The sequence below is a fragment of the Monodelphis domestica genome, chromosome 5, assembly GCF_027887165.1.
Source record: "Monodelphis domestica isolate mMonDom1 chromosome 5, mMonDom1.pri, whole genome shotgun sequence".
In the NCBI taxonomy this organism is placed as follows: Eukaryota; Metazoa; Chordata; class Mammalia; order Didelphimorphia; family Didelphidae; genus Monodelphis; species Monodelphis domestica.
The window spans coordinates 284187472-284475829 of NC_077231.1; the positions used below are offsets into that span (position 1 = coordinate 284187472).

A 288358-nucleotide genomic window follows, 5' to 3' on the forward strand; every position below is an offset into this window, starting at 1 on the left:
CAAGCCCAATAAGTGATGGAGAGAGGAGGTCACCCCAGGTCTTCTGACTTTAAGTCCAATGTTTTTCACAGTATAAAGCACTGACAAATGGGAAGCATGGTTATATTTACTATTCCTGCTTTGTTTTTTTGTTTTATTCAGAATGATACAACTTTATACAGAGAGAGAGGAAAAAATAGGTCCTTCACAAGAAAGCCCAAGATGGACAATTCCACTTTGCCAGATGACTATGATGTTTACATAGAAGACGACTTTACTCATGACCTGACAGAAGAATGTCATAAATATGATGATAAAGTCTTTGCAGCACAATTTCTGCCAACATTTTATTCCTTGATGTTTATACTTGGGCTGGTAGGCAATGCCTTCCTTGTGCTAATCCTGGTTAAATATAAAGGACTCAAAGTGGTGGTGAACATCTATTTCCTAAATATAGCCATTTCTAATTTCCTTTTCTTAGTCACCTTCCCTTTCTCAATTCACACTGCAATACACAGCTGGGACCTTGGAGGTGCAATGTGTAAAATAATTTCTGGGTTTTACTCAGTAGGCTACTATGGGTACACATGTTTCCTGCTACTCTTGATAATACATCGGTACCTGGCAATTGTCCACACGGGAAGATTTCACTTAGCTACCAAGAAGACCACCTATGGCATCATTATAAGCTCATGGGGAACAGCCATGCTGGTCACTCTACCAGAACTTGTGCTTTCCCAAGTTCAGATGGAAGACAAAGATTACATCTGCTACTTTGTTCAGACCTATCAATATCCTCCAGGAGATGAGAAGTTCTGGAAGTATTTTCTGACTTTAAAGATGAACATTTTAGGAATTCTCATCCCACTATTTGTTTTTGTCTTTTGCTTTGGGGGAATTAAGAAAACATCTAGATATAAGGGGAGAAAGCATGAACTTCTTAGACTTATCTTTGTCATAACACTTGTTTTTATTGGGTTGTGGACACCTTATAATCTAGTGCTTTTCCTTAAGACTTTTCAAGAGCACATGAACCTGAGTGATTGTAACAGCAATTATCACCTGGACAAAGCAATCCAAGTCACCAAAATCATTGCAAACATTCATTGCTTTATTAGTCCCATAGTCTATGGGTTTCTAGATGAGACATTTCGGAAACAACTCTGTTACTTTTTCCAGCCCAGAAATAAAACTGAAAATCATTCCAGTGAGGGATCAGAACAATCACCTACAACAAATGGATCATCATGCCAATCCACTCATTTTTAAACTGTATTCGATGTAGGTTGAAAAAATTTTCCCTTGATTTCATTTATTTACTTGGCTTTGGGTAATTAATTTTATGTAGCTCTCTATCATGTATTTATTCATATATGTATAAGACATGAATGTATGCTTACAAACTAAATGTATGTATTATGTACAATACTTGTCATATCTAACCAATTAAATTATAAGTTCCTTAAAGATGGGGGTGGACTCTGACCCTATTTATTATTCTGAAAATCCTCTCAAGGGGCTCCACTCCAAGCGCTGGAACCTTTCTGTATTCCTGATACTACATGGAAACCAGTGGAGCAAATAGGTTGCCCATTGTCTTGCTCTTACCTCATGAGCACCTTTTTCAGTTATACTCTTCTTTTATTCTTCTCTGATGTAGTTATCAGTTGGTGGTGTATTGCTGCCAATCCATGCCTTCTCTCAGCTACTCGGTTGCCTTATGGGTGACTCAAAATTTTAATTCTTCAAGGATTGAGTATAGTATAGTGGAAAGAGTGGCGGACTTAGAGTGAGGAAGACCTGGATTCAAATCCATACTTTAACAATTACTGGCTGTATAATCCCCAGAAAACCAATTATTTCTTTTCAGTTTCCTCAAATGTAAAATGAAGCTAATAGTTCTATACTTCACAGAGTTATTAAGAGGTTTAGTTGGGATAATGGATTAACTTCTTTTATGAACCTTAAATTGATATGGAAATGTCAGTTATTTTGCTGTATTGCATTGCCAGAAGAATATTCTTGTAAAATGGATAACTTTTGTTTGGGGTCATTAAAAAATATTGTGTCATTTCTATAATACTATCTACTTCTTCTTTTTAATTCTGGCCAGTTGACTATCCATATGCAATTTCTGTCATTTCAATTCTTTTCAGCTAGCATCTATTAAGTGGCTGTCATGTGCCAAACACTGTGCTAAGCACTACACAAAGAAAGACAAAAAGAAAACATTTCATGCTTTCAAAGAACTTACATTCTACTTTGGAGAGGCAAAGGGAACAGCATAGGACATGAGTATATTGAAGATCAAATATAAGATATGTACAAAATAATTTCTAGGATACTAAATGAACCCTTAGGACAATAGATTGTCATTGCTGGAGAAATAAAAATGATAATATGGATTTTATTATGTAAGGGCCAGAGCATAAGGGGTAAAATTATGGTTGGACATAATTTATCAGAGTATGATCACCAGGAATTTAACCAATTCCAAATGAATTTTTAGCAATTTATAAAATATAGAAAGGGTGAAAGTAAGAAAATCAGAGAGAGGATAGGGTAAGATATCTAACCTAACACACTAAATATTTTGCTCTGGCCCCTGGCTCAAACCAGGCAGGGCTAATTACTCCTCAACCAGAGGGGACTCAGCTTTGAGCCCAGGGCCTGGGGATGAATAAAGCAGGAGCTTCAGGCACAAAGCCTCTCTCAAGAGGTGTGACAAGGAAATCACTTTAAAAGACTGATATATATTAATTTAAGGTCACCAAGGAATTCAGCTATGTAATTCCTAAATGAAAACTCAAGTCAGCAGTCAACCTTTTATGGAGTTTAATTACAAACAGGAGGAAGAAAGGTATTAGAGAAAGAGAGAGAAAAAGAGAGAGAGAGAGAGAGAGAGAGAGAGAGAAAGAGAGAGGGGGGGGGGAGAAGGGAATAGGGCTTAAATACCCCTTCTGTTTAGGCTGGGCCAAAAGGCCCAAGCCCTTAGATAGCTGAGGCAAAGAAAAGAGATCAGTCCCTATCACTCACGTGACCAAAATGGAGAAACAGTCTCAGGGGCTTCCACCTCCAGCTTCCTTCAGAGCAAGCTTCTCAGAGCACAACCTCTCAGAGCAAAACCTCTCCCACCACCCCTCAGTCCTCAGACCCTGCTATCTTTAAGGAAACCATTCAAGTTCCCTCCCCTCAGTTCTCACATCTACCAATCACTGTCCATGTCTTCCCTGTGTCAATGGTGGCTCTAGCTTAACCCAGGACCACCCAGAGGTCTATGGCTTTGCACATGTCTTTTGAAGGTAATATTCTCAAATAATTAAATCTTGATCTATGCTGCAGCCCTTCCTAAATCCTGTTAGGACTGAGTAGGGTGGAGATTGTATCAATTCTAAAATCAATCATGACTCAAAGAACTTCCTGTTCTATGCTTAAGCATAAGTCAAAGCCCTTTCCATTGTTTAGCAAAAGGTTTCTGTCCTAAAGTAATCTTAAGAAGGGAGGAGGAGGAACCTCCCATGCCAATGGGGTTCACATTCCAATAGAGTTCCCACTATCAGTAGGAAATTTTTCAAGTATGAAATTTCCCAATGGTGAAATTTCCAACATTTATAAGTCTAAGAAATTTTAAGGTTTACAGAGGGGAGGCCTCTCCTGAGGCTAGTCCCTTCAGAAAATCCAGGAAAGGAGTCAGCCTTTTTCACTCACTCACATGGTAGTTCAAAGGGAGAGATTTAAGAACAGTCTCACCAGGATCAGGGTCTCGGGTCCTGTAAGCAGATTCTTCACCAGCCTCCAACTCAAACTCAGAACTCCAAAGAACAAAGAACAGTAAGTTGTAATTCCTTTTAAAGACACTTCTTTGCATCACTTCCTGTACCTTCCTCTACTTTTTACATGGACAAATTATAGTCTATAGTTTTGCTTAGGACTGCCCAGAGGGCAGTCAGTGGTTTCTGATTCATCACCCACTATCGCACATGTGGGTCACATACCTCCCCTACTCGAGTGTAAGTGGGGTGTATACACTTCTAGTGATTAAATCTAAAAATGGGCCGGGGAGAGTTAATCCCAACTTCACAATTAATGATCCCTAAACAAATGGTGGAAAGGGAAGGAAGAGTAGAGAGTGACAGAAGGAGTATATGCTTTGAGCCAGTGAGTTTTCTCTGGTCCTGCCTGATGGTCAAGGAAGGCATTGGAGTAGGTCCTCTAAGCTGTTTGGTTTTAGAGGAGAATAATATGTTTGAGATACATTCCAATATTCATCCATGTCAGTTCCTCCCCAAATGATGTGTTGATTGGTTAAAATGTTCATAGAGATGGAAAAGGGGCATGTGAATTGGTAGTTATTAGCATTCTCTTGGCCTCATTTATTTAACAATAAGGCATGTGGGCCAAGCCAATGGTGAAGAAGGTACATAGACTCACCTGATCTCTGTCAAATAACCCTCCAAAAAACTGATATAAGACCTCAGAATGAATTTTGGAGCAACATAACCCACAAAAAGACAGGGCAAAATAGTTTTTTGGCACAAAACAACTTGGAGGGCTGGCATGAAAAAGCTATTACACTAGGGTGGAAGTGGAGAGCAAAGAAGCATGTCAAGACAGGCTCTACCATAGCAACAAGGTGTTGAGAGTGACTGAATCAGCAGCAAAGGCTTTTGGAGACCTTAGCCACAGATGATGGGGAGAAGGGTGATCTGACAACTGCTCAAAAGAAGATTATAAGGGTCCCTTTGCTCGCTTTAGGGGAAAGACTCTTGTTGCATCTCCCATACCCAAATCCATGTTATAGTCTTAGATCATGATCTCAGGATGAGAAGGATCACTAACATGCACCAGCACTTGTAGCCACAGGGGAGCAAGGGGCCCTGGTCACATTTCCAAGGTGGAAAAAAGTACTTATGGCTACTCACAGACCAGGAGAATATTAAGCACACCTTTCCTTATATCCTACCACCTTGGAAGAACTAAAAGCATATAGATCCCCAGAGCTAGCCCTGAAGACAACTGCACAAAGAACCTGAAGCTTGGAACAGTGCTCCCGTCACAACAGTTACAGAGCCCATCTTTAATCATTTTTTTAAGTTAAGAAAAAAGAAAAGGGATGTAAAATGAGAAAAAAAGACATTAGTTATTTTGGGGACAGATAAAATAAAAATACAAACTCAGAAGAAGACAACATGGTCAATACAGCTGAATCCAAAGTCTCCAAGAAAAATATGCATTTTCTCAAGCTCAAAAAGAATTACTGAAGGAGCTCAAAAAGGATTTTGAAAATCAAATAAGAGAGGTAGAAGAAAAACTGGGGGGGAAATGAGAGATACAGGCAAAAAATTTTTAAAAGTCAACTGCTTGGTAAAGGAGTCACAAAAATAATGAAGAAATTAATATCTTAGAAAACAGAATAGGCCAATTAGTAAAAGAGTTACAAATATCCACTGAAGAGAAGAATTCTTTTAAAAAGCAGGGCTGGCCAAATGGGAAAAGATGTATATTAATTTGCACTAAAAAAGAAATCCTTAAAAGGCAGAATTGGCCATCTGGAAAAAGAGGTACAAAAATTCACTGACTTTGAGAGCTGAGCCAGCAGTCTCTCAGAGGGGAGGGTCCTTCTGTCTAAGTGTGATGATTTGGTTGAATAATGGATGAGAGGCACTGCATGCTCAATCCCACGTCCATAGGCATCACACAGTGCTCTGCCATGGCACAGGGGTTGGTTTATTTTATAGGTTCAGTGAGTATATACTTTCTTGGCACACAATCATTTATCAAAATGCATGTTTTCATAGAACCTCACAACAGACACAAAGCCTAAGGAGATAGTCAAGAAACATTGTTGCTATGACAGAAATAGATGAATGACATAAACAGGGTGATCTGGAGGTTAGTTCTCCCTGACCTATAGGATGACCAGTTAGGAGAATCATTGTTACTTTTGGTCAGCTTTCATAATCAATCACAATTACTTAAGAGATGGATAACAAAACATTTTGTAGCTAGGTACAGGGTTAGAGGGTATTTTAATGATAGACCAGATTTGGGGTTTTCCTCGATTTACAAATTCTATTTTTCTTGTGTTATTTTAAAGCACCTGTCAATGTTGCCTGGTTTCCTTCCACAAATAGATTCAGTGGAATGTGTCCTGTAGACCTGGGTTTGAAGATGATTGGTGTTCTTGGCTTGCCTAGCTTGTAATGGGAGTGAATGTAACTCTGTGGAGAGGGAAAGGAGGGGGATAATGGGTAATGATCTTTAGGTTTTAATTCTATGAATGTAATCTTTTAGGGTAATAATCTGGGAGGATTATGGTGGGATATATGTGTGCTAACCCTATAAGTATTTGCTTTCATATTATTTCTCCTGTATTGGGGAGAGAACAATAATCATAACAATTCCATTAGAGAAAGAAGTCACACAGAGGAGAGTTCCATGGGTGCCTTATTATTCCAAAAAGTTGCTTTGCAACTCTGGAACTCACATGTGACCATGTTAGACAGTGTGGGCTTGATGGCTTCCCACACCCTGAGGAAAAGAATTTTTTTAAAAAGCAGAATTGGCTAAATGGAAAAGGAAGTACAAAAACTCACTTAAGAAAATCATTTCTTAAAAATTATAATTGGGCAACTGGAAGGGGAAAAATAGAAGAAAATGTGAAATATTTCACTGGAAAAACAACTGACCTGGAAAATAAATCCAGGAGAGCTAATCTAAGAATTATTGAATTACCTGAAAGCCATGACCAAAAGAATAGCTTAGATATCATCTTTCAAGAAATTATCCTGATATTCTAGAACAAGAAGGTAAACTAGAAATGGAAAGAATTCCCACTGATCACCTCCTGAAAAAGATCCCAAAAGGATAACTCCCAGGAATACTATAACCAAACTCAACAATATTGCAAGTAACCAAAAAGGAACAATTCAAATATTGTGGATGATAGTCAGGATAACACAAGATTTAGCAATCTCTACATTAAAGGATCATAGGGCCTGGAATATGAGGGTCCAGAGGGCAAAAGAGCTAGACCTTCAACCTTTTCAACAAGAATCACTTACCCAGCAAAACTGAGCATGATCCTTAAGAGGGGAAATGGATATTTAATGACATTGAGAACTTTCAAATATTCCTGATGAAAAGACCAGAGATGAACAGAAAATTTCACTCTCGAATATAAGATTCAAAAGAAGAATAAAAAGGAAAAAGGAAGGAGAAATCAAAAGACATTCAATAAAGTGAAGCTGTGAACATACCTACATGGGAAGATGATTTTTGTAACTCCTAAAAACTTTATAACAGGGCAGTTAGAAGTAGTAAACATAGACAGAGGGCAAGGGTATGAGTTGAATAGAATGAGATCATATCTTTTAAAAATTAAATTAAATTAAGAAATGAGAAAGAGGAATGCATTGGGAGAAGGGAGAAGGGAAAAATCGGATGGGGTAAATTATTGCACATAAAAGAGACATGAAAGAGCTTTTACAATGGAAGGGAAGATGGGGAAAGTAGGGAGGGAAGCATGTGAACCTTACTCATAAGAATTGGCTTAATGAGAGAAGAATATACACAATCAATTGGGTATAGAAATCTATCTTATCATATGGGAACAAAGGAGGGGAAGGGGATAAGAGAAGAGGATGGTGCTGATAGAAAGAGGGCAATTGGGGGAGGTGGAGATCAAAAACTAAATGGGGATGGGGAATCAGATGGAGAGCAATACACATAATCATAATGATGCAAAAGTTGTTTTTTTTAATAAATCTCTCTACTAAAGGCCTCATTCCTCAAATGAATAAAGAAATGAGTCAAATGTATGAGAATACAAGTCATTCCCCAACTGATAAATGGTGAAAGGATATGAACAGGGAGTTCTCAAAGTAATTCAAGTTTTTATAGTCATGCAAAAAAAGTGCTCTAAATCACTTTTAATTAGAGAAATGCAAATTAAAACAAATCTATGGTATCACCTCATCCCTATGAAATTGGCTGTTAAGACATAAAAGGAAAATGAAAAAACACAAGGATATGGGAAAATTGAGGCACTAATGCACTGTTGGGGGAGTCGTGAACTGATTCAACCATTCTGGAGAATTTGGACTTTTGCCTAAAGGACTACAAACCAGTGCATACTCTTCGACCCAACAATATCATTACTTGGTTTTTATCCCAAAGAGATAAAAAAGCAAAAAGGGGGACCTATATATACAAAAATATCTAAAGCAGCTCTTTTTGTGGGGATAATACCATGAAGTGGAAAGTGAGGGAATATCCATCAATTGGGAAATGACTGAGTAAATTATGAAATATGATTATAATGGAATGCTATTGGATTGTAAGAAATGGTAAGCAGGAAGAGCTCAGAAAAACCTGAAAAGATTTCCGTGAACTAAAGTAGAGTGTAATAAGGAAAACCAGGAAAACATTGTACACAGTGACAGGAATACTTTACAATGAACCACTGGGAATAACTTTGCTATTCTCAACAATACAATGATGCAAAACAATTCCAAAAGCCTCAGATAAAAAATGCCATCTGCTTCCAGAGAAAGAACTGATGGAGTCAAAATCCAAAGCAAAGCAAACTTTTACTGACTTTTCCTTCTACAAAAGGATTAGTATGGGAAAACGTTTTAGATGGTTGCACAAGTAAAATCTGTATGAGCCTAGCATCTTAGTGAGAGGTGGGGTATAAGAGAAAATTTGAGATTCAAAATTCATTTCTAAATATTGGAAATTCTTTTTATATGTAATTAGGAAAAATTAAAATAAAAAAATTTTAAAGGGAAAAAACAATAAGGCATGTTTTGTTTTGTTTTGTTTTGTTTTTTTATCTAAGCCTATATTATATTCCACTTTTTCTAGTACTTTAAGAGTGGATCTTTCTCTGCACTCAAATTAGACCACCTCCAGGATAGGCTTTCTCTGCATCGAGTCATTTATGTTTGCCTTCACCCAGCTCCTTTTCTCATCTTTGTTTTTGAGTTGCTATTTCTATGGTAGCCCACCTGGGACTGAAGTGTTACAGTCCAAATACAGAAGCTCTACTAACATTTATGATGAAAAGACATTGTATGAAAATCTTTGCAGATTTTTTCCATTTTTATTTACTTTTTCCTCTAATTTTTACCTTAAAAGACTCTCAGGATGACTTTGATGGGTTTTGTTTTTCATCGATCTTGATGTGAGTTTGTTTTTCCCTTGTCTTTCCTTCCACTGCTTCTTGCACCTTTATGAGGTGATACTGTTCATAATTTAAGATCTTACAAAAGCCTTTAACCAATATTGTCTTGGCTGTCATCTCTCTCTCTGCTTGACAGTGGTCGGCTTGATGTGGTTCCTATGATCTTTTTTCTAATTTCTTTTTTGTGGCAATTGATTTGCAAAGGTTCAACTTTCTTAAAAAATAGCATCAATTTCTGTCAATGTCTATTCTTGTATACATTACTCTTTTTTTTTTAACATCAGCAGCTTGTTTAAAAAACCTTAAAGTTGACTGAATTAGTAATCACAACTTCCTCTCTTTTATTTTGTCTTCCATTTTGATATGGATTTTTATCTCTGGTCTAACAAATTTGTGATCTGACTATATACAGACTGCCAATTCAAAAACATTTGCCATATCCGTGACAAGTTATTTCCTATCTAGTAAAATTTAATTAATTTCATTTTTATAATATTTCTAATACCTTACCCCTGTGTGCTCCCATTGGCTGCTGGGCAGAGGGCAAGAAATGTGAAAAATGTCATCAGGTGCAGTGGAAAGGGATAGCGGAGCAGCACGGCAGAGTCCGTCTGCCTTTCTAGTTACAAAATGAAGGTCGGGAGCTGAATGCCCACAGAGTGCTCTGCATGCCATCTTCAGCACCCATTCTGTAGGTTTGCCATCACTGCCCTAGACAATGCTTAAAAAAAAAGCTTTAAAGGAAAAAATGGTTTGTAGTCTGCAGGCCTTTAAATCTTATCAGGTGAATTTAATCTTAAGAGGTTCTTTTACTTTACCACTGTATTTTTTTCTGCAAATGATTCAATAGAACTTAATTGATTAAGTACATTAGAAGTATGGAAATGGATACACTATTTATTTTGATTGGCTTATACACATATTGATAAGCTAGATAATCAAGGAAGAAGTGTAGACTTATTGAATTAATAAGGACACAGCCTAGCTTGAAAAATTAGCAACCTCAAGAATGCCCAGACTTAACCTCAGCAGGGTCAGTAATCATGGAAACCAGCTCCAGCAGTCCTGAGACACCCCACTGGACTTTGGTCCCATCAGCATGTCCTCACAGTCTCTGAGATAACCAAGTGTCCTTGAGCTTCACACACACACACACACACACACAAAAATCCCAGATTCACCATTTCTGTTAGTTGAATCATTTTGGAACTATTTACTGTTCTTTAACTTTGATGGGTGCCTACAAGCATTAACTCTATGTTCTTTATATTCCAGAGCCTAGGAATTGTATTACCTAAAGCTGGCTTATGATGCTAAAGAATATGATATTGTACCCAAAAATATGTACCAATGTGTCTCTGTTTCCCTTTGCACGCAGCAATTCTTCAACCCCCTGTTCCTGGAACTCATCACCCATATCACCCTATATCTCTCCCTAGATCAGTCCCTTCCCACCTTCCTTTGCTTAAAAAAAAAAAAAATCTGTTCCTTGTGATTTTTAAACTGAACTTTTTGGCAATAGGCTAATTTGTTCCATATGCAGTGTATGTGTTTTCTTACTAAAGACTACTCTTAATTTTATACACTGGTATCTTTCCCTTCTGAGAGAAAGGAAAAGGGGGACTCGGTACTTCACTTTACAGAAACAAAGTTACCTAAAAGAAATTGAAATAGATTGTGAAACTAAAAATGCAAAATTAGTACTGTATCAAAAAGTTTTTTGAGGAGAGACTCAAAGGAGTGTTAAACTGGGATATCACTGGGAAATCAAGATGAGATGGATTAAGAAATTAGTAAAGGTAAATTAAGGGTATAATATGAATATAAAGAAAAAGATGCAACTAGGTGGCTTAATGAATAAAGAGATAGGCCTAGGGACCAGAGGTCCTGGGTTCAAAATTGAACTCAGACACTTTCTGGATAAATCACTTAACCTTTTTCTGCCTTGATTCTAAGACAGAAGGTAAGGATTTTTAAAAAATAAAAAATGGGGACTTTAATCAAAGTTGACAGGAAATAAAAAGAGAAAGTTTAAGCAAGTAGAAATAAAAGGAGAATGGATGGTAAAGTTAAAGAAACCTGGAGTCCGTTTGCATGACAATGTTAATGAAGGATAGCATAAAATAAGGGTTCTGAGGTTTGGACAGAGGTTTGAGGAGGGTTTTGATTTCATAGATAAGTGAGCGGAACAACCAACCACTCAAAAGAACTTGGCTGTCAATGGCAACGGCTCTTTTTATTTCATTCTCCTAGGTACTCACAAGCCAGTGTTACAAGTATTTGAGCTACCAAGCAAGTACAAACAAGGGAATAAGCAAATTGCTTTTTACCCTAGTCCCTGATGCAAAGATGGCCCCTCCTCTCATTCACCATTGGCTGCTTACTGGATAGTTACAAGCTTATCCCAAAAGGTGGCTAATCAGAACACACAATTTACAAAACCAATTATCCTAATTATTCAAGTGGATTTTAACCAATGAAGACAAGCACTATTTCAATCCCATCTATCTGCATATCCTATAGCCTTTTAACCAATCAAAACAAGAAATATTTCAATCCTGTCTATCTGAACTGGGGCTTAGAATGGAAACACAAAGCTTAATTTGTTTTGATCAAAAGGCTCCCTGACTCTTAGTGATTCATTGAGAGGAATCCACCATCTTACTGAACTTCATCTCTCACATTAGGAAGACATGAGAAACTTTAACAACATTTGGAGAAATGCTATTAGCAATTCAAGACTGACAATATTCTATTGAGCTACATTTACCAAATGAAAACTATAGAAACAAATTTATACCATAGAATTATTTGAGGATAGCATACTCCACTTCTGTTCTCCAAGATCAATAGATGTTCCAATCTTTATTGAGGGATATACAGACATAATGTCATGTTTATAGTTTTATTTTAGGATAGCCCCAAAGAGGGAGATGAGAATGTGAGGTTGCCACCACAAATCTTTGGAAAATGTTTTCTGAGGTGCTGGCAGCTAAGAGAACTTTGAAAAATGGAAGTGCTGAATGACACCATTTGTAATTGTAAATCCAAATTTGATTCAGTTGAGTTTCTCCTAAAATGAAATCATAATGTGGTCTGACTTAAAGTGAGATGTGCTCTCCTATTAGGATAATTCTCATGTTTGACCCTCTCTAAAGATAGGTCACACCTTACTGCCAAAAAAAAAAAAAAGCACTTGATATTTGGCATTAATACAATATGCTTAGAAATTGCATGAATAAGAATTAGAAGTGTAAATGTTTCAAAAATACCCAAATTGGTTTATTAATGCAATAAGTATAGAATGTCAAATTGCTATAGATAATGTAATGTTCTGTGCAAAATGATTTCAAAATGCATTCAACTGGAAATAAGTTTTGTATTGTTTTTAAAATCAATAATATTGTTTGTTATTGTTAAACTTCTAATTTTTTGTACTATGATACTCAGAGAGTGATATAATTGTATTCCTAGAAAATGAATTTCTCTTTTAATCTGGATATTATTAGATTATGAATTAAGTTCTTTAAAAATGTGATCACAATGTCAAAAAACAGTTACTTTTTTAATGTATCTGTAGGTTAGGACAAAATGTGATATGATAAAGATGTAAATATTTTGTTTTTTAATCATTTTAAGCTTCAAATTTTATGTAAAATCTTTAAATTTTAATGGAGTAGTAAAGTTCACTTTGAGAAATTAGACTGTTTTCTCTAAGAACTAAGGGTGTGTGTGTGTGTGTGTGTGTGTGTGTGTGTGTGTGTGTTAAGAGAGGCTCCCATGTTTCTATTAAGGAAAATAACAAAAGGACAAGTACATAATGATGATTCTGGATTATATTATTTTTTATTTTTATTTTGAATGTAATTAGGGATAAGACTGTAAAAGTAGAACAAAATATTGAATATCCATTAAGTTCAAATGAATATACCCAGATGAGTTTTTTAATTTTTTTTTCTTTTTTTGCCTGGGATTTTCAGACTTATAAAATGTTTTAGTAATAAGTTCCCAGAATTGGATTAAGGATATTACATGTAAAATTGCATTAGAAATTGTAAATAAAAATTTTAAATCATGGAATTTGTTTCCCTTCCAAAGTCTCTACCTAATAATATCGAGAGACAAAGAGGTTCCATTTACAAGTCAGGCCTTCATATGGACCCTTTTTAAGATTCTTCCTTCAAATTAGGAGAAAGAATGCTAGTCACCTCCAGAGAAAAAACTGCTGGAGTCAGACTCAGATCAAAGCATACTATAACCACATTCTTTTTTTACAGTTTTATTTTGGGGTTCTGAATTTATATGAGTATTCTCTTAAAACTATGACAAATACGGAAACATGTTTTGCATGGTAATACACGTATAATCCAGATCATATTGCTTACCATCTCTGAAAAGGGGGAGGGAAGGGAGAGAGGGAGATAGACAATTTGGATCTCAGAATTTCATTCAATGCATGTTGAAAATCGTTATTACGTGTCATTGGGACAATAAAATATCTTTGAATAAAAATAAGTAAGTAAATAAAGTGATTATTTATCTAAAAAAAAGGTTCTTCCTTCAGCCTGTGGATAGCATTATCCATATTAGATACAAGATTCAGGCAAAGATAGAAATAGAAAGTGGCAGGTAAATAATGAATAACTAATTTGATGTTCTCATAGCTCTATTGTTTAAAAGAATTGCTCTGTAAGGTTCAATTTTGTTTTTAGTTGGGTGAGATTATGATTCTAAGTTTTTTAAACATTTAGGATATTGAAGGAGGTGTGGAATTATCACTTTTAAAAAAAACTTCTACAACCTAAAAGAATGTTCAAGATTGCAGTGTGTAACCAGTTCTGTGTCCCTCTGGGGTACTTTTGTTGAGAGAAACACACTCAGGCTTGTAGCAGGGTCTCACCCTGAGAATGAGAGGCTCAAACTCGGTTCAATCCAGAAGTCAGAAAAGAATTTTATTTGAAGAGTTAGTTTAAGGGGGTGAAAAAGCATAAGAGCTGATGGAAGAACCTGGGAACTGAGTGGATAGCCTTGGAGATGGAGGTTTGCATATTTATTATCTGTCTGGGGGCTTGTCACCCCCTATTCCAGGGAATGGAACCACCTCTCATGACAGACTGAAAACCCTGCAAAAAAAAAAATTCTGGCTCTGGTGGGTTTTGGCTTTGTTACAGGTGAATTTATGGACAGCAAAAAGAGAATAAGGCCAGTGTGAGGCCTTCACTGCTTGCCTCTTTGTTATTCTTTTGTTCAGGATTCTTTTTCTGCCTTCTGAGACTGTTCAGCTGAGGGAGATCTAGACTCAGTGGGCAGGCACCCCCTCTGCCCCTAAGAGAAAAAGAAGTTGGAGATGAGGGAGATCAAAATTGAAAGTTGCCCTGAGAAATTCAGCCAGGAAGAATGCCAAGGCCCCACAGACAGATTAGCTCCAGGCTTGTGCCGGGGGCCATCCAAGGTCCTGATAAAACTTCAGCACCGAGACCCCAGACACAAAAAGCAACTTTCTAACAGGAGCTTGTGCCGGGGCAGTCCAAGGTCCTTGATAAAACTTCAGCACTGAGACCCCAGGTGCAAAAACTTTCCAATAAAGGTTATTCATTAAAAAAAAGTATTTAAACCCCAGCCTGTCAGAAGCAACTTGGAACTCTGGCGACAGGTTCCCACTGATGCGCATCAAGTTTTTTTGCAATAAAGGGCCTGCTCCGGGTCTGATTGCATTGCCCAAAACTCTTCCAAGGTGTGTGGGGGGGAGGGGGGGGTGAATTCCCGGACCCTAACACAGCATCCTAAAGCTAGGGGTGGTAGTGTTTTTTTGGAACCTGATTTCTGAGTGGAGGTAAATTCTTTGGGAGGCCAGGGCCTTGCACCTGCACTCTGACAGGAGCTATTTCTCCCCTAACAGGTGGCTCTGGTAAGCCCCCAGCCATGGGACAACGGTTCGGAGCGCCCAGCCCCCCTACCAAAAATCTGGCTCTTGCCCAGGTAAAGGCTGTCTGGCCTTGTGTCCCTTGCCTCAGTGCTGCTGTCATCCATTTTGGGAGGCATCTGGGCCTCCATCCTGTGAGGGAGGGTGAGGGTCCCATGAGACTCCAGGCCCTAAGGGAAGCCAGCCCGGCCTCTGGCGCTGAAACGTTGGGGTCACCATGCCAGGGCTGCCTCCAGAAGACACCCCCCACCCCCGAGAGGGAGGAGAGGTCAGCCCTTGCTTACTGGGCCCTCATATTTTTGTCAATGATGCCTTCTCTACTGGGAGGAGGGAAGGGAATTAACTGGGGATTTTAATACAAGAAATACTTTTTTAAAAAAGGAATGATGTATGGGAACTTTAAAAGAAGCAGAAAAATTTAACTGTTCCATAGAATCTGCACCCATTTCGGGTCAAACACAAAGGTCCAAAAATAAAATATAAATGTTCCACAGCGAAAGGATCTTTAATATCTTTTCCAATGGCTAGCTAGCAGGCGGTGGCGTCACTTCTGCCCCATGGGTGGGGAAACTCGGGGCTGAGTAATTTGTCCCTTGAGGTGCACTTCGCCCATCCCCCTCCCAGGCCCTCGTGTAGAGGGTTACCTCAGGTCGAACACCCAGCCTGTTTGGAGCCTCATTCTGGACGCATGCGCGGCCGCAATGTCTTGTGGTTACATTCCCCCGCCTGTTTGGAGCCTCGTTCTGGACTCACACCACCGTGGTCGTTGCCTCAAAGGCGTCAGGGTGGTGAGTGAAGCTGGGGCGAGGGCAGAGTTAGAGGTGGTGGGCTGCCCCAAGGCCGGCGGGTGGGCACTGCAGAGGGGTATCAGCTACTCTAGGCCTAGGCAGGGAGAGAGGGGGAGCCAGATGTGTCTACTGAGAAGCCTGCTTCACCTTGAGGAGGCGTGTGTGGATAGGGGCAGGCTGGACATCCTGCTTTGGCTGGGAGGTGGTGGTTGGCTCCTGCTGGTCACGTGGTTTCCCCCAGAGAATCTAGCCCGAGGGCACCGCCAAGAACTGGGCTCATCTGGGCCTCAGAATCCAATAAGACAATAATTGCACCCCAATTATCCATAAACAGGCTCTATCCTGCTTGCGTTGTCTCCTCTTTCCAGGGGCCATTGCTAGAGGGCCTGAGGTATCATCGGTAGCCTCGAGGACCAGGCTGGGCCGCTGGGGGTGGGTACCAGAGGGCGCCTGGCGCTCCAGCCACCTGCCGTGGTGAGCCAGTAAAGGGCTTTCTGCATCTGGATGTTAGCTGTTATTATCTTTATTATCATTATCTTTGAAGTAGAGGTTCAGAGAAGGTGCCAACTTGTACCTTCCTTAACAAGGGAAATCACTGCTAGACTTCTTGTCCTAATTTTTAAATCATTAAAATAACTTTTTTCCATAGCTGTGTGACCCTGGGCAAGTCACCTAACTCCCATTGCCTAGCCCTTACTGGTCTTCTGTCTTAGAATCATACATAGTATTGATTTTAAGACGCAAAGTAAGATTTTTTTTTCTTTAGGTAAAAATGGCTCTACAGTACAGAACTCCATATGTAAGGTTTGTGATGGCCCGGGGAAACACTGGGCTTTTCTTTGCAGCTTTTGAGGTAAGTGCAGTTGGCCATTCATATTGCCCTTAGTTATAAAATGACTTCCCTTTTGGTTTGGGTAACTGATTTATCAAGATATTCACAATCTAATAATATTAGATTTGTAACTAAAATATATCCCCACATAAAACATGTTAGAATTGCTTATTATGGAGTTTCATGTATATTTTCATTTCTATTAAAGGTATTTGATGTACAGCCTTTGGAAGAGCGAGCCACTCCCTTTTGTCTACTAAAACGTTGTTCTTTTTTGAAGTTTACTGTGGTGCACTGGAATAGCATCTTGTACTTTTAGGAAAATGATTCTTGAACAGAATTTCTGATTCATTGTTAAAAAACAGATTCATTAAGTACAGTATACATTTTTAATTCCTTTTCTTTAATCTATTTAGCTTATAGAAGTGTGAATAATTAAAAAACATACTTTCATTTAACTTTTTGCTACAGTCTATTAAAGAATACATGTCAGAAGAAAATCTTCAAGTTCTTACAAAAGAAGAGGCATTGAATATAAAAGAGAATGACACATCTTTTTATGTCTTTGATCCATTTAGTGGCAGTGCCTTTGATCATCTCCGAAAGGTTTGTCTCCATTTAGTGTTTCTCTCAAAAAAATTTTATCTTAGTTCCAATGTCTGTTATTTCTTGACTTGACTGATCAGGTTTAGAGAAAATGCAAATTATAAATAGAGGTAGGCCACAAGATGATGAATTTTCCAGTCTCAACAACTCTCAAAGACCAGCTTCTAAGTTATAGCATCATATATGTTGATGAAGAGAATACTCAAAATGATGGAAACATATATTTTTGAAGACCAAGTATGAATATTGGTAAATACTACAGCTTAAAGTTAAGTATACTTCTTGAAGTTAAGAAGGTATGCCATGGGGAAAGTCATTTTTTCTCTACTTAAATGATATTAACTTTGTCTTTTCTGTAGGTTGGCTGTAGAATTATTAGCCCACAAGTAATCATATTTTGCATACAACATCGACAGTGTATCCCAGTAATAGAGTATCCTGTTTACAACATGATTATGGCAGATGTAATTATTTCTTGTACAAGTTTTCACAAAGAAACAAAGGTCAGATGATTTAATAGAATTCTAACATCAACATATACTTTTTATATCATTTTTTGTTGTTTAAGCTATACCTCAAAGTGTTTTGAATTTTATTTTACATGCTTTGAAATAGGAAGGCTACAACTAAATAATATGATAGACAAAAAGTTGATCTCCAAATTTAGTTGTACCCCACATAACTTGTCCTGAAAATGGCAATCATAATAATACTGTTCATACAGTATAACCAATCTCTATGTGTTTATATCATGAAACCTACTGGTAACACAATTGATCCAATCACAGGACTATAATTTCACACTCCATGTTTTTTGCCTCTGAAACACAGGTGCCCACAACTGCCTCAGCCACTGAACCAAAGTGACTACCAGTCCTGCTCTAAAACCAGTTTCTCCTTTTATAATATTGTGCTGATGGCATTAAGTGCTCTCTGTAAAGTTGAATCCACCTAAACCATATTTTCACAAAATCATTTAATTACTTTAGGTAGCTATGCCTATAAATCAAAGTGTAGAGGAAGCCAACCTGCAGCTATGAGATATTCTTGCATGGGTTTGAGCACCTGAAAGGGAAACCAGAAACTGGGGGAATATGGGTGGAAGGGTTAAAGATTAAGGTAGGAAGGACATAAAGAGAGAAAATAGACACAGAGACACATAAATCATCATCTTCACATTTAGCTTGTCAGCTTCTCCTCCGATGGTGAGGGAAAGAGTGTCCTACTGACCCCAACTGAGGAAGCTGATCTGTTTATTAAGCATAATTGCACAAGGTGAAGGTGGTAGGATGTCCATCACCCATTCAGTACATTGAAAATTTTAACAGTTTAATGACAAAGCCAAAAGGACAGATGACAATACAATAGGTCACCAGGTATACAGGCCAGGACTCTTCTTTCCAGAAAGCTGGCATCAGTCTTATCTATCTATAAGTCTAGTCCATGAGTACTTTGCCCATTAGAGTCAGTTTTTTAATACATCTTTAATCTTTCATGATTCATTATAACTGAAACCCTTTGGATTTTAAATCAAAACAATAACTTAGTGACTATCTTTTTAGTGCCTTTGAATTGAGTCACTGACCATTGGAAGAGTTGCATTTGTTTTTACAAATCACCTGTCTTAAAGATGCATTGTAACATAATTTTGGTGTTTAGGTGCATGTTACTTTGTTGTAGGCTTGGTATATTAGATACTATAGAAAAATGATGATATTGATGGTTTGTTAATATATTTCCTACCTCTTTTGGCATTCCAGGAAGAAATTCATAAATATGTACAAATGATGGGTGGACAATTTTGCAGAGACTTGAATGTGACGGTAACTCACCTTATTGCTGGAAAAGTTGGCAGCAAAAAATATTTAGTAGCTGCAAGCCTAGGGATACCTATTATGCTTACTTCTTGGATAAAAGAGCTGTGGAGGAAGTCACAAGAGAAGTAAGTCACTTATTGGTCTTAAGAAAAGATACATGAAGTCATTTAAGTCTAATTTGCAGGGTCCCCTGAAAATTTTGTGAATATTTTCTCCCCATATTCATTCAGTGACCTAAACAGGTTCAACACCATTCTCTTTTCCAAACCCAGAAGAGTGAGAGTTTCTTAATCCCATGGGAGGAAGTATGATGTAAAAAGAGTATTGGGTTTGGAATCAGAGCTGTTATTGTTATGTGTCTAAAAATCAGACTGGTCAGTTCATCTTTTGAAGCCTCCATTTCCTCATCTATGAAATGAAGAAATTGTATTAGATGATCTCTGAGGTTTCTACCACCTCTCCATTTAGTTTCCTATGCTTCAGTCTATCCCCAGAATTACCTACCTAGATATTAAGTTCGAGGAAGGGTGGACTTTGTGGAGCATAATTTCTCCCTTCAGAGTTAGCCAAAGCATTCCAGATGGCACTGTAGGTAGAATAATGAGCTTGACATCAATAAAACCTATCTTCCAGAGTTAAAATCTGACTTCAGACACTTGCTAGCTATTAACCTTGAGCAAGTCAACTAACCCAGTTTACCTCAGTTTTCTTATATGCAAAATGAGCTGGAGAAGGAAATGGCAAACCACTCCAGTATCTTTGCCAAAATAATAATAACATGAGGTCATGATGAGTCAGATACAACTGAAAATGACAACCACAATAACAAGGGCATTCCTAGCAAAATAGCTGTTTGCAAAAAAACTGTCAGGTGGGACACTCCTTTGAATCTCTAGTACCTGACAAATAGAAGGAATGCTTACTGATTGATTGCTGACTCATTTCTCCATATTTTAACATGATAATTTAGACTTTCTTAGTGATTTCTCTCATATTTTATTATAACATGGAATTCAAGGCATTCTGCCTGACGTACTGCCACCATTATCTATCACTTAACAGTTTTTCCTCAGGGAGAAGGACCAGTCTAAGACATGCCCCATATCCATAGTAGTACCTTTGTTCCCAGCAGTTGGCATGTGTAACAAGGGAATCACTTTAATAGACTGATATATATTAATTTAAGATCGCCAAGGAATCAGCTATGTAATTCCTAAATGAAAAACTCAAGTCAGCCGTCAGCCTTTTTTGGAGTTTAATTACAATAGGAGTAAGAAAGGAATTAGAGATAGAGAGAGAGAAAAAGGGAGAGAAGGGAATAGGGCTTAAATACCCCTTCTGTTTAGGCTGGGCCAAAGGGCCCAAGCCCTTAGATAGCTGGGGCAAAGAAAGGAGATCAGTCCCTATTACTCACGTGTCCAAAATGGAGAAACAGTCTCAGAGGCCCCCACCTTCAGCTTCCTTCAGAGCAAGCCTTCTCAAAGCCACAGGAACCACCCCGACCAAGACTCCTCTCTCCTTTCTTCAGTCTCCAGACCCTCCTATCTTTAAGCAAACCCTCCAAGTTCCTCCCCTCCTTTCTCCCATCTACCAATCACTGTTCATCAATTTCCCTGTGCCAATGGAGGCTCTCGCTTAACCCAGGACCGCCCAGAGGTTTCTGGCTTTTGCACATGTCTGTTGAAGGTCATATTTTCAAATGATTAAATCTTTACTCCTTTGCTACAGCCCTTTCTAAATCCTGTTAACTTGAGTAGGGTAGAGATTGGAATGATTAAATTTTGATCTAGGCTGCAGCCCTTACTCAATCCTATTAGGACTGAATAGGGTGGAGATTTATTCCAAGTATCTCCATTGTATCAATTCTAAAATCAATCAAGACTCAAAGAAATTCCTGTTCTATGCTTAAGCATAGGTCAAAGTCCTTTCCATTGTTCAGCAAAGGGTTTCTGTCCTAAAGTAATCTTAAGAAGGGAAGAGAAGGAACCTCCCATGCCAATGGGGTTCCCATTCCAATAGACTATCAGTAAGAAATTTTCCAAGTATGAAATATCCCAATGGTGAAATTTCCAACATTTATAAGTCTAAGGAATTTTGAGGTTTACACATGCCAACGATCTAAATGATTTGTACTACAGCCCTTGATGCCTTGTCAAAAGCTTTGTTAATTGTTTACATAATGTGGAATTCTACAAAAAGATGAAACTTTTATAGTAAATGCTTGAAAGTAACTGCAGGTTTTTTTTAAGTTGAAGCCAAAGAACATTTGTAACTTTGAATGGAAACACTTGGTATGAGATTTGTAATTTTGGGACAATATTTTTAGAAATAGGTAGTAGAGTATAATGGTGATTTTTTTCCCCTTTTTCCTAAAAAAATTTTGGATTCAAATTTTTCTGTTTCTAAATCTATTCTAATGATTTTGTACATGTTTCATTTTTAACTTGAGTTGTTATTATTGTAAACTTAAAACATGAGAAAAGAAAATGATGGGAAAAGCACATAGTGATTCTAGTATAAGTAAAATATTTACTCATCCAACTTTTGAGTAGATCTTTTTGTTTAATTTTTGCAGTACAATAAATGTTTTCCTTCTGCTGTTTTTTTCCAGCTGCATGACAAAGTTTTCATCTATAAATATTGAATATTTCAAGTGCCCTTTATTTTTTGGCTGTACAATCTGTGTGAGTGGTTTATGTACCCTGGAAAGAAGAGCGGTACAGCAACTCACAACTAATCATGGAGGTCAATATATGGGACATCTGAAAATGAATGTATGTACACACCTCATTGTTCAAGAACCAAGAGGTAAAAATGTTTCCAAAAAAGTATTACTATTGATATTTATTATGTTTTGGTTTTATTTCCTTCAATAAAATAGTTTGGGGGATGAAAAGAACCAAGATTACAGCATACAGATAACTTACCCCCCCCCCAAAAAAGACCTTGAAAATGCACTAGGCCAAATCCTGATGGGAAAATGGAAGGAAAAACTCCAGCAAATCATTTTTGCAACTGAAGTCATCATGGGGATACAGGTAGAGTGGTCTGTGGGCATTAGGACATTAGGAGTCCAGCTTAAAAGTGTGCCATGTAGAACCCCATTATTTTTAGGGACTGACCAAGGAGAAGAGGAGGACCCAGAACTATAACAAGGCACTGTTACTTCCTATAGGGCTTGATAGCTCTGTTCTGCAATACCCCAGTTTCAGGTCACAGATACAGGGTAAACTGATGAAAGTCTCTGTATCCAGGGATGCAGTCCAGGCTAAGGAGTGGTCTTAAACCCTGGCATATGGCTTCGACCCCAGAATCAAATCAGCATCTTAGTTCCAGCTTCAAATCCAGTGTAAATCCTGCTGAGGAATAACATCAGGAATACCAAACCAAAGAAAATCCTACAGTAACTGTCACCCTGATCAAGTTAAACTTTCCCTTTGGCTGATAGAGCCTAAGCTTAGGAACAGTTTGCTTAGAGCCAGACGTAGGTCTGGAATTTGTAGAGCTCAGACCAGGAGACAGTGATCAAATTTTGTTCTAGATTATGCCACTTTATAAATACTGAAAGCTTGAAGATACCTAGGCTGAGCTATTCCTGAAATCCTGGAATAACACAATAACAAGATGAATCTAGCATTTATGTAACATATAATATAATATATAATATAATGTCAGACATTCTGCTAAGTGCTATACAAATAGTATCCCATTTGATCCTCACAACAACCTTTGGAAGTAGGTGCTATTATCACTTATCATTTTACAGATAAGGAATTTAAAACAAAGAGAATTTGGGGTGGGGTTTGTTTATTTTGTACTCAAAGACACATAGCTAGTAAGTATCTGGGGACAGATTTGAACTCAAATCTTTCTGACTGCAGGCCCAATGCTTTATGCACCAAACCACCTACCTGACAAGCAAGCAGCAGCCAGATCAGCTTAGACCTTCCTAATATAAGTGCCCAGAGCCTGGCCCTAACATCAAGTCCAAAGTCAAAAAATAGACTTGAAGAAAGAGCAAACAAAAAAAGAATCCCCCCACCAAAAGCTACAGTGGTATCATGGTTACTCATTAATCCTAAAAGAAGAGAATGATTCCAGAACATGTACAAGCAAATACTCAAGGAAAAATTCAACTTGGGTACAAGTTAACTCAAATTTCTAGAAGAGTGGAAGTGAGAATTTTTTTAAATTAAATTAAATTTTTAATGAAAACACTAGTGGGAAAAAATGGAAAAGAAATAAAAACTATGGAAGAAATTATTGGAAAGGAATCAGTATGGGGCAACTGGGTAGCGCAGTGGATTGAGAGTCAGGCCTAGAGACAGGAGGTCCTAGGTTCAAATCAGGCCTCAGACACTTCCCAGCTGTGTGACCCTGGGCAAGTCACTTGACCCCCATTGCCCAGCCCTTACCACTCTTCTGCCTTGGAGCCAATACACAGTATTGACTCCAAGATGGAAGGTAAGGGTTAAAAAAAAAAGGAAAGGAATCAGCACTTTATCTCAAAAGGTATAAAACCTTGCCCAACCAACAAACAGTCTGAAAATTAAACTGAGCTTAAAAAAAGCCATTAGCTCCATGAGGCAAGGAGACAAATTTAAACAAAGCCAAGCCTGAAAAAACAGAATATATGAGATATCAGAAAAACAAATAAGGGGGCATCAGGGTGACTCAGTGGATTGAGAGCCAGGCCTAGAGATGGGAGGTCCTAGGTTCAAATATGGACTCAGATATTTCCCAGCTATGTGACCCTGGGCAAGTAACTTAACCCCCAATGCCTAGCCCTTACCACTCTTCTGCCTTGGAACTAATATACAATATTGATTCCAAGACAGAAGGTAAAGGTTAAAAAAAAAAAGAAAAAAAATAACTTGGAAAATAGATCACTACCTAAAAGTTTAAGAATTACCAGACTACTTGAAAAGCAGTGATTAAAAGAGGGTGATGGGTGGGGCTGAGTGTTATTTTCAATAAATATTAAAAGAAAACTACTACCATTTAGAACCATTTAGGTCTCAAAGTAGAAATAGGAATAATCCCCATGCCATCTCTTGAAAGAAACTTCAAAATTAAAACTTCCAAAAACTTTGGAACTAAAATCCAGTGCTTCCAGATCAAAGAAAAATAACTGGAAACACTGAGAAGGAAAAAAATTCAAGTAGCAAGGAACCACGGTTGGGATCCTATGAGCATTAACACCATTACTATAAAGGAGTGGAAAGCTTAGAATATGATATTCTAGAAGGCAATGGGTCTAGATCCATAGCTAAGAATTATTTACCCTGATGGGGAAATTTCTCCACTGTGCTAAGAACTTTTACAAATGTTATTTTATTTGATCCACACTTATGAGACAGGTGCTATTTTTATCCTTGGGTTATAATTGAAAACACTGAGGCAAATAATTAAGTTTAAAACATCTGGAGCACTTATATTTGAGAACAGTGAAGCAACTTCTGTGACTACAGTAACTCCAGTGTAGCATGTGCCATCCCTCATGAAAGAAGAACTATCAATGAATAAGATCAGATCTGGGTTGTCTAAAGGAGTGTCCAGGAGATTATTCTGAGGTTTTTCAACCATGGAAACTAAAGATTCACAATTGTGTAATGGTTCTCTTGCAACTGGCAAATTTAGAAGCAGGATGGTAGGGTTAAGTGTTGTGCAGTGTTTTAAGAAGATCTGAAGTGAACTGTGGGAAGTATTGATTGAACTGAAGGGGGTTGAATGCATTTAATGAATATAAGTTTCTTATGCCAAAGAGGATTGCCCTCTAATTGGCTTTTTGTCAATGTGCCTACCTACCATTTGTTTTCCTTTCTCTTTCATTTTTCTTTTCTTTATTATTATTATTTTAGTTTTCTATTAGTGTAATAATTATAGGCACCTTTAACTAGAAGATTTTTAGATGTTTAAGTATAAGTTAGATAAATTTAATTGATCCATTAGGGAGATCACAGGGGGGATTGTAAAAAGGAATTCTTTATTCCTTTTTTAATTTAATGGGGAACCTGGACGTCCTCTTACCATAGAGATGTGTAGGGATTAACCAGCCCACAGTGAAAGGAAGTAGAAACCAAAGAGATAGGAAGTGAGGTAGGAAGGGGATATTTAAAAAGGGGCCAGCATCAGTTTTGGGGAGTCAGTTGCTGACAGTTAGGTGCTGGCAGTTGAGGGGAAGTTGACTGCTGGGCATGTGCTGGGTTGGTGGTTGGTGTGCTTACTGAGAGGGCTTTAGCCTTTAGAGGGCTTTTTGGTTTGGGGGTTTGTGGCTTTTGGTTGGGGCTATTAGGGTTTTTCTTTCCTTTCTTGAACTTTTTGGAAGGTGATTGGTCTTCATTGACACACCTAATTGGGGTTGGATTAAATACTGATTGGGTTGATTTTGATTGGGTGGATTGGGTTGGAACTTTATGGGATAGTTGTTGTTAGTAGTAGTTATAGGCAGTTATTGGTAGATAAAGGCAATTTTATATAGTAGCTATAGGCAGTTAATAGGCAATTAAAGGATAACTAGTATAGACATTAGGAAAATTCTCTACCGCTTTCCTATATTTCTCTCCTTTATTATATTCATTTTACTATCTCTGTTTTAATAAAAATAAATTGTTAATTGTTAAAAGTTGCTAAAAGTTTTCTTTTCTCTGGCTTAAAGGGATAATATTAATATACAACTTTACTATATTCTCATTGAAACTTAAGTTATTAAAAGCTGCTCTCTTATTTTTTCAAATCCCTAATTTAACCCTTATAAGGGTCACATAGCTACTAAGTTCCTAAGACCAGATTGGAACTTGGGTATTCATGAATGTCCTATAGCATTAGCCAACATAAGAGTTCCTTACTCTTAGGCCATTCTATCTACTGCATCACCAGCAAAACTTTCCTACCTCCCCTAAAAAAGGACCTCTAATTAAAGTATGTGCCCACGTGTTCTTAAAAAACCAAAGCTGTATGGTAGCTTCAAGTTCAAATACAAGAATTAAGAAAAACATTTTTTTTAAAACCCTTACCTTCCATCTTGGAGTCAATATTGTGTATTGGTTCCAAGGCAGAAGAGTGGTAAGGACTAGGCAATGGGGGTTAAGTGACTTGCCCAGGGTCACACAGCTAGGAAGTGTCTGAGGTCAGATTTGAACCTAGGACCTCCCATTTCTAGGCCTGGCTCTCAATCTACTGAGATACTCAGCTGCCCCCAAGAAAAACATTTTTAAAATTATAAAGAGGATGGCTTCAGAAAAAAACTGAAAAGATTTGTAAAAACTGATGAAGACTTAAGTGAACAGAATTAAGAGGATGGTTCATATAAAGACAACACTATTGTAAATACAAAAAGCTTTAAAAGACTTAGAAATGAATCATCATAATTGGCATACAAGATTCCAGAAAACTAATAATGAAACATGGAATGGGCAGCTAAGTGGTCCAGTGGATAGAGAACTAAGCCTGGTGACATTTCCTAGCTATGTGATCCTGGGCTAGTCACTTAATCCCATTTGCCTAGCCCTTACCATTCTTATACTTAGAACTGATTCTAAGACAGAAGATAAGAGTTTAAAAACAAAAAACAGCTGACCTCTTGATAGAGAGGTTAAAGACTCAATGCACAATGAGTCAAATAAGTATTTTTTTTTCTTTTAGACATGGCCAAGGAAGACTTTTTTTTTTAACTTGGCTGTGCATATTTGTATCATTTATTTTTGGTAATATGTGGAGAGGGAAGAGAGAAAGGGGAGATTTAAGCTGATTGAAAAAATGAAAATAAAGGACCTGAGGAAGGGCCCTGTGCCTTCCATTTACCATAGAAGCAGCTCAAAATATGTATAATTTTCTGTGCATGTGTCATACTACATTTTGAGTTAAAAGCCATTATAATTTTTAATCTTTTACTAAATCTTACATGTATCTGGGGTTGGTTTTTTTTGTTGTTTTTTTTTGTTGTTGTTTTTTGGTGTTTTCTATACAAGTACTAAAGGGGAAAGGACAGAAGAATTAGGAAATAAGATATTTAAAGAGAGAGAGCTGAAGTAATTATTGGGTTGCTGAATCTACACAGGCAACCCAATGAGGCGTCCTGACTAAAATGAATAATTTTCTGGCATTTGAAATTATTTATTTGACTGAATTGAATAATTAATCCTTATTCTACTTTTAGAGTCAATCCAGTCACTGAATTAACTTGTATGATTGGGTAAGGCTACTTGTTTTGCATATATGGGTACTTCCCAAGAATGATGAGCCAGGGAACAGATAAAGTGGAGGATATACTGTTGATAGCAAAGAATCTGAAAAACTATATTGAGATACCTTGGGTTCTCCAGTGTTTTGTGAAAAGAGTAACTGCTGCTCACATTCATGGCTGAGTTTACCAAGCTTTTTCCTCATCACAGTGATCCTACCAGGTAGACAGTGTGAGTATTCTTTCTCTCTTTTAAAGATGAAGAAGCTGAAATTGAGAAGTTAAGTGACTTGTTAGCACTAAGGGTGAGGGTCACAGATCCTGAATCCATATCTAGTCTATGTTCTTTTCTGTTCCTGGGCTGTTTCTCACTAAGATAAAGGCTTGTATGTGGAATTCTAGGAAATGGCTTTCTAAGGTCTTCAGTGTCTGGACTTTACTTGACAGAGGGACTTTCTACTGTTCTTCCTTTTTATTGTCTCTGCTTGTGTTTGCTAAGCTGCCTTGATGGAAGAGGTTTGCTCTTTCGGGACCATGAATATAAAGCTCAGTCTGAAATGAGCACATTATAAAGATTTTAATTAGATGATTATTTAATTTGCTAATGCTATAGGACATTCAAAAACTCCTAATTTTCAGGAGGATCAGACATGGAATTCTAATTTGTTTACCACCTTCTTCCACTTGATCACTTTTTCTTTGCAGCCATGGTATCAAGTGCACTGTATTAAAATGCGTGTAGAAAAGAAAGCTATGTATAGAATTGATTCTTATTTGTAATTAGCTTGATTCAGAAATAGTTTTGCTTTTTGAAATACTAGGTTTTATTATTTTTGCACTGACATACCCATACTTTTTCTCATGTGTAAAAATGCACACATTTACATATATAATATATAATTTATGTACATTATGTTCACATTGAAATATGTCTGGGGGGCAGTTGGGTGACTCAGTGGATTGAGAACCAGGTCTAAAGACAGGAGGTCCTAGGTTCAAATCTGGCCTTAGACACTTCCTAGCTATGTGACCCTGGGCAAGTCACTTGACCCCCATTGCCTAGCCCTTACCATTCTTCTGCCTTGGAACCAATACAGAGTATTGATTCCAAGGTGGAAGGTAAGGGTTTAAAAAAAAAAAAGAAATGTCTGTATATTTATTGATAAAGATAATGACATTGATTATGAATTGATAATTATTTACAAAATTATGAAATTGAGGCAGGCATATACCTGGTTCTTTGGGTACTCACCAGGAAAGACCATAATTGGCAGGAAGAAATTGGATTTCAATCACTTTTATTAGGCACAGAGGGAACAGATAAGTAGTGAAATGGATACAAATATCATGGAAACAGGATGGAATGGTGAAAAATGCCAGGCAGTATAGGGAAGAGAATGGGGAGGGGAAGTGATGGGAAGGTATCACTAATGTAAATATTGCTTAGTGTTGGGCACACTTGGCAGCATGGATGTGATAGAGAAGAATGTTCGGGGCAGGAATTTAAGGTCTCTTTTTTTGCAGGATTTGTGGTTTGAGGTTAGTATTAAGGGTAAATTTTAGGTTTGAGACTGAATATATTATTTAGTAGTCGCCAGGGATTTAAATTCTAAATCCCAATGAAATACTCAAGTCAGAATGGAATTTTATGGTGGTTGAAGGCTAGTGCCTTCAGAAGAGTCAAAGGAAAGGGGAGTCAGCCTTAATATTCACCACGTGGTCACCTAAGGGAAGCACTTTCAGGACCCACGCTCCACCAAGTCAAGAACCACCTCAAAAAACCACCAAAGTCCCTCTCACAGGAAGTGACTTGAAATATAAAGGCAGTTCTTTACATCACTTCCTGCATCTCACATGTACCAATGGTGGCTTAAACTTGGCTTAGGACAGCCCAGGGGGTCAATCAGTTGTTTCTGATTTGTCACTTGCTAGCACATGTGGGTCAGACTATCTTCCCCCACACTTAATCCTTAAGTGGGGGTATATACATTCCTGGCTGCTAAAATTCTAAAGACTAAGCAGGGTGGAGTAAATCTAAAATTCACAGTTAGTTCATTAACATAACCTGCCCTAGTAATCGCTACTTATAAACTTACTCATTGACTAGAAGAATAAATTTTAAACCAGCACTAAAATGATCTGGAGTAGAATATTTTACAGAATTGTGATTTAATATAGATATATTTCACTTGAGTTTGAGAATTTAAATAATGTTGTAAAAGAATTCATAAGATTATCATTTTTTTCTTTCTGTACATGGAAGGTGAAAAATATGAATTTGCTAAAAAATGGAATATACATTGTGTGACAGCTGAGTGGTTTTATCACAGTATTGAAAAAGGCTTCTGTCAAGATGAAGCTATGTACAGAACAGAGCCTTTTTCAGAAACAAATAGTGAGCCATATACTTCAACTACTCTGGGTCAGAACAATGAAGCTAGTGGTAAGTCTCTCATCATAATTCAGTTGTTATTTTTTTAGCCTTGACTAGTTTACTATAATAAGGGGATTTGTTTTATTAAAAGTCAGTAAATATCTTTTACTAGAATATTGAATTATCTTTTTTTCACCTATGGTTGTACAACAAAAAATTGTCTTGTCAAAACTATTAAGGGTTTTAGTTCATTTTATAATTTATGTCAGCTCAGTTTATTAACAGATTCAATTCTATTTATATTTTGTCTTTTAGCAAAAATACTGAATCTTATCTTTGAAATATAAAAATTATTTTTAACTGAAAAATAAAAGTTCATCGAGAGAAAACAATCATTAAGAACTGATTTATTTATCACTGTTTTTGAATTTTTGTCATTACATTTTGATATGTAGGTTGTACTCTTTCAGACTTTTGTCACATTGCTAACATCCATTCAGGTTACATTAATGAATTTCCAAATAATTCAGTTATGAATGACAAACTGGAATCTCTTCTTGAGAATCTACAAAATTTGGATATCAATGCATTGCAAGCTCCTATGGATTTACTAAATGGCTGTCGGGTATGTCTATAAATTATTACTCTATAGTGATTTTCAGTACTCTTTAGTCTTGTAATTATCATGTTCCATAGTGTTAAAGGGAGGTGGGTTTTGGGAGATGGGATAGGATAAATTGTATTGGGCTAGTATCAGGTTGTTAACAGTGCTGAAAGGTCAACAGAAATTGAAACCAGGGCAGAGCCTGATCTGCAGTCAACAGAGACCACTCAATAACAAGAAAAATATTTTAATTAAACAGGGACAGTTTAAAAGGGGAATAAGATAAGGATCTAAATGTCTCTTCACAGAGTTGGTCTACGCTACACCTCACCTCAATTATCTAAAATTCCCAGTCCCTGCTCTAGCTAATCCTGCTCTAACCACCCCCCACTCCCCACACACACACACCCTCTCTACCTCTTAGTAAGTATTGAAGGGTAATAGTCTGTGGAAAGATTAGCAGGGCCAAGGGAAAGCTCCCAAGTCCAGATGGACTTAGATCTCACACAGCTGCACTTGACAGGATATTGAGTCAGGCTAACTAATTCAAGGATCTTCTCAGGAATCACAGATCTTAATAGCAACAGACAGGTAAAAGTAATCCACCAGGTAGCTTGGCAGCAAAGCCTTCTAGATGCTTACAGATAGCAAACCCCCCCAGAGAGACTCCCTGCTACTGAGTTTTTTCACTTAACCCTCTTTTCCCAAGATTCCAGAATCCTTTCCTGCTGGTCTCATGCCACTCTTACTTGCAAACCTTCCTCTCATGCTTATAACCCTCTCTTACCTATTAACATTCGGCAGGCCCTCCTTATCCTCAAACTATATTCTACCCTTCAGCAAAATCGTTCTGTTTACTTTTCCTGCAGTTACACTTTTTAGATCTTCTTGATTCCATATATTTTCTCATTCTCCTCCCACTACTGGGAAAGTTCTATTTCTCCAACTCCTCTGCCTAATAGTCAAGGCCATTATAGATTCTTTCCTACTTCTCTAGCCTATGTTGATTACCCTTCTCTGAAACTTTATCACTCATTGGATTCTTATATCATTGTTTAATCCTTATTTCCCATAAGAGGTCTTAACGAAAAGAGAATGGGTTATCTTATGTCTCCTCTGATGCCCAGCATTGCTATTTTATATAACTTTGTACATAAGAAGAGAACCATAAATATAAATAGATTCATATTTTCAGTGTCCTTCAGTAAAATGAAGAGGGTATGTGTAACTTTCTATCAATCTAAATGATTTACTATGGAACACAAAGGTGATAGAAATTTTTGTTAAAGAAATTATCCAAGCATACCATTGTCCCTAATGAAACACTCAACAAGGGTTTGTAAAATACCTATTATGTGCCAGAAACTATAATTATATTATTTACCAATATATTAAGTTATACAGAACAAAAAGAACAAGATAACATTAATTCAGTAAGCATTTATTAAGCACCTGCTGCATACAAAGCATTTAGTTAGGTCCTGGGGAAGCAAATTAAAAACAAAACCATATCTGACCTCAGGGAGCTTACATTGTGGAGGTAAATAACATGTATACATATTTATATTTTAAAACAATACAAAATAATTTTGGGTGAGGCAAAAAGGCCACTAACAGTGTGGCAGATGAGAAAAACCTCATGAAAGATTATGAGCTGAAGTCTGAGAGAAAGTAAGGATTCTAAGAGGCAGTGGTGAGGAAGGGTAGGATATACACAAAAGAGAAGGAGAGGAAATGTGATATTTGGTATCAGGTGGAATAGACATGTAAGAGAGTAGGGAGTGGAGGTAGTAATTATAATCCCCTTGAAAAAATAGTTTGGGACTATGTTATAATCATCTTTAAATGCCAAATGGGAATTTATATTCTGTTCTAGAAGTATAGGGAAACCACTGATGCTTCTTGAGGAATGGAGTGAAAAAGACCTGGGCTGTAGGAATATCAGTCTGGCAGCTATGTGGGTATTGGTTTGGAGAGGACAAGGAAGGCTTAAAGGAATGGAGACCAGTTAAACAGTGGTAGTAGTCAAGGAAATTAGTGGTAGAAAATGTTGGCCTAAGATTGTGGCTACTTCAGTAAAGGCAGAACAACAAATTCATGAAATGTTGTAATGATAGAATTGACAAGATGGTCAGCTGATAGATATGGAGGTTAGGGAGAGTAAAGAGTCAAGGATGACTCCAAGGGTTCAAACCTGGGTAAGTAGATGGGTGGTGGGGCCCTCACTAGGAAAAGGGAAGTTGGTAAAAAGGACGGAATTCAGGGACAGAGAATGAATTATATTGTGAATATGTTGAAAAACATTTTAATGGTGTGGGACAGAAAAGTAGTATGAGAAAGAGACGAAATCACTATGAACTAGCATTCTTGGGAAGGGGTTCAGCTTGAATTGAATCTCAGAAGATGGACAGGATAAGCTTAGGAGAGAGAAGTGGGGTGGGCATTACAGGCAGAGGAAGAAGGCATGGCCATGGCATGGGCTAGGGAGCATTTAAGTTAGCAAGAACATCAAGTTCCCAGAGACAACATATACCTTTGGCTTAAGGAAAAGTTTAGCATCGTGGAAAAGTGTATCAGAATACCTGAGTTTGAGTAATGGATCTGACACATTTGTCATTCTCTACATGTTACTTAAACTCCTCTTCCCTTAATTATAAAATGGTGGGGATATTAGTCCTTGTGCAAACCTTCCCTACAGAGTTACTATGAGGAAAATGCTTTGTATTCCTTAAAGTTCTATGTAAATGTGAGCCATTACCATGTTATATACTGTGAGTCAAACTGGAAGTATCTTACCTTGTGATTGCACTGGTTTTGCCAATCCAAAAACAAGGATATGGTCTTAATGTCAGACTGTATGAGTTTATATTATAATTTAGTGTAAAGTAAGTATTTTTCTATCCTTTCTTTGCAGATATACCTTTGTGGGTTTAAGGACAAAAAGTTAGATGAAGATAAGTTGAGAAGACTTATCAGTTGTGGTGGTGGAGTTTGCCTTAATCAATTCAATGAAGATGTAACACATATTATTGTGAAAGATTATGATGCTGAATTAAAGCCATTTTGGACTATATCAACACACAGGTTCTGACCATTTTTACTTTAAAGTAGTTTCCACAGTGATAATGATTTTTCTAGTTTTATAAATTATAAAAGTGCCTGAGGCAGAACCTTAATGTGAGAAACTCTATGAAAGGCATATAAGCAAAGACTGGTCCTCATACCTCAAACTAATATGTCATGACTGCACTTCTGTTTTCATAGGCCTCATATACTGGAAGCAAAATGGTTGCTGGAATGTTTTAGCAAAGGTTATCTACTTTCTGAGGAGCAATACATACAGTTGAATTACCAACCAGTCGAGATACCCTTATCAGAGCAAGCAGGAATGAAAATGAATAACAGTTTTTCCAAGGTAGAATATAGAGATGCTGAGAAGCTTCAGCAAGCTAATGAAGATCTCCTCTTCCAAAATGACAATGATGACATGATTATAGGTAAGAACTATTTAAGCCAGATTTATTTTTTTGAGAATTGAATTTTTCTTAAAACTGCCTCCAAAATTATGTTTTGATAATATCAAGTTTTATTTTCATTTAGCTTATCTGTCCTTAAAACAGTCCTGTGAGATAGAAGCAAATGTTTTTACCTTTCCTCTTGCAAATTTTGGAACTTAAGCACCAAAAGATTTTTTTTAAGTTTACCCATTTAATAGTTAAGTTGCAACTAAAATCCAAGTCTTATTTCTAGTTCCATCAATACTGTAATATAAATTTTACTTTCATCTCAGTGTATCTGGTGTAAGATTAAAATTGTAGGTAGAAAGCAGCTGAGTATCTCAGTGGATTGAGAGCCAGGCCTAGAAACGGGAGGTCCTAGGTTCAAATTTGACCTCAGACACTTCCTAGCTGTGTGATCCTGGGCAAGTCACTTGACCCCCATTGCTTAGTCCTTACCACTCTTCTGCCTTGGAACCAATACTTAGTATTGATTCTAAGACAGAAGATAAGGGTTTTAAAAAAACTTTTTTAAACTGTACGTAGTATGGGTTGATGTTTTGTTCTAAACTGAAAGACACATTTACATTGGTTTCTTTTTTTTTTACAACTTTTAAAGAATTATGAACTTTGATCACTGCCATGAGCAGCCATTATGCACAGGTTTCTAATTCTGTCAGTTACTTTTTGAAAGTCCTGTCAATGAATAGCCCTATGGGGGCAGGTGGATAGCTCAGTGGATTGAGAGCCAAGCCTAGAGACAGGAAGTCCTAGGTTCAAATCTAGCCTCGGCTATGTGACCCTAAGCAAGTCTCTTAACCCTCATTGCCTAGCTCTTACCATTCTTCTGCCTTAGAACCAATACACAGTATTGATTCCAAGATGGAAGGTAAAGGTTTTTAAATAAATAAATAAATGAACATCCCCAACCAATCAACAAGTATTTTTAAAAATACAATTTTCTCTCCCCATTTAAACAAGGTTTAACCTTGTTGCAAATATATACATATTATACACACCTACATACATATATAGACAAGCAAAACAACTGTATTCAACAAGAATTTTTAAAGTATCTGCTGTGTCAAGGGTCAGGTCAGGCACTGGGGATAAAAAGACAAAAACTAAACAGAACCCATTCCCCGAGAAGCTTAGATTCTAAGTAAGAAAAAAGCACCATACACATATATAGGTATATACAAAACATAAAAAAAAAACTGTGGAGAAACAGTTATGATCTTATGTGGAAGTTGACTCTTGGCCTAAGTCTTTTAGAAAACTAGATATCTGGTACATAACCATTAAGGTAAAGATGGATTGTCATGTGTGAGAAACACAAGAATGCTACTTTGATTTGACCATATAATATATGATGGGAAGGAATAGATTATTAGATTGAAGGAGGGAGAATACCAACTTGGAAAGGACATTAAATGCCAAACAAGTGTTTTATTTCTGATCCTAGAGATGCTAGAGAGCCACTGAAATTAATCTGCTGTGGCCTTTGGCAACCACATAGAGCATGAATTTGAGTAGAGGGAGACTTTAGGAAAAAAATCCTTTCCCTGGGCCTTACTTTCCCATATCTTTGTCTCCTTCTGTTAGAATATAAACTCCTTGAGAGCATGGCCTTTCCCACTTCTGTATTTGCATCCCCTTCCTTTAGCACAGTGCAAGAGCAAGTATGCATGTCATAAGTAGCTGTACAATAATTCAGTTAGTAACTGAATAGAGAGGAGGGGATAGATGCCAAGAGATGTGGAAGTGGTAATGACAAGACTTGTCCTGATTGGATCATATGGAATTGAGAGAGAATGAAGTTGAGGATGACTTTAGGTTTGCAAACAAGAATAATTGGAAGGGTAATGATATCCTCAATAGAAATAGAGATGTTGGGAAAAACAAGTGGGTTTGGGCAAAGTGATGATTTCTGTATTAGACACAGTGATTTGGAGATCCCTCAAGAACATTCATTCTCAAATGTCCATTGGGAAGTTTTTTCATGTAGGACTAAGAATCAAACTCTGTAAGAATTAAATTTTAATGATTTGACTAAAATATATGCCAATTCAAAGAATTGTTGCTCAAAGTAAAAATGACTTTAATAGCTTTTACTTACAAGAGGTGGAAAGAGTGAAAGCAGAGAAATACAAAAGGAAAGAGAAGACATTAGCCTATCTAATTAAATATTGCTCCAGTACTCAACTCAGTCAGGGCTTGTTGACCTTCAACTGGAATTAAACTCTCTCCAGAAGACAGAAAGGAAAAGCCAGCTATCCACTCACCCAAGTCCCCTCCAAGAGGCAGGTCAAGACAATGACTTGAGCTGAAGGTGACCATTGAAGGTTACCATTTATAAAGAATTCCTATTCTGTTTGAAATCCATTTGATCTTCTTTGTTGCCACATTGGGGAATAATACTAGTTTTTGATTTTTTTTTCTTCCTACTTGTTCAGCATTTTCTCTTCAAGATCATTTTTTAAGATTTTTAAGATAATTTTCAACTAACTGTGGATTGTGGACTATTGGAATCTTTTGGCCATCTCACTACTTAAGTGAATATTATTAACTTTGACAGTTTATGTGGAAGTGAGAGAAAAGAATAATTATAGAATTCAGGGTCCCTTCTATACCTTGCGTACATGGAAATTATGTTTTGTTTATAATTTCAGCAACAAATTATTTCTTCTCAGAAACTTAGCATTATTGGAATATGAATTTACTTTCATTGAGAAATATTTTTCCTTTTCAGATGATGATGAGATGTCTGAAGCAGAGATCTTTAACAATCCTACTCATGTTACTGTACAAGTGAAGAATCAATCTTCCTTTAACCCCAGCTTACTACTTGAGACTCTGACAATTAATGAAAGCTTATTTAGCCAGAAGAATTTCCTCGTTGTAGGTTTTAGTGAAGAAGATGAATCTCTCCTTACCAGTGCTATTAAAGAAAATGATGGAAAAATTTTGCCCTTCCATAGCAGAAGTATTGTTGATTATATTGTAGTTCCTTTACTTGAGTGTGAAGTGGAGTCAACTATAGGAGAAGTTGTTACAGATACATGGCTGGTAAGAGGAAACTGGTGCATTCTTAAGTAATATTGTTACAGGTAGTTAAGGATGAGAATTGTGATTGAAGGATGACTACAAATACATTGGTGGTGGGTTATTATTGAACAAAAGTTCTGCTTTAGATAGTTTGCACTGAGAACTATTGAGATATTAAAACTCAGAAACAAAAGCAAATGTTTAATTGGGAAGTAAATGGTTGCAATCTAAGTGTCCATATGACTCCCAGCATAACAATAAGGAGGAGATGACATACTTATATCTAAATACCATCCTATATTTTCCTGCTTAGATGCTACTTCCATAGGCTTTTCCCTAAAATTTGCTGCTTTTCAAGCTTCCCATTAACTGGTAAGAAGAAAAGTAAAGCATCAGCTTAATCGACTCAGTGGAAAAAAATTAATTTTAAAGCAATGCTCAGTATCCTAAATTTTGGTCAATCTGAAGGATTTTAATACTCCCATATAATGAATTAACTTCAATCCTTTTTATTCCTAAGATTGGGGGGATTTTTTTGTTAGAGCTGTGATATCAGTGATATAGGAAACTTATAGTGAAGAAACTCCTCCTACTATTGCAGTTCAACACCTGTTCCACAACTTGGGATCTGAAAGTTACCTGAGACACAGAAATTACTTGTCCAGGGTCAGCCAAGTAGTATCGAACAGAAGGCAAGACTGGAACCAAGGTCTTTCTGATTCTAAGATCAGCTTTCTAGCCACTATTACACAAGACTTAATTCAACATAGATTCCTTATTCTGTTTCTTTTATAGGAAAAAATGAGAAGAAAGAGAGTGAAAGTATATTGAGCATAATCTTAAATATCAAAAGAAAAATTTTAAGGCACAACTAATGCTTCTCATTTAAACAAAAACTTTTGTAACTGAACTAGCATTAATTCTGATACCTTCTTTCTTTTTTTTTCTTCTGTAAGATTACTTGTATTGAACAACAAAAACTTTTTGACCCAAAGTCAAATCCACTCTTTACACCAATACCAGTATTGGAAGGAAGTGATACTCCTTTAGAAAACTGCATTCTTTCATTCAGCCAATTTATTGGAGCAGAGAAAGATTCCTTGGTATACTTAGCAAACTTGCTTGGAGCAAGGTGTGTATTCTCATTAGTATTTAGATTTGGTGTGCTTTTTTGTTCATTTCATTGAAAAAATATGCAAAATGGAATTTGACTTTGTAGTTTGTATTATTTATTTCTGCGTAATAATTAGATTCTACCAGTTAAGCAAGCCACAAATGCTGTTAAAGTACTTCTGGTGGCATGAAACAGTAAGAGGAAAAAGAAGCATTTCCATCCCTGATCCTGATACTAGAGATTATGGAACCTTCAGGTCCACAGTCATTGAAACTCATTGTTCATATAGCTTGTAAAATAAACCAAGTCTTTTTTCCACTCCAGGAATATAAGACATGACCAATGCTTGATCTACCTGGATCTGGCATCTCAAAATAGATATATCAAAAAGTGAATTTAGCATTTCTACCCCCAAACCTATATCATCTGTAAAACTTCCCCCTTTCTGGTGATGATACTTGTTTTTACTAAAGACCAAGGCAATTTGGAATTACGCCCAAAGGGCTTTAAAAGATTGCATTGGATAGCATTCTTTCTCATAAGTTCCTTGGGATTGTCTTGTAGTAACAAAGTCCATTACATTGGATTCTTCCACAGTGTTTCACTTTCTGTGTATAATGTTCTCTTAGTTCTGCTCATCTCACTCTACATCAGTTCCTGGAGGTTCTTCCAGTTCATATAGAATTCCTCCAGTTTATCATTCCTTACAACACAATAGCATTTCATCACCATCATATACCACAATTTGTTCAGACATTCCCCAATTGAGGGACACCCTCTCATTTTCAATTTTTTGCTGCCACAAAGAGTGCAGCTATGAATATTTTTGTATAAATATTTTTCATTGTTATCTCTTTAAGGTACAAACGTAGTAGTGGTATTGCTGGATTAGAGGGTATGCATTCTTTTAAAGCCCTTTGGGCACAATTCCAAATTGCCTTCCAGACCATGAGCAGTGTATTAGTGTCCCAATTTTGCCACATCCATTCCAACATTTATGATTTTCCTTTACTGTCATATTGGCCAGTCTGCTAGGTATAAGGTGGTACCTCGGTGTTGTTTTGATTTGCATTTCTCTAATCAGGAGGGATTTAGAACACTTTTTTATGTACTTATTGAGAGTTTTGATGTCTTCATCTGAAAACTGCCTATTGTTCACATAAACTCTTAAAAATTTCAGAGTTCAAGAATTCTTTGTGCACAAGGACAATGCAAAAAATGACATGTTTGCCAGTACCCATCTTATAGTGAAACAACCAGATGGTTCTAAATATAAGGCTGCACAGAAGTGGGGATTACCTGCAGTGACTATGGCTTGGATATTGGAGACTGCCAAGTTGGGGAAGAGAGCAGATGAATACAAGTTTATGGTTGGAAATCTACCCAAACAAGGTTGCCATGTTGATTTTATTTTGTTATGAACATTTCTATAACTTACTGAATCATGGGACCATAGATATAGAGCTGAAAGAGACCTTAGTGTTCAACCCTGTCATTTTACAAATGAGTTAATGGATTCAATTCAACAAAGATTTATTAATGAAAACGTCCCTGATCCCCTAGGACATTATATTCTGTTGGGAAAAAATATATAATGGCATAAAAGATATCAAATTATACTGAGTATCTTCCCAAAGAAAGAACTTTTATTTTTGGCTTTTGCAATTTAGGCACTTGTATTTTAAAGACTGATAAATTACTGTTGCAAATTATCTTTGAAAATGGTAAAATGAATACATAGTGCCAGCACAGATAGGTAACATTTAATTTTCATCATCTCTATGTGTTGTATGAATATACCCCAGAGATGAACAATAACTGCCAGGCTGTTTTCATAATTTCAGAATAATTTTTAAACTCTTAAATTAGAAGAAAAGACAGGAAGTAAAATTGGAAGTCTAAGTTGTATTTTAGTGTTGGTAGCTTTTTTGTTGACTTAACTTAAAATGAGACAAGAATTCTCAATAGCAGCTTTCAAAAAGTATGCTGTTTCAAGACAGTCTTCATAAGAAACAAAAGAATCTAATCTGAATGCACCAAAATCAAAATTATCATTCAAATATAAGTTTCCTGAGGCAATGATCTGTTTCTGCTTAATAAAATTTTATTTAGTTGATTGATTCCTCAGAGTCTATGAGGCAGAGGTAATACTCCTTGTAATCCAGCTCTGACGATATTCTCGGAGACGAAGGTCCCTTGTTGACCAGAACTTTCATGGTTTTCTAAAGGCTGCTCTGAGTCTGATATGACAAACTAAAAGAACATGAACATCATACCACAGTCCATGGCAAGCCAACTTTGATTCCTGTTAAGAGCCTGCACTCTTCAGCAGACTCATAGCAGTATGTCTGGTGTGACTGTTGTCTTTTTTGTCAGCAATAAACACGTAACAGTTACTCCATAAATACTCATTAAAATGAATATATTGTTTCATTTAAGTAGAGACTTAGTAGGATAAATTTTCATTCCATAAATAAGTGAAAATCACCAGTTGTTTGAGGTCTAAGCCTATTCTGATTAACATTAAGTAATAGGGAGAAGGAAGGACCTGTGTTTAGATTCCTTTCTAAAGCTTCCTCAGAGGGGAGAGAAGCTTTAAGGTATGAAGATAGAGACAGGATAGAAGTTTTAAATACCACGAGGGGAATGACGGAGTCAAATTAGAGATATGAGGTGGCAGTAATGAATCTTTATTAATTTCCCATAAGTCACAGCCAAGCTTTGATCAAAGGACCACTTCGAAGGCTTTTACCAGTCCAGAGATCCACATTTAATACCACACAGGTCGGAGAGATGAAAGAGAGATAGTGACTTCTTTTCAGGCCAGCCATCAGCTAACCTGAAAGAGAGAGAGAGCAAGAGGTGGAGCTTGCTGGGCTAAATATACCCTTTGATATGCAAATATACACAGTACATAGGGATGATCCTCATTGGTTAATGACAAGGTATAGGTGTGGTTTCTCTTAACCAGGTGAGCACAAAGAAACCTGTGTTCCCGCCTAACCTGGGGGAAGCTGGGGCTAAGGGTCAGAGGCTTTCTCAGCCATGTGCAATACTGAGCATGCTCAAGACTGAGCATGCTCTCTTCTAAGGCAATCTGTACATACCAACTGTTCCCCTTGCCCATAGCTAGGGGTGGACTGCTACACTTTCTCTGCAACTAATTGTCTTTGAAAAAATCAGTCTACCTCTCTGTGCCTCATTTTTCTGGATCATAAAATGAAGCAGTTAGGCAAGATGACCTTAAAGGCATCTTTAATTTCTAAATAACATGAATCCATATAAGTTTAGTACTTTTACAGGTGATTTCACAGGTATGATCACCCTAATTTTTTCAAGTGAAGAAATGCAAGCTTAAAATCTTACAAATGCTACTGGTTGTTTTATTCAACACCTTTGGAAGAGTGCTATTCTCAGAGCCTTAAAAAAATTGTCACTTAACTCATCCTGTTTGTTTGTTTTTTTCCCCAGAGTGATGCTACTTCATAAGAAAGAGAATCCTTCACAAGATAGCCCAAGATAGGCAATTATACTTTACCAACATATTACAATGTTTTAATTAAAGATTATTCTTCTGATGACATAATAAAATAGTTCCATAAAATGAACAATAAAGCCTGCACAGCAAAATTTATACCATCTCTTTGTTGCTCAGTGTTTATACATGACTTTATAGACAATATTTTCATTTTACTGATCTTGGTCAAATATAAAGGACTCTGGTGTGGTAAATATCTATTTCCTAAACTTGTTAACTTCTGTTTTGCTTTTCTAATTTCTTCTGGATTCACTTTGTGGTGCAATGTAGTGATCTTGGAGATCCAATTTGTATAATGGCTTTAGAGTTCTATTCAATAGGCTACTCTATTCAGTCCACTTTTTAATAGCATAGTTGCCATAATTGTCAGCAGATGAATATTTCTCTCAGCCACCAGTATGATATGTGTGCTATTATTATAAGTCCATGTAGAAGAGTCATGCTAGCCTTTTTTTTCTACATGTGTGCTTTCCCAAACTTAGTTGGAAGACAGATTCTATCTACAGATTTATTAGGTTATTTACTCATTAGGTGATGAAAATTTATTATCAGAAGCATTTTTTGACCATGAATATTAACCTCTTGAGACTTCTCGCCCCACTGTTTACTGTCATCTTTTGCTTTGGGAGAATTAGGAAACAAGATATAAGAAGGCAAAAATAGGAGCTTTCTAAGCTTATCTTTATTATATTTGTTTTTATACATTAACAACCTTATGGAGCTTTTTTTCCTTCCCACTCTTCAAGGGTACTTGTCTCTGAGTGACTATGAAAGCAACTGTCATCTGGACAAAGCAGTTCAAGGACCAAAATTATTGCCACCACTCACTTCTCTACTATTCCTGGGGTCTATGGGTTTCTGGATGAAACATTTGGGAAACATTTCTTATTACCTTTTCAATCCTTATAGTAATACTGAAATTCATTTCAATTAGGAACCAAAATAATTGCCTACACAAGGCCAGCTATACCATTCTGCTGGATACCAAACTGTATCCAAATGTGGATTGAATAAAATTTCATTTTATTTCATCTATTACATTGTTTTAGATAATTATTTTGGGTAAATATTCTATTTAGCTACCAAAGTGGTTTTCCTTAAGCAAAGGTCCATCCATGTCATTCCAGGGGCTCCCTTATTACTACCCCAGTACAAAATATAAAATCCTCTGCATTCAAAGCCTTTTGTAACCTAGCCTCCTCCTACCATTATGGTCTTATACCTTAGTCCTTTCCAAATACTTTTTGATACAGTGACACTGGCTTCCTTGCTATTCCTGAAGAGTCTGTCTTTTGGCTCTAGACATTTTCTCAGACTGTTCCCCCATACCTGGAATAATGTTTTCATTTCCATATCCTAGCTTTAAATTCCAAATAAAATCACATCTTTAGGAAACCTTCACTATGCCTCTTAATTCTAGTGCCCCTTCTGTGTATAGCTTGTTTATACATATTTGTTGATTACCTTATTGGATTCTGAGCCTATTGAGGACAAAGACATTCTTTTGCCTCTTTCTGTATCTCCCATGCTTGATTATCCCAATGCTTGGCACATAGTAGGCACTTAGTAAATAAATGTTTGCTGTCTCTGACTTAGAACATTGGCATGGTCAGAGCTTTACTATAGAAAGATAACTTCTGTGTCCAATAAGTGTCTAATATGCATTTGGAGATTTAAGAAGAGAGGTCAATTAGGAGGCTCAAGCCAGTTAAATAGGTCTGAGAATAATCTACATAGAGATGATCATTGAAACATAGGAGCTAATGAGATCATTGATCAAAATAGTTGAGAGGGAAAAGAGGGCCCAGGAGAGTGATGGGGGAAATCCACATTTAGAAGGAAGGAGTTGGATGAAAATTCTTCAAAGAAGATTGCAGTGTAGGTAGAGACAATTAGAAGAGTAGAGTATCTAAAAATTAAGAGCTAGGGGACTATCAGGTTGCAGAGAGGCTGAAAAGGATAGGGACTTAGAAAAGGCTGTCAGATTTATTAGCAAGGCAAGAGATGGATGAAGAATCCATCAGAATCCAAGCTGCTAGGAGGCAAGAGAAAGGATTATAGGTTACAAACATATATGGATCAAGTGAATATTGAGAACAGTGAAGACATGGACATGTTTGTATGCATTGGGGAAACAGCCAATAGAAAGGAGAAATTAAAGATTTGGGAGAGAGTAGGTATGTCGGTTTTTATTAAGCACTTAATATTTGCCAGATACTGTGGGAAACGCTGGGCTACAAAACAAAAATGAAGCAGGCACCTATCCTCAAAGTTCCTAGATTCTGTTGAGAATAAATATAAACACAAATATAAAACATATAGCAAAGAGAATTTCCAGAAGAATAAGGCAATCATCATGTGGAAGGAGATTGGGCTAGGGATTAAGTAGGAGGGAGCACTAGAACCTTGAATGAAATTATGAGTTTTTTAAGGCTGATAAATTCATAAGAGACAAATTGTCCAAAAAAGCACAAAGATGGGAAATAGAATGTCATGTCCTGAAAATGAATAGAGAGTAGGTCAGTTTGAGTAGAATATAGAGCACATGGAGAGTAATGAACAATAAACCTGAAAGGATAGGCTGTCACATTATAAAAGGCTGTAAATGTGAAGAATGGATTAGAGAGCAAAGAAACTAAACAAGGTAACCAATTAGGAAGCTGTTGCATTAGTAAAAGTGAGAAGTGAGAAGGTTCTCAACCAGGGTGGTAGCCGGGTGAGTGGAGAGAAGGGGATTGATGAGGGGTGCTGTGGACATAAAACTGACAAATTTGTCAATCAACTGGATGTTGAGGGAAAAGGAGTGACTCAAGAATGCACTACATGGTGAATCTAATGATTAGGAAGTTAGTGACCTCCACAGAAAAAGGGAAGTTGAGAGAGTTTGAAGCAGGATAGTTAGATTTGAGAATCCTCAGCAGAGATCATAATTAAATCCATGGGAGCTGATGATATTACCAAGTGAAGTAATGCAAAAGGAAAAGAGAAGACCCAGAACAGAATAGGGTGAGAAGGTGTGATCTAGAAGAGGATCCAGTAAAGGAGATAAGAGGAATAGTCAGATAGGTAGGAAAAATGGGAGAGGGGTATCCTGAAAACCTAGAAGAGAGTGTCAAGTACAAGAGGGTAATCAGAGTGACAAAGGCTTCAAAGATCAAGGATTGAGAAAAGGTCATTGGATTTGGAAACTAAGGGATCATTAGTAATTTTGGAGAGAGCAATTTCAGTGCAATGATACAATCAAAAACCAGATTGTAAAGGGTTATTAAGAGAGTGGGAGAAGAGAAAGTAGAGGCATCTATGTAGATGTCCAAAGAAATAGTACAGTACCAGGGAAAGAAGGATCAAGTAAGGGGTTTTTTCCTAGGTGGGGGAGACAAGAGCTTATTTGTAGGAAATAGCAAATGAACCAGTAGAGAGGAAGACATTGAAAATAACTGATAGAGAAAATGATAGAGGAGGCAGTCTCTTGGAGGAGATGGGATTAAATGAGATTATTTGAACAAGGAGGGTTAGCATTGGTAAAGAGTAAAACCACTGTTGGGTAAAACAAAGGTGAAGGAGAGGATAGTGACAGTAGGCATATAAGTGATAGGAAATGAAGAAGAGGGAGCTCTTAGCAAATTACCTCAATTTTCTTCTGTAAAATATGAGGCTGGAGACAAGATATCAGAGAAGGAACAAGGATTCTCTTGATCTCTACCAAATTATCCTCCAATATAGACTCTAAATGATCACCCTAGTGCAATTATTATCAATAATATGGAAATGGGTCTTGATCATTGACACATGTAAAACCTAGTGGAATTGTGAGTCGGCTATGGGAGGGGTAGGGGAGGAGGTAGGGGAGGGAAAGAACATGAAGCTTATTACCATATAAAAATACTCTAAATTAATTAAATAAATTTTTTTTAAATTACCCTCCAAGAAACTTTGATATAATGCCTCAAAATAAATTCTGGAGTGTCAGAACTGACAAAAAGATAAGGTAAAACCTTTTTCAGCCCAAGACAACTTGAAGGTTGGCATAAAAAGTCTGTTACACCAGGATGAAAATAGAATACTGTGAATCTTTAAAATTTTCAGACTTTACCTTAGAAAATTTGGTTAGGACCATTCCCCATTTTAAAAAATTGAAGGGATTTTGGTCAGGAAGGTGGAAACTCTAGCATTACTCCACCCATACTTAGGCATACTTTAGGGGAAGATAAAGTTGTAAACTCCTTACTGAACAATGAAAAGTACTTAACCCATGCTTAAAGTAAAGCTAAAACCCTTAATCTGGGACTATTTTTAGATCTAATACAAAAAGGTGCTAAGTACCTCTGAAGGTCAAATTAATCACTAAAAGGTCAAGCAAGCTTAGCAAGAGGTGTGAGGTTTTAGTCTACTCAAGTGTGAATTACTCAAAAGTTTTAGTCTACTCAGGTGTGAATTAAGAATGGTCAGTCCTGTGAAAATGTCTACTGTGATTGGTAGATATGAAAATTTAGGGGAGGTGACATAGGAGAAAATTCTCTTTAAAAGGAGGTCAGAAGGCCTCTGAAGAAAAGAATTCAGCTATGGAGCTGAATTGGAGGCTGGTCTCTGTCTCGGTGGCTAAAACAGCTATGTGACCCTTGGGGAGTCATTTCATCCCAATTGCCTGATGTAAACCTTAAAATTTCTTAGACTTATGAATGTTGGAAATTTCCCCATTTCCAACATTAGGTAGGGAGGGTCCTTCTCCTCCCTACCTAAGACTACTTTAGGACAGAAACCTTTTGCTAAACAATGGAAAGGGCTTTGACCTATGCTTAAGCATAGAACAGGAAGTTCTTTGAGTCATGATTGATTTTAGAATTGATACAATAGAGATACTTGGAATGACAGAACCAGGTCTTGGAAAATACAATTTCCACCCTACTTAGAGTAACAGGATTTCGGAAGGGCTGCAGCAAAGGATCAAGATTTAATTATTTGAGAATATGACCTTCAACAGATATGTGCAAAGCCACAGACCTCTGGGCGGTCCTGGGTTAAACTAGAACCACCATTGGCACAGGGGAGACATCGACAGTGATTGGTAGATATGAGAACTGAGGGGAGGGAACTTAGATGGTTTCCTTAAAGATAGCGGGGTCTGAGGAGAGAAGGAGGAGGTTTTTGCTCTGAGCAAGGTGGCTCTGAAGGGGTTTGAGAGGTTTTGCTCTGAGAGGTTGTGCTCTGAGAAGCTTGCTCTGAAGGAAGATGGAGGTGGAAGCCCCTGAGACTGTTTCTCCATTTTGGTCATGTGAGTGATAGGGACTGATCTCTTTTCTTTGCCTCAGCTATCTAAGGGCTTGGGCCTTTTGGCCCAGCCAAAACAGAGGGAGTATTTAAGCCCTATTCCCTTCTCTCCCCTTTCTCTCTCTCTCTCTCTCTCTCTCTCTCTCTCTCTCTCTCTCTCTCTCTCTCTCTCTCTCTCTCTCTCTCTCTCATATCTTTCTTCCTCCTGTTTGTAATTAAAAACTCCATAAAAGGTTGACTGCTGATTTGAGTTTTCATTTAGGAATTACATAGCTGAATTCCTTGGCGACCTTAAATTAATATATATCAGTCTTTTAAAGTAATTTCCTTGTCACACTGACCCTTGACATTCTTCTATCTTAGAATTAATACTAAGACAGAAGGTAAAGGGTTAAAAATAATAATTTTTTTTTCATGCTTAAAAAGGCCTGATTTTATTTGGACATCCTGAAGATACTGAGTCTGGTATAACTAAGTCTCAGAGAGCCTGTCACTTGCCCACAGTGACACAGTTCACATCTGCTCAATTGAAAAAAAGCATTCTATCCAATATAGTAGGGTGCCTCAGTTGATGTGAGGATATAAAAGACCCCAAGAGCCAACAGAACTGTTCATGAAGAAAATTCATCTGGAATCAGTGTAAAAATGAAGAAAAGGGTTATTTGGGTACTTCCGGGCAAGCAAGGCTGCAGATTAGGTGCTGCTCTCTTCCCCTCCTCAGACCCAATGATATAGACGACCTCTAAAGAACCCCCCAAAAAAATCCTCATAAGAACGGAGGGACTCTACAGTAGGGCACAGCATTGAAGGTACGTGGGATTCAGGCATTTCCACACTATAAGGGACCGAAAAAGCTCCCACCCAAACTTGAGCTGATCTACCTTCTGCCACCACACCTACAGAGCCAGAGTTAAAGTCAACACGCCCCAGAATCAACGAGTGAGGGAGGAGCACCCTTGGAGTGAGCAAGGTCTAGATCTTGGAAGCTAAGACCAACAAGTACTTACCCCTGAGAGCAGTAACACCCCAAATCCCAGTAGGTGGGCAGGGGAGCACAGATCTTGGGCACTCAGAACCAGCACGCCATAATCAATGAGTATGTGAAGGGCACCCCTGGAGTGATCAAGGGGCACATATAGGTCTTGGGAGCTGACTAAGACCGCCAAGTATTTACCCCTGAGAGCAGTAACACGTGAAAAGCTAGCAGCCAGGGGAGCACAGACCTTGGGCACCCCTGGGAAGGTAGCTCAGCTGCGGAGAATCAAGAGCTTGCCCCAGGCAAAAGCCTTTCTCCTTAGATCCATACACAGAGAGCCAGCTCTCCTCACTTGGATTTCTGACTGGAAAGGGAAGGGAAAAAAATGGCAAACATTGCCCAGGAACACCTACCCAAAACCAAGAAAAGCAAGAAGAAGGGGTTGACTTTGGATAATTTTTACAGAGGAAAAATACAGACTACACAGGAAATAGCAGAAGAGGAAACCCAAATAAATGCTCCAAAACCTTCCAAAAGAAATGGAAATTGTCCACAAGTTCTTGGAGAATTTAAATTGGAGGTTCTCAAAAAGATGGAAGCCTTCTGGCATGAAAAATGGGAAATAATACAAAAAGAATACAACAATTTGAGGGACAAGAAGTCCCAATTGGAGAAATAGCTGGAAGCCTCAAAAAGCAGGATAGGCCAAACTGAAAAGGAAAATCAGTCTTTAAAGACCAAAATTAGGCAACTGGAAGAAAATGATCTTGCAAAACAGCAAGAATTAATAAAGCAAAATCAAAAGACTGACAAATTAGTAGAAAACATAAAATATCTCACTGACAAGTTGACAGATCAGGAAAACAGAGGAAGGAGAGACAATCTGAGAATCATTGGTCTACCTGAAAAGCCAGAAATAAACAGAAATCTTGACACCATACTACAAGAAATCATCCAAGAAAACTGCCCTAATGTTCTAGAACAAGGGGGGAAAATAGACATTGAAAGAGTTCATAGAACACCCTCTACACTAAATCCCCAAAAGACAACTCCCAGGAATGTAATTGCCAAATTCCAAAGCTTTCAAGCTAAGGAGAAAATCCTACAAGAAGCCAAAAAGAGACAATTCAAATACCAAGGAGCACCAATCAGGATCACACTAGACCTGGCAGCTTCCACACTGAAGGACCGCAAGGCCTGGAACACAATAATCAGAGTCAAGAGAACCAAGAATCACTTATCCATATAAAACTGACCATATACTTCCAGGGGAAAGTATGGGCAATAAACAAAATAGAAGATTTCCAAGTATTTGTAAAGAAAAGACCAGAAGTCAGGGGAAATTTTGATATCCAAACACACAGAGCAAGAGAAACATGAAAAGGTAAATATGAAAGAAACGGAAAAGGAGAAAAAAAGTTTTTTTTTCCTTTGTTCAAACTCTATTATATAAGAGCTACAATTAGATCAAATTATATATATTAACATATGGGGGAAATGTTATTTGTAAAGCTCAAAAATTGTATTCATAATTATAGAAATTAGAAGAATCACTCATAGGGAAAGACTGGAGCATTAAGGGCTAGAAGATAATATGTATAAAAAAGAAAAAGGGTGTGGGGGGATCAATGATGATACCAAGAGATACTTGAAGAAATAGAAATAAAATAAATAGAATAATCTTTTTCACACAAAGATACACATAGGAAGGGGAAGGGAAGAATACTCTTATAAGAAGGAGAGGAAGAGAGTGCTAATAGACAATACTTAAGCCTTACTTTCAGTGAAATCAACTCTGAGAGGGAAGAACATCTAGATACATTGGGATCCTGAATTCTATCGTATCCAACAGGGTAAGGGAGAAGGGGGAACTAAGGGTGGTAGGGGAGAGGGAGTACAAAAAGGGAGGGTAGGAGAGGGGGGAGGGAATTTAACAGTCCCTAAAAAAAACAATAAGAAGGGAACAAAAAGGGAGGGACCAGAAAGGGAAGCATATCAAGGGAGGGGATTAAGGGGATTGATTAAAAGTAAACCACTGTTTTAAAAGGTTATAGCAAAAGAAGAAAGGACAGAACTAGGAGAGGATATAAAAATGCTGGGGAATTCAAAAGTGACAATCATAACTTTGAACATAAATGGGATGAACTCACCCATAAAATATAGCCAAATAGGAGAGTGGATTAGAATCCAAAATCCTATCATATGTTTTCTGCAAGAAACACACCTGAGACAAGTAGATATTCACAAGCTCAGAATTAAAGGTTGGAGTAAGACCTATTGGGCCTCAACTGATAGAAAGAAGGCAGGAGTTGCAATTATAACATCTGACAAAGCCAAAGTAAAAATATATATGATTAAAAGGGATAGGGAATGTAAATACATCCTGACAAAAGGGAGTATAGACAATGAGGAAATATCACTAATCAACATGTATGCACCAAATGGTATAGCACTCAAATTTCTAATGGAGAAACTAGGAGAATCAAAGGAGGAAATAGATAGTAAAACTATACTAGTGGGAGACCTGAACCTACCACTATCAAATTTAGATAAATCAAATAAAAAAATAAATAAGAAAGAGATTTAAAAATGTGAAGGAAATCTTAGAAAAATTAGAGTTTATATATATATATGGAGAAAAATAAATAGGGACAAAAAGGAATACACCTTCTTTTCAGCAGCACATGGTACATTCACAAAGATTGACCATATACTAGGTCATAAAAACATGGCATACAAATGCAAAAAAAGCAGAAATAATAAATGCCACCTTTTCAGATCATAAGGCAATAAAAATAACAATCAGTAAGGGTACATGGAGAGCCAAATCAGAAATTAATTGGAAATTAAATAATGATTCTCCAAAATCGGTTACTTAGAGAACAAATCATAGAAACAATTAATAACTTCATTGAAGAAAATGACAATGATGAGACATCCTTTCAAACCTTATGGGATGCAGCCAAAGCAGTATTCAGGGGAAAATTTATATCCTTGAGTTCATATATTAACAAATTAGGGAGGGCAGAGGTTAATGATTTGGACATGCAAATCAAAAAACTTGAAAGCAAACAAATTAAAAAAAAAACAGAAGAAAACCAAATTAGAAATTCTAAAAATTAAGGGAGAAATCAATAAAAATCAAAAGTGACAGAACCATTGAACTAATAAATAAGACTAGAAGCTGGTATTTTGAAAAAATAAACAAAATAGACAAAGTACTGGTCAATCTAAAAAAAGGAAAGAAGAAAACCAAATTAACAGTATCATAGATGAAAGGGGAGACTTCAACTCTACTGAAGAGGAAATTAAGGCAATCATTAAAAACTATTTTGCCCAACTATATGGCAATGAATATGCCAATCTAGGTGATATGGATGAATATTTACAAAAATATAAATTGCCTAGATTAACAGAAGAAAAAATGGAATTCTTAAGTAATCCCATATCAGAAAAAGAAATTGAATAGGCCATCAAAGAACTCCCCCCCAAAAAAATCCCAAGTGCCTGATGGATTCACAAGTGAATCGTATTAAACATTCAAAGAACAGCTAATCCCAATACTATGCAAACTATTCAACATAATAAGCAAAGAGGGGGTTCTACCAAATTCCTTGTATGACACAAATATGGTACTGATTCCAAATCCAGACAGTGCAAAAACGGAGAAAGAAAACTACAGACCAATCTCCTTAATGAACATAGATGCAAAAATCTTAAATAGGATACTAGCAAAAAGACTCCAGGAAGTGATCCAGAGGATTATTCACTATGATCAGGTGGGATTTATACCAGGAATGCAAGGATGGTTCAATATTAGGAAAACCATCCACATAATTGACCATATCAACAAGCAAACCAACAAAAACCACATGATTATCTCAATAGATGTAGAAAAAAGCCTTTGACAAAATACAACACCCACTCCTATTGAAAACACTAGAAAGTATAGGAATAGAAGGGTCTTTCCTAAAAATAATAAACAATATCTATTTAAAACCATCAGCCAACATCATCTGCAATAGGGATAAACTAGAAGCCTTCCCATTAAGATCAGGAGTGAAACAAAGATGCCCATTATTACCTTTATTATTTAATATTGTACTAGAAACACTAGCAGTAGTAATTAGAGAAGAAAAAGAAATTGAAGGTAATAAAATTGGCAATGAGGAGACCAAGCTATCACTAATCAACTAAAAAGCTAGTCGAAATAATCAACAACTTTAGCAAAGTTGAAGAATACAAAATAAACTCACATAAGTATTCAGCATTTCTATATATATCCAACACATCACAGCAGCAGAAATTAGAAAGAGAAATTCTGTTCAAAATCACCCTAGAGAATATAAAATACTTAGGAATCTATCTCCTGATACAAACACAGGAACTATATGAACACAACTACAAATCACTTTCCACACAATTAAAACTAGATCTGAGCAATTGGAAAAACATTAACTGCTCATGGGTAGGACAAGCTAATATAATAAAAATGGCCATCCCTAGCCAAACTTATCAATTTATTTAGTGCCATACCCATTGAACTACCAAAAAATTTCTTTGCTGAATTAGAAAAAACCATAACAAATTTCATTTGGAAGAACAAAAGATCAAGGATATCCAGGGAAATAATGAAAAAAATACAAAGGAAGGTGGCCTTGCAGTCCCAGATCTCAAACTACACAATAAAGCAGTGGTCATCAGAACAATTTGGTACTGGCTAAGAGACAGAAAGGAGGATCAATGGAATAGACTTGGGGTAAAGGACCTCAGCAAAACAGTCTATGAAAAACCCAAAGAACCCAGCTTTGGGGACAAAAATCCACTATTCAACAAAAACTTTTGGGAAAATTGGAAAACTGTGTGGAAGAGATTAGGTGTGGATCAACACCTCACACCCTACACCAAGATAAACTCAGAATGGGTGAATGACTTGAACATAAAGAAGGAAACTATAAGTAAATTAGGTGTACACAGAATAATATACTTGTCAGACATTTGGGAAGGGACAGATTTTAAAACCAAGCAAAACTTAGAAAGAGTCACAAAATGTAAAACAAATAATTTTGACTACATCAAATTAAAAAGGTTTTGTACAAACAAAACTAATGTAACCAAAATCAGAAGGGAAATAACAAACTGGGAAACAATCTTCATAACAAAAACTTCAGACAAAGGTTTAATTACTCAAATTTACAAAGAGCTAAATCAATTGTACAAAAAATCAAGCCATTCTCCAATTGATAAATGGGCAAGGGACATGAATTGGCAATTCTCAGTCAAAGAAATCAAAACCATTAATAAGTACATGAAAAAGTGTTCTACATCTTTTATAATCAGAGAGATGAAAATCAAAACAACTCTGAGGTATCACCTCACACCTAGCAGATTGGCTAACATGACAGCAAAGGAAAGTAATGAATGTTGGAGGGGATGTGGCAAAGTCGAGACATTAATGCATTGCTGGTGAAGTTGTGAATTGATCCAACCATTCTGGAGGGCCATTTGGAACTATGCCCAAAGGGCGCTAAAAGACTGTCTTCCCTTTGATCCAGTCATAGCACTGCCGGATGTATACCCCAAAGACATAATAAGGAAAAAGACTTGTACAAGAATATTCATAGCTGCGCTCTTTGTGGTGGCAAAAAATTGGAAAATGAGGGGATGCCCTTCAATTGGGGAATGGCTAAACACATTGTTGTATCTGTTGGTTATGAAATACTATTGTGCTCAAAGGAATAATAAAGTGGAGGAATTCCATGGGGACTGGAACAACCTCCAGGAACTGATGCAGAGTGAGAGGAGCAGACCCAGGAGAACATTGTACACAGAGACTGATACACTGTGGTACAATCAAATGTAATGGACTCCTCCATTAGTGGCAATGCAATGACCCTGAACAACTTGGAGGAACCTACGAGAAAAACCACTATCCACATCCAGAGGAAAAGCTGTGGGAGTGAAAACACCAAAGAAAAACAACTGCTCAATGACATGGGTTAAGGGGATATGATTGGCTAGACTAAATGAACATCCTAATGCAAACACCAACAACATGGAAATAGGTTCTGATCAAGGACACATGCAATACCCAGTGGAATTGCGTGTCAGCAATGGGAGGGGTGGAGGGAGGGGAAGGAGGAATAGAAAATGATTTTTGTAACCAAGGAATAATGCTTGAAATTGACCAAATAAGCAAAAAAAAAAAAGGTTGTTTGGCAAGAATTAAGAATTATAGTGGTCCCATTGAAAGGAAGTTGGTATTTAAAGAGTGAATAGTGTTGAAATTAATTTATTACCAAAGCCACTGAAGTATTCATACCATGTGACCTCTTTCTATTATTATTAAACATATTCCTCAAAAAAGGAAAGTACAAAGGGAAAGAACTCACACCTACATAGTGGCAAAATGAATAGAGCACTGGGCAAGGTGAGTTCTAATCCAATCTCAGACACATACTAGTTTGTCACATACTAGTTTGTCACTTAACCACCATTTGCCTTAGTTAACTCAAGTGTAAAATGGAGATAATAAAAGCCCCTACATCATGTGATTGTTGCAAGAATCAAATAATAGAGGTGTAAGGAATTTAGCCCAGTGCCTAGCATCTCTTAAATGCTATATAAATGTCTATGAAATGATGACAATGATGATAGCAGCAGTCAGAAAAGAATAGTATTGTAGCGCTTTTTGTTGAAGCTAAGAACTGGACACAAAATGTATGTCTGTCAGTTGGGTAATAACTGAATTAGCTGCAATATATGGATGTCATAGCCTATTATTGCACTGTAAGAAAACAAATGTCAAAAATATCGAATCAGAGAAACTAGGAAAGGCTTGTTTTGGCTAATACAGAGTAAAGTGAGAAGAACTATATGAGTAATTTACATGATGACCATAATAATGTAATGGAAAACAATTTTGAATAACCATAGAATGCTGATCAAAGGGGTGTCTGCTCACTTCAGAGTAGGAATTTACAGTCATTCATAACCAATGGGTTGATTTGTTTTGTTTGACTATGCTCATTTGTTACAAGAGAAGAGTTTCTTTCGAGTATATATGTTAGTGGGCAGTGAAAGAAATGAAATAAGAGAAAGGGAAGGAAAAGGAAGGAAATTAGAAGAAAGCATCAATCAAACATTTTTTTAAACCCTTACCTTCCGTCTTGGAGTCAATACTGTATATTGGCTCCAAGGCAGAAGAATGGTAAGGGCTAGGCAATAGGGGTCAAGTGACTTGCCCAGGGTCACACAACTGGGAAGTATCTGAGGTCAGATTTGAACCTAGGACCTCCCGTCTCTAGGCCTGGCTCTCAATCTACTGAGCTACCCAGCTGCCCCCTTCAATCAAACATTTAAACAACAAAAACCAAAAGGCAGTTAGGAGGGGCACACAATGAATCAAACAATCAGTAAGAAATCATTTTGTGTTAGGTGCTGGTAAAATAAAGACAAAAGCAAAACAGCCTCTGCCCTCAAGGAGTTTATATTCTATCAGGTATAAAAACACATACATAAAGAACTATATAGAGATTATATTCATAAGGAACTGTAAAAATAGACTCAAATCCAGGTCTTCAATCCCCAGAAGTCTGTGCTCCATTTCCCAAAAATTCTTTGTAATCACACTGAATTCTCACCTGGGATGAGAGCAAAATATTATTTAAAGATTCTCCGCCGTACATGGGAGCTCTTTTTTTCTCTTTTTACTTCTGCTTCAGAGCACACGCGGCTCTCCACCTAGCAGGCAAGATGTGAGTGCTCGTGAATAGGCTCTCTCTGGCCTAGACATATGCTTTTCTTACTTGTATATTCTTAAATTCTTAATCTTCAATAAACTTCATAAAAATATAATACTCCTTGCAGAGAGAAACTAATTTCTACCTGCCTCAGCTTCCCAAAAATTTTAATCTTTACAGTTTTGGCAACCACTTCGTGAAAATGAAATATCTCAATCTTCTGATTCTTTTCTGATTCTTTTCTCTACTAAGCTTTAATAGCTAGTGCCTAGAAAAAAATTTAAGCCATGTTTCTCTGGTCAAGGTTTTTTTTACCCTCGCAAAGCTGCTGCTTGTTCCAGCCATTAGCTCCCAGCCCTGCCTGCCTGTTTGCTGTTTGCCTTTCACCTGGTTCCCAGCTGCTTTGTTCTGCCTGCCTGTTTTTCCTGCTGCTGCTCCTGACCTCTCTCTGTCCTCACCTGGTCTTGGCCTTGCCCACCCCAGCGGCCCACTCCGGCTCTGGCTCCTGCTCCTGGCCTCTCACCTGGTGCCTGGTCTCCCGGCCCTGCCTGCCTGCCTGTGTTCCTGCCTGCAGTCATCCGCTGGCCACTGCCTGCCTGTTTCTACACTCCAGACCCACAAGCGCGACCCCAGCCAGCTAATCACCCAGATCCTTGGAGCAGAACACTCAGGATTCATTTCTACCAGCTGGTAACAAATGGGGGTGTTGGCTCCACGTGGGTGGATCGGAGTGTAGGAGGAGAGAGAGAAAAGAGAGAGAAGAAGAAACAGACTTTTCCAAACAGGAACTTAAAAGCAATGGGCTATTTAAAAGGATACCTTTTGACTGTTCTGGTAATTTCAAAGATTTCACCTGCATGCCAGAAGAAAGATTCAGCCCAAAAATTCAACTTTAACTTTGAAGTTGCAAATGGGTGGCTCAGCGAACTGAGAGCCAGGCCTAAAGACATGTGGTCCTGGGTTAAAATCTGGCCTCAGATACTCCCCAGCTGTGGGACCCTGGATGGGTCCTGTAACCCCCATTGCTTAGTCCTTACGACTCTGCCTTCTGACAATAGACATTTAAATGGATAATTAATAATTTAAAAAAAACGACCTTCAAAGAGACTGGAGGTTATATATTCTAAGGCATTTCAGACTCCAATGGTTATAAAAAATCTCTGTATTTCTATTGCATTTTCCTGATTGCTTTGTTTAAGGTTTAACTTTGTGATTTTAAGTTCATATATTACTGGATTCAATATTTTTCTGTTATACTGTTCACTTAATGTACTGGGTTAACTATTGTTAAATTCTGTTTTTTCCCCCTATATATATATTCCCCTATATATATAACCATATATTGAACAAATATCATTGTAATTAAGAGCATTATGAAAAAACAGCTTTTTTTCTATTTTTGCCTTTGTAAATTGTCACATAGAGGATAGATGGACTTCAGAACTAGTTACAATTGCTATAACAAACTTTGGAAACTTTAATGTGCTAAATATCTCAAATGATTTTAAGGGTTTTTTAAACATGATTTTTGTAATTTTTTTTAACAATCTCTGGTTAGTTTTGCCTGCCCCTAACATGAGGTGTAAGGACAATTCTAGTTGAAGTGAAATACATTTTATAACCCCCAACCTTCATGCGTTTCTAAATATGTGAATGGAAGTTGGGGCAGTTACTCTCAGGGCATTTGTACTGTAAAAAATAGACTCAAATACAGGACTACAATCCCCACGAGCCTTTGCTCCACTTCCCCAGAATGCCTTGTAATCTCACCTGGGCCGAGATCGAGAAGGTATTTAAGCTGATTCAAAGGCTTTTGAGAGGGCTCTCTCTTGGCTCTTTTTGGACTTCCGTTTTGGAGCAGGTGCGTCTCTTGCATGATGTGAGGTTATTTTGTCTAGGCCTCTGGCCTAGGCACATGTTTCTTACTTGTATATTCTTTAATCTTTAACCTTTAATAAACCTCTAAAAAATATAATACTTCTTGCAGAGAGAAACTAATTTCTACCTGCCTCAGATGCCTCAGTCTCCCCGTCTCCCCTAAATTTCAACTGTTACAGTTTTTGGCGACCACTAGATTGGATGAGAACTTCTCAAAAATTTTTTTAGCCTAGAGAATTTTTTTAAAAGCCATGATTCTCCAAGATACTCTTTAGAAAACCATCTTGATCGGCTCCTGTTTCTGCTCCTGGCCTCTCACCTGGTGCCAGAGCTGTGCTCCGGCTCCCAGCCCAACCCACCCCGGCGGTCTGTCTCTCACCCATCTGGCCTCCAACCCAGACGGCTCATCACCCCAGCCCCAGACCCACTAGCGTGACCCCAGCTGGCTCATCACCCAGATCCTTGGAGCAGATTGCTGAGGACTCATTGTGGCTAGCCGGTAACAGTATTGGCCACATGGGCTGGGGAGAGAGACAAGAGGGAAAGGAGAACGGGTAATTTTCCCTTAGGCTAAGCCTCCACATGGATGGGGGTATTGACCACAGGGGGATCAGAGCAGGGGAGAGAGAAAAGGGAGAGGAGAAGAAACAGATTTTTCAAACAGAAACTTAAAAAGCAAGGGGTGTTTAAAAGGATTTTTGACTGTTCTGGTAATTTCATTGATTTCACCTGCATGCCAGAAGAAACATTCAGCCCAAAGATTCAACTTTGAATTTGCAAATGGGTGGCTCAGGGAACTGAGAGCATGGTCCTGAGTTAAAATCTGGCCTCAGATACTCCCCAGCTGTGGGGCTCCAAGCAGATGGAGCAGATCCATAGCCTTTACTACTCTACCTTCGGACAATAGACATTTAAATGGATAATTAAAAACAAGCAAACAAAAAAAACCCACCCAAGGAACTTTAAAGACTAAAGGCTATATACTAAGGCATTTCAGACTCCAATGGTTTATAAAAATCTCTGTATTCTATTGCATTTTTTGTTATGGTTTAACTTTGTGATTTTAAGTTCATATATTACTGGATTCAATATTATTCTGCTTGAACTGAAAGTTGATTGAATTTATTTTGAATGTACTGAGTTTTTAAAATTCTGTTGTTTTTCCCCTGTAACTGTATTGAACAAATATTATTGTGAATAAGCCCATATATGAAAAAACAGCTTTTTTCTATTTTGCTGAGGATAGACGGACTTCAGAACTGGTTATAATTGTATTAACAACCTTTGGAATTTAATGTGCTAAATACCTCAAATGATTTGATTTTAAGGGTTTTTTAAATATGATTTTTGGAATTTTTTTTAACAATCTGGTTATTTTTGCCTGCCCCTACCACGAGGTAAGGCCCATTCTAGTAACTGAAGTGAAATACATTTTATAAACCCCCAACCTTCCCACATGTGAATGGAAGTTGGGCAGTTAATTTCAGGGCATTTGTACCCTTAAAAAGCCTCCAAAAGGAGCACCTCTTTATTTCTACTCTTCAGCTCACTACTTTACTTGCACCAGAATGATATATAGATTTCTTGATTATGTTCTTAACCCTAGATGAGTTTTACTTTGTTTAAAAAAATATATGTTTATTACCAAGGTTGAAAGATTGCTATGTTTGTAAAAATTGTGACAAATATCTATCAATTCATAGGTTTTAAAAATGTAATACAGCAACTTATGTGAAATATGAAAGTGTGCTTGTTTGCTATTGTAATTAATTGGGCTATTGGGAATTTTGGGGATATTGATATCTACATATTTGTACTACTGTTCTTTAAAAATGAAAAATGTTAACTTGTTCAATTCATTTGCCTTCTACTCACAGTGGATCATGGCCAGACATGAATAGGAAATGGATCTCATTTTTGGTGAGAAAGCCTTGTATTCTATATTTTCTTAGCTGACACAGTGTGTCAATGATTATAAGGTATATTCTTGAAATTTTTAAAGACTTTTATTATATTTTTCTTGCATGTGCAATATACTATTTCAGTTTTTTTAATTTTTTTCTCTCCTTTTTATATTTGAAGTACATGTCACCAGCATTACGATTTTCTTTAACTTTTTTATTTTTCAGTACTATAAGTTTAAAATACATTTGCTAATGCATGCCCCAAAGCTAGAGACTATAAAAATGATGCCACTAATTATTTTTAAAAATTATGGGACTTTGCTTAATGATTCTGTCTGATTCCAGGACAAAATATACACAAAGAGCCATTGCACAGGGCCAAAGAAGCACAAAGCTAAACTGCATAGTGCCAATCAAGCACAAGGTCAAAGAGACCAACCAATCCTGGTGGGATTGATGTAACTTTGAGCCTAGACAAAGAGGACTTGAACATGTTTGGGGTTCGAGGTTGCAGCTGTTTTAACATGTGTTAAAAGGCAGGTCTTTCTTGTTCCACATTCTACCAAGTATCTCAACTTTGGCTCCTATAATCTGGTCCCTTTTCTGCCTTTCATAGTGTGGTACCTTTCTGTAGTCCTGGCTACTGACTGGGTAAACACATCATTGCTTAGATCATTTTAATTGGGCCCTGATTCAAGGACCTGTTATAGATTTATTTTTCTTTTACTTAAAATTTTTACACATATAAGACTTTGATAGTTTATATTTTCATCCAGAAATTTTTCTTTTTTATTTGGATTTTTCTGATATCTTTTTAATTTCTCTTGCCAATTGATTCATATACCTCATACCTCAGCCATGCATCCCTAAGTGATCCTGTATTTTTCAATCACCCTCTTAATGGGGGAATATAAAAAAATTATTATTTAAATTACAAAGTTTAAATTCCTTTTAGAAGAATTTTAGGTAAAGAAAGATGATACCTCTCTGAATCCAGAAACTGAACTGTTGGAGAAGACACCATGAAGAAGCCTCCAGACCACAAGCTGCACAAAAATGAACTTTGGGTGTAATTGATTGAACATTTATTTGTATGTATACTTTCATGCCAGAAAGGGGACTGCCCCCTAACTGGCTTTTTGTCAATGCGTCCAGCAGTTATTGGTTTTGTTCTTTTTTTTTCTTATCCTCAAATTATTGTAATCTTTAAATTGATTATGTTTTTATGATCCTTTGGGGAAGTCCTTCTTCCCAGAGGATCAAATAGGGATATGTAAAAATGGACTCAAATCCAGGACTTCAATCCCCAGAAGTCCATGCTCCACTTCCCCAGAATGCTTTGTAATCTCATTGAATTCTCACCTGGGACGAGAGCAGAATATTGTTTAAAGTTTCTCCGCCGTAGGTAGGGGCTCTTTTGTTCCCTCTTTTTACTTCCACTTCGGAACACATGCAGCTCTCCACCTAGCAGGCAAGATGTGAGTAGTTGTGAATAGGCTCTCTCTCTGGCCTAGACACGTGCGTTTCTTACTTGTATATTCTTAAGTTCTTAATCTTCAATAAACCTCATAAAAAATATAATACTCCTTGCAGAGAGAAACTAATTTCTACCTGCCTCAGCTTCCCAAAAATTTTAATCTTTACAGAACACAAGATGAATTTCAGTAGTCATTAGTAGTTAGGATGATCAACAAAAATTTCATGTAGAAAACATACAGGAAAAATCTTGCCAAATAGTTTTAATTTAATAAATATTTTAATATATGTAACAGGATTTCACAGCTTCACATGCAATTCTTTTTTTTATTATTAATCTCCTGAAATGTTTGTTAATTAATTAGTAACTTCATAACAATAAAAAAATGTTTTAAAATTTTTTTCAAAGTGCTTTTGCAGTGGAGGGGAAGATAGGGTAAGTGGAGAGGGAAGTGTTTGAACCTTATTCTCATCAGAATTTGCTCGAAGAGGGAAGAACATACACAATTAGTTGGTATAGAAGTCTATCTGATCCTATAGGAAAATAGGAGGCAAAGATAAGACAAGTGGCAGAGGTGTGAATTTCAAAACTATTCCACCCTATTCAGACCATTCTTTAGAAGATCGGATTTAGCTATTTCCTGATCAATAACAATAGAGATACTTGGAATAACAAAATCAGGTCTTGGAAACTACATTCTCCACCCTACTCAGTGTAACAAGATTAGGAAGGGCTGCTGCAAACTCAAGATTTAATTATTTGAGAACATGGCCTTCAACAGACATGTACAAAAAAAGGACAGACCTCTGGGCGGTCCTAGGTCAAGCTAGAGCCACCATTGGCATATGTGAGATGCAGGAAGAGAACAGCCTCTGGAGCTCTCGGGACTTCCTGTGAGGAGGGCTAGAGTCAGTTCGAGTCTGGTGCTTGAGGTTGGAGGAGCCCCACAGACTGCTTTCCTTCAGATTGGTCACGTGAGTGATAAGGACTGATCCCTTTCCCTGCCTTGGCTATCCAAGGCCTTAATGCCCACTTTGTCTCAGCCTGAGCCAGAGTGGTTCTGAGTTAAACTTCTTTCCTTCTCTCCCTTTTTTCTTCTCTCTCTCTCTGTCTCTCTCTCTCTCTGTCTCTCTCTCTCTCTCTGTCTCTCTCTCTCTCTGTCTCTCTCTCTCTCTCTCTCAATCTCTCTCTCTCTCTCTCTCTCTCCCTCTCCCTCTCCCTCTAATACTTTCTTCCTCCTGTTGTAATTAAACACCATAAAAATTTGGCTGCTGACTTGAGTGTTTCATTTAGGAATTGCATAATTGAGTTCCTTGGCAACTTTAAATTAATATATATCAGTCTTTTAAAGTGATTTCAATATCACGGGGGGGGGGGGGTGGCAATAGAAGGGAGGGCAAATTGCAGGAGGTGGTGCAAAACATTTTGATGACAGATAGGATGAAAGGAGAGAGAGAGAGTAGAATAAGAAGAGGAAATAGGATGGAAAGTAATATAGTAAGTATAATGGTGAAAAAGTTTTACAAGTTTGTCTAAGAAACGGACTTGTTTTTAAAAAACATAAAAAGAAATGAGCAAGTGTATAAGAATATAAATCATTCCTCAATTAATAAATGGTCAAGGGATATGAACAGGTAGTTTTCAGGTTGAAGTAATCAGCAACCTATGATTATGTGAAAAAAATGCTGTAAATCACTATTAATTAGAGAAATACAAATTTAAATCATTCTGAGGTACCATCTCACACCTCTCAAATTGATTATTATGAAAGAAAAAGAAAATGACAAAAGTTGGCGGGGATGTGGGAAAACTGACACAATAATACACTGTTGGGGGTATTGTGAATTGATTCAATCAATCTTCAGAACAATTTGGAACTATGGCCAAAGGACTTTAAAATGTACATATCTTTTGGCCCAGCAATACCATTACTATGTCTATATTCCAAAGCGCATCTTGTAAAAGGGGGAAAGAACCTTTATGTACAAAAATATCTGTAGCAGCTCTTTTTGTGGTGGCAAGGAATTTGAAAATAAAATGATGCCCATCAATTGGGGAATGACTCAGGAAGTTAATGGCATATGATTGTAATGGAATAGTATTGTGCTATCTAAGAAATAATGAGCAGGAGGATCACAGAAAAACCTACAAAGAGTTACACAAATTGGGGTAAAGTGAAGTAAGAACCAGGAGAACATTATATACAATCACAGCAATATTGTATGAAGAATAACTGTCAATGACTTAGCTATTCTCAGCAATACAATGATCCAAGACATCCAAAGGACTCACAATGAAAAATGTCATCTACCTCTCTATAAAGAACTGATAAAGTCTGAATCCACACCAAAGCTTACAATATTTCATTTTCTTTTTTAATTTGCTATGTTTGAATTTTCTTCTACAAAATTACTAATATGGAAATATATTTTACATGATTTAACTTGAAAAATTTATATCACATTGCTTCTCATCTCAGTGAGTCATTCTCAGAGAGAAGAGAGAGAGTTTGGGACCATTAAAAATGTTTAAAAATTGGTACTATAAGTAATAGGGAGAAAAATAAAATGAAAATGAAAAAGAATGGGTCATACACATGAGGGCAGCAAATTTACTAGAAGAGCTTTGCTCTGTAATATATTATCAATTTTAAATTAAAATTAAAATTTAATTTAATTTAATTTAAATTTAAAAATTTAAGAAGTTTGTCCAACATCAAATAAATCAGAAGTGGTAGAAATGAGATGAGCATAGTGTCTTGCATATTACGTTGTTCACAAATATTTATTTGAAAATGTAGGTCTTTCACCTCCAAATACACACACACACACAAATGTGTTTTTTTATGTCAGAGTTCTCAATGATAGAGTAGAGGGAGGGGGAAGTAATAAGAGGTTTGGGGAAGGATGAAAAGTTTTGGAAGAGCTTCTATGGAGACTGCAACAGTGAGTTGATAAGGGAGGTATTTAGTAGAATTGCCTCTCATCAGTAAAATCCCAGTTGAGATTGTGATATAAATTTGTAACAGACCCAGGGAGAACAGTTGTGTGAATTTTTTCCATTTTCATTGAGTAGTGCATGTGTAGAAGCAAAGGTGATAAATGGTGAGAATAATCAAAGGCTGTGGCCTTGCTAGGTGTAGTCAACAATGTATAAAGTGGGCTAGGGATTAAAGAGAGGATTGTAAAGTTGAATTGGTTACCCAAGGGGTAAAGACAGGGAAAAGAGGAGAGAGTAATTAGGTTTTCCAGTTAAATTGTATTTCCTGTGAAACCTTTCATATTTTCTTCTATTTTTCTAGTCTTTTGACTTTGTTTTGTTATTTCTTGATGTATCATGGATAATTCTAATTTTCAAGCAGTTATTTTCTTTAGCAAAGTTTTGTACCTCTTTTGCCAAGCTGGTGATTCTTTTTTTGTATATACTTTTCTTCTCTGACTTTTGATTCTTTCTCCATTTTCCCTCTATTGCTATCATTTTGCTTTAAAATAAAATTTTAGCTACTTCTTTAATTCTTGCCTTACTTTTTCTGGGAATTCTTGCTGGACTTGTAGCCAACCTGCATTTTGAGGCTTTCCTTGTGATTATTTTGGAGTCATTCTCTCCTGTGTTTTTATCTTAAGTCTCCTAGTCACCATGATAGCTCTGTATGTTTGGATTTTTTGCTTGTTTGTTTGTTTGCTCATTCTTATAGCTGATTTCTTGGCTCTAGACTTTCTGTTAGCACTGGGCTCTGCCCTCTTGTGGAGACAATATCTATCTGAATTTCTGTCTTATATTCTGTTGATTTTCCAACTGCAGCTGGAAGCCTATTAGTTTTTAATGACCCCATCGTGGTGTGATCCAGGGCTTTAATCTGTTCTGTGCCCTCCTTATTGAAGCTCTACAAAGTCTTGACACAGTGAGTTTCTGGGTGAGATTTGTAATAGGTTTTGCTTGACTCCATCACTATTGGCCTGTTGGGAAGCTATTCAGATTCAGAACAACTAGGGCTCATGTTCACTCCACCTTGCCATCCATGACCCTGAACTAGACAATGGGTGACGAGAGCTGTCATATGGCAAACATTCCTGCACTTGGTATTTGTTAAGGAATGCCTAGGATCTCTTTTTTGCTCCATTGCTTCCTGCCTTCGTGTTCTGTTGTGGCCTCCTTTCAGTCCCTGAGTGCTAAAATGCTCCTCTGTACCTACTCGTGAAAGATCTGTCGACAGTGTCCAGAAATCTCCCTGCCTCTGAAAGCAACCCTGGCCTAGAAAAATTACCAAGCATCACGATTTCTTTGCTTTCCTGATCAGAATTTAGTCTGGTGCATTATTCACTATCTTTGTCAAGGAAGATTGGTGGGTAAACCAAACTCTAAAGCTTCCTCTCAACTCTACTGTCTTGGCTCTGCTCCATTTTCTGAATTGCTATTGATAATAATAGCTACTATTTACAAAGTGCTTTACATATGTTACATATAGTTACTAGAGGACTTACCATTATCTTCCATACCTTACAGATGAGGAAACTGAGATACAAAGAGGTTAAATAATTTGCTTTGGGTCACACAGCTAGTAACTCAGGCAAGATTCTAACTTAAGTCTTCTCCATGTCAAACCTTGTGCTCTATCCACTGTACTATCTAGCTGTTAAGAATAACCACTGGGGGCAGCTGGTTGGCTCAGTGGATTGAAAGCCAGGCCCAGAGATGGGATGTCCTAGGTTCAAATCTGACCTTAGATACTTCCTAGCTGTGTGACCCTGGAAAAGTCACTTAAACCCCATTGCCTAGCCCTTACCTCTCTTCTGCCTTAGAACCAATACACTGTATGAATTCTAAGATGGAAGGTAAGGTTTTTATGAAAAAAAAAATTTCAAGTACAACTCGCCCTCCCTCCACTAGATTATAAATTCGCTCTGTTACAAGTTTTTGATTTACTTTCTATTTGGCTTCAGCATGACCATTTTGTTTATAAGAAAAAGGGAAATCAAGTACCTGGCTGGAGCTTTTCTTATAATATGGTTATTTAGCAGAGACTTCAAATAATTTAACTCAAGGTAATTAGCTAGGTAGGGATGAAAGGTTTTCTGGCTTGGTTTTGCTTATTATAAATTTCAGACTAACTATAGGTACTCATAGAATTTATTGATCTATTTACAACTTGATTCAAGTTTTTTTCCTTTTATTATCTTTTTGATACATAATCCTCCTTCCTCTCTAGTAGCCTACTATAGGATTTGATGTCAAATACTCCAGGTATTATATTTTATAAAGTTTATTAATAATCACTAGAAGTAAATGAATAAAAGGGTAATTATCTAACAAAATAAAACCATATGACTAAGTTTTTCTACCTGCTCAAAAACCTTGAGTTCCCAGCTGCCACCACAGGAAGAGAAGAGAGCAAGCGGAGGGACTACACAAAATGTATATCCTATCCACATCAGCATGTAATGTGAGAAGTGAGAAGTAGAGTGGGGTGCTGGGAATCTTAGTTTTTAGGGTAACCAATTCTAATTAAACACTACAATGGTTCTTAGAAGCATATCTTTGAAATGTAAATCTTTCCCTTCCCTTTTTGGCATTTGTACATTTTTTTAACCCTTACTTTCTGTCTTAGTAACAAATCTATGACAGAGGGGCAAGGGTTAGGCAAACAGAATTAAATGACTTGTCTCGGATCGCACATATAGGAAGTATCTGGGGCCAAATTTGAACCCAAATCCTCTCAACTCCAGGCCTGGTTCTCTATCCACTGTGCCACCTCATTGCCCCTGAAAAATGCTAATTGTATCTCTCTCCCCTCTCCCTTTGGATATAACTAGAAACTATATAAGCCTTGGGAAAATTTTTCTGGTGCTCAGTAGTAATTTAGACTCAAGAGTCTCTTCAGATTGATAGTTTTGACTGGAAACAATGCAAATCAACAAATCTTAGATATTATCATATCACTTCCTTGACCTCTCTATATTGTAACAGTTAAATTAGTTTCTCTACTAAAAGTATTATATTTTTAGAGGTTTATTAAAGATTATTAGAAATCAAGGAAATAAGAAAATACAAAATAAGAAAAGCACGTGTCTAGGGCTGAATAGCCCATTCATAGCCACTTACTCTACATCTTGAGAACCGCGTGTGCTTAGAAGCAGAAGCAGAGAGAGAGTAGGCAGTACAGTCAGTTTAAATACAAATTTTGTTCTCGGCCCAGATGGGGATTCTTGTGAGATTATAGGAAATTCTGGGAACTACCAAGGACTTCTGGGGATTGAAGTCTGGGGTTCAAATCTCCATTTTTACAATATGCTGCTTCCAAGTAGGTGTGCAACATTTAAATTCTAGGGTTGGTGGTGGTGTCAGCCCATGGGGGCTCAGACCCAGGGCCTCCAAGTGTTTGTGTCCCTCAGTCTGGGACTTGTGTCCAGTCTTGTGACCAGTCAATTCTTCACCCTGAGCATGGGGCCTGGGGCCCTTGGACTGAACCCAGTAGGAGTGGGTTCATCCATGTATAATCTAGAAATATTGTAGTACTGATTTTATTACTTAGCCTAGATAGAAAGCAACAATACAAACTCAGTGTCAGGGAGACCAGAGAGATGACTAAGGAGGAGAACTGGATGAACGGTGAAATACACTATGTGGTCTGGTAGTCTAGAACTAAACTAACTAGATCTAGATCATTTAATAGTTCATTTACTTACCAGTTAAAATAGTTCTGTAGTCACACTCATTCTTGTACTTTAAAGCACCTCATTTGTTTTGTGTTTTATCTCTGGTTTATGCATCTAATCTAGACCTCTAGATAGACTTAATGGCTTCATAAGGTCACAGAATGTTTGAGTTTTAAGAGTCCTCAGTGGACATTTATTTCTTATTTTTATTTAAATTTTTTTATTTGGTCAATTTCAAACATTATTCCTTGGTTACAAAAATCATATTCTTTTCCTCCCTCCCCTCCCCCCGCCCTTCCTGTAACCAACACACAATTCTGCTAGGTATTACATGTGACCTTGATCAGAACCTATTTCCATATTGTTGGTGTTTGCATTAGGATGTTCATTTAGAGTCTACATCCCCAGCCATATTTCTGTCAACCCATGTATTCAAGCAGTTGTTTTTCTTCTGTGTTTCTACTCCCACAGTTTTTCCTCTGAATGTGGATAATGTTCTTTCTAATACATCCCTCCGGATTGCTCAGGATCACTGCATTGCCATTAATGGAGAAGTCTGTTACATTTGATTGTACCACAGTGTATCAGTCTCTGTGTACAATGCTTTTTCTGGTTCTGCTCCTTTCGCTCTGCATCACTTCCTGGAGGTTGTTCCAATTCCCATGAAATTCCTCTAGTTCATTGTTTCTTTGAGCACAATAGTATTCCATCACTTACAGATACCACAATTTGTTCAGCTATTCCCCAATTGGAAAGCATCCCCTCATTTTCCATTTTTTTGCCACCACCAAGAGAGCATCTATGAATATTTTTATACATGTCTTTTTCCTTATTATTTCTTTGGGGTACAAACCCAGCAATGCTATGGCTGGATCAAAGGGCAGACAGTCTTTTATCACCCTTTGGGCATAGTTCCAAATTGCCCTCCAGAATGGTTGGATCAATTCACAACTCCACCAGCAATGCATTAATGTCCCGACTTTGCCACATCCCTTCCAGCATTCATTACTTTCCTTTGCTGTCATGATAGCCAATCTGCTAGGTGTGAGGTGATACCTCAGAGTTGTTTTGATTTGCATCTCTCTGATTATCAGAGATTTAGAACACTTTTTCATGTGCTTATTAATGGTTTTGATTTCTTTGACTGAAAATTGTCAATTCATGTCCCTTGCCCATTTATCAATTGGAGAATGGCTTGATTTTTTGTACAATTGATTTAGTTCTTTGTAAATTTGAGTAATTAGACCTTTGTCAGAGGTTTCTGTTATGAAGACTATTTTCCAATTTGTTACATATCTTCTAATTTTGGTTACATTCACTTTGTTTGTACAAAAACTTTTTAATTTGATGTAATCAAAATTATTTATTTTACATTTTGTGATTTTTTTTCCTAAGTCTTGCTTGGTTTTAAAATCTTTCCTTTCCCAAAGATCTGACATGTATACTATTCTGTATTCTAATTTACTTATAGTTTCCTTCTTTATGTTCAAGTCATTCACCCATTCTAAGTTTATCTTCGTGTAGGCTGTGAGATGTTGATCCAAACCTAATCTCTCCCATACTGTCTTCCAATTTTCCCAGCAGTTTTTATCAAATAGTGGGTTTTGGTCCCAAAAGCTGGGCTATGGGCTTATCATAGACTGTCTTGCTGAGGTTACCCCAAGTCTATTCCACTGATATTCCTTTCTGTCTCTTAGCCAGTACCATATTGTTTTGTTTTATAGTATAGTTTGAGATCTAGTACTGCAAGGCCACCTTCCTTCACATTATTTTTCATGAATTCCCTGGATATCTGTGATCTTTTGTCCTTCCAAATGAACTTCGTTATATTTTTATCTAATTTAGTAAAAAACTTTTTTGGTAGTTTAATGGGTATGGCACTAAATAAGTAAATAATTTTGGTTAGGATGGTCATTTTTATTATGTTAGCTCATCCTACCCATGAGCAGTTAATGTTTTTCCAATTGTTTAGATCTAGTTTTAATTGTGTGGAAAGTGTTTTGTAATTGTGTTCATATAGTTCCTATGTTGTCTTGGCAGATAGATTCTTAAGTATTTTATATTGTTTCGGGTGATTTTAAATGGAATTTCTCTGATTCTTGCTGCTGAGATGTGTTGGAGATACATAGAAATGCTGATGACTTATGCGGGTTTATTTTCTATATTGCAACTTTGCTAAAGTTGTTGATTATTTCAACTAGCTTTTTACTTGATTCTCTAGGATTCTTTAAGTAGACCATCATATCATCTGCAAAGAGTGATATCTTGGGCTCCTCATTGCCACTTTTAATACCTTCAACTACTTTTTCTTCTATAACTGCTACTGCTAGTGTTTCTAGTACCATGTTAAATAATAGAGGTGATAATGGGCATCCTTGTTTCACTCCTGATCTTATTGGGAAGGCTTCTAATTTATCCCCATTGCAAATGATGTTTGCTGATAGTTCTAGATAAATACTGTTTATTATTTTTAGGAAAGACCCTTCTATTCCTACACTTTCTAGTGTTTTCAATAGGAATGATTGTATTTTTGTCGAAACTTTTTCTACGTCTATTGAGATAATCATGTGATTTTTGTTGGTTTGTTTGTTAATATGGTCAATTATGTGGATGGTTTTCCTAATATTGAACCATCCTTGCATTCCTGGCATAAATCTTACTTGATCATAGTGAATAATCCTTCTGATCACTTGCTGGAGTCTTTTTGCTAGTATCCTATTTAAGATTTTGCATCTATATTCATTAAGGAGATTGGTCTATAGTTTTCTTTCTCTGTTTTTGACCTGCCTGGCTTTGGAATCAGTGCCATATTTGTGTCCTAAAAGGAATTAGGGAGAGGAATTACCTGTTCTTTGAATGTTTGATAGAATTCACTTATGAATCCATCAGGCACTGGGGATTTTGTTCTTAGGGAGTTCTTTGATGGCTTGTTCAATTTCTTTTTCTGATATTTAATTATTTAAGAATTCTATTTCTTCTTCTGTTAATCTAGGCAATTTATATTTTGGGAGATGTTCTTCCATATCACCTAGATTAGCATATTATTGCCATATAATTGGGCAAAATAGTTTTTAATGATTGCCTTAATTTCTTCTTCAGTGGAGGTGAGGTCTCCCCTTTCATCTATGATACTGTTAATTTGGTTTTTTTCTTTCCTTTTTTATTAGATTGACCAGTACTTTGTCTATTTTGTTTATTTTTTTTTCAAAATACCAGCTTCTAGTCTTATTTATTAGTTCAATGGTTCTGTCACTTTCAATTTTATTAATTTCTCCCTTAATTTTTAGGATCTCTAATTTAGTTTTCTTAATTTGTTCACTTTCAAGTTTTTTGATTTGCAAGTCCAATTCATTGACCTCTGCCCTTCCTAATTTGTTAATATATGAACTCAAGGATATAAAATTTCCCCTGAGTACTGCTTTGCCTGCATCCCATAGATTTTGAAAGTGTGTCTCAACATTGTCATTTTCTTCAATGATTCATTCTTTCTATGATTTGTTCTTTAACTAAGTGATTTTGGAGAATCATATTATTCAATTTCCAATTAATTTTTGATTTGGCTTTCCATGTGTCCTTACTGATTATTATTTTTATTGTGTTATGATCTGAAAAGGCGGCATTTATTATTTCTGCTTTTCTGCGTTTGCCATGTTTTTATGACCTAGTACATGGTCAATATTTGTGAATGTACCATGTGCTGCTGAAAAGAAGGTGTATTTCCTTTTTGTCCCTATTTATTTTTCTTCATATATATATATATATATATATATATATAAACTCTAATTTTTCTAAGATTACCTCTTATTTGTTTTTTTATTTGATTTATCTAAATTTGATAGTGGTAGGTACAGGTCTTCCACTAGTATAGTTTTACTATCTATTTCCTCCTTCAATTCTCCTAGTTTCCCCTTTAGAAATTTGGATTCTATACGATTTGGTGCATACATGTTGATTACTGATATTTCCTCGTTGTCTATGCTCCTTTTTATCAGGTTGTATTTACCTTCCCTATCCCTTTTAATCATATCTATTTTTATGTTGGCTTTCTCAGACATCATGATTTCAACTCCTGCCTTCTTTCTATCAGTTGAGACCCAATAGGCCCTGCTCCAACCTTTAATTCTAACCTTGTGAGTGTCTACCTGCCTCAGGTGTGTTTCTTGTAGACAACATATGATAGGATTTTGGATTCTAATCCACCCTCCTATTTATATTCATTTTATGGGTGAGTTCATCCCATTTACGTTCGAAGTTATGATTTTCACTTGTGTATTCCCCAGAATTTTGATATCCTCAACTAGTTCTGTCCTTTCTTCTTTTGCTATAACATTTTAAACCCGTGGTTTGCTTTTAATCAATCCCCCTAATCCCCTCCCTTAATAGGCTTCCCTTTCTGGTCCCTCCCTTTTTGTTCCTTTCTTATTTTTTAGGGTCTAAGTTCCCTCCCCCTCTCTTTCCCTCCATTTTTGTACTCCCTCCTCTCCTGTCCCCCCTTAGTTTTCCCTTCTCACTTTCTCCATAAGATAAGATAGAATTCAAGACCCCAATGGATCTAGATGCTCTTCCCTCTCAGAATTGATTTCACTGAGAGTAAGGTTTAAGTATTACCTATTAACACTCTCTTCCTCTCCTTCTTATAAGAGTATTCTTCCCCTCCCCTTCCCATGTGTATCTTTGTGTGATAAAGATTATCCTATTTATTTTATTTCTTCAAATTGTCTTAAAAAATAAGAGAAAAAAATAAAATAAGATAGAGAAGAGATGGGATGTACCCTGAGGGGAGGTATGGAGAGAGAAATCTGGGGTTCCAAATGTTTTTTAAAAAAAATAAAAGAGAGGGAATGTACCCCCAAAAGGAGGCTTGGACCTTTTGGTACGGAGAAAGAAAAATAGAGGAGCAAGGAAGACAGCAGATGTAATGGGTTGGCTCAAAGAGAGGAGAGGGGGCTTGAAGATTTTCCCCCTTCTGCCTTCCCTCCTTAGCTAAAGCTGCTCTCCCCAATACATTCTTGTCCCTCTTATCCCCCCTCCACTACTTGAGATCAAATAGTCTCCCCTTGATCCATTCACTCACACTCAGCTTGGGGAACAAATAACTTTTAATGTTAACTCAATCAGGTAATACAAAAGAAATAACGGGCATGGAAGAATGGGAAAAGGAAAGGGGGTAAAGGGGGTCCCTGTCTATCTAATCCCTTTTCCTCCATCCTTGAGTTTGGGGGGGGGGGAACTCCAGCCTTGGCAGCCTGAGCCCCCTGAGAGAAAGTCAGGTTGACTCACCCCTGGGCAACAGGAGTTGAGGTAAAGTCTGCTCAGCTTTCTCTTCAGAGAGTCCCTTCAATTGGGAAGTGTTGGGGGTAAGGATTCCCAGTCACCAGCAGGAAAAATGGGTAACCCTCAGGAGAAAGTCTTTATCCCTCTTCTCTCTTCAATGTCTCAAGATGGAGAGACCCTCACTGCTCTCCTCACCAGAGTCTTCTCTCCTCCGGAAATTCACTCCTGGGGCCCCTCCCTCATCGAGGTGATCAATTTCATATACTCTTCAATCTGGCACTTTTTCTCTAGTGCCAGCCTCTATCACAAATCCTCCATTTCCTATTGTTCATGTGGTGCCCCCTTGGCCCACACCAGTTACTTATCTCCCACGTCTATTCTAATCTAACTATGCTACTTATTGTTCCCATCTAACCTCTCCCCTCCCAAAATAATAAATCTTATCCTAATCTGTCTATTTGCTCATCTAAATTCCTATCTTATGCTAAGATTGAGTTGTGGGAAGAGGGTTAGGATTATGTGCCAACAAAATTTTTTACAATATAACAATTTCTTAATACAAAAGTCATTTTATAGCAATCAATAAAAAATTTAAATCTTAAGTAAAATTGAATTATCCTATGCCTTATATAATTCTAATTCCAATGTAACTATTCATAACATTTATAGATATATATGTATATATTAACTTGTATCTAAATGAAATCTGATTTATTCTGTTCTTATGTTACATCTCTAGTTACAATATTCTCTTTTCCACCCTAAACTACTCAGTCCCTGTCTATTAACAGTTAGTATTTTAACTCTCCTTTCTATCTATATTACTGGATTATATCTTTATTATGCTGTATATATACATATCTGCTATTTTTACACATTAACATATTTCACATGTTATTTACATACATATATACATATATATTTTCTGGTACTAGAGATCTATTTACAAATATACAATCTATGGGTTGTCCTTATTTACGGCACAGGCCCTAATGTCAATATGAAATTTGTTCATGTTCTATATATGTCATGGTGGGTGCATATTGTTACAAGGGAATCACTTTAAAAGACTGATATATATTAATTTAAGGTCGCCAAGGAATCAGCTATGTAATTCCTAAATGAAAAACTCAAGTCAGCCGTCAGCCTTTTTTGGAGTTTAATTACAATAGGAGCAAGAAAGGAATTAGAGATATATATAGAGAGAGAAAGGGGAGAGAAGGGAATAGGGCTTAAATACCCCTTCTGTTTAGGCTGGGCCAAAAGGCCCAAGCCCTTAGATAGCTGGGGCAAAGAAAGGAGATCAGTCCCTTTCACTCACGTGTCCAAAATGGAGAAACAGTCTCAGAGGCCCCCACCTTCAGCTTCCTCCAGAGCAAGCTTCCTCAGAGCCCAGGAACCACACCGACCAAAAACTCAATCCTCCTCCTCGAGTCTCCAGACCCTCCTATCTTTAAGGACACCATCCAAGTTGCCTCCCCTCAGTCCTCACATCTACCAATCACTCTTCATCAATTTCCCTGTCAATGGAGGCTCTCGCTTAACCCAGGACCGCCCAGAGGTTTCTGGCTTTTGCACATGTCTGTTGAAGGTCATATTTTTCAAATGATTAAATCTATACTCCTTTGCTACAGCCCTTTCTAAATCCTGTTAGGACTGAATAGGGTGGAGTATCTCCATTGTATCAATTCTAAAATCAATCAAGACTCAAAGAAATTCCTGTTCTATGCTCAAGCATAGGTCAAAGTCCTTTCCATTGTTCAGCAAAGGGTTTCTGTCCTAAAGTAATCTTAAGAAGGGAAGAGAAGGAACCTCCCATGCCAATGGGATTCCCATTCCAATAGACTATCAGTAAGAAATTTTCCAAGTATGAAATATCCCAATGGTGAAATTTCCAACATTTATAAGTCTAAGGAAATTTGAGGTTTACAATCCCCCCTGATGATCATTGGGAGACTAGTCTCCCCATTGATCATTTAACATAATCATTTTGTAGTTCTAAATTCACTTCTAACTAAAGATATACACAATATTCAATTTTCTAGGAGAAATTAGAATAGTGAGAGAGGAAATAGAAAAGAAAAGAAAGCAAAACCAATGTTTGCTAGGCGCATTGACAGAAAGCCAAATTAGGGGCAGTCCCTTTTGGCATAAATGTTACAATAAATGTTCAATCAAAAGTTCAGTCTAATCAATCACATCCAAAGTTCATTCTTGATCTTCTTGATGAAGTGTAGGTTTTTGGCATCTTTCTGCAACAGTTCATTTTCTGGATATAAAAGTTTCAAGCTTCTTTCTTGAAGATCTTTTCTCGAACAAAATCAAAATCTTTGAAAATTTTTTATAACAGTAAAATCTTAAACAAAAGTCTTGGATTTTTATAAAAATAAAATCTCAAACAAAAAAAATTCAAAAATTCTTAGATTTTAAATTAAAATACAATCCCCCCTGAAGTAAGTATTTAAAAAAAATATCAAGTTTAGCTCAGAATGCAATGTTCAGTTATGGGGGTGTATGTGTCAATTATCAAAAGAATAGAAAAATAATCAAAAACATAAGAAAATTTCAAAATAGACCTTGTATAGGTCCAGATTAAAGTAATTTCTATCCCACAAGTATGTAGGACAGAATGCAGTAATATTTCACTTAGCCATTTGTAGCCAAGACTACAGGAAGTTGCCATAATATAAGAAGGAAAGAATTAGAATTTTATTTTGATGGGGAAATGTCATTCCCTTGTCTGATTTTTTTCTCAGGGATATAGGGAGCCAGCATGATAGTCAAGCTTTTTACTTGTTTGAGTACTTCGAAAAGAGTGTAGATACAAGGAAGTCCTACGACTTAAACATAAGTTAAGCGTCGCAACCTTGAGTCTCACTTTAATATTTCATGTGTGCTCTATTGGCACTATTCAGGTTTAGTCTGTGCTCCTTGTTTTTATCCCTTTTCCTGGAATCAGACACAAACATTAATCACAGTCCTATAATATTTTATCAATAAATGGCAGGTTCCCATAGTTTAAAGCTTTTAGGCATATATTGATATTATAGCAAGAGTATATATATTAACTTGTATTACTGCAGGGAAAAATAATATTAGTATTAATTATGTGTACCTTCAGTACAAAAAATGAGAAAAAAATCAAATATTCTGATAAAAAAATAAAAGAAAAGAAATAAGAAAAAATAAGAAAAAAATCAGTAATTCAATATATTCTTGAGAAAAAAAAGCATCCATTTGTCTATGGATTATTATCTCCAATTCTTATGATAAGATAGAGTCACAATTTATATGATAGGATAGAGTCAATCAGTCTCAGCAGAAGATGCTTTCTTCACATGTGAGCAGTGAATCCAAGAGTCTCTTTCTCCAATCTTTATAGATGTTGGAGTAGTTAATAATATTTGGAATGGTCCTTCCCATGAAGGTTCAGTTGCTCCAGTTCGCTTGAAATTCTTGATATAAACTTTATCTCCTGGGTTCAGGTCATGCAGAGAAAAGTCTAATGGTCCAGCTTGTACTGCAGCTCCGGATTCATGAAGTTCACGTAGTTTGTGCTGTAACTCCTGTATATAGGAAGCAATAGTAATATCTCCCCCTAATAGCGATGTATAAGCCGGGGAGAAAGGCTTAGCCTGTATAGGCGGATGTCCAAAAAGCATCTCAAATGGTGAAATATGTAAGTCTCCTCTAGGCCTGCTTCTAAGATAAAATAGGGCCAGAGGGAGAATTTCAGGCCATTTTAAATGGGTCTCAGTGCATAATTTGCCAATCATAGTCTTAAGTTCTTTATTCATCCTCTCCACTTGGCCTGAGCTCTGGGGGTGATATGGAACATGGAATTTTGGAGTTATCCCCAAGCAAGAATATATTTGATTTAAGACAGAATCGGTAAAATGACTCCCTCTATCGGAGTCAATACGTGCTGGTAGGCCAAAACGAGGAATAATTTCTTTTAAAAGTATCTTTGCAACAAAATCTGCTGTGGCTCGGGTCGTAGGAAATGCTTCTGGCCATCTGGTTAGTTGATCTACAATTACTAGACAAAATTTATAACGTTCAGCCTTTGGCATTGTTATGAAATCTATCTGTAGATGTTCAAAAGGTGTGTAAGCCAGAGGACGTCCCCCAAAGGCTTTTCCACGATATGCATGTTGGTTATATGCCTGGCAAATAGGGCAGGCTGAACATACTTTAGAGGCTACAGTAGTTATACCAGGGGCTATCCATACTCTCTTGACAGAGTCCACGATGCCCTGGGTGCCAAAATGACCATTTTTATGAATAGATTGGCAAATTTGGTTATAGAAGCTTCTAGGGAGCAGGGGTTTTCCTTCAGGTGACACCCATACTCCATTAATTTGTTTTGCTTTAAATTTTTGTTTCCATTTTTCCACTTCCTTTTCATTATAGGAGAGTGATAAATTTAAATTATCAGTGGTTGTTAATGTTAAAATTAATCCAGGTCCTTCTATGGCTGCTAGTTTTGCAGCGGCATCTGCTCGGTCATTTCCTCTAGAGACAGGGTCAGAGCCACCTGTGTGGGCAGAGCAATGAACTACAGCTAGGGCTTTAGGCAGTTTGAGAGCAGAAAGAACTTCATTAATAATTTCTGCATTAGCTATGGATTTTCCAGCTGAGGTTAAAAATCCTCTTTGGAGCCATAGCATCCCGACTGAGTGACAAATGCCGAAAGCATATCTAGAATCCGTATAAATTGTTGCCTTTTTATCCTTGGCAATTATACAAGCTTGTTTTAGAGCTATGAGTTCTGCTCCTTGAGCGCTAATGTTAGAAGGTAGTGAAGCTGACCATTCAATGGCAAATTCTGAGACTACGGCAGCTCCAGTGTAACGTATGCCATCCCTCATAAAAGAGGAACCATCGGTAAATAAAATCAGATCTGCATTTTCTAAGGGAGTGTCCAAGAGATTATCTCGAGGCTTTTCTGCCATGGACACTAATGTTTCACAGTTATGTAGTGGTTCTCCTGAAGTGGGTAAATCTGGAAGCAAGGTGGCAGGGTTAAGAGTTGAACAGCGTTTCAAGGTAATATTTTCACTATTTAATAAGGTTATTTCATACCTTGTAATTCTCTGATCCGAGAATGCCTGTGTTCTATGTTTTACCAATAATGCTTCAATCTCATGTGGGCACATTATTGTTAATGGACATCCCAATACTAAATCAACAGTTTTTGTTACTAGTAAGGCTGTAGCAGCTACTCCTCTAAGGCATGGTGGTGCTCCTGCTGCTACTGGGTCTAGTTGGGCAGAATAATAAGCAATTGGGTGCTGAGAAGGTCCCAAAGTCTGAGTTAACACACCAGAGGCTACTCCTCTTCGCTCATGCACATATAAGGTAAATGGCTTGTTGTAATCTGGGATGCCTAGAGCAGGGGCAGACATGATAGCCTTTTTCAGATCTGTTAGAGCTGACAAGTGTTCAGGCTCTAATTTGAGGGGTTCAGGAACCGAATCCTTTGTTAATGCTATAAGGGGTTTAGTGATTTCCCCATAGCATGGAATCCATTGTCTACAAAACCCTGTTGCTCCTAAAATTGCTCTCAGCTGTTTCTTAGTGGTAGGAGCACTCAATTTTTGAATGTTCTCAATTCGTTTTGGAGAAATATAACGAGCACCCGCAGTCAAGATGAATCCCAAATATTCTACTTTTTGGAGACACCATTGAACTTTATCCTTAGAGATTTTATGTCCTCTTTTGTGCAATTCCAAAAGAAGGTGTTTGCTATCTTCTTGACATGTTTCTGCATCTGTTGAAGCCAAGAGTAGATCATCTACATATTTGATTAATTTGCTATTTTTAAATGTTATATTGTCTGTGTCTTGGCTCAAAATTTGCTCAAATAAGCTCGGACTTTCGACATAACCCTGTGGCAGCCGACACCAGGTATATTGTGAGCCCTTCCAGGTGAAAGCAAAAATATGCCTGGAGTTTTCATGTATTGGTATGGAAAAGAAAGCTGAACACAAGTCTACTACTGTAAAGTATGTAGCTGTGCTAGGAATAGATGAAATAATAGTATGTATGTTAGAAACTACGGAGTGTCTCTTTATAACATGATTATTCACTGCCCTTAGATCCTGTACGAATCTATAGATGTGCTTGCCATCGGGTCCTTTTTTTGGTTTTTTAATTGGCAGGATGGGCGTGTTGTATTCAGATTTGCAAGGGATTATTATTCCCTGTTCTATTAATGAGTTAATAACTGGTGTAATACCCTCAATTGCCTCCTTTGAGAGGGGATACTGAGGGATAGAAGGAGGTGGGCTAGATTTAGTTTTTATCTGCACAGGAACAGCAGATTTAAGTAAGCCTACATCAGAAGAAGATGTGGCCCAAAGAGACTCCGGTATATCTTTAGGTATTTCAAAAATGGAAGGTTCTTTTGCCTCCTGGTTTTCAGAGAGAAGTACAGGGAGTAAATTTAAAGATTCCTCTGGTACTTCTAATGATAATGAGCCATCTGGGGAGCAGGTTATTGTGGCTCTGAGTTTGCATAGAAGGTCCCTCCCCAGCAAATTTAAAGGGGAGTCAGGCATCAAAAGGAAGGAGTGTTGTACCTCTAGGGGTCCTACAGACACCATTCTAGGAGGAAGTCTTTTAACTCTTTGGGTTATTCCTGATACTCCCATTACATTCTCTGAGCCAATAGAATAACATTGTAAATCAGGTGTTCTCTTTAATACAGACCAGGAAGCTCCGGTGTCTAATAGACAATCATAATAGGTGTTACCCACTTTTAAGGTAACATGGGGTTCATTAGTATGGGGAGGGCAGTGGATAGGGACAACGGGTAGTAGGACATCAGGGTCTGGGAAATCAAAGGTTGTATCCTCTGATTCCTGTGCCCCAGCCCCCCCCGGGCACCATCATTGTGTTTGGGATATTCCTTGGGCACCCCCCTGAAGGGCACCTCTCTGAGGGTCATTAGTACCTCGAGTAATTTTTGGACAAGCGCCATTTCTCATATATTGTTGAGTATTATCATTAAAATTTTCTTCAATTTGAGCATTGTCATTAAATTCCCAATTCCTATTTCTATAATTCTGGTTTCTAAAGCTCTTATTTCTATATTCATTATAGTTATTTCCATAGTCATTATTATAATTTCTAGAATTTTGGTTTCTATAACCATTATCATAATTTCTATAGTTATTATTTCTAAAACCATTATTAAACTGTGTATTCCTTCCAAACATCTTAAGAAAGGTTCTACATTCCATCATTTTGTGGCCCTTCTTCTCACAGAAGTGGCAAGTAATGGATTGATAATTGGATTTCTGGAGAGGGGCAATTGTCGTTGGTTCATTATCATGCCCACTTTCTAATTTAGTTATCCTATCTATTACACATCTCATTTTTTTCTTCATTTCCTCCATGTCATCATTATTCTCTTTCTCCTTTTCTTCGTTTCCCTTAAAAACATATATAGCTGTTTTTCGCAATTCTTCAAGGTCCATATCTGACCATCTTGGGCATTGTGTTTTAAAATAATTTTTAATTACTTTGCAAGAATTATTTACAAACATTCTTCTAACTTGTCTTAAACTATTCTCTTTATTTAAGTCCCAATCTAAGTATCTGTCCCCAAACTCGATAATTCTGTCCATAAATCTGGAGGGTGTTTCGTTTTCCTTTTGCTTAATTTTTTCCAGTTCCATCCACTTATCTGTACTGTCCGCACATTCCTTCATGGCCGTGAGGATGGCCTCTCTACAACGGTATAGTTGTAGATAGTCCTCAGGATTATTATAGTCCCATTCGGGATCCTGAGATGGCCAATGTGCTGCATTACGCCCCCGGGTTTTGTTGACATGAGCAATTATTTTATTTTTTTCATGTTCACTTAAAAAAGCCTGTAGTAAGCTCTCAACGTCCTTGTAAGACGGATTATATTGAAAAAATATGTCTCCCATCTTTTTTGTTACTAGAAAAGGATCTTGTTCATATGTGGGGATATTTCGTGTAAATTCATTTATTTCTTGGGGAGTAAACGGTATCCTATGTCTTAAAGTCACCACATCCCCATTTCGTCCTATTTCAGGTACTTCTCTTAGAGGAAACAGGCCTCTAGTTGAATTTTGCACCTGTGGGTCAGTTTGACAAGGACAGGTTTCTCTAGGAGGACAAGATCTCCCTTGCATTGGAATTTGGTTTTCTGTAGGAGAAGGAACATGAGAAGCTGGGATTGCAGGGGAAGGGTTTTGGGGATTAAATTCAGACAAGATTTGCACTGCACGAGAGAAGCAGTCTGTTAACTGGGCTATAGGGAAGGTGTTTTCCATCTCTATTTCAGGGAAGGAAATTTCCTCATTCAAAGGTTCAGAAACAGGTCTGTTTCTGGTAGAGTGGGTGTTTGCCCATTGATCCTGTAAGAAACATTTTAGATCTTCTAATTGGGCTTGCATTTTTTCCTCAATTTTTCCTATTTTATCTTCCATATCTCCCATTTTATCCTCAATATTTCCTATTTTATTCTCAATATTTCCTATTTTATCCTCAAGTTTTTCTATTTTATTCTCAATATTTCCTATTTTATCCTCAATTTTTTCTATTGTATCCTCAATTTTTTCTATTGTATCCTCAATTTTTTCTATTTTATCCTCAATATTTTCTATTTTATCCTCAATATTTTCTATTTTATCCTCATTTTTTTCTATTTTATCCTCAACATTTTCTATTTTATCCTCAATATTTTCTATTTTATCCTCATTTTGTTTTATTTTATCCTCATTTTGTTTTATTTTATCCTCATTTTGTTTTATTTTATCCTCATTTTGTTTTATTTTATCCTCATTTTGTTTTATTTTATCCTCAATATTTTTTATTTTTTCATCTCTAAATATAGTATTGAGGAGTACAAAAATGACAGTACCTATTAATATAAAAATTTGGAGGTATCCTTCATTCCTCAATGCCCCTACTTCTTCAGCTGCCATATAATTGTCAAAGAATGTAGTACTCATTTTTATATGTATATTTTGTAATTTCACAAAACACGTGGGGAGCAGGGCAAAGCAACAAACTTTCCACAGGGTTTTTTTTTTTAATCCAGGAAGTTGTTCCTTAAGGGAAAGGATATTTAGAAACAGCTCTTCCAGCCAGGACTTTAGAGTCCTGTTGCTGAGATTTAAAAACAGCTGTTTTCTGTCTATCAGAGTCACACAGCTGGGAAGTATCTGAGGTCCGATTTGAACCCAGGACCTTCTGCCTCTAGGGCTGGCTCTCAATCCGCTGAGCTACCCAGCTGTCCCTTAAGATTAAAGGGAAGAAAAAGAAAAAACTGCTGATTCCAATTTAACTTAAGGAGAAAAGAGAAAAAGTTTTTTATACTCACGTGTTCTAGCAGCTGTGTCTTTAAGCCAAGTTTTTTTTTTTTTAAAAAAAAAAGGACTAAGTGGTGAAACAGTATAGTAAAAAGGCAAGGAAAAAGTTTTATTGAGAGGATTCTTTAGACTCCCGTGTGGTCAGCCACAATGTTACAAGGGAATCACTTTAAAAGACTGATATATATTAATTTAAGGTCGCCAAGGAATCAGCTATGTAATTCCTAAATGAAAAACTCAAGTCAGCCGTCAGCCTTTTTTGGAGTTTAATTACAATAGGAGCAAGAAAGGAATTAGAGATATATATAGAGAGAGAAAGGGGAGAGAAGGGAATAGGGCTTAAATACCCCTTCTGTTTAGGCTGGGCCAAAAGGCCCAAGCCCTTAGATAGCTGGGGCAAAGAAAGGAGATCAGTCCCTTTCACTCACGTGTCCAAAATGGAGAAACAGTCTCAGAGGCCCCCACCTTCAGCTTCCTCCAGAGCAAGCTTCCTCAGAGCCCAGGAACCACACCGACCAAAAACTCAATCCTCCTCCTCGAGTCTCCAGACCCTCCTATCTTTAAGGACACCATCCAAGTTGCCTCCCCTCAGTCCTCACATCTACCAATCACTCTTCATCAATTTCCCTGTCAATGGAGGCTCTCGCTTAACCCAGGACCGCCCAGAGGTTTCTGGCTTTTGCACATGTCTGTTGAAGGTCATATTTTTCAAATGATTAAATCTATACTCCTTTGCTACAGCCCTTTCTAAATCCTGTTAGGACTGAATAGGGTGGAGTATCTCCATTGTATCAATTCTAAAATCAATCAAGACTCAAAGAAATTCCTGTTCTATGCTCAAGCATAGGTCAAAGTCCTTTCCATTGTTCAGCAAAGGGTTTCTGTCCTAAAGTAATCTTAAGAAGGGAAGAGAAGGAACCTCCCATGCCAATGGGATTCCCATTCCAATAGACTATCAGTAAGAAATTTTCCAAGTATGAAATATCCCAATGGTGAAATTTCCAACATTTATAAGTCTAAGGAAATTTGAGGTTTACAATATTTATTCCAATATATATGTGGATGTACTTCCCTATATGTGAAGTTAATATGATCAGTGATTAATCTTACGTGACCCATTTTCCTGAAGTTCGTTCCTCATAATGTCTTTGATTCAAAGTTCTTTCCAGTTGTCCATATATCTTCCATCCTTTGGTATTGCTTGAAGTTTCTCACAGGTCCGGGGTGCCTTCTCCTTTACAGGACACATACTTGCCTGTCGTCTCACCTTGAAAGATGGCCTTGGATATCTGGAACTACAGGATCATGCGTGTGTATAAGATTAACATGTGCATGCATGTAAGAGTGAATATTTTGTTGCATATGGGTGAAACTTTATACAGGATGTATGTGCTATCCTCATGTGTGCAGGTAATATTTTTTTTATGTAATGAAAGTAGGTAACTTTCATAATGTGTGATTGTAAGGTGATTATTCTATTCCTATGTGGTTGATTGTAGAAGTTAATGATATTTTAGTCTAGGCTTGAGATTGAAATTTTTATATAGGTTTAACAATTCTAAGGGATTCTAAATCCACCCAAATAAACTCACAGGTTCCACAAGGAACCACTTCTCCTGTGTTTCACAGGCTAAACTAATCCTCCCTGATCTAACTAACCCAAATTTATACTATCTGTCTTGGGCATTATTCTATTTAGGTTTCACTGTCATAACTTTTGTTTGGGCAAGATGCTCCAATAGCACCTTGGATATTTTTCATCTTCATTTACTGGGGTTCATGGATTTGTCTCAGTGGTTTTTTTTTCAGCCAGGGATTGTCACTATGGGCTTAGGGGTTTTCCTGATTTGAATAAGGTTTCTTTGTTGATCATGTGTCAGATCTTATGCCTAGTACCAGTCTGGGTTCTTATAAGGTTTTGTGTTGTTTGCTACCCTATAGAACTCAAACCAGTCCTGGTACCAAGTTCTCTATCATATTACTTCCAATTCAGTGTCACTGTCCCCTAAGTCATATTTCTTACAAAATTCTTCAAAACTACTGACTCCTCTAATATACAATATTTCTTGTACTGATAGTGAGTTACCTATGTTTTCAATTGCTGAATCAGAAAAACTTGTTTGGTCTGAATTTAGGTGTTCACTATGCCAATTTGTGTCCCATTCATCTAAATCTTTATGAACTTTATCATAAAGCTTAATGTACTCATGAGGTTCCTGTTCTTCATCACTGCTTTGTTCAACTATTATTGTACCATTTGGTATTGTATCATCTGGGTCTGAGTCTGACTCTTGGTCACTGATTTCTGTACTCTCTAGGTCTTTCATTAGCTTTTGTTCAGCGACCTGTTGTAATTCTGTCAGGTGTTGTTAACCCAGGTTTTGTGTCTTGTCTGACCCTATTTCAGTAATTTCTGTATTTCCCAATTCTTTTTCTATCTGTTGACCAGTAATATGCTCTAATTATGAGTTCTGTGGTGACAAATTTGATTCTTATATATTTACTGCTTGCTGCAGATCTGCTATTATGTTATTAGAGTGCACAGGTTCTACCATATCTTTTGGATCAGGTTCATGTACTCTCTCTTGTGAATCTTTTGACATAGAAACCATTCCCTCTATGGTGGTATCTTCTGGGAATGACTTCAATACATATCCATTTGCCCCTATATCAGTGAAAGATTTGTGCTTTTGTTCTCCCACTTCTGTCCCAAGATATGGTTCTGGAGTTTCTTATAAATTAGCTATTATGATGTTTATATGCACAGATTTCCTATTATCATTTTTTACTTTCTTGCCCCAGAGTTTGTAATACACTTGTGTAACTAGTAGATGTTTCTTTCAGGTTTTGTAGATGTTATAGTGCCATCTACCATCCCCTCTTCAGTTATTCCAACCCCATTCAATCCACTATTATTAACTAGATCTATATCACTTTGGACCACTGCTGTCTGTGAGCTAACAGCTTGCTCAGAGGAAAGATTTGTGTTTGTGTTAATTTCAGTTTGAGAACTGCTTGGATGATGTTTCTCTATCAAAGACTCTTCTGTTCCCACTCCCTTAAATTGTTTTGCAGTCTCTGATTCAGGGAATAGACAGTCATTGGAAGTTTGATATTGATCTGTGCTAAACCCATCCCCAGGACTGGTATCTTTGAGTGTTATAGGATTTCATGGGTAAAAGTCTTTAGCTTTTGGAATTAAGTTAGTTCTCTCCCTCATTTTCCTTTCTTTCCCCTCTTAGATGTATAATTTTTTCAGCTCCAAAGTCTCTTGCAACAATGTCTCATTTAGCTATCATGTCAGAATGGTCTGCATATTTAAGTTGCTGTTTGAAAGATTTGCTAGCCCCATTTGATTTTCCACTGCCTAGACCCATTCTGCAAGCTAAAAAATTTTACAAAAAGGATTTAATCTATTCCATGCTTTTCTCCATGCAGTTTTGTGTACCCATGTATTGTGAACCATAAATGTCATGTTTCATGTCTGCTATTATCTGGGCAATTTAACCCTCCATCTCAATAATAGCTTTTTGATTTGTACGTAAGTTGCTTCCCTTGGCATCTTGCCCAACTCTGTTTTTCCACCACCAAAATTTTTAAGCTTTCATTTTCCTTTTTACCATCTCCCTTTTTTCCCTTTATGCTTATTCCCTCATATTTCCAACCTGGGGTACCTCCCAAATTAATATCTTTTTCACTAGATAATACTAGAGCCTGGAATCATGCAGTATAATGCTTATTTCTCGCTACAACTTCTGAATAATGGGGTTTTGCTCCAGAAGCTGTTGCTCCTTCCATGGATTTTAGGTCTGGGGTCTCCTGTTTTCTAAGTCTGCAGTGCGAGCAACACTGCTTGCCATTAGAGTCCTGTCTCCCATAGTTTTTGTTATTATATACTTTTCCCTGATAATATGCATTTTGACCTTTCCCATCTCTCTTATTTTGGCCCTGTTCATAGCGATGTTTCATCATGCAGTTTCTTACTATGTGTCCTTGACAAGAACACAAAAAACAAGTCCTGGTATATCTTTGTACCCTCTGTTGACTTTGGGGTGTCTGTCTATACTGTGTGGTTTGTCTGTTAAATGTCTTAATTGTAGCCATGTTTTTAACCTCCTCTAATTCTTTCTGTCTTAATATTTCAGAGGTCTCTTGGAGCTTTTTCTTTAGATCATTCTTTTCTTTCTTGATTGTCGTTATCATGAAGATAGGTGGCACTGTCTCTAAGTTCATTAAGTGAGATGGTGTCAAATTTAGGGCAATAATTCCTGAAGAAATCCCTCAAATGCTTATCACAGCCCTTGAGAAATTGTCTCCTTAGGTGTACTTCTGCTTCTTTTGAATCAGGGCTAAAACCTAACAGTCCCTCAGTTTTTTCAATAAGATCGATAAATGTACTTGGGTGTTCATTTTTTTCTTGGGATAATCTGTCAAATTTTCCCTATACATTGAGTCTTTCTAACAACTGCTTCATTCCCTGCAGTAGATCCTCATGGCATTTTCTTAGATAAGCAATTGATCTTGGATTAGAAAAATCCAGATCCTCAAAAACTTCTGGCCAGCTCATGAGTGAAAAATCTTTTCTAGTTTACTGAATAAAATTCTTATGTTCTTGGGGTGTAAAAAGTTCAAATAAAAGAATTTCTACATCCTCAAAATATGGTTCATAGAAACAAAATGCTCTTTTTAGTTCTGTAATTGCGAGATGAGGCTCTAATAAAAATTTAGGCATATGTTTATGTAAAGACTCTAAGTCATGGGTGGTAAATGACTTTTGAACCTTTGCATGTAAAATGCCAGAGTTATCAGAGACCTTAGCTATATCACACAAAGGCATAATCTTATGAGCCTTTGATGCATTTGCAAGATTATTAGCAGATGCATTAGTTGGTGCCTGTATAATATTGGCAAGGTCATTTCCCCCTACTGCACCTAATGGTGTCCCAGTATTAGTATTAGTAACTACATCATCCTTAGTAGTCTATCTCATCATGTCCCCAGTCTCCTCGTCGGTTCCTTTACCCATGTTTTGTTTTCTCTGCATATAATCCTGGCCCATTTCAGTTATAATAGGGATATGACCAAGCAAGACCCATAATCCATCATCTATGACTAGAGAATGTACAGTTTTCTTTGGGAAGATCAGGTTGGCACCAGCTTTGATATTCTTTAAGATGTTAGTTACTACCATGAACACAAAATAGACCTGGGGTATGGTTTGCCAGAGGTAATTTACATCTAGATAATTCATTGGCAACTGTATCTATCCCATAGTCATATTGGTTAATGTCCCCAGAACATTGTCTATCATCCTTGCTATTGTATTATAAATGATACAGTAGCCCCAATAAATGGCAATTATTCCTAGCACAGTCGACCAAAGTATTATTTGTAACATGTTCCCCATTAGATCTTTTCTAGGTTCAAACTGTCAGGAGTTAACAGTTAGAAAATGGTTGTTGTCCCCACAAGCTTTGCTTCTAGCTAGATAGTACAGTTTCCCTTTTACAATAGACTCCCTCTCAGTTTTGTAACTGACGAGAGTGGCAGTTGGTAACTGACTTGTTCTCCACCCCCCTCCCCCTAGAGTCAGTGACAAAGGCGGCTAGTCTCAGGAATTGTAATTGACAACAGACAGTTGGTGGCAGTTGGTGACAGTTAGTCACTAAAGATTTTTTTAATAAATGGGGTACTTTTAAATCTGGGGTGCCATCTGTCTTAAAAAAAATAAAAGAGAGAAGAGATGGGATGTACCCTGAGGGGAGGTATGGAGAGAGAAATCTGGGGTTCCAAATGTTTTTTAAAAAAATAAAAGAGAGGGAAAGTACCCCCAAAGGGAGGCTTGGACCTTTTGGTATGGAGAAAGGAAAAAGAGAGGAGAACCTCCCCCTTCCACAAAGTGGGGTTCAGGGAAGACAGCAGATGTAATGGGTTGGCTCAGAGAGAGGAGAGGGGGTTTGAAGATTTTCCCCCTTCTGCCTTCCCTCCTTAGCTAAAGCTACTCTTCCCAATACAGGGGGATCTCTGTGCTGCCCTTCAGGAGGAATGCTGCTTTTACACAGACCATACTGGTATAGTTACGGAATCAGTGGCCAAACTTAAAAGAAGCCTAGACTCCAGTGAGAGGGCCTGGGCAACAGGCCAGTTATGGTACCAACAGTTATTTCAGTCTTCCCCATGGCTCACCATACTCATTTCCACCCTCCTGGGACCCTTGGTGATTCTTATCTTCCTTTTGACCTTTGGGCCTTGTATCCTTAATGGCTTGGTTCAGTTCATTAAGGATCATATCAGCACTGTCCAGCTCTTGGTGCTTAGGCAACAGTACCAACCCTGAGCTATGTACCAACAACATAGCCATGAGAAAGATTCCTCATTATAAACAACCAAAAGTGGGGAATGTTATGTAACAAAAAGTCAACTGACCCTCACTCTGTAAGGGACAACAGAATGTCCTGCAAAAGAATGTTCTGGGCAAGGTCCCAGGAATTACAGGACCCCTGAAGTATTCCAGTAGTCACGTAGTCACCTACCTTTCATGTCTGTCCAAGGGCCCACCTGATATGCCCGCCTTTCATATCTGCCTGGCATCACCCACCTGTTATGCTAACTTAGCCAACATCATTAACAGAATGTTCTAAAAATATTGTTGTTCCCCCTTTTCATGTAACTCAACTATGACCACTATAACCTATATAAACCCCATTCAGACTGTGCTTCAGGGGAACTCACCTAGCTGGGTTTCCCCTGGTGAGCTAGTAATAAAGACTTCCCCTTGCCTGACTTGCATTGTCTCCATGTGTACCTTGGGGTGGTCTTCCACTTGGACCCTAACAGTCCCTTCAATTGGGAAGTGTTGGGGGGAAGGATTTCCAGTCACTAGCAGGAAAAATGAGTAACCCTCAGGAGAAAGTCTTTATCCACCTTCTCTCTTTGACATCTCAAGAAGGAGAGACCCTCACTGTTTTCCTCACCAGAGTCTTCTCTCCTCCAGAAATTCACTCCTGGGGCCCCTCCCCTGTCAAGGTGATCAATTTCATATACTCTTCAGTCTGGCACTTTTTCTCTAGTGCCAGCCTCTCTCACAAGTATCTCTTGGTGCCATCTTCAATCCCCCCCTCCCGTTTTTTTTTTTTTGCATATCATCTTATAGCACTTATTACCCCAATCCCTTCATGTGAATGATTCTTCTAATTACTATAATAGTGAATATAATTTTTGAGTTACAAATAACATTTTCCCCGTATATTAATATAATTTGATTTTATTGTAGCCCTTAAAGAATATTCTGTTTCAGAGATTCAGACATTCGGAGTTGTGGACATATGATTGAATTCAGGTGAGGAACTCAGCCTGGAGGAGCTCCCTCAGATAGCTTCCTTGAGACAGTCTCGTGGTGACTTGGGTAAGACTGACTTCTTTTCCCTTGGGCTCAGGGAGGCCACTTTGGCCAAAGCCTTTAACTTCTTCCTGGCTCAGCCTGAGCCAGAGCAGTTTAAATTAACTCTTTCTTCGCCCTCTCTCTTCTACTTAATTCCTTCTCTCTATATTAATTAAAATCACCATAATTCCCAGCTGACTTGAGTGTTTTTGTTTGGGATTTTCCCTGGTGACTACTTAATTTAGAATTTTTAATGCTAAAATTATCATTACACTTAAAAGCTCTGGAATTTGGCAATTACATTCCTGGGAGTTGTCTTTTGAGGATTTTGTGTGGAGGGTGTTCTATGAACTCTTTCAATGTCTATTTTGGCCCCTCGTTCAAGAACATTAGGACAGTTTTCTCGGATAATTTCTTGTAGTATAATGTCAAGATTTCGGTTTATTTCTGGTTTTTCAGGTAGACCAATGATTCTCAAATTGTCTCTCCTTGATCTGTTTTCCTGATCTCTCATCTTCTCAGTGAAATATTTTATGCTTTCTTCTATTTTGTCAGTCTTTTGACTTTGCCTTATTAATTCTTGCTGTCTTGCAAGATCATTGTCTTCCAATTGCATAATTCTGGATTTTAAAGACTGGTTTTCCTTTTCAGTTTGGTCTATCCTGCTTTTCATGGCTTCCAGCTGTTTCTCCAATTGGGAGTTCTTGTCCTTTAAACTGTTATTTTCTCTTTGAACTATTTCCCACTTTTCTTGCCAGAAGGCTTCCATCTTTTTGATAAAACTCCAATTTAAATTTTTCAAGAGCTTGTGGACAATTTCCATTTTGGGGGGAGGTTTTGGTACATTTATTTGAATTTCCTCTGTAGCCTGGGTTTTTCCTCTGTAAAAATTTTCCAGGGTCAACCCCTTCTCATTTTTCTTGGTTGAGGGAGGTTGTTATCACTGTGGAGGTTTTTCCTTCCCTTTTTAGTTAGAAATCTGAGTGAGATGGGCAGGCTCTCTGTGTATGGAGTTAAGGAGCAAGGATTTTGCCTGAGGCAAGTTTGCGAATCTCCACAGCTTCTGCTGTTTGCTGCCTTTCTCTGTGCGATCTTCCCGCGAGTGCCCAAGATCTTTGCTCTTCATCCTGCTGGGGTTTCAGGTCTAGCTGCTCTCAGGGGTAGGTCTTTGGTGGTTAAAACCACCAAAGCTGCCAAGGACCTAGAGGTGCCCCTCACTCACTCTAGAGGTGCCCCTTGCTCATTCACTGATTCTGTTGTGCACTGGCTCTGACTCTGACTCCATAGGTGGGGTGGGGGGAGGGTAGATCAGCTCACATTTTGGTGGGAGCTTTTTCACCCCGTTATAGAGTGGAAATGCCCAAATCCCACATACCTTCAATGCTGCGCCCTATGGTAGAGTCCCTTCGTTCATCTGAATTTGGGTTTTTTGGTCTTTTGAGGTAGTCTGTATTGGTAGGTGCTGAGAAGAGGAAGAGTCCTGCATCTAGACTGCCACCATGTTTACCTGGAAGTCTTCAGATGACTTTAGATAAATAATTATTATCTAAGAATTTCCACTAAAATTTTTGTGACAGTGTATATTTCCTTTAAGACTTTCAGTGAGGGGGAACTGATCTTCCTACCCATTGGCAACCTCATTCCACATTATGATAGCTCTTATTGCTAAAAAGTTATTTCTAACATCACACCTTTGGATCTTCCATAAGACAACTGCTACTTATTAGGCCCTCTTCGCCTTCGCCTCAACACTGATTTACTTTCTTTTGCCAAGGGGAATCCCTGACAGTCTAGATTCATGATGGGAAACCTTTCTCGTGTGCTAAAAAGGGCACACAGAGCCTCTCTATGGGCAAACTTGCTACCTGCCATAGTTAGTTACTAGAAAGACAGAGAGACTTGGGTGGAGCTTCTCCTCTCTCCTTCTCCACATGTGCCTGAAGACATTTTTCACTTCATCTACCCCTCTGCCCAACAACCTAATGGGAGCACTTTCTCCCTCCCCTGTCTGGGGTAAGGAGGAGCCCCTCCCACCCTGAACATGGTCTGGAGGAGTGGCATGACATGAGGTCTCTAAAAGATTCGCCATTGCTGGTGTCAATTGACATGGTTTTTTTCTTTCCCATGCTTTTGAGATTTTCACTTTGATCTTCTAGCTAGGAAAGACTCCTTATTGACAAAACTTCATTCTCTTTCTGGATAGTCAATTATAAGTCCTCTCAACTGCCCTGAGCATTTGAAATAAACATAGTACAGTAAGGCACTGGAATAACCAGTGTCATATTTTTTTGAATTTTTAAATTTTGAATTTAAAACTAAATAATGTTAGAATTTCCATATACATTCTTCATATAAGAAATATGAATTTCTATTGTATGTATCTCTTTCATTTTAAGACCAACAAATTCAATATGTAATTTACAAAGCTATCCAACATTTACTTCAGGTTTTCCTTCTTATGGTTGCTTGGTTTTTGGTAGCTCTTTCCCCATATCTCTGCTTCTCATCTACCCACTCCATTAAAAAAATAAAACAGAAAGGGCAACTAGGTGGTTCAGTTGATTGAGAGCCAGATCTAGAGACAGGAGGTCCTAAGTTCAAATCTGACCTTAGATACTTCCTAGCTGTATGCCCCTGGGCAAGTTACTTAAATCCTATTGCCTATCCCTTACTGTTCTTTTGCCTTAGAACCAATATACAGTATTGATTCTAAGACAGAAGGTAAGGGGTTAATAAGAAACAAACAACCTTGTAGCAAATATTCATAGGCAGGTTTATATCAATTGATAGAATCATATGATTTTTAAAAATTATTATGTTCATAGTTTTCCTAATATTGAGCCAGTACTGCATTTCTGGTATAAATTCAGCTTGATCATAGTGCAGAATCTTTGTAATATGTTGCTATGTTCTATTTGTTATTATTTTATTGAATTTTTTTGTCAATAATCATTAGGGATATTGGTCTATAGTAGGGATCAGTAAACTATGGCCCATAGGCCAAATCTGGGCGGATACTTGTTTTTATATAGTCCTTGAAGTAATTTTTCTTCTTTTGTTATCTTTTGACAAATAATCATCCTTCTTCTCCAGTAGCCTACTATAATTCTTAAAGCTTATCTTTTGACCTGTAAATTGTTTGTATATCTTTAAGTTCAATACAGCCTTCCTCTTAAAAGCAAGAACAATTTTTAGCACAGAGTGTACAAAACCAGGTAGTGGGCTATATGTAGCTTGAGGTCCTGCCTTAATTTCCTGACCCCTGGATAGTTTTCTTTTGATTCTCATAGAATCTCAAAGTATCAAGTCATAGAAAAAAATAGATAACATCTCATTTCCTTTTTTTTCCAGTTTATATAATATTGGAATTTTTTTTCTTTAAATGTATAATAAAATTCAGAGCCCTTTAAGGGGCTTGCTCACTAATGTTTCCACCTGCCACCCATCTCTCACCTGTGGCTCCAAGAAGCTCTGGCATATGCTAGAGCTACAGCACAGGAAAACCTCTTAGTAGAAAAGGTCTAACTCAGGTTGAGGATAACCAGCAGGTCTCCTTGTCAGTGAGTTAGGGGGATGTGTAACCCAAGCATGTGAAAATGTCCCCCCAGTAGAATGGGTGGATGAGAGCAATTTGTTCCAACAGCCATGAAGGCAGCTGAAGCAGGTGATGTGGAGTGCTTAGAGCTTGGTCAGATTTCAAATAGGTCAAGGTCATCTCTGTAGCCTGGCAAAATGGAAAATAAGACAGCTAGGTGGCTCAGCGAATAGAATATTAGTCCTGCTGTCAGGAAGACATCTTCCCACTGTAGCCTCAGCCACTTACTAGCTGTGTTACTCTGGGCAAGTCATTTAACCCTCTTTGTCTCCGTTTCTGCACACCTAAAGTGAGCTGGAGAAGGAAATGGCAAATCATTCCAGTATCTCTGCCTAGAAAGTTACAAATGCGGTCACAAAAAGTCAGAAAGGGGAGATGCTGCCTGGAGCAAAGGATCAGTCACACAGCTAGGGTTCAAAAGGTGCTGCTGGTAGATTCGCCAAGGTCAAGGTCCCGCTGTCCCAGCCTCCCTTGTCTTTTTCCCCTCGGTCGGTCGTACAGCCTCTAGAGAGGGAAAAGCGATGGGTAAAGAGATCACTGCTCTGCCATTTTCAGGGCAGGTTTGAGCAAAACCGTTCGCCTGTCTTGGACTCAATCTCCACATCTTTAAAATGAGAGGCCTCCTGGGGCCCTTTGGGGTCTCAAGGGCCGCAGTTCCCAGCTTCTACCTCGCTAGACTCCTAGTAAGGAAGAGCCTCGATTAAGTTTTGGAAAAAGTAAGCCCAGCAACCACGGCGCCCGAGGCAGAGGAGCGGAATAAAGTGCTCTAATAGCCCAATACCTTTCCCCTTTCCGGAAACCGTAAATCGCCCCACTTCCGCCTGGTGGGAAACGGTAATAGATCGGAAACAGATCCAGCAGGAACCCGGAGAACACCTCCCCCCTCCCGCGCCGCCCTGGTAGCGTAACTTCCGCCAGGTGGCGGAAAAGGAAGCTCTCGGGTTGGCGCGAAACTCGGCTCTGAAGCCCGGCGCTCCCACTCTTCCCCTCTCCTGGTCCCCTCCCCCCTGAAACCCCCCCCACCCCGCCCCTATCGCGAGCGCGAGGCCTCCTTAGGCTGCGCTGGTCGTCTCACTCCCGAGCCTCGCTTTGGATTCCGGCGCAGCCGCCGCCACCGCCGCCTCAGGACGTCGGAGCCTCGGGGTGGTGAGTGAGGGCGGTAGGCAGCGCTGGGGGCGACCGTTGTTGTGTGGCTGCCCCGACCCTGGGGGCAGGCGGGGTTGGGTCGGGGCTCGAGGGGCCCGACCTGCGATGGGGCGGGGCGGATGCTGCCGTTGGTCCGGCCTCTCCGGGAGCGGCCCCAGCTCCACCGCCAGGCTCCCTTCCCTGCCGGCCCGGAGACCTCCGGAGCTGGGTTCGAGTGGTTCTCAGCCCCTCAGTCCCGAGGCTCCCTCAGGCCCCTGCAGGTCCCGCGCCGCCTCCTCTGGGACCCGGGAGGCTCCGGGGCGGCCCCGTGCCTGGAGCCGCGACCCAGAAGCCGCCGCCGCCGTACTTGGACGTCCAGAGCCTGGTCGGGACTGGGATTCTGCCCGAGTCCCTCAGCCCCGAGCCGTGACATGCCCCGGGAGGTGGCGAAGGGGCATACTGGCAGCGTCTTCTCCTCCTGGACAGCTCCCTGGGCTGGGGCCTATGGCCGATCTGCTGCGTCGCTCATCGCATTGTACTTTTTTTTTTTTAGGTAAAAAAAATGTCTGAAAATGACAGAGAACCATATTACGTGAAGTTTGTGAAGGCCCAGGCAAACTCCAAGTTTTTTTTTACTGCTCTTGGGGTGAGTGCGGCTGGGTCAGTGGCTTTCCCCAGTGCAGGGCATGATTTTAGTCGATGTTTACACGGAAGAGAAAGGGCATGGGACCAGCTTGGGAAATTCCCAGCCCCACCACTGTGTGCCCCAGTGCCCTTAACAAATAACACTATGTTTCACTTTGTTGGACCGTCCACCAGAATCCCATTCTCGTATGCATCTGATTTAGTCTAATAGTCTAATAATAATAGTCTGCTCTTTGAATTTTATTCTGTCCCACCCGGTTCTCTTTGGATTACTGTTAAAAACCAGTTTCATTAAATACAGTGTAACTTTGGTTCCTTTTCCTTTTTGGTGTCTAAAATTGTAGCCTAAGGAAGTGTGAATAATTAAAATACATTCTTATTTTACTTTTTTTTGCAGTCTATGAAAGAATTCCAGTCAGAAGAATATCTTCAAACTATTACAGAAGAAGAGGCATTAAATATTAAAAAAAATGACAGGTCTCTCTATATCTGTGACCCATTTAGTGGCATTGTTTTTGATCATCTCAAAAAGGTTTGTTGCCTTTTAATATTTTCCTGAGAACTTTCTGTTCCTAGTCTCAATATCTATTATTTCTTAGCTGATTAGATTGAGATAGAATGCAAAGTGTAAATAAAGGAAGGCCACGTGTAGATATATTTCCCAGCCACAGTAACTCCCACAGACCATCTATTAAGTTAAAGGAGGTTATGATGGGTAATTAGTGGATGGAGTACTAACACTAGTGAAAATACTGTTTTTCAAAGAATAGTTATGAATATTGGTAAATGTTATTGTTTGAAATAATGGAAAACATGTGAAGAGATCATCTTTTTACATTTAAGTAATGTACATTTTGTGTTTTTTCTTCTGTAGCTTGGCTGTAGAATTGTTGGTCCACAAGTAGTCATATTTTGTATGCAGCAGCAACGATGTGTCCCAAAAGCAGAGTATCCAGTTTATAATATGATTATGGCAGATGTAACTATTTCTTGCACAAGCCTTGACAAAGAAACAAGGGTAAGATATTTTAGTGAAATAATATCACTGTGTATTTTTTTAAATTAATATTTTTGTTGGTTAAGCTGTACTATGAAATGCTTTAAATTTTCACATGCCAAAGAGTAGAGGGCTTTGACCTAGCAATATTAGAGACAAAAAGGTAATCTAAAAATTAAGTTATACCGGGCACAAGTTGTCCTAACCAGTGATGTTTCATTATAATGTTAATGCAATATGACCAAAACCCTACATATTAATAACATGAAACCTGTTTGTAACCTCACAGTCCAGCCATAGGACTACAATTTTATAGTATATAATTTCTGCTACTTCGTCATATACCAGGACTTGCCTCATTCAGGGTACCACATGACTATTCATTCCAAAGCTGTGTTTCTCCTTTTTTTATAGTGTTCTGGGCCTCTAAATGCTCCTTATAAAAGTGGTTAGAGTTAGGGTTTTAAATGGAAACAATAATTATTCTTTAGTATCATTGAACAGAACCACTTACCCCATTGGAAGAATTACATTTTTCTTTGTACATTCATCTTAAAGATGCATTTTAACATAGCCATAATGATTGAGTGAATATTTTCTAATATTTTTTCCTGCCTGAGCATATATAAAATTTTTTAAGATTTGTTTTCCAAAATTTTGAGTTCCAAATTATCTTGCTCTCCTTCCCTAAGGTGGAAAGCAATTTAATATAGATTATACATGTGGGGTCATGCAAAACATTTCCATATTGATTATGTTATGGAAGAAGACCTTAAAAAACAATGATCCAAGAAGAAAAAGTGAAGAATAGTATGCCACAGTCTGTATGGAGACTCCTTCAGAGATCTACTTCTCTGGAGGAGGATAGCATTTTTCATTATAAGTCCTTTAGAATGATCTTGGATCATTGTATTGCTGAGAATAACTTGTCATTCAGTTATTTGTCACACGATATTGCTATTACTGAGTACAGTGTTCTATTGGTTCTGTGCACTTTTGCATCACTTCATGTAAATCTAGGTTTTCCTGAAATCTTCTTCATTATTTCTTAAAGCATGATAATATTCCACCATAATCATGTATTGCAACTTGTTCAGCTGTTCTGCAATGGGTGGATATCCCCTCAATTTCAGTTCTTTGCCACCACTAAAAGAGCTGCTATAAATACTCTGTACAAATACGTCTTTTTCCTTTTTCTTAAAATCTCTTTGGGATACAGACCTAATAATGGCATTAAAAGTATGCATAGTTTTATATAACCCTTTGGGCATAGTTCCAACTTGCTTTCCAGATTGGTTGAATCAGTTCAAAATTCCACAAATAGTGCATTATTGCCCCAATTTTCCCACATCCCTATCAGCATTTATTATTTTCCTTTTCTAACATTAAACCAACCTAATTGGTATGAAGTAGTACCTCCAAGTGTTTTGATTTGCGTTTCTCTAATCAATAATGATTTAGAGCATTTTTTCATATGACTATAGATAGCTTTGATTTTTTTTTGTCATAAAACTGTATCCTTTGACCATTTGTGATTGGATAAATATTAATTTGTTGTGGACATAATATAATAAATGCTACAGAAAATTAATGACAGTAATTATTGAGTAATATATTTCCTATCTTCTTTTGGCACTCTAGAAAGAAGTTCATAAATATGTACAAATGATGGGTGGACGAGTTTGCAGAGATTTGAGCATATCAGTAACTCACCTTATTGCAGGAGAAGTTGGCAGCAAAAAATATTTAGTGGCTGCAAACTTAGGGAAACCTATTATGCTTCCTTCTTGGGTAAAAGAGTTATGGAAGAAATCACAAGAAAAGTAAGTTGTTTATTAGACTTAGAAAATTATGTGTAAGCCATGTAAGCCAATCTCTAGGGTCCCCTGAAGAAAATTTCGTGAATTCATTTTCCTTATATTCTTCATTCCATGACCTAACACCATTCTCTTTTTCAAACACAGAAGGATGAAAGTTTCTTAGGCACAGTGTCAATGGGAGGCAGTATGATGTGGAAAGAGTATTGGATTTGGGATCAGAGCACCTCTGTTACTGTTATGTGTCTGAGTATCAGGCTAGTCAGTTCCTCAGAGCTTTCATTTCCTCATCTACAGAATGAAGAAATTGTATTAGATTACCTCTGAGGTCCCTGCCACCTCTCCATTTAGTTTCCTATGCTTCAGAGCCTATCCCCAGAATTGCCCACTTGGATGTCAAATTCAAAGAGAGGGTAGGCCATGTAGAACATAAATTACCATTCAGAGTTAACCATAGCATTCCTAAGAGAATAACTTTGCAAAACAGTCATCAAGTAGGAAATGCTTGAGTATAATTTCAAGTTTTAAATTGAAACCTTCTGACTTAAAACTTTGGATAGAAAAACTTGGAGGAAGATTTGGAATTTTGAGACCATATTTTTATAGCCGGGATATAGAATGTAATGGTCTTTTTTTTTTTTAAGTTTTCCTAAGAAAAGTTGTATTTAGATTTTTCAGAATGTCTTTCTCAACACATTCTTATGGGTTGTTATTTATGTTGCAGTAAACCTAAAACAGGGCAACAAGGTGATGCAGTAGATAGAGTGCCAGGTCTGGAGGCAGCAAGACCTGAGTTTAAATCTGACTTCATATATTTACTAGCTCTGTGATCCTGGGCAAGTGATTTAGCCCTGTTTGCTTAGTTTTCTCATCTGTAAAATGAAGGAGAAGGAAATGGCAAACCACTCTTAATATCTTTGCCAAGAAAACTCCAAATAGGGTCACAAAGAGTTGAATACAACTGAAAAAGAACTGAAAAACCTCAAAACCTAAAATATGAGGAAAGAAAATGATGGATAAAATATAGGCTCTTTCTAGTATATGTAAAATTTTTAATAACCCAGATTTTGAATATTTTTATGATACAATAAATACTTTTCTTCCACTATTTTGATTTCCCCTAGATGTTTGACACAATTTACAGATATAAATATGGAAGACTTCAAATGCCCTATATTTTTTGGCTGTACTATCTGTGTGACCGGTTTATGTAGCGTGGATAGAAGGGCAGTTCAGCGACTCACTGTTGAGCATGGAGGTCAATATATGGGACAATTGAAAATGAATGAATGCACACACCTGATTGTTCAAGAACCAAAAGGTAAAAATGTTTCCAGAACAGTAAACCCCCAAGAAATTGTTCTTCTTGATATCTACTGAGGGCAACTTGGTGGTGAAGCGGATAGAGTGCAAGTCTGGAGTCGGTTCAGTTTCAGCCTCAGACACTTATGTGACCCTTGACAAGCCACTAAATCTTTTTACCTAGCCCTTGCCCTTTTGTCTTAGAGTTGTTACTAAGACAGAAAGTAAGGGTTTAAAAAATATATACTAAACAACTGTTATCTATTAATGGTGATTGTATCGTTGGTGGTGGTTTCTTTGTTTAAGATACCAAATGGAGATAATACATGTATAACCCAGACTGAATTGCTTGTCAACTCTGGGAGGGTGGAGGGAATTCCGAAGAGAGGGAGACAACATAAATTATATAACTTTGAAAACCTTATGTGGGAATTTATTATTAAAATAAAGAAAAAAATAGATAAAATGCCCAAGGAGAAAATGATTTGCCTGGAAATTTCCTTTGTAATACATTATTATGCTTCCATTGAAATTAAGAACAATTGGGTAGTGTTTTCAGACCTTTTCTGAACTTTATGGTTTTCTGTGTTTCTAGATAAAGTTGGGGGTTTTTTTGAACTAAATTGGCTAATTTTTTGTTGTTTTAAGACATTGATTATTTGACTAAATTGGGTAATTAATCCTTATTCTATTTTTATAGTCAATTCAGTCACTGAATTAACTTGTATGATTGGGTGGGCTACTTGTTTTGCATGCATGGGTACTTCCCAAGAATGATGTGCCAGGGAAAAGGAAATGAAGGATATGCTATTGATAGCAAAGAATCTAAAAAAAATATAGTGAGATAACGTGGGCTCTCTGGTGTTTTGTGAAGAGTAATAGCTGCTTACATTCATGGCCAAGTTTACCAAGCTTTTTCTTTGTCACAGTGATCCTACCAGGTAGACAGTGCCTGTATTCTTATCTCTGTTTTAAAGATGAAGAAGCAGAAGTTCAGAAAAGTTAAGTGACTTGTTAGCACTGAGGGTGAGGGTCACAGATCCTGAATCCACACCTAGTCTATGTTCATTTCTGTTCCTGGGCTGTTTCTCACTAAGATAAAGGCTTGTATGTGGAATTCTAGGAAATGGCTTTCTAAGGTCTTCAGTGTCTGGACTTTACTTGACAGAGGGACTTTCTACTGTGCTTCCTTTTTATTATCTCTGTGTTTGCTAAGCTGCCTTGATGGAAGAGGTTTACTCTTTCGGGACCATGAATATAAAGCTCAGTCTGAAATGAGTACATTATAAAGATTTTAATTAGATGATTAGTTTGTTAATGCTATAGGACATTCAAGAATATCTGACGTGGAATTCTAATTTGGTCTCTTCTTCCACTTGATTTTGGGTTTTCTTTTTTGCAGCCATGGTATCAAGTGCACTGTGTTATATGTAGAATTGTTCCTAATTTGTATCAGCTTGATATTAGAATAGTTTTACTTTTTTAAATGCTGGATTTTGTTACTTTTGTACATTTGTCATACATATTCTTTTTCTCATGTATATAAATGTATGTATATGTATGTACATGATATTGTTATAAATGAAACCAAAACATGCCTAAAAGCTACTTATCAGTAGAAGTTATTGTCTCTGTCCGCATCTTCTAATATTGTGGTTTTAATTCAGACTTTTGTCCTATGTTTGAGAACTTAAAAGAATTTTGTGAAGGGAATTCTTAGCAAATGATTATTTTTTTTTTCTTGTTACACATGATAGGTCCAAAATATGAATGTGCCAAGAGATGGAATGTACACTGTGTGACAATCCAGTGGTTTTTTCACAGTATTGAGAAAAACTTTTGTCAAGACGAAGCCAAGTATAAGACAGAACCTAGATCAGAAGCAAAGAGTGTGCCAGGTACTTCAACTCCTACTGGTCAGAACAATGAAGCTAGTGGTAAGTCCCTAAACATAACTTAGTGAAGTAATTTTTTTGGTATCGATTAGTTTAATGGATTTGTTTTTTATTATTATTGAGATGTTTCTTACTAGAAAATTGGATATATTGTTTTACCTTCTTTCATTTATAATTAAACAGTAGAAAAATGGCTTATCAGAATTATTCAGGACTTTAGTCCTTTTTATAATGTTTGGCAGCTATGTTTGTTATACCATTATTGATCCATGGAAAAGCTGAGGAAATCACCTTGAGTAGCTGACCAAAAAGAACAAAGTGAATTCTTTAATAACTCTTATGTTTTCTTATAGTTTTCATTATCTTTTTTGTTGATGCTATATTTGTAATAGTTATATTTGGTAGAGTTCTATGTCTCTTAAAAGTTGGAATTTTTAAGATTTCTAGTCCTTAAACCTATCGCTTGAAGATTTACCTTTGGGGGAGAGGGAGAGAATTCCATTATAGAGCATGAGAGAATTATAAATAATGTCTTTTAAATGAAATTAGCTTTCTGTATTATAACACATTTAGTTTTTTTTTTTCTGTTCATATTTTGTCTTCTAGCTAAAATGCTGAATCTTATTGAAAGTAAAAACCCTTTTCGATTGCAAAATCAAGTTCAGTGGGGGAAAACATAATCAGTGAGGACCTGATTTATTTATCTTCATTTATGAATGCTTGTCTTCATTACATTTTGATATGTAGGTCGTACTCTTTCAGATGTCAGTCACATATCTAACATCAATTCAAGTTGCATTAATGAGTCTACACATAACTCAATTATGAACAACAAATTGGGATCTCTACTTGAAAATCTACAAAATCTGGATATCAGCGCATTTCAAGCACCTGAGGATTTACTAGATGGCTGTAGGGTATGTCTTTTGGGGGGGGTTAGGGGGAATGGCATCAAAATTTATTATCTTCATGTTCTGTTTGAACATTATTTATACAAAAAATATGGATAAATTATTTATAGTAGATAATCTCTAGGCTCCCAAGCATCTCTAAGTTAGCCTCTCTAGGTTCCCAAGTTGGTATGTCTCTGTGACAATAGGCAAGTCATTTAACCTGCCCTATTCCTCACTTTCTTCTTCAGTGCTTAGAGATTATCTTTTTATGTTTTTTTTTTAATTTTATTTAATTGATTAATTTAGAACATTTTCCCAGGTTTACAAAAATCATGTTCTTTCCCTTCCCTCTCCCAAACCCCTCCCATGTCCAATGCACAATTCAACTGGGTTTTACATGTGTCTTTGGTCAAGACCTATTTCCATATTATTGATTTTTGCACTAGGGGGATCATTTAGGGTTTATAACCCCAATCATATCTCCATTGACACTTGTAATCAAGCAATTGTTTTTCTTCTGTGTTTCTACTCCCACAGACTTTCCTCTGAATGTGGATAGTATTCTTTCAGAAGTCCTTTAGAAATGTCCTAGATCATTGCATTGCTGTTAGTAGAGAAGTCCATTAAGTTTGATTGTACCACAGTGTATCAGTCTCTGTGTACAAAGTTCTCCTTTTACTGGTTCTTCTCCTTTTACTCTGCATCAATTCCTGGAGATCATTCCAATTCACATGGAATTCCTCCAGTTCATTATTTTCTTTGAGAACAACAGTATTCCATCACTTACAGATACCACAATTTGTTCAGCCATTCCCCAATTGATGGGCATCCCCTTATTTTCCCATTTTTTGCCACCACAAAGAGCGCAGCTATGAATATTTTTATACATGTCGTTTTCCTTATTATTTCTTTGGGGTACAAACCCAGCAGTGCTATAGCTGGATCAACAGGTAGGCAGTCTTTTAGCACCCTTTGGGTATAGTTCCAAATTGCCTTCCAGAATGGTTGGATCAATTCACAACTCCATCAGCAATGCATTAATGTCCCAACTTTGCCACATCCCTTCCAGCATTCATTACTTTCCTTTGCTGTCATGATAGCCAATCTGCTAGGTGTAAGTGAGGTGGTACCTCAGAGTTGTTTTGATTTGCATTTCTCTGATTATAAGAGATTTAGAACATTTTTTTCATGTGTTTATTGATAGTTTTGATTTCTTTACCCAAAAAATTGCCTATTCATGTCCCTTGCCCATTTATCAATTGGGAAATGGCTTGATTTTTTGTATAACTGATTTAGCTTTTTATAAATTTGAGTAGACCTTTGTCAGAGTTTTTTGTTATGAAGATTTTTTTCCTAGTTTGTTGCTTTACTTCTAATTTTAGGGTATGTCTTTAAATTAATTAACTTTCATGATATTTAATGCAATTTAATATTTATTAGTCTTGTACTTATGGCCTTTGAATCAGCCAGGCAACATGTATTTATTATTATGTGCTATGATGTGCACCGAGTGCTACGTAGAGCTATAAAGGAAGAAAAAAAACAAACAAAACCTCTGAACCCAAGGAACTCACAGAATGATGGGGAAGACAACAGTTGAACAACTACATACAAGATATAAACGACGTAAATGAGCAGTAGTCTCAAAGGGAAAGTATTATTAATAGGAGGTCAGATTTGGGACAGAAAAGGTTTCTTGCAGTCTTTGGGATGTGAAATAAATGTTGAAGCTTAGGAAGTAGAGGCAAGAAGGGAGAGTATTCCAGCCATATACTCAGTGAATAAACAGAATCAGGAGATGGCAGTGTCTTATTAGAGAAGTAGTCAACAATCCAGTGATGTGTAATACCATAGTACCTAGTGGAGAGTAGAAAGTAAGAAAACTGAATAAGTGGGAACAGGATAGGTTCTAAATGGCTTTAAAAGTCAAACAGAATTTGATATTAATCCTGGAGTTACATAGGAGTCATTGGAGCATATGTAGTAGGACCATGGCATGGTCAGATCTGTGCTTTAGGAAGATTATTTTGTCAGCTAAGCGAAAGGTAGATGGGAATGGGCAGAGATATGAGGCAGGAAGACAAATGAGCAAGGTTGTTACGAAAGTCTTAAGTCTGAAGAGATGAGTGCCTATAGAAGAAGATTGAGTACCAGCCCGTGAGTGGAGAGAAGAGGAAGGATGTAAGAGATGAAACAATAGGACTTCTTTACATGTTAATTATGTAGGGTGAATTAAAGTGAGAAGCCCAAGTGACAGAGACTTGGATAACACTTGTGGTTAATGGGCATGACCTAGGGCAGTGATGGTAAACCTTTTAGGGATCACATGCTGTGCCTCATCCCTCCACCTCCTATCCCACACAGGGGAGGGGTAAAGCTCCCCATTTGGCAGCTGGGCAAAGAAGTGGGTGGAGTGAGGAATATCCTCAGTACAGTTGAAAGGGGGAGGGGGGTGGCCCAAGCGCTCTCCTCCCCTCCAGCTCTGCTGCCTCTGAGCCGCTCACCTTACCCACTGTGTGCTCCCATTGGGCTACTGGGCAGAGGAGTGAGTGATGTGAAAAAATGTCATCAGGCATGGTGGAGAGGGTGAGGGAAACAGCTCTATCCAAGTCCCTCTGCCTTTCTAATAATAAGCTCTGTTGGGGGTTGTCGGATCAGCAGGTGCCTACAGGGAGCACTCTGAGTGCCATCACTGACCTAGATGAAGAGCTAATGAAGAAATAAAAAAGTAATCAGACAGAAAAACTAAGAGAGAACAATTATAAGCCAGCTTACTGGAGGAGGAAAAGTGAGGGAAGGCATTTGAATGGAGTAAGGCATGGATGTGAGAAGTAGGAGCCCTCTTTAGTGAATGACCTTAATGTTTTCATTGAAGGCCTCCTTTTTTTTTTAATTCCCTTAATATTCTTGACTTTTTTCTGTAGTCATTCTTAGAACTAACTTTTGGGTAGTTTGATTGATAAAGCATTGAATAGGTAAATTAATTTAGGTTGGATTGTCATTTTTATGGGCATGACCCATTGGCTTGGCCTATTTGAACAATTAATATTTTCCCAATTGTTTTGGTCTGACTTTGTGTGAAAAGTGTTTTGTATATGCTGATACTTCTTAATTTTTAAATCTATCCATTCTTTCCTAACTTGTCTACTGAACTCCACTGTCACATCTCCATTGGATCTTCAGACATCTCAAAAGGGAAGTCCAGTAGGCATTAATAAGAGAAATGAGGTTGGAATCAGGAGAGTCACAGACTTACAGATAGACTCAAAGGCCTCTTGCTAATCAATGACAAAGTTTGATTTCAGGTAGATATTTATAAAGGGTTGGATCAGGCAGAGGGATTAGATTACTCACAGTGGAAGTCAATGGTTAACAGGATGGAAACGATGGATTTAAATTACCTAGGTGGCTTTGAACAGTTTTCTGCAGGTGATAATTCAGCATGTCAATGTGTGACCCAGCTTTTTACAAAATACTGTATATTCTTCTCACAGAATTCCTGCATCAGTAATTTCTTGGAAGAATATGCAGTTTTTACAAAGTGGGGGGGCGGGTAGGAACCTCAGGTAAAGTCATGGGGCTGATTCTTGCTTTGATTTTACCAGAGTCCACTCTCATTAGGGGGGGGGGGTGCATTCAACACATCTAAAATTGAACTTACCATCTTTTCCTCCTGATTTTGCTATTTCTCTCTCTGCCCTACTACCTTCTACTTTCCCTTTTTTTTTTGTAAAGGGCAGCATTCCCCAGGTTCTCAAACTTCTAGCCTATAAGTCATTCTGGATTTCTCACTCTGAAGATTTCTCACCCCACACCCATTCAATTTGCTGCCATGGACTGCTGATTTCACCTTTGTGTCATCTTCTAAAAACATCTCCCCTTCTCTCTTCTTGGCTCTACCAGTCCCTGAGGACAGACCCTTATTACCTCAACTCTAAAATATTGTAATAGGTACTAGTAGATCTGTCTGCTTCAAGTCTTTTTCCATTCTAAATCATCTTCCATTCAGCTCCTAAAGCTTTCCCTAAAGCATGTGTCCAACAATGTTACCTCTCTATTCTACAAATTCCAGTGGTTCCTTATTATTCCAGTATCAGATACAAAATCTTTTGTTTGGTGTGGTGTTGAAAACTCTTCATAGCCTTGACACTTGACTCCAGGCATTTTCTCTATTTGTTCTCCATGCCTGAGGTGTTTTCTCTCACCTCCAAATCATGATCTACAGAAAGCCTTGCCCAGCTTCTTGTAATTCTAGTGCTTTCCCTCTCTTAGAGTTGTTTGTCCATGTTTGTTTGCTTATTGTCTCCCCCATTAGATTGTGACCTCCTCAAAGGTAGAGACTTCTTTTGCCTCTTTTTTGTATCCCCAGTGCTTAGCAGAGTGCCCAGCATGTAGGATGTGTTTAATAAATATTTATTGACTGACTTAATTTATCAAACATAGACCTTTTAAGTTCAGTATATATGCCCTTCTAATTGTTGCCCTTTCCCTAACTTCCTTATTATTGTTATGGGTACCACCTTTTGCACCATAGATATTATTCTTGACTCTTTTCAGTCATTCTCCTATATCTAAGCGATCATTTTCTTTGTAACATCACATTTGTACTCCCCCTTTCTGTAGACACTGCTATTAACTAGAGTAGGTCTACATTACCTCATCACTGGACTTGTGTGAATAGAATTTGCTTCCTAGGACTCTTACTCAACATCCTATGTACATATATACGCAGTGTTCGCACTCAGCATGAACACGCAAATGGGATGCTGGATAAGAGAGTCCTGGGGAACAAATTCTATTCACACAGACTATTACAACAGTTTATCTGCCTTAACAACCTCTCTCCCTACTCTTGTCCATCTTCCACTCAGCTATCAGATTGGTCTTGGTGGAACATAGGTCTAACTGTGTCTACCCCTCCCCCCCCCTTCTCTCTCTCTCTCTCTCTCTCTCTCTCTCTCTCTCTCTCTCTCTCTCTCTCTCTCTCTCTCACACACACACACACACACACACACACACACACACATCATTAAATTCCAGTGGCTCTTTTGCCTGTAGGATTAAATATAAACATTTTCTGCTTATAAACCCATTCATAATATGAACCCTTCCTACCTTTCCAGTCTTCTCCCTTCTACTTACTCTGTGATCCAATGACACTCACCTCTTGGCTGTTCCTTGTACAGTTCACTCCCATCTTCTTAGTGTTTTCATTGGCCATTCTCCATGCCTTGAATGGTCTTCCTTCATGTCTTTCACCTAAATTTCTGAGGCTTCCTTCAGTTCTCACCTAAAGTCCCGCCTTCTAAAAGAAGCCTTCCCTAGCCTGCCTAATCTTGACATCTTCCCTCTGAGACTATCTTTGACATATCTTCCATTTATTTTGATTGTACATAGATGTTACATGGTGACTCCCATTAGAATGGAAGCTTCTTGAGAGCAGGGACTGCTCTCAAGTGTTTTTGGCATCGTGTCTGACTCATAGTTGGGAGTTAATAAATGCTACTTGATTTAATTTCACTGATAGTGGATTTAAAATACCAAATAGGAGTTTAAGTTTTGTCCACAAGTATTAGGGAACCATTGATCCTTCCTGAGTGGAGCAAAAAAGACCTGGGCTATAGGAATATCGGTTTGGTAGCTGGTTTGGAGAAGGCAAGGCCTAGAGCAATGGAGACCAGTTAGACCATGGTAGTAGTCAAGGAAGTTAGTGATAAAAAGAGCTGGCCCAAGATTGTGGCTATTTCAGTAAAGGTAGAACAACATAATACATGAAATGCTGTGATAATAGAATTGACAAGATGGTCAGCTGATGGATATAGAGGTGAGGGAGAGTAAAGACTCCAAGGGTTCAAACCTGGGTAAGTAGAAGGGTGGAAAAGGGAAGTTGACAAAAAGGATGGAATTCAGGGACAGAATGAATTCCATTTTGAATATGTTGAACAAGGTTTTAATAGTGTGGGACAGAAAAGTGGTATGAGAAAGAGACAAAATCACTATGAACTAGCATTCTTGGGAAGGGGCTCAGCTTGAATTGAATCTCAGAAGATGGATAGGATAAGCTTAGTGAGGAGAGAAGTGGGGTAGGCATTACAGGCAGAGGAAGAAGGCATGTCCATGGCATGGACTAGGGAGCATTTCATTTTTGCTACAAAAGATAGAATTTAAAAGACCTAGTGCAACTTTAAATTAGCAAGAACATAAAATTCTCAGAGAGAACCAGAGAGTTCAACATATACCTTTGGCCTTGGGAAAAGTTTAGCATAGTGGAAAAGTGTATCAGAAGACCTGAGTTTGAGTAATGGAGCTGACATTCTATACATGTTACTTAACCTCCCGTTTCCTCAATTATAAAATGGGGATATTAGTCCTTGTGCAAATCTTCCCCACAGAGTTACTATGAGGAAAATGCTTTGTATTCCTTAAAGTTCTATGTAAATGTGAGCCATTATTAGTGATGGAAAACTAGGAATGAAGTACTAGGGCTCTCACCCCACAGACCAAGTGCCCTGTTCCGCGCTCCCTCTTTACCCCATGCAAGGGAGGGAGAAAGTGCTCCCATTGGGTTTCTGGGTGGAAGGCTGGGTGAAGTGAAGAATGTCCCCAACAAGTGTAAAGAGGGAGAGGGGAGTGGCCCTCCACTCCCATCCAGCTCTGCCGCCTATGAGCCTCCCACCTTACCTGCTGTGCACTCCCATTGCGCTGCTGGGTGGAGGGGCAGGGATGTGAAAAAATGTCATCAGGTGTGGTGGAAAGGAGGAGAGGAGCAGCTCTGCCTGAATCCCTCTGCCTTTCTTGTAACAAACTGGCGTGGGGGGCTGCATGCCCACAGAGAGTGTTCTTTGTGCTATCTGGCACCTGTGCCATAAGTTCATCATTGTGCATCAGACTGGAAGTATCTTACCTTGTGATTGCACTGTTTTGCCAATCCAAAAGCAATGATGTGGTCATGATATGAGATGTATATTTGGGACTATGTGGAAGTTAACTTCTAAGTGTACTGTATACTTTAAATTAAGAATTTCCTTATTCTCTCTTTGCAGATATACCTTTGTGGGTTTAGTGGCAGAAAGTTAGATAAACTGAGAAGACTTATTAATTGTGGTGGTGGAGTTCGATTTAATCAGCTTAATGAAGATGTGACTCATGTTATTGTGGGAGATTACGATGATGAATTAAAGCAGTTTTGGACTAAATCAACACACAGGTTCTGACCATTTTTACTTTAATGTTCTTTCCATGGAGATAATGATTTTATTATAATAAAAATATCTATTAGATATATCATTACTATTTAGAAATTCTATGTAGAAGGCCATTGAGCAAAGAATGGCTTTCATACCTCAAGTACTATATCATGACTATATTTACTCTTTTCATAGGCCTCATGTAGTGGGAGCAAAATGGCTACTGGAGTGTTTTAGTAAAGGTTATTTGCTCTCTGAGGAGCCATATATCCACTTGAATTATCAGCCAGTGGAGATAACTGTTTCAGATCAGCCAGCAATGAAATCAACACTTTCCAAAAGGAATAACAGTTTTTCCAAGAAAGAATCTGTGGACACTGAGAAACATCAGCAAACTGATGAAGACTTACTCTCTCAATATATGAACATGTTAGTAGGTAAGAATTGCATATGTCAGATTGATTTTATGAAAATGACTTTTTCTTAAATTTGTTTCCAAAATTGTTATGTTATTTTTGATAAGAGATGCTTGAAGTTGCAACTAAAATCCAAGTTTTATTCCCACCTCCATCTGTACTCTATCCAGTATACTTTACTTGCACCTCATTATATTTAGTGTAAGATTAAAACTGTAGGTGGTATAGGTTGTTGGATTTCTAACCTGAAAGGTTCATTTACATTGTTTGTTTTTTAAGATTTAAGAACTTCAATAACTACAATGAGCAGCCACTACGCTTAGGGTCTAATCCCAACTACAGTCAAATTGCTTCTTGAAAATCCTGTCAATAGGGGGCAGCTGGATCACTCAGTGGAGTGAGAGCCAAACCTAAAGATGGGAGGTCCTAGGTTCGAATTTGGCCTCAGACACTTCCTAGCTGTGTGACCCTGGGCAAGTCACTTAACTCCCATTGCCTAGCCCTTACCACTTTTCAGCCTTGGAACCAATACACAATATTGATTCCAAGCCTGAAGATAAGGGTTAAAAAAAAATTTTTGTCAATAGACAACCCTGAGGGTGAACTTAACACCCCTCTGAATCTTCAACCAATCAGCAAATATTTTTTTAAATTAATTTTTCTCTACCTCCTACCTCTCCCCAAATAAACAACGTTAACTTGTAACATATCTATAGTTAAGCAAAACAAACCCCTATATTCAACAGGAATTTTTAAAGCATGTGCTGTGTGTCAAATGCTATATTAGTCACTGGGGATAAAAAGACAAAAATTAAGCAGAACCCAACCAGCCAGCAGCTTAGATTTTTTGAGAGGAGGACACCATGCACATTCAGTAGGACAAGTTTTATGTAAACTCAACATGTGAATTCAGGTATATGTGATTGACAATTGAAAAAAGATAAAGGCAAAAAATACATTAAAAACATTTTTTTAATTACATACTAAATTCATACCATTTTCCCAAGCAGTGTAAAGTCTCACAGTAGTTTGCCAAGTCAAACTCATTCTTGCTCTGAGAAGCATTAGTGTGAGGTATTACATTGTTTTATGATAAATATTAGATTCTGCATCAGTCTTTGACTGGAGTTCTTGCTTATAGGAAGTCATGTTGGTGTGAGAACAGTGCTTCTTTTCATTTCATTAGTGCTATTTAGTTATTGATAATGGCGCTGAAATACAAGAGTAGTGATGCTGGTATCTCTGATAAGCCTTAAAAAAAGTCATAAAGTATCTATGTATGTTTGTATAAGAAACAATTATTAAATAATGGGGTTCACTATTATGTTTGATTTTCAGCTTACATGAAAAGTCTTGTAATGCATTGGTCACGTAGAACAAGATCCTATATTTAGATATATACCGAGTAGATAAAAGTAACTGTGTGGGGAAACAGTTATGGTCACATGCAGAAAAGTCTTTAGAGGCTCTCAAGCTGATTCTTTTAGGAAATAGAGATTGCATGCCATGTGTGAGAAACAAGGAGGCTCCTTTGGCTTCATCATAGAATACGTGGGGGAAAGAATGGGTCATAACTCTAGAGAAGGGAGAATGATACCAGTTTGGAAAGGGTTTAAATGCCAAACAGGAATTTTTTATCCTGTCTTAGAAGGTGCCACTTTAATTAAGTAGGACAGAGACTGATCTGTAGTGTAGAAAAAGGACTTTGGCAACCATAGAGAGCATGAATTTGAGTAGGGAGAGACGGGGGGGGGGGGGGGGGGGGCGGGTGGTAGGACTCCTTTCCCTTCCTTATGTTTTGGTCTCTTTCTGCTAGAATAGAAACTCCTTGAGAGCAGGATCTGTCCCACTGTTATATTTGCATTCCCATCATTTAGCACAATACTTCAACTCAGCAGTTCCACACTTATTCAAGTGGTGGTTGTAAGTAGACAGAAGGGGGTGGATGCAAGAGATGTGGTGGAAATGGAAATGCAACACTTGTTCTGATTGGATAATATGGAGTTGAGAGAGGATGAAGTTGAGAATGACTTCAGGGTTACAACCCTAGATGATTTCCTCATCAGGAAAGTTGGGGAGCAAGGGGTGGATTTAGGAAAAATGATGATTTTTGTATTGAATGTGTTGAATTGGAGGTCACTCAAGGACTTCCATTTTGAAATGTTTATTTGGCAAATTTGTTCATGTGGGACTGAAGATCAAGCTAGAATCTGGGCCTGGATATATAGTTTCAAGATATATAGTTTCATGGAGATGAAAGTGATCATTATTTACCACATCTCATTAAATGGGAGGTTGGGAAGGCATATTTTGGCTTTGTAATTGATAAATATTCAAGTGCCTTCCCTGGCACTGAAGTGTGCTAAATCCTATTAGGAATATCAAAGAAGTATGATGGGTTGTCTTTGAGGAGGTTGCAGGATGACTAGAATCTCTTCAGATGTTTTTCTTCCTACAGTTTTTGTAACTTGTTGCTTTCATAGGCATTATGATTTAATTAGAAATTTGGTTCTCTCTTTTTTTTTTTCATTTTTTGATAAGTGCAAGTTGGAAAACATATCTCTTACTTGATAAGATCTATAGTCTATGGACATTTACCCATATTCGTCCAATTCGCCATTTTCCAGCTCCACCTTATTCAGAATCCTTGACACTGTAATTTTGGTCAGTTGTTATGTTTAGAGGTTCCAGCCCCATTGTGAAACAAGTAGGAATTTCAGCAGTATTGTAGTTTCTTTTCTTTGTGGTCTAGATCTGATTTCATTGATGAAGAGATCTCCTACTGAGGAAACTCAATTGTTCTGAGTTTAAGTCTCTCATTCAGCAGGATCACAGATCAATAAGATTTAGAAGTGAAATTTGAACCCAGCTCATCTTGACTCCAGGGCTGATTGTCTTGAAATTTATAGGAAACTAGGAATTGTTCTTCTCTTAAATTTATGTAATTATGACTGGTAAGTTCTTTAACACACATACATGAAGATGTACATGTACTTTGATATTTTTGTTGTAGTCTCATAATGTAGGCACTCCATATAACAATGCAGAGTATATCCTATCTATACCTTCTTATCCTGTGAGTGTTACCCATGTCCTTCCATAAATCCTCTCTGCAGATACCCCTTCCTCTTTCTTCTCAGAAGCTGGAGTTTGTGTATATGGAATATGGCTTTTAATTCAGACTTTTTGGTCTGTTGACTAACTTTTGAGACTTTATTTCATCCTTTTTCTATTTTTTATAAAGATTGCCCTCTAAGAAGGATTTAAGGGAAGATTATGTTGGAAATGTAAATGCTATAGAAACAAAAAATATTAATAACTTTTAGAAATTATATGGGTACCAGCATATAACTTTAGCTTTCTATCAGTTTTGTCCCTCCTTTTCTGATTAAAAATCTCTCAAATGATTTTTTTCTTATGCCTCATCCTCTATATTAGGCTTCCTTGATAACAATAGTCTACGTTTATCCATTACCTTTTTCGAGTTCCTTGTTAGTTTGAATCTAAAGAGTTTTGATCCTGTCACATGATTTACATCTATATAAAGGCACCACTAGGAGAATGTTAGTATAAAAAGCTTGGGAAACAAATTGGAATTATTGAAAGTACTAGACCGTTTACAATATGTTAATTAGTCTGATTTCAACTCTGGGACCAACTTATTAGCTATCTACAATCTCTGTTACATATATGCATACATGCATGCATACATATATATATATATGCATTGATATATACACAATATGCAGTATAAACATAAGAGGCTGACATCTAATTGTGTGCCATAATCTGGACACAATAGGCATTCTTCACCTATTTTTTTTCTGTGTGGAATGTTCATTTTCTTTTGAGTATTCTTGATCTTTTTGACAAGGTCCTCAGAAGCAAGTGTGCTTTAATAAAAAGAGTATCCAGAATTTTGAGTCAGAGACCCTGAGTTCAAGTCCCAGCCTTGCCTCTTTTTGTTCTTTAAGTAAGTGATTTAATGCCTGGAGCTCCTTTTTCTCCTCTTATAAAAATGAGGCATCCAGTTCTAGGAGTTGTGATGCCATTTGGTCTTCTCAGATTCTATTGAGGGAAGGCAAATGGGAGCATGACTCAATAATCTGTGATTCCCCCCTCCTCCAATTAATATCTTTCCTTCTTTTGGATATCTTGAAAATCAGTCCCTCATTTCTTTCAAAATCATATCACCTCCATCACAGATTTCTTGATGTGTGCTCAAACTGATATAGTTCTTGTCTTCAAATGAGAGAGAGATTACAAGAACATCTAATACACTGTTCTTTTACTTTTTGGAGCTCACTTTTTTTTTAACCCTTACCTTCCATCTTAGAATCAATACTGTGCATTGGTTCCAAGGCAGAAGAGTGGTAAGAGCTAGGCAATGAGGGTTAAGTGACTTTCTCAGGGCCACACAGCAAGGAAGTATCTGAGGCCAGATTTGAACCTAGGAACCCCCATCTCTAGGCCTAGCTCTTAGTCCACTGTGTTACCCACAGCTTGGAGCTCACTCTTAATTGAATATTACTGGCCTTCAGAGTATATGTTAAAATACCTGAAAAGACCAATTATGTGACTCCTGGTCCTTGCTTCAGCAACAAAATGCAATTGGAATCTGAATTTTATCCCATTGAGAATTTTTTCCTTTCTCTTTCCAGATGAAGGTGAGAAGTCAGGAACTGGGATCTTTATTGATTCCAGTGATATTACTGTACAAGCGGAGAACCAGTCTTCCCTCAGCCACAATTCACTGCCTGAGATTTCTACAAATATTGAAGGTTTGTTTAGCCGGAAGAAGTTCCTTGTTGTGGGTTTTAGTGAAGAAGATGAATCTTGCATTGCCGACGCTATTAAAGAAAATGCTGGAAAAATTCTGCCCCTCCAAAGCAGAACTATTTCTGACTATGCTGTGGTTCCTTTACTGGGGTGTGAAGTGGAGTCAACTGTAGGAGAAGTTGTTACAAATACATGGCTGGTAAGAGGAAACTAGCAGTTGAAACATCAGCAAGTAATGTTGTTAGAAATGGACAATGATGAAAATTTGTGATTGAAGGATAACTACGCACACATTGTTGACTGTCATTGCATATAAAGTTCTACTGTTGTAAATTGATAGATTTTATATCAAGCATGTTGAGTTGTTAGAATTCAGAAATAACAAATGATGAAATTTGGGGAGTAATTCTAAGTGACCATTCTCTTAGGTACAGCGAGATGTAGCTGTAAAGCATTTTTCATTTGACCTAAATGAGGACAAAACAGATGGGTATTAATATTCTCATCGATTGAATTAGCTATCATAAATCTCCATATTCTATGGGGTCAGAGCTATGATTTCATTGCTTTAGTGAACTGCTGATGTGGCAATTCCCTTTCTTAACATTGGCACCTTCTGTACCACTTAGGAATCATCTAAGACTGAGGTATCAGAGGCTTCAAACTTGAACCCAAATCTTTCTGACTCCAAGGCCAGCTCTTAATTGGCTTATACACTTGTTTACTTTTTATTTCCACGTTCTCCCCTTATTCTCAGTAAAAGTATATTTGTACATATATGTATGTGTATATTAAAAATAAGCAAAATCAAGTTTTGCACTAAAATGTTTCCCATCTAGAAAAGAGTTTTTGTAATTGAATTGGAATTAATTCCTCATAACTTTTTCCTGTTTTTGCTTTCTCTCTTGGAAGATTACTTGTATTGAGCAACAAAAGCTTTTTGACCCGGAGTCAAATCCACTCTTCACACCAATACCAGTATTGGAAGCAAGTAATTCTCCTTTAGAAAACTGTGTTCTTTCATTCAGCCAATTTATTGGAGCGGAGAAAGATTCCTTGGTATACTTAGCAAGCCTGCTTGGAGCAAGGTATGCTTTCTCATTAGCATCTAACCTTGGTATGCTCTAAAACATGCAAACTGGAATTTGTCTTTGTCCCTGTGTACAATATATATGTATAAAGTAATGACTCAAAGGAAATGTCATTTGAACAAGCCACGTATGCCGTGGTGTGAATTATTGAAATCAACCTGTGCTTCTACTCCACTAGAGGACCACCTCTCCTGTGCTTTGTATCATCTCTACTTGAATACATATCTTCTTGGCACCTTAAACTCAATATGTTCAAAACTGAATAGAAATGAGAGTGAGCCACCCTCAAACCTGCCCTACCTCTAAAATTCTTCTGTTTCTCTTGGTTGGCTCATGATTTTCTCACACACCAATATCTGAAACTCCAAAGGCATCTTCTCCTTCAGTTCCCTGTATCCAGTCATTCACTAAATTTGTCAAGTCTTCTTCTCCAAGAGCTTTTGCATCTGTCCCCTTTATATCCAAGTTCCCAAAGAAATGTTTTCATTTGCCTTGCTCCTCCACACACTTCTTCACCTTTGGATCCCTGTTTGGGGCTGGAGCTCCTCTGATGGGTGTGAATGAGAGCACACTCATCATCTAACCCACTCTAGCTACCCCAAGTCTCTGTTAGTTCTAGTTCTAACTGCCCTCCTCTGTTAGTTCTAGTAATTTTAGAATTGACAACTGAAAGCCCTATTCATTACTTGCCTATTGATTGATTGCCCTGATTACTTACTTCCCTGGACCTTTATAAGAACTCCCAGCTGGCATCCCTACCTCCAGCCACTTCCCTCTTCAGTCTGTCTTTCACTCAGCTGCCAGAATAATCTCTTTGAAGCATAAGTCTCGTCATGTGATCCATTCACTGGCTCAGAAACTTTCAGTAGCCCCCTCTTCCCTCTGTAGTATAAAATGGAACATCTTTAGCCTGGCATTTAAGGTGCTCCCCATTCAAGCTCCAAACTTCCTTTTGTACCTTAGATCTTAACACTTTTGGATGTGCCAATTTGCCTTAGTGCATTCCAACCCAAGTGATCCTTTGGGCCTTGAATGCAGTCTTTTCTTACCTCTCTCTTTTAAGATTCCTCTCTTCATTATTCAGCTCACCTCTGGCTAATAGCTTGCACTGACCTGTCATCCTATGATGCTTTGTCTGGATCTCTCCTTTGCCTCTCTCCTCTATCCCTCCTGTATTTGATACTTACCTATGGCCTTTCCCTGTCTGCCCCTCTTCTCCCTTTCCCCAATAAAATGTCCACATCTTCATGGGAAGATTTATGGATAGTAATGCACAGGTGAAGGAAGGAGAACCTGGAAAACAGTGTCCCCACAGTGACTAATGAGTGCTTTGCAGCTGAATGACTTCAGCTCAACTTCAGGGAAGAGAGGAAAATGTACCTCCTTTCCTTCTTTGAGGAATTGGGGATAGTACAGTAGAATGTGGCATGGACTATAGTGACATCAAAGTTGTTTTTAGCTGGATGGGGGAGAAAGGAAGAATATATTCAAATATGAAAGTGATGAGGAAAGCAAAAAATGAATTCATTTTTTTAAAGAAAAACTTCTTAAAAGTAGATTATATTGGCATTTTATAAAGTGAGGCACAGAGATGATTTCTCCATGCTTATCCAGCTGGTAAATGGTACCAAAGGGACTTATACTCAACCTCTTGATTTCTTTCTTTCTGTAGACCACATTGCTTCTCAGTAGTATCACATGTCTAACTAGCTAATTTGAAATCTACTTTCCCAGCCCAAAATGGGAATTTAAGGAGAAAACAGGAACTCTATAGGTTAAAAATGTTCACATTTTCTCAGGCAGATAATCTGAACATTCCTAGTTGGTGTTCAGTGCCTCATTTCAACAGGCACAAAATTTTGTGGGTGTGCTCATGTTTTATGTTCTATCAGCTTCCAAGTTTTCTCAACATTTGTGTGTCTTCCCCAATATTTAATAAAATGGCATTCTGTTGTTTTTGGCTTGGGTATTCCATTCCATTACTGGAGGGATTGGATGGAACAAGTTTGGTGCATTCTTAGTACCCCCTTAGAAGGGAAAGTTTTTGAATATCTCCCTCCCTCATTTTTCTCACTTGTAAAATAGTGATAAGTTTTAACCTAATCTCATAACTTTGTTGTGAGGCTCAAATGAGATTTGTATGTGGAAGTTCTTGGGAAAGTTGAAACAGTTTTATGACTAGAGAATGTTACTATTACCTGCCCTCTGTTCTGCTTGCCTTCTACATACCTTTGGCTAGAAGAGTGAAGGTACGTAGGTAGATAACTGCATAGATTTTTTTTTAATTATGGGTAGGAATATTTGAATTTTATATTTTTTTATCAATGATCATTTTTACTCCAGTCTGGTATTTTTTTTTTGGTGGCTTTTTTAACGTTGGAAGAACTTAACTATATCTTGTTTAACAGCATTTCTTCTTTTTTGCTTGCAGTTCAGATCAGTTGTTGTATTCACCAACTCAGCTTATTAAATGTCTTCATTTAAACTCTTAAAAATTTCAGAGTTCAAGAATTCTTTGTGCGCAAGGACAATGCAAAGAATGACATGTTTGCCAGTACCCATCTTATAGTGAAACAACCAGATGGTTCTAAATATCAGGCTGCACAGAAATGGGGATTACCTGCAGTGACTATGGCTTGGATATTAGAGACTGCCAAATTGGGAAGGAGAGCAGATGAATGCAAGTTTATGGTTGGAAATCTACCCAAACAAGGTTACCATTTTTATTATATCTTGTTATGAATATTTCTGTTACTAATTGAGTCATGGGACCATAGATGCACTATTTCAAACCTTCTTAATTTACAAATGAAACTCATTCAAAATATCAGTTTTTTTAAACCCTTACCTTCCATCTTAGAATCAATACCGTGTATTGGTTCCAAGGAAGAAGAATAGTAAGGGCTATGCATTGGGGGTTAAATGACTTTACCAGGGTTGTACAGCTAGGAAGTGTCTGAGGCCATATTTGAACCTAGGACCTCCCATCTCTAGGCCTGACTCTCAATCCACTGAGTCACCTAGATGCCCCCCATATGAATTTATTAAATGATCCCAAGGTACTAGAACTACACAGACATAGACAGAAATACAAAGACAAAAAAATGAAAACAATTCCTATCCCCATAAATTTTAAATTTCAATGTTGGAGCAAAACAAAGACATAAGAAATACTGATATATTTGGGACTTTGTCCTAGGAAAAAGCTTGAAATTTTGCTTTTGCAGTTTGGGCACTTATATTTTAAAATCTAATTAAAGCTCAGTAAGTTATTATTGTAAATTGTCTTTGGGATTGGCAATATAGCACAGATAGCAAGCATTCCATTTTCATCATTTGTACCAATAGAAGATATAAAGATATATCACAACTTATGGGTGTTTCTCAGTCTCTTTTTTAAAAAAATTTAGATGGCTGAATAAGCATGTTAAAATTGGAAGGTCTAGGTTCTAATTAATATTGCTACTGTGCAGTTAAAATAGAGTTGGAACCCTTTCTAATAGGAATTTTTTACCTCTTTTAGCATTTAGGCTCTTTAGGCATGGGACATCTTTTGAGAGTCATTGGGGCATAATAATAAAAAGTTGAATAAAGGAAAGCAACTTATATTCTGGTCTTTAGTTTTCTCACCAAAAGGTGTATAAATTACATTTATATTTGTAAACCTTAACATTTCTTAGACTTATAAATGTTGGAAATTTCACCATATAAATGTTGGAAATTTCACCATTGGGAACCTTTCATACTTGAAAAATTTCCAACATTTATAAGTCTAAGAAATTTTAAGGTTTACATATTCACTTTAAGCTATATTTTAAAAATACAAATTGCTAGAGAATGTTTTTGGAACAGCCATCAACTTTTTTCCCTAGAGATAGCCTGAGCTAACACAATTCCTAAAATAACTATTTTCAGTGGTGTAGCTATGAGCCTATTCCAATATATATTCCTTTATGCAGCCTGCAGATTACTCTATTATTGTATGGCCATAGGAAAATAAGTACCTCCTTTCCATGGAAAGGTGTTAATCACTGTGTCACTGACCTTGGCTTGGTATAAGGGGCAGTTATATCCAGAAATTACGTATGTAAAAGCAAAAAAAATCAAGGGGAAAAAAAGAAACTAGATGCATCATTTTGTTGTTTGGCCCATACTTAATGTTGAAATTGATGTTTGATAGGATTTTGAGTTGGGGGGTTGGTGGGGAACATTATTGTTTCCATATTTGCATTATTTCTTTTAATCTTGCAGAAGAAAGTTTTGAAACCCAGTTGACAGTCAATAAGACTTATTCAGATACTTCAGAGAATTCTAGTATGGTCCTGGAACCTGAAAGAAGACCCCCTGTTACACCTTTAGATGTAAACAGATTCCAGAGTAAAACTTTTCATACTGTAATCTCACAACATTCCAAAAAGTGCTCAATCCCTCCTATTGAAGCACAGCCACTTCAGAAAGAGCCTTCACTACATCTTGACACACCATCTAAATTTCTATCCAAAGACAAACTCTTTAAACCTTCTTTTGATGTAAAGGTAAGAACTCATTTGGTTAATATTGTAAATCTTTTAATTTGAATACTTACCACCAAATGCTCAGATAGATCTGATCATGTGGTGCCATAGATTTTCCACAAGATAATATATTAGCAAGAAAATTTGTATTATTGACACTATCTAAACAAAGCAAGGGAAGAAAAAAAATATTGTTAATTTGACTTATAGTACATTATAGATTTCAGTCCTTATATTATAGCTTTAAAGGTAGTAGATTTTCAAAATCATAGGAAGAAGGAGTGATATTGTAATAGACTACTGGAAAGATCAGTTTGGAGACTTGGATTCTAGCCTCAGCTTTTCTATATTATCTTTGAAGCAAATTATTTCACTTATCTACATTAGTTTCCTGATCTGTAAGATGAAGAGATTGGACCAGATGATCACTGAGGTCCATTCCATCCCTGATCATGAATTCTGATTCAACTTCTAAAAGATGTGTGTTTTTAGGCTAAAGCTTTCTGTCCATATAGATATTTTATCAAAGGAGATAATGTATATACAAAGTGTTTTGCAAAATTTAAAGTACCACTTAAAGGCGAGCTGTCAATATTATTCATAGCCATTTTATATGTGGCTATTTCTAGGCACAGAACACAGTAGTAGTGGGCTGTCTTGAAGATAGGACCTTATTGAAGACCTTCAAGGGCACTATATTGAAGTGTACATAATTTTCACTCTTATACTTCTCCAATGCAGAATTATTTCTTTTGTTAGTGACCTCTTTTTACTATTAAAGTATTTCATACTCCTCACAACAGATCTTTGCAGCTCTTACCTCTGTAATCCATGTGCTTTTTTGTCTTTTTCCCCATCCTTTATATAAAATAGGCTTTTGAAAAAATATCTTCTCTTCAGTAAACCAACTTGTCTGATTATGAAATATAATCTTTCAGTCTTATCTCTTTGTTCACTACTCTTAAATTAAGAGTAACCTGGAAGTCTGGGGGTTCAGGTGACTGTCCATCCCCTAGATGGTTGGCATCATGCTCTATTTTTAAAATTTGTCTATTTTGAATTAAATTTTTATATTTTATACTCCTTAAATTTTATGAGTGAAGAAATTTATGACAAGAAAAGGACAGGGCAATCATGAAATAATGAGAGATTATAGATGGGAAGCCTGTGATCTACTGCTAAGATGGGCAGACCCAAGAAAAGCTTTCTTTTTTATTTAATCAAAGATCTCTAGTGTATCAAATAGGTCTTCTACATGGACAAGAGTTGCATAGAACTTTAAAAAGCTTGGAAAGATTGTGATCTATATGGTGTAGAAACCAACACCCTTGAATTCATAAATGCAAAACATCAAACTGATAGGGGGCCCAGAGAAAGGCAATAAGATCATATTTACAAAGATAGAAAGATGTAGGGATGTAACAGCCTAGAAAAGTGAAAACTTAGGAGAACCATAGAGCTGTCCTCAAATACCTATCATATTACAGGGCATATGCATTTTCTATTGCTATAGTTAACCACAATTTATATTTATAAAGTCCTCCTCACAAAGCCCTATCCTATCTGTCAGGTTTTATTATCTCCATTACAAATGAAGAAACTAAGGATCTGAAAGGAGATTAAATATTTGACCTTATATGATAACACGGCTAGCAAGATTTAAACCAAGGTATCTCAACTCTTAAGTCCAATGCCCTATTTACTAAGCAGCACTGCCTCTCTATAAGGTGGTACTATGAAAAATGGGTGGAAACTGTTATAGGGAAATAGATAATGACTCAAAATAAAGGAAAACTTTCTGTGTCCAACAATTGAATGAGGTGCCTTGTGAAGGGGGAAATTCCCCATTACTAGAAATGCTCAAACAATAGCTGGAGGACATTAAATTAGGGATCTCACAGAAGGGATTCCTTCATTAGGTAGTAAATTGGACTATATAACAAAACTATGCTTCCATACTACTTATGGTATAGGTAGGTCATCATTTCAGTTTTTAATTAAAATCCTGAATTTTCCATAGTATTTTTTATGGCTTATCTTTTCATTTTCTTTTAAGTTTTGGGTCTATAGTCAGAGGGGAATTTTTTTTTTCCTCAAGTCACTGGCCAGTGGCAGGATGCTGGGGGTAAGGGGGGAGAGGAAATGGGAATGGGTTGAGAGACATAAGTAAAAAAGTAATTTTGATTTAGTGAGCTTTTTTGTCTTTTTAAAAGAGAAATGTTGAATGTTTAAAACTATGCTGTGGCCCCCTAAGTACCATGTGTCTTTCTATTTTCCTTCTTCTGAGGTTATCTTCTGAGGTCATGGTATTTCATGATTTGTAGCCATGTAGAATTGCAGCTAGGTGGTGCAGTTGAGTCGGGAAGACTCGTCTTCCTAAGTTCAAATCTGGCCTCAGATACTTCCTAGCTCTGTGGCTCTTGGCAAGCCATTTAACCCTGTTTGCCTCAATTTCCTCATCTGTCAAATGAGCTGAAGAAGGAAATGGCAAAACCACACTCAGTGTCTTTGTCAAGAAAACCTCAAATGGGGGTCAGGAAGAGTTAAACATGATTGAAAAACAACTCAACAGCAAAGCCATATAGCACCCTTGGGAGAACACTTCCAACAAATGAATACTTTCTGCTTCACGTGGTACCCTGTTTCATTTTTTGGACAGCAAAAAAAATTTTTTATTAAGCCTGTGTTTGTCATACAAGAGCCACAATACATAAATCATATATCTGGATAAACAAACCAGAATTTAGTGGAATTATTTAACCTTAATCTAGATGTTGCATTAATGTTGTAATGCAATTTTTCCCCCCAACTGTTTGACTTTGTGGTAATCTAAACTCCCTAGATCTTTTTTCCATAAACTTTTCCCTATGGTGTTATGCCAGATTTTCTTACCCATCTTATGCTGTTGATTGTATAGGCATTTATATTTATCATTTTAAAAGTTCATCTCAAAGTTTTCAGTTTGTTGTAAATTCTCTTTTTCACAAATCTGACAAGTATCTGTGTTCCCCTAATTTGCTTATGGTGTTACCCTTTATTTCTAGATCAAGTATCCATTTTGACTTTATCTTGGTGTATGTTGGTCCATGCCTAGACTCTGCCATACTACTTTTCAGTTTTCCCAGCATTTTTTTGTCAAATTGTAAATTCTTTCTCCAAAAGCTTGGCTCTTTAGATTCATCAAACACTAAGTTGCTATTGACATTGACTATCATATTTGCTAATCCATTCCATTGATCCACCACTCTATAGCTTAACAGTACCAGATTGTTTTGATGATTACTGCTTTAGAGTATAGTTTTGAGATCTGATTCAGCCAAACTTTCTTCCTTATTTTAAAAAATTAATTCCCTTGCTATTCTTGGCCTTTTTGTTTGTTTGTGTTGTTCTGTTTTCTTAACCCTTACCTTCCATCTTTGAATCAATATTATGTATTGGTTCAAAGACAGAAGAATGGTAAGGGCTAGGCAATGGGAGTTAAGTGACTTGCTTAGGGTTACATATGAAGTGTCTGAGGCCAGATTTGACTTCCCATCTCTAGGTCTGGCTCTCAAACCACACTAGCTGCCCCCCACTCTTTTGTTCTTTCAGATAAATTTTGTCATTTTTCTGATTCTATGAAATAATTTTTGTGTAGTTTGATTGGTATGGCAACAAATAGGTAAATAAATTTAAGTAGTATTGTCATTTTCACTATATTGGCTTGGCCTATTAGTGTTTTTTCAGTTGTTTAGGTCTGATTTTATTTTTATGAAGAGCATTTTGCAATTGCATTCATATATAGTTGCTGGATTTGTTTTGGTAGGTATGTCCCCAAGTATTTTATATTGTTTAGAGTTATTTTGAATGGAATTTCCTTTTATGTCTCTTGCTTTTGGATTTTGTTGGAGGTAAATAGAATGCTAATGATTTATGTGGGTTATTTTATATCCTACAACTTTGCTGAAGTTTTTATTTCTATTAGTTTTTCTCTAGGGTTCCCTAATATACCATCATATCTGCAGAGTGATAACTCTCTTTCTTCATTGCCTATTCTAATTCCTTCAATTTCTTTTCTGCTCTTATTGTTATAGTGAGTATTTCTAGTACAATATTTAATAATGGTGATGATGGACATCCTTACTTTATTTACTCCCAATCTTATTGGATCTAATTTTTCTTAATGCTTTTTTGCCTCGGTTGTTCATCAATGCCCCCTTCACAGCATTTGTTTCACCCATTTGGGTAAGAAAATTATTCTCTTGACAAGGAAAACAGGGATAAAATAGGAGTGGTTCTGCTTGTTTTCTGCTATTTGTTTAAAACTGTGCCCACTTTATCCATTTTTTGAACATTTTGTTTAAAAAAAAATAGTCTAGCATTTTTCACAAGTGTCAGTTCATTTTAGCCCAGTTTAGTTATCCTTAGAGTTAGGTAGCAGAGAAAGAGTGCTGGACTTGGGTTTAAGGGACCTAGGTTTGAATCCCAACTCTATTTCTTACTAATTCTTAAAACTATAGGCAAGAGACTCAGTTTCCACATCTATAAAATGATGATAACACATATACTATGCTACCAATTCTTTTTTAAACCCATAAAGTATAGTCTTTAAACATTAGTTATGATCATTCTTGTATTCATCTATCATTGTGTACTCTTCCTTCCATTTTTTCATATGTATCTTTTCTATATATTTAAAAAGCAAATTATTTGGTGTATTGGTGCACTAGACAGGTGAGAATACTAAAACATTAACTAGCAATGAGGTCGCAGTCATTTGGCTTCTCTGAGTCTGTTTCATCAAAAATGGGGATGATATTACTGTACTACAAAGATGAGATGAAGGTGTATTGTGAATTGCTCAGTTGTAGAGAGAGTTTCTTTTGGCTAATAGAAGTTATAGCCATTCATTCAATAAGGAAGTGATTTTTTTTTCTATTTCAGTTGCTTCATTCTGGGGCCTGTAGAATAAATATAACAGAGGCTAGTGAAACATTTGCAATCATGATTTTTAAATAGTCTGCTATAAAGTACTTTGAACAATATTCCTATAAAAATCTGAATTTTTCCAAAACTCTTTGTACTATGTGGAATATGTATTTATGTTTGGCTAAGAAAAAAATTAGAGTTGTAAAATCACCAGGTAAAGATATAGCTAAATTAATCTGTTTCCTTTATCACTAGGATGCGCTGGCAGCCTTGGAAACTCCATTAGGTCCCAGTCAACGAAGCCGAAGAATGAGTACTCCACTTTCTGAAGTCATTGGGAGGAACTTGAAACATGCTCTGGCAAATAGCACTCGCCACACAGTTGCTCTTACTGCCAGTCCTGTGCTGAAAGATGCCCAGTCAGAAAAGGTAAAATTGAATTATTTAGCACATTATATTATAATGTGATTTGAAACATTTATGGTTAATCTAGTTATTGTTTTTTTCCTGCATACAGGAGGAAGATCCCAAACCACTTCACAATGTAGTTATATGTGTTAGTAAAAAACTCAGTAAGAAACAGAGTGAACTAAATACTATTGCAGCATCCCTCGGAGCAGAGTACAGGTTGGTGTCAGTTCTTTTTTTTAATTAATAAAATTTATTCACAAGCATTTCAGCCCCTCCCCCCACTCCCTGCATTACAGAAGGCATCATCTGGAAGATAGATGTGTTCATACAAATTATGTCTTTCATATTTCTACCTTTCATTCTCTGGAGTTAACATTCACAATTTATTCTTCAAGAATTAAATCTGTACTTGTTTGATGTTCTCAAATTAGCCTGTGCATGATTTCTTATGATGTAGTAATATTTCATCACAATCAGATTCCACAATTTGTTTAGCCATTCCACAATTGTTTCTTTAATAATGCATCCCAGGCCCTCTTGTCTTCTCTAGCAGATTGCATTCTCAGCCATCTCCTTTCATTCTCAGATCCTTAACTTATCAACTTCTTCCCTTCTTAATGCCTTCAAATATGCCCGTCTCTTCTATGCTTAGAAAACCTTCACTAGAACCTGTTACTCCCTGAAGCTGTCATCCCCACTTCTTCAAAATCTAGCTTCTGACTTCATCAATCACAAAGTAACTAACAATCTCTTAATTGCCAGATCTGATGGCCTTTTCTAAGTTCTAATCCTTCTTGCTGTGTCTGTTGCATTTTATACTGTTGATCACTGTCTTTCTCTGGAAACTCTCCTCCCTAGGGTTGGTTGGTTGGTTGGTTGGTTTGTTTTTTTCATAACATTGCTCTCTTGGAGTTCACATCATATTTGTCTAACCTTTATTTTTCACTCTTCTCAGTTGATTCATCATACAAATCTTGTTCCCTGAGTGTAGATGTTCCCCTTTTTCTGTTCTAGACTCATTTCTCTGTTCTCTTTCTCAGTAACCCATCATCAACCCCCATAGATTTAATGGTGATCTCTAAATATATAACTCTTGGTCTTTCCCCTGAGCCTCAGTCTGGCATTACCTTTTGGTCATATCATGCTGGATGTCCCAGGGACATTTTCAAGTCAAGATATCCTAAATTGAATTGGTTGTCTTTCCTCATTTAAATCTCTCCTCCTCTTTCCCAAATTTTCCTATCCCTATGAAAGGTACCACTATTTGTCCATTTTCCATTTAAAATGAATATTATCCTGGACTCATCTCCATTCAGTTGCCATTTCTTGTTTCTATTTCCCAAACATTTCATTGGAAGTTTAGTATTTTGGCAGTGACATTCCTAGGAATTTAAGAATTTTCAGGATTTCTTTCAGTTTTCATATTGCCCTCTTTTTTTAATGCTTTTAAGCAATTTTTCTCTAAAGATGACAAATTGCCATAAGTTTTAGGTATTCTTATGATGCTTAAATTCTCCTTGATTTGTTTTCCAAGACAGTTGTTTTTGATATGACAGACCTTATGTTTCCCTCCATTTCCTCATTCTTTTGACTTTAGATTAAGAATTCTTATTGTCTCCTGAAGTCATTGATTTCCATTTGGAACATTCTAATTTTTAGGGAATTTCTCACTATGATAAGTTTTGTACTCTTCAGTTAAACTTTTGGTCTTTATCAATTTTTTCCTCTAGCGCTCTTATTTCTTTTGTATTCTTTATTAAATTCTTTCATTATTTCTTTCAAAAATTTTAATTGTTCTTGTGCATAAGCTGTTTTTTTCTTTAAGGTTTTGATAATAGATATTTCTGAGTTACTCTTAAATTCCAGATTTGCATTTTGGTCATCTCTATGATGAGTCAAAAACTATGAGAAAGTGAGAAGAAAAAAATAAAAGTTTTATTAAGGATTCTATAATAACAATTACCCTGAATGTGCATTCACAAGCAGCCTGCAAGTGACCACAAAATTCCCCTTAAATTGATCCAATTTTTATACCTTTAATCAAACAACTCTGACTTTGTCTCTTTACCAAATGATGTTCCTCAGCTGACATTATATAGATGCAAGTCCTTTTTATTACCTTGAAAACATTGTTTTTCACAATGTTCAAATTTCACCTGTACTATATGTATAGTTTATCTTGAAGTTTATCAACAACTCATTTTCCTCCTTTTTCTGTTTTGCAACCTTGTAGGTCAGCACAAATTGTTTTCCCTTGTTATAATCATATACAAAAATTTAACCTCTCATCTGGTGTTATGAAAATCCTTTTTTTTGGTCTACTCATTTTTATGCTTGTGTCTTAAGGATTGAATTCTAGGTCTCCTTTGCTCCGGGGATCAAATGAAATTGAAGACTTTTTTGCCTTTGTGGTTTTTAGGCCCCTTTTAGGCCTTTTCTTTCCCCAGAGTGACTCCAAAACTGTCATTAGTCTTATTCGCACTGGAATCTGTTGGTTTCAATTTAGGAATTTCTTCTTGCTGAAACAAGTAAGGAAAAGTTTTGCTTTCACTTTATGTTGAGTCTGAAGCTTTTCACTTTCATTCCTAAGGGGATATAGATCTTATTTCCTGATTATCTAAGGGATGAATTGTTTAGTAATAGTTTTGTTTAAGTCTGGGATAGCTGAGCTATACTATTCCCTTCTACCATCTTGGTTTCCTGAAGTAACTTTTGTCATACTTGATATATTTTTCTTTAGCCTTACAAATATCTAAAAAGAAATTTTGAGAAAAGAGCCTTTAATGGAAGTTGGTTATGAGTTTCCAAAATAGACAATTTACTTTTGCTTACCTACAAGAATCAGAATTGTTTTTATATCTATTCCTGCTCCTTCTTGAAACATTCTGCATTATTTAATGTTTGAAAAGTAAAGATTCAAAGAGACTTTGAGAAATGATCTTCTCTAAAATCCTTGCCTTGAGGCAATGCAATGTTTAAACCAGTTAATCAAATCAGCAAGTGTTTATTAAGTATCTGAGATGTATAGGCACTAGATTGGCACTTGGCATTAAATATAAAGAATGAAGCAATCTTTATTTGAAAGGGCTTTAGATTTTAGTGGGGGATATAAATTAATATTAAAATATAAATAGCATAAATATTAAGTTAATAATTAGTATATATATGCAAAATATTTAAATACAAGGTATTAGAGGTTAAATACAAGGAAAGGACTTCATAAAGATGATGAGCAAGCTATTTCTAAAAAAGGTAGAGAGGGATTCTAGAAAGTAGAGGTAAGGAAGGAGTGCATTTCAGGCATGTGTGAAAGTAATACCTTTTAAAACAGAGATTCCACAGCCGCCTTATTAAAAATACTATGGGGTAAGGAATTTAGGTAATTTTTTTGGAGAATTTCAATACACAAACTATTTTCTTTTACTTTGCTTATTCATATTACCAACTTAGATTTGCTTTTTCCTCCTAATGATAGAATCCATCCCAATATGCTAATAACTTACAATGAAAGTTACAAGGTGAGTCCTGTAACTTTTAAGGGGGAAAAAAAGCTTCTTAATGGATGGCCCCTTATTAAGTAAACCTGAAGCTAAAGGAAATTTAGGTAATGATTATTATTAATCATCCATTTTTTTTTAATTTCCATTTTGGATAATTTTAAAAGTTAATTTTCTCTTTTTGAATTACATTTCACTTTTTCTTTGATATAATTAAACTTTTAAATAGTAGATTTGCTGCATTTTTCCAACATTTTTCCTCAGGCCAAAAGTTAAAAGAGAGTGGCAGTTAATTTTAATTATTTAAGAGACTTTTTCTTATAAATAAAGTTCTGATGTTTTCTTTTTTTTGTAATCTAAAGTATTCCCATATTCCAAGTAGCAATGGTATTAAACTGATTCATATAACTTCTTTTAGTTATATTTTATTTGCTTGCATTATAGATGGAGTTTTGATGAAACAGTGACTCATTTCATCTATCAAGGGCGACCAAATGACACTAATCGAGAGTATAAGTCTATTAAAGAAAGAGGGATACACATTGTTTCAGAGCACTGGCTTTTAGAAGTAGGTAACATTTTTCTTCCTTAATGTTAAATAAAAATATAATCAAAATTTGTTCTAAAATTCTATAATCCAAATTTTTCCCAGGAAGGGGAAGATGGGTGGCTCAGTGAATTGAGAGCCAGACCTAGAGATAGGAGGTCCTGGGTTCAAATTCGGCTTCAGATACTTCCTAGCTGGGCAAGTCCCTTAACCCCCATTGTCTAGTCCTTACCACCCTTCTGCCATGCAACCAATACATAGTATTGATTCTAAGACAAAAGGTATGGTTTAAAAAAAAAGAAGAAGAAGAAAGAAAAAGGACCATCCACTGGCATTTAAATATAAATGTGTAGCTTTTATGATTGTTATGAGTAATTATCAAACATTAGGAAATTCTGGTTCCCTGAAAAACTGATCTTTTCCCCTAAACCTTGCACCACTATCCAGTATGCAGTGGCTTTCGTCAAACTTTGATATTGCCTTCCATATCCAGTCATGTGTACCCTTCCAGCATCTCTCACATCATTATTCTCCTTTTCTTATTCTCGTTGTCCCCACCCATTTTACCACCAACCTAACCTGTTGTAATCAACTCTTAACAAGTTGTCCTAGCTCCTTAATCTTTCCTTTTTTTCCACTGATAAATTTGTCTTTCTTTTGTGGTCATATTACTTTTTTGCACAGAAGTCAGTGGTTTCCCATTTTCTTCCAAGCAATGGAAAGAAGTTGTGAAGAGGCAAATTTAGGCTTGATAGAAGAAAAAAATATCTTTAACAATTTAGGCTGCCTCAGGAAATAATGAATCCTCTCTGCCCATCAGTCAGTTAACCATTTATTAAGCATGTACTGTGTGCCAGACACTTAGCTAAAGAATGAAAGAAAGGCAAAAAACAATTCTTGTTTTCAAGGAATTCCTAGTCTAATGGAAGTTCTAAAAGCTATTTCAGATGCTAGAAAGACCTTTTCAAATCTCCCTCTTTGGTATGATCCTCCTTTTGCAATATCATAGTATTTGTTTAGTATCTTCCTTGTAGGCTATTAACTCTATGAAAGCAGGGCCCATGTTTTCTCTAAGCTTTGAAATTCATCTGGCTCTACAGCACAATGTTTGGCACACACAAGATGCCTAATAAGTACTAATGTTATTAATAATTGTATTGAAGCACTGAATTGAATCACAAGCTTAAACCTAATTTCTTAAATCATTAGTTCTTTGGTGGCAATGTTCTCACATTTTAAAAGCTACACAGATGAAAAAGCTTAAGTTTATTCCCTAATAGTTTGTTAAGTGAGAATTGGTTCAATATATTGGTTTGATTTAGAGAAGCACTCCTGTGTCAGTGGAATTAGATTTAATATGTCAGTGAGTACTTTTCCCTTTAAAAAGAGAGAACAGTTAGATTTGCTTTTCTCATGGAAAAATTTTCATGTAAGCTTTCAAGACCATAGGCTTGTAGATAGTTTTTGTCCTAATCTTAGATATGAAGTCTTTAAATGATCTTTATTTTCTGTGGCATTGTGGATGTGTTTTAATTTTTCAGTACTTTTAAGAGTGTGTTTGTTGCAGAGTGCTCGAGTACAGAGACGACTTCCTGAATCTCTTTATCCACATACTTACAATCCAAAAATGAGCCTGGATATAAGTGCAGTGCAAGACAGCAGAGTTTGTCCCAATCAGTCTCCCTCAACTGGTAAAATGGCAAAAGATGATGATGAGGTATTTAATACATACTACCCATTTGATATCTAAGATATTAAATTATAAATTCATATAATGCAGAATACAAAAAAAACCCCACATAATAATGGTCTCTTTTGAGAAATTGTATCTTTTTCCCCCCCAATAGCCTCTTCTTCATTTATCTTTGGAAGGAAATGATGAAGATATAACCATTGATCAGAAGCATGTAGCAAATACAAATGGAGAAATACCGAATATTCCTAAAGGAGGTAAAATTCTCTTATTGCCCAACTACAGTCATAACTATAACTTGAAAGTTAAGCAGGTTACAAAAATGTCTTTATAAATTTAGTTTTTATGTAAAGAATTACTAGGATGGCCACCAAATAATGGACTTTTTTTTTTGTCACATTAGCCTTTAAAAGATTCTCCACAGTCTATGTTGTTGAAGAGAATACTCAGCAAAAAGCAGGTCCCTTAAGTATTGGAGAAGCTTAAAGGATTGTGTAAATGTTTAACTCAAAATACCTTGAATATCTAATGACCATTTTCTCTCCTTTTGCCAAATCTACAAACCTTTGGCCTAATATATACCAAGTATGTAGTCTGGGTAATGGAAGCAACACTGTACTTGGAGTCAGGAGACTGGGGTTCAATACTACTTTAAGGCACTCACTTTATTTCCATAGTCAAAGTCATTTAACTTCTCAATGCCCATTTCTTCATCTGTAAAATGGAGCTTGCACTACCACCTACCTTACAGAGATTTTTTTAAGGAAAGGGCTTTAAGACAAAACTTAAAGTGTTTTTTTGTTGCTGTTGTTGTTAGAGTTATTTAAAAAGGAAACATTTTTATGTACCCATTCCTCATGGCACTGTACCAGGCCTACGGATTGAGTTGGACTGATATGGGCCTAACTGTAAGAGTAATGGCGAAATTGGCAAAGGGGAAGACAGATAAGAGGAAGAGAGAATGAAAGCGTGTTAAATGAAAAAAAATTTGTTTATTAAAAATGTTTAGAGACATACAAAAATTAAGTAAAACTTTATCCATTTGGTAGGAAAAGAAAAATGGAAAAAAGGCCTAATTCAGTCAGAGGCCCTGGTTCAGATCCTGGATAGACCCCTTGTAGGCTTGTCACATCACCTCTTGAACCTTCAGTTTTCCCAGCTATAAAATGAAGGGGTTGGAGGAGAGGATTTCAAGTCCCTTATCTCTAAGTCTATAATGGTCCTTCTTGTTGATAAAATACCTTTAATAGGCTACCATCTATTACTGGGTTACCCTTAGTCTTCACTTTGGACTAGTTTATCATTTATGTGTCCATTCTCATCACATCATCATTCCACAACTTTTAATGGAGCAGCTGGATTCTAGAGGAAGCATTATGTTTGCCCTCGTGGAACTGGAGAGATAAAGCTAGATGTCCTTATTTAACAGAGAGGTGTGCAATGGGATGAGATTTCAGAGGAAGGAGAGTAATTATTGTGTTATGATAATTATGCATATGTTGTGAGTGGTTATTGTATGTTATGACAATTACACATTTTACATACCTTCTGAAGACATGAGGCCCTAAAAGGTAAGATTTTTCTGTTCCTTTTATATTGGGGCACCTCACACCATATAGTAACGAAATAGGCATTTGGAAACTCCTCTGGGCCATGTTCCTCTTGTATCTGTAAAGAAATATCTGGAAGGATGTTCTTCCTGATTCCATCCAAGCTTCATTGTGTGGTCCTATGAGGTTGATAGGAAGAAATTCTTAATAATGAATTTGTACTTTAGTCAGAGCCTGAATGTACAAGTATTTCAACCCCCATTTGAAAAAAGGAAAGCAGGAAATGAAACAGGAGCCTTAGATGCTGCTTTTGTTTCCAGCTCTGACACAGACATTGGAGATGAGAAAGAGCTTTCAGAAGCAGCTGCAGGAGATAATGTCAGCAACATCAACAGTCAAACTCCAAGGGCAAAGGAATTCCCTTTCCAGAAATGGTTGTGATAGCTCTTCTTCAACTCCTGACAATACCTGGTCTGCACGCAGTGGCCGCAGCAGAGTCCTAGAAGCATTAAGGTATTTAGCCAACGAAAGAAGGCCTGTGGTAGAGGAGGGCAAGGGGAAGAAGGACCGGTCGGCCACAAAGTAGGAGGACACTTGGGTGCTCTCGTTTTCTATTCTCTTTATGTGCTAATACTTTTAAAGGGCAGCATAGTGTAGTGGATAGAACACTGGACTTGAAGTTCCAAGAGTAGTGCCTCTGACACAAGCTATGTGACCCTGGGCAGGTCATTTCTCTCACCTCCATTTCATCTATGAAAACCTATTTCACTGAGCTGTTGTGATAACATGAGATAATATATGTAAAGAGTTGGCAAGCATTATAGAACTTAAGACATTAAAGCACAAAGAAGTTCAAACACTATAGAAATTTCACTATTCTTCTTCAACGTTATATTATTTAGACATTAAAAAAATTTTTTTCTCTATTCTGCATTCCCAAATCTTGGCATTCTTTGGCATACTGACTACTTTTGTAGTATTTAAACCTTCATTTAATGACGACTATAATAAATAGAACTAGTCCTTACCCCTGTTTAAAAATCACCTTATGCTATTCAAAAATTATTCGCTTGGAGCAAGTCACAATAAATAGTTTCTCAATATTCCCATGCCTGTGAGGTGACTGAGGTTTCAAGACTAGTAGATTTCTTGATCCAGGACCCTGTAGATATATTTAGAAAAAATGATGCTTACTGGGAGACAATTAAAATGAAAATAAACAACATTATATATTAATAGGAATAGAATCATCTTCTAATACCATAGCATATATTTTGTTATGAGGAACCTATCTTGGATCCTCAGAAGTCTCCATTGTTGGTAAAATCAACAAGTCTATGTATTGAGCCCTTATCCCTTCATTGCCATATCTCCACCTGAATGTCACACAAACATCATTGTAAACTTCCAAACAGAAATCATTGGGTTTCTCCCTGCACCAATCCTTCTACCTTCTCTATTTGTGTCAAAGACATCTTTATATTTCCAGTTACTCTCATTCATAGCCTAGGAGCTGTGCTCAGCTCTTAACTTCTCTCACCCATATCCCATCAGTTATCAGGCCTTGTCTATTCAGTAATATCACTCACATCCATTCCCTTCTTTCTATTCCTTCCTCAATCACCATCATTAAGACATGCAAACTCCTCTCTTAGGGATCTAGAGCTCTTTACAATCTACCTTGAGCCCATCTTTGTAGGCTGATGATATATTACTCTCCGTAATCTATTCTGTGTACCATCAAACCTGGCCTAGTTGACAGTTTACCCTATCTATGAGATCCTACTCCCATCTCTTGTCTTTGTACCTGTTTTCCCCCATGACTAAAATGTTCTCTCTCCCCCTTACCTCCCCCCCCCCAACTTGGAATTACTGGCTCTTTTTAAGGTTTCACTCAAGTACCACTTCCTCTGCGGATCTTTTCCAGTTCCCCAGCTGTTAGCATTATACACTCTTCTATTTTATTCCTTTCCCTACCCCCTAAAAATAATTTTACTTTGGTATACTTGTCCATGTATATGTTTTTTGATCTACTAGAATGTAGACTCCTTGAGGAAAAAAAAAGTGCCCGAAACATAGGTGCTTAATAAATGTTTGTATTAAATTTCTGTTTTTCATCTAATTTATATTAATAATATGAACACTTGCCATTATTGGTAGAGTAACTACTACTAGAGTTTATTAACAAAATGACCTAAGAGGCAAGACTTCCAAGACAGACATGATCAGTTCTCAATCAGTGACAGATTTTTTTGCTTGTTATTTTATTTATCACAAGAAGGTTCAGTCTCCCCAGGGAGAGGGGCCCTTCCCATCTCCCCCAAAAGAAAAAAAAAACCTGCCAGTCACATAAGACTAAACACACCTTAGAAATGTTTTTTTTTTTTTTATTGCCTATATAATAGGGCAAAGAAATTGCTCTTCCTAAGAAATTGGAACAAATTTTGTTTAATTCTGTTATTTGAATGGAACAAGTTCAGGAAATAAAATTCCAACAGGAACTAATCTTCATGGAAGTTAACAAAATGGGTTTTGCCATGGCAGAGTTTGAACATCATCTTCTACATGTGTTCTTTAGGCAATCTCGTCAAGCCATTGCTGATGTCAACATAGAGCCTTCCCAAAGTGAACAGATCATTTGGGATGATCCTACAGCCCGGGAAGAGAGAGCAAGGCTGGCCAGCAACTTTCAGTGGCCCATCTGTCCCACCCAGTATCCAGACCTTCAAACCAGCATAAAGGATTTGGAAGATTCCCCCTTCCAGGAATCTTTGCATGATTCTACAGTTGCTGAAAATGGTAGTGAAATATTTCCTCGTTTCATAAGGGTGTTTTTTGCTTACTAAAATATCAGATTATGGTAGCAATGTGTAATTTAAAAGGAAATGAATAGCATTTTATGTTTATTCTACAGCTTTAAATCTAGAGAGGACTAATTCATAAATGTGAGCTATTTCACAATAATGTTCATTTTCTTGATTTGAACTTTGTCTTTCCTTTCAACTTAATATGTGTCTTTGTCTATATCTATAAAGGTCTCAAATTATTATGTGGTTATTTGTCTTTTGAATTTGCTCTAAAATGTCATATTTAGAGATAGCCATTTTTCAGTATTGCTTAAGTTAGCTGCTTAAATAAGGAATTAAACTTTTGACAAATAATGTGTAAGAAATTCACATTCATAAATTTCTGGAATCGTCAGCAGATAGCCCTATCTAAAGCTCAGCAATCTGGGGGCAGCTGAGTGGCTCAGTGGACTGAGAGCCAGGCCCAGAGATGGGAGGTCCTGGGTTCAAATCTGGCCTCAGACACTTCCCAGCTGTGTGACCCTGGGCAAGTCACTTGACCCCCATTGCCTAGCCCTTACCACTCTTCTGCCTTGGAGACAGTACACAGTATTGACTCCAAGACGGAATGTAAGGGTTTAAGAAAAAAAAAAATTTTTTTAAAAGCTCAGCAATCTAAAACTAGAGAATGGATATGGTAACTTCAGAGTTATTGCCACCTGAAGTTACCATATCCAAATGCAGATTTGGTTTGGAATAATGGCTAAAAGCCCCATGGAGGTTGAATTTTAAAAAATATCACAAGTCAATTATCTTCTCACCCAAAATCAGAGTCTGATAGATATTGGTAGTCCTTCATGATTCTCTTCCACCCTACACTGATAAAAATGTACTGATCCCTCTCCTAACACCCTCTTATAGGCTTCATGTCATTTATACTTTAAAAAATTTTTTTAAACATTTTTTCCTATGGTTACATGATTCATGTTGTTTCCCTCTTCTCTTTCCTTCTCCTTCCCGGAGTTGACAAGCAGCTGACTTATTGTAGGGGTCACAATGGACCATGTACACATGAGAGAAATGAAATTGTCACATTGGAGGTTATGGCCAAAGCAAAAGCATTTTTCTTGTGACAATATTAGAAAACCTCATAAATTAACAAGTCCTGACCCTCTGCCTGTAAGAAAGAATTGGGGGGCAATCCAAATTCCTAAAAGTCCATCCTTTGCAGTACTAACTGAATAAACAATTGACCTGCCTCTTCTAAAGGTATTTACATTAGCATTAAGCTTTCCTGTTAGCATATCAAACATCCTTGATAGCAATTAGGACCTCACAAGTTAGAAACTTCCAGAGATGGTCAATATCAGTTATCTTCCCTCTCTCCATCCTCCTTATCCCTAGTTATATAGCTATGAGTTTGTGAGTTTTACCTGTAATAAAGATTTAGGCAAATTGGTTTTTAATCTGGACTTTGTCCCCTTGCTTGTCACTGACCCACATCCATCATGTATCAGTGTGTAATTATTTTCCTAATAAATACCTCAGGCTAGACCATCAACTCCAGAATTTTGTTCAATCCCTTCCTTTGGCTCCCTGCTTCATTCTTCCATGTTGAGTTTCCCTCCCAGTCAAAGAACCCTGCTTTGACTTGACTGTGCAGGCCATAACACTTATACACACACACACACACATATATATATATATATATATATATATATATATATATATATAATCACTCAAAACCTATTTCCCATTCATGCTTTTTTATCATCTTGCTTTCAGCTTGTTTCTTTCATTGAAGAGTTTTCCTTTTTATTTTCTAACTATACTTTTTTTTACATCAAATGCATTATCTTTGATACTAATGTTCTCACTGCAAATTCCTTTCCCTCTTTTCAGACCAAAATTGTTATATGATGACAAAAGGCTGAATTTAGAGAAAAGGAAAAAACTTTGTCTCTTTAAAGGTGACAAATTTAATCCCAGAGACAGGGTGGCAATATATTCTGCATGTACTTTTGGCTCCCTATAGTGTCAAACTGAAACTATTTCTTAGAATTTATTTCTAGTCATGCTCAGATATCATCTTACTGCTGTGTTTTATTGCCTCTCAGCTGTCTGTGATCCTGGAGACACATGTGTGACCAAGACCCCAAAGGAACCAGTTTGTGAAGATCTAGAAGCCACCATAAAAGACAGCCATCTCATTCCTACGCCACAAGCCCCCAGCATTGCTTTCCCCCTCGCCAACCCACCTGTGGCTCCACACCCCAAAGAAAAGGTAAGACTATGTTAAAATATGTTCTCAGTGTGATAATGTGGTTTGTTTCAAATATTAAATACATCATTGGTCAATTTTAAAGAAATGTGCTAAATATACATGTGCTTAAAAGGCAAACATTTTCTAAATCTGACATTCTGTTTCATTCCAGACAGTCCAGGCAGAGGAGACACATGAAGAATTAGAAAAACAATACCGATTTCAGCTCTCATCCCTTAACCCTCAAGAGCGAATTGATTATTGTCACCTGATTGAGGAATTAGGTACCAGTATTTCCACTAAGTTTTCATGGTAGCTTTGTTAGGTAGCTAAATGTTGTAAACTTTTTTTTAAAGAAAAATTGAGAGAGAGGTGGTAATCAGCTATAGGTCTTAAGATGAGTCAGCATCAGAGTTAGAACCAGAACCACCTATTTAGTCCATTCAATCATGGTTTCAAAGAACTGATCCTTTGAGATTTCCTGTGGAGGTTTGGGCCCTTGTGCTTGGTGAATGTTCCTTGCTTTACATATTATATATATAATAACCTTATATAAAACTGATGTTGAAATAGACATGTACTAGAAGTGAAGTCACCTTTTAATTGATTTAATGTCACAGGAATAACCACTGAGAAACTGAAGCTCCCTGGCATACCTGAAATAACTGCTCCAAAATCCCTTTAGTAAAGCTCTCTAGATGTTTTGACTTGAACAAGCTTAATCATCAGGTCTCCAAGGCCACATTAGTTTAGAAACTTTAGAACGGAGAATGGGTGGTGGGAGGAGAGAACGTTTTTAGAGAAATGGCCACAGAAATAACAGGTGATAGTCTGATTTTTGAGGTAAGAGTTGAATGCTTCTAAGCACACAGAGAGGCCAATTACAAATGAGATTAAGTGTCTATAATGACAACCTGCACTGGGTCAATCAGCAAATGTTTATTGAGTGCTCACTATGTGTCAGCCACCGTGCTAAAGGCTCTAGGGTACAGTGACAAAGATAAAATGGTGCCTACCTTCAAGAGGTTTACAATCAAATACATTCACACAAATAAGTGTACTTAAATAAAAATGGGAGGACCCTAGTGGCCAGTGGGGAAATGAGGAAAGAGTCGTATAAAAGGTAAGGCTTGGGGCAGCTTAGCTAGTGCAGTGGATGGAGAGCCAGGCCTAGAACCAGGAGGTCCTGGGTTTAAATCTGACCTTAGACACTCCATAGCTGTGTGACCCTGGGCAAGTTACTTAACCCCCACTGCTTAGTCTTTACCATGCTCCTGCTTTGGATCTGATTTTTTTTTTTAATTGTTACTTCAGCAGAATTTGAAGGCAACAAAAGATTCCAAGAGGTAAAGGTGAGGTGAGACTAGTTCAGATGTAAGAAATGGCCAATGTAGAAGTGTCAGGTTGAGATATGGAGTGTCATCTTAGGAATGGCAGGATTTTCTGGTGCAGAAAGAGAAATCAAGTCAAATACAAAAGGCACTGGAACAGTTATAAGGGAACTTAAAAGTCAGGAGAGTTCCTTTTTGGGGGAAAGATTAGAGCCTTTTGGGAAGAAATAGCTTGGTTAGATGTACACTCTAGGAAATGAGTAGAAGCAAGAGAGACCAATGAGGATACCATTGTAATAATATAGGCCAGTGGTGATAAGGGCCTGAACCAGTGTGGGAGCTCTCTTGGTACAGGGTAAGGCAGGGAGAGGACAGTTAACAAAAATAAAAATGATAAATGATGTGAGGGTAGAAAGAAGATTCCACAAATTATTGGATAGGTGAGGTAATGGATAAGAAGGAGTTGAAATAACACCCCAAGATTGTTGACAGACTAGCTTCTGGTGGATTGGAAGGATAGTACTGTCCTGGACAGAAATATGTAAATTCATAAGTGGAGTAGCTTGGATAGGAAAGATAATGAGTTATTTTGGCACACTGAAATTGAGATGTCTATTATTCAGATGTCTCTTTTGAAATAATCAAGAGGCAGTTAGAGCATATGTGACCTGGGCTATAAAGATTTGGGGGGTCATTTGCATAGTAATGGTGTAATTAAGCACAAGGAATAATGTATAGAGAGAGCAAAGAGAAAAAGACCCTGGACAAAACATTAAGGGGTACACTCACAGTTAGGGGACATCAGATGAATAAAGAAGCAGCAAAGGAAAGTGCAGTGCACTCAGGTAGGTAGGACAACCCAGAGAGGAGAGAATATCCAGGAGAGGGATCCATGTCAGGTGCTACTGGGATTTCCCAGACTCTGATTGGTGGACCTATGCCATGCATGCCTGAGGGGGCTTCTCCCTTCCCCCTCTCCACTGCATGCACCTGAGGACATTTCTCACATGACCCGCTCCTCTGCCCAGCAGTCCAATTCCCTCCCCTCTCTGGGGTAAGGGGGTAGCTCATATGTGTCATGAGAGTTGTTGTTTGGGGCTCTAAAAGGTACCAACATGTATGATTTGAGAAACGGCTACAAGATTAGCCAATTCCTATCAGTAACTTCGAAGAGAACAGTCTCAGTGGAGTGATGGGATTGGGAGTCAGATGCAAAGGGTAGAGAAAGAACTAGAGGCAACTGGCATACATAGCTTTTTTCTAGAAGTTTGGCTGGGAAAAGGAGAGACACAGGATGACTGCTTGAACAGATAAGGAAGACTCAGGCGTGTTTGTGGCAGCAGGAAAGAGATGAGGAGAGAGGAGAGAGAGGAAAGATGAAAATGGAAAGGGGGGCATTAACACATAAAGGTGTTGGCCATAACAAAAGGCTTCTTTTCATTAAAGGAAGAATGAATGAGGGGTGATACCAAGGGAGTTTCAGCTGGGAGAGAGAATGGTACAGTAGGCTTAAAGAAAGGAATGGCTTAAACAACTTCTGTGGAAAGTAACATGAAGAATCAGTTGGGAGGCAGGAATAAAGGACTGTCTTAAAGATATGAGAGTCCAGTTCAGTTGCAAGTCCAAAAAGGTAAATTGTGCTCCATATCTCATGTAGAAATAAGTAAAGGAGTGAGTCTTGTGTGCCTGTGTGTTACATTTTAGGAAGATTCTCACCAAAAGAGGTTAAAACCAAAAGGCTTTGGGTATTTAAAGGGTTTTATATACATTTGAAAAATTCCCTCAATGCCTCCTTCTTCAGTATGTCCTACCTATCTTTTCTTGGCTTTTATTGAATTGGATTAAAGGCTTTGCCAGCAGAATATAAGTTCAAATAGGTTCTAATGTGTTGAAATGGCTCTAACAGAAGATTGTATGATTTTGAAGGAGCTACCTTGTAAAAAGATGAAGAGATTGATCACCAGTATATTAGCCAATTGGCAATGAATTCTTTGACCATGACGACCCCCTCCCTCCCTCAAAAAAATCCCAAAACCCCCTACAAAATGAACCTCAGTGCTGTGCAGACCTTTTCTGTAGCAATGGTGGCAGAATGACATAAAAGGTTGCACGGGACACTTAAAAAAATCACCATTTTGAACCTGTCTATAAGCATTAACTTAACTTTTGTTACTCCAAATGTGAGATTCTTATGCAAAAGACATACTACACAAGGAACTGAACCATATATTGACATTCTTTTTATAAATGAAACCAAAGGCAAAGAGCTGCAGTAAATGTCATGGTGGTTCACAGATTTCTCCTCAAATAAAGGAACTGGCAGAATTGATTTTATTGTGCATCCAAAAGCAATAAGAAACATTTCATGAGACATTTAATCTAAGTTTTAGTATTCATGAGAAGTATTTGCCCCTCCCCCTCAAAAAAGCCACCTTGAAAATATAATTGCATCAGCATCAATTATAGAAGAGAAGGAGATAAATCATCCTCCAAAGAGCTTGTTAAGGTACTCTAGTTAAATCAACTCATACTTTTATGCTCATTCTCTTCATTCAGCTGGGCAGAGGAGAGAATGGAGAGGGGAGGAGGGAGTGAGTTTGAAAATATGGTTCAGGTATTAGGAATAAGTAAAAGCATGTAGATGTTAAAGAAGCCTCATGCCTGCACACAGTGAATGGAATCAGCAAGTGCTCAATCTGGTGAGTGCCGAATAACATTACAAAAAATGAACTGGGTTGCATTTTCATGAACAGGATAATCCTACCTCTTTATAGAGTACTTACTACCATGGACAAGTCACTTAACCCTGCTGAGCCTTTAAAATGAAAGGTGCTGAACTAACTGTCCTCCTAAGTGATCTTCCAGCACTTTATTTATTTACTTATTTTGTTATTTATTTATGATCTTTTGATTCATTATTGGTGTGGGAGTCATTCCTGAAAATCAGCTCTCTGTATCCAGGAAAATGACTAGTTTCAGATCATAGTTTGACACCCAGAGGAACCCCTTGAAGGTTGTTGTCTCAGATGTGCTACCAGAATTGGAAATGACCTTGAAGGGGGAAAAAATATGGGAGCTACATCAAAAATACAGAAGAGGGCCACCATGTTTGAGGCCAGACAGTTTCATAGGCACTAAAGAGTCATTTCTCAAGGTATGTAAAATTGGGCAATGGTAACAAATTGGGGCAAGGGTGGGCAAAATCTTAGACCTTGTTGTTATTGAAAGAAAGGTAATCGAAAGGAGTATTAATACAAATACATAACCTACTTGCCTCTATTACAGAAAGGTTATGAAAATTTTATGAGAGCAGCTTCCTTGATGACAGTATTAGAACAAGCAACATTTTTACCATCACAAAATTGATGGAAAGAGAGAATAAAAGATTCTTCTGTGCTGTTTATTGATTGTAAAAGAGGATTTCATTTGATAGTATAAAATGTCACCTACAAGGCTCTCCTTCAATAAGGGATTGCCCATGAATTTGCCAGAATTATACAAGATTCCTTGGAAGATTTAACAGAAGTAAATTCATTTATCTTCAGATTTCAGGATATAAAACAGGGAGATATGTGATTACTAAAGATGTTCATCACTGTCAAGGAAGTGGTCCAGATTAAGGAGGGTCTCTCTGTAGGTGAAGAATTTGTTCAGATCCTCACATTTGTAAGTTATGAGCTAATTATATCAAACTTTAGATCAATCAAAAAAGAGTTAAGGCCAAGTAAATCTCAGGAGAAAGCCAAGATAGACAACCTGTTGATCTGGGCTATCAATAAGAAAGCTGGTCTTAGACAAGCACAATGAGTGAACAAGCAAGGTAGGCTGGATTATCTTATAGGAAACTACAAAATTATTTTCATGATCTCAGACTTCTCTGAAATAGGCCCATTTCTAAAAAGTGTGTGTGATGCTGTATTGCAGAGTCCTGCACACTGCAGTCTCTGAAGAACTGAAATTAAGGATCACCCAAAAGGCAACTGAAAAGCTTCCTCGAGACTGCCAACACATGACAACGAATTATTCAGAAATGGTTTAAAGAATGTCATGGGGGGGGGGGGGGGGGGGGGAGCTATTTTGTAGCAATTGTGAGGAACAGCCAGGACACCACTCACGTGCTCCATTGGCATCCACCTAATGTTAAAAGAATTCAAGGAATGCTTCCAGCATGTTGAGTTGACCCTTTATACTAGATTTATGATAGGATGTAAATAGCAGTTACAGGATGGGCTGACATGAAAGGTTTATAGTGTTTCTTTGGTGGAAATCACATCTGTTGGATTATTCCTCAGTGATGCTAAATAAACAAGTTGTGACTAATATGCCTGAAATTTACTTAAATCTTTTTGCAAGGTTCTTGTGCCAGTGTATAGAAAGTATATACTAGGTTACTTATGCACTGTATTAGCAGGCAGTAGGAAGGGTAATGTATAATAGACAAAAACGAATATTTTCCTGCTCTAAAAACCATACTGTATAAGAGGGTAAATGTTGTCATATCACAGGGGATAAATCCAAACGCTTCCTAAACCTAAAATATTTATTTCCCATAGAGGATGTTTCAGAATTGCTGCCCTTGTTTCCCTTTTTTTTATATTTTGTCTTTCAACATAGGTGTTATTTTACCATTTTCATTGTTATGTTTAGTACTTTGTGTCATTTGGGTGATCTCTTTAGTCAACAAAGAATTTTCTGACTAGGAAAAACTGCCTTTAAGATACAATTTTGGACCTGTTAGGTGGCTTAGTGGATTGAGAGTCAGGCCCAGAAACAGGAGGGTCCTGGGTTCAAATTTGACCTCAGACACTTGTTAGCTGTGTGACCCTGGGCAAGTCACTTAACTCCTATTGCCTAGCCTTTAGTACTCTTTTGCCTTGGAGCCAATACATAGTATTGATTCTAAGACAAAAGGTAAGAGTTTAAAAAAAATTAAATTTTAAAAGCATAATTAATTTCTTTCTCCTTTAGGTGGCCTTGTGCTAGAGAAACAGTGCTTTGATCCAAGCTGTACACACATTGTTGTGGGACATCCTCTTCGGAATGAGAAATATTTGGCTTCAATGGCAGCTGGAAAGTGGGTACTTCATCGCTCCTACCTTGAAGCTTGCAGAGCAGCTGGGCACTTCGTCCAGGTATGTACTCATAATTTTTCTTAGTCATTATTGCTTTTCAGGTAAATTTTAACATTTTTCAGAATGATTAAAGGAAGAGTGAACTGAAAAGTTCACTGACATTTCATCTAACTAAAGTCACTGAATCACTGAATTCCATGGTACCAGAAGTTTTTAAAGTATTAAGCAAAATAATAATAGTCCAAATAATCAGATTCAAACTTTTAAAATTTTAATTGTATTTGAATATATATTTTACTCTTCAGATTTTTTGTAGCATTCAGCAAAGCTATAACCACATTTGTATGCCAGCCTTGAGCTCTCATGTTACTATTATTCTTTGATATTAATTATGGTATGTATTTAGTATAATAAAATTATTTCTTTCATTAGAAGGATTAAAAATCTCTGATGGCAAGGAATTCTTATTTATATTAAAATGCTTTTTTTAATTATAAACAGTAGAGAAATTCCTTGTCTGTTCACTAAATTCATATCCAGCATGGAGCTACAAAAAGTTCGGTACTCTCATTTTAAAGTAGGGGAATTAGAGTTCCTAAGAGCTATTTGTCACAGTAGTTATTATTATTTGATGATTCTGAATCAGACATTTCCTCCAGTCATAATTAAAAGCCTAAAAGAGTCTTTACTATGGCTAAAATTTTCTAGGAAGAAGAATATGAATGGGGAAGTAATTCCATACTTGATGCTTTGACTGGAATCACTGTACAACAGAGGAAACTAGCACTTGCTGCAATGAGGTGGAGGAAAAGGATTCAGAAAAAACAAGAGGAGGGCATTGTTGAGGTGTGTGTGTACTTAATATGAATAAAATGTTTGTATGTATGTATATACCTGCTGCATCTTGGGAGCTCGGGAATTGCTCCCTCTGCCAAAAAATAACTTCAGATAAGAAAGGAATCATTGTTGGCAGCTGACTTACAATACAAATTAACATTATTTTACATTGTATTTATATATACTATATATGTATATAGTGTGTGTATATATATGTATATATAAAATGTAGATGTTACTTAAACCAGTTGATTGTAGGCATCTTGAGGGTAGGAATTTTCATATTTTCTCTTTGTATTCCTGGCACCCAATTCTTGTCATATTTTTTACTTGTACATGGTATTTTAAAAGTATATTTAAATAAAGTTGGTCTTAGAATGTTTAATAAAATGCTATAATCAATGTAGAAAGACATGTTAGTGATCATTGTATAGATTTTTAGCAATTCCTGTTTATATCTCTTTAGTATATGGCTAGGCTTTTTTTTGAATGCCACTTAACTTATTCTCAGCTAACAAACAGACTTTTTAAAAACCTCTTAAATGTATTTATTTTTGTGTTTTCTTCAAATTGAATTGTTTCTCTTCAGGACATGATTGGTTCCATCTAGCTCTTAACCAGTAAAGTTCAGAAAGTTCTAAAAATAGACGAGAGGGTTTTTTTTTTCTTTTTCTTTTTAAACCCTTACCTTCTGTCTTGGAGTCAATATTATTGGCTCCAAGGCAGAAGAGTAGTAAGGGCTGGGCAATGGGGGTCAAGTGACTTGCCCAGGGTCACACAGCTGGGAAGTGTCTGAGGCCAGATTTGAACCTCCCATCTCTAGGCCTGGCTCTCAATCCGCTGAGCTACCCAGCTGCCCCCGAGAGGGTTTTTTAAGGGTCTTCAAGCCCTTAAAAATAGTTCTACTTTAGACCTTATTCTAGTAAGATGAAAGATACTAGGAAATGCTAAAAATGGATCAAGCTGCTTATTTTTCTTTTATTAGGTGCTTGTGATTAGAGACAAGTTATCAATGTCAGTTTCTAGCACTGGGTTTGGGATTAGAGAGAAGAATCTCCTTTCTAATTGATATAAACACATGCCTTTCTTTTGTTTTAGGGGGCTTTTAGTGGGTGGAAAGTGATTTTAAATGTCGATCAGTCCAGAGAAGCAGGATTTCGGCGTCTTCTTCAGTCTGGAGGAGCAAAGGTTAGTTGAGCTAAAATTGCATCAAATCACTTTACTGAGGGTTTTTTTTTAATTATTATTATTAAAACCCTTACCTTCCATCTTGGAATCAATACCGTGTACTGGCTCCAAGGCAGAAGAGTGGTAAGGGCTAGGCAGTGGGGGTTAAGTGACTTGCCCAGGGTCACACAGCTGGGAAGTGTCTGAGGCCAGATTTGAACCCAGGACCTCCCATCTCTAGGCCTGGATCTCAATCCACTGAGCTACCCAGCTGCCCCCACTGAGGTTTTTTTTTTTTTTTTAAATGAAATTAACTCTTTCTCCATGTGTTTTCTGAGATGGTCATCAGTAAAAGGAGAACGTGGGGTTGATCAACTGACACAGTGTTTGGCTATCATCCTGCTTGTTTTACTTCTAGGTTTTACCTGGTCATTCTGTGCCTCTATTTAAAGAAGCCACACATCTTTTTGCTGACTTCAATAAGCTGAAACCAGATGACAGTAGAGTTAACATAGGAGAAGCTGTTGCCCATAAAGTGAACTGCTTGAAGCCAGAATACATTGCCGATTACCTTATGCAGGTTTGTGAGGTTGTTTCATAAATATGTATTCCATGACTGTAGTTAGATTAAACTTTAGTGCCTCAGAAGGCATTAAGTCAAAAAAGGCCTTCTCCATTGTAGAACTAATGCTGCTTAAGCATGTTTGTTGGATTAGAAGTGTAATGATAACTTGTTCCATTATACCTTATAAATCTAGGAAAAGCAACACATCTCCATGTAACATGAATTTTTTTCTATTTATTTTTATAGTAGCTAGCCCTCACCTAGATCAGATCTGTCCCATTGTTATGCATTTAAGAATCTTTTTTTTTCCCTTGAGTATATTTGTGGTTCTCCCTCATTTTTCATACTTTCAAATCAGATCTACATTAGGAAATTACTGTGGCATTTTGAGAGCAAAGGGATAATAAAGGGGACACTGTATTTTTTGTTTTACAGGAATCTCCTCCTTCATTGGAGTGTTATTCTCTACCGGAAGCAGTCTCATTTCTCCAAAATAATAAGGAAACTGCAGCAGGATTATCACAGAAGAGAAAAACTTCTACAGAAATAAATAAATTCAAGCGACCAAGAATATATTAACTTGGGTCTGCTCTTTTAGTTAATGTGAAATAATTTAAATAATTAAAATTTGCCATGTTAATTTCATGAATTTGTGTGGTGATTAAAAAAACCTTGGATAAAACTTATAGTTGTACTTGGTGCTAACTCATTAGCATCATAGGTATAATCAAATCATTGGGCCTATATTTTTATATAAAACCATGAATCTTTTACATATGGCTTTTTTTTAAGTATGTATAAATTCAACATGTTGATTTTAAGGCTGTTCTACTTGTTTGTCTCTGTCTTCCTCTAACAAATAAGTTAAAACAAACCCAGACATTAACAGTGCCTAAAACTATGCAACAAGAGCAGTATGTTTTTCCTCTTGGTCACTGCATTAATCAGAAATCTCAAGTCTCCCAGGGTTGTTTTTCTTTTCAGTGTTTTCCTGGTTTTGCTCACTTTACCTCAAGGGGAAAGACTGTTAGGGGTAAACTTATGGTTGGACTGAATATACTTTTAGTTGGTCACCAGGGATTTAAGTTCTAAATCCCAATGAAATACTCAAGTCAGAATGGAATTTTATGGTGGTTTATTTACAATAGAGTGAAGATATTAAGGAAGAAAGAAAGAGGAAAAAGAGAGAGATACCAGGCAGGAGTTCAGAGGAAATCTAGCATGGCTTCCAGCCACAAGGCCTCCTCCAAGATGAGGGGCCTCCTCAGAGGCTGGTGCCTCCAGAAAGCCAAGGGAAGGGGAAGTAAGCCTTCCACTCACCACGTGATAGTCTAAGGGAAGCAGTCTGAGGCCTCATGCTTGAGCTCCTCTACAGTCAAGTTCCACCACCAAGTCCCTCTCACAGGAAGTGATGCAAAATATAAAGGAAGTTATTCATGTCACTTCCTGTGTCTCACATGTACCAATGGTGGCTTAAACTTGGACTTGGACAGCCCAGGGTGTCAGTTAATTGTTTCTGATTTGTCACTTGCTAGCACATGCGGGTCTTAGACCTTCCTCCCCCACACTTGGTCCTTAATTGGGGGTGTATACATTCCTGGTTGCTAGAATTCTAAAGAGTAAGCAAGGTGGAGTAAAACTAAAATTCACAATCCCCCCGGATGATGATTGGGGGACCAGTCTTCCCAACTGATCACTTAACATAATCATCTTGTACCTCTAAATCTAAATCTAACTACAGGTGCATAGAAAAATTCACCTTCTAAGAGGAAACTACAATAGTTCAGAGATGAGAAGGGAATCAAAGAGAGAGACAGCAAAACCAATGTTTTGCTGAGCACATTGACAAAAACCATTTAGGAGATAGTCCCCTTTTGGCATAAGAGTGTACATTCAAAATAAATGTTCAGTCAAACTTCACTTCATTCAACCACACCCAAAGTCCATTCTGGATCTTCTTGATGTAGTGTAGGTTTTATTAGAACAAAGTTCATTGGTATCTGAGTAATGATCACTGGGAACTGTCCAAATTAATAAGAAACATAAGTGATCCTTTAAGAGAATGTAAATCTTCTAAAATCTTCGAGTTTTAATTCAATCTCATACTCATTCAACATCTATAGTACTCTTCAATAGTTATTGATGTTTAAGGTGAAAAATTTCTCTAAAGCATCATGCTAAGTTAATTAGTATATTATAAAAAAATTTTCCACAAAGCTAAAACATGGCATACTAGCCTTCCAAAAGAGAGTCTTAATGCTTTTCCAAACTACTCTTTGAGGTTGTAAAGTCCTGAATGAGCTCTTTTTTAAAGAAACAAGATGTGTAGGACATGATCCCTTTCCTCAAGGAGTTTTAGAGCTTACCTGGAAAGATACACATGCAAAGAATACAAAAAAGGTGTGATGAGTGGTCTAGGTGATGTGCCACCAGGGTTCAGGAGACAAGTTTCTAGGCCAGGGAGGTGGGAAGGAATTGGAGCTGTTCTTATAAGGATGGGTTAAACAGGATAGGGGAAATAATACCAGAAAAGTAAGTTCTGCATAAAGGAACCTTGGAAGATGAGACTAGAAAGGTATTTTTCACTGATTCATGTTAACTTGTCACATTCAGTTCATTCTTTTAAATGAACATTGTAAAAACTAAAATGCAATCATTTCAAATATTATATCTTATAAGATTTATTAATGATCATTAGAAATAAAGGAATAAAAAGGTAACAAAATAAAACCATGTGCCTATGGCTAATCTGTTTAAAAAAACCACTCCACCATAGTCGTGACAGGAAGCAAAGACATTGAGACCAGGAACTCCATGTGCTTGTAATAACAGGAAGTCAGTGGGCTCACAGGAAATGTAGTTCAAAGGCACAAGATTTCCAATTAAAACACTCCCCCCTGAGATTTCTTGAAAAACTGGTCTCTCGAATAGATCTTGTAAACATAACCAACTTTTAAATTACAATAATTTTGGGATAAAAGGAAGAGAACAAAACTAATGATTGCTAGGCGCATTGACAAAAAGCCAATTAGAGGGCAGTCCCCTTCTGCATAAGAGCATACATACAATACAAATGCATTCAACCCCACACAGTTCAAGTCACCACATCCCAAAGTTCACTCTGGATCTTCTGGTGCAGCATATGGTCTGTGCAGGCTGTGTCAAGAGGATTTCATCCCCTCCCCCTCCTGGTTTGCTGACTGGTTCATCAATATTTTTCACATGCCAGAGTTGAGTCTGTGAGCGTTAATAAGAGTGGGCAGAACCTACCTGGGTCTTTTGGCACTTAAGCTTGGTTAGAGCAGAGAGGTGAGGGAGAGTGATTCTTGGAGAATGTATTACACGTGTAATCAGAACTTAGAGTAAAGAAGAGATTTTAAATCTATGCTTATCTACCTTTCCTATGTTAAGTGATTATTAATAAACTTTATGAAAAATAAGAACTGGTAGATATACTAATTTTAAATATAACATGGTGCCTTCTCCAAACAGTTTCACTTTCTGGATTCAGTGAGATAGCATGTTTCTTATTCTAAAATTACTTTAAAAAGAATTTAAACTTTGCATTTTAGAATAAAAATACATTTCCCCCTGATCCCCCCACAGGAATCACTTAGGAATGCATGGCTGAGTTATAAGGTATATGAATCAATTAGTAAGAAAAATAAAAAACATCAAAAAAATTCAAATAAAAGAGAAAAAATAACTTCTGGATGAAATATAGAATATCACAGTCTTATGTGTAAAAATTTTAAGTAAAGGAAAATAAACCTATAACAGGTGTACTAGTAGTCAGTTTTTCACACAGGGCCCAATTAAAGTGATTTATGTGATACAGGATAATTTCTGAAGGACTTATGAGAAAGAACACTATCCACATTCATAGGAAGATCTGTGAGAGTAGAGACACAATAGAAAAATAACTGCTTGATCACATGGGTCAATGAGAATATGACTGGTGTTATAAACCCTAAAGGATCAACCTAGTGCAAATATCAATAATATGGAAAGCCCAGTGGAATTGTGCATTGGCTATAGGAGGGGGTTGGGGGGGGGGAGGAGTGGAAAAGAACATTATTTTTGTAATCCTGGAAAAATACTCTAAATTAATTAAAATTTAAAAAATAAATGATTTATGTAATTATGCACTTACCTAATCAGTAGCCAGGACTACAGAAAGTTTGCCACACTATGAAAGACAGAAGAAGGACTAGATTATGGGAGCTGTGAGATTTAAAATGGTTGAAGGCCTTAAACTGTAGTGATTAAAATGATGGAAGATATAAATTGTGATAGGTATAAGAGAGGGTGAGTAAATTTGACCGCAGAAAATATGTTTCACTACAGTGTCTTGGTTTTTAAATCAAATATAAGGTGGTCACCAGGGAAATATTCCCAATTATTCAAATACCCAAGTCAACTGGGTTTTATAGAGATTTTAATTAATACAAATGTGGAATTAAAGAAAAGAGAGAAAAAGGAAATAAGTATGAAGGGCCTTAAGCCAACATGGCCTAGACCTGAGTCTTAAGAGAGAGAGATCAGTCAGTCAGTCTTTTAACACTCACCACAAGGTCTGCCTAAGCAAGGATTCTAGTGACACCAGGTCAGCATCATCTCAGCTGCTTTCACCAGCTCCCTCCTCCATCTGAATGTTTCAGAATCAGTCCTTCCTCAATCTGAATGTTTCAGAATGAGTCCTCCTCAATCTGAATGTTTCAGAATGACTTCCATCTCTTCTCTGAGCTCTTATTTTTAAGGGCAAAATCTCCTATGTCACCTCCCCTAAGTTCTTCCATCTACCAATCACTAGATGTTTTCCAAAAGACAGCCCATTTTGAATTCACAGCTGAGTAGATTAATCTCTTTAGTAAGTCAGAAAAAAAATGCTGCTGTGTCGACTAATTTCATTAAGAGAAAACCTCTGAGTAAGTTTTCACCTTTTAGGTCTAAGTAATTTACAAGTTGCCCCACCTTTATAGGCAACTAGCATCCCATTGTATCAATTCCAAAAACAGGCATGGCTCAAAGAACTCCTTTCCTTTATAAGTATGGTTTTCAAGTACTTTCATTGTTTAGCAAGGAGTTTTCTGCCCTAAAACAGTCTTAAGTAGGGGTGGAGTAGGGATACTCCCATAGCAAGAAGTTTTCACATTCAAGTAGAGTTCTCATTATCTGGTAGGGAATTATTTCAAGTAGGGGATTGGAGGATTCCTCAATGTGGAGTAAAATTTTTAACATTCATAAGTCTGTGAAATTTTAAGGTTTACAGAGCCAGGAGGGCAGCCACAGTGACCTGCTTGTTATAATGTAGGATGAGGAAGACCTGCTTCTGACATATGTCAAACAGCCAAAACCTTAAACCCCAAATAAGTTCAAGTCCTCTTGTCTTGGCGTAGAAGTTCATCAATCCTACCTGGATTGATTTGGTCCTTTTTGACCTTGTGCTTCTTGGCACTGCATAATGGCTCTTTTTGTATTCCCTTTTTCTGGATTCAGACAGAATCATTAAGCCAGGTCCCATAATTTTTAAACAATCAATGGCATCATTTATATAGTCTAAAGCTTTTTGGGTATGCATTGACATTAGGGCAAATGTATTTTAAACTTATATTACTGCAAAATCAATAAAAGGTAAAGAAAATTTTCTCAATACTATTGACATACTTCAAATACAAAAGGAGAGAAAAACAAAACTCAAATACTATTGCACATGCAAGGAAAAAATAATAAAAAATTTTTTAAATAAAAAATATATAGCTTACAACCAGTGACACACTGTGCCAGCTAAGGAGAGGTAGAATACACCCAAAAATAAGATCCATTTCCTTTTCAAACTTGGTCATGAATCACTGTGTGAGTATAAATGATTTTCACAAAGTAACAGTTTTTTATAAAGAACAAATGTACAACAGGTAATGCACATTCAAAAAGTATCCAAACCCCCAGTTATAATAGCCCATTTAATGATAATAGCAAACAAACACACTATCATATTTCACATGAGTTGCTGTATGACATTAAAACAAAAGCCTTAGAAGCTATTGGATACTTGTCACAAGTACAGGTATAGCAAATCTTTCAACCTTGGCAAAGATATTTTTAACAAAGTCTAATTATTGCCATTATTTCAAAATTTGGCAAAAGAGTCTAGAAAAAAACAAAATCAAAAGCTCTATATTGTTGAGGAACCTATTTGGGTCTAGAGCATCACCAAGAAATCTAGATTGTTCTGGTGGAAGGGTATAGTAACAAATAGGGAGATGCTCCTTCTTGGGAGCCATCCAGGGGTACCACGCCCTAGGAACAACTTTCCTGCTCCTCTGATATGAGACTTATACATCTCATCCATTATATTTTTTACAAATGCGGAGGTGGGGATTATAATAATGCTGTTGCACTTCACTTCAGGTACTAAATGGACCCTTTACCTCTTGTTACAAATAACTCAGAGGCAGGTATATGATTAGTCAGAGCTATTGGGAAAAAAATCTAAAAATCTTGTCTGAAGACCCCTTAAAATTAATTTGAGATATTTAGCTCATTAAATTCTCCAAAGATTGTTAGCCAGGTTGACAGAGTCCATCCATCATCTATGTGACAATTTAACAAAGGCAAAATGGAAGAAAAGGTTGTTAAGCTTTTACAATGATATTTTGTCCAGTATAATTATAGGGGAAAGGTAAAAGAATATATCTAATAGCCAAAACACAGTAGATTAAAATGATTCAGTGTAACAGAATAGTATTGATCAGATTAATATATGAACTTAAAACAAGAAAATTAAATCTTAAAGCAAATCATCAGTAAAATACAATAAGATAAGAGACATTTATAAAACAATGAAGTCTAAAGAGACTTAAAAATTTTACCTCCAGACTCTTTAAAGTTCCTTCCCTATCCATTTAAGTTCCTTTTGTCATACCTCTGGGATCTCCCATAGTGAGAGAGAATTCCTCATTGAGCATAGTGTAGAAGAATCCCAAATTGAATGAATCTTAGAGTCTGGACAGACCCAAATGAAAAGGGGTTGTAGGGAGATGAATTTCTCCCCTTAATTTCAGGCAAGATAAATGCAAGGACCAGTGCACCCAGGAATAGTAGGAAGAAAGGTCATCCTAAATGAGCCATGCAATTTTCCTTCCTGTTTGGAAGAGTAACCTTCCTTCCCCTTCCCTCATGGAGTAAAACACTAGGGAGCAGCTTGCTTCCCCTGCCATGTAGACAGGGAATTAGGAAGTTAATTATTGCCTAAGGGAAACACACCTGGGCTTTTACCAGCTGCCCGGAGAACAGCTCCAACATGATTCTCAGCTTGTGTGTTCTAAAGACTTGGTGGCAGCAGCTAGCAGCAGCAATAGGAACAGCAACAGCAGCAGGAGCAGGAGCAGGAGCAGGAGTGAGTGGGATCAGGAAGATCAGCAGGAACTGAAGGGTCAGGATTGGATGGCTGGAACAACCCAGGAGACTAAATTGGCAGCAGAAATGCCAGAGGCAGTATTAAGGAACACTGGCTCAAGCAGATGGGCAAGAGAAGTGGTTTATCCTTTCTCTGCCAAGAGTTCCTGGCTAAGTCACTCAAACTAAAGCAGCTTGGCAGGTGGGATAGCTGGCAAAAAATGGGGTTGGGGGGGAACTGGCAGGAGCAAAGCAGCAGCTCTGAAGAGAGTTCAAAGTTCTCTCAGAGTTCGGGGTGGGCGTGGGGGTGGGGGGGCAAAAAGCCGTGGCAGAAGAAACATGGCTTGAAAATTTGAGAATTCTTTCTCCAATTTTAGTGGTTGCCATCATTGTAAAAATTAAAATTAATCTACAATAATTTAAAATATATTGTAAGAGACTTATTAATGATCATTAGAAATAAAAGGAATAAAAAGGTAACATAACAAAACCACATGCCCATGGCTAATCTACCTGTTCAAAAATCTCATCCCACCACAGTTGCGACAGGAAGCAAAGAGGCTGAAACCAGGAACTCCACTCAATATATCCCTGTCTACATCAGCATGTAACAACAGGAAGTCAGTGGGCTCCTGGGAAATGTAGTTCAAAGGCACAAGATTTCCAATTACAGAACATTTTTATGGGGCAGAGATGTTCAAATGCCAGGCAAGATTGTATAATTTTACACTGGAGATGATGGATCTGAGCAGGGCCACTTAGCAATGAGTGCTCTATCCCATTGTGTTGCAAGATGGTGCCCTTACCTGTGTGGTATGAAATACTGGCTCTGCCTGGTTTCTTTTGCCAGCTTTGCCAGTTCCTTAAACTCAGCAAAGGATTGGGGAATTTAGCAGATGAAGATGGCAAGAAGTGCTATTCTTAAAAGAGCTTTAGTTGCTAGCTTCCACTATCAGTCAAGTTTATAATTTCATCCCTTACAAAAGAAGTGAATACAGCTTGAACCAAGATCTTTATGACTAAGGTGGCTCACTGTACACCTCACATGCCATGGGGAGGAAGAATGCACTCCCATTGGGTTGCTGGGCAAGTGAAGTGAGGAATGTCCTAAGCAAGTGTAGAGCGAGGGAGGGGAGAGGCCCAAGAACTCTGCTCCCCTCCAACTCAGTCACCTGTGAGTCATCCACCTTCCCCCTGTGTGCTCCCATTGGCTGCTGGGTGTGTGTGTGTGCGTGTAAAAAAATGGCTTCAGGTGCAGTGGAGAGGGGGAGGGAAGCAGCTCCTCCCAAGTCCTTCTGTCTTTCTAGTAAATGAACTGGGAGTGGATGGGAGAGGGCAGTGTATGTTCCCACAGAGAGTGCCCTATGTTCCATCTTTGCCACCTGTGCCATCGGTTCACCATCACTGTTCTAGAGCATAATAATAAAAACTTAATTTTATTAAGTAAATGTGTTCAATTATCAGTCCAATTTTTATCCAGTGGCAGTTAAGTTCCTATACAGCATGGATTCTTATTAACTAAACCACCTTTAATTACATCTTAACATGTTTCCATGTAGTAATTCATTTTTCTCATTCAAATATAATAATACTTTCACCTCCTTGCCTTACATTCTCCCCAAAAAATTTAAGGTCCCTGAGGGTAGGAACTGTGGGCTCAAAGTCACTGATCTTTTTTCCCAACAATACATTTGGTCAGAATTTTTTAAGAGCAATAATTCACTTCATTTTCTCTACCCTCCCTTTAATCAAAACCATTTAATACCTAAGTTACCAAGTAAATGGAGGACATTAGTGGAGTCAGGAAGTTTTCAAGGTATAAGATAAAGGAGGAATGAAGCATACAGAAAATAAGAGAAATGTAAAATTCCTGGGATGTCATTGTCTACTGATATTTTGGTGCCTCCTGTGTTCATAGGGGTTTGCAACATGAATTCACAAAGTTGGAAGAGACCCGGGGACATGCAGTCTGCTCCATCCTAAGCAACCCTGCCCAGTTATAGAATCAGAAATCTTGAAAATCTCCAGTCACCTCAAGAGGCAGCCGGTTTCCTTTGTGGATAGTCCTACGTATATTTTGGGGCAAAAGCCTAGTTCAGCTTCCTCCTATTGCTTTCAAAATAGAAAATACTGGAAACAAAAAGGACCTTAAAGTTTTGTATAAGGACCATGATGGAGGAGGAAGCCTGTCCAGTCCCAAGGTCTGGGGACACAGAGAAAATGATGGTCCTGTGGGAGGAACTCAAGTCCAGTGGGGAGGGGATTCCCTGAAGAAGCCCAAAAGCCTTCCTCCTGCATCACCCTGGACAGATTGGTGGTGGCCAGTTCTCCAATGGCCTCCGGACATTGGCCTGGGCTAGGAGAGCTGGACTTGAACTCAGGAAGAGCAGAGTTCTGATCTGCCTCAGAACACCACTGTGTGACATTGGGCAAGTCACTTAACCTGCCCTGCCTGTTAAAATTTGGTTAAAACAGTTGGTAAAGTGGGGAAAAGAAGAGCACCTAACCTTATGGAGCCATTGAGAGGATCAGATGAGATAGTAATAGAGGCACTATAAAATGGGCACTAGCCACTTTTTGTACATCTTCACCTTCCATCTTAGAATCCATATTGTGTATTTATGAGGTAAGGGATGGGCAATAGGGGTGAAGTGACTTGCCCAGGACCTGTTGCTAGGCCACATTTGAACCCAGGACCTCCCATCTCTGGGCTTCGCTATCAATCCACTGAGCTTCCCCCCCCCCCCCCCCCCGTGTATACTATTGAAGTATTCATCAAACGTCTGTGTGTACAAATGCCAGGCTAAAGCACTAGGGTACAAAGAGAAGCCAAACCCGGTTCCTGCTTCCCAGGATCTCCGTCCGGAAAGGAGGAGCAGCCAGGCAGGGAAGTCCAAGCTAATGAGAGGACCCTGACAGCCTGGAGTCAGGACACTGAAGGGTGGGGGTGGGGGCAGCTGGGGTATGGAGAGGGGGCAAAGTACAGACATCCGTCACAGTCTGAGTGGGGCTGAAGCAGTCTACAGTGTGGTCTACGTGTGGATTGGCATCTGTCCACGTGGGGTCCCTCCTAAACAATAGGATACTCGCTGGGGCCCCCCAGGAGGCAACAGAAAACTTTCCTTCTTCTTGAACCTTCGAGGCTCAGAGCATGCTCCCTGCTTGGGGAGCACTCCTTTGTTACATTTTTCTCAGTTACCCAAAAAAGGGAAGTTGTCTGTGTGTGCTGGAGGGATGGGCCAGTGGAGCAGAGAGGATGCTGGGCAATGATTGATGTGAGACGCGAAAGGCATCCACTAAAGGAGACCTAGAGGGGCTCCCGGGCATGCGGGCTGTTTCTGATCAGTCTGGTACTAAATAATACTTCCCGATGCTCACTCACAAGCCCCCGTGGTTGGAAGCGACCCAGAGAAGCATTTCTGCCAAAGCAAACCTGCAAGAACTCCTTCTCCCAACTCAAATGTTTTCTTAGAGCGACAGCTATGTGCATGTATGCAAGGCGCAGGGTCATGAGAATCCCGATCCTGCCCCCCCCCCCAGGAGCTTAGGAAGGCCAGCGGGGGTTGGTGAGGCAGCCCATAGAGGAAAACAAGCACACGGACAAGGGAGGGACGAGGCCATTCTTCTGAAGGGCTCCAGAAGCACCGGTAAAGGGCTCAGGATTCCAGGACAGGAGGAGCAGTGAGAAGAGGGAGGCCGGGAATATTGAGATGTAGCAGTGTGGCGGTGGCCATAGCCCAGCTCCGCAGGAACAGCGCGATGAAGACGGGAGTTACGTGGGAGCAGCAGCTATGAGACGGAGACTTCTACTGTCTATCCGGGAGGGGCTGGATGCTGGGGGTTGTAAAAATGGACTCGAATCCAGGACTTCAATCCCCAGAAGTCCTTGCTCCACTTCCCCAGAATGCCCTCTAATCTCACTGAGATCTCACCTGGGCCAAGATGGAGATGGAGTATTCAACCTGGTTGTGAATAGGGTCTGCCTCTTTTTACTTCCACTTCGGAGCACACGCGGCTCTCCACCTAGCAGGCAAGATATGAGTGGTCGTGAATAGGCTCTCTGGGCCTAGACACGTGCTTTTTCTTACTTGTGTTTTCTTTATATTTTAATCTTCAATAAACCTCATAAAATATAATACTCCTTGCAGAGAGAAACTAATTTCTATCTGCCTCAGTTTCCCAAAATGTTCATCTTTACAATTGGTGACCTAACGGGAAAATGAAATACTCTCAATCTTCTGATTCTTTTCTTTACTGATCATTAGTTCAGCCTTTAATAGCTACTGCCTAGAATTTTTTTTAAGCACGTTTCTCTGGCCGAGGTTTTTTACCCTCAAAAAGCTGCTGCTTGTTCCAGCCATTAGATAGCTCACTCCCAGCCCTGCTTGCCTGCCTGCCTGTCTGCCTGCCTGCTGCCGCCATCCACTTTGGACAGCCGCTTCTCCCTGCCTGTGTGCGTCCTTGTCTGTAGCCTCCACTCCAGACCTGTTTGCAGATTGCAGCTCACCTGCCCACCCTGGCTGCCCACTCCGGCTCCCGGCCCTGTTTGCCTGCGTTCCTGTTGTTCCTGGCCTACCCCAGTGTGCTCTCTAGCTCACCCGGTCCCTGTTCAATCCTGATCCTTGGAGCAGATCGCTCAGGACTTATTTCTACTAGCTAGTAACAAACAGGAGAATTGACCGCGTGGGCGGATGGTAGAAGGGGAGAGAGAAAAGGGAGAGAAGAAACAGACTTTTCCAAAGAGGAACTTAAAAGCAATGGGCTATTTAAAAGGATACCTTTTGACTGTTCTGGTAATTTCATTGATTTCACCTGTATGCCAGAAGAAAGATTCAGCAACTGGGTGGCTCAGCGAACTGAGAGCCAGGCCTAAAGACAGGCTGCCTCGAGTTAAAATCTGGCCTCAGATACTCCCCAGCTGTGGGGCCCTGGATGGGTCCCTTAACCCCCATTGCCTAGCCCTTATCAATTTGCCTTCCGACAATAGGCATCTAAATGGATAATTAAAAACAAAAAAACCCAAAGAACTTTAAAGAGACTAAAGGTTATAATTTTGAGGCATTTCAGACTCCAATGGTTTATACAAATCTCCGTATTCTCTTGCATTTTACTGTTTGCTTTAAGGTCTAACTTTGTGATTTTAAATTCATATATTACTACATTCATTGTTCTTCTGTTACACTGAATCATTTTAATGTATTGAGTTTTCACTACTGTTATATTTTGTTGCTTTTCCCCTATAACTATTGCACAAATATCATTGTAATTAAGCCCATATATGAAAAAACAGCTTTTCTATTTTGCCTTTGTAAATTGTCACATAGAGGATAGATGGACTTCAGAACTGGTTACAATTGTATTAACCTTTGGAAAATTTAATGTGCTAAATATCTCAAATGATTTTAAGGGTTTTTTAAACCCTTAAATTTTTTTTTTAACAATCTCTGGTTATTTTTGCCTGCCCCTAACACGAGATATAAGGCCAATTCTAGCTGAAGTGAAATACATTTTATAACCCCCAACCTTCCTGCATTTCTAAATATGTGAATGGAGTTGGGGCAGTTAATCTCAGGGCATTTGTACCCCTAAAAAGCCTCCAAAAAAGGAGCACCTTTCATTTATACTCTTCAGCTCACTACTTCCACCAGAATATTATTTCTTGATTATGTTCTTAACCCAAAATGAGTTTTACTTTGTTTTAAAAATATGTTTAAATACCAAGGTTGAAAGATTTGCTATGATTGTAAAAACTTGTGACAAATATCCATCAATTCATAGGTTTTTTTAAAAATGCCATACAGCAACTTATGTGAAATATGAAAGTGTGCTTGTTTGCTATTGTAATTAATTGGGCTATTGAGAATTTTGGGGATATTGATATCTACATATTTGTACTACTGTTCTTTAAAAATGAAAAATGTTACCTTGTTCAATTCATTTGCCTTCTACTCACAGTGGATCATGACCAGACATGAAGAGGAAATGGATCTCATTTTTGGTGAGAAAGCCTTGTATTCTATATTTTCTTAGCTGACACAGTGTGTCAATGATTATAAGCTATATTTTTGAATTTTTAAAAGACTTTTATTATATTTTTCTTGCATGTGCAATATACTATTTCAGTTTTTTCTCTCCTTTTTATATTTGAAGCACATGTCACCAGCACTATGATTTTCTTTAGCTTTTTGATTTTTCAGTACTATAAGTTTAAAATACATTAGCTAATGCATGCCCAAAAAGCTTGAGACTATAGAAATGTTGCCACTAATTATAAAAAAAAAATATGGGACTTTGCTTAATGATTCTGTCTGATTCCAGGACAAGATATACACACAAGAGTCATTGCACAGAGCCAAAGAAAAGCCAATCCAGGATGGATTGATGTACTTCTAAGCCAAAACAAAGGTCTTGAATCTAGTGTGAAGACTTGAGGTTACTGTGTTTAACATTTGTTATGACATGGGCTTTCCTTGTGTCCACACTCACTCTAAAAATACTCACAGACAAGCATCACCTACCTTGGCTCCTATTTGGCTTCTATAATCTGGTCCCTTCCTTTTCTGCCTTTCATAGTGTGGTAACTTTCTGTAGTCCTGGCTACTGACTGGGTAAATGCATCATTGCTTAGATCATTTTAATTGGGCCCTGATTCAAGGACCTGTTATAGATTTATTTTTCTTTTTACTTGGAATTTTTACACATAAGACTTTGATAGTCTCTATTTTCATCCAGAAATTTTTCTTTTTTATTTGGATTTTTCTGATGTCTTTTTAATATCTCTTGCCAATTGATTCATATGCCTCATACCTCAGCCATGCATCCCTAAGTGATCCTGTATTTTTCAATCACCCTCTTAACAGGGGAATGTAAAAAATATCATTATTTAAATTGCAAAGTTTAAATTTCCTTTTGAGAAGAATTTTAGGTAAAGAAAGATGATACTTCCCTGAATTCAGAAACTGAACTGTTGGAGAAGACACCATGAAGAAGCCTCCAAACCACAAGCTGCACAAGAATGAATTTTGAGTGTGGTTGGTTGAATTTATTTGTATGTATACTTTCACTCCAAAGGGGACCCTAACTGGCTTTTTGTCAATGCATCTAGCAATTATTGGTTTTGGATTTTTTTTTCTTTTCCCCTCTTATCCTCCAATTGTTGTAATGTTTAAGTTGATTATGTTTTCATGATCCTTTTTGGGGAAACTTCTTTCCCCAATAACGATCAAACGGAGAAATGTAAAAATGGACTTGAATCCAGGACTTCAATCCCCAGAAGTCCTTGCTCCACTTCCCCAGAATGCTCTCTAATCTCACTGAGACCTCACCTGGGCCGAGAGCGAGATGGAGTATTCAACCTGGTTGTGAATAGAGTCTGCCTCTTTTTACTTCCACTTCGGAGCACACGCAGCTAGGAGCTAGGAGCACCTAGCAGACAAGATGTGAGTGGTCGTGAATAGGCTCTCTGGGCCTAGACACGTGCTTTTTCTTACTTGTGTTTTCTTTATATTTTAATCTTCAATAAACCTCATAAAATATAATACTCCTTGCAGAGAGAAACTAATTTCTACCTGCCTCGGTTTCCCAAAATTTTAATCTTTACAGGGTTTGAACAGGGGAGCTTGTTTGTTTTTGGAACAACATAGCAGTCATGGCGGGGAATGAACACGGAGGAAAGGCTGGAACAGGCCTTCTGACTTCCGCCCAGACGAGGGGGAGGGTGGAGGAGGCCACAATGGCTGCGTATGGGGTAGAAGGGGGAGGTGTTGCAGCTCACTCCAAGCTGATGAACTGGAGGGCCAGGAAGGAGGAAGAAGTCCTGAGCCACAGTGGCTGGAAGAACACCTTGAGGTCTCTAAGTCCAGCCCCAACCACAGCCTGGAAGTTTTGGAGATGAGAGGCCCCCACATGGAGAAGGAAAAGAATAGAGCGCTGAAGAACCCAGCGGGCTGCCACCAAGAGTACAGTGTTAGAAAGCCTAATGGGACTGGGGAAGAACAGGAAGAGGACAGGCTCCTTAAATGTGGACCACAAGAAGCGGCCAGGTGGCTCAGTGGATGGAGAACCTGGCCTGGAGACAGGAGGTCCTGGGTTCAGATTGGACCTTAGATACTCTGGGCACCCTGCATTGCCTCGCCCTCCCTGATCTATAGCCTTGGAGTACTGATTCTAAGAAAGTGAGGGTGAAAAGGAGAAATGCCCCCCTGAAAGCAGGATATTCTTTTAAGTGCAGTTCCTTAGCTTTAGAAACCTGTGAGAGGGAAGGTGAACCATGGCGCCCTCAGCAAACACCTGACTAACCCAGGGATTGCTGAGTGGGTTCTTGGCTCACTCAGAAAACTGCCAATTAGAACTGCCATGCTCGGAAACTGCGGAATCAGTCCACCACCTTGTATTTCAGTCCTTCAAGGGAAGGTGAAGTGGGAGCAGATTGATGGATGGGGCAGCCACCTGCTAATGCACCCACTTTCTGTTCAGGCATATTTTCAGTATTAACAACAGGAAGTGTGATATGAAAATGATTGAATTTCAGGAGGACCTTTTCCTCCTATGAATGGGCTTCCCAGTAGGACCTAAAATAACACCACCAAAAACTTCCATCACTAACAACATGGATAAGCATGTGGACTTGGGAGCTTTCCCCCACCATTGGGAGGAGGAAGCTACCTGCCCATAAACACCAGACAACAGAGGCATCTGTCAAGGAGGGAAGGTGGGTTGTCCTCTCACCCCTAACCCTAAAGGAGAGGTACAACTTGGCAGAAACTCAAGAGGTGAAGAAGTAGTGTTTTAGGGTTCATGCAAGCAGCACAAAGCAGATGCTCATGGATTCTGACCCTGATGTTGTACATGCAGAGACTCATAGGCTCCATGAGAGCCCTGGGTCATCTTTGCTTGGAGAAAGCATGGCAGGGGATTAGACCCAGAGCCTGACAACCACAGGGCTCTCCTGACTGGGCTCCAAAGCTCTCCTTGCTCTTGGAGACAGAATCTTAAGAAAGATGCCATAATGTGCCCAAGGTCACAAGGATACTGAGCAACATGGACAGATTTCAAACCTGGGCCATCCCGATCAAAGTTCATTGATCTTTCCAGCACAGACCACCACTGGAGTAATTTTGTTAATGTTGCAAAATCTAGTTGCTTGAACTAATTTTACATTGTTTTTTCTTTTAGAAAAAAAGTTGGTGACAATGCTATGTCATTTCTAACAGGAAAAATTATACAAATATCTGATTGGAGAATGTTCTTTGGTACAAGTATGAAGAAGAAAACCATAATAATGCCTATGTTGACAGAGCTTACAAAATCTTTTAGTGAATCTTCTATTTCTCATCAGCTTAATTCAAATAGGAAAGGATATATGGCAATTCCAATTCATTGAAAATATATTCCTAAAATTACAAATTGACTAATTTAAGCCATCAGTCCACTGACAGTCTCCCAGATAAGCCCACTGCCCAATTTGCAGATGAAGAAAGAATTCCAGAAGGGGGACATGAGTTCTTCATTGGGTCAGAGAATGAGACTAAAAAAGGAAGGGGCCTTCAAGGTAATCTGGTACAAGCCTGAAGACTATATATGGTCATTATTCCACTACTGCAAAAAGAGAATTTAAAATTTATCTCAAGTTGTTGAACCGTCTGGATCAAGAGATCAACATATTTCTGAAGTGTGATATTATTTACAACTTGCCAACTTGGAAGGTCTTCAGGACTCCGCTGTGGTATTTTCATATTTTCATCAATGACACAGAAAGCATAGATGGCATGCTAATTTCATTAGCAGATGACAAAAAGGAGAATGGGATATCTAATGAATACAGCAGATGAAAGGATTCAAAATGGTCTTGACGAGCTAAAGTATTTTGCTGAATCTATTACAGATGAAACTTTATTAGGAAAAACAAACTCACACTATTACCATTGAAAGGGATCATCAGGAGCCATAGAGCTTAACTCAAACTCAAAAGCAATTTCCACTAAAACCTACCTGATGGGGTCATCCAGATTCTGCAAAAAACATGCAGTATGGGAGAACCCACCACTTAAAGCAGCTTATTCCACTTTTAGACCACTTTTAATTGTTGGGAAGTTTCCCCTGCACAAAGCCTACATTTTCCTCTTTTGAAAACTTGCACCCATTGCTTTGGTTCTGTCTTCTACAACAAATGAGAAATGGGATACCTCTTCCATGTGAGAGCTGTCCAGATGCTTCAAACACCTCTCATGACCCACTAGGAGCCTTTTCAACTCAACATCCTGTAGGAGGAATAGATAAGGGATTAGGGGAAACGCAAAATTGTCTCTAAAAGGGAGAGAGGTAACTATGCCAGATTATTGCCATGATTAAAAAAAAAATTGAGATTCTATTGCCTATTATGGAAACAACAATAATATGAACCTTTTCATTTTTACCATCAATACTAATGATCTTAGTTAGTCTCTATTAGGAAAAGAGTTAAAATGGATTTTTAAGAAATACAATGGTTGGAGGCAGCTGGGTAGCTCAGTGGATTGAGAGCCAGGCCTAGAGATGGGAGGTCCTAGGTTCAAATCTGGCCTGAGACATTTCCCAGCTGTGTGACCCTGGGCAAGTCACTTGACCCCCATTGCCTAGCCCTTACCACTCTTTTGCCTTGGAGCCAATACACAGTATTGACTCCAAGATAGAAGGTAAGGGTTTAAAAAAAATACAATGGTTGGCTTACTTTTGGAAATGCAGAACTTAAGCAATTAGTCCTTGCCTTACAGAATAAATTGGACCAAATGGAAACAAACTATGTAGAACTACTGAAGAAGGCAAGTGGAATGGCACAAAGGGCAAAGCAACAGAATCTAGTTAATTTAGAGGGTGCTAAACAACAAAAGACATCTACTAAGCTACAACTGGAATCTAAAGCTTTAGAGAGTACTCCGGCAAGTATGTTCCCTCTATGGGATGTTCTGTATGTCTCAGCTGACCTTGGCATTGTATATGTAAGACACCATGAGAATTTTACACAAAATGAATTAGATTCCTTAAAAAGATGAATACCAAAGTATGAGGAGGAACCAGTGCAGGTCATGAAGGAGTTTGAATGAATAATTAGGATCTTTGGCCCAAGCTTTAAGGATTTTGACCTGCTTATGGATGAGGTTCTAACGAAGGAGAAACAACAAATCATAGAGCAGACTAACAATAACACAGCACTTACTCTGGTTACCATTATATTCTGGTTACCAGAATATAGTGATCTAGAAATTAATTCATTGGAAAACTATAGACAACTGGGCATGGCTAGAGAATCAATCCTGGAGACCATGAGGGCAAATTCCAAATGCCCCAGGACATGGTCTAAATTTGAAAAATGAAAGCAGGACACAGGGAACCACTGGCTAGTTTCCTGGACAGGATAATTGATTGTGGGGAACATTGGCTAGGATTGAATTTATTATCTGAGGAAAATGTGAGCCATTATCAGAAGGCAATTTGTAAAGAATGCCTGCCTGGTGGTAAAAAAAATTTTTAGAAGTAATTGCCCTAATTGTTTCAGCATGGGCTTAGAAGAGAACGGCTACATACATTTATCAGGATGCATTAGACAGGCAATTGATTGGAGGATCAAAGTGATGTAAATGAAAAGTTAAGAATGCAATTAAAGGAAGCCAATCAGAAAATAAAAGATAGTGAGATCCAACAGGTAAAGGCTGTGACAGCTTTACAATCTTACACGGTACCTAGACATGATTTTAATTCCAAGAAGAATAGGCAAAATTCCCCTAGATGTTACCTTTGCAATTGTGTTAGTCATATGAAGAGGGAGTACAGGCTGAGGGGTCAATTATCTGGACAAAATTACAGGAAACCGAGGTAATGTATTCAATAATTATAATGGTTACAAACAAAATTCCTATGGTTACAACCATAGGTTTAATAATGGTTTTAATGGAAATAATGTGTATCACAGACAATAAAAGTTATTGTAATCATGTATGTTGTCATAGTTCCCAGCAAGCCCCATTCTTACAAAAGATGAAGGACTAAATGAGATCAGAAGCACATCCTAAATTTTCACAAGTGGCTGGTGGGAATACCCAGAAAGGGGACTTGCAGAAAGGAGCATGTTCAGCATGAAAGTGTGATTAGGATGGTATAGTAACAATGAAACTAAGTGAGGATTGTGGGTCAGAAAATATAGATGTTGGAGGACTAAAAGAATGTGAAAATGATTAAATAATTAATGTGGGCAATGAAGTAAGTAATATAATTTTAAGTGTGAGCAACAGAAATATAAAAACGAATGGAAGGTATAGTGAATTAAATAAATCCTGGCAGAATAGCAGTGTGGAACCATGGGAAAATAGGGATGCAGAAGTAAATGGGGAGGTGGAACGTGATGGACAGGAACTAGGAATGCAGTTTCCTGATCCTTCTATTTTTGCTCATAGAAACATATTCTCCACCGAATAACACAGAATTCCATGTTACTCTGAAAGTGAGGGAACAGTTTTGCAAACATCCCCAGAAGATTATAAGGCTATTGAAATTATGGAGGTGGTAGGAGTAACTGGGAGACCACAGAGAGTAAAAAAATTACAACCAAAAATGGCATCACAAGGACCTTTATCTGTAGAGCATTCCTTTCCAATGCCCAACTCACCAATAAATTTACTTGGGAGAGATTTTTTATGCAAATTAAGAGCAATAATTCAATGCACACCAATAGGGGACATGTTTTTAGAACTTCCAGTAAGATCTCTGGATTTTTTCCCAATGTTATTTTTAGATACGGTTGAGGAAGAGTGGGAAAGAGGGATAGTTTATCCTATACCAGATAACAAGTGTGGAACAAGTGTGGGCTTCTCACTCTACAAATGTTGGTCTATTAAAATCTGCAACTCCAGTTAAAGTAAAAATCAAAGGAAGTCCTCCACCTTGCATTGCACAATATCCCCTAAGTAAAGAGGCAGTAGCTAGTATTACCTCTATTATAGAATCATTATTGCAACAAGGCATAATAGTCCCATGTATTTCAGAGTTCAATACCCCTATACTCCTAGTTAAAAAACCAAAACTGTTTGATAATGAGAGATCATGTTACAGATTTGTCCAAGATTTAAGGAATATCAATGATTATGTTGTAAAATCCTACCCAACTGTTCCAAGTCCAGCCAAAACTATCTCTTCCATATCTAGCAATGCCAGATACTTTAAGGTGGTAGACTTATGTTCCACTTTCTTTTGCATACTGATACACAAAGACTCACCAAAAATATTTGCTTTCACCTGGCAGGGAAGAAGTTTCTTTTGGAGTCATTTGCCTCAAGGGTTTTGAGAAAGCTCATCTCTCTTTTTTTACAAATCTTGAATAAAGATCTAGAGACTGTCCTATTTAAAGACAACAAACTTGTCCATTTTGTAGATGACATACTTCTAGCTTCTCCAAGTGCAAAAGTAAGTTTGAGGGACAGCAAATATCTTTTGTGTGAGTTGTGTAAAAGGTGGCATAAAGTATCTAAAGCAAAACTTCAATGGTGCCTATTGAGAGTTGAGTATTTGGGACTTATTTTATCTGGGGGTTCTAGAAGTATTTCCCAAAAACATGTAGCTGAAATCCAAAAGTGTAGTATCCCAAAGACCAAAAGACAGCTAAGAGCCATACTGGGTATGACAGAATTCTGTAGACAATGAATCTCTGGGTATCGTGAATTGACCAAATCACTCACTGATTTAACTAAAGATGCAGAATCTGAACTGCTCAAATTAAAGCCAGAATATCTGTAGGCAACAACAAAGCTTAAGGAAGCAATTCTTTCTGCTCCAGTCCTTGGGATCCCAGATTATGAAAAACCATTTGTGCTATTTGTTCATGAGCATAAAGGGATAGCTTCAGGAGTTCTAGCACAGAATTAGGGTCAAATTATCACCTAATTGAATACTACAGTGCACAGTTAGACTCTATTGCAGCTGGGATAGCTCCATGATTGTGAGGAGAGGCTGCACCTGCATTGTTAGTACAGAAGTCTATAGACCTTGTTCTCAGGTGCCCATTGACAGTCAAATCAAAGCCCTTATGTTGAAATATCACACTCAGACTTTCTATGACCAACATATAGCCAAATATGACATAATTCTTCTTGGGAATGAAAACATACAAATCAAGAGGTGCAGTATTTTAAATCCAGCAACACTATTACCTGACTTACCAACAAATGGGGAACCATTACATGATTGAGTTGTCTAATTAGCAGAAAAACAGACACAGGAGTCGAAAGACATACCACTAGATGATCCTGACCTTGTGATTTTTACAGATGGTTCATCTTTCATGCAAAATGGTATCCGTTTTACAGGGGCAGCAGTGGTCACTGAGTTTGAGACCCTTTGGTATAGTTCATTACCCAAGAACATGAGTGCTCAAAAGGCAAAGTTAGTGGCTTTGAAACATGCTTGTATGTTAGGTGAAGGAAAAAGGGCTAATGTCTATACAGATTCTCGTTATGCATTCTGGATCTGCCATGCTGCTGGTTCCCTCTGGAAACAGAGAGGATTTATTACATCAGAGGGGTAATAGATAGCTCATGTGGGGATTATAACAGAGTTACTGGCAGCTATTAAAAAACCAAAGGAATTGGTCATAATACATTGCAGAGGTCATTCTTTTGGTAGAGAACTAGTTTCTCGAGGTAATCACCATGCTGATGTTACTGCCTGTTATGCTGCACAAAATGCCCCAGCTTACATAATGAATTTCTCAGTTACAGAATCTAAAAATGTTGAAAAGGCATATCTGGAAGTGGAGAGCCATCACATCCCTGCTGTCTGACAGTCACAGTCTGGGGAAATAGAGACTGCAAAGCAGCCCCCTGAAAATAAGGCACACACTGAACCCCCTTCTGTGTGACTTCTCCCACTAACTTCCCTTACTACTGACTAGGATTGTTGTTCTCTCCTGTTACAAAGGAAGTAATGAGAACAAATAGTCATAGGATTTATACACATGCCCCACTATACCCCCCCCCCCCCGAATATCATCCTTAAGATCCACTCCAAAGATCTTATTCACAGAATTATAATCTAAAGAATTTCATGCACCCATTACCCCCTCCTTTCCCTCTCCGCAGAGTTATTCATTCCCATTACAAGCCAGCCAAGTCAAAAACATCAATCCCTTTCAAGTCCAGGTCAACAGGACACATTTCGCTGGTTTGTTATGTTACAATAGCCAAAGCAACATCTCCAAGAATCCAAGTGAAACACAAGAAAAATATGACTTGGGAATTGAGGAAAATCCCAATTCTAGTCTGTCTTAAGTTATTCTCTAACCCTGTACCTAGCTACGAAATGTTTTGTTACCCATTTACTAAGTAATTGTGATTGTGAAAGCTGACCAAAAGTAACAATGATTTCCCTAACTGGTCATTCCTTAGGTCAAGAGGAACTAACCTCCAGATCACCCTGTTTATGTCATTCATCACTAGTACTGTTATAACAACAATGTTTTGTTGACTATCTCCTTAGACTTTGCGTTAGTTGTTAGGTTCTATGGAAACATGTATGCTGAGAAATGATTATGTGCCAGAAAAGTATATACTCACTGAACCTATAAAATAAACCAACCTCTGTGCCATGGCAGAGCACTGTGTGATGCCTGACATGGATTGAATATACAGTGCCTCTCACCATTTATCTGACTTAGTCGAAATATTCTGGACAGAAGGACTCTCCCCTCTGAGAGACCACTGGCTTGGCTCTCAAAGTATGGACTCAGAGATTCAAACATAGAAGCAGAGTTTTGGAGCTAGGAAAGAGACTGGCATTTGGGCATCATCAACAGGAAAGTCAATTCTTCCAAAGGCATTCTTCAATCATATTTGCCAAGCTATTCATAATAAAGGCTGTTTTGGGACACAGGCTTTGGTTGATACTATTAAAAGGGTATGGCTAGCCCCAGGAATTACCACCTGGCAAACAAACTTTGTTCCAGCTGTTCTATTTGTCAGACATTCAATCAGTATGTTTTTAAGAAAAGAAGTCTAGGTGGGAGACCATTAGCTTACACCCCTTTTGAAATTCTTCAAATAGATTATCTCAGTATGACCAAAGCAGGAAAATAAAAAGTTTTGCTTAGTATTGGTGGATAAATTGACAAGATGGCCAGAAGCATTTCCATCTGCTAGGGAGACTGTTCCAAAGCTTGGAGTGCCAGTTAGGATTAACTTGGACAAAAGGTCCATTTCACAGATGGCATTCTAAAACAAGTCAAACAGGCCAAGTAGAAAGAATAAAGAAAACAAAACTGTGCCAGGGAAACTTTGTACTGAAACACATCTGAAATGGCTGGACATCTTACCCCTAGTGTTATTTTATATCCATATAAGATTATGGGCTGACATCCATGTTTCACCATTTGAAATGTTGTATGGTCATCCACCTTTACAAGCAAAAAATTAAAAACTGCCTATGCTTCAATGTTAGATAGCATCCTATATAAGTTCCTTATAGGTTAAGATAAATGCAAGATATGGGACTTCTAGATCATAGTGGTCCTCTGGACTATTCACTACATAACATTAAGCCAGGTGGCTCATTTTACATAAAGAACTTTAACAACCTCAGCAACACAACAATCATGGGTTGGTCTGTTCATGGTAGTTTTAACTTCACCTTCCACAATAATGGTTTTAGACAGAGTCATGGTTCCATTGCTCACATTGCTAGGGTAGAAGAAAGAGATCCAGAAGAAGATGGAGATATAGCTGAGAGATTATCATCAGACAATATGTCTACAGTCAAAACAACGAGGGAAGAGGAGAATGGATCAGACTGAGAGGACTGAAGATAGAAGACACCATAGCAGAATCGCAGAGGGAGTACAGCAGACTGGACACTGACAGGATAACAGACTTTACACAAGGATCCAATACAGAAAAGGATGACAGACTGATGTGGATTTGGATTGTAAGGTTTTCGTATCATTTTGCACACAGCACATGTCCACTATAGATACCCATAACAGTACATATTGCAGCACTGACAGAGTAAGAAGTCATAAGACGGGGACAACAGGCAACAACAGAAGAGGAGTATCCAAAGATCTGGTGAGTATGGTTACATCAAACATATACACATTGATCACAAGCTATTACAATATTATTACCAGGTTGATAGCATTCACATAGGTAAATACATATGTATCATCTTGGAATAAAATATCATACTGTCTATTCACATTAGTTCTATGAGATCTTACCTGGATAGAAAGTACTTGGGACATTCCACTCAGGCAATATCAGGACACATATAGGTCTATATAAATATTTTTTGCCTTTTATCACTATCAGAGGGCAAAGATATTCCTGATATGAACATGTACTTATCTATTACATACTTTGTATATAAAAGCTATAATATACTTTGTATATAGAAGCTGTATCATAGTTTAACACAGAGTAAGAAAGTGTGTAAAAATTTAAATATTGTAAATTTTGTATAGGTCTTAAATATTGCTATATATTTGATTGTGAATAGTTGCAAAATTACAAAAGTTATATTTTAGAATCTATATATATATATTTGTACATTGGTACAGAAATTCTCGTACATATCTGTAAATATGTTCAGACTTGTATATGTGTATATAGTTAAAGGTTACAAAGAAAGGATTTTTAGAATAAAACACTTAGTTTTCAGTTTTCTGTAGACAGTTTTGTTTTCTGTAATAGAATAAGGTTTTAACACAAGGAAAAGTTTTGCTTTGAATTATTTCAAATAAGAATTTTAAGATCCATTTTGTGTAAGTTTTTGCATGGTTAGATAGCTTTGTTTAGTGTAAATGCATAAACTACATTGAGTTATTTGTAACTATCTTTACAACATTTGACAGATTATTATAAGATTTTTAGACAGATTTGCTTTTTTGTATTAGCATTACAGTGAAAAGTTGGTTTGTAACTGTTTTAGAAATGTCTGCACTTTGCATTTTTGATTTTATTATATTCTTTTACATTTTGCATATTGAATTATTATTATCGTGAATTTTGTATTTTGTTTTGCTTTATATAATTGCCTATTGTGATTTCCTTTTTTCCTAATTTGTACCCCTAGTGTAAGATAGATGATAGAATAGATAGATAAGATTAAGGTAAGAATTGTTTTATTTTTAGGTGTAGGATAGAAGGGGTTTAGAATAAGAGGAGATTTATATAGTGATGAGCATATAACATCTATTTTTAACAGATTTGCTCACATGCTCAGAGGGTAGAATGTAGAAATAGAGAGAGAAGGGAAAATACAGAATTGTCTCTAAAAGGGAAAGGGGAAATTTTAGCCATGAACCTTGGGAAAAGATTCTGGAATGAGGACTGCAGAGGAGAGGTTTGGGAGTTAACTGACTTCATTGGTTTTCCTGTCCCTGAGTTGGAAGGGGAGAACAACAGCTCCATCAGCTACTGTGACCTGACCAGTTTGTGGAGAAACTTGGAGGCTCTCGTCCCTTGAAAGATATCAAGGAAGTTATCTGGTTTTCCCGGCAGTGTTATGTCAATTTTGCTGAGATAATGCAAATATTTAAACATCTGGGACTTGGGGGTTTTTGCCTTAGAAGCCAACCCCAAGCTTGGGGAAGGATTCAGTACACCTGTGAGTCCATTCTCAATAGCCTTTTAGAGACAATTTAAGGGTTAACTGGTAGTTAAGTCAGATGATTTTGGGTTTTAGATAAGAACAGGGAGTTGGTAGGAAGTTTTGAAAGATCAGAAGGACTCTCCTGTGAAAGAGGCTTAAAAGGTTGGTTAGAGATTTAGATCTGTAGAATCAGGGGCATTTTTTGTTCTTGACTATCAGTTCTCTAACCTTAAGTTGCAAAATAAACTTTAACTTGTATTTTTCAATATAGTCTGAAAGGGTTTTGCACTTCACTGGTCCTGGGAAGGTCCTTAGGTGGATTTTTTCCACCACCAATCCATCTGAGTCTTTATATACATATGTCCTTCTGAAGGACCATTTCTTTTTCAATTCCTCAATCTACTTCCTGTGAAATGGATTCAATGTCCTTCATGTCACCACATCTTTCAAGACAGATTGCTCTCCAACTATCCTTTCACCTATCCAATACTGGTGGATGATTTTTTGAATCCAACTATAATCACCATGGAATTTAATCTGTTCTGCCAAAATCTTTCACTTGAGACAAGAAATCATTTTCAGTTACAATATAAGAAAATTAAAAGTTAACCTCTGAAGACATCTGAGTGTTGTAGTAGCCTGTAAGCTCAGTCATTGCCATTTGATGGCCAAAAAAGAAAATGTAGTCATGGTCGGATTATGGAGCAGGACAGTGTCCAGGGAAGGGGACATTACAATATCCCCTGAAAGACTATCTAGAATATCAAATTCAATTCCTGGATACATTTTTAAAAAGTAGAGGTTCCAGGAAGACAACCAGGACAAGACCAATGGCTCAGTTTTGATTCAAAGATTTTAACCAAGTATTTCATTTGATTCTTGCAACATGATTACAAAAGATGTTATTAAACCCTATATCTTAAGATGGAAACTGAGCTGAGGTTAGATGATATGTCCACAGTCAGTGTCTGGCATGGGTTTCAAAAACCCAGCTCACTATGAATTCAGCACACTATGGACCTCACACTAAACTGCATCAATTTAATTCCCTAGGAAAGTAGGTTGAAGGAAACTGGGACATTTAACCTAACAGATTTGACAACTGAGGGTATCAATATCAACTATTTTATTCAAATCCTACCTCTGTTGTTTACTACCTGTGTAATCTTGAACAAGTCACTTATAATTCATATCACTAGACTATGTAAAAATAATAATGGTGAGTTATAAGCAATAGATGGGAAACCTATGTATGACAATACAGGTTCAAAACTGTTCAGATACTTTTCTTTTAAACCCTTAGCTTGAACCAATTGGTTCCAAGACAGAAAGAGTGGTAAGGGCTAGGCAATGGGGGTCAAGTGACTTGCCCAGGGTCACACAACTAGTAAGTGTTTGAGGCCAGATTTGAACCTAGGACCTCCCGTCTCTAGGCCTGGCTCTCAATCCACTAAGCCACCCAGCTGCTGCACCATGTTCAGTTACTTTTGATAGATGTAAACAAAAGTATCTTCAGTGATGAAGTGAAGCTCAAATGTGAACTTCCCTTCAGGGCCGGGCACAAAGACACTAAAGACTCTTATTATAAAAATATTTATGGAAATATATAAGGATAAAAAGGATTTCTAATTCTAAGGGATTCTAAATCCATCCAAATAAACTCCTTGGTTCTGCAAGGAACCGCTTCTCCTGTCTTTCACAGACTACACTAACCCTCCCCTTGATCTGACTAGCTGAAATTTATACTATTTTTAAATAAAGCTACCACTATTATCCTCATAATTCTCAACTTTGCCTTAGAGTTACAAAATTGTAAATGCTAGTTGGTTGAGTCTCAACAAGAATCACATTAACCAAAGACCAGATCTTTCTTTGGTCTTCTCAGATATAAACCAGTTTATGAAGACAGAACTAGATAGGCAATAGTGTTTCCCAAGTTGGAAAAAGAAAACACTGAGATCCTTCAGATCTTTCCTTCAGAGAGAAGCAGAGAGAGGCAAAGATGTTACCTCCTCCAGCCCTGAATCTCGGAGTGTGTCTCTGCCAACAGCCAGAGACCAACTGCCAGAGTAACTGACACAGAAAAATGCTTGTAACTGTCAACATTTGAAATCGACATGCTCCCAGCTTTGCTTCAAACTCCAATTCTTTCTTAAGCCAGCCACTCTTCTTATCTCTAAACTAATAAAACTTCTTATTTTCTAATATCATCCTTATAACTAGGTTCTTCATTGAAAATGGAGGCTGGAATTCCCAAATTGATAAATGGTCAAAGGATATGAACAACCGGTTTTTAGATGAGGAAATCAAAGTTATCAATAATTATATGAAAAAATGTTCCAAATGACTCTTGATTAGAGAAATGTAAATGAAAACAAGTCAGGTACTAGAACTACATTAAACTCTGGTCCTTAATTTCCATAGTTTATTAATATATACTTGGACAGGAAAAGGCAGATAGATTGAGGGAAAAAAACTGAATTTTATCCCGCCATGTGGCTGGTCTCCTAATAGACCCCTTAGTCATCTTAGAGAATAGAGAGCCTACTTCCTGGAACCCCCTCTTTTATTCCTTCCCTTTTATCCTTGGATCCATTTCCCAGTCATTTCCGTCTCAGGTGCCTAGGTCATTGCCCTGTGACCCACTTGCATAGTCATAGGAAGGGCCCCAAAATATGATGCTGGGAGGGGTTCCCCTCACACAATACCACCTCATACCTATCACATTGGCCAAAATGACTAAAGGAAAGTGATAAATGTTGGAAGGGGTGCAACAAAATTGAGACATTAATGCATTGTTAAGTGAAACTGTGAACTGATTCAACCATTCTGGAGGGCAATTTAGAACTATGCCCAAAGGGCCATAAAATAACGCATATCCTTCAACCAAGTAATACTACTGTCTGTATATAAAGAATATAAAGAGAATATAAAGAAATATGGGAAAGAACCTACGATGATGCAGGACAATTCTGAAGACTTCTAACAAAGAATGCTATCCACCTCCAGAGAAAGAACTGTTGGGAGTTGGAATGTGGACCAAAGCATACAATGTTTCACTTTAGTTTGAGTTTTGGATTTATGTGGTTATTCTTTTACAAAAAATTTTTATATGGAAATGTTTTGCATGATAATACAGAAAAATGTTTACTATCTCCAGGAAGGGAAAGAATTGAGATCATATTAACTTCAAAAACTGATTTGGAAAACTGTTATTACATGTAATTGGTAAAATAACTTTAAAAAAATAATAAAAGTCAGGGTAGCGTAATAGATATTTGAGGGCATATTTGTTACCTCCAATTTTTCTTTTAAATCTTGCATTTGTTTATGTTGTTCTGAAAGACTGTCATGAAGGTAACTGGCAGTTCCACGTAATTCAATCAGACTTACAGTATCATACTTAGGGAAGTAATGTTTAAAAAATTCTTCAAGTGAGGTGTGTGTCCCTTCAAAAACTGTCTTCTCACACAATTAGTAGATTCTTCACTATTTGCCTCTAAACCCCTAATTGATTCAGCCATTTCAGAGAGATGATCTATGAATGTGGCTGGATGTTCCCTTTTATTTTGTACGAGTTTATCAAATCTTGCCCATGTGTCAGGCTTCGAGCAACAGAGCTTAATAGCTTAGAGCAAGTCTTCCCTACATTTCCTCAAGTAGGTCATGCTTGTGGGATTTGCAAAATCAAGGTCTTCCCTTTAATCCTCTATGAGCCAACTAGTCAGGCTATTATCTGACCTGGTCTTCTCAATGAATTGGTGATGCTCACGGGGACTAAACAGTTCAGACAAGAAATTCTACATCTTGGAAATCAGGGTCAAAGATCTGGAAAGCACATTTCAGTTCTTTCTGCATCTAAAAGGGTTGATGATAAATTTTGGAACCCCAATTCTTCAGGGAATCAAGTTTCTGGGATGTAAACTGTCTATGCACTTTAGATTGTAACACAACAGCTGGACTTAATAATTTAGTGACCTTCAGTGGAAAAATTTTTTCAGGTTCACTATCAGACTTAGTGTCCTTGTCACTGTCATTTCCCTTTTCATTAACCTTTGATTTCTTTTTCTTTGGGTGTACTATCTGCCTGGCCATTGTTCTTGTCCTTAATCTGATCTAACCTTTTAGCGCCTTGATAAATTCTTCAAATTAAGTTCTTAACATTTTCCAAGTTAGTATCCACCACCATTATCTGTGCTGCCTTTTTGGGGATTACAAATCTATAGATATTCTTCAAATAGGTCAGAGTCCGTAAAGCTGCTGTAGAAATGATGTAAACTTGAGCCAAAATCTGACACAATATAGTTTCAGTCTGAAATGGCAACTGGAGTATAAACATGGGGGTGCTGCCAAGGTAATCCAGAGAATCAAAAATCATGCGGTCATTTTGCTATAGAGAATGTTATATACCCAAAAACCAGTAGTGGCTGCCATCACAACAGCTCCAGAGTATTTAAACATTTTTCTGCTGTTTCTTAGGGATTGTGAAGTTGAGTCTTCTTAGGGGTGCCAATCTGTAATCGATGATATTTGAGGGTATATTTGATGGATACTGGATAACTAATGGTTCAGGTAGTTATCTTCTTTTTGTCTAACCTCCTCCTTTTTGTACCTCCCTCTTCAGAAGCCTTTCAGCTTCCCCTCCTCCCTTCTTCAGGCTCCTTCAAGTCACTCAGAGTGGGAGCTGTGAGGTTTCAATGAAAGTTTTTAATCTTCTTTGTTAAACAAGGGTTTATTTGGGGAAGACGGGACAAGGGTGAAGGATGGGAGGTAAGAGGGGTAGGGTTTTCCCTATTATCTACAATGAGTGTTAGGTTGGAGGATATTGAGAAAAATGGCAATTCAGTCACTAACATGAAGCAGAACCAGTCAGAGAGAGATATAAGGACGATTGTCCTACTTCTTCTCCTTCCTTCAAATCAGCCAAATCACCTCCTACTTGATTATCTCAAGTCCCAGATATAAAACCAGCTTCTAGCTTCAGTCTCCACCATCAGCCAAAGACCCTGAAATCCAGTCACATTCCAAAAGGAATCTTCATTAGACTGACAGATGATCTATCTCCAGCTTGTCCTTTGCATGCCAGCCTCTACCACAGTGGGTGAGACTGGGCTTGGCTTTCCTGAGGTCCCTACCAGCTCTAACGCTAAACTTCAGAGGCAAAATTTAAGCCTCATGTAAAGACAAATTTTCCTTTCTCTTATATAATGATCCCCAATATGACTGGGCTTGGAAAATAGGTTTCCTTTGAAGGAGGTTTCAACAAGGGCAGACACGTGTACCTGTGGTAGAAGGTCCTTCTGGCCATGGTACTGCAAATCTTCACCATCAGTGAAAGACCTGGCCTGCCTTCTGAATGACTTTCCACCTACTGTTACCTTGGGAAAACCTGTCTTACTTTCCTTAGAGGTGGAAGAGGCTCTCATCAGCCTCCCAAGACATTTTAAAAAAACTTTCTCAATCAACTAAGGATTATTTCCAAACCTCATTTTTACTCATAACCAGTTTCTTGCCAAGTCACACAATCTTATTTGACTAAAGCACTTAAGTTGCAAACCTCTGAGAATAGAGAGAACTTTAAACTGAAATGGGATGGCACTTTCTATAAAGTTGGATAAAATAATTCGAATAAAACCTACACTAGAATAAGGGAAGTAATGAAATGTAAAAAGAAGAATAATTTCCAGACCTCACCTTACATAATAATCATCAGAACTATTAGGGTTAAAAGAGAGAAGTGGACCAGTGGAACAGACTATCTTATGAGTTCATAAATTAAATAACTTAGTATTTGATAATTAGCTTGTAAAAAATTGTCATTTAACAAGAACTTTACAAGGAAAAGTTTCAGATCAACACCTTACACCAGATACCACAATAATTTTAAAAATGATTATCCAATCTAGTCATTTAATGTTTTTAATCAGAAGAAAATGTGATCAGTATCTTTTGCAACTATTGTAAAGGAAATAATCAAATGGAAATTACAAAATAGCTTAATTTCAATGATATGAAATTGAAACAATTTTGTACAATAAATACTACAAAGGTAATAGAAATATGGAATTCCTCAAATATATCTGAAAAGGGGCAGCTAGGTTGCACAGTGGATAGAGTAAGGTCTGGAGTTGGGAGGGCCTGGGTTCAAATCTGGAATCAAACAACTCCTAGCTGAATGACCTCATGGGAAGTCACTTAACCCCAATTGCCTAGCTCTTGCCACTCTTGTGTTTTAGAATTTCTAAGAAGGAAAGTATGGATTAAAAAATTGATGGATAGATATGAAACCCCAAGTTAAGAAAGGGAACTCTTAGAGAAGAAAACCTTCTCTACCAATGCAGATAGGTTACTCTTTCCCTCAACTTATACTTCGGTTGTCACCTGGAGTGATAAAAAGTTTTAAGTGAGTTGCCCAGTCACAAAGCCAATCTATTAAGAGGAGGGCCCAGAACCCAGGTCCTCTTGGCTCCAAGCCCACCTCTCTATCCATTATGGCCTGCTGACTCTCCTGAAAATTCAAGATAGAGAACATACACACACTGGATATATAACAAGTGGTCAAAGGATACAATTTTCCAAAGAATAGTCATCTCAACAACTCTATAATAAACTGCTCTTTAAACTGAGTTTTGTTTTTTTTTCCAGCAAATGTTCAAAAATGACAGAAGTAAATAACTGATACACTGTATCCACCTGGTGGGTAGAGATGTGTACTAGTCTGACCTTTCTGGAATGTAATATAGAAATATGCTTTAAAGTGACTAAAAAAGCTATACCCTGTGACTCTGAGATTACTCTGCCACTAGGCTTACTTACTCTCAGAAACCAATAAGAAAGGTCCCATATACACCACCATAGAAGCAGTGAATAAAGGGCTAGGTGAGGGCGACCCAAATCCAAATCCTGCCTCAAATCCTTACTGTGAGGCCTGGGGAAAGTCACTTGTCCTTTCTCAAACTGTTTCATCAGAAAAAATGAGCCTTATGAACATTATACAAATGCCAACTATTTTATTAAATGAAGTAAACCCATCAATTGTGAAATGGCTAAATCAACTAGGTTCTAATAGTATAATGAAATATGACAGCACCAATAAGAAACACATGAGGAATTCAGAAGCATAGAAAAACATACATGAATTTAAGCAGAACAACGAACCAGAAAAACAGTACATTTAATGCAAAGTGAAATAACAAACAAAACCAAACAATAAAACTGTGGCACAGAAGAGCTGAGAAAATCCATCCCCTTTCCCCTTAATTATAAGTAAAGAGGAGGAATTATTGCCTATATTATCATATTCAATTGATGTTTTGGTTTTTTTCTCCCTAAAATTTTTCAGGCAAGGGATGGTTTGCTGGTTAGAGGAAAAGGAATATATTAAGAAAAAGTGTAATTCAAAAATAAAAAACAACTATATATATTTAACAGGAAAAAATAACCTACCTAGCACTAGAGCAGCTGCAGGCATAAAATGGTGATAGTAAAGACCTATTAAAAGTCATGGAAGGCAATATATTGAATGAGGGCCAACTCATGGTACTATGTATACCCATGAGTATGGGTGATAAATAGAACTTGATCTTCCTGCAAGAGGCAAATTTAACCTCTATCACCCTAAAACTTACGTGAAATGAGACTCACAACTGCACCGTTGCTATGGAAGAGAATATAGCACTTACTATGTCAGTTTAAAGTTACAACTCATCTATATAATCTGATGATTCACTTAACCTGAGACTCAATTTCTTTGTCTATAAAATTAGTGTGAAGTAAAATAATAGGCTGAATTCTTAACGGTGTCACAGGACAAATGTCTCCTATCAGCTTAATCTTATCACCTGCTTCTCTCATAAAGGACTACAAAATATCCTAGGAAAAATTCTATTGTGAGCATTTTGTCTGAATGCCAACAGAAAATTCAGCTTTTTGAACAATATCTGGAGCAAAGCCAAGAGCAAATCCCCTTCCAGCTTAATCCCAGCAGTCAAAAAAGTATTGATGTGGAGCTAATGATCACACATTAGAAACTTGTTCCTTTATTGAGACAAGTTCAGTTATGAGAGCAAACTTTCTACACTGAGTCAGAAAGGATTTAGGTTAATATCTCATTTGAGATACGCTGTCATCAAGACCAAGCTGTTGAATCTCAATCTGTGTCAGTAAAACAATTAGAAACTACTACTTAGATTACTTATTCTCATAGGACCTGCTGAGAAGCTCAAAATATCAATGCATCTAAAGTGATTTGAAGTAAATTTCAAGCTGTATGTCAGTTTTTGCTCTAGGATCTGGTTTCCAGGAAGAAACAATTTAGAATGTAAAAAAAAAAAACCCATTATGGGAGAGCAATGTACAAACTCTGAATCAGCACTACAAAAAGGCTAGTAGCTATTATGTTGTGTTGAACAATGTCTTCAGCACGCTGCAATGAGTGGTTCACTTGTAATCTTAGCACTAAGTGGCTACATGGAAGGAAGATGGCCCAATAACGCCAATGATACTCTAAGCCAGTACTCTTTTAGTTTGTAGTAGGCCAAAGAATGAACAAGAAATCCAATGAGGAATACACCCCCGCAGAGGTGAGCAATATCCTGAAGCCTCAAGCAATAGGAAAAGTGAGCCCATCATCCCAGGAGCTCTAAGAGTCCTAACAGTGTCCTGAGAAAGCATAGGGGACTTTAAAAGATCCAAAGAATTTAACTCTGGGAAGATGTCACAAGAATTCATGGGGCTGAAGGCCAGTGTAGCAAGACCCAAAGTGTAGCAAGGGGCAGAACCTGATCTGAACACAAAACCCCAATTCAAAGGCTAGAAAAGATGAGTGAACTAGAGACTTTCCAGGATGAAAAAGTATTACAAATCTAACCCCACTACAATTGCAGAGAATCAAAGGAGAAAAGGGATTTTTCACAAGGACTATGGATAGAAATGAAGAGATAAAAAATTAATTATTGTAATTGAGGCTGAAAAATGGAAAGAATGAGATAGGAGTTTTAAAAACAGACCTGGAAAATAGGTCAAGGAAAGATTTTAAGTACAATTAAATCACAAAAAACATAACCTGTACCCTTTTTTTCAGATAAATGAAAATTATCCAGATACTGAAAATAATACAAGGCCAGAATCTACATTTCAACTTATTTTTAATATAATTTTTATTTTTAAAAAGTATTTTCCATAAACTATGGGAGTGGAAACACCGAGAAAAAGCAACTGCCTGAATACAGAGGTTGAGGGGACATGACAGAGGATAGACTCTAAATGAACACTCTAATGTAAATACTATCAACAAAGCAATGGGTTCAAATCAAGAAAACATCTAATGCCCAGTGGACTTACGCGTCGGCTATGGGGGGTGGGGGGGAGGAAAAGAAAATGATCTATGTCTTTAACGAATAATGCTTGGAAATGATCAAATAAAATATATTTTAAAAAAATTTAATTGGGAAATATTTAACAAAGTGAATAAAAGAAAATAAAACATGAAAAAAAAAAGTATTTTCCCATGGTTACATGATTCGTGTTCTCTCCCTCTCCATTTCAACTTCTAAAAAGAACTCCAAGTCTCAGAAGTATCAAAATCTAAATCCAGAGCCACCATGTTAAAAAAAAGTTAGAATCCATAAAGTTTAAATTATCAAGAAAATACCCCATAAATGGCAAGGGACATGAATAGGCAAGTTTCAGATGAAGAAATCAAAACTGTCAATAAGCATATTAAAAACTGTTCTAAATCTCTCATAATTAGAGAAATGCAAATCAAAACAACTCTGATGTACCACCTCAAACCTAGCAGATTGGCTAACAAGACAGCAAAGGAAGATAATAAATGTTGCAGGGGATGTGGCAAAATAGGGACATTAATGAATTGCTGGTAGAGTTGTGAAATGATCCAACCATTCTGGATGGCAATTTGGAAGTATAGCCAAAGGGTGTTAAAAGACTGTCAGCCCTTTGATCCAGCCATAACACTGCTGGGTTTATATACCCCAAGGAGAAAAGGAAGAGACTTGTACAAAATACTTATAGCTGTGCTCTTTGTGGTGGCAAAAAATTGGAAAACGAGGGGATGCCCTTTGATTGGAGAGTGGCAGAACAAACTGTGGTATCTGTTGGTGATGGAAACTTTAGCACTATTGTGCTAAAAGGAATGATGAACTAGAGGAATTCCATGTGAACCGGAAAGACCTCCAGGAGTTGAGGCAGAGTAAAAGGAGTAGAACCAGGAGAATCTTATAGAAACGATCACACTGTGGTACAATTGAATGTAATGGACTTCTCTGCTAGCAGCAATGCAATGATCTAGAACAGTGGTTCTCAACCTTTCAAATGCCGTGACCCCGCAATTCAGTTCCTCATGTTGCAGTGACCCCCAATCTAAAACATTATTTTGGTGGTTACTTCAAAACTGTAATTTTGCTACAGTTATGATTCGGAATGTAAATACCTGATATGCATTATGTATTCTCATTGCTACAAACTGAGGTTGAAAACCGCTGATCTAGGACAATTCTGAGGGACTTATGAGAAGGGAGGCTCTCCACATCCAGAGAAAGAACTGTGGAAGTAGAAACAGAGAAGAAAAACAACTGCTTGATCATAAGTCGATGGGGCTATGATTGGGGATGTGGACTCTAGATGATCACTATAGTACAAATGTCAATAACATAGAAATTGGTCTTGATCAATGACATGTAAAATCCAGTGGAATTGCTTATTGGCTACGGAAGGGGGGGTGGGAGGAGGGGAGGAAAAGAACATGAATCATTTAACCATGGAAAAACTTTCTTAATTAAACAAAATTAAAAAAATAAAAAATAACTCATTAAAGAGGAAAAAAAGAAAATAGTCAGATTCACATAAGACTCGGCATATGTGAGATTTGTTGAAACAGAAAATTCCAAAGGCAAAAAGGAAAAATTTACAACCCCGAGTAATGTATGCTGCAAAGCCAGTATAATCCTATGGAGGTTTGGGCAATTTCAAGTACTTCTCTTATGACAGGGACAAAGGCCAAGTAGAAATTTTGAAACTCAAGAAACAGAAAAACATAAGACTTATTTGGACAAGAAGGGGCCATGGTGATAACACCCTAAAAGGGGAAGAAGAGACAAGCGTCTCATCAGAACTTTAATGTTTTTTGAGGCTAGGCAAGAAAAAAGAAGTCCTGGGGAGAGGATGGTTCTGGAGGGAGGAAAAAGGCAAAAGAATCATGAGAGCACAGACATGAAGGTGGGGGAGGAAACCTCTACCTAGTGGTCTGAAAATATACAAGCATGGAACAAAGGGTGGGGAAGGGAGCATAATATGAATCATATAGAGATTTAGTCAAAGGGCTGAACACACAAATACATACACATAGACAAGCATAGAAACAAAACTGGGGAGCAGTCACAAGAAAAATATTCCAGTCTTAGTATTGTAAAGAAACAAACACAAGAACTCAGGCAACATGGTAGCCTAGGGCAACTTAGTATGTTAGTGTTATAGAGGCAAAATTCTCTATACACTTCAAAATGCCTCGAGGCCATCATGTACATTAAATAATTTATAATGAGAATTTAGTCACAACAGCAGCTAGGTGGCTCACTGGATTGAGAGCCAGGACTAGACAAAGTCCTAGGTTAAAATCTGGCCTCAGATACTTCCCAAGTATGTGACCCTGGGCACCAACTTTGCCTACCCTTGCTGCTTTTCTGCCTTGGGACCAACAAATAATATTGATTCTACGACAGAAGGTAAGAGTTGGGTGTTTTTTAAATTAAAGAATAATGATTTAATAATAAGTCATCAAGAGCTTGTTCCCTCCTTGTGTTGGCAGAATGTATATATGTATATAATGGCTGTGTGTGTGTATACACACATACACACATATAATAATTTAGAATTGCTGTTCTATTATGTATTAAGCATGAGTGGAAATTTTTTCTTTTTTTAAACAACTAGAATATTAAGCTATTATATCAAAGCCCCAACAGTGAGAAAACTATTCTAATCCTAAACAGCTGCCATTAGTGAAATGGGATGTCTTCAGAAGCAGTGAGCTCCCTTTGAATGAAAGGTTTTCAAGTAGAGATTGAGGTGACAATTTGCCAAGTACATCCTAGTGAGGATCATTTTGTGGGTATGGGTTGCACTAGGTGGCTGCTGGGGTCCCTTCTTACTCCTAAATCCTGTGATTTCTCACTGTGGTGGTGAAGTATTCCTGATTTTATATGGCCCCAGGGCAGGTCCTAAAAACTGGGGAAGTTTTCAAGCATGGTTCTGGTAGAAAATTCTATTTCTTTTGCCCAAGGACCAGCCTAGCTAAGGGCGGGGAGGTGATATTTGACTACTATAACTATTAGAGACCCATCTATATAGTCCCCTCCTAAAAAAACCCTTACCTCAGGCTCACACAGCTAGGTATTTGAAGTCAGATCTGAACCCAGGGCTTCCCCATCTCCAAGTCTAGCTGTCAATCCCCTGAGAGTCACCTAACCTCTCCCAAGTGTGGAAATTTTCAAGAAAATTTGAATGCTTTGCTTTCTCCAAATATAATCTCTATTAAAGTCATTCGGTACAAAGACATTATAAGGTTTCTATGCTCAAGATTGTATTCCCTATATGCATTAAAGTCTGAATTAAAAAAAAAAAAGGCACCCTACTGGTTTTAATCCAATTTTCAATCATAGTACTTACATACATTTTTGAAATGTCAAAACCTCAAATCTTCAGTCACAAACCCATCTAATATTTTTATAACCTGGTAAGGATAGTAAGAAAAAGAAACGTGTAATAGTGATAGAGCAAGAGTCAGGAGAGAAAAAAATTTGGTCTCGAGGGAAAGCATTAGTTATAACTAAAGTATCTGGGGTGTCTCATCTTAAACAATTTAACATTTACGATATTCATATTAGGAAATTAAGAAAATTTAAAGCAATTAAACTTGGTCCAACTTTTTAAAAATTCCAGTCACATCAAGTTGACTCACCTCCACTCCAAAACATGAAACTTTAGTCTTTTTGCAGGGAAAATGAGTTTTTGAAATCAATGTAACCAAAGGTAATCATTCCCTTTTCAAGGATCACTTCTCCACTCTAATCCCATCCTACCCTTTTAAAGAGTTCAAGCACACATACTGATTAGGTCTAAGGAAAAAAACATCAGGCTCAAAGATCCATATACATTTCCATTTTATTGAATTTGTTAATGTTACAGGGTTCTTGCACTGCCAAAACCATGCCTGAGAATTCAAATAACGAAATAAGGTACAATGGACAGTCTCATCTACCCATCATACAGTATATTAAAACTTGATTAATGTGCATTTTGACAATTTCACAATCTCTTAAAAATGTTATAACAAGAGTTGGGATTTAAAATCTACTGCAGGTCTTCAAATTTCTAGTACAATATGCCATTAAATAACACTTCCACATAATCATCTCAGTTCATTCCTCAGTAATATAATCCAACAAGACACTGCTGGCAAAGATGCATACTTTTCAGGGAAAATAGATGGCTCAAAGTCCAAGAATTCTATTTAATTCTTTTACTAAGGTTTTTGGTTCCCGAAAGAAGTCTTCAGTTTGACCGAGTAAGCCCTGTTCCTCTTTTGAAAATCCAACTCCTCCTTGGCTCAGCGACTTGTCCAGGTACACCTTTATAAGAGGACAGGGAGCTAGCCTGCCAATTCCTTCAGATATGCCAGCAACTATGCCAAGAAGCAGTTGGCAAGGGCTGCCAAGAGACACTGTCAGTAACCCTTCTAGGAGCCAGACTGTGATTTTTGCATCTGAACTCCTACAAGACAATATGCTATCACATCAGGGAGATTGTTTTACTCACCTACTTGCTTCACTCTTGTCAGTGGCAAGTCTGCAACTCCTGAATTTGGCATTGTAATTTAATATAGAGAAACTCAGACTCTGCGCATCAAGTGGTCACATACCACTTTGCAATATTTGTACTGAATCAAAGTGACAAAACTAAGAAAGATGGAACAGAATCTGAAGTTAGATGGAATGAAACTTTCATACCATAGGCAATAACTTTGGGTGGCTTTGTCAGGTCCCACTTAAGGACTAAGTTACTGGATTGCTTAACCTGTAGCTATTAAAAACAGAAGTGCTATGTCACCTGTCTTTTGCCCCATTCTCTCCCCCCCACCCCCCCACCCCAACCACTGAACAGCAATAGACACATCAAACAGAGCTAGTCAGGATAATCATTGCAGCAATAAACATCCTGACCTTGAAAATTTGGGGCTAAGTGTGGCACCTGGAAGAACTGTCAGATAGATACCCCACAACTGGTCAGTATCTGTGAAACATCAGGAAAGCTTGTGCACATATCACCAAGCTTATGATTAGGATGTACTCATATTGGTTTAAGTCTAAAAGGAGCAAGACAGTTTTGCTAGAAATAAACTCACAGGTCAGTGAACACCTCTCTACTCTAGCAGTAAAAAAAGGTTACAATCCCACCTGCTAGATATGGGTACTCCTGTCAAATACATACTGTACAAGTTAAAGACCTGGTGATTAGAGGCTTTAAGCAGCACCTGAAGTCAAGCCTTGGCATCCACTGCTCTTTAAAGGCTATGGCATTCCAGCCCCTTGGGGGTGGAAATCAGGTTATGAAACTTATTTCACAATCCTTCTTCACAGATGTTTCATGTTACTCAACCAAGCATTATGCTCTGTTCAAAGAACTTAGATTCTAAGTCAAAGCAAGGAAGGCCTTGTTGGCGGAAAATACAACACATGTGCTATCCAAATCAAAATGGCTAAAGAAAAAAAATTGGACCATTCAACCCCTCCCCTCCACCCCCCAAATCCCACTTTGTACATCAAAGTGTGGTTAAATTTAGTTTTTGTAACCTCAGAATAGGGCTACAGCTAAAGGGTTAAAAAAAAATACACGACAGCTCTGCATGGGTTTATTTGAACACAGTTCTTTTTGAGAGTGGTACGCCTCAGGAAATCGTAAATAGCCATAGCTACTAGAGAAAGTATTCCTTAAGGATGGGGCCCAGGACAGGTTAATTAAGGTCACTTAAATCTTTGTCATTTATAGCAGATCAGAACCCAAATGGCTGACTTTTGCAGGATTTCTGATAGGAATCCAGTAGAGCTGGTTTCAAGTTTCACATCGCCACTTAATAGCTGTAACCTTCTTATCCAGAAGTTGTGATCCACATGGTGTCCACAATGAGTGCAGCAAATCTGAGGTAGTCAACCCTTACGAAGGCTCAGTATCTGAACATAAAAAGATTTCGAAATGACCACTGGCTGCAGGTTTGAGGGATTTTTTGTTTTCCCAAAGTAATTATCAAAGAACACTGGTGAATCTAGTTCAAGCAATTTATAACATTGAGAATTCCCCCACATCCAATGGTGTATACCACATTAAGCTTCCACAGGGCAGCAGCTCAGCCGATCGCTGATGTCAAACAGTCTGCACATGCTGCAGGAGATCCAGCAGACATCACAAGACGGGTTGTTGTTCATGGCCGTTAGCTGTAGTTTAGTTACCTTAGTAGGAGGGTTATCAAAAAGCCATTCCTTAATTGTAATGTGTGGGCAGCTTTACTGATCCCCAAGCACAGCATACTGGTTGTCTAGCTGCAGCTTAAGTGCCTGGTTTTTGGAAACCTCATCCCTACCTCTATTTCTGTGTCTTACTACTTCAAAGCTCTTCTCCATTTCTTTATCCCTAAGGGAAAAGAAATGGAATCAGTAAATATCTCTTAACTAAGGTAGTTTTGAAATAATCTTCCTTGAAAAAAACCAACCCCAAGAAGAATGTAAGGTGGGGGGAAACGGGGATGAATGCTATCAAGTTACTATAACTCCTCTAAAAGAGCTTATCAGCCATTTTTAGAGTTTAATTAACCTTTTGATATAAAAATAGAAGGTCTCAACTAAATAAAATACACAAGTGCTTCCTCAGATGGGCCTATTTTCACAATATTCAAGTGTTCTGTCCTGCAGTATTAACTGTAGCTAATTTCAAGGCTAGTTTGAAAACAAATCTAAAAATTAGTATTTCCCATTTGGCATGGTAATTTAATTTGAAATGTACTAGGTTTACTATTATTTCCTTAATATCAAAAGATTTAAATTGATCTAGCTCTTCTTTTGTAAAAGTCATGAGTCAAGCTAAAAAACTTGACTAACTTCTACAAGTTTCATCTCAGAAGTTAGTAGGATAAGGGGGGGGGGGAGATGAGGGCACATGAAGTTTTGGGAAATACATGTTCAAATATAAGGAAATGGCTTTTTATTTATTAATTTTTAAGAGTATAATGCTGAACAAACAAGGCAAAGCAAAAGATCATTCTCAAACTGCTGTGTTCTTAAAGAGAACATAGGAAAGAAGAGCCTGGGTTCTGTTTTGGAAGCCACCCACTATGTCCAGAAGCAGTACTAACATTTGGTGTAAACTGAACAATTCTCCCCACTTTTTTGATGGTGGAGCAAGGAACAAGGAAGGAGACAGTTCCCAAGTAAGATTGTAACTGCTTAGGTAAAGAAATTACACAAAACATTTTTCATTAACTGCTGAAATACATGTTCCTCATGCTTATATTAAGTCTAACGCCTCTCATGCGTTCACTGAACATGCACCAATCTAATGACATTTCTACTTACAACGCAATATGGAACAGGTTGAAGAAATGAAATACTGTTTTAAGAACTTTCAACAATGCAAGACTTTCCATATCTTTAAAATTACCCTGGAAAAAAGTATTTTCCTCTAGGGTGTTCTCATTATTTTTTCCCTTTCCAGGGTCCATTTCCTTTCTCCTGGATATATCTTAAGCCCAATTCTTTCTTAGCAATCAGTTAAAAATGCTAAGATGTTAATAAGTTTTATCGGATCATTTTCATCCCTCTTCCTTGATTTCCTGTCAAGGGAGGGAAAAGGCACGAATAAAATGAAAAACCTAAAAATATTAAATGTCATTTCAAATTTCCCAAAATTATTTAACTAACTACACTTACTTCCGACTTTCTACATGCTTGGCAGTGGACTGCAATGATGGGAACTGTGTATCGCTGTATATTTCTGGTGGTCCTTGTGGTGTTTTCCTTGTTGTAGTCACCCTGGCACCGGGAGGCCTGTATACACCACCAGTCATAACAGGTTCTGGGGTTTCTGTAACTAACATAAAAAATGATTTGGTGAAAAAACAGTAAGCTTATAGGCACAGAAAAATATTTTTGCTTCCTATCAACCACATGAAACGAGATATACTTTACATCAGTCCATCTAGGTAAGCTTTAAATAGGAGTCTTCTAATAAGAATAAATTCTATTTGGTGCTATGCTATGTTTGTGTCATTTTCAAACAGACCACAAGTTAACCTGCCAACCATAAGAGAAAGGATCCAACACATACAAGAGATATCAAGACCAGCGGGGGGTCCTCACTTCTCTGAGCAATAGTAGTCTTACACAAGTACTACTGTATGTACTAAACTTCTAGTCAATTCATTCTTAGTAAACAATGTGGTGCTGTTCACGAAAGCAAAATTAATTACCAAGCTTATAATATTAAGTAAAAAGCAATGGTTACAATAGAATTAAATGTTAATAGAACTAAATGCATTATTAGATTTTATAGATGGTAAAATAAGTAATCTCAGACACAAATAGAAATGAAAAGGATTAAGGAAAAAACAATCTGTGCACTTTTTTATGAGGGTAAAAAATGAGTAAGCTTTAATCACAATGAAATTTTGGTAGTTAAATTCCCTCTCCCACAAAAAATCTTAAGAGGAACCACTGTTAATGGAATACTTTTTATAAATATTGATTAATAAGGCTTATACTGATCATCATAGTAAAAATACTATTCTACTGGTTTCTACTAGAATAGCAGGCTAGAATTTTTTAAAAGGAATTTCTGGTAAAGCAGTCTAGTAGCTAGTTTACATACAGAATTAAAAACAGCAATAATAGAAAAACATTATTTTCAATTAAGGACTGACTCTAGGCTATTAACACAAAAGGGTTTTAAATAAAAGGGAGAGAATTACCAAACTATGTGAAAAATCTGCAGTGACACAACAAATGAAATTCAAGCATTATGGGAAAAACCCAAGCCTCCACTTAGATAATTAAGGCTTGATTATTTAAACTATGAATTATGAAATGATACTCTAACTTGAGGGGGAAAAAAAACAAACAACCATTACCAATACTTGGAGCAGGTGCTTGAACAGGAGCCGTTTTATTCCAAGGACCAGATGATTTTTCTATGCCACCACCACCAGATTCTTCCCAGTTATCCCCTGGATCTTCTCTCTTCTCGTTATCATCTTCTTCCTTTTCACTATTGGAAAATAATGGCATATATAGTAATCTAAGACTAAAAAGAAATATTAGGAAAAATTTCAAGAATAGTTAAAAGTTTAGTTGCTCTTAAGGATAATTCACTCTAAATTAATACAGTAGGGCTTTAGTTTTAAGTTCAGCTTGTAGGGGGGAAAATCTAATATAAACTTCGAATTTAACAGACTACAAAACCAATCTACCAATCTTTTTTTCTTTTTAGGAAATGGCAACATATCATGGGCTAGTAGGAACACAACAGACTAGTTTGGTTGTGTATATGTTTTGGAATGGGAAGGAGGACTTCTGAAAATATTTTCCTAAGATAACAGAAGAGGGGACAATGTTGGGGAAAAGTAAAGAGCAAGAACAGAAAACGAGAGGTAGAAAACTGGAGAAAAACAAGCAAACTTAATTCTGCTTTGTCAGCTAACGCTTAAGAATGTCCCCCTTAGGAAAGTACTATTATTAAGTCTTTTTTGAATGAACACCTAAAAGTTCTTTTCAAGGGCAATATTCTGGAGGCAACATTGAAAACTGAACCTTTGAACTAGGTTATTATGACAAGTCTCTTAATATTCTCAGTTTTAACTACTGTCTCCTCAGATGGAACCTAGGAATCCTTCTCTAACAAATTACTTAGTTATCTCTTAAGGTAAGGAAAATACCTATATAGTACTCTACCACACAAGATTATTAGAATCAAATGCAATTACATATTGGGGGCGGGGGTGTCTCCAAGTCTCAGTAGTTTTAAACAACTAAAGCACATTATAAATATAATCTTTACTTATAATGTGCTTTACAGATTTTAAAGTCACATATTACTAGATTTTAGAATGAAAAAGTAAAATTCATTACTAGTAAGCTTAAGAATTTCTATTTTAAATAGTCTGCAAAAAGGCAACACTCAATGCTCCAAGTAAAAATTTTAGAAAATAATGCCTACAATTATTATGCTTAACCTTAAAATAAGCAGATCTTGGTCAGGCCCCTTTCCCAACCATGTTATTTTTAAGCATTGTTTTAACCAGTAACTTTATGCAAATAGAATAATTCTAAACTTTTCCTTAAAATCTCAACACAAAAAAATTGATATACCATTAAAGGAAAATATACAGCATTAAATGAAAATATACAACCAAACCTCTTTATTAAAGCACAACCCCCCCAAAAAAATTTGGCATTAGAAAGAAACGAATCCTTTCAATTTTACAGATGAGAAAACTGAGACCCAAATTACCAGTATCCTAAAACCCAAGAAAAAACTCATTTTGGTGCAAACTCTATAATGCTTAAAAAAAACTTTGTAAACATGTTTGTAAACACTTTTATGATCTCTACTTAAACCGCCTTCTCCCACTGTACTAGACATAAGTCAGGAAAACTAAGTTCTAGTTTCATCAGTTCTTTTCCTGGGGATAACATGCCTGTGCTTTCCCTATGACATGAGGCAACAGACCCCCTTTTAAGGTCCCTTTCCCTTCCATGAGTGAATTAAGGATTATAATGAAGAAAACAAAACCTCTTTATATATATTAGTTGTGCTTCCCCACCAAATCATTAACTTGTATTTTTACACAAGTTCTTCTAAAATTTGCATTTAGGGCACTCAGCCACTTATACCCAAGTTATCAGTTGGCAGCATTTAGAGAAGACAGGCAGTATACAAAAACAAGGCTTTCTTTGGTACCCAGCCTGAATCTGGCTGATAAGTCCCTCTTTTCTCTTGGCTACAGCCAGCAAACAGGGTTGTTGGCTCAGGAAGCAGGAATTTTGCAGAGAAAAGTTAAGCTGAGGATAGAAGGAAAAGAATGGAAGGGAGGTAAGAGAAAGGTATAAGAACCAAAGAGGAATCCTCCAATGACTATAGTAAGGAGACTTGATTTGCAAAAGAAAAATGTCCCAAACAGTCCTGAACAATGAATGGCACCATCACTTGAACAAGTGTATGGTTGGGTCTCAAGGGGGCTTTAGGAAAATATTCATTTGGATGAGTGTTAATTTTTTTGAAGTTTTGACTCACAGGGGCAGGTAGATGGCTCAGTGGATGGAAAGCCAGATTGGGAGATGAGAAGTCCCGAGTTCAAATGTGACCTTAAATACTTAAGCTGTGTGATCCTGGGCAGGTCATTTAAATCAATTGCCTAGCTCTTACCTGTTCTTCTGCCTTAGAAATGATACTTAGTATTAATTCTAAGACAGGTTAGGACTGAAAAAATTTAAAAAGTTTGTCTTTACAACTTTATATAATCATACTTTGTCCCTAAACTAACAGAAAACACAGTTCTCTAGGTGAATAGAAAATCTGGCATATCAGGGATATGAAAAAATCTTAATTTCCTAGATTCATTATTTCTCAGCAGTGTGTTCCTCTGGCCATTATTAAAACAAACTCTTTGAGAAGAACACTGTGAAACAATGTCAACAGTTAAAAAGAAAAATTAAGTACTAATAAAAACATTCTTAATACCTTGCCTTAAAATATTAAGATGCCATCAACTGGGAAATGGCTCAACAAATGTTAATCATATATGAATATACTATTACTGTGCTGAAATAAATAAATAAATAAATAAATGCAGAGAAATATTTAGATGAACTGATGCTAAGTGAAGAAAGTTAGGAAAATACACAATGGGCCAAGAGGAATGATTAATGTTGTGAAATTATATAGTAGAAGCTTGGCCCCAAAGAAAATAGATGAAACTTGCACCACTCCTTGGGAGTTGGGTGGAGAAAAATAGTTTACAGGTATGGATCACTGCATATCAGACTTTTTCACTATATTAATTGGCTTTGATTTTCCTTCCTTTAAAAATTTTTTTGAGGAATGGCTTTCTGGGAGAGAGGAGTATAAAGGGAGAAAAACAAAAGATATCAATAAAATCTACTTTAAAAAACATTTTGGTATCAAGGTGAGATCTAGGCTTCATTCAAGCTTTTCTTGCTCAAAAAGTTGCTGTTTTAAAAAAAAATCAACAATTAGATCCCTAATAATATGAAGTTAGTCTTTAAAGACAAAAAAATCCCCTGACGTAAGGAAGGAAAAAGCAAAACTCCTAGATTAAAGTAGCCCTATTATTTATTATTTCCACCAAAATATTCCCCAGAAAGAAATCCTTCCAAATTCAATTGCTCATGGTCAAGAACTTAAAATAGTACAATAGTATCTCATTAAATAGGATTATGAGTAAGAAAAGCAAAACATTAAGTAAATATTCAATCCAAACTTACTTTATCAAGTTTTGAACTGTAGCCACATCATTAAAACACCAATTAAACATGGTGTTTATGGTTATTTTTTTAAAAACTGAATTGGGACCCAGGCCCCTCAGTTAGGAAATCATATAATAATCTTAAATGACACCTTAAATGGCCTATCTTCAGGCACTGATTGCTTTGGCCAAAATCAAGCATCCAATCTTTGGATGACAAAGTCTCTCTTGGACCTGAGCTCAACTGATTCTCAATGACAGACACGTATATATCAGTTTGAGATTTATGGGGTAATTTTCATATCAGGAGTTGCCATGTAAAAGCTTTATACACATTATCCCATTGTTTCTATAAAGAAATGCTATATTATTTTTCTACATTTTTTGAGTAAAACATAGTTAACTTTTTCTTGATGACTCATGAGTCACAAACATCAACTACTATATTATAATGTTAACAGGTTGGCTGTGGTACCAAAAATCACAATTTCATCCAAAGGCCCTGCCCATAAATGAGTTATTCTTCAGTTTTGATTTGTGTAACATGCTTCCTCCCCTTCAGCATCAGATTGTCACCTGTCACTTTAAATAAGACTGCACATTCAATAGAAAATGTACTTTGATTTTATCTATCCAAACCGAATGCTGAATGGAGTTAAGAGTATATAAATTGACAAAAAAAAAAAAGGACAGAGATAAATAACAGTGCTGGGCTAAGGATTCCTAAATTCAAAACTATCCTCAGATTCTAGCTATGTGACCCCAGGCAAGTCACGGAAGTATTTGCCTCAATTTCCTCATCTATAAAATGAGCTGGAGAAGAAAATGTCAAACCACTCTCCAAATGAGGTCCCCTAAAGAATGAGGACACAACTGAAATGGAACAAAATTACTTTTAAAAGTTTATTATGCCTTATCCTGTAGGTATCCTATTTATAGCTATGAGTTATCCCATTAAATCTGATTTGGCTTTAGAGTACATTTTTGAAATTTCCATCAAATTGGATTATCAACTGCCCAGAGGATAGAGGACTCTTGCTTCCTTTTTTATTTACAGAACTAAACAGAGTACTTAGCACATAGGAGTTTGAGAAAATACCTACTGTAAGTTCAAGAAGGCAGAAAAAAGGAAACAGTGTAGCTCTAGCATTAAACAAGAGTTCCTCAAAGGGGAGACAAGAGGGCTGGGTGGCTATCAGTTGATAGGACACGCTGGATTCAAATCTGTCCTTAAAAACCAATGTGACCCTGGAGTCACATAACTCCAATTACCTACCCCTTACCACTCTTCTGCCTTGGAACCAATTCTTAGGATCACTTCTAAGACAGAAAGGGTTAAAAAAAGAAAAGTTCTTCAAAAGAGTGAAGAGTGTGACAAAGACCTTTAGTAAAGTGGTCTTTCTTCAGTGCCTGTAATAAATCTCAAAATCCCCTTTCCCATGATTGCTTGTTAACCAAAATCTCAAGTGTGGCAAATACCTGAATCAAATCCACCAAAGAAAATGTCTGTTTAATTAGCACCCATTCCAATGCATAATATTTAATACTCAAATCAAGAAATTTGAGCTGAAAAGAACCTTAAGATAGATTCTTCTATTATTTTAAGTATGGCCTTAGTAACATGCAATTTAATATATTCCATTACCTTTAAGTTGACATGTTTTTAAAATTTTGTCAATACCAAGTTCATCCTGGTAGGATTACCTTCAGTTGTAAAAATTCCCTCCACCAATCTACATCATCAATCTAACTACTTTCATAGGATCATGAAACAGTTTTAGGGGGCATCTACTCTGTCTTGCACATAAAGGAAAATCAGAATTGGGCATGTCTAAGGTCACAAGCAGTAACTAACAAACTTGGCAATTAAAAACCAACTAGCCATACTAACTCCCAGACCTGCACTACAGTTGTAACTCTTACTCCGAGAGAATTCCCTAGAAAAAAATGAAATGACTTTCCTATGTAATACATGTAAATGGGTCAGAGGCAGAACTAGCCGTTATGATGCCACTCAGCCTTCATTTTATAAATCCTCTTATGTGCCATATTCACAGAATGACCAAAAAAATGAAATCTAAATCAGCCAAAGGCTGAATATTCAGCCCCCCCCCCCCCCAGTATAGAATGGCTAAAAGAACGTAAGATGTAGGAGATTCTTTATTCCAATTTTTATGCCAAAAATCTATCTATCCTAATGACCCTGTATCATATAGAATTCTGTTATAACTTATAAATCATAATATATAAGTACCTGGGGATATTTATGGTTATTACTAGAAATATACCCTTCACTGCACACTTAGGAAGGAGTCTTTACATTTTTTATATTTTTTCAAAGAGCTTTTCCCTTATTCTTTAAAACCCTGTGAGGCAGAAAAAGCAAAAAGCACAATGTTGTTAACCCTGCTTAACAGTTGAAAATGAAGCTGACGGTCATAGCATAAGGCTCAGTAATTTACAATGGTATCTAACAGCCTAATACTATCCATTCAAGGACTCACCACTGAAAGCATCAGGATGATACCAGCTGAAAGATACCTACTCCCTAAGAATCTGACCAGAGTTGGAAGTATTGTTTTTTAAAACAGTATAACCAAAGCCCATTTTTACTGGATTTGTCTACATATTACCTTAAGTAAGAGCTGTTCAAGATACTGTAAGTCAAAGCCCTTGATATAGCAACCCAAGTAAAGAGATATCCCTATACCCAAAGCACAAAAATAGGGCTATGGACTAAGTATGACAGGCAATTAACTTCTTTTGATGATTAAAAAACAAAAACATTTACTTTTTGCAATGTTCCTTCATCTGTAATATGCCAAACTATTAGAGGAAACAATGTGACAAAGTTACAGTAGAGAATATACCACTTGGCATCAATAGAACTATATAGTACTATATAGGACTACTAATCAAATCAAGATGGTCTTTGGGTTGTGATGCTATTTTAAAAAAGGAAATAACTGTCCCCAACCTCTTCCACTGCTCCCCTTTCATCCAACTTTTTGCTCCCAAATCGGAAGCAGTCTAAGATTCCCACCATCTTTTCCTCAACTGGCTGTTCAGCAGCTCTCAATTACATTTCAGAGTGCACAGAACAAGTAAATAGCTAGTAAGGAGATTGTTCTATGAAATTTATTAGACGATGTTCCTTAACAAGCTGACTCAAGAATGTGATTCAAAAGTTTTCATCTAACAGTGCCCGAGACAAACAATATGCAATTGTGAGCCTGACCCCCTGAACTTCCCATCCTTGGGCCTTTTAGAGATAAAATGGCACAGACAATATGCCCCCCCTCCAAAAATACTATTTGACCTGGTTCATATTAAGTCCCTTTTCCTGAGGAATGCATTTTAGATGGGTAACTGCCAAGTTTTACTTGTGGGATCTTATTACTAAATGGAAAATAAGTCCTCATAGTGTTGGCTTGGAGTAAAATGAAGACACTGAAATGCTGAACCTCTGGCAGGTTATTAAAAGTATAATCTGTGATAGAAGGATTGATCATAGCAAAAGTAGCAGTTCCAAATAAAGGATAATTTATCAGCTTTAAAATTGAATCTGGAATTCAGATTTAGTAATGTTATCTTCATGCTTTATCTTCCTTTCTGTGCCCAATTTTCTTCAATCACACATGCTAATGTAATTTTTTCCTTAATTTAAAGCCCTATCTTCTCTGCAAATAAATTGTGCAAAAATCAATGGATCCAAACCAAAAAAATGGATAATTACAATTATATCTCCATTCAGGTCTTCCCCCAGATTCCTGCACGTGAGCAGAGCCTACATAGGATGCCAAATATCAGTTTACCCTGTCAACTAATCAGTCAGTACCCTCAAAGACAAGCACAGTTTTGAGTGGAACAGAAGACCAATTTTAGGGAGCTTTTAGTTTTACAGGAAAGGCTCAAGAATAAGATTTCTCAACAGCTGACATTTAAGGGCTTGCATTATTATTTTACATGCATCACAGCAGAGTTCGTTTGACCTATATAAGGCAGGTATAAATCATTCCCAAGTATTTTATAGGTGGTGAGTACTTAAAGCACAACAAAGAACCAGAGGCAGAATACTTTCCCAATTCCAGGACTCTATCCAATATCCACTCTGTCCCCTTAGATACTCAGAACACCCAACAAATCAGACCTGAAAATAAAACTTAGATTTAACTTAAGCGTTTTAACCTTTTACTAATAAGTGACTTTATAATTTGTTAGAGAATTTAAAAACAGAAATGCCATTTCCTAAAGAGGCAAATTTGTGATGAGCTTTCTACTCCCAAAGATTTTATTTAAAAACAAAATTTTTAGTCAATAAACTACCTGTAAAATAAGAGGTTTATATTATAAAGAGCCTAACATTACATTCTAAGTGAAGCTGCCACCAGTATTCTCAAAAAGCAGACTTCAAAAGGAAGACAAGTGAATATTATGAATACAGCCACACTTAAGTATTTTCTTATTTAAATAAAAAATCTGAATGTTTTTAGCTATGTAAACAGAATATTGTGGCATTCTTTGACTCATCTAGGATATGTTTAAAATAATGTATTACCTCCAGTTATTTAAGTTACTAAGATGTTATATAGACTAAATTAGTTCTAACATCTCTGTTGATTGAGTTTTATTAAGGAAAAAGGGAGGCACACACACTACTTTAGATGTCAAAAGTAGTGCCAGCCTAATAAAGGAGTTATAATTGTTATTTTAAGCATTATTTTCTATGATTTCCAATACTAAGGAGGGCATATATTAAACTAGCTTTCCAGAAGACTTCAGAATTTGGTAGTTTTTTCCCCTAGTGGAAAGGGAATATTGATATTGGGCAAATAGGAGAAATATAACTTTGAGATATATCTAAATCCATTATTGCTTTAAAGTCTATTTCTAAATTCAATTTCATCATAATGCATCTTAGGAATTAAAAAAATTAAAAACGCCTATCCCTGAAATAACACTTAAAAAAACCACCTGTACCTTATCTGCATTGCTTGAACTCGAAGCCCACTGTAATCGATTTCTTTTTGCTCAAATTCTTTCCATTCGTCTTCATCCTGGAAAACAAATACTCCTCATTAAAGTTAATAACCATTAGGTTTTGTCATCATCTGGCCTAACCCCTATTTTAGGGGAGGAAATGGAAGCTCAGGGAAGTTGGGTCACAGGAGGGCCTCCCAGGCCTAAAAACCGACTTTTCAGATAATGGTTTTAAAAGACACTTCAACTGTGGCAAATGCCCAAGACCAAGGAAGGCTTGGTCTCAAATATAACATGTAAAAGTCCCAGTACTATTTGCCTCTGGACAAGCCTTTTCTTTTTCTCAATCCAGAGACCTTGTCTATCGCCTTTAGGTCAACCACATCCAGTAAACACCGTTACTTCTAAATGAAACTGGATTTTCCCCCCCTTACGATTGGCTTTGCTTCAAGCCCGAGGCCCTCAGCAAGAAGAGGAGTGCCTAGTGATTGCATTCATTCCGTGTCCCTAAGCCAGGAGAAGGGGGCGTGAAAAGGAAGCGCTTAAATTGCCACCAAGCAGAGTCCGAGCTGATTTTCTCCGATGGGGACTTCCTCCCAGGGGCAGAGATTTGGGGCGGAGGGCAGGAGCCACCTCCGATTTCCCACCACGGGGTAGGAGAGGCTTGGCCGGAGGTCCCACGCGGCCTGCGGACACGCGCATCACGTGGGCGCCCGGTCTGGGCCACGCCGCGGGCACCGCCCCCTGCGCGGACACATGGTGGGGAGGAAAGAGGGGGAGGGGAGCCCGCGCCCGCCCGCCCAGGCCCCGGGCCCCGGCGCGGCCTAAGGCGGCGTGGCCCGCCCGCTCTGCTCACCTTGGTCTTGGTGGCCGCTCCGGGCCCCGCGCCCCCCGCGGCCCCAGCCGCCCCTTCGGCCGGCCGGGCGCCCCCGCCGCCGCCTCCGGCCCCGCCACCTCCGGCCGAGGCGGCCCCGGCCCCGGCCCCCGCGGCCCCGGCGCCGGCTAACCCGGCAGCTGCGGCGCCCGCGGCCCGACTGCTCCGCTCTTTCTTCTTCTTCTTGTCCCTCTTAGCGAAAAAGTTATCGAGGCTGCGCTCCTCGGTCTCGGCCATGGCCGCGGTGGCGGCGGCCGGCGAGGACTCCGCTCCTCGGGGCCCCGGCTCCCGCCTCACGCCGGCCTCCTCAGCGCCGGCTCCCGTGGACCGCAGCAGCGCCCCCGGCGGCCGCTGTCCGGCGTCCGCCTCGGCGTCCTCAGGCGCCCGGGCTGGCGGGGCGGGCCCCGGCTGTCCCCCCTGCGCGCGGCCCGCCGGTGGTACGCTCCGCTCGGCCGCGCTCCGCTCGGGGCCCCGCGGGCGGCGACGGCTCCGTGCGCACGCGAAGGGTGGCGGCGGCGGCGGCCCCGGCGTCTGCTGCGGCTCCGGCCCCAGCCCCGGCTCCGGCCGCTCCTGCCGCTGCCACCAGCTCCTCAGCCAGAGGGGAAAAGGAAAGGGCGGGGGGGAGGGGGCAGGAGAGAGCGAGACGCTCAACGTGCGGGGCGGGCGCGGGGGAGGGGAGGGGGAGGGCGGTAGAAGCGCGCACGCGCGCCCAGAGAAGGGAAAGGGAATGGGAAGGGGAAGGGAGAGGAGGAGGGAGGGCAAAAAGAAAAGAGGCGGTACCTGCCTACTTGGCGCCGCCCTCACTTTTGAGAGAGCCCGCGGGAGGGAGAGGGAGGGAAACCCAGGGCTGGGTGAGAAACGACCAATCAGGTGGCAGCGCGAAATGCTTAGAGGACAATCCCCGCCCCGGAGGTGGAGGGGGCGGAGAGGTGGGACTATGCAAATGAGATGGCACCCTCCCGCGTGCGCCCCACGTCTCCAAAGGTCTCGGACTCTCTGATTGGCTACATTTGGATTTGAGGGAGGAACTTCAATGAAGTAGGAAACCCGGTAGAAAAAAAGTTATTTTCCGCCTACATGGGCGCAGGCGCGGGAGAATGAATTGCACGTGTGTGCTGACCGGGCTCGGTTTTGTGAGAAAGGGTGGTGACGTTCAGAGCCTTCCTTTGACTCTGGTCCTTTCTTCCTTTTGAGAAGAGATCTAAAGACACCTAAAAGTCTTTCGATTGTTATCTATTGTAATCAGTTTGTTTGTTTTTAATAAAAATTCTGGAGGGCACATTATCCAGTTTGCAGATGGCACGAGCCTGGGAGGAGAAGGGACACGGAACACTGGAGAGCAGAAACGGGACCCCCAAAAAACCTTGACAGATTCATCCCGAATTCAAGAAGATGATATTCATAAGGATGTAAAACCTTATGCTTGGGTTCAACTAACTAATATTCATATGAACAAGATGCAGGAGGTAAATTAGCAGTTAAGTATCTAGCACCTTCTGTGGATCAACTACCTATCCTCAAAGAGCTTCCAATCTAATGGGAAAGACAACTGTAAAGTGCAAACTACATGTATGCAAGGATAACTAGAAGATAGTCAACTGAAGTTGAAAAGAATTGGGAGGGATTTCCCAATGGACTGTGCAAGCTGTGAGTCAGTAGGATAATGTGGCAACCAAAAAAGCTAATGTAATCTTGGACTGTAGAGAAAGGTAAAACTTCCAGGAAAAGGGAGGTATTATTCTGCCTTAGATATATGTCTGGAATGTTTCATTCAGTTCTGAATGCCACATGTTAGGAAGAGCAGAGGAAGACATGCTGAATAGTAAATAAAGCACTATGAGTCTATCTTATAAGAATCTTTTGAAGAAACCAGGAATGTTCAATCTGGAAAAATAAAGTCTGCTTTGGGGGAAGGAGGGCATAATGTTAACTGTGGTCCTCATATTTACAAGTCTGTTGTATGAATATGTATGTATGAAAGGATGAAACTTCTTCCAGTTGACCCCAGAGGACAAAACCAAGGAGCAAGGTTTAGAATTTGAAGAAGAAAAGACAAGTTTCAGGTTGATGTCAAGAAAAGCTTCCTGATAGCAAGAATTTTAAGGAAGTAGAATGCTTGGCCTTGTTAGGAAGAAACAACTTGTCCCTCCTTGACAATCTTCATGCAGAGTTTAGATGACCACTTTGCCCTGTGCATTTTCTTGAGGATTTCTCTGTGGGATATATATTGAAGCATGTCTTCAAAAAGTCATTGATGCTGTGAAATTAATCATTGGATTTCTGATTGATGCTTTAGAAGTAGAGTTTAGAGTTTGGTAAGGTATATCTGTTGTCTTCTGAGTTAGAGTATAAATTCCTTGAGGGCAAGGATGGTTTTTGTCTTTGTATGTCCCAGCTCATTGCATAGCACCTTTGTACATGATAGGTGCTCTAATAAATTCTTGTTGATTTATAATGAGAAGAGCTCTGGATTTGAAATGGGGATTTAGCTATTTATTAACTGAGTCATGAAGGTTTATTAAGTGCTTATTATACCAGGTAGTGTGTTACTCGGTAAGACTATAATTGCAAGCAGGAAGTAGTTCTTGCCCTCAGAGAGCTTACTTACATGGGGATTGGGAACTAAATGCATGAAATAATGCCTATTTTCAAAAGGTGATATGTGGTAGGATGGCAAAAACAATGACCGCTAAGTATACTGATACATAAATAGCAACAGACACAGTAGGGCCATGATGGCGAACCTATGGAATATGTGCCAGAAAGGGCACGTAGAGTCCTCTCTGTGAGCATGCCAGCCAGAGTTCATTATTAGAAAGCCAGAGAGATTCAGGATGGAGTTGTTCCCCTCCCCTCTCCATGTGCCTGCCCAACAGCCCAATGGGAATACCTCCTCCCCCAATTCCCTGTATGGGGTAATGGGGGTGGGAGGAGGTGATCTGTGGGGTGGGACCCAGCACTTCATCTCTAAAAGGATTGCCATCACTTCTGTAGAGGAATAGTGAATTAGGCTGAGAATTAGCAAGGACCAAGGGAATGAGTTGATTGCATTTGTGAAATTAGGAATTGCTTCCAACAATCTCAAGATGCTTCTTAACACAAAGATTGATCTCTTCTCAACTTCAATATTCTTGTGATAGATTATATAATATTATACATATTATTATACATGATGATATTATTTCTATTGCAATATAATATATGATATATTACAATACTAAATTTCCAAAGAATCAAAGATGGAAATGAGCCAAAGAGCAATGAGTGGATATGGTAGTCAAAACCTTCTTCCACCATATTTTCAATGATGAACACATGTAAGACATTCTGAAAAGGGATATAGCAGTAAGAGCTTGTTCAGATCTCAAAGATGCCAAGATCATCCACTTCATCCCTGGCTCTCCCCAATTATCATGACTTGTGTCCTTTGATGACTGGAAGAGAGTGAGGCTGACAAATTTTCAAAACTCTGTCTCACTTAAATCCAACTCATGAGCAAGTCAAGCCCCTATTATTTTGTTGATCCTCTTCAAAAATGGACAAATAACTACACTGAAGTAATGTGTATGGTTGAAAAAGGACATCACATAGGGAAAACTAGGGTTAACAGATGGGTAGCTTGAGTAATTGGTGTCAACCTGAAAAAAACTAGACTACTAGAGTAGTTATATTAGAACAAATCTTTAATCAGGACAAGGGAGACAAATGATCACAGACACCATCACATAGATCCAAATGTCCTGGGATGACCACAGTCTCTGAAAAGATGCCAGTAATATAATTACTGGGAATTTCCACTGAACTGAAGAACTTGGGATCCTATATATACTTTAGGGAGTATTGGAAAGGATGGACTACTGACAATATGTTCAACACTTGAGACTATTGGGAGGGGTCGAGATAGAACTGGAGAAATCAAAGAGACACAAAGGATCCTTAAGATTAGATTATATTAGCTAATCCTGTCTGGGGTGATGAAAAGTATTTTAGAGTTAGATTTTAGAGTTAGGTAATTTCTTACATATTCAGTTCTTCAGGGCAGAGGTATGCATTACAGGAGCTTGGTAAAACCTGTTCTAAGTCAATCAGCCTATTCAGTCTTGATTTCTTTATTCCAGCCTCTAGAAGAGTCAGTGAAGGGAATAACTAAGATGACACCATCATTAGTAACCACAAAATGTAAGATCTAGAAGAAAGCCTCTAGAAGTTGAGTATATCATCTAAGGAAAGATCTATGAGAGAACATGAACAGGAATCACATACTAAGAAGTTATAGGGGGATACAACTATGTGGTTCAGTGGAAAGAGTCCTGGGTTCAAATCTAGCCTCAGATACTTCCTAGCTGTGTGACTTTGGGCAAGTCATTTATCTTTATTGCCTCACTCTTACCACTTGGAACTGATACTTAGTATTAATTCTAAGATAAAAAATAAGAGTTTTTTTTTTTTAAATAATATGGGTGGCTGGTGATTTTCTTTCCTTCCCTCAAGTTTATAGTCTCCCTTTTTTTTTAAGTTTACTTTTGGGATACCCAAATCATCTCCCAACCATTTATCACATCCAGCAACCCTGGGTGTGTCCCCAAATGCCCCAGGTCACTTCCCTCTGTGACATAATATGGTGATGTTACAAAGCCACCTGGGCCTCCACTAAAGTCTGAATTTTCTTCCATTGAAGAGTTGACATGTACCATAGAAACAGAAAAATCAAATTTTGTCCCTGCCCCTTAAGAACTTAAAAGTCTAGAAGGGAAAACAAAACACCACACAAATTAGTGTTTCTCCCTGTCCTTCTGTTCCCACCCTCAGATTATTAGAAATTTGGATATTATACCATTTGGTGCATACATGTTGATTAGTGATAATTCCTCATTGTCTATAATCCCTTTTAACAGAATATATTTACCTTCCCTATCCCTTTTGATCAGGTCTATTTTTGCTTTGGCTTTGTCAGATATCATGATTGCAACCCCTGCCTTCTTTTTATCAGTTGAGGCCCAAAAGGACTTACTCCATCCTTTAATTCTGACTTTGTGAGTATCAACCTGCTTCATATGTGTTTCTTGAAGACAACATATGGTAGAGTTTGGGGTTCTAATCCAATCTGCTATTTGTCTACATTTTATGCGTGAGTTCATTCCATTCACGTCCAAAGTTATGATTGTCACTTGTGGATTCCCTGGCATTTTGATATCTTCCCCTAATTCTGACCTTTCTTCTTTAGCTATAACCTTTTGAACCAGTAATTTACTTTAGGTCAGTCCCCCTAGTCCCCTCCCTTGATATGCTTCCCTTTATGGCCCCTCCCTTTTTATGTTCCCTTCCCCTCCCCCCTCTCCTTCCCTCCCTTTTTATACTCCCTCCCCCCCTCCTTAATTTTCCTTTCTCTCTTTCCCTGTTGGATAAGATAGAATTCAGGATCCCAGTGGATCTAGATGTTCTTCCCTCTCAGAGTTGATTTCATTGAGAGTAAGGTTTAAGCCATACCACTTCATGCTCTCTTCCTCTCCTTCTCATATGAGAATTCTTCCCCTTCCCTTCCCATGTGTATCTTTGTGTGGGAAAGATTATTCTATTTAGTTCCCCCCCTCTATTTCTTGAAGTAAATCTTAGTATCATCAACAATTCCCCCCTCCCTTTGTCTTTCCCCCCCCCTTTCACCAAATCTTCTTGATGCCCCAATCTTTCCCTATGCATGATTCTTCTAACTACTCTTATGATGCATACAATTTTTGAGAGTTACACAATATGTTTTCCCCACATATTAATATATCTATTTTGATATAAATGTAGTCCTTATAGAAGAGAGATTGACTTAAAGAAAAAGATAAGATTTTTCTCCTTTTCCCTTTCTTTCATATTTACCTTTTTATGTTTCTCTTGCTTTCTGTGATTGGATATCAAATTTTCCACTAAGTTCTGGTCTTTTCTTAGCAAATACTTGGAAATCTTCTATTTTGTTGAATGCCCATACTTTCCCCTGGAAGTATATAGTCAGTTTTGATGGGTAGTTGATTCTTGGTTGGAGACCCAGCTCTCTTGCCTTTCTAAAGATCATGTTCCATGCTTTGCAGTCTCTTAGCGTGTTAGCTGCTAAGTCATGTGTGATCTTTATGGGGCCCCTCTATATCTGAAGCTCCTCTTCTTGGCTTCTTGTAAGATTTTCTCCTTAGCTTGAAAGCTCTTGAATTTGGTGATTACATTCCTGGGGGTTGTCTTTTGGGGATTTAGTATAGAGGGTGTTCTATGAACCCTTTCTAGTTCTATTTTTCCCCCTTGCTCCAGAACATGTGGGCAATTTTCTTCTATAATCTCCTGTAGTACAGCATCAATGTTTTTGTTTATCTCTGGTTTTTTGGGCAGACCAATGATTCTCAGGTTGTCTCTCCTTCCTCTGTTTTCCTGGTCTGTCACCTTGTCAGTGAGATATTTTATGTTTTCTTCTAATTCATTAATTTTTTTGCTTTGCTTTATTAATTCTTGCTGTTTTGCAAGCTCACTATCTTCCAGTTGCTTATTTCTGGTCTTTAGGGACTGAATTTGTTTTTCAGCTTGGGTCTACCCTTTTGGTGTCTACCCTTTTGTTAGAGGAGTCCAGCTCTTTCTCCAATTGTGAGGTCTTGTCTATCAGATTGCTGACATCTTTCTGGGTTTTTTCCCATTTTTCTTTCCAGAAGGTTTCCATCTTTTGGATAAGCTCCAATTTGAGTTCTTCCAGAGCTTGTGGATAATTTCCATTTTGGGGGGCATGTTTTGATTTTGTTTGAATTTCATCCTCTTTCTCTTCTTTTCCTTGGGTACTTCCGCCATAAAAGTTTTCAATAGTCACTTTTTTCCCTTTTTTCTTGGAGGCTTGATTTTGGGCCATGCGAGCCATCCCTTTGGTAGTTATTTTCCCCTTTCCTTTTTGGTCCAAGGTCTGGGTGATATGGGCGGGTTTTCTGTGGATTTAGGTTGCCTCAGACTAGTTCTTCCCAGCCTCCGCAGTTTGTTTGCATGCCCACCCCCATGCTCAGTGTGCCCCCGTGCTCTGTGATCTCTTCTCACCTGTGCGCAGGAATCTCCTGTAAAACCGCTCTGAGGGGTGGATCTCTGGTATTCCCTGTCAGTTTCCAGGGAGCCTAGCATGCCCCCCCCTCACTATGGTGAGGGGCAATGCTTTTGCCTTAGGCAGCTTTTACAGACTCTCTAGACTCCTCACTATTCGCAGTTTGCAGGGGCCCCACCATCTGCATGCTCTGCAGTGCGCAGGGTTCTCCTGTGAAACTGCCCTGAGAGGTCGTTTCCTAGCAGTCTTTAGATCCCAAGGACCCTGGTGTGCCCCCCCAGACAGAGACATTCCTCACTCACTCGCTGTCCTGGTGAGTGCTCTGATCCCCTACTCTGGTTCAGTGGGGGAGATGGGGGGGGGGGGGGAGGACGGCTCAGTTCACGTTTTTGTGCAAGTTTTTCCTCCTCCTTGTAGTGTGGCAATGTTCAAACCCTACATATTTCATCTCTGTGGGGTACTGGAGTGTCCCTCTGTTCTTCCAAAGGAGATGTTTATGCTCTTTTGAGGTAGTCTATTTTGTTAGGTGCTAGGGAGAGGAAGCGATTCGCATCTAGATTGCAGCCATGTTTACCCGGAGGTCCCCCCACTTTCAGATTATAAAGGCTATTTGATCAATAGATTTATTCAATAATTCATTTATTGAATTGTGTCTACACAATTGTGTCTACAATTGTCAAGTGCTGGAGATATACAGAGCCCCAAACAAGGAATTTACATACTAATTAGCAAAAGGAACAAGAACTCTAATAAGTACACACAAAATAAATAGTCAATAGAAAATCCCTTAGGGGAAGGAAGAAGAGGCATTAGTAACTGGAGGGCTTTTGTAGGAGGTGGTATTCATCTCACAGAAATGTTCTTTTTAAAAAAATTCTTGCCATCTGCCTTAGAAGCAGTAGTTAGAAGTGGAAGTATTGCTTCTAAGACAGAAAGAGTTGTAATGGCTAGGCAATTGGGGTTAAGTGACTTGCCCAGGGTCCAAAGTGTTTGGGGGCAGATTTGAATCCAGGATTTCTCAACTCCAGGCCTGAAGCTCTACCCACTATGCTATCTAGCTGCCTAGTCCTCAGGCATTTTCAATCTCTCTCTCTCTCTCTGTCTCTCTCTATCTCTCTCTCTCCCTCTCTCTCCCTTTTTCTCTCTCTCTCCCTCTCTCTGTCTTTCTCTCTCTGTCTCTGTCTCTGTCTCTCTCTCTCTCTCTCTCTCTCTCTCTCCTCTTCTCTCTCTCTAAATGAAGGGAAAAAAAATACCAAAAAACCTGATCCTAAATGTTGTGGTCTAATTATCATAACCAAGCTTAGTTGGGACAAGTTAAGAAAAATGTACTTCCCTCCCTTCTTCATGGAGGTGGGCAACTACTGGTGTAAAATATTGCATAAACCATCAGACATAGGTTCATTGGTTTTGGTAAAGTGCTTTTTTTTCCCTTAAAAAAATCTTTGTTACAGGAGCAGCTAGTGGTTTGGTATCAATCAATAGCCAGGCCTAGAGATGGGAGGTCTTGGGTTCAAATTTGGCCTCAACTACTTCTTAGCTGGATGACCCTGGGCAAGTCATTTAACTCCCATTGCCTAGTCCTTGCCACTCTTCTGCCTTGGAACCAATACAAAGTATTGATTCTAAGATGGAAGGTCAGGGTTTAAAAAAATATCTTTGTTACAAGGGATATCTCAAAGGATACGGGAAGAAGGAAGTATGCATGTATCAGTATATACTATATATAATATGTATACACATATATAGTATATATTTTTCTTTATTTATTCAGAAATGAAAGTGATTAAAAAAACCAATTTATCAAGAAAAATAAGACCTCCCAAGAAAGTAAAGGAAAACAGGAGCCATTTCAAAGGAAGCAAGGACTTAGTCACTCACACACTGGATCCAAAGAATGAAGAGAGGATGGAATCAGAGATCCTTGCAGTCTGAAGAAGAGTTCTGGCATTGATAAGTGAGTTCATTAAGAATATATTTAATTGGGACTGGTGGTTTCAGGATACTTTCAGGTCTGCAAAGCAGATGACATCATCATCTCATCTGACAATCAGAATAGCCTTTATTTGGAGATACTTCCATTTGTTTCCATTTTGTAGATGATGAAACCAAGGGGCTCAGGCAGTTTAACAGACTGACCCATAGTAAAGTGTCAGAGGCAGGTTTCTTGATCCAGGTCTCTGACCACTTGATGTTCTGCTTATCTAAGTGGAGGTGCTAGGCAGTGAGCCAGAAATCTTCAACTATAATAATAATATTTATGTAGCACTTTAAGGTTACAAAGTGCTCATTCTGTCTTTTTTTTTTAAACCCTTACTTTCCATCTTGGATACAATATTGTATATTGGCTCCAAGGCAGAAGAGTGGTAAGGGCTAGGCAATGGGAGTCAAGTGACTTGCCCAGGGTCACACAGCTAGGAAGTGGATGAGGCCAGATTTGAACCTAGGACCTCCCGTCTCTAGGCCTGGTTCTCAATCCACTGAGCTACCCAGCTGCCCCCCATTCTATCTTTATAACAATTCTGGTCGCTTGTAGGGGCTATTCTTTTCTCTGCTTTACAGATAAGGAAACTGAGGTAGGGGGTTAAGTGATCACCCAGGGTCATATAACTAAGAAAGAGCTGAAACACAGTTGAACTAAAGGCTTTCTAAATTCAGGTCCAGAAGCATCATCCACTTGAATCCACACCAATAGAGCAAGAAAAAAATCAGGGATTGGGGATATAGAATTGGAAGCCATCTGAATGTTGGTTGAAGATGGCAAGGGAAGAATATGCAGTAATAAGAAGATATCTTTGGAAAACCCTGTGGAGGGTCTCATTTTACAATTGAGGAAACTGAGGTAATGACTTCAAATGACTAAAATCTTGGCCAGAGCTTGGGTGTATTACGCCATTTGTTGTCTCTAGGAGAAGAAATGATCATATGAGCCTAGAATCTTAAATGAGACATTTAAATCCATTTTTATTGGGATGAGAAACTTGATAGTTAGGATTTACAATAAAATTTGTGCTTTATTTACAAATTTTAGTGATTCATGCTGCTTCTAACTCCCTTTGGCATATATGATAGATAATCCCGGTAAGTCTAATGTATATTGGCTTCTTGACTACACTCATTCAGAAATTCAGGAAGGGGTAAAATATGGCCCTACAACAAAGACCCAAATGAAGAACTCAAGGCTAGAGACTCATATGTACAAATATATTCATAGCAACACTTTTTGTCGAAGCAAAAAACAGAAACCAAAGAGGTAGACCATCAATTAGGGAATGATTGAATAAATTATATTATATGAATGAATGGAAATGATGAAAAAGATGGATTCAAAGAAATCTGAGACATGAATTGGTGGAAAGTGAAATGTATGACCTGCTGAGATGAGTAGACTCATGGGAACAATCTGTGTAATTCCAAATACCTCTATGGTTTTGCCTTTGGTTATATTTCCATTATTGAGTTCAGGGCCTGGAACACAGTAGGCACAGAATATAATAAATGCTCCATGATGAGTAGCAACAGCAATATAAAGAAAAACACTTTGGGAAGACCTCAAGAACTTCCAATGGAGTCAGCCATGGCTGAGGTGATAGGACCAGAGGTAGGTCAATTTTTAGATTTGTTTTGCTTAACTGTGATGATTTGTTATGTGGGAGATGGTTTGTTTTTTGCTTATTTGTTTTGGATTAGATAAGGGATCGGGAGGAAAGAGAGAAGGTTAATGAAGTTTAAAATATGTATATATATAAAAGAGGGTCATTGATGCATTTTTTAAAAATGTATGGAAGTGGAGACAGCTAGGTGGCTCAGTGGAGAGAGAGCCAGATCTGGAGTTGGGAAGACCTGGGTTCAAATATGACCTCAAATATTTCCTAGCTGTGTGATTCTGGTCAAGCCACTTAACTCCCCTTACCTAGGCCTTACTGTCTTTTGCCCTGGAACCAATACACAATATTAATTCTATAAACCGTAGGTAAGGGTTTAAAAAAAAATGTGCAGAACTGAACAGAAGGAAGTTCAGACGGAAATTTAGAGAAGCAACAGAGCTTTGAAACTAACATGTTGAATTTATTATTTAAAATTTTTATTTAAAAACAAGCTATAAATAAGAAATTTGGGGTTTCTTATACAATCCTTTTGTCTTTATTTTGGAAGGAAATGTTCACACTTGTTGGTCTTTGTCACGTTCAGAAGAACAAAAAATAATTTGAAAAAAAAGTTGAATGGTCTTTCTAGAAATAGGAAATTTTTTTCCCAACTGAACCATAGAATGGAAAAGAAAAGGTACAATTCACAGATGTTGGGCTACAAGGGGCCTTAGAGGCCGTCTCGTCTAACCTCGTCATTTTACAGATGAGGAAAAACAAACTACTATAATTCATGACACTGAATGTGTCTTTGTGTATATACTAAGGGAAAAGTGAAAGGGGGTGGGGTGGGGGAAGGGATGGAGAGACCAAGGACAGCCCGTACTTAAGCAGGCCACCGAGAGTGGCTGTCAGTTCCCTAAGCTTTGGCTCTCTGTCGTAATCAAGAACAGGCCTCAGTCTGTCACCTCCTTCAACCCCAGTAATTTTGTAATCCCTTCAAGGTGGATTGCAAAGTGGCTGAGAGGAACCAGGCTAGGCAGAGTTAGGAATATAGCCTAAAGAATTGGGAGTGAGTCACAGATTTCTGGAAATCTGGAATCACAAACAGATTGGTACCCAACCCTACTCTGCGCTGCTCACTCCTTCACCTGGGGATTTGGGAAATTCCCCTCCTGCTCACCTGAAAGGAATGTGATCCTTGCCAACCAGAACATGCTGGTAAATAGGACGCCTTCAATTAGTCATCTAATTTGTGTCTCCCTGGGCCTTAGTTTCCTCATCTAGAAAATGAAGGGGTTGGACTAAATGAGAACTATGATTCATTCTAGCTGCAGAATCTGTAGTATAAAGGTCCCTTAGGCGACTCAGTGAATAGAGTTCCAGGAAGACTCATTTCCCTAAGTTCAAAGACATAGACTAGCTGTGTGACTCCAGGCAAGTCCTTTTACCCTGTTTGCCTCAGTTTTCTCATCTGTAAAATGAACTGGAGAAGGAAATGGCCAACCACTCCAATATCTTTGCCAAGAAAACCCAAAATGGGGTCACAAAGCGTTGGAAGTGACTGAAAATGACACCACAACAAAAGCTCTGGATGCTTATTCAACTAAATGGAAATAAATTCGTGTGGTATAAGTCAAGTATATAAGACATGCATTCATAATTCAAAGTATTATGTATTATTACACATGACAATGGGCTAAGTGGTGGGGGTGCTCCTTCTCCCTTCCCCTATTCATCCTCCAAGACAAGTACTTGTTTTAGCCCCTTACTCTTTGTTATGAGAGCTCTCCCTCCCCCCGCTCTTGCCCTTTTTTGTTTTCTGTGGGACCAAGAAATTCATACAAGGTGAGCAAGCAGTGATGGATGAAATCATCATTGAACTGGAAGTAGAGAAAAGGGGGAAGATAAAAAAGAAATGCTATGGATTGGACTTGTCCACTCATTGGACTAGAGAGATGGGGGTGGCCTGGGGAAGAGCCATCGATGACTGGGTTTTGGACTTGGGTAACGAAAAGGGTGGTGGTACCATCCAAGTAATGGAGATGCTCAGAGAACAAGCGAGTAAAGGGCATGTGAATGAGGTTGAATTGGATTGAATAAGGAATGAAGCTCAGAGGAAACATCAGAAATCACATAGATAGATAGATGGAGAGACCTGGGCATCATCTGCTTAGAAGTGACAACTGAACTTATGAGAATAGATAAGATCAAGGAAGAAAGGGTAGAGGAAGAGGAAGAGGGTCCACAACAGCCTTGGGAAACGCTCAGACCTGGAAGATGGAGGAGAAAGATGGACCGTGGGAAATGGCCCAATAGAAGAAGTCATCCAGGTAAGAGGAGAACGAGAGATTTACAGAGTGAGAAAATTGCAGGGGGAGAGTGTATTCCTACAGTGTAGAGTGTATTATGACATGGTGGAGACAATCTACAGAATTAGGAGAGCAGGCCAGAAAGGGTTAAAGACCCCCCAACTGCTCTGCTACAGTAAGAGGGCTGTTTGGGGAACTAAAAGGTTGAGTAGTAAAAAGTGTTGGGTTTCACAGCCAGCGTATAACAACAGATACAGGACTTGACCTTGGGCCATCCTGGCTTGGGACAGGCCTTTATCTACTATGCTGTCTCTACTGGAGTGTCCATTAACCAATTAATCAATCCTAACAAAGAGCTGGAAACCCACTGATTGTCTAGCCTTGGGCTCCAATTCACAAGTTTGACACAGCGATAAGACCCCAAATCACAAGTGGCCAACTGACCTCCTTCTCTAGTCTAGAAACTTTTCCCCCATACATCTTGTGAATTCCACATCACAGAGCAATACAAGACTAGGTATTCCATACATATTTTTTTCATACATATTCTGTTTCAAATAAGCAGAAGTCAAAGCAAGAGAAAGGAATTGATGCTGACTTGGGATGGTTTTACTCTGCAAATATGCCTGCTGCTAGTGATGTGCCCACTTCCCCACCACCTGGGTTTCCAGATGCCCATGTTGCATTTTTATTCTTCAGGAATCAAAAATATAAAAATATCATCTAATAATGCTTATTTATATATGTATAGATATCTAAATAAATTAATTAAAATAATATAAAATATCAACCTACATAATAATCTAAAAAATACACATGGGTCCATGGGGATAGGATTGGCGATGTAGACTTTAAATGATCACCCTGGTGCAATTATCAATAATAGGGAAATAGGTCTTGATCAATGATAATGTAAAAAATAATTAATTGTTAGAATTAAACAGAAGATAGAGATCCATCAACAGAGGTCAATCCTAATGGATCTTTTCCCCCAGTTCAAATGCTGTTTCTTCTGAGAAACCTCTCCTCCCTCCCTCCTACTTAGTTTTCTCCTTCGTAGCTCCTATGGCACATTGTTTGCACCTTTTGTGCACTTTCCCTTTGAAAGATAAGATTATCAAATATCTTTTTCCTATTGCCTTCATTTCCAAATATTTCTCCTAGCAAACAATTTGTTGCTCATAAAATAAATAAAAAAGAAAGAGAATAAAAAGCAGTTCATTGAAACTAACCAACACATTGATCTAGTCTAACAATACTGTATAGCCCCCCTTTCTTCAAAGAAGGAAGGGGGGGGTACATTTTCTCCTGCCTTCTCCAGGACCAAGCTTGGTCAGTATAATTGCACGACTCAGTTTTTTATAGCGGCGCCAGTTGTTCATTTCATTTCTATATTGTAGGCATTGTGTATTTCCCACCCTGGTTGTGCTTACTTTATTTTCCATCATTCATAGAAGTCTTCCCAACCTTTCCTAAATATTCATCATTTCTCATAAATAGTAACATTCAGTCATCCTGATCACCTCTCACTTTTCTTTTTTCTTTTCTTTTTAAAACCTTACTTTCTGTCCTGTAACAGAAGGACAAGGGCTGAAGAAATGGATTAAGTGACTCGCTCAGGGTCACATAGCTAGGAAGTGTGTGAGGTCAGATTTGAAGCCAGTACCTCCTGTCTTCAGGTCTGGCACTCTATCTACTGAGCTTCCTAGTCGTTCAAGACTAGGGTTACTCACTGACACAGCCGCTTCCCTAAAAAACACCACTATTGCCTTTCCCTCCAAAACCCTTACCATCCGTCTTAGAATCAATAATAAGAGTTGGTTCCAAGGCAGTAGAGAGGTAGGCAATTGGGGTCAAGTGACTTGCCCAGGGTCACACAGTTAGGAAGTGTCTAAGGCTAGGACTTCCCTTCTCCAGACCTGGTTCTCAATCCACTGAGCCACCCAACTGCCCCAGTATTGCCTTTTAAGCACCCTATTTCTATGCCTGACAAGGAGATGAACTTTTTGTTGCCTAAAGTGATGTTTAGATTCTTCTGAACAACTTGGGGCAATTGATTTTTATGGGTTAAACTTCCTTAGGAAATGGGGCCTATCAGGGTCAAAAATTAAATAGTAAAAAAAAGCAAATCCCATAAATAACATGAATTTATTTAAAATTCTTTTGTGTATTGATAAATTTTATTTTCATGCAGCAGCAGCTCTTAGAAAGTGGAGAGAAGTTCAATGTGAACCATGGGTCCACGGGGCACTTTGGTTGTTACTATGTTGAATTTAAAAACAAAAAACAAATTGTGCATAGTAGAAGTTTATAATTTATGTTCAGCCTTCCTTCGTGTTTTTTGTTTACTGAAATGTTCATGTTTCTTGGTGTTGTTGAATTCACAATAAAAGGGAAATTCCTTTAAAAACCACTTCCCCATAAACATCGCCTACCCTGTACCTTCTAGTATCTAAAAAAAAAAAGATTTAAGCCACACTATCTCATATAATAATTGACACTAATCATGCAACTGTCTCTATGATTTAACATTTCTTAATAGTAAAGAAGCGTGTTTGAAGGCAGGCCTTTGGGAGCCAGCACTGACCATTGTGTTTGAAGAGAACTTCATTTTATAGAGGAGGCTCGTGCTTACTGGTTCCTACGAGAGCTCTTAAAAGCTTCAGTGCAGTCAGCAGACTGCATTAGCATTCATTTAATATCAAGAAATCCAAAGGAAGGCCCCTATGTGGATGCTCCAGGCAGACCCTTGCTCGATGGACTTTTTAGGCTTTAAAAAAAATCATTTATTTATTTAATCTTCATTTATCTATTTATTTTTATTTATTTATTTTTATTCACTTAAATTTCATTTAATTATTTATTTTTTGATCGTTGATTGATTGATTTAATTTTATTTATTTGTTTATTCAATTATTTCACTAACTAATTTTTTGTTCAATTAATTATTTTATTTAGTTATTTTATTTTATTTTTAATTTAATTAATTAATTTAGAACATTTTCCCATGATTACATGTCTTTTTAGGCTTTTTAACCCATGACTCGACCATTTCTGATGACCCACAACATCCCTGACCTCTATCATTTCCATTTCAGAGAGAGTAAAGTTGAGGCCAAGAGAGGAGTCATCCTTCCAAATACTATATAAAACATATTTGTGAGTGGAAGATGGCTTGGAAGAAGCCCTGTCTGGGGGAGGAAGAATGGACTAGGATGTCCGATTTGGAAGGACCCACTTTTACAAATGAGGAAACTGAGGCCCATTTCCGTGTCTCTCAAGTCCAGTGCTTCAGCTGGCTGAACCATCGAGTCGGGAGTCAAACACACACACCTCTCCTCCTGTTCATGAATTTTCCATGCCAGGATCATGCTTTTAGACACTATTCTTTCCATTAAATTCAGGATTGGCTCCAAGTTCCTTCTCTCTTAGTGACTTCTCCAGACTGTCATTTGGAAGTGGAGGGGAAGGAGAAGGCAGAAACAATTGAGATTCCTGGGCAGTTGCCACTCACTCGCAAAGAAAGGAGTTGACAATGGAGTGAATCCATCTAAACTAGCTCTTTCTCCTTAGAACCTGGAAGGAATGTCAAACTGCTCACAGCGTCCACTGACAGGGATGGGAATACTTAGTAGTTGACTTTGCTGTCACAAGACCCCAGTTCAGTTTCTGCCTGTGTCCCCCTTTACCTCTCCAAAGCTCAATGGGAGTCAGAGGGTCTTAGACTGGGAACTGGGCATCTTAGAGAAGATGTTATCTGCTCCTCAACCCCTTCATTCTGCAGATGAGGAAAATGAAACCCAAATGTGACGGGCTCCAAGACACACAGGTGCTGAGTGGTGGTGAGCCTTAGTCATCTCATCTGCAAAATGGGAATAATAATGACTACTCTACCCCCCTCACAGGGCAGCTAGATGGCACAGCAGATATGGCTCAGCCCCTGTAGTCTAGAAGATTCATCTTCCTGAGTTCAAATTGGGTCTCAACTATTTACTAGCTGTATGACTCTGGGCAAGTCACTTAAGCCTATTTGCCTCAGTTTCCTCATCTGTAAAATAAGTTGGAGTGAACCTTTCTAGGATCTTTGCCAAGAAAATCCCAAATAGGGTCACCAAGAGTCATATATGACTGAAAAATGACTGAACAATACCATTCCCCTCATAGAGCTAGTAGAGGAAACTATGCCACACACATTACAATGGTAGGTAAATATGAATTATTGCTGTTGCTGAGCTAACAATTTTGAACATTTTGGATAGAGCACTGCTAGTTCCCAAAGTCAGGCACTCTATCATAGGCTGCCTCTGTTTGTTTTTTCCCCCATCTTTTTTATTTTAATTCCCCATCTAGCACAGGGCTTTGTTGAGGTCACAGTGTAGTAGAAAGACTCTAGGATTTAAGACTTGTCTAAGGTCCTGAATCTATTAAGTACCAGAGCCACAATTCTAATCCACCCCCAATTCAGAAACTGGTTCAAATCCTACTTCTGACATGTTCTAGCTCTGGATAGAGAGTAGACTCTGGATAAACTCTTGAATACATGGTATAATAGGAGTTACCTACATTTTCAGCGAGCCTTTGTTTCTTCATCAGTAACATGGGGTTAATATCTTTAGTACCCACCTTATAAGGTCTCTGTGAGACCTAAATGAGATCATGATTGCAAAATTCTATAAACCTCAAAGAAACAATATTACCCATTTTTGCCTGCAGATAGTAAGGAAGATGTTTTAGCAGGGGGGCTTCCTAGCAGCCTTCAGATGACCCCCGAGCCATAGATCCCTCCCCCATGCCTTCCTCCAAAATTCACAGCTGGTGGTAGCATCAGTCAAGTCTGCCTGCATTTGGTATCCTGCAGGTAGAATTTAATACTGGTGGAAGAGAGGAAAGTAGAACCCTCTCTGGAGAAGGTTCTTTCAGAAGTTCAGATAAGCAGGGGAGACTTCTGGGAGCTCAAAGCTGTGGCAGACTGATGATAATTGAAAGGTGGAGGACTTGTGGAGCCTAAGGGCATATCTGAAGCTTGGGAAATAATTAGAGGTTGTAGTTGTTTTCCTAGAACCAGGCCCCAGACCCAGATTCCCCATCATGCTCCTCTCATCAGCAAGGGTTGACACTAAAATCCTCCTAGGATGTTTTTTCAGAGGACCTCCCCCCCCCCCCACCCAAAGAGATCTCTAAGTGGAAAAATACCAAGTGGCATTTTTCAATCCTACTGAAAACATGCAGAGGAAATGATGAGTCACCTGTCTCTTTAAGGCTGCAGGACTGACTTGTGGGTCCAATCAGTGGACCTGCTCAATTTCAGGTGTTTCCTTTCTCAGGGAGAAGTGTTGTTTCTCTGCCCCGTTCCCCACCCCCACCCCCTGCACCCTACAAACACACATACACACCATCTGTGTTTTTCATGTATGATTTTTCAGTCACAGATCTAGGACTATTTCCATGAATTCATCAGATCCTGGATCTGAGCTGGAAAGAACCGCAGAGGCATCTGGTGGTTCATCCATCCTGCACATCTGTATCTATTGATAGACACAAAAAGGAGCCTCATCTTTGCCTTTTAGAATCCAGGGTTTCCTTCAAGGCTCAGGGCAACCAGAACCTTCTATGTGGGTCCTTTCCTCATTTTCCCACCTTCCTTCCACCCCCTAGAGCCCTTGGGAAAAAATTTCCCTTTGCTTTATTTTGCATTTATTTCTACATGGACTTGTGGTCTCCTTTAAAGACAGGGACTGTTTCATTTGTATGTCTTTGCATTTCCAGTGTCCAACACATAGGAAGACAAAGGATTCTTTGTTCTTTTTACTTTGAACAACTGTATCTATCTATGATCTCATCAGTGTAGACATTCCTCCCAAGGTTAGACTCCAACCCATTCTGTGAGGCTACACTTTATGTGTCTCTGTAAATAAGGTTTTGTTTTTATTTATTTATTTTTAAACCCTTATCTTCTGTCTTAGAATCATACAAGTATTGGTTCTGAGGCAGAAGAAGAGAAAGGGCTAGGCACTGGGGGTTAAATGACTTGTCCAGGATCACACAGCTAGGAAGTGTCATAAGACCATGTGTGAACCTAGATCCTCTAGACTCCAAGCATGGTGCTCTATCCATTGAGCAACCAAGCCATCCCAAGCCTGGGTTTTCAAAATTGAGTTGGGCAAAGTCCTATCCTTGACATATGTTATCTGTATGACCATGGACGAACCCATTAGAATGTGAGCTCCTTTGAGTGTAGGGACCTAGGTTTTGCTTTTCTTTGTATTGAAAATGCTTAGCAGAGGGTCTTGCACATAGTAGACATTTAATAAAGACTATTGACTTGACTTGGCTTGACTTAATCTCTCTATGGCCCTTGAAACTCTCAGGCTATAAATTATGAATGAGTTCTGGAATTCCCCACTCTGAAGAAATCATGAGTCCAGACCAATCATCATTATTAGAACAACAACCATTCGTTATTTTTTTTTAAAAGGATTGAGAAGCAATTTGTTAGAGTTTGAGCATGTTTACTTGCAAATGATCTATGATTTGTACCATAAACTAAATGTTTGAGGTGAATTGGTTATGGCAATGTACAAAAGATATTTAGGATGGAAGTTAAAAAGTAGATATTTCCTTTGTAAATTTGTAAGGCTTTGAGGAGTCAGACAAAAGTTTGTTTGGATGATGGAAATTTTAAAAACAAAATTGGGTTATTGAGAGTAATTCTCTCTAAGCTGTAGTAGGTGAGACTAGTCATGTAAGGTAAAAAGACTACTGGGATCTCAACTAAGGCTATTGTCTATGGCTGTCTTGGTGGTTAACCTCTCTCTAAAAAGAGGGAATGACCACTGAGGGACTCAGAGGATGAGTGGAAATATGACAGTCGGAAAGGCAGTCTGTCTCAAACTGGGATGGGACCTTTCTCACTCAAGGTTGATGATCCCTGAGTAAAAGTTATACAGCTTGGGCTTGCCCATGGCTCAGTTAAGACATGAGGACATCTTCTCCTGCCTGCCTTTCCTTTTGTGATGAGTCCCTACAAACAGAACAAAAATAAAATTGTAAGATGGAGGTTCCAAAGCTCCATCTCCCAAACAGAGTGAATTAGTAGTCAGTGATTGGAGTTTATATATCCTCTACAGAAACTGGGGTGGAGAAAGTTGTTTACAAAAAAGTGTTATGTATTAAGTCTCTTTTAGCAAGAGCACCTCCTAAGTTCCTAAACCAATTTGGAACAGAGAGCAAGTTACTGGAGCTCCAGGTGACTGGGAAGGTTCCCCTTGGATGAAGACAACTTCTGAAGATAGGGTGCATCTGGTTAGCAACATCGTTGTTTAAAGGGGAGGCAAGTGAGAATAACACAACCTGGAAAGTTAAAATGGAAGGGTCTGTATGGAGTGAGAAATTTCTGTTATTCTCAAGTTATTAAAAGTTGTTAATATCTAAAGGTTGTTGTTCCTCCCTCCCCGCCCCCCCCAAAACTTTTTACCAAAGCATTGTAGCTTTATGGGAGCCTACCTGGGAATTGCTAATGGTCTTAGCTCCTGAAGGACTCAAGATTTAATTTTATTTTATTTTTGGAAATTTTATTTAATTAGTTAATTTAGAATATTTTTTCTATAGTTACTAGATTCATGTTCTTTCCCTTTCCTCCCCCAAACCCCCTCCTGTAGCTGACACGCAATTCCACTGGGTTTTACATGTAAAACTTAATTTTAAGTACCAATCTTGAGAACCCTTTTGTCTAAAGAGGACTCTCCTATTGTAGCATTGTATTTGGATTATTGAAACTTATAAAAGGAGGTCAAGCCCAATGGCTTGACTGATCCTCTCATCAGCCCCTCTTAGATAGCCCAGTCCCTAACCACTACCCTTTTTGTATCGGTCTCCAGCTCCCTGGTCATTCCTATAAAATATTGATTTGCTGATGTATCTATTGTGAAGCTATTCTCCAGTTTCTTGAAGATGTTAATAAGCTTAAATGTAAAACTATTCAACAATGTCTCCAACTATTATAAAATGTTATAATTCCTTCTAGGAGAGTTGGTGACATCAGGCTCCTATAAAAAGGGGATTTTTCTGTGAATTATTGGGCATTTGTCTTGGGTCACAACTTGAGGCAGCATCTTTGTAATCCCTCGGGGCATCTGTCTTGGGTCTTTCACTTGAAACTGTGCCGTCCATCTCTCTCTCTCTCTCTCTCTCTCTCTCTCTCTCTCTCTCTCTCTCTCTCTCTCTCTCTCTCTCTCCTCCCTCTCTCTCTGTACTTATATTTCAAATGATTGACAAAAAACAAAAAAACAAATACAAAAACCAACAAAAAAAGGATGGGCCTGACAATTTCCAAATGCTTTGTGGACAACTAAATTTAGGTCCCTAAAAGCACAAAGGAATGTTGATTAAGCGCTCATTTCTTCTTTCCTCTTCTACCCTGCCTGCCTCTCCTATGGCTAAAGGTCAACATCTTGAATGACTTAAAGACAATTCAGATATGCTCCTCCTCTGAGATAACAAACAAAAAAGCTTTACGGATAGCAGATCAAAGCAAGTTATCTTCCCTTTATTTTCTTCCTGACTTTTTATTCTATATATTATATGTTTCTTCTATCATGACATGAGCAATATGGAAATATGAACTGCATGAAAGCTCTCGTATAATCTATATTGGATTATTTATTGCCCAGGGTGCAGTGAGGGGAGAGAAGGAGGGAGAAAAATGGAGCCCTAAAAAGTCAAAAAACAATTGTCAAAAATTGTTTCTACTTGTATGGGGGAAAAAAATAAATAAAAAGTTTTACATATAACATTTTATCTGAGCCTCATGACCACCCTGTAGGTGGATGCTTGTGGACATTATCATTCTTTGTATTCATTTTGTACATATTGTGTATATATTCATAGATGTAAATGTTGTCTCTCCTGTTGAATGTAAGCTCCATGACGAGAGGGACTATTTCCCTCCTTTTGTCTCTGTATACTAGCACTTAGCATGGTACCTGGCATATGATATGTGCTTTAATAAATATTTGTTAAAAAAAATGAATAGTGGGGAATACGTATCAAGTAATAATACATGTATAACCCAGTGGAATTGCTTGTCAACTCCAGGAGTGGGGAGGAAAGAGGGGAGGGAAGGAGCGTGAATCATGGAACAATGGAAAAAAAAAATTTTTTTCAAGGAGCTTATGATTTAATGGGGGATAAAATATGAAATCAGTTATATACAAATACTATACAAAAGAAATAGAAGATAAACAATGGAGGGGAGTTACTGGCATTAAAGTTTCTTAAAGGAAAGTTTTCTTTTTTTTTAATTTTATAATATTTTATTTGATCATTTCTGTAAACCTTAAAATGTCTTAGACTTATGAATGTTGGAAAATTCCCCATTGGGAAATTTCATACTTGAAAAAATTTCCTACTGATAGTAAGAACTCTATTGGAATATGAAACTCCTTGGCATGGAAGGATCCTTCTCCCCCCTACTTAAGACTACTTTAGGACAGAAACCTTTTGCTAAACAATGGAAAGGGCTTTGACCTATGCTTAAGCATAGAACAGGAAGTTCTTTGAGTCATGATTGATTTTAGAATTGATACAATAGAGATACTTGGAATGACAGAACCAGGTCTTGGAAACTACAATCTCCACCCTATTCAGAGTAACAGGATTTAGGAAGGGCTGCAGCAAAGATCAAGATTTAATTATTTGAGAATATGACCTTCAACAGACATGTGCAAAGGAGACAGACCTCTGGGTGGTCCTGGGTTAAGCTAGAGCCACCATTGGCACAGGGGAGACATCAACAGTGATTGGTAGATGTGAGAACTGAGGGGAGGGAACTGAGATTGTTTGCTGAAAGATAGCGGGGTCTGAGGACTGAAGGATTTTTTTTTGCTCTGAAGGAGGTCTGAGAGGAGAGAGGTCCTGGAGGGAGAGCTCCTGGAGAGGTCTTGAAGGAGGCTGTGGAAGGAGAACTCAGGAGGAGAATTCTCTGAAAACATTTCTTGAAAGGAGGCTCTCTTGAAGGTGGAGCCTGAGGTTGGCATGAGAAGCCTTACCTACAGAGATCTTGGGGTGAGTGATAAAACCAACTGACTGGTTTATCTCTTAGGACTGAGGTCTAGGCCTTATTGGCTTGAGGCCCTTCATTCTTATTCCTTTCTTACTTTCTCTCTTTTTCTATTGATTAATCAGTGTATTATAAATTAAATTTCTCTATAAAACCCAGTTGGCTTGGGCATATTCATAAATTGGGAATATATTCCCTGGCGATCATCTTATATTTATATAAAACCAAGACACAGTAGAAAACATATTTCAGTGGTCATAATTGTTATATATTTCCCTTGCTCCCAAACATTTTAATTATCACAGTTTATGGCTCCCACTCTCTTATCTACAACTATTTAACGCTCAAAACTATTTTAAATCTAACATTTCCAAGTATTATTCATTAAAGACAAAGATCATTTTCTTTTCCTCCCCCCTGCCCCCCCCCCCCCCCCGTAGCCAACGCGTGATTCCACTGGGTATTACATGTGTTCTTGATTCTAACCCATTGCTATGTTGTTAATATTTGCATTAGGGTTTCCTTTAGAGTCTCTCCTCTGTCATGTCCCCTCAACCGCTGTAGTCAGGCAGTTGCTTTTCCTCGGTGTTTCTACTCCCACAGTTTATCCTCTGCTTATGAATGGTGTTTTTTCTGCTGGATCCCTGCAGATTGTTCAGGGACATTACACCGCCACTAATGGAGAAGTGTGGAAAAATATTTTTAAAAAATAATATTAAAAATAAATTTTAAAAAGTTTGTCAACATGACTAATATGGGAATGTGTTTTGCATGACTTCACATGTATACTCTATATAAAACCACTTGCTTTCTCAATGGGGAGAAGAGAGAGGGAGAGAATTTGGAATTCAAAAAATTTTTTAAAGTATATATAAAAATTATTTTATACACTTAAGAAAAAATTAAATTCGACAATGACAAAACTAAATGCTTATTGAATGATTGATGCTTATCTTATAGATGAGGAAACTGAGGCAGAGAGTAAATGACTTACCCATGTTCATACAAAAAAGAAATGTGAAAAGATTCAGCCAAGGTATTTCTGTGAATTGGGCTGTGTAGGGAGGACTCCACACCTCTGGTGTGAGGACCTACCAAGCTCTTTTCAGGGCTGCTCACCCACCTTTGGGGTCCGCCTTTTACCTAACTCTCACTTGAGACTGTAGCAAGCATAGTGGACTCACCTCAGGAAAACATCTCTGCGGAGGGGCTAAAGTGGGTTGAGAGTAACAGCCAGTTCTGTTTGTGAGTAAAGGGGGGGAATGTCTATCCCAAGGGAGAATGGGCAGATGGGCACAATTGGTTCCAATGGTCATGAAGGTGAAAGTGCTTTGGGTCCCCATTGGGATTTACCTGGAGAGGAAGGTTACAAAAGTTCATTTAAACCTCTCGCTTCCTATTCCAATTATGTGACCAAGAGAGTAGCTTTTTCAAATATTATCCCCAGAGCTGAGGTGACTCTACAGAGGTGCTGGGATCATATCCTGAAAGACCAAGATGAATTCTATGTTAACCATCCATTTGTTTAGATAATCAGGCAGAACAAAACACAATGTCTTTTCTTTGGAAATTCCTCTTCTTCTGATAGTGGTACTCAAGAAATCCCACATGACTTTCCTGTAGGTAAAGTTTTCCATAAATTCTGCTTCCAGAAGATCACTTTCTAACTCTAATGAATCACTGAAATCCCTTCGTTCAGATCACCAAGATGAATTCAGGTTTCTTTTCTTTTTTATTTTTTAATTGACATTTGTTTTCACATCACATTCATGTCTGAATACTTTGGTCCCTCAGTCTGTAAAGGAAGAAAAATAGTCACCCAACCAATGAACTGAGCCTGTCCATATCCATAGGCCCAGCACTCAACCTCTGCAGTAAAAGGAGGGAGGTACATTTTCTCAACTTTTTTCCATGGATGGCCACGCAGGGTTATTCACTGTTAGCCAGTTCATATGTCTTTCCATGTTTCTCCTAATTCTTCATAGTCATCATTTCTTGTAGCACAACAATACTCTGATATATGAATGGGTGATGCTTTCTTTAATTTTTCCCTAGTTGATGGACAACTAATTTGTGGTTAGTTACTTGCTGCCACAAAAAAGTACCACAATGATTATTTTGCTATTTGGTGGGGGGACTGTTTTTTCTGACTTTGACCTCCTTGAGGTAAATGCCTAGCAGCACCTTCTTGGGTCAAAACATATAGGCACTTTATTTTGTATTTTTATTTATTTTTTTAGCACTTAAAAGTTTTTATTTTAATTAAAAGTTTCCAAAGGACCTTTATTAATATTAACTAATTTTATCCTCACAACAATGCTGAGAAGTAGATCCTGTTGTTATTCTTTCTCAGGTGATATTTTTAATTAATTAATTTAGAATGTTTTTCCATGGTTACAAGACTCATGTTCTTTCCTTCCCTTCCCCCTAACCCTTATCCCATAGCCGACATGCAATTCCTCTGGGTTTTACATGTGTCATTGATCAAGACCCATTTCCATATTATTGATATTTGCGCTAGGGTGATCATTCCGAGTCTCATACAGACACTTTAAACAATCTCTTAGGATGATTCTTAATTGCTTCCCAGAATGGTTGGACCAATTCATAGCTCCACAAAGAGCGTATTAGTTGGGGCAGCTATACATGGCTCAGAGCCAGGTCTAGAGATGGGATTTCTTTTCCAAAGATATTTCCTAGCTGTGTGTGTGTGACCCTGGGCAAGTTCACTTAACCCAGATTGCTTAGCCCTTTCTGTTCTTCTGCCTTGTATCCAATACTTAGTATTGGTTCCAAGATGGAAAGAAATGGTTGGTTGGTTTTTTAATAGAGTTTATTAGTTGGTATCAAAGTAAGCAATTAATAAATGTTGATTGAAAGATGTTTAATTAAAGTCAAAGATTCAAGATAACAAAAAATACTAAGGTTCAAGAAATCAATCTCAGAAGAGCAATGTTGTAGGTAAGGGAAGTGGTGCCACTTAGTTGTTCTTTGGAAAAAAAATTTGGGGATATTTGTGGACAACAGCATCAACGTGAATCAACAGAGTGAGAGAGCAACTATAAAAGCTAATGTCATCTTGGCCTATATTTAGACAGTTCCACTGGACTCTGTTCCCATTTAGAACACGTCTAGAACTTTGTGTTCCATTCTAGGCACCATGTTTTATGAAGAGTATTGCTAAGCCAGAAAGCGTTCAAAGGAGCAAACCAGGGTGGTTGAAAAGATCATGAAGGTAGTTGAAGGCATGAGGGATGTTTAGCTGGAGAAGAGGAGAGGGGAGAATGGTGGTTGAATTCAAGTCTCCATAGGACAGTCATGTTGGAGAGGCATTAGACTTGATTTGTTTGAAACAAGAGTAAAACTAGGAGTTATAGGGGACAGGAACAGACAGGAACACCTTCCAAACAATTAGAACTCTAAAAGAAGCGGTGACAATGGTAATCTAGTGGAATGCTAGAGCCTTAAGAAATCAACAGGAGCAAGAAATTGGGGCAATACCAAGCTCTCTGAAGCAGATTAAAAAACAATGCTGGGAGAACCTGGACAGAGTAGTAGCCAAGCGGCAGGCTATTGAAGTTGGGATAAAGATGGGTATGGCAGGGAATCCCAGAATTGAGGACACGATGGGGCAAGGAACAAAAGATAAAGTACGGAGTCATCATGTGAAGAAGTGAACCTAAACCTTGCCTTTGCTGACACTGTGAGTCATGTGGACTGTGTAGGTCATTGTAATGTCAGGTTCTTTCTCTACAGAGGAGAAAGGGAATGTCAACTGCTGGTGGCACTAAACTTCAATGACTTCAGAGGTCCTTGAGCAAAGTGGGGGCCATTAGAAATCCATCCTCTGAGCTCCATATCCAATCCTTTACAACTCAACACAAAACTTCATCTCTGGAGAAGGTTGTCTGACAGGACATCCTCTTGGTAAGATAGGGAAAGTATCCTAGATACTTCTAAATCTCTCATTCTTCCTATTGGAATGGTGGTACAGATAAAGGGCCAGTGAGTTATGCCATAATCCTCTCTTTTGTTTCCAATGCATAAAGATAATTTGTAGAAAGCGGAAATGGTTCTAGGAAAACTGAGCTCCTCCAGTTTCCATGATTCTAGGCCATAGGGTAGCTTTGATGACTTTTGCTAGTATCTAACATTTCTAAGAACTGGAAGATCATCTAAATGAATGACTTTGAAGACTTGCTCAAAGCACTGGTAATAAGCCTGTTCCTATGAAAGATTAGCATGGAACACTTCAAAGTCAGCAGTTGAGGTTAGACCCTTATCCATGATTTCTTTTTGTTTACAAACTTACCCATCTTTCAAGGGTCAGCTCAAAAGCTACATGTAGCTCTCTCTAGTTCCCACTTCCACCCCAAGTTATTTTGCTCATATTTGATCTTGTAGAATTTTCTCCTCCTTATACAATTTATATCCAAATTCTTTTTATATTTACTTCTGTGCGTGTTTTAGCTCAGTAAACCATAAATGTATCTAAACATAATATGAATAATAATGAGTTACTCTTGTCTTTCTCCTCCTAAATTGTAAGTTTATGAAGGGAAGGGATTCTGCCTGATTTATCTTAGCACCTTCCCATGGTGCAGGCTGATAAAACTTGATGCCATCCATCAGTGGAGGGTCTCTTAATGTCCATTAAATTATTTTATTTAAAATATTTTGATAATACTATTTAGATATAATAATTTTTCTTTGTATTCCAGTCTCTTATTTTATGATCTTAAATACATGATTGTGAGAAGGGGTCCATGGGTCCTCACCCACCTGCAAAAGGGGCTACAGCACAAAAAAGATTAAGAATCCCTATATCAAAGGAAGAAGGAAGGATAAAGACATAGAAACTCTAGAAGAATGGTTGACTCCATGAGTGTAGTCCCTAACCCTAAAGGAATTTTTACCAGCCCATAAGGCTATTCTTATCTGATCTGCTCAAGAATGGTGTATTCAAAGATACCTAGGGTGTGTTTAGCCTCAAATAGCATATTTATAAAAGACTCCAGCTTTTTTGATGTCAGTGTACATTAGTCTAGAACTTGAGTTAGGGCTACTCTCCTGGGGTATGGTCTGGGTACATTTTCATTTCCCAGAACTAGAATAAGAACCAAAGATAAGTTGGAAGCACAGGTCTCCTCCTAGTGTGTGTGTGAAGGAAAGTTTCTCTCCTGATGGGTATGCTATGAATATGTCTTGTACTTGAATTAGAAATAGTTGGTGTAGCTTTGTCTTGGTTTCGAAGGATTCTGCAGAATAACTAGTGTAGTTATTGGGGTAGACTGGCCCAGGTGGGAGGGTGGGCAGTATATGATCAGTCTCTGAAACATGCAGAAATATTTCTGTTTTCAGCCAAAGCAACCACAAGGAAGAAGCATGGGGTGGGGCTATTTTCCTCTATAAGATGACTCAAAGTTTTCTAATTGATCACAGAGCCAGAAGGGCTGATGAATCTGAGGCTGCTGAGCCAAAACTGAGTGTGGGTACAAAAGGGACAGCTTGTCCATCTCTCATTCTTTTCCTTTCCAACAGAGGGGTGGCAGGACTACTTAAGAATAGATTGGAGGAGAGTAAGAGAAGGGCAGAAGTCTTGTCTCCCATCTGGCCATGGGAGTCTCTGTGTGCATGGCTGCCTCCTTCTCTTTGTATTTATTCTTTCTTTATCTTTGGCAAGTGAATGTTTCAGGATGGAACTGTCCAAGTGACCTGTTAAGTTTGGGAGATCCAGATGTCTCATCAGAGTTTCTATCATTGGTCAAAGCTGAATGGCAGCAATGGGGATCTTCACTAGAGGTGGTAGCAGTGACCAGTGGAAGTGGTTGTAAATGGATCACTCACACATATCTCACCAACCATGCATAAATTAGTGCCTACTGTTCCCTAAATTCTATTTGTATTTGTGGAGAGTTGTAAGGTGTAAAAATTATGGTTGGACTGAGTATTTGAGAGTTGGTCGGCAGGGATTTAATGACTCAATCTCAATGAATTATTCAAGTTAGAATGGCTTTTTTGGTAGTTTATTTACAAATAGAAGAAATTAAGGAAATGCGTGTGCATGTGCGCACACACACGCCGTGGGAGAGAGGGAGAGAGAGAGAGAGAGAGAGAGAGAGAGAGAGAGAGAGAGAGAGAGAGAGAGAGAGAGAGAGAGAGAGAGAGGAAGAGAGAGGGCTGCACTGGCCTGGTCTGAACCAGGCAGGAATTCAGAGACCTCAGCAAGGAGGTGGGGCAGAGGATTAAATTTAACAGGGCTTCCAGCCACCTAGTCCTCCTCCAAGATGATGGGCCTCTCCAGAGGCTGATGCTTCCAGAAAAGCCAAGGAAAGGGAGTCAGCCTTTTCACTCGCCATGTGACAGTCCAAAGGGAAGCAGTCTGAGATCTCCAGCTGGAGCTCCAATACCCTCAAGTTCTAAGGCCAAGAAACCTCATAAGAAGTGACCATGAAATTTAAAGTCAGTTGCTTGCATCACTTCCTGTGCCTGCCTTCCAGATTAATGTGTACTAATGGTGGCTCTGGACTGCCCAGGGGGTCAGTCAGTTGTTTCTGATTTGTTACTTGCTAACACAAGTGGGTCATGGATCTTCCTCCCCAACACTAAATCCTTAAGTGGGGGTGTCTACATTCCTGGTGGCTAAAATTCTAAAGAACAAGTAGGGTGGAGTAAATCTACAATTCATAATCCCCCCTGATGATGATTGGGAGATTAGTCTCCCCAATTGATCACTTAACATAATTATTGTGTACCTCTAAATTTCTTCTAACTATAGGTACAAAATTTCATCTTTTAAGAGGAAACTATAATAGTTAGAGATAAGAGGGAAATAGAAGAGAGAGAGAAAACCAATGTTTTGCTGGGTACATTGACAAAAACCAATTAGGGGGCAGTCCCCTTTTGGCATAAGAGTGTGCATTCCAAATAAATGTTCAACCCCCTTCAGTTCAATCAACTGCACCACAAAGTTCATTCTGGATCTTCTTGATGCAGTGTAGGTTTTGCAGGCATCTTTCTACAAACAGTTCATTCTCTGGATTTTAGGAGTTAGCAAGCTTCTTTCCTTGAAAATGTTTTCTTGAACAAAATTTAAAATTTTGGTTTTTATAGAAAATAAGATTTGACTTAGTTCCTTATATATTTGGGAAATTAAACCTTTGTCAGAGAGTTTTGTTATAAAAATGTCCTCCCAGTTTGTTGCTTTCCTTCTAATTTTGGTTGCATTGGTTTTGTTTGTACAAAACCTTTTTACTTTGATATAATCAAAGTCATTCATTTTGCAATGTTTTCTATCTCTTGCTTGATCTTAAATTCCTTCCATTCTTGCACATCTGACAGGTATACTCATCTATGTTCACCTACTTTATTTATGATTTCACTCTTTATATTTAAGCCATTTATGCATTTTGCATTTATCTTGGTATAGCATATGAGATATTGATCTAAACTTGATTTTTTCCCATACTGTTTTCCAATTTTCCCAGAAGTTTTTGTCAAATAGTGAGTTCTTGTCCCCAAAGCTGGGGTCTTTGGGGTTATCAGTCAATTCCTTCTTAAAGCTAACTGAAGGCTGTGGTTAACTGAGAACACAAATGGGGGCACAGGAGAAATAGTACTAGAAATACCAGTCTTTAGGATTACCTGTAGAACCATGAAAAAATTAGTCAGTCACCCTCTGGTGACTATAGCCTGTGTGTGTGAGTATAGATTGGGAGAAATAGCCCCAGAGTTGGACTCAACTACTTCAATATTCCCGTCTAACTTTATATCTATTGCCTATAGGATTATATCTATATAATGCATACAGTCTATCCCCAAAATCTTAGTACAGTTAATTCCCCTGAAAGAATATACACTTTTGGAGGACAGGAACTATTGTTTTGATTGTATTCTCTGTTCTTAGCACAGTGCCTGATACCCCAAAGCTGCTTAATTCATGTTCATTGATCCAAATGATTCACCTAAAGGGTGGAAACACAGCTCCTGTATAAAGTCACCTTGCTGAGAATTCTAACACCATGATGCAGATTTCCTTTATCTGTTTATTTTTCTCCCTGGATCTGGGTTGTTGGAAGCCCCTCATAAAGGCACCGAGGATCTTGGCCAGAGTGATTGAGAGACAATATTATGCGGCAATGCTGGCTGAGGGCAGTCTCTGCCACAGCTGATGAATTCCCCATCCTCCTCCTCAGCTGTGTGTGCCCGGCTCAGCGTGCCAGGAAGTAGAGTTACTAAGGTGACTTTGACAAGTGCGTGATGCAGAGACGAGGGGCCCCAACTGATGAGCTGCCAAACTTATAAAAACTACCTGCTTGATAATAAGCCATTTGTATGCTCCATTCTAAACAATTTAATAATGAGCTTGCAGTGAGGTGTGCCAGCCATACTTAATGACTTGTACCTCTATAAATAGCCTTTATAGGTACAGTTTAGATGGATGTAAATACATGGGTTCACTTCCTTTAGATGCTGTGACCTTTGTCTACCCCCAAGAGGCTGTGCAATGATCATTAAGAAATTAATAAGGTCAGAGATCTGAAAATACCTAAAAGGTCACTGAATCTGGTTTTTTAATTTTACAAATCAGGAAGCAGAAGACCAGAGAACTGAAGGTGTCTTGCTCAGCCCTACAGGGATAATGAGAGTGCTTAGAAGTGAATCTTGGTTTTCTTTCTTTCTTTCTTTCTTTCTTTCTTTCTTTCTTTCTTTCTTTCTTTCTTTCTTTCTTTCTTTCTTTCTTTCTTTCTTTCTTTCTTTCTTTCTTTCTTTCTTTCTTTCTTTCTTTCTTTCTTTCTTTCTTTCTTTCTTTCTTTCTTTCTTTCTTTCTTTCTTTCTTTCTTTCTTTCTTTCTTTCTTTCTTTCTTTCTTTCTTTCTTTCTTTCTTTCTTTCTTTCTTTCTTTCTTTCTTTCTTTCTTTCTTTCTTTCTTTCTTTCTTTCTTTCTTTCTTTCTTTCTTTCTTTCTTTCTTTCTTTCTTTCTTTCTTCCTTTCTTCCTTTCTTTCTTTCTTTCTCTCTCTTTCTTTCTCTTTCTCTCTTTCTCTCTTTCTCTCTTTCTCTCTTTCTCTCTTCTCTCTCTTTCTCTCTTTCTTTCTTTCTTTCTTTCTTTCTTTCTTTCTTTCTTTCTTTCTTTCTTTCTTTCTTTCTTTCTTTCTTTCTTTCTTTCTTTCTTTCTTTCTTTCTTTCTTTCTTTCTTTCTTTCTTTCTTTTTTTTCTTTCTTTCTTTCTTTCTTTCTTTCTTTCTTTCTTTCTCTTTCTTGCCTTGCTCAAGATCACATAGCTAGGAAGTGTCTGAAGCCAGATTTGAACCCAGGTTTTCCCATATCCAGGGTGGGCTCTCTATTGAGCCACCTAGCTTCCCCTTTAATGCTCTTTATTTATTCATTTTAAATCTCTACCTTCTGTCTTAGAATCAATATTGTATATTGATTCCAAGGCAGAAGAATGGCAAAGGCTAGGCAATTGGGGTTAAGTGACTTAATCAGGGTCACACAGGTCAGATTTCAATTCAGGTCTTCTCTACTCCAAGCCTGGCTCTCTCATTCACTGAGCCACCTCTCTACTCCAACCAATTTTGCCTTTTTCTCAGTTGTTCCCCATGCCTAGAATACTCTCCCTCCTCAGATTTCCCTCTCAGCTTCTCTGACTTCCTTCAAAGTTTCAGTTCAAATTCCTTCTTCTGTAGGAGACCTTTTATCTTGCTCCCTCAACTTCTTCAGCCCCTCACCAAGGGTCTTCCCTCTGAGATGAATTTCCACTGATCTGTACATATCTTGTATGTGCTTCATAATGTGGCTGTTATCTCTCCCATTAGATTGTGGGCAGGAGGTGGCTCAGTGGATTGAGAGCCAGGACTGCAGAGATAGTAGATTCTGGATTCAGACCTGGCCTCAGATACATCCTAGTTGTGTGACCCTGGACAAGTCACTTAACCTAATTGCCTGGCTCTTACTCTTCTTCTGTTTTAGAACCAATATTGATTCTAAGAAGACTAGGGTTTAAAAAAAAAAAAGAACTCGGAAATGGATTTTGTTTTTGCCTTTCTTTGCTTTGTTGGCTGTTGCCTCTGATTTAAGTTGGTTGTGTGAAACTTGGGCAAGTTCTGTAACATTTCAGTGTTCTCCAGAGGTGTCAAACTTGCTGCCCTCAAAGCTCCAAGGGCAGACTGAACCATATTAAGCTATAAATGGAAAATGCTTAATAAGATAAATATAAACATGATGCAACATAGATAATGTTATTTTGTGGTTTTCTAAATCCTGATCTAACCGTTTTTATCTGTTCATAGAGAAATTATATACTAGATATAGTTTTACATATCTGTTACAAAATTGGGTATGGATACATTTCTTTTCTTCATTTTTAATGTATACATATATATAATGCTTAATCTATGATGTATTTTTGCTACTTTATTTCCCTCAAATTTCTTTTTCATTTTGTTGTATTTGCTCTTAATTGTGTATCACCTAAAAACTGATATTTAGTTGGTAACATTTCTTACATATTGTTATATTAAAGTGATGTACAAATCTTAAAAAATAAAAAAATAAATCTTGGTCTAGACTAGCTGTGAGTGCAGAAGGTGGTGATCTACATTGGAAGAGGGAATTTGCTCTTCTGGGAGTTCTCTATAATAATAGAATCACTGGCTCAGCCCCCATCCCTGTTTTGCAGGTACTGTGCTAGATGCTGGGGAAGGTCACTGAACCCCCACTGCTTAGCCCTAAACACTCTTCTGGCTTGAAACCAATACCCAATATTGATTCTAAGACAAAAGGTAAGGGCTTAAAAAAAAGAAAGAATGTGGGCAAAGATTAAGAATAATTCTTTATTTTGCAGATGAGGAAAATGAGGCAAACAGAGTCTTAAGTGACTTGTCTAGGGTACTCATTTTATGTCTAAGGCTGGATTTGAACTCAGGTCTTCCTGACTACAGGTGTGTCTGCTCTTATATAAACTGATACAGAACAAAGAATGCAGAAACAGGAGAACAATACGTACGACTCTAAAATAGAAAGGAAAACAAAAGTAAATGGCATTAGAAATCTGATAACGTGCAATGAGCAATCTTGGTTCCAGAGGATCAGTTATGAAATACATTTGCCTACTTTTAATAAAGAAGTAATAGATGACAGGTGTTTGAGGTTGCTTGTTCAGTCGTGTCTGACTCTTTGTGACCCCATTTAGGGTCTTCTTGGCAAAGATACTGCAGTGGTTTTCCCTTTCCTTCTTCAGCTCATTCATTATAGATGAAGAAATGAGGAGAACAGGGTTAAATGACTTGCCCAGGGTCACCTAGTTAATGAATGTCTGAGGCTGGATTTGGACTCAGGTTTTCCTGACTCCAGGTTTGGTGCTTTATCCACTGTCCCACCCAATGAAGGAAAGTTCCTAAAGGGAACCTTCATTTTCCCTACCAGAAAACACACATAGAGCATTGATTGCAGCATCCCCCCATCCCTGCCCGCCATGGCTTAGCAGCATCCTGGCAATATGATTGATGTATCCTTCTTCGGCATTCAACTTCCCACCGAGTAGTAGCCCCAGCATCTTCCATGAATTTGGATTTCATTCTGAGGCCAAAGGTCACTTCTAGCCGACATCCTGTGACTCGACTTTGCTCTAGATAGTTCCCAGAAAGGACCTCCTTTCTGGAACCCATTTCTTATCCCAGCTGAACCCCTGATTTATTTGGACCTAGAGTTTGCTGGCACTCAGATTAGTGAAACCATTGAAGGTGTCAAATGGAGACCAGGCGGTCAAGCCAAGCAGGTGGCCCACAACTTTGTGTGTGTGTGTGTGTGTGTGTGTGTGTGTGTGTGTGTGTGTGTGTGTGGCTTGAATTTGTCTGTGTTTTGACATATGTCTATCTTTTTCCTAACCACACGTAGGTATGGCTGTGTGCACAAGAGAAAAACAGAATGAGAAATGGTCCTTTCAGAACAATACCTAGATTTACTCCAGGATGTCAGCTCTGACTTTGCCGTTATCTATATGATTGAATAAGTCCCTTCATCTCTCTAGGTCCTAGTTTTCACACCTACAAAATGAAGGAATTAGACTAAGTGATTTCAAAGGTCCATTTTCACTTTAAAATTCAAGGATTTATACTCTTACTGATGATATAGACTGTAAGAAAGTCAGAGAGGACAAAATGTTGCTGTGAAAACCACTGGGTTTTATGAACAGAATGAAAAACTACTGTTCTGATGTTCCTAGCTGTGAGACCCTGGGCAAGTCATTTAACCCCAATTGCTTAGTCTTCGTTGCTCTTCTGTCTTAGAATTGATACTAAGGCTCAAGATAGGTTTGTTTTTTTTTAAAGCCTCTGAAACTATTGATTTATATGAGTAATACAGAGATTCATGGGAAGGCTTGAGAAAAAGGGGTGTTATTGAATTTCCCTCCAACCCCACAATCAAATATGAAAGAGACAGGAAGTTGTATGAACTGATGCAAGGCAGCCCTGACTGCCACCTCAAGTTTGCACCCAGACCTTGTGCACCAAAGGGCACAAGGAAGCTGGTTCTCTGCTCTCACATGGGGACAGAGAGCCATGGGGGCTGCTGTGCTCTTGGGACTCTAGAAAGGGAGCCAGACAAATCTCAACTCTCAGCACCTACTTCTTTGTCATCGTGAGCTTATTCTTTTTCCAAGGCAGGGGTTACACAAACTCCAAGGGATCAGGGAAGTTAGATGAGGGGGAAAAAAACCAAACATCTGTATCTTCACTGACTTCTTAATTTAATTTTCATTTTCATTTCCAAATTCTCTCCTTCCTCCTACCTTTTCTCCAACCATTGAGAATGTAAGAAATATGATCCCCATTCTATCTATCTATCTATCTATCTATCTATCTATCTATCTATCTATCTATCTATCTATCTATACATATATATATATTTGAGAAGTCCATAGGCTTCATTCAGGAAATTTTTTTTTAAAGCAAAAAAGAGATTTATTAATTTAGAGAGTAATGTTGAGAGTGGCCAGGAGGATAGCAAGGTGGAACAGCAAGATGGGGAGCAGTTCCCTGGGAGGACAGCATGAAAGGAAAGGCTGTCCCCCAGATGACATCAGTTCTGGGGTTTACTCTTTAGATGCTATGTCCAGTTTAGATGCTATGTGACCAGAATGTTAGTCCCTCAGGCATTTGGTGGGGTGAGGTGGTCATCTGACTGGGGTCTGCCTGGAGGCATAAAGATTCATTTCTTTGTCCACCTTAAATCTAGAGGACAAAAGAGGGTAAACATCTCAGGACCCTGGGTGGAGTCATTGGGTGTTTCTAGGTTAAGTCACAAGGATGCAAAGGCAAGGGAGTTTCCCTGATAATAGTTGGCCTGGATTTCTGGGGGTACAGTGCCCATGTCATCTCCCCCCTCTCCTAATATGTAAGGGAAAACGCAACAGCAATCTGTCTTCTGTAACTTCTTCAGAGCTGAGAATGGGTGTAGAGAGGTCCTTAGGAGAGAGAGGCATTGACTGTAGACAGTGTCCAGAGCATCAGGCTGGGGTTATGGTGGAATCTGGCATCTGGGTGACTCCCATGAGTGCTTTTACCCTAGAAGCAACTGAGAAGCTGTGTCCTCATGGGCAATCTGGAGTACAAAAGTAGCTTTCAGGAGAGCCAAACATGTTGAGCACCAAAAATGTTATGGGCAGGAAGGTTACCCTTTGGGGTTTGGGAAGGATACCTTTTGCAAGCATGCAATGACTCGAAAACTTAGCTTAAAAACAAAAAGAGATTTATTAATTTAGAGAGTAATGTTGAGAGTGGCCAGGAGGATAGCAAGGTAGAACAGCAAGATGGGGAGCAGTTCCTTGGGAGGACAGCATGAAAGGAAAGGCTGTTCCCCCATGGGGACAGCATGGATGGAGAGGCTATCCCCGACTCAGGAAATTGTTAAAGGGATCCATGACATGCCCTAAGGAGAGAGAAATCCACCGGCTTTACCAATCATTGTTTCCTTTAAAAGTTTATTTGAGGGGGCAACTGGGTGGCTCAGTGGATTGAGAGTCAGGCCTAGAGACAGGAGGTCCTAGGTTCAAATATGACCTCACACACTTCCCAGCTGTGTGACCCTGGGCGAGTCACTTGACCCCCCATTGCCTAGCCCTTACCACTCTTCTGCCTTGGAGCCAATACACAGTTGGCTCCAAGACAGAAGGTAAGGGTTTAAAAAAAAAGAAAAAGAAAAAAGTTTATTTGACTTTGTATTCACCATTTATTTTAAAAGTCAGTCAAAAAGCATTGAAAAGATGCATTTTTTCTCTAAGTGAGTGGTGGCACAGACCTTCAGGGCTCTGATCCTACCTCACTAGCAACTTTCTAACAACTTTCTGGAATGCTTCTGCTGGAATCTCCTTCTATCTAGGGCCTGAGGGAAGTCTAATTCTTTCAACCAGCCCTAATAAAATTTCAACATCTAGTTCCACAGAATAGCTAGAGGCACTTTGCTTCTTCCTAGTTTAACTAATTTGTTCCCACCTAGTATAAGGCCTTTGATTAATGGATTGATTCAGTGGAGGTGAATAGGAATCATTCACACCTTTACATATTTAATTGATTTGATTTCCCCTCCAATAAAGGAATCAGGACTTTAGGTCTGCTTGGTAGCCTTTTTGTTTTGTGTCCAGAACCCCTTTGGGCTATCTAAGGACCCTTTCTCAGGATAATGATTTTAAACAATTGAAGGAAATGGTAACTTAAAGTTAGAGACTAGCAAAAGTAAAGATCCAAGTACCCAGAAGTCTATCCTTGGACCCTTGGCTAAAAACTCCTTAATTCATCTTTTTAGTTCTATCCATTGGGGTTAGGACAAGGAATAGAGACTTTTACCTCTTCTGTCTTGTTTGTGTATGTCCCTGGGGGATTAAATACATCAATCAGGTAAAGTGAGAGGTAAGGCAAATCCCTCTCTAATCCCTGGGGACTTTCCCCCAGCCAGGGTCTCTAGGTGAACAAAATGGATTTTATTAACACCTAGTTACTTAGTCTCCACAAAGCACAGAACCCAAAGGAGGGAAGGAGATTCTCCTGGGCAATGAATAGAACCTGAGGCTAGCAGTCCTGGTGGAGGAAGGGAAGGAGAGATGGCAGTGACTTTCCCTTTCATTCATTGTCCTCATCATTATTTTAGCTAGTGTTTATATAGAGCCTTAAAGTTTGCAAAGTGCATATATATGATCTCATTTGACCCTCAGAAGAGTTCTGCAAGGTAGGTGCTATTTTTATTCCCATTTTTCAAATGAGGAAATTGAGGCTCAGTGGGGTTAAGAGACTTTCCTGATATCATACCACTAGAAAGTATGAGATGGGATTTGAACCCACCTCTTCCTGACTCTAAGAATAGCATTTGGCCTATTACATATTTATATAGTATCTATCTCTTTTCTATAGATTATGTATATACACATGCTATATTAAAATATATATACCATCATATATTTTCATATACATTTAAATATGTATATGTTTACATAAAGTTTATACATCCATAAGGCATGCCTAGTTTAAAGAAATTCCTCTCCCTCAAGGCAGAGTTGAGGACCCAGAGACATGGCAAACCCCTGAGGTTTAGCACAGTCCCTGGCATAGAGTAGATGCCTAATACATGTTTATTGATTGAACCTTCTTGAGCAGAGGAATGCTTTAGAGATATCCTTCTAGCAATCATGTGGAGGAGGAATTGGAGATAAAAAGGAATGGAGAGAAGAGGGTGGTATGAGATAGATTATGGGGTAGAGGTGGGGAGACTCAATGAAACTTGGTAACTGGTGAGTGGATAAAGAGATGGATAGAGTAGGAAGACTGGAGGATGCTTCAGAAATCCAAGGAATCAACAATGGTTTTTGCCACCCTTGCCTAGAGGCTCCCTATCAACCCTGAATGGGAAGGCTATGCCCAGAGTAAAATCCAGTGCCATTACCACTGGCCAGACATGATCGACCCATTCCTCCTCTTCTCCAATGTAATTTTCTAGCTATGTGTACTCTTCATGCCAAAGCTGCAGCAAAAATCTCTGAAATGAAAAGGATACCAAGCTGGGGTACAATTTGAAGCAGGGCTGTTTTTTTTCCTGCTTATTTTTAAGCCACTGGTTTAAAATCCCATGCTTCAGCCCAGCCTCAGCAGGGACCGGAGAGAAAAGCATAATAATAATATGCTCCAGGTTTGAAAGGACCCATCCAGAGGCCCCAAAGCTCTGTGTCTTTGAAATGCAGTCGTGCAAATAGCTTTCAAAAAATCCTTCAGCCTGCAAAAATGTTGGCCTCTTCCTGGCAAGCTCATGACAGTTGAGAGCTGATAAATAAAGGCTGGGATTTAGACAAAATGCTGAAACAAGGGAGATTGGCCTCTGAGCTCCCTTACCTCTCCTCTGTCCCCAAAGAAACACACCCTGTCATTTTTAAGGAAATAGCTTTGTACAAGAAGAAATAATCGTTTTCCACTTCTGAATTTGCTGGATACAAAATAGAGCATTAGAGTAGAAGATCCTCAACCCTGTCACTGTCATCTTTATCTTTTCTTAGGGTTTCTCCCCCATGACCTCATTTTGTAAGCATTTGGTATATTTCCCCCCTCCCCATAAGATAATATAAGCTCCTTGAAGGCAGACACTTTATTTTTGCTTTTATGTCACTGGTGCCCATCTTGGTGCCCGACACACACTAAATAAATGTTTGTTGGCCCATTGATTGCTTGCTTTTCTCTTTCCAATTTCCAGATCTTTCCCCCTCTCTTTCCTCCCTACTCCCCTCCTTCCTTTCTCTTTATCCTCTATTCCTAGACTCCCTTCCCTTTCCTTCTCTAGGTCCTTTTGTCATTCCATTCCTCCTCAATTGAAAATATGCTCTTTTGGGAGCTCTTTGCAGGTAAGGAGAGGCAGCATGTCACACCTGGACCAGTCCCCAACTGGTTTTTCCCAACAGCCTACATTCTTTTTCCATTCCTGATAGAAGGAGAGTGTGCAGGGGCCAGAAGTGAACTTACCTGGATTACAGGAATACGGAGAAGATTTGACCGCCATCAGGTTTGAGGGATCCCATATTTCCTCTTAGAAGATGTATGTGTGCATTGGTGCAGACAGAAGGAGGGCATTTCTGTCTCAGGTTCCTTCTTCCCATGCCTCAGGTCATCCCACTAATTGGCTTCATCAGCCTGGGGATAGACCGTGAGAAAGGTCCTTCTGTAGAAAGTGGGATGAGAGCTGAATCTTTAAAGGAAACCAGGGAAATCAAGGGGTGAAAGTGAGAAGGGAGGGCCTTTCAAGGACAGGGCATGGCCATTGCAGAGGCAAAGAGTCAGGAAACAGGAGTTTTATGGGTAAGGAAAAGCAAGGAAACTGAACCATAGAGTTAGTGGAGGGCAGTAAAGCATAAGAAGACTAGAAGATTAGGAAGGCACTGGGATGTGAAAGATTATAAATGGCAAACAGAGTTTGATCTTGAAATTTGTAGGAGCTATTTGAATTTGTGAGTGAGGTGATGTGGTTAGATGTGTAGTCTGAGATATCGAGGTAGGAACCAGAGGGCTTGAGTCCTCTCTACTTCCTCCCTTCCATGAGTACACTGGACTGTCACTGACAAATTGTAAGTGTTTTCAGTTTTGAAAAGAATTATACAAACATCATCTCAGTTGACATTTACAACCACCCTGTGAGACAGATAATACATGTGGCATTGTTCTCATTTTACAGATGAGGAAACTGAGTCATAGTTAAATGACATGCTGATATTAAGTTCCATAAGTAGGATTAGAATCTGGATCTGACCTCTCTCCATCCCTCCAATAAATCAATATTCTTTATCTTTCAGGCACTGTGCCAGGTGCTAAGGATACAGAGATTAAAAAACAAAAATATTTCTACCCACAAAGAGCTTACTCTATGGGAGGAAACAACATATACACATAGAAGTAGATAAAAAATTAATAGAGAGGCTGGCTAAGGAGGTTAGGAAAGGCTTCATAAAATTGGAAATAACTTGGAGCCAGACTATAGAGGGGGCTCTAAATGTCCAACAGAGGTATTTGTTCTTTGTCCCGCAAGGAGTCATTGACATTTGGGGAGCAAAGAAATGATGCAATCATACCTATAGTTTAGGAATATCACTAGCAGCTATGTAGAGGATGAATCAGAGAAGGAGAGACTCAAGGAAATTACTGCAAAAGTAGATGAAAGGGACAGCTAGAGGTAGCTCAGTGGATAGAGTGCCTGGCCTGGAGTCAAGAGGACCTGGGTTCAAAGTTGACCTCCAACATTTCTTAGCTGTATGGCCCTAGGCAAGTCACTTAGCTCTAATTGCCTAGCCTTGCTTTTCTTTTTACACTAATACAGAAGGTAAGGGTTTTTTAAAATGGAGGTGAAAAGTGAAAAGGAGCTGAGTTAGGGCAGTGGTTGTACAAGTAGAGAGGAGAGAGAAGGGGGCAATGAGATGGTTCACTATATTAGACTTGGCAACAGTTGAGATATGGGAGGAGCAAGAGTAGGAAGGATAACTTTAGGTTTGCAAATCTGAGTGGCTAGAAGGATGATGACACATGTAGGGAAATTAGAAAGAGAGGAGGAAGGAAAAGGTGATGAATTCTGTTTGAGATGCCTATGGATCACCCAATTGGAATATTCAATCGGTGATTGGTGATGCTAGACTCTCAAGAGGGCTGGCCATATCGATCTGAATATCAGCTTCATCAAGATCACTGGGAACTGATAAGATTGCCAAGTAAGAGTGTATCGAAAGAGACAGGAGGTCCTAGGTTCAAATCTGGCCTCAGACACTTCCTAGCTGTGAGACCCCAGACAGGTCACTTAACCCCCATTGCCTAGCCTTTACCAATCTTCTGGTTTGGTTTAATGGAAGGTCAGGGTTTAAAAAGAAGGAACACAATGAAAAAAAAAAAGAGGGTCTGGGAAAGTGCCCTATAGTTAGGAGGGGTGTGATATGGATGTTGATTCAGTAAAGAAAACTCAGAAAAAATGATCTGACTGGTAGGAAGAGAGCCAAGAGAGCAGAATCACAGAAATCTATCAAGCACAGAGTTTCCAGGAAGAGAGGAGAGCTAACAAATCAATCAAGGTGGATTGTGGACTCAGAAAAGACCACTGGATCTGGAAGGCTATTGGAGTTCCTTTGGACATTTCCGCCAGCTCCCTTATTCCCCAGGGTAGATAGAACCACTCAGTGCCAATATATAATTGGTTAGCTCACATGCATATATATCCTTTCCTCCCTCCTCCTCCTCTCTGCCTCCCTCTCCTACAATCTCATCAAACACCTGCCAGCTCAGGATGCTGGAGGTCCCAGCTTGGTTGCTATAGTGACAGTATTTAGCCAAGCCACTGAATCTGAGCTGTCTGGAATTTCAATTGTCCAAAGGAATGGAACCCATACTCTCCACTCACCCTTTCTAAGGGGCTGCCTACTTCTAAGGGGAAGAGGAGAAAATAATACTGACAATAGCTCATGCTTACATGGAGATTTTAGGGCTTCCTGGAAGGAGGCAGGATAATTGTCCCCCTTTGGCAGATGAGGAAAGTGGGGCGTTGAGATGGACACACAGCTAGTGTCAGAGCCTGGTTTAAAGTCAAGAAAAGGTGTCCAAGCCCAGGGCTGTTTCTATTGTATCACATGAGCAAATGTAGTCTTTTTGGCCCCTGTGTAACCAATGTACAGCTATGGGTGTTGAGTGAGGTCTCAGTGAGAGGCTGCCTGAATCACCCCCATAAAGCAGAGGTGACTGCAGGGGTGTGTGTGTGTGTGTGTGTATGTATGTGTGTGTGTGTGTGTTACTAAAGCCTACATTTGTGGGAGGGCTATAGAGGGAGAAGAAGGTCCAGTCTAGGGCTGCCTCTGTGGATCTTTCCAAAATCCAATGCCCAGAACAATGGTCTGACATACAGGAGAAAAGCCAGTCCTTCTGGGATTGGCTTCCTCCTTGGGTTTGAGAATAAAGAGCAATTAACAGGGCACTTTGGAAGCTTTTTGAGCATTTGGAGGAAAGCTCAATATAAATTCAAGATTTTTTTTAAAAGGCAGCACAGGAGCATGTGGTCTCAACTTTCCCCATGGGGGTGCCCACTTCAGAAACCTGGATTGGAACTACTTGAGACTGCGGTGATTAGAGCAAGCCCCAGAGCAGAACTGACCAAAGCAAGCTGTAGTTGTTTAAAATCCAAAGGATTGTGATTGTGGGAGTGCAGAGCTGAAGACTGCCCAGAGACAGAGCTATGCCTTCCTTTCAGCTCAGCTGAAATCAGAGAGAGGAAGCAGATGGACACAGGGCAGTAACGAGAAGGATGAGGCAGAAGAGGAAAGGTGCTTAGAAGTAGGAAGACCAAAGCCATTTTTTAGAAGTAGTACCTTCATGGTTTCATGGATTTTAGAACTGAAAGGGACCTAAGAGGTTGTCTTAATTGTCTTGTATTTAGAAGGCAACCTGGTGATGCACTGATTAGAGTGCTGATTGAAGTGATGAGACCTGAGTTTGAATTTTGTTTCAGATGCTTCCTAGCTGTGTGACCCTGAGAAAGAAACTTTGATGTCTTTTATTGGCCTCAGTTTCTTCATCTGTGAAAATAAAGGTTATCATAGCACTTACTTCATAGGTTCATTTTGAGAATTAAATAACATGCAAAGTATTTTGCAAACCTTAAAGCCCTGGGTCCTGCAGCTGCTACTATTTTTTTTAAATGGGTTGAAATTTGTTTTTATTTTTAATTTGTCTCTTTCATGAAGTTGTTCCCCCCACCTTGCAACTTAAATGACATCCAAAAACTTGACAGAAGCAGCAATTCAGATTGGCTAAAGGATGAACTTTTATGTGAGTAGCTTCAGAAAATGTTCATAATTAAAAGCATTCTATATAAGTTAGCTTAATTTTTCAATGGATCTAGAAAGCTAGTGTTTTAGCTACATGTCTGATTTCTTTTAGGTAACATAAGATATGTAAAAGAAAATGGAGAAATGGAAAAAGGCCGAATTTAAGAGGTAGGTTGTCGTTTGAAAAATTTTAATTTTTATTATTATGCATAATACATTTCGTATTGCTCATTGATATCAGAGAACACTCATACAAAACCAGAATTCCAAAATGAAACCATAGATACACAGATGTGAAAGATAGAATGCTTTGATCTGGATCCATTTGACTCCAACAGTTCTTTCTCTGGAGGTAGATAGCTGCTGGTATTTTCAAAACCCATGATGGCTTCCATTTGAGGGAATAGGTAGCCAACTGTGAAGAATGATTACTCCTTTCTTAGTAGTGAAAAAGCTTATTCCAAATCTCATTCTGTTCTATATTGAGAGGATTAGGTACCAGACCTGTGATCTCAATGGAGATCACACATATATCATATATAATCTATAGGAGATTCCCAGATGAGGAAAACTCCCTCTTCTGGTGTAGGCTGGCAATGTTCCTGTAACTTAAATTTTGGAGAATTTTCTGGAACACAGATGGAGTGATTAGTCCAGGATCACGAATCCAGGTTGAACTAGAACTCAGATCTTTCTGACTTTTGAGGTCACATTGCTTAAGCACTATTACTTGTGCCTTTAAATTCTCTTTAAGTAGTTTGAATTTCCTTTTGTCAGCTAAATAAACTTGATGGTTTAATTGCTGTTGACCTGTGTGTTACCTTATTTGTGACAGGGAGGAACAGTATTTTGATACTGGTATATAGAAATAGTGCAAAGATTTTAGTACTTCAAGTCCTGGTCCCCAAAAGTGATTTCTCTTGGCTAGAAGATGAATCAAATTGAAAGACAATTTTGTGATTTTGATGTTTAATAATATTATATAAACCTTTCAGAAGGGAGAAATAAACTGGATCCCCTCCTAAGGCATCAGAGTACCCATTTTGCTGTCTAGGAGAAGTCGAGGCTATTGGGTTACCCAGTCTTACTTACTCATCCTCCCTTCCTTTCTCACACATGCTCATTAAAGAAGAAACTCTTTCTGATAGGCTGATGGTAGGGTTGGTGACTAAAAAAAAGAATTCCAGGGTGGGAGGAAAGAAGGTTATGTGAGGCTCTGGTTGGTCACACTAACATTCCAAGGCTGGGGGCCAGAGGAGTGACTATTCTATTTCGTTTCATCTTCAAGCCTCTAAACATATGGCCAGTCAGGGATAGAGAAAGCCACAGATGTGGTCACAAGTAAAGAAGAACTATCAGAATAGCAATCCCCTTTATTAACCAAAGAGGCAAATGAACAGAAACTGGGCTGCAAAAATGGTAAATAAAACCAAGAATCTAAGTCACCAGGAACCCTCTAGGAAAATGAAAAAGCCATCAACAACTAAGATAGTAAGGAACAACCATAAAGAGCATTGATGGGGTAATTTAAAAAATTAAACCAGTTGGGGGATAGGTAAAGCTATCTTCATGTGGCTAAGAAGCCCTAGCTGTATGCACTTGTTTGTCCAACAGAAGCATAGGAAAGGAACAGTAGAGAAATTCAGAATATCTTGCTAGATTAAGAGCCAGACGGAGAAGAGACACTTGGAAAATTCAATATCCTAATGAAAAGCCTGGAATAGGGTTACCCTAGAAGTCAGGCTCCTCACTCATAAAATGAGACTAAGTAGTCTCTGAGGTCCCTTCCTGAGTTCCAAGGGTAGGGGCCTTCCTGAGTTCAAATTTGGCTTCAACACTTACTAGCTGTGTGACCCTGAGCAAATCACTTCACCCTGTTTACCTCAGTTTCCTCATATATAAAATTAACTGGAGAATGAAATGACAAACAACTCCAGTATCTTTGCCTAGAGAATCCAAATAGACACATGAAGAGTGTGACATGACTGAAATCGACTCAACCACAGATTTTATTTTTTTTGCCAACAGATAATTCACTTGTGACAAATGTCTGTTGAGTTAAATTTACAGAATTTTTGATTTGCTATATAATTAGCAGAGATCAATGCTTGTGCCATGGGTTCTAAAAATGCCAGATGACACCTACCAAGCTGGGAAGAATTAAAATGTAGATACAGTGGAACATTGTCTGTCTGTTGTCCTGGAACCAGCCTAGCTAAATTGAAAGTGGATCAAAATCAGATTGGGGCAAAGGGATCAATTTTTGGCTGTAGCCAATTTTTTAAAGTGCCCATAAAACTCTCTTTTCAGTTAAAATAAAGTACTCACAGTCCTGAAATCATAGGCCATTTGCATACTGAAATATTTATATGCTTGTACAGATTTATATTTATTCACATATATGAATATAATTATATGTGTATGTATGTGTATATACAGACATACCCTGAGCTATATAGATGTTATGTTAGGTGATGAAATGCCTGGAGCATTAGAACTGGAGTCAGGAAGACCTGTGTTTAAATCCATCTCCAGAGACTTCCTGGCTGTGATATCCTGGGTAAGTCACTTCACTTCTGTTTTCCTCAGTTTTCCCATCTGTAAAATAGGGATAATAATAGCACTTACCTTCCAGGAGTATTGTGAAGATCAAATAAAATAACAAACCTAAAAGCATTGTAGAAACCTTAAAGCACTATAGAAATGATACCTATTATTATATATGTTCAATCTAAAAAAATTGAATCTATGAAATATCATCGCTTTAAATATTAGATAATTGAGGAGACAGAGTTTTAGGCTTGTTATTTCATTGTCAGACACAGAACTTGAATGAATGAACTGACAAGCATTCATTAAGCCCTTACTTTATTCCAAATATTGTGTTAATTCCTGGAGATGTAAAGAAAATCTCCCCAGAATATCCAACTCTTCCCACCCTTGAGGAACTTCCATGTTAGCTCAGTAGGTCTTTCCCTTCTTTGTTATCCCAGGGACCTCTTCTGGCAGTCTGTTCTGAAAGCTGGTCCACCTACCATCCGGGTCTCACCAGGGGCTCCAAGAAGCTGTAGCATAGACAGTCATCACACCCTGGTAAACTGCCTTGCAGGTGGGCTGAACCAGGTTGAGGGTAACCAACAGGCTTCAAATTGACAGAAAACATCTGGAATCTTACTGTTGCCATTCTCCCTACTCCCTTTTGAGTTGGCAGCTCAATGCTGTCACTTACTAGCTACGTAATCTCAGCTGGAGCATGCACAGCTAAGGGGGATGTCTACCCCAAACATGGTAAGACTTCCCTGGCAAAATGGCGGATGAGAACAATTTGTTTCAATGGCCAAGAAGGTGGCAGAAGTACTTGTCAGACATGGAAGATGCCACTGGATTTTGATGACTCTTGTCCCAGCTAAGTAAGTGTCTGAGGACGGATTTGCGCACAGGCGGTCCAGATTCCAGGTCCAGTGCTCTAAGTATTTTGATGTCTACCCATCCCTTATATATACATACACACACAAATCTGTACATACCTGTAAATATTTCAGTACTTCAATGACATAGGAAGAGAGTGAAGCTGACAATTTTGTGCAACTCTGCCTTACTTAAATTCAATTTACAAGCAAGTCAAGACATCACCCCATAATGTCATTAGTACTCTTCAAAAGTGAAGGATGAGGAGGCTCAGGGGATTAAGAGCTAGGCCTGGAGAGGAGAGGTACTCAGTTTAAATTTGGCTTTAGATTCTTCCCAGCTATGTAACCTTGGCACATCACCAAACCCCCATTGCCTATTCCTTACCGCTCTTCTGCCTTGGAACCAATACATAGTATTGATTCTAAGACAGAAGCAAATGGTTTAAAAAAATGAAGTATGAACAATAGTACCACAGGACCTCTTTTGACAGTCTGCTTAAAAAACTACAAACCTAGGGGGCAGCTGGGTAGCTCAGTGGATTGAGAATCAGGCCTAGAGATGGGAGGTCCTAGGTTCAAATTTGACCTCAGACACTTCCCAGCTGTGTAACCCTGGGCAAGTCACTTGACCCCCATTGCCTAGCCCTATCACTCTTCTGCCTTGGAGCCAATACATAGTATTGACTCCAAAACGGAAGGCAAGGGTTTAAAAAACAAACAAACTACAAACCCCTTCTCAGAATCACATTTGTAAATGTGTGGAACTAAATATGTAGAATTACAAAGGAAATGCAATTTTCAAAATATTATAAAAAACAAGTTCATGGCCCCCAAGTTGAGATCCCATGCTAGCTAAATCTAGATCTTCCTGATCCTAGTGTTGACTCTAATTTACCATGCCACTTTACTTCTTAATCTGAGAAATTATAATCCCATTGTGTATTTAGTGCACCTACTATGTACCCAGCATTCTGTTAGTGTTAGAGATCCAAAGAAAGGCAGAAAACCATACTCTCTGCCCTCAAAGAATTTACATTCAAATGGGATTGATGCCTAAACTGTCTTCTAAAGCTCTCATAGCAAGTCAAGTTGGATATTTCTTTATTCCTTGTGTAAGTTATAAAGCCTAGTGATTACTGCCATTTTAGAAATAATCTAGTGGTATAGAAACTCCTAGAAGGCAGGAATTGTTTCCCTTTTTTTGCCATCATGTTGCACAGCATAATGTAAATCCCAGGGGCTCAATAAATGCTTGTGTTTTCTGCCACATGGGTTTCAAGTGAGAATGGAGTCTCTTGTTACTCTGGAGGGTTGCATGCTCTGGTGGCAGGACTGCTCAGTATCCAGCATAGTTTATCAATGTTTCTCATTTAGACAAATCTTTGCCAACAGAGAAATGAAGACATATGGAAATCTGCTGTGACTTCCCTTGGGGTCTCTACCAAAGCAATAGAAGAGTTCAGTTTGGAAGCAGGAGCTTCAGAGGATCAAAGTAGTGGGGCTTGGAGCAGGGTTTGAAAATCCTGGTGGAGATACTGAATGTTTATGGGTTCATAGGTTGTTGGAGACATCATAGGATTATGGATTTAGATAGAGCTTGAAGGGACTTTAGAGGTCATCTAGTGCAACTCTCTCTAGTGACCCATGGGAAGACTGAGAAGGCAAGTGACTTGTCTACTCAATTGGTCACCCCCTCCTGACCTCCTAATGAGGTGTCTTTATAGTAACCACAGAGACATCCTGAAGAGGGGTACATGAATATATGATACCCTTTACTAAAAGGAAAATGAGAAATGAAGGAACTTGCCAAAGATCACACTTAGGGATACAATTATTTTGGCTCTATGAGTGACAGTATTACAGTGAATAATCTGCTGGAAGATAGGGACTCTTTTTCTCCCTCCCCTTGTTCCTTCCTTCCTTCTCCCTCCCTTCATTCTTTCATTCCTTTTTTCCTTCATTCATTTCCTTCCTTCCTTCCTCCCTTCCTCTCAGGACTTAGCACAAAACTTGGCACCTAATACGTATAATGAATGCTTTTTAGTTGGTTCATTGGCTGGAAATGTTCAGGTTGGGGTCTGGTTCACTTCAATAAACATTTATTAAGCTCCTGATACAAAAAAAGATGACTAAAAAACAACAGTCCTGTCCTTTAAGGAGTTTACAACAAGCACACTGGTAAAGAAATAAAAAGCAATTTAATGAGAGACACAGTGTTAGCAAATGGTGTGTGTGTGTGTGTGTGTGTGTGTGTGTGTGTGTGTGTGTGTGTGTGATCAGGAAAAGAACTCATGTAGATGTAGGAGGTAACTTTTTGTCAGAAAATTCGAGGTGTTAAGAGACAGAGATGAGGAAGGAGAACATTCCAGTTGTGGGGCACCAGCCCATGCAGATACAGAGACTGAGGATGAAATATTATGTGTGGAAAATAGCTCACGGGCTCATGTGAAATAACCCTGGAAAGGTAAGGGGGAAGCATATTGTGATGGACCTCAAATGCCAGGCTGAGGATTTCATATTTTATCCACGAAGCCACAGGGAGCCATTGAGATTTCAGAGTAGTGAGATAGAGGTGAGAGGGTGGAAGAAGATGGGCAGATTTGCTTTCGGAATATCAGTCTAACTCCTTTGTGGAGGGTAGATTGGGGAGATGAGAGGCAGCTGTCAGCTTTGCTTTCTCACTCAGACCTGACATTGCCACTCACTGTTGTTTTGACCTTGGGAACATAACTTTAATGCTATGTGCCTCAATTTATTCATCTGTAAAATTGGTCTTGTGCTCCTTACCTCACAGGGTTGCTGTGAGAATCAGAATAGATAGTGTCTGTTAAATGGTACTTGGTAATCATAAATCACTATATAAATAGCAGCCATTCATTATTGTTCTTCAAGCCTCCTGTGCTTAGCTACCTAGGGCAAACATTTTTCCTTAATTGATTTGCAGACGTTCTAGTCACTCACTCTCCCCTTTTGGAAGTGCTGAAGAGAAGAAATGTTTTGTTTCTGGCATTTGACACCAACCTCTCCCATTCCACGCAATAAACTCCTCTGACTTCTGGCCAGGGGAGTGGAATTGAGGGGGAGCAAGCCACGTTTCCAGTCTGGCCATAAATGAAATGGAACCAGCTCATGGCCCATAAAAATGTGGCTGCTTCTTTCAGGAAATATAACTAGGGCCTGGAACATTTTCAAACTCACTCATTTTAGAGAAACTCTGAGCTTAATAAATGGCTTCTGAATGCTCACTAACAACCTGACAACATCAGAATAGAAAGTTCTCCAAACAGACTGATCCCTTCTCTCAGAGACAATTTGTCATCTCAAATGACTCCCTGGGCTCTTTTATTTCTGAATCATGTTGAGCTACCAACTAGTTAATAACAAGCACTCTCCAGCAGCAGCATCTTAGAAGGCTCTAGAGGTGGGGGTAGGCAGGGGATGAGACTGGAAGAAAAGCAAGGACCATGACTCCTGCATACAGGCACCATGTTCTCCAAGGGTGGAGTCCATGGGAGCCACTGTATTCATCAATACTGACTTCCTTGTCTGAAGTCTTCTTTGGTTCTTCTCTATCATCCTCCAATCAGCTATCAAATTAATCTTCCTTACAGCCCAAGTCTAACCCCTTCTCAATAAAAACCCATTGGCTTCCATTACTTCCATGATCAAATAAAACATCCTGTTTGGTTTTTAAAGCCCGCCATATCCTGCTTCCTTCTACCTTTCCAATCTTACTTTTTATTCCCTTCTAAGTTCCAGTTACTCTGATCTTGAATTTTCTCTGATGAGATAGTCCACTTCCCATTCCAGGCATTTTCACTGGTCGTGTCCCATGCCTGGAATGCTCTCCCCTCTCATGAATGCCTCCTGCCTTCCCCATCTTCCTTCAAGTCCCAGCTAAAGTCCCACCTTCTATAAAAAGGACTTCCCTAGTCCTCTTGAATCTTAGTGTCCACTGCTTGCTATTACCTCTAACTTATCCTGGATAGCTTGTTGGTTCATTGTTTTGTCTCCCCCATTAGACTCTGATCTCCTTGAGGAGGGCAGGGGCTATCTTTTGCCTTTTTGGGGGGGAAGTGAGGGGAGTAGACCTAGAACTTGGCACAGTTCCTGGCACATAGTAAGCCTTTAATAGATGCTCACCGACTTGACTTGTTGACTATGCAATTTAAAGCGTGGTATCTAAAAGTGATATTACTATTGTAGACTTGGAAATGAATTTAATATAAAAACAAAGGATATCAGTTTTAAAATTTCTGTTTTTTTATCTATTAGGTCTCTTGGTCAATGGCGTTTGATAATACAAAGTATTAAGTCTTTCACTAGACTAGGTAGTTCCAAAATTTTTTTTTCCTCTCTCAAGAAATTTCTCCTCCATTAGAATTGTATTCTGATGTCTCCTCTTGTCAGGCTTGTGACCCTGGGTTCTCAAAAGCTCTGCCAACTTGGACAGACTCAATCACTGGAGGGTGAGAGTTATTTTTCAGTTACCACAACTCTTAAAAGTCACAGAGAGGGGCCAACTAGGTGGTTCAGTGGATAGAGAACTAGGCTTGGAGTTGAGAAGATCTGTGTTCAAATCTGGACTCAGACATTTCCTAGCTGTGAGAACCTAGGCAAGTCACTTAACTTGCATTGCCTAGTCCTTACCATTCTTCTGCCTTAGAATCAATACATAGTATTGATTGATTCTAAGACAGAAGGTAAGGTTTTTTTTTTTTTAAGTCATGGATAAGAGTTGTGACTAGTTGGGGAAGAACATACCTCAATGAAATTTCCCAGATCATTGAAATATTAAAGTAGAATATTTCTGCACATATGCAACAATACTTAATGACCATAATGGAAATATAGGTCTTAATTTTGTATAGGTCTTAATTTAATCATGTAACCAGCTTAACCAATAGCCTTTATTAAGTTTCCCAAGTAGTTCCCATATTAGATGGAATAACTATGGTTAGTAGAAAATATCACTAGGTAACAAGTCAAAGGTCTGGGTTCAAATCTTGGTTTGGGGGCTTCCTGCCCATGTAACCTTGAGCTTTATTTTTCTGGGGCTTACTGCTCTCGTGATCTTGAGCAGAACCCTTTACTTTTCTGGACTTCTGGTTTTGCATCTGCAAATTAGGGAGATTGGACTAGGTCATCTTCAGGGTCCCTTCTAGGTCTAACCAAAAAACTCCCCCTATCATCTTCTCCCTTTTCACCTTCTGAATCAATTCCCCCATTAGACTGGTGAGATCCTGGGGCTTAGAGACTGGTTTTTGGCTTTTCTTTGCATCCCCATCCCTTTAGTGCAGTGCTTAGCCCAAAGGCTGAAAAATCTATCTTTCTCTTCTTAGACTGTAAATGCCCTGAGTATAATGTCGCTTCTGTGTTGTAAGACAGCCAATAGCACTTTGCTTGGCATGTAGAAAGCATTAATTCTTTTTTCATTCATTCATTCATTCAAACATTTCATGGTTTCCTTAAATTATTTCCTACTCAGATAACAGCTCTAGAAACTAGGGACTGTTTTTCCACTCCCAACCCTTTCTTTTTGGTATGGCCAGTGCTTAGCACAGTGCCTGGCACATAGTAGGTACTTAATCAATGCTAGTTGGCTGATGGATTACAGATAAGAATTGGAGTTTGTTAGTTAGTTTGACCTGGCAAATGTAGGCTTGTGAGATTTCACTCATGAGTTCCATCTTGCAGCGTACCTCCAGTAGTGGATAGTTCTCTGTTGTCTCACCTATTATTTTACATTGGATTGAATTAATTTAATTTCATGGATTAGTGGAGCCAAAGAATTTATTTCCTTCCCAATCTGCCACTGCTGCTCTTTGTCCTTAGTGAAGCTGGTCTTCAGGAGGCAGCCACAATCTGTCCAAGGGTTTATACACAAAACTATATCAGCTTGGTAAAACTGGCCAGAGCCTGGTATTATTCTGCTGGTACTTCCAGACTTCCCTTATGGCTGGTATGTGCCTTCATATTTTATTAGTGAATGTACCCAATGCTCTTCACCCCCAGGTGTAAAGTACCTTCTGTTGACAGGAGGTGAGGAAGAAAGAAGAGACTTCTTTTCTCCTAGGAGAGATTTGTTGTTGTTAAGAAACAGAAACAATTAAAAAAAAAGATTTTGATTAGCAGGTTAGGGGACTATTTGACCTTTTGGTGAACGTCTACATGGGGCCACTGGGTTGTCCAATTTTACTAGTTCCCTTAGTCAGAAATAACAAGCTGGATGGATTTCTTCACTGGCAGTCAGCTGAGTCAGCAGGGCCAACTTCCCCCACTGTGACCCCACGTAGTTCTTCAGCTAATACTATCTCTGGTGTAACAGCATTTCATGCAAGATAACATTTTCACATGCGTGTCACTTCTCTGCCCAACCAGATTGAAAACGTCAGGGCAAGCAGGGACAGACGTTGGGGGCTCCCCAGCACTGTCTAACATAGCACCAGGCTTTGGACATAGTATAGATTCTCAGCGAATGACCAGATGAATGACAGTGGAAAGCAATGCCTTAGGGACTCGTATCCTAAAGTACTCCTTTCATGAAACCTCCTAAATTTCCAGTCACGAGTGGAAGACTTTAGAAACTCCCTCCAATAGCACCTGTGTGTGTGTGTGTGTGTGTGTGTGTGTGTTGGTGTGTTGTATGCATATGTATATAAACTACTTATTATCTGCCTAGCACTATGTATGAAATAATTAATATTAAGTATATTTAAATATATGCAGTAGAATGAGCTTGGTAGAGTGCGTGGAGACCTGTCCTCAGAGCTAGGAATAATAATAGTAATAATAACAGCATTTATATAGCACTTCTTATCAAGTTACACTTCTACTGTGTGACTCTAGGCAAGTCTCTTAACTTCTTAGAATTCCAAGCAGCTCTATAAGACTAGAATTGTAGAGAAGGTGCTGACCTGCATTAATAGGGGTTTCCTAATCTGGGAATTCCCAGCATTAATGAAATCACAAATCTAGTCCTAGTGTGTGTGTGTGTGTGTGTGTATGTGTGTGTGTGCACATGTGTGTGTGCACATGCACGTGCATGTGTGTGCATGTGTATGCACACATATTTCATTTTCATCAAATTGACTTTGGATTGTCATGTGATTGGGAAGTTATGGTCCAACTTCATGAGATGTTACATGATGATGTTAAATCAAAGATGATGTAAAGTTATATGGATCATCAGATTAGAACATCAGGGAAGCATGGAGCCACTAGGCCTCCAATGTCAGTAGGAAAAGCAGAGAATCCATGACTCCTAGGATCATTGGATTATTTGATGCTATTGACCACCACTTCTCTTGGAAATGACTTCCTCCCATGGGTTTCATGATGGTGCTCTCTCCTAGATCTGCTCTTGCTCTTCAAATCACTCTTTCTTTGTCTCCTTCACCTTCTGATTCATTTCAATCATTTCATTCATATCAAATTAACTCCCTGGAACTAACTGCTGCCCCCCTCCCTGCCCCTGCATTGACTCTTCCAAAACTTCTCACTCTTTAGGCAGCTGATTATCTGTCTTCTTGACTGAGAAGTTGGAACCATCCTTCATTAGCTCTTCACACCCCAACATCCCTTTATGTTTGACTCAATTCTTCTTTGCTCACTTTTCATAGGCTGATTGAGGTGGTCCTTCTTGACAAGACCCATCCCTCAACTAGCATCTTTGAGCCCATTCCCTCTCACTTCCTTTCAGAAGCTTTCCCCCTTCCATTATCTACTACCTTTCTCCCTTTGATTTGTCTTTTCTTTATTGGCATTATTTTTACTGCCTATAAACATGCTCTAGTCTACCAATAAAATACTTTTTGTTGTTTAGTTGGCAACCTAAGTTTTTATCCCATAGCTCTTCTCCCTTTCACTTTCCTAGAAAGAATAATCCATAATCCCTTCCTCCACTTTGCTACCTCATTCACTAAGTTTTCTATCCTTTGCACACTGGTTTCAACACAACCTCTGCCCCTTCCTAAGTCACTGATGATTTTTTTAAACCCTTACCTTCCATCTTGGAATCAATACTGTGTATTGGTTCCAAGGCAGAAGAGTGGCAAGTGCTAGGCAATGGGGGTTAAGTGATTTGCCCAGGGTCACATAGCTAGGAAGTGTCTGAGGTCAGATTTGAACCTAGGACCTCCTGTCTCTAGGCCTGCCACTCAATCTACTGAGCTACCCATATGCCCCTCACAGATGATTTATTGATCATTAAGTATGATAATTTTTTTTCCAAACCTATCCCCCTTGACCTTTCTGGAGCACTTGGTATTGTTGACTACTCTTTTCTCTTGGACAATCTCTCCTCTATTAAATTTCAGGACAGTGCTCTCTCTTAGTCCTACTCCTACCTGGTTGATCATTCCTATTTTTTGTCTTTCACTGGTTCTTTCTCCTACCATGCTATTGTGTGCCATAGGTTCGCCATTACTGTTCTAGGTCTTCCAGCCCCTGGCTAGAATATTTCTTTTCTTGCCTCCTCATTAGCCAATAACACCTGGGTTCAAATCATACTTTTTACACTTACTGGTGATGTGATGGACATGTCCCTAGAGCTCTCTGAGACTTCATTTTTCTCCTTTTGGAAATGGGTGCAAGAATGCTTCTGGATCCCTACTTCCCAAGATTGTTACAGAGAAAGTGCTTTGAAAATGTCCTATATAAATATGAGTTATTGTGATCATCCTGAAAGATAAGCACAGCTTTACTGTCTTTTTTTCCCCTGAAAACCATTTGAAGTCAACCCCTGGATGGGAACGATTAAGCAGAATTCTTATGGCTTATTTTAGCCATCTGCCACTTATATTCTTATCAAAGCTGTTAAAGTTCATATCCTGTCTCCTTAGCTCAGGTCCACAAGTAACTTTTTTTTTTGCCTGGGGTAAATATTGCCTTTTCTCTGCCTGTCTGCCTTCCTTCCTTCATTCCCCCCCTAATAATAACCTGTTATCAGGGCAAACAAGACAAATTAAGAGAAATTCAGCTGGTGGAGGGAGACAGAAGCACCGGAATACAATATTACATTGCTATGGGGTAAAGGAATTTCATGGGTGTTGTTAATCATGGAATTTAGGGAGAAGTGGGAAGCTGGAACCATTGAGTAATAATTTCAACTAATTATTTTTGCTACCTTGATAACAAGGTTTATTTTCCTCTATGTGTTAAAGGCGTGTTGTCAGTGCTCTTGAAATTTCATACTCTGGGTCAAAGTCCCGGGGGTCCTACCCTGGTTTCTGCTTTTGCCATAACTGTATTTTTTTAAACCCTTACCTTCCATCTTAGAATCAATACTGTGTATTGGTTCCAAGGCAAAATAGCTGTAAGGATTAGACAATAGGGGTTAACTAACTTGCCCAAGGTCACACAGCTAGAAAGTGTCTGAGGTCACATATGAACCCAGGACCTCCCATCTCTGGGCCTGGCTCTCAATCCACTGAGCCACTCGGTGACTCTCCACCATAACTGGATTGTAAACTTGCAGTGTCAGGGACTAGATTTCCCACCTTTTGGTGTACCCAAGTGCCTACCATTGTGCCTTCCACATAGTAGGTGCTCAAATGCCAGGGATTACCACCCATCTTATGCCTCTGAGTTCTGAGATAAGTAGTGGTCTTCAGATATTCATCTTGGGCCCCTGCTGGGTTATAGAAGTTATCCCAAAGACCAACAAGATCATTCAACCCTGAAATCTAGTCCTACCCTGACCTTGGAATGAAGTTTTTGCAAAGTCCTTGGTTTAAATGCTCAGCCCTGGACCCAAAAGCAGAGTAAGAAAGGCTGGCCAAAGGCACTCCCTTCCACCTGTTGGAGTGTTAATGCCAAAAGAGGACTGCCCTGGTTTTCTATCTGCCGGAGGAAGAACACGTGAAATCAAACCAATTCTGTGCCTGACTGGCCGAGCCCTTCCATACCCATTAATGAAGCATCATTAGAAACAGCAAAACGGTTGTGCCCAGGATTGAAGGCACCTGTAGGCCCCCTCTTTCCATGCCAGTGAAAGATTAACTTAATGATTTACAGCAGCTGTTCCTTGTAATTACAACCCAGAGGAAGCAGAAAGTCTCTGATCCTAGAGCCTGCTGTTGAGAGGAGACACAGGAGAGATTTGCAAACCAACAGGTAGGACTTCTTTCTAAGTCTGGATCAGGGTTGACATTCAGATGTCAATAACTCTTTTTGACAGTTGCCTTCTGTGGGCATCTTTACCTCTTACAATGCCAGCTGTGTTTGTATTTGCTTTTTAGATCTTGGACAGATATCAGCTGAAACATGAACAATTTGCAAAAATAAGAGGAAACAAAATCTCTTGTGGGGGCGTCCCTTTAAAACAATCTAACTGTTTTTTGGTGACCAGTTCCTGCAAGTCTGTTGGCTTTACAATGTAGCATGATAAGTACATGGTTTATCTTTGAGAGGAACCTCCTGCTCCTGCTGAATTGTATCATTAGGGGGTGCATTTTCTATTTCTTTTTATCTTTAGGGCAACAAAGAAACGCTTTGTTATCAGGGATGGAGGCTAGGGGAAACAACAAGGTCGGTGTCCTTCTATTTATTTATTTATTTTTTAAATATAAGGAATTTCCCCAGTGTGGGTTAGTGGAAAGTTGGCCTTGAAGACCTGGAATCAAACCTTTTTACTGATTTATGCTAACTAGCCATGTGACCCTGGGTGACTTATTTGACTTTTTATTGTTTGAAGCAAATCTAACAAACACAGACCTAGAAGTCCAGAACAGCCCTGCTCCTCCTCTCCCCCCACAAATGCACCCAAATGAGGTTAAATTGGTAACATTTATGGGAGGATGTGCTCAAGAAGACACTCATATACTGTGATTTTGAGGATAGGAGCAGGTGGTGCCCACATGATTATTGAGGTAGTTGGTGCAATGAGTAAAATGCTGGATTATTAATCAAAGGACCTGAGTTCAAATCCTAATCCTTTGGATGACCTTGTTTCCTCACCTGTAGAATGAGGAAATTGGACTAGATCAGATGGGACCCACAGTGCCTAGTGTGGCCAGAATCAAATTATGATGGAATTGGGAAAATTTTAACAAAACAAATAAAAATACAATATAGATAATATATTTTAAAACTGTCAATATGCAGCCAGCAGGGATTCTTAAGGATCAGTAGCCCTGGGTTTCTGTTTGAATTTGACACTATTGGTGCAGTGGATAGTCTGTTTTTAAGCCAGGAAGACCCAAGTTCAAGTCTCATTTCTGACATATACTGACTGGCTAAGTGATCCTGGGCAGTTCACTTAAATTCCCAGGGCTGGAGGAACTAAGTTTCAGGCAAAGTACCAAATTGCATTGTAGGAGTCACCTCTCTAGGGAATTCTGTATATGGTGAGATCACAGGTCCAGGTCCTTTCCCTATATTATCTCCACCTGTCTGTCTAGTTAGCCATACATTCAGATAATCAGTATTTATCATTTACCAATTGCATTTATCAGCTAGTCACTTGTGACAGTTGGGTAGTATAGCAGAGGGTTAGATTCAGTCAGAAACACTTGACTAAAAATCTTGGGTTCTTTCTGACTGCAGGAAAGCTGCTTAAACCTTGTTAACTCAGTCTGTTCATCTGCAAAATGGTCACTGTCAAGACTTTGTAAAAATCCTTGAGTAGTCAAGAAGAGGAAATGAAAGTGATATTATTGGGGCAACCAAAGATCCTTTAACTCTCCAAAATTCCCAGCTCCAGATAAGATTCCTCCTACACCAGCAGGTTGTTGTGAAGATCAGGTCAGATAATACTAAGAACCAATATTTATATAGAGCTTGTTAACTCTTTTGGTAATGTAGGCAAAGCACTTTGGAAAGTAAGACACTATATTAATATAAGTTCTTTTCTTAATGTTTTCATATAATAATTATTTGGGACTATTATTTCTTTTAATCTTTACCTTCTAACTTAGTATCAATTCTTTTTAATTATTTAAAAAATCCCCTAAAGCCCTTACCTTTTGTCTTAGAATCAATACTAAGTACTGGTTCCAAGGCAGAAGAGTGGTGGTAAGAGCTAGGTAATGGAGGTTAAGTGACTTGCCCAGGGTCACACATCTAGGAAGTGTCTGAGGTCAAATTTGAACCCATTTCCAGGCCTGCTACTCTATCCACTGTTCTTCCTAGGTGCCTTATTCAGGACTATTATTTCTTTGGTATAAGGACTTCTTTGTGAGAAACTCCTATTGATGCCTATGAGCTAGGATTCAGAAACTTATTCTCAAAGAGTTTCTGGGGTCACTGAATAATCTGCTAATGCCCAGGGTCACAGAGCCAGGATGCATCTGGGGCAGTGCTTGAACCTGTTTCTTCCTGACTCCAAGATACACTCTCTGTATCGTCTGCATACTACTTCTAATAATCCTATAATAACAGCTGATATTCATCATAGTTGTTGTTGCTGATGGTGACCACAAAGTAGACGTCTCCCCTGGTGCTAATGCTGGATTGGGTTTTTTTTCTTTTTACCTAAACATTCAATTAGATAGTTTTGTTTTATTGTTTTATTTTTTTAAACCCTTACCTTCTGTCTTAGAATCAGTATGGGTTCCACAGCAGAAGAGTGGTAAGAGCTAGATAATGGGGGTTAAGTGACCTGTCTAGGATCACACAGCCAGGAAGTGTCTATGATCAGATTTGAACCCAGGATCTTCTGTCTCCAGACCTGGCTCTCAATCTACCAAGCCACCTAGCTCCCTCTCAAAATTCAAATTTTTAAGCACCAGAGCACTGAGTTGGCTCCATGGCCCTGGATAATTAAATAGGTGGTTTCACACTTTAGTCCTTTTTGGAAACTTTCAACCAGATTCCCAAAGGCCATGAGAAAAAGACCAGTGGGCTCTTGGGGCATTCATCTACCAAGGGGCCCATTTGATGGAAGCGAGTGAATGGAAGAGTGCAAAGCGGAGCTTTTATTTGAAGCATCTCACACTAAAGCCTATGTTAATTAAGAAATTGCGATGATATTAACAGCGATAATCCTTTGTGTCTGTGGGGAGCTATTCAACTCAAGCCAGGGTTGAGGCTTCTGGGAAGAGTTCTTCCAGCAACTTCTTGAGCTATTTAGCATTAGCTTCGGGGAGACAGGAATTTTCCAGATTAGCTGAAAATACACATATACATAAGTTATTAAAAATAGGCACAAGCATACTCAACAGAGACACTGTGGACTTGGCTTGTCATAAGTTTGGTGAACTTCAATACTTCCACGGTTTGTTATCTTTTTAGTATGGATATGACCGTTCTCCCTTTCCAGATGAAGACCGAAATCCCTCTGGGTCTAAGTGAATTATCTTCAAGAGCTGCTGTGGCCAAAACTCTTCACCCACCAGTGGCCAGTTTGGTGATAAGCCACTCTAAACTGGTCCTCTCTAGGCTGGTTCCCAGACATCAGACATATGGTCTATTGCATCTTGGTAGAATCTGCTAGAACTTAAATTCCATTGGCAGAGCCTTTGGGAACCCAAGACCACATCCAGCCTCCAATGAGGCACAGGAGGAAGACGCTTATTTCACAGACTTAATATCTAGAGACTGTTTACATAGCAAAGCTGGTTCTGCTCATAGGACACTGGCAAGATAGTCTGCATTATGTTCTAAGCTGTGATTGCTTAATTTGACAGCAATGGGTCATCCCCAAAGAGCCTTGGGTTGGTAGTCTACCTTGAGGATGAAAGGAGAAAGAGGATGGCGTTCTCTAGGGTAGACTCTTTTGAGGCAGAAAAAAATGGCACATTTGTTAGAAAACAACAATAGGAAGATACAAAGATGAAACAATAACATTTATATAGCATTTTAAGGATCTCATTTGACCTTTACTACAACCTTGGGAAGTGGATACTATTATCATCCATCCTCATTTTACATTACATTTTACAAATGAGGAAACTGAAGTTGTGCAGGGCTAAGTGACTTGCCCAGGGTCACATAGCTGCTCTCCAAGCCATCTAGATGCCTTGAACTATATCTCAGTGGAATAGCTCAGATGAATGGGCACCAAATGAAACATGCATGGTCAGATGTGGTCAACATGTCAGGATTTTTTCTTTTTTCTTTGTTACACTATTTTTTTGTTACAAGAGAGGGACCTTTTGGAGGGAAATATTATTGGGCAGTGCCAGGAATGTTACTAAAAAAGTATCAATAGAACATTAAAAAACAAAACAAAAAAAGGATTTCTCTTCCCTTTCCCATTGCCCCTAGATTCTCAGTTTCCTGATATGTGAAATGTGAGGGTTGGCTCTTGGGGTCCTTTCCAGCTCTACATAGGATCTCTATGATCCTATGAAAAACATGAGGGCTGGGGGCAGCTGGGTGGCTCAGGGGATTGAGAGCCAGGCCTAGAGATGGGAGGTCCTGGGTTCAAATCTGGCCTCAGACACTTCCTAGTTGGGTGTCTGGCCCTGTGCAAGTCACTTGACCCCCATTGCCTAGTCCTTATCATTCTTCTGCCTTGGAACCAATAAACAGTATTGATTCTAAGATGGAAGGCAAGGGTTTAACAAAACAAAACAAAATATGAAGGCCTTGAGGATTTCTGTGAAGAATGGCGGGAAGCGGAACCCCAAATCACACCAGGGTTATTTCCACATGGGAACAAACAAATACCTGCTCCCTTCTCTATCCAGAAGGCAGTGATAGGACACAATGTCTTTCTCCAGTTGCAACTTGCCAGACAACAGATGCTCCCGGTCTTTTTGCTGTTGCTCAGTTTCCCTTTGGATCTCCCCAAGTTCTGCTTCTAGCTTGGCGATAACAGAGCCCAGGTTCTGGAGCTCAATGTCATGCCAGTGCTTGGCGTCATACAACGAGTTCTCCAGACCTCTTTTCTAGGAGAAGAGAACATTTTGAAATAGTGGGGAAGTGGTTTCCTGGAGTCAGGGGGATACCAGCCAGTCCCCATGGCATCCTTCCTAGTGAGCTAATGATCTGGGAGGTCGCCAAGCCCGTTATCTGGCATGCTTCTGCTAGTGCTGTGGCTTCTTTTCCATGCACTCATTTAATAATAATTGAGATTTTTACAGCACTTTAAAGTTTTACAAAGCACTTTGCCTCACTAGAGAATTACAGAGACCCTGTGAGGTAGATACAACAGGTGTTATTAGCTCCTTTTAGCAGATGGGAGAACTGAGGTCCATCATAGTCACACAGCTAGTAAACATTAGTAAAAAATCTCACATCTTCCTGATTCTGATTCCAAGAACTCTATGCTTCTCTAATGATTATAGCTTGGATTAAATAGGGGGTGCTAATTTTTTATACTATATTCCTAATTTTTTAAATTAAAAAATTTAAATTCAAAGACATTTTATTTTTTCAATTACATGTAATAATGATTTTTCAAACATACATTTTCCAAAATGATAAGATCCAAATGATCTCCTTCCCTCCCCGCCACTCGGAGATGGTAAGTAATTTGATGTGGACATGTGTGTTTTATTATGCGAAGCACACTTCCATATTGGCCATTGCTGTGGGAGCACCCTCATACAAAACCCAACCTCCCCCCCCCCAATAAAGCTCTAAATACACTGATGTGAAAGATGGTCTGCTTTGATCCTCATCCATCGGACTCAACAGTTCTTTCTCTGGAGAGGGAGAGCAGTCAATATAGGGTGATTTTTATGGGCTATTGATTTCTCCCACCATGAGAATGGATAGCTGACTGGTCATTGTCTAGGATATACTTAGGACAATTTCAGCCATACTTAACTTCACTCCTAGCCATTTTACATGGCTCAAAGGATCTCTCCAGGAGCCTCAGTTTGTTCATCTGTAAGATGGGGCTAATACTATTTTTATTGTCCATATTACAAGGTAGTTGTAAGGAAAGTACTTTGTAAACCATAAGGACCATTTATGCTCATTGTTAGTTGTTGATATCTCTATTACTATGAATTGTGAGCATCTCCATTACTGCTACTATCTCTGATCCAAGTAATAAAGAATAGGTAAAAGGAGCATACCAGACATAGCATGTGCCCAGTTTGGATCAGAGAAAGAGATGGAGAAATACACCATTTGTGCTTTTCTGTGTGGATCTTGACTGAATAAGATTTTAAAATAAATTTTGCCCCCATTCATTTAGCACACATTCACTGAAGTCCTACTGTGTGTGATCTTTCCCCTACTTTGTGCTCATGGTTAAACACTGTATCCCTCTCCAGTGTGCTTTGGTGGCCCCACGTTTGTATTTTTCTGTGACTGTGGCGGCGTTGTATGACCCACAGCCTTAGAGCATCTCTGGGAGAATGTTGGCAGGATAAAGGTGGGCTTTTGTTCAGGAAGAGCTTGAGATCCCTGAAAACCCTGTGCCTTGGCTCAAAGGCAATCCAGTTTGCTCTTTTCCTCCTGATCATCTCTGGGCTGAATTTACTGCCCATCTCTAATATTTGTCTAAGACGTGTATACTGGTGGACCTGCATACAAACCCAAACACATGGGTCAGATTCCTGACAAGAAGTTGTGTAAAAAGGGGCAGCTAGGTGGTATAGGGGGTAGAGTACTAAGCCTGGAGTCAGGAGGACTTGGGTTCAAATTTGTCTTGGCTATGTGATCTTGGGCAAGTCACTTAATCTTCATTGTCTAGATCTTGCTGCTCTTGAGTCTTAGAATCGAGGCTTGGGTGCAGCTAGGTGACTCAGTGGGTTGAGAACCAGTTTTAGAGGTGGGTTCAAATCTAGTCTCAGATACTTACTAGCTTTGTGACCCTGGGCAAGTCACTAAACCCCCATTGCCTATCCCTTACTGCTCTTCTGCCTTAGAACCAATACACAGTAGTTAGTGATTCTAAGACAGAAGGTAAGGGTTTTAATGAAAAAAAAAAAAAGATGTCTGGAATAGAGGGTAGCTGGGTAGCTTAGTGGATTGAGGCCTAGAGACAGGAGATTCTGGGTTCAAATTTAGCCTCAGATACTTATTAGCTTTGTAATCCTGGCAAGTCACTAAACCCTCATTGACTAGTCCTTCTTGCTGTTCTGCTTTGGAACCAATACATAGCACTGATTCTATGACAGAAGGTAAGAGTTAAAAAAAATTGCTATTAGGATAGAAGATAATGGTTTAAAAACAAGTAGTGTAAAGAGGCAGTTAAAAGAATGTATAATTACTAGTTGTGGACAGAGAATAGTCTTCTGAGCCTGGGTGACCTGGGTTCAGATCTTGCCTCTGGCATAGCCTGACTGTGTGACCCTGGGCAAATTACTGAGCTTCTCACTGCTCTAGGCAATTCTTGAATACTATAAATTATAGCATAGCTGTTAATTTGCACCAAGTGGTGTAGTGGTTAGAGTGCCAGGCCTAGGGGTCAAGGAAATTCATCTCCCTGAGTTGGAATTCAGCCTCAGATGCTTACTAGCTCTGTGACCCTGGGCAAGTCACTTAACTCTGTTTGCCTCAGTTTCCTCATCTGTCAAATGAAAAAGAAGTGACAAATGGCTCCAATATCTTTGCCAAGAAAACCCCATAATGAGATCAGGAATTGGAAACAGTTGAAATGACAGAACAAAATGGGGGTGTGTGTGAGTTCCTTATTAGGATTTGCCTACATTAAAGAAATCACAGGACAATAGTCAATGGGAAGGTTAACAGCTGTATAGATTGCGTAGCTATCTTCATAATATTAAAATGAATGATCGAAAATACATTTATTAAATGCTTCCCATTTGCTAAGCACCCAGAATAGAAATATAAGCTAGCAAAATAGTTCCTGCCCTCAAAGGGCTTCTATTCAAGGCAGCACATACATAATGGAGTTGCGGTAGGCAGGGAGAGGTAATAGCTGGGGCCATGACCCAAATGATGGGTGCCATTTGCAGGAATAGAAAAATGACCCAGGAGAGGAGACCTCACTAACCCAGTGGATCCTCATGGGCCATTTATGAGAGACTGCTGACTTCCTGATTCTTCTCAGTGAGCGAGCACCCTTCCTGCCAAAAAATAACTTAGAATTTACTCTAGGTATGTTTTGTATTGACTTCTCTGTGGATATTTTATATCCTCCCAGTAAAGTGTAGATTCCCTGAGGGCATTAATCCCCTAGGACCTAGTAATAATAATAAATAATAACTAGCATAGTACTTTAAGGTTTTGTGAAGCTATTTGCATGTTATTTAGTTTAATCCTTACTATAATGCCATGAAGTAGGTGGCATTATCATGCCCATTTTATGGATGAGGAAACTGAGGCAGGTAGTGATTAAGTGACTTTCCCAGGATCATACAACTAGTGTCTGAGGCAGAATTTGAATGGAAGTCTGCCTGATTCCAAGCACAGCACTCCCTCTACTAGGTCACCTAGCTGCCTGGTATATGGTAGGTATTTAATGAATGCTTAGCTGACAAGCATTTATTAAATATTTACTATGTACCAGGTACTGTTCTAAGTGCTGAAGATACAGAGAAAGGTTAAAAAAAAGTCTAAGGGATTATTTATTTTATATTCATTATAATGAATGATATCATGTTATATAATTATATTAATAGCAATAATTTAATAAGGGATTATTAAATTGAATTGAGATGTTACATACTGGTTACCTGGGAGCTGCTGTAAGCAGCTGCCATTCCGTAGAGGCAGGAGCATCATCCCGGGTCCAGCCTCTCCAGATGTAGACATCAGAGTAGATTCTGGGCAATTTTTTAATAAACCCTTACCTTCCATCTTAGAACCAACCAATACTGTGTATTGGTTCTAAGGCAGAAGAGCAGTAAGGACTAGGCAATGGGGGTTTAGTGACTTGCCCAGGGTCACACAGCTAGGAAGTGTCTGAGGACATATTTGAACCCAGGACCTCCTGTCTCTAGGCCTGGCTTTCCATTCACTGAGCCACCCAGCTGCCCCAGATTCTGGGTAATTTTGTAGAGGCAAGATGAGCCTAACAGGAAAGGACTCTGGGACAGACTTCCTAATAGAGCTCTATCCATAAGAGGAGCTAGAAACCAATCTCTGCAATGTGGGTGGCAGAATTAGACCACCCTGAACTAGAGAAACATGCTATCATGTCCCTGGGCTCTCCCCTCACCTTTTTGTTTTGGAAAACATTTGTTAGCTTGTGGGTGGTCATTCGCATCAGCTGTGTGTACATGTGTGGGTTTTGGGGGAGAAACTCGGTATGAATGTGATCCATCAGTGTAAAGGTTTTTATGGTTCCTCAGTTTACCTAATTGTAAGCCCCAGTGTATCTGTATTTATCTTGGACCTACATGGGGAGAAATCATGAATACTGTGTGGCAAGGACCTACAAGACCTAGTTCTGACTCCGATACTGCTTTCCATTCCCTGTGTGTTTCCACAAGTCACTTTCCAGCTTCTAGGCCAATGAGACAATGGCCTTGGGTGAGCATTTCTGCCCCAGAGCCACAGTGGCAACCTCTCCAGCCTCTCTCCATCTGAGACCAGAACTGGCATGCTCTTATTCCATTAGACTTGGAATCCAGTTCCACCCTGGTGTAATCTCAGCCTTGGAGGTTAATAGGTGCTCTACCATGGATGGGGGAACAAAGGATTATAGAATATTAGCCTTGTAAGGGGCCACAGAGATTGACCAATGTAACCCTTTCATTTTATTTAGGCTGAGGGGAGTCCATGAATGTTTATAGTCACACAGCAGGTGCTTACAGAGACGGAGGTATTGGGGGGATCGTAGGCTCCCTAACCCTTAGGGCCACCTAAGTCCAAACTCATCATTTTGCTGAATTTCAGAAAGTTGCAATGACTTGTCCCAAACCACCATCTCTGTAGCTTTCCTAACTCTAGCTGGAGAATAATGGATTAGACAGAGTGCTAGAATGATGTTCAAATTCTGCCTCTAACACATTAGCTATGCGATACAGAGTGATTTAACTTTTATGGACTTCAGCTTCCTTATTTGTTTTTAAAGCCTTACCTTCTGTCTTAGAATAGATACTAAGAAATGGCTCCAAGGTAGAAGCACAGTAAGGGCTAGGCAATTGAGGTTAAGTGACTTGCCCAGGGTATCTAAGAAGTATCTAAGGCCAGATTTGAGCCCACTTCCAGGCTTGATGCTCTATCCACTTGATGCTATCTATCTGTCCTTCCTTGGCTTCCATATATGTAAAATGATGGGGCTAGATTAGATGACCTCTCAGGACCTTTCTAGTCCTCAGTCTATGAATCCGTCAACTCAAGTGTTGATTTCACCCCAAGGATCAAAAATCTGGGTGTTAAAAAGCCACTTGCTGAACCTCCTTTCTTTCTCCCTCCCTCCTTTCTTTTCTCTCTGAGAAGGGAACCTCTGTGGTTTCTGGCCTTGTATTACATTCCTGATCTCAGTTGAGGGAACATGCAGCTTAGGAGGCCTCAAACATCATTATTAGGACAAGGCTGCCAATTTAAACAAAGATGGCCCAGAGCCTTCTGCGTTATGCAGGCAATCCTGCCCGCTGATCAGAATGAGCCCTCTTGGGACTTCAGTGTGACCACATCAGTAATATGGATGGGAAGAAAACATATGATGCCTCAGAGTTGTGGGACAACTTGGTTCCTCTCCAGTCTTAATCAGGATTCCTGATCTAGGAGGCAAAGAAAGACTAATAATTGACAATGAAGCTTAGGACACAGTCTATCAGAGCTAGAAAAGAGACAAGATACAGTCAAGAGAGTATTTTAGACTTAGGATTTGAACCCAGATGTTGTGCCTATCTCAGATGCTTGTTAGCTGTATGACAAGGGCAAGTCATGGCATTTCTGAGACTCAGTTTCCTCATTTATAAAATACATATAATAATAATTCTCCTCCCCCACAAGGTGGTTGTGAGGGAAGTACTTTGCAAAGGTTAAAACCAAAGAAACGGAAAGAATTTCTATAAAGCCTCAGTTCCTCAAGATTTTTCCTTTTTCTTTGAGATCCTTAAGAGTCTGAAAGTTATTCTCCAGGCTTTCAGTGTGGGGGAAGATTTCTTTTCCCATCAGCTGCACAGCTGACACTGTATTTACAGCTGTTTTCTATTAGTCAGGAAGGAGAACAAGTGTCTGGTGATATAATGGCTGCTTTAGCTCTCTAGTCTCCTAGAGCTACCATAGTCAATCAACAAGCATCTTATTAACTGTTGAATATGCGTTGGGCACTCTGCCAAGAGCTGGAGATACAAATACAAAAATGAGACAAGTCTTGGCTCTTATGGAAGATTCTATTTGAATAGAGGGAGGGGGGCAGGGAAGTGAGTTTTAGTCTTAGTCAGTCACAGGGATGGCAGTATATTGTTACCTTCTTTTCCGGGGCAATAATATTGATTTGATTATTCCTCCCTCAAGGAGGGTGGGGAAAAGGGGAACAAGACATATGCTGCAGCAGGGCGGATGGCAAGATGCCCAACACTGGCTAGGGCTTGGCGTCCTCACAGATGTCAGAATGGGATGAAGCATAGACTGAAGCCAACTTCATCTGGAAGGCTAAGGTGAGGCAGTCAGCTTATTCCCCTGACAAAATTCTCAAGTCTACCCTAGCGGTCAAGGTCTTATTCTCCATCTAGAAGAGTTGACTACGATCCTACACATCTTGTGGCAATTGAGAAAATTGCCTAGGTTACCATTTAGCACCCAGAATAGAACTTGGCACATATCAAAAAATTCCCTAATCCTCCTTCAATGAATGAGTGAATATGCCAGGTGACATGGGGACGCAACAATAACTTTTTTTAATTTTAAGGACACAGGCAAAAATATTTCCTGGTCTTTGTAATATAGGACCAGAATGAAGTCACCTACACTTACAATGGGAACTAGAGAGAGAGAGAGAGGTGTGTAGGAGCTAAAGAAATGGAGAGAGAGGAAGAGACTGATCCTCCCCCTCCTCTCCTTGGGGAAGGTAACCCAAACTGTCTTCTAAAGGGACAAAATATGTCTCCTCAGAGATTAGGTTGAATATGGAAGCTAAGGACTGAAGAAGAGGGTCCTAGAAAATTGGCCCACTGCCTCCCTTCTTGATTTTGGCTGTTGTTGAAGGGCAGAGTAATTTTCCTGCCCCTGGATTTCCCAGTCTCCCAATTGCCACCTTTTCCCCTTTTAGACCTGAGTCATTCTACAGCCTGGTTTGGAGCTAACTCCCCTCCTTGGGGAGAAGGGTAGAATTCCCCCCACAGCTTTCAGTCCCCTTCAGTGATGTTAGGAAGCAGACTGGATCAAAAAGGATAGTTGTCCCTTTTCATTCATTTTAGTTTAGAAACTGAGGCAAATAAGGATCAAGTGAGTCGTTCATAGTTAGTAAATGCCTCAGATTAGATCTGAACTCATGAAAATAAGTCTTCCTGTTGCCATTTTAATCATTTTCTTTTATATATTAATGAATATTAATTATATTTTAGACCAAATATAAGAATATTAATTATAATTAATAATATGTTAATGACTACATCTAACCCTTATAGGACAGATGGGAAGAAAACACCATGTGATCCTTACAGTGCTGTGTGGCTCTCACTGCTTTGTTGTGATTTGCCACCAGAACAAAAACGAGGACAAAATTCTCCCCAGAACTGAAGGGCAGAGGCTGCCACTTTTGATGAGATGACAGGCTAGAGGTGCCCATTTGCCACTCACTGTTTCTATAGACGAGACACTAAATGGACACAATGGAGAGAGTGCCGGGTCTAGTTTAGAGAGTTCTGGGTTCAAATTTGGAGCTGGATACTGACTAGTGTGTGCAACCATAGGCAAGCAACCTCTGTGTGATGTTAGCACTCCTATGGGCAGGTGGTGATTTGCTAGTTGGAGGGAATTCTGACATTGAAGGTTCTTTTGTGCTGATGAAGTCACAGTTCAGAAGATCATAGATGAATAATAATTACAGTCAGCAGGGGCAGCTAGGTGACCCAGTGGCTAGAGAGCCAGGTGTGGAGATTCGAGGTCCTTCATTCATATCTGGCCTCAGAGATTTCTGAGCAATGCGACCCTGGGCAAGTCACTTAACCCTCATAATCTAGCCCTTTTTGCTCTTCTACTTTAGTACCAATATATAGTATTAATTCAAAGATAGAAAGTAAGGGTTAAAAAATAATAGCTAGCATTTATATATTGCCTTAAGGTTTGCAGAGCTTTACATATTATCTCATGATATTTAGAACAACTCTGTTAAAAGGTGCTATTATGATCCCTATTTTAGAGAGAAGGAAGCTGACGCTGAGAGAAAGGGAAATGACTTTCCCAGGGCTACACAACTGTTAAATTTCCAGGGCAGGATTTAAATTCAGGTCTTCTTAATTCCAAGCCCAACACTTTGCTACCTTATCTGAAACAGACCTTAGATGTCATCTGATCTAATAATCTTATAATAGCATCCACTTCCCAGAGTTGTAAGGATAAATTAATATTTATAAAGCATTTTACAAACCTTATATTGCTATGCAAATACTAGCTAATAATCCAGATCCCTCACTTGCAAACAGATAACTGGTAGCCAGAAGGCTTAAGTGATTTATATAACTAGTAAGTGGCAGAGCCAGCATTAGAATTTGAGTCACAGAACCATAAATTTAGAGCAGGAAAGGACCCCAAAATTCAGCATCCTCATTTTAGCATAAAGAAACTGAAGTACAGAGAGATTAAGTCACACATCTAGTAGGGTGGTAGGGTAGAATTTGAATCCATATCCTCTGATTCCACATTCAGCTTTCCTCCCACTAAAATACTATGCTGATCCTTAGGTATTTATCTCAGGCTAAATGAGTAACTAAACTGCTAATTTATCTCAGTGGGGGTAGCTAAGTGCCTCAGTTCATAGAAAGTCAGGCCTGGAGATAGGAGGTCCTAGGTTCAAATTTGACCTTGACACTTCCTAGTTGTATGACCCTGGGCAAGTCACTTAACCCCCATTGCCTAGCCCTTTCCACTCTTCTGACTTGGAATAAATACTTTGTTTTGATTCTAAGACAGAAAGTAAGGGTTTAAAAAATTCTTCTCAATTACCATATTATTATATTTACCCTACTATGTGCCAATCAGTGAGCTAAGACCTTTACAAATATCATCTCATTTGATCCTCACAACAACCTGGTGAGACAGGTGCTTTTATTATCTCCATTTATAGCTGTGGAAACTGAGGCAAGAAGAGGGTAAGCAACTTGGCTAGAGTCATATATCTAGTAAGAGTCTGAGGTAGTATTTGAACCCATCTCCCTGACTCCAGGCACAGTACTTAATCCACTGCATCACCTGGCTGCCTCTGGAATTAAAGGACTTGAATTAAAATCTCAGATTTTCCATTTACTTTTCTGCTTGATAGTGGGCAAGCCAATCTCTTAACTTTGCTCTACCTCAGTTTCTGTACCTGTAAAATGGGAGGCTTGGACCAGATATCTTATAATATTTTCTTTACTTCTAAATCCATGATCCCATGAATGGGAGATAACACCTCTATTGATAGATACTTATGGAATATTTTGGGAAAAACAATTCCATTAATTCTTTAACATTTTTTACTAATTTATTACTAATTATTTTTAAAATATCTGTACCTGCCATTTTAGAATCAATATTAAATATTGGTTCCAAGGCAGAATAACAGTAAGGGCTATACAATTGGGGTCAAGTGACTTGTCCAAAGTCACATAGCTAGGAAGTATCTGAGGCCAGATTTGAATCCAAGATCTCTCATCTATAGGCCTGACTTTCCATCCACTAAACCACCTTGCTATCTCTTAATAATTTTTATTAATTTTTTTCTTGCTCAATAAGAGTTTTTTTTTTAAACCTTCACCTATCTTAAAATCAATACTGGGTATTGTTTCTAAAGCAGAAGAGTGGTAAGGGCTAGGTGATGGGGGTGAAGTGACTTGCCCTGTATCACACAGCTAGGAAGTGTCAGTCCAGATTTGAATTCAGGACCTCCTGTCTCTGGGCCTGACTCTCAATCCCCTGAGCCACCCAGCTGCTCGCCAATAAGATAGTTGTGTTTTTTTTTTTTTTTGCAATTTAGTAGATTAGTTTAGGTAGGATTATCATTTGAATTATATTGGCTCTACTCATCATGAACAATTAATATTTTACCACTTATTTAGATCTGACTTTATTTGTATAAAAAGACAAATTATTTTGTAAGAATTGTTATTCTATAATTTTTACTAATGAGACTATTTCACTAGGACTCTCTTATTAGCTTGATGGTTTATTTGGTCCTTGCATTGAAATGGAAATTCCCTAGAAAAACTGGAAGATAGCAGGAAGGAGATGGAGACTAAACAGAAAATTTCTGGAGACCTGGAACTGCTTACTTACCAAAGTTCTCAAGGACTCTGTCTCTGCTTGAAGGCGCTGAATATCACAAGCAGTATCATGAAATTCTGCTCTCAGAGCTTCAACCAGGTCTTCCTCTTGGGATCGAGCTGCCTGGACCACTTGGGATTGCTGCTGCAGACAAAGAGATGCCAAAGGGCTCATGTTTGAGTGAGGAATTGAAACCCATCTTCCCCAGCCTTTCTTCCAGACCCTCATCACCTCACAAATTGGAGAAAACAAAGAGGCTTTTTTTTTTTTTGAAATTGATCTTAAATTGTCCTTTATCTGTCAAAAAAGTCTTTTGTTGTTGTTTAGTCATGCCCATCTCTCTGTGACCCCATTTAGGGATGGTTTTTTTTTTTTTTTGGTAGAGATAGTAGAGTGGGTTTACCATTTCCTTTTTCAGCTCATTTTATAGATGAGGAAACTGAGACAAATAGGGTTAAATGACTTGACCAGGGTTACACAGTCAGTATATTTCTGAGGCTGAATTTGAACTCAAGAAGATGAGTCTTTCTGACCACTTCACCACCTACCTGCCCTAGGCTAGTTCCTCTTAAAAGAACTAGAAGAGGGGCAGCAAGGAGGCTCAGTGGATAGAGAACCACGCCTAGAGATAGGAGGTCTTGGGTTCACATATGACCTTAGATACTTCCAAGCTCTGTCTCCTTGGGCAAGTCACCAAAACCCCGTTGCCTAGCTCTTACTGCTCTTCTGTCTTGGAATCAATATTTAGTATCAATTCTAAGACAGAAAGTAAGTGTTAAAAAGCAAAACAAAACTAGAGGAAATGCCTTTTGAGCAAAGTGTTCTCACCAACTATCCATTCTGAATCATTAAAAGTTTCTATGTATTTATATATTCAGTTTATTAGTCAGTCAACAAGCATTCATTACATTAGTTATATTTGTAATTCTATTATTTTATTTATTCATTATATTATTAATATGCTTTTATTATAATTACTATGTGCCTGGCTCTGTACTCAGTCTTGGAGATACAGCTGTGTCCTGATTAGTGAGAATAATGCCTCCCCTGAAACGATTCCATTATTGAATTTGCATTGCATATTTTCATTGGGCTGGAACCAATTACCATATTTTACATAATTATTACTTTGAACAGTATGAATTTGAATATGAGAAACAACTTTATGGGGCTTATTATTTGTACTAATTGGGACCTAGCTGTATAAAAAAGGGGGAGGGGAGGGAAAACAGGACCTGCCCTCAAAGAGCTTACATTCTAAAGAGGGAACCATGCCAATAGTGAGGCGCATACAAGATATACACAGGAAGGTAATCTCAGCAGGGAAGGCAGTAGTAACTTGGGGGACAGGGAAAGGCATCCTAGAGAAGGTGGGTTTAATGAGAAGCAGGGTGGTACAATAGAAAAAGCAGAAGAGCTTGGCTCTCAGGACCTGGACCTGATCCACAGCTTTTTGCATCTGTGATCTTAGGCAATTCACTTGAACTTAGCTTCCATATTTGTAAAGGAAGAATTGGACTAGATGCCTCCTAACGCCCTTTCCAGTACAAAATCTTTGAACTTCTTTTGTGTTTCCTTTCAACCCAAATCTCCTACTTTCTACCCATATTGCTTTGGGTGGGTAGTCTAAGGATGATCTATGGCAAAATCAGTGAAACCTTTTGTAACACACACACACACACGTTCTAGGATATGATTGTCCATTTCTGAAAACAATTTATTGATAAATCAAATGTTTAGATGATGGAGTGAACACATAAGAAATGCTTGACAATCTTGGTTTGACAAGTCCAGTCTAGTTTACTATGGACAAGATGGCAAAGTGGTAAAGAATATGGATCGTGGAATGAAAAGATTGGAGCACAAGTTCTGCCTTGGGTACAGTGGAAAGGATGCTAGAGTTGGAGTTATAGATCTGGGTTCAAATCACCACTCTCACAACCTGTGTGACCTTGGAGAAATTATTTCATCTCCTTGGACCTCAGTTTCCACATCTGTAAAATGGGCTGGATCCCCTTCACAGCTCCACACCCTGGCTTTCTAACTCTAAATTCAGGGCTCTTTCCTTTATATATATATATATATATATATATATATATATATATATATATATATATATATATATATATATATATATATATATATATATATATATATATATATATATATATATATATATATATATATATATATATATATATATATATATATATATATATATATATCTTATCTGATGATTTTATAAAAATTATTATGCACTGGTAGAAAAAAAAAGTCCTTCTTGTAAATAGATGTCACTATTGATTCATTCTCCATCAGCTTAAAGAACACTTATTTTGGGCAGTTATTTTCTCTTCCTCGGTGGGGGTTACGTGGCACCATTTATACTTTCTCCTCAAGGCCACATGTAACCAGTGACACACATTGGAGAAGCTCGCTGAATTTAATTGGCTCACAAAGGGAGAAGACTCACTCCATCCCTGACTCATTAGCAAGCTGTTCCCCCTGACCTAAGATGCTTTACTCCCATATGCTTTGCGGAATCTTTAGAAGTCTTTATGTCTCTGCATTATTACCATCTAGGTTCGAAGCTAATATCCTTGCCAACTGGCATCTTCCAACTCCTACTTCTGTTGGGAGCAGACAAGATGCAACTCCTAAGATCAGGAGGCTGAGTTTCTTATTGTTCCAGAGGATAGTTTGTGTAATGAGATGTGGCTAAGTGGGTCCCAAGGCTTTCTAAACAGCTCTTAAAAAGGCAGGAGAGGAGGGGTCTATTTTTTCCCTTCCATCTGTATTTTCCTGACAAGGGAAATGTTGACATTTTGTAATGTCATCAGAGATTACTGACTTTTAATCACTTGATTACATTTGCATGCTATTGTGCATACAAGATGGAAAGCATAACTTTAAATAAATCAGAAGGAATTTGATGGATACATCTGGAAATTGCTAGTGAGGTGTGCCAAAGAGCCACTTTCTTTTTTTTTTTTAACCTTTACTTTTTATCTTACTAACAACTCTAAGACAGAAGGGCAAAGGGTAGGCAATTGTGCTGAAGTGACTTGCCCAGGTTCAGGAGGAATCTGGGTTCAAATCTGGCCTCAGACACTTTCTAGGGTCCCACAGTATCTGAGTATCTGAGGCTAGATTTGAACCCAGATTCCTCCTTATTCTAGACCTGGTGCTATATCCATTGGCTTAACTGGTTACCCCCTAGAAATACTTCAGACTGGTTTTATTGCTCCTAAAAATAATGTTTGTAGGTGGTGGTGGAACTCACCAACAGAGTTGTAGTTACCTCTATTTGGAAGGGGGAGTGAGGTTTTTCAGAAGCAAGGCCGTAGCAAGGGTCCATTCCCTAGCTCTCTTAGTCCATCATTTCCCAGTTCTCTTAGCATGTGGATTTGCTCAGTAGAACATGTGATCAAGAGAATTAAATGAAAAGTCTGCCTTTACTTAGGAAAAATCACCTGATCTGCTCTATAATCAGGGGCCAGGGATGGAGATATGGACTAGATCTGTGATTCGACTGGGCAAAGAACTTTCTATCCACTCAGGATGGGACCTTCTCTAGGGAACTGACCTGGAGTCCTCAGAACTCAAGTGACTTGCCCAGGGTCATACTGCCAGGATAGCAGAGAAAGGATCAGAACTAAGGGGACTTCTTGGCTTTGAGGCTAGTCCTCTGTCCACTGTACCATGCTGAACCAGTCTTGATCTCCCGATCCTTCAATTCAATTTGACAAGTATTTTTTTTTTTAAATCCTTACCTTCCGTCTTGGAATCAATACTGTGTATTGACTCCAAGGAAGAAGAGTGGTAAGGGCTAGGCAATGGGGGTCAAGTGACTTGCCCAGGGTCACACAGCTGGGAAGTGTCTGAGGCCAGATTTGAACCTAGGACCTCCCATCTCTAGGGCTAGCTCTCAATCCACTGAGCTACCCAGCTGCCCCCGACAAGTATTTTTAAAGTGCCTACTATGTTCCAGGCATTGTATTAGGCACTAGCGACATGCAGACAAAATATGCTACAATCCTATCATGGGGGAGGATGGAGTTATGCTCTACTTGTGGGAAAACAACATGTACAAAGATTGTTGTTGTCCAGTCATTTGGTCATGCCCAAGTCTTCATGATCCTGCCAACACTGTCTGTGTAGTTTTCTTGGCAAAGATCCTAGAGTGGTTGCCAGTGGATTAAGGCAAAGTACATAGATGTGCATATTTTTATATATTTTATATATATGTATATATATACCACATATTATATAATGTATTATAATATAATGTATTATAATATATATAATATATAATGTAATATAATATATAATGCAATATAATGTACACATGCATGTATACACATGTGTATATGTACACATACTAATCTTTGGTCATGTTTTTAAGTGCACACACATATATAACATATATACATGTACATATAGCCACACATGGATATATGTGGATAGACATCTATAAATGCCATTATATGTACATGTAAATACACACACATATGCACATATATGTATATGAGTACAAATGCACATGTGCACACATAAATGCATTTGTATATATTTTATTCATATATAAATCCACATTATATATGTATATGATAAATATGAACTAGTTGGGGGCAGGGAAGATGCACTAATAACTAGGGAGCTCAGGGAATTAAGGATTCCCAAGGGGGAGCAACTAGATAACTCAGAGGTTAGTGTCCCTCCTAGAGTCAGTAAGACTAATCTTCTTGACTTCCAAACCAACCTCAGACACTTACTAGCTGTGTGACCCCAGGTGTCACTTAACCTCATTTTCCTCATTTGTCAAGTGAGCTGGAGAAGGAAATGACAAACCATTCTAAGAACACCTTTGCCAAGAATATCTCCAGTTGGGTCATGGGTCATAGATGACTGAAAATTACTAAACAACTATAACAAGTTAGGAGAACATTTCAGGTATTTGGCCTGTGGACAGGTAAGCTGTATGAAGTAGGAGGTAGAATGTTATATACATGGAATGGTGTATATAGGGGATAGCAATGGGGCCGGTTGGGCTGGAACATAGAACATGTGAAATCAGTTGGAAGAGATAGGTTTTAGGCTGGTTAGACTGCAAGGCTTTGAATATTACATTCAGAAAGGCAAAAGAATTGGGTCTACAACCAAGGATCACCTACCCATCAAAACTAAATACTTCCCGGGGAAAGTGTGGGCATTTAATAAAATAGAAGATTTCCAAGCATTTGTAAAGAAAAGACAAGAACTAAATGGAAAATTTGGTATCCAAATACAAAATTCAATAGAAACATGAAAAAGTAAACAAGAAAGAGGGGGAATTTTTTTTTCTTTTAAGGGCTTCAGTAAGGTCAAATTGTTTATATTCCTATATGGAAAAATATTTACAACTCTCAAAAACCGTATTAACTATGATAGTAGTTAGAAGAAGTACTCATAGGTAGTGGTTGAGGTACTAAGTGGTTTTAAGATAATATATATAAAAAGAAAGGGGGGGAATAGAAGATGGAACCAAGAGAAACTTGAAGGAATAAGAAAAATAGGATAAATTATATTACATAAAGAGGTGTATGGAAAGGGGAGGGGGAAGAATACTATTATAGAGAAAAGAATAGAGTGTGATAGTAGGTAATACTTAAACCTTACTCTAGTGGAATTAACTCTGAGAGGGAAGAGCATCTAGATCCATTGGGGTATCGAATTCTATTTTACCCTACAGGGAAGTTGAGAAGGAAAAACCAAGGTGGGGAATAGGTTGGGGAGTATGAAAAGAGAGGGAAAGATATGGGGAAGGAAATTTAATAGACCCTAAAGAAAAATAAGAGGGGAATAAGAAGGGAGGGGGGATGAAGGGAAGTAAAATAATGATGAGGATTAGGGGGACTGATTAAAAGCAAAACACTGGTGTATAAGGCAATAGTGAGAGAATAAAGGGCAGGACTAGAAGAGGAAATAAAAATGATGGAGAATACACATGCCATAATCATAACTCTGAATGTGAATAGGATGAACTTACCCATAAAATGGAAGCAAATATCAGGGTGGATTAAAAACCAAAATCTTACCATATGTTGTCTACAAGAAACACACACAGGGAAGATAGACACACATAGGGTAAAGGTAAGACGCTGGAGCAAAATCTATGGGGGCATCAACTGAGAAAAAGAAGGCAGAAATAGCAATCATGATATCTGACAAAGCCAAAGTGAAAATAGATCTGATTAAAAGAGACAAGGAAGATAATTGCATACTGATAAAATGCAGTACAGACAATGAGGAAATAGTAGTACTGCACATGTAGGCACCAAATGGTATAACATTCAAATTTTTAAAGGAGAAACTATCGGAGCTTAAGGAGGAAATAGATAGTAAAACTATACTAGTGGGAGACCTTAACCTTCCTCTATCAGATCTAGATAAATCAAACCAAAAAACAAATAAGAAAGAGGTAAGAGATGTGAATGAAATCTTAGAAAAATTAGAGTTAGTAGGTATATGGAGAGAATTAAATAGGGACAAAAAGGAATACATCCTCTTTTCAGCAGCACAAGATTGACCATGTACTAGGGCATAAAAACATGGCAAACAAAAGCAAAAGAGAAGAAATGATAAATGCAACTTTTTCATATCATAATGCAATAAAAATAATAATTAGGATACATGGAGAAGCAAATAAAAATCAATTGGAAATTAAATAATATGATTCTCTAAAATCAGCTGGTTAAAGAACAAATAATAGAAACAATAATTTCACTGAAAACAATGACAATGAGGAGACATCAAAATCTATGGGATGCAACCAAAGCAGTACTTAGGGAAATTTATATCCCTGAGTACATATATTAACAAATCAGGGAGGGAAGAGGTCAATGAATTGGACTTGCATATTAAAAAACTAGAAAGAACAAATTAAAAACCCTATAAAACTAAATTAGAAATCTTAAAAATTAAAGGATAAATTAATAAAATTAAATGTGAAAGAACTATTGAATTAATAAATTAGAAGCTGGTACTTCATAAAAACAAATAAAATAAAGTACTAGTTAATTTAATAAAAAAAGGAAAGAAGAAAAACAAATTAACAGTAGCAAAAATTTCCTCTAATGAAGAGGAAATTACAGTAATTATTAAGAAATATTCTGCCCAATTATATGGCAATAAATGTGGTAATCTAGGTGATATGGATGATCATTTACAAAATATATAAATTGCATAGATTAACAGAAGAAGAAATAGAATACTTAATCCCACATCAGAGAAAGAAATTGAACACACCATCAAAGAACACCCTAAGAAAAAATTCCCAGGGCAATATGTATTCACAAGTGAATTCTATCAAACATTTAAAGAACAACTAACCCCCATACTATACAAACTATTCAACAAAATAAGGAAAGGAGTTCTACCAAATTCCTTTTATGATATAAATATAGTACTGATTCCAAAGCCAGGCAGATCAAAAACAGGGAAAGAAAACAACAGACCAATCTCCTTAATGAACACAGATGCAAAAATATTAAATAGAATATTATAAAAAATATTCCAGCAAGTGATCAGGAGGGTTATTCACTATGATCAGGTGGGATTTATACCAGGAATGCAAGGATAGTTTAATATTAGGAAAACTATCCACATAATTGACCATATCAACAACCAAAGCAACAGAAATCACATGATTATCTCAATAGATGCAGAAAAAGCCTTTGACAAAATACAACACTCATTCCTATTGAAAACACCAGAAAATATAGGAATAGAAGGGCCTTTCCTAAAAATAATAAACAGTATATATTTAAAACCATCAGCAAGCATCATCTGCAATGGGGATAAATTAGAAGCCTTCCCAATAAGATCAGGAGTGAAACATGGATGCCCATTATCACCTCTATCATTTAACATTGTACTAGAAACACTAGCAGTAACAGAGAAGAAAAAGAAATTGAAGGTATTAAAATAGGCAACAAGGAGACTAAACTATCACTCTTTGCAGATAATATGATGGTCTACTTAAAGAATCCTTAAGAGTCAACTAAAAAGCTAGTGGAAATAATCAACAACTTTAGCAAAATTACAGGATATGAAATAAACCCACACAAATCATCAGCATTTTTATATATTTCCAACACATCCAGGCAGCAAGAGTTAGAGAAATTCCATTTAAAATCATTCTAGATAATATAAAATATTTAGGAATCTATTGGCCAAGACAAACACAGGAACTATATGAGCACAACTATAAAACTTTGCACACAATTAAAATTAGATCTAAACAATTGGAAAAACATTAATTGCTCATGGGGGCGGGGGAGGATGAGCTAACATAATAAAAACCACAGTCCTATCCAAATTAACTTACTCATTAAGTGCCATACCTATCAAATTACCAAGAAACTTTTTTTTTTACTGAATTAGAAAAAACTATAAGTTCATTTGGTAGAACAAAAGATCAAGAATATCAAGGGAAATAATGAATAAAAATGTGAAGGATGGGGGCCTAGTAGTACCAGATTTTAAACTGTACTATAATGCAGTGGTCATCAAAACAATATGGTACTGGCTAAGAGACAGAAGGGAGGATCAGTGCAATAGACTTGGGGTAAATGACCTCAGCAAGATAGTATATGATAAATCCAAAGATTCGAGCTTTTGGGACAAAAACCCACTATTTGACAAAACTGCTGGGAAAATTGGAAAATAGTATTGGAGAGATTAGTTTTAGATCAATATCTCACACTGTCCAAGATAAAATCAGAATGGGTGAATGACTTCAATATAAAGAAAGAAACTATAAGTAAATTAGGTGAACATAGAATAGTTTGTCAGATCTATGGGAAAGGAAAGATTTTAAGACCAAGCATGAGATATAGAATATTGCAAAATGTAAAAGAAATAATTTTGATTCCATAACTAAAAAGGTTTTGTCCAAACAAAACCAATGCAACCAAAATTAGAAGGGAAGCAACAAATTGGGGAAAATATAACAAAAACCCTTGACAAAGGTCTATTTACTCAAATTTACAAGGAGCTTAATAAATTGTACAAAAAATTAAGCCATTCCCCAATTGATAAATGGGCAAGAGACATGAATAGGCAATTTTCAGATAAAGAAATTAAAACTATCAATAAGCACACGAAAAAGTGTTCTAAATCTCTTATAATCAGAGAAATGGAAATCAAAACAACTCTGAGGTACCACCTTAAACCTAGCAGATTGGCTAATATGACAGTAAGGGAAAGTAATAAATGTTGGAAGGGATGTGGCAAAATTGGGACATTAATGCACTGCTGGTGGAGTTGAAAATTGATCCAACCATTCTGGAAGGCGATTTGGAACTATGCCCAATGGGGACTGTTGAGTTTATCCCCCAAAGAGATAATAAAGAAAAAGACTTGTACAAAAATATTTATAGTTGTGTTCTTTGTGGCAGCAAAAAATTGGAAAATGAAGGGATGTCCTTCAATTGGAGAGTGACTGAACAAATTGTAGTATCTGTTGGTGATGGAATACTATTGTGCTGAAAGGAACTGGAGGAATTCCATGTGAACTGGAACAACCTCCAGGAATTGATGTAGAGTGAAAGGAGTAGAACCAGAAGAACATTGTATACAGAGACTGATACACTGTGGCACAATCGAATATTATAGACTTCTCTACTAGCAGCAATGCAATGACCCAGGACATTTCTGAGGGACTTATGAGAGAGAACACTATCCACACTCAGAGGAAGAAGTGTGCTAGTAGAAACACAGAAGAAAAACAACTGCTTGATCACATGGTTCGATGGGGATATGATTGGGGATGAAGACTCTAGAAGATCACCCTAATGCAAATAATAATATGGAAATAGGTCTGGATCAATGACATATGTAAAACTCAGTGGAATTTCTTGTTGGCTATGGGAGGGGGGTGTAAGGAGGGGAGGGAAAAAACATGATTCATGTAACCTTGGAAAAATATTCTAAATAAATAAACTGAAAATATAAATTAAAAAAATTCTTCTAGAAAAAGAAATTAAAGTATTAACTTAAACTTAATTTAAAGATGTAGCAGATAGCCTAACAGACCAAGGAGGAGAGCCAACTTACTCCTTACGTTTTAGGAAGAATTGTTGGGCTGTTTGCTGTAGCTGCTCTTAAAATGGGTCTAACCCCAACCCCCACTCTTTACCCCCCAGGAAAATGCCATAGAAGCTAGGTTTTTCCAGTTCCTTCCAAGTTTGCCAAAGAAAACACAGGAAAGCAAACATCTCTGTAGACTTGCTCTGCTCTCCACCCCCCAAAGTTGGCCTCTAGCCAATAAACCCTGTGGATTCCAAGAACCTCACAAGCTAGCATAGAGTTGAGCTATAAAGATGACAGACAGGGTTGTTGGGGTTTCCCCCCCCCAATGATAAGAAATGACCAAAGAATCCCTTCCTATAACTAGGAAGAAAGTATCAGTTCTCATCAATAGGCTGTTGTGGACAGAGCTAGAATCAGGTCTGGGGCCTGAATTCTTGTTCTAGTCTGCTGCTTACTGGTTGTTTGACCTTGGGTAATTCACTTTCCCTCCCTAGGCCTTAGTTTCCGTCTTTGTAAAATGAGGAAGGTTACTTGTTGTTGTTTTTTTTCTTTTTAAAACAATTTATTTTAAAATATTTTTCCATGTTTACTGCTTGGGGTTCTTAAATTTTTTTTTGCATCATGGATCCTTTGGGTTGTCTGATGTGACCCTAGAACACCTCAGAATCAAAATTTAAAATGTATAAAATAAAATTTTGTTCAGTTCTTGTTCAGTCATGACTAACATTCAGTCAGTCAGACACAAAGTCCAACACTTTGTGATCTCTTTTGGGGTTTTCTTGTCAAAGACACTTGAGTGGTTTGCCATTTTATTCTCTAGATCATTTGACAGGTGAGAAAACTGAGGCAAACAAGGTTAAGTGTCTTTTCCAGGGATACATATCTAATAAGTGTCTGAGGTCAGATTTGAACCCGGGAAAATTGTCTTCTTGACTCTAGGCAAGGCACTCTATCTACTGCACCACCTAATTGCCCAAAATAAAATACAGGGGATTACAAAAGAAGGCAGTGATGTATGGAATTGTCAAAAGTAATTATTAAAATTATATGTAATATAATTAAATATGTTTATGTGTGTACACATATAAATGTACTCATACACACTTATTTTTATTTATATATACATATATGTATGTGATAAATACAAATAGTTGGGGGCAGGGAAAATAGAATTAGAAAAATATTTTTAAAAAATCCAAATTTGGGTCCTACATTAAGAACTTCTGGACTAGATTATATCTAAGGCTTCTTCTAGATATAGAGAAGCAGAATGTCAGAGTTATTTATGCTCTTTGTGGTCACAGATCCTGGATTGGAATCCTGGCTTTGTCACTTCTTGACTGTATGATTTCAGACAAGTTAATTAATCTGTCTAGGTTCCTTATCTGTAAAATGAGAAGGCTATCCCAGATCACTGATGAGCCCTCTTCTAGCTTGGAGTCCATGACCTATAATCCCATGAACTATGAATGATGAGCAATCATAATAATACAGGATGATGGCAGAGGGGCTGATAGTAAAATCCCTGACGAAGCAGGCTGTCCAAGAAGCTCAGGGAATGTGGGGAGGGAACATAATAGCCAGTTCCCAACACATAAAGAAATGTTCGTTGATCTGCGTATCTGATTTTCACATTTTACATTTCAAATGAAGTGTTGTCTTGGGCATTCAACATCTTATTTACTTTAAAAAAAATCTCTCCCCAGAGTATTGCCCTCATGATACTAACATGAATGAGAAATGCTCATATTCACTAAAAGCTTTATGGTTTAAAACTTCTATTTTGCATAGGTTATCTAATTGCCTGCTCTTGACCATGTTGTAAGATAGATAGTGTAGTATAGTATATCTCCTTTACAGATAATGAAACTGAGGTCAAGTAATGTGCCAAGTTCACACAGTTGCTAAATTGCAAGTCAAGACTCTAACCCAGGTCTTAAGCCTCCCAACCCAGCTCTCTTTTCAGTAGAACCCATCAGGAGGCACTGAATTACTTATTTGGATGTTTATTGAATTTTAAACATTGAATTTGTTTAATTGAATTACTTACTGAATGGATGATGATAAAGGCTAGAATTTATACAGCATTTTAAGATTTGCAAAGCTAGTGATATATACCACCTCATAACAGTCCTGGGAAGTAGGTGTTATCATTTCCATTTTAGAGGACAGGAAATGGAGGCTAAGTGGTTAAATAAATTGCCCCATTACATAGCTACTAAGTATTTAAGAGAGGATTTGAATTCAGGGTTTTCTAAATTGAAGTTCCTCATGTGATCCATTGCATGAATGAAAGTTTCTAAAGTCATTGCTGCCTCCACTTTCACAATAAAAACATAATTCTAGAAACCGAGGGGTCTTGATATCTCAGCCTTCTCATAGTAGGAGTAGATAGGGAAAATGTGGTCATTAGGAAAGGCTAGAGACTTGTCCAAAAGGATAGCCATTTTAGAATGGCTAAGGCAATGGGGATGGGTTAAGAAGAATCACAGAGGTGCGAAAGAAAATGAAACAATGGCATAGGGAAGGGTTGAGACAATGACTTGGAATGATGAAGGAGGAGTTACTGAATTCTTCATACTTATTGATCCAGAGACTTCAATCCTGGGACCATATCCTGATGATGTTATTGACACATGTCCCCAAAATGTTTATGACAGTATTCTCTGTGATATCAAAGAGCTGGAAACAAAAATGTGCTCGATGACTGGGGAGTGGCTGAACAAATTATGGCAGATGAATGTACTTATATTTTTAATTGATTCATGATTTCATTGGTTTCAGGTAGTTTCAAATAGAAACTAGTAGCATATTGACTTAGAAATCCACAAATTAAGATGATCTATGTTGTAATGAACTTTAATGTATTTTAACAAATATTTTCCAATTATATTTTAATCTGATATGGGCCACACTGAGGAGTTTTGCTGGTCACTTGGGCAGTGAATTTGATATTTCTGGGAGGAAGTCCTTTTACCAATGCAGAACACTATTTTCTCTCCAACTTAGAGTCTTAGAGAATTGTTTGGGGGCATAACAGGTTAACTGACTTGTGTGAGTCCCAGGAACTGGAAGCCAGGTTTTATTGGCTTTCTTTTCACTATAGTACCATAAAGAATAATGAATATGATGATTACAGAACATGATTTTGAACATACAAACTGATGTAGAGCAAATAAAGCAACACCAGAAGAACCATATACTCTATACAGCAGCAACAAAGAGGGGAGCATCATCACCATGGAGAGGCAACAGAACTATGGTCAATTACAATACTCAGTGTTGTTACTATAGTACTTTGAGTTAGGAAGAGCTGAATTTAAATCCCACCTTAGTCCCTTCCTTGTTATATAACTTTGGATAAATCATCTAATCCTTAAGACCCAGCTTTCTCATAGAGACAATAATATTGTCTACCTCTTCAAGGGTTGTTGGTAAGCTGGTAAATAATGTAGATAAAAGCAGCAGCTGGGTGGTTCAGAGGATAGATCCTGGGTTCAAATTTGACCTCAGACACTTCCTCCCTATGTGACTGAGCAAGTTGCTTAACCCCAATTATCTGGTTCTTACCATTGGAACATTATACTTAGTATTGATTCTAAGTAGGAAGTAAAGGTCTAAAAAAATAATGTAAGTAAATCCTTAAACAAATCTTAAAAGGATCATATAAATATCACTTATTATCATTATAATTATAAACTCCTTTTCAGGGAAGAAACCTCGTATGGGAGCTTGTTCTTGTGTTTGTTGCGGACCATTTGCTGTGAAAAACAAAATCTCAATAAATTTAAGGGAACCTAACAGATTGATTTGCACCAATCAGTTCAGCTAATATGACAGAAAAGGAAAATGATAAATGTTGGAGTGGACATGGGAAAATTGAAGTACTAACGCACTGTTGGTATAATTGTGAAGTGACCCAACCATTCTGGAGATTAATTTGGAATTGTACTCAAAAGGCTATAAAATTTTGCATGCCTTTTAGCTCAGAAATAACACGATTAGGTCTTATCACAAAGAGAAAACAAAAGGGAAAAGGACTTATATGTATAAAAATAGTTATAGCTGATCTTTTTCTGCCAGCAAAGAATGGGAAATGGAGGGGACCCATCAACTGGGGAATGGCTGAACAAGTTGTGATATAAGATTGTGATGGAATACTATTGTGCTATAAGAAAGGATAAGCAGGAAGCTTTCAGAAAAACCTGAAAAGACTTAAAGGAACTGATGTAAAGTGAAATGGGCAGAACCAGGAAAATACTGCATATGATAAGAGCAATATTATATGATGCCAAACTGTGAATAACTTAGCTATTCTCAGCAATGTAGTGACCTAAGAATTCAGAGGGACTCATGATGAAAAATGTTATCTACCTCCTGAGAAAGAATTAACGGAATCTGAAAGTACAAAGCATACTTAAATTTTTTTCTTTACTTTTCTTGTTTTTTTTTTATCTGTGTTTTATTTCACAACATAACAAATCTGGAAATTTATTTTGCATGATTACATATGTATAGCCTAGATCAAATTGCTTGCCTCCTCAGTGAGGGGGAATGGAGGGAAAGAGAAAGTTCAAATTTTTTTTTAATGTTAGATTTTTTTTTTACCTGTAAATGGAAAAAAATAACATTTTTGGAATTGATTTTTAAAAAATATAAAATAGTTTTGGTTTTGTATGAGTGTGCTCTTACAATAATGACTAAGATGGAAGTGTTCTTTGCATGATAATCAAAATAAAATTAAGTTTAAAAAACTACCCCCCCCCTCAATTTGAGGAAAAAAGAAAAAGAAATGGAGGATTTAAAAGCAACTAAAAAGTTCTCTCTCACCTGCTCTCTGAACCTCTCATTAGGTTTGGGAGGAGAACCTTTTGAGGTACTTTGCACAGACCTGGCCTTGGGCAAGTCATTCAACCTCAGTAAATCTTAGTTTGCTAACCTATAAAATGAAGGAATCGGATTAGATGACTTCTGAAGTCTCTTCTAGTACTAAATCTGGAGTCATGTGAAAGTTCTACCAAGGCGGTTCTGCAACTAATAGAGAGTTTCTTGTGGCACTAAGAAAAATAAATGACTTCCCAGGGACACCCAGGCAGACTATGTCAGAGGAAGGACTCGAACTCAGATCTTCCTGACTTGGAAGGCAGCTCTTTCCATCCACTCTCTCACATTCCTTCTCTTCCTTGGTATGTCCTGGGCAGCATGCCTCCTACTTTCCCCTTCTGATCTCTCTCCCCCCCCCCCCCCCGCTTCCTTATTCTTCTCTTGTTCCTTATTTCTTCTTCTGCTTCTCCTTTCTTCCCAGTTCTCAAAATCATAGGACTTGGGAATGGGTGTAGGGAGAATGAAACCCATTTTATTTTATTATGTTCTCTGTTTATTTTGTTTTCTCAGTTGCAAGAGCATTTGAAGTGGGGATGATGGGGGTGGAGGTCAGGGCTATCAGCAAGGACACTGCCACTCACCTTGGCATAGAGCAAGGCCCCTGTTTCTGCCCGGTTCTTCTCTATGTCCTTTTCCCAGTGAATTCTGATGGTCTCCAGAATGTCATCTAAGCCAGTTCCAATGGGAGCATCCATTCCTTCAAGCTCTGAGCCAGCCAGCTGTTTGTATAGCATCTTCACATCCTAAAAGCAACAACCACTTTAGAGATGCTCTCAGAATGAGCTGAAGGATAATCCTGCCAGGGAAACTGAAGTGTAGTGGCTTCCTTTTCTTCCTTCTTGAAATAACTGTGAGATCCCAGCAAAGTACAGAATAGAGCTGATAGCCAGTCTGGTAATTGGGCACGTCTCCCCATGGTCACCATGATCTTCCCATGAGCAAGTGACTCATCTGGGACCACATAGAAGAATTTGGGAATTTATGGAAGATTACTCTATGAGGGCCAATGACTGGCTGTCCAGATGATTACTGATTCCAGAAACAAGAGAAGGTAGATTTAGTGGCTAGACAGATTAAGTTTAGTCACAAGAAGACCTCCTTCATTCTCTGCATTGTCAGTGGAAGTCATTTTGGTTGGAGATTAGAGAGAGAGAGAGAGAGAGAGAGAGAGAGAGAGAGAGAGAGAGAGAGAGAGAAGAGATAGAAAAATGTGAACTTGGTTTTTTAAAAAATATTTTGATAACTATTTCAATATAATTGATTTC

General features: G+C 38.3%; 5 protein-coding genes, 1 long non-coding RNA gene and 1 pseudogene across 18 annotated transcripts in view; 5 read left to right on the forward strand and 2 right to left on the reverse strand.

The window, feature by feature from the left end:
* CCRL2 (C-C motif chemokine receptor like 2) overlaps nucleotides 1–2059 on the forward strand; it is a 15725-nt gene extending 13666 nt beyond the window's left edge. The window contains exon 2 of one of the 2 annotated variants that reach the window (XM_007505076.3): nucleotides 142–1446. In XM_007505076.3, the coding sequence (XP_007505138.2) occupies nucleotides 202–1248 (1047 nt within the window). In that variant the 5' untranslated portion in view covers nucleotides 142–201 and the 3' untranslated portion in view covers nucleotides 1249–1446. Of the gene's footprint in view, nucleotides 1–141 lie in introns of both variants that reach the window. The other variant, XM_007505077.3, reaches the window with a different exon arrangement.
* Nucleotides 2060–15747: 13688 nt separating this feature from the next.
* LOC100030017 (DNA topoisomerase 2-binding protein 1-like) lies at nucleotides 15748–41560 on the forward strand. 4 transcript variants are annotated; one of them, XM_007505081.2, is made up of 15 exons: nucleotides 15830–15877; nucleotides 16644–16730; nucleotides 16918–17083; nucleotides 17181–17315; nucleotides 17675–17818; nucleotides 19076–19257; nucleotides 21744–21940; nucleotides 29578–29757; nucleotides 30144–30313; nucleotides 33207–33376; nucleotides 33557–33789; nucleotides 36542–36858; nucleotides 37794–37969; nucleotides 39132–39343; nucleotides 41423–41560. In XM_007505081.2, the coding sequence occupies exons 4-15, from the start codon at nucleotides 17196–17198 to the stop codon at nucleotides 41425–41427; spliced, it is 2106 nt and encodes a 701-aa protein (XP_007505143.1). In that variant the 5' UTR covers nucleotides 15830–15877; nucleotides 16644–16730; nucleotides 16918–17083; nucleotides 17181–17195; the 3' UTR covers nucleotides 41428–41560. The 4 variants fall into 4 exon arrangements, with proteins under 4 accessions (XP_007505140.1, XP_007505142.1, XP_007505143.1 ...); XM_007505078.3 differs by lacking the exon at nucleotides 16918–17083 and having other exon boundaries at nucleotides 15748–15877; XM_007505080.3 differs by lacking the exon at nucleotides 16918–17083 and having other exon boundaries at nucleotides 15748–15877; nucleotides 30189–30313.
* LOC130454741 (C-C chemokine receptor-like 2) lies at nucleotides 41546–42453 on the forward strand (annotated as a pseudogene).
* A 51378-nt stretch (nucleotides 42454–93831) lies between these two features.
* Nucleotides 93832–146920, forward strand: TOPBP1 (DNA topoisomerase II binding protein 1). 2 transcript variants are annotated; one of them, XM_003342074.4, is made up of 28 exons: nucleotides 93832–94133; nucleotides 94666–94758; nucleotides 95155–95289; nucleotides 95632–95775; nucleotides 97396–97577; nucleotides 98696–98892; nucleotides 100631–100810; nucleotides 101516–101685; nucleotides 108705–108868; nucleotides 109044–109285; nucleotides 113926–114242; nucleotides 114956–115131; nucleotides 117636–117847; nucleotides 119386–119669; nucleotides 124812–124985; nucleotides 125074–125183; nucleotides 128909–129032; nucleotides 130579–130728; nucleotides 130859–130961; nucleotides 132575–132767; nucleotides 134833–135053; nucleotides 137158–137324; nucleotides 137476–137587; nucleotides 143603–143766; nucleotides 144415–144552; nucleotides 145642–145731; nucleotides 146129–146290; nucleotides 146711–146920. In XM_003342074.4, the coding sequence occupies exons 2-28, from the start codon at nucleotides 94675–94677 to the stop codon at nucleotides 146852–146854; spliced, it is 4539 nt and encodes a 1512-aa protein (XP_003342122.1). In that variant the 5' UTR covers nucleotides 93832–94133; nucleotides 94666–94674; the 3' UTR covers nucleotides 146855–146920. The 2 variants fall into 2 exon arrangements, with proteins under 2 accessions (XP_003342122.1, XP_007505146.1); XM_007505084.3 differs by having other exon boundaries at nucleotides 93894–94133; nucleotides 101531–101685.
* Nucleotides 146921–163728: 16808 nt separating this feature from the next.
* On the reverse strand, nucleotides 163729–200467 carry CDV3 (CDV3 homolog). 6 transcript variants are annotated; one of them, XM_056800230.1, is made up of 5 exons: nucleotides 199660–200467; nucleotides 198804–198880; nucleotides 190470–190606; nucleotides 189274–189433; nucleotides 163729–163932 (listed from the first exon to the last, which is right to left on the reverse strand). In XM_056800230.1, the coding sequence occupies exons 1-5, from the start codon at nucleotides 199912–199914 to the stop codon at nucleotides 163920–163922; spliced, it is 642 nt and encodes a 213-aa protein (XP_056656208.1). In that variant the 5' UTR covers nucleotides 199915–200467; the 3' UTR covers nucleotides 163729–163919. The 6 variants fall into 6 exon arrangements, with proteins under 6 accessions (XP_056656208.1, XP_001379671.1, XP_007505148.1 ...); XM_001379634.3 differs by lacking the exon at nucleotides 163729–163932 and adding an exon at nucleotides 185441–187981; XM_007505086.2 differs by lacking the exon at nucleotides 163729–163932 and adding an exon at nucleotides 185441–187524 and having other exon boundaries at nucleotides 199660–200459.
* Nucleotides 200468–200547: 80 nt separating this feature from the next.
* Nucleotides 200548–216052, forward strand: LOC130454660 (uncharacterized). Of its 2 annotated transcripts, none has more exons than XR_008912465.1 (3): nucleotides 200548–201386; nucleotides 208497–208679; nucleotides 215720–216052. It is a non-coding gene; the product is annotated as an uncharacterized LOC130454660 (long non-coding RNA). The 2 variants fall into 2 exon arrangements; XR_008912466.1 differs by having other exon boundaries at nucleotides 200549–201324.
* Nucleotides 216053–259809: 43757 nt separating this feature from the next.
* Nucleotides 259810–288358, reverse strand: part of BFSP2 (beaded filament structural protein 2) — a 66069-nt gene continuing 37520 nt past the window's right edge. Inside the window, exons 4-7 of one of the 2 annotated variants that reach the window (XM_007505091.3) lie at nucleotides 287675–287836; nucleotides 272148–272276; nucleotides 261525–261745; nucleotides 259810–260019 (exon numbers count right to left, since the gene is read on the reverse strand). In XM_007505091.3, coding sequence (XP_007505153.1) covers nucleotides 260016–260019; nucleotides 261525–261745; nucleotides 272148–272276; nucleotides 287675–287836 — 516 coding nt within the window. In that variant the 3' untranslated portion in view covers nucleotides 259810–260015. Of the gene's footprint in view, nucleotides 260020–261524; nucleotides 261746–272147; nucleotides 272280–287674; nucleotides 287837–288358 lie in introns of both variants that reach the window. The other variant, XM_007505090.3, reaches the window with a different exon arrangement.

Excerpts from the sequence above, each read along its gene's own strand:
- LOC100030017 (XM_007505078.3), top strand. The coding sequence starts at position 15,791 with ATGTCTTGTGGTTACATTCCCCCGCCTGTTTGGAGCCTCGTTCTGGAC. Across the intron at positions 17,819-19,075 it reads GTTTTCACAAAGAAACAAAG|GAAGAAATTCATAAATATGT; the intron begins GTCAGATGATTT and ends TTGGCATTCCAG. Across the intron at positions 21,941-29,577 it reads CATTGTTCAAGAACCAAGAG|GTGAAAAATATGAATTTGCT; the intron begins GTAAAAATGTTT and ends TGTACATGGAAG.
- TOPBP1 (XM_003342074.4), top strand. The coding sequence starts at position 94,675 with ATGTCTGAAAATGACAGAGAACCATATTACGTGAAGTTTGTGAAGGCC. Across the intron at positions 108,869-109,043 it reads TGGACTAAATCAACACACAG|GCCTCATGTAGTGGGAGCAA; the intron begins GTTCTGACCATT and ends CTCTTTTCATAG. Across the intron at positions 114,243-114,955 it reads TTGTTACAAATACATGGCTG|ATTACTTGTATTGAGCAACA; the intron begins GTAAGAGGAAAC and ends CTCTCTTGGAAG.
- CDV3 (XM_001379634.3), bottom strand. The coding sequence starts at position 199,914 with ATGGCCGAGACCGAGGAGCGCAGCCTCGATAACTTTTTCGCTAAGAGG. Across the intron at positions 190,607-198,803 it reads GTTCAAGCAATGCAGATAAG|TGAAAAGGAAGAAGATGATA; the intron begins GTACAGGTGGTT and ends ATTTTCCAATAG. Across the intron at positions 189,434-190,469 it reads AGCACCTGCTCCAAGTATTG|TTACAGAAACCCCAGAACCT; the intron begins GTAATGGTTGTT and ends TTTTTATGTTAG.